Source organism: Lissotriton vulgaris, chromosome 7, assembly GCF_964263255.1.
Source record: "Lissotriton vulgaris chromosome 7, aLisVul1.2, whole genome shotgun sequence".
Classification (NCBI taxonomy): Eukaryota; Metazoa; Chordata; class Amphibia; order Caudata; family Salamandridae; genus Lissotriton; species Lissotriton vulgaris.
Window position 1 is genome coordinate 1764109554 of NC_141695.1, and position 288358 is coordinate 1764397911.

General features: G+C 46.2%; 1 protein-coding gene and 1 long non-coding RNA gene across 2 annotated transcripts; both read right to left on the reverse strand.

The window, feature by feature from the left end:
- Positions 1-9051: 9051 nt before the first annotated feature.
- LOC147706613 (uncharacterized) lies at positions 9052-222791 on the reverse strand. The gene is made up of 8 exons (XM_086929105.1): positions 222648-222791; positions 187943-188308; positions 73414-73479; positions 51437-51556; positions 51278-51357; positions 47541-47573; positions 46441-46484; positions 9052-9833 (listed from the first exon to the last, which is right to left on the reverse strand). The coding sequence occupies exons 1-8, from the start codon at positions 222715-222717 to the stop codon at positions 9821-9823; spliced, it is 792 nt and encodes a 263-aa protein (XP_086785231.1). The 5' UTR covers positions 222718-222791; the 3' UTR covers positions 9052-9820.
- A 58125-nt stretch (positions 222792-280916) lies between these two features.
- Positions 280917-283853, reverse strand: LOC147706614 (uncharacterized). Its single transcript, XR_015297356.1, has 3 exons — positions 283740-283853; positions 282860-282997; positions 280917-281061 (listed from the first exon to the last, which is right to left on the reverse strand). It is a non-coding gene; the product is annotated as an uncharacterized LOC147706614 (long non-coding RNA).
- Positions 283854-288358: the final 4505 nt, after the last annotated feature.

Genomic DNA, 288358 nt, shown 5'->3' on the forward strand with positions numbered 1-288358 from the left:
CCTTCTCAGCCACCTGCTTACAGGTTTGTGATCGATCTTAGAGAGGTGAATAAAGTCGTTGTGCCACAGTTTCCGGTTGTCCCTGATATCACTGCCTTATTGACTATGATCCCAGCTTCCGCCACTTGGTTTTCGGTGATTGACTTGAAGAATGCTTTCTTCAGCATCCCGATTGCCAAGGAAAGCAGAGATATTTTCGGCTTCAGTTTGGGAGGTCGAAGTTTCCGCTTTAAGCACGCTCCACAGGGCTACTGTGAAAGTCCATCGATATACAGTCAGGCTTTGAAAGCACAGCTTGACATGATTGTTTTACCTGATGGCGCTACACTTGTTCAGTACGTCGACGATTTGTTAGTCGCTGCAGATGCTGAGGAGATTTGTAAAGAGGCCACCTTGTCCTTATTGCGTCATCTGTCTAGATTGCATCACAAAGTGTCTCTATCGAAATTACAATATTGTCGACAAGAAGTGACCTACCTAGGTCACCTCTTATCGAAGGAGGGAAGGAAACTGACCCCAGAAAGAATTCAGGCAATTGCAGAACTGAGTGTGCCTAAGACACAGAGAGAAGTGCGTGCCTTCTTGGGCATTACATCATATTGTAGGCAATGGATACCGAATTTTTCCCTGTTGGCCAAACCCTTGGTGGCATTGACCTGTAAGGATGCACCAGAGCCCATTCCGTGGTCTGAAGAGTGTCAGAGAAGTTTTTCCGAGTTGCGTGATGCGTTGTGTTCGGCTCCTGTGTTGGGTACCCCGACTACAGCAAGCCTTTTACACTATATGTCCATGAGAAAGAAGGATGTGCATTATCAGTTCTGACACAATCTTTTGGGGACAAGCAACGTCCATGCGCGTATTTCTCGTCAACTTTGGATCTGGTAGCTAGGGCATTGCCAAGTTGTTTAAGAGCCACAGCCGCAGCAGCCATTTCTATTCAACAGTCTGCTGGTTTGGTGATGGACAATACCCTAATTGTCATGGTCCCACATGCGGTAGACATTTCGTTGAACAGAACCAGTACACAATATTTAACTAGTGCTCGATTGTCAGGTTATGAGTTAACCTTGTTAGCAAGCCATGTCCACATTAGAAGGTGTAATACACTAAACCCAGCCACGTTGTTGCAAATTCCAGCTGAGACGGAAGATGCCGAAAAGCAGCACGCCTGTCTCTTTAGGACAGAGGAAGAAACTAAAGGGAGAGTAGACCTTAGGGACACTCCTCTTGCTGAGTGCGATCGTACTTTGTGGGTTGATGGTTAATATTTCAAGCTACCGAATGGTGACACGACTGCAGCATATGCCGTTACGACTTTGCATACCATTGTTGAAACTGCACGTATCCCACATAACTCAGCGCAAGCTGCAGAGCTGATTGCACTTACGAGAGCATGTGTGTTGGCGAAAGGAAAACGAGTGAAAGTGTACACTGATAGTCAGTACGCCTTTGGTGTTGCCCATAGTTTTGGACGTTTGTGGCGTGAACGTGGTTTCTTAACTTCGCATGGTGCTAAGATCCAGCATGGTCAGTTGGTGAGTGAGCTTCTTGAATCACTGACCTTGCCGTTACAAGTTGCGATCGTGAAATGCAGTGCACACAAAAAGGTGACAAATTATGTCGGTCGTGGAAATGCGTTCGCAGATGAAGTCGCGAAAGAAACTGCAAGGAATGTGGTGAGTCGAATGTATGTTGCGGGTCCGGCAAGATGGGTTCCAGAGAGAGGGATGTGTGAAGATTCGATTGAAAGCGTGAAATCCATTTAGGCTGAAGCGACAGAGAAAGAACTAAAAGTGTGGAGAGAAAGCACGTGTAAACTGGATGTGAATGGTTGTTGGGTCGAATTGTCAGAACATCAGCGAGTGTTGTTACCCGATGCGTACGTGCCTGCAGTGGTTACAATGGCACATGGTATGGCACACATCAGTGTGAAAGGGATTTGCAAGTTGTTGGCCCCAGTATGGCAGAACACTAGGATCCCTAAGTATGCAGAGAACGTAGTCAAGAACTGTATGGTGTGTCTGAAGTACAACCCTGGTAGGGAACCCCAACTCCAGCTGGTCATTTTGCTCCTCCTATGTACCCGTTCGAGGTTTTGCAGCTAGATTTCATCCACATGGAGAGGTGCAACAACCTAAAATTCGTACTCGTTGTTGTTTGCGCTTTCTTAAGATGGATAGAAGCATACCCATTAAAAGACAATAGTGCCTTATCGACAGCAAAAGCCCTTGTCAAAGAATTCTTCCCCAGATTCGGAATGCCGAGAATGGTCTGGAGTGATAATGGGAGGGAATTTGTGGGACGAGTGATGAAGAGAGTGTGTGAAGGGCTAGGCATTGATCAGAGGTTCCACGCTGCAAATCACCCCCAATCAGCTGGATTAGTAGAATGCTATAACGGCACCCTTAAATTGAAACTGGCCAAAATCCAAGCGAGCACTGGTCTTAAATGGCCCGACGCTCTACCCTTGGCACTACTATCAACAAGAATGACTGCACACTCCAGAGTGGGGCTTAGCCCTCATGAAATAGTGTTCGGCCGTCCGGCCGACATCTGGGGAGTGCCAAGGCCCACGAAATTCAGCGAGTTAGAGCACCCCGTACTGCTTGATTATCTTTACGAATTGACAGCTAAATTGCGGGTTTTACACCAACAGGTACATGACACTCTACCTCAAGCTGCCGAAGCTCCAGGACACCCTATAGATCCTGGAACCTACGTCCTCGTAAAGAATTTCCAGCGGACAAAGAATGATGAGCCCCGCTGGACCGGCCCCCACCTAGTTCTTCTGTCCACGAGATCAGCCATCCGAGTGGAGGGAAAGAGACACTGGATTCACGGGACCCACTGCAAACGGGACCCTCTACCTCTGCCTCACGACCGGTGGGTCCAGGAGGAAATTGCTGACTTTGAGACCGAAACTTTGCCTCGCTTCTTACTCTTTAGTGATGCACAGGTGAAAGGAACAAACTGTGAACGCGAAAGTGATGACATTCTGCAAGGATCTGTGCCACCATCAATGCGATTGGACACTACCGAGCCTGAACCCTTGTTCCGGGATCAGACAACCCCTGGAAGAACACATTACAATTTGAGGCCAAGAACTATGATTATGGACAAATAAATGATCAGTCTTTTTTTATTTTTGAAAGTGCAGCTCTCTCTCCCCTCTGAGAAACTTGCTTATTTTTGTTTTTTTCGAACCGCCATCCGGGTTCTGCTGCTAGGGTCGCGGTTGCCCAAGTCTTTGGGGTGCAGCCGAAGACGTTAGGTCGACGGTTCTGGTTGGTCTAAGGGAGTTGCCCTGGATTGACAGAAGCATTCCTTAGCATAGAACACCCTACCACCGCGGGCAGCAAATTAGAGAGGATGGAGTTTTTCAAGACGGAGAGACCTGCCAAATCAACCAACTTTGAAACCAGAATGTGTACAGTGATGGCAAGAACACGATTTATGATAACATGCATTTTTATGTTATTGAGTATAATGATGTTTTTAATAGGCTATGCTTTATTCACTTTTCGAGTGTCATTTGCAACCACTACGCAACCAACACCTCCTCCTCTTGTTTCCCCACATTCTTTTCACCCTCTGCCTGAACACGAGTCTGCCAGAAGGCTGGAGATTGTAAATAATTCATTCGTTCAGCTTTTGCACCAACACCAGTTAGTAATGAACACGACTAATTGTTGGGTGTGTGGACTTATGCCACACACAATAGATAAAGGTATCCCATATTTTGTCTTACCGTTTAGCTACTATGGTTCCTTATGGGCATTTCAAACGATGTTCCTGTTTGCCATCGAACCATATCCCCCACGATCCACGAGAAGTAACATAAGCAACAAAGCATTAGTGGTGGGAATCACAAACATGAGCAGAGAAATCGACACGTACAGAACGATTCCGAGAGATGAGTTGAAGGCTTACAGTAGATGGAACACAACGGGGCATGACGTTGCCTTGAGTGAAAGTATGCTAGCAAAGAAATCCTCCCCGATCTGGACTGTACCCCATCAGGGTCACCTATGTTTGCAAGGAAATGGCAAAAACCCAGGAGCTCAATTAGGGAAGAGTGTCTGTACTGAAACTTATGCCTTTTCGTCCCAGACCTCTCCCCCGTTCCTAGCAACTAAGGGTATGTACTTCATTTGCCACGATAGAGCATATACGATGGTTGCCCCCTGACTTCTCGGGCACATGTTTCATTTCATTCCTGTTGCCTCCCACCTATACGGCCGCGGCAGATTACCATAGGACAAGGACAGTTAGAGCTGTCGTGAGTAAAGACGACACTACGAGTCAGGAGTTTGGTGACTTCGTGAAGGGTTTTCTGCCATTTTGGGGGCCTATGGTGAACAGCAGGAACATCCGCCAATTGACAAGGGTAGTCGAACCTACCATAATTGAAACCACCGGTGCCCTTAGTAACTTGACTGCGGAGCTCCAGTCAGACCGCCTTATGACCCTTCAGAACAGGGTCGCATTAGACGTCATACTTGCAGACCGAGGTGGGGTATGTAAAGTGATCCAGTCAAGTTGCTGCATTTTCATCCCAGATAACGCCCGACAGTATACCAGGCCATCTCCAAACTGCATAAAATCTCTGAATCAATTCATGTGGACAAAGGAGACTGGTCACTGATGGGGTGGTTCTGGGAACTGATATCGGCCTGGGGATGGAAACTCCTGATAGTCATTGGGATGGCCTTAGCCATTCTTTTCCTGCTCTGCCTATGTATACAGTGCGCTCCTGCAATGTGTGGCCTCTGCGCTACATCATGTGTAAGGAAGCATGTATCAAGAAATGAGCTAAGTAATAGGATGATGCTGCAGCAGCATCTCAATGACTTCGTGAACATCGACCTAGACTCAGATTAGCATGAGTATCGGTTGTTTTGCCTATGTAAGGGCAAAAGGAGGGTCTATGGTACTGAACATTCTGGACCCGTGTCACAAACATCGTCGATTCATGACGATTTTGGTATCAGCGAACCGCAAATGGCGAATGCGGTATACATGTGCATTCTTGTCACGATCGAGTATTCGGATCACCCTGAAATCGGCATTTACGTCACGAACCCTTGGGTTCCATTTTGTGAACGGCATCCAATTTGTGATTGCCCTTACATAAGGCAATGACTAAAGCCAAGGCGAGTCCGAAGGAAACGTACACCTTCGCTGACTCCGCCATGAGCTGGGCAAGCTAACTCCACTGCCCACAGCCAAACCTGTTCAGCCAGGTCCTTTCCTAGTGGCCGAGCGAGATCAGTATCAAGGCACAACATCATAAACCTTTTCATCGCACACAAACCATGCCTAATCTCACATACACCTGTCCCTTTCTGTTGGTTTATGACTTGCTTTACGATGAGGAGGTGCCCGATTTTATTGAAATACTGGGTCTTGCCGGGTAATCAATTATGGGTTGGACGAACCAAATATGTGCTTGTCATCATGACTCTGCTTTTCCTTTGTAGTAGAAATATGTGTATGGTCTAACTGTAAAATAAGGAATTTATGCCCGAAGCTGATTATTTTGTATAAAAGATGAAGGCTGGCTTTGTAAGTTTGAGCAGTCTCCTGAGAACATACATGCCGATGTACTTCTAGGATACCTGTTACTGGTTGCAGCCAATAAATACTATCTTTGACTTCACCTAGAAGACTCGGTGTTTCTGTGGTCCGAGACAGGTAGAACTCGGAGTTTTCAGGTGTTCTCCCTGGCACCACCGGGTCCATAAAAACCCAGTACTCCAAGGGGGTTGGCTACTCGCAAGGTGTTGGATGCAGGGCTTGGCTTCAGGTCTTTGGCCATGTAATGCAAGGGGTTGGCTTTATGTATGGTAATGAAAAATTACTTTATGCCCAAAAAAAACCCACTAGAAATTCACTGAAAAAACAAAGGTTAAAGTGTTGTTATAGTTAGGTGAACATGTCAGTTAAAATATGCCATTGTAAATGTACAAAACCAATTAAATTCACCAGCTATAGGTATCTCAAGTAACTATAACTCATGCACTAACATAACTATATCTCGGGCCCTTGCCATGCACTGCTGGTTACACCACATATCACATCACTCATGACATCTTGCATGACATCATTGATAATATCACTACAACATTTGCTGTGAAATTATTGATAACAAAACTGTGCATGGTGGGGGAGCGAGTCACAGTGGAGGGCTCCCAGAGCCAGGTCTTATCTGTGCCTTCTCAGCTTGGAAAACCTTAATAGCAGCAAACTGGAACCTTTTCTCATCACAGCAGCATCTTGGAAACAACCTTACTATCCAGCCAAGGTATGCCTGCTGAGGACATCAACCAAACTCATATGTGCCACTTTGGCACAAAGATGGATTTATTCAGGGCTAGCAAGGGAGGGGTTTCCTCGTAGGTGCCTTACATCATTTTCTTTTTTTTTATTTAATAATTGCCATTTGAAATATTAAAAATATTTTCAATAAGCTTGTTCAGCTTTTACAACCATTATGTTACTTGTAATGGAACTATCATCACATATAGTCTACTCTAGATTAGGCATTCATTTTAAATCAAGCATTTTTACATAATTAGGGCTTGATTCATAAAAGAAAACTTGCACTTTTGTGTAAGTTTGGTTAAAGTTAAGGTTGTTTGCAATTCACAAAGTTATTTTACAATTTAAATTGGGAGACTCCACACATGTAAAGATACGACTCGTTAGAAACCTTTGTGGATAGTAAAATATTGTAAACAAAAGTGCAAGTTACTTTTGAGACTCAGGCCCTTAGTGTGATTTCTTGTGTATGGAGAGAATACTCTAATAAATCTGATCTTTTGGGCCTCGAAATTTCTGACATGATGTCGTGTTCACACAATATTTCTAGCTTCGATATTCTATCAGACATCCTCCTCTGTCTAATTTCTGTACTTTGAGAAAAGTCTCCTAGAGAAGTTAGGCGTGTTTCTTTTCTCTCTTATTGCAGGGTTCTGCTCAGGAACACAGATATTCTTGGGACCACAGAACATCATCTGGTAGGGACTGAGGCACCATACCACAGCAGTATTTATGAACCAGAGTCCGAATAGCTATAGTGCCTCACGTGCTCTCCTAACCTTCCCAGAGAAACAAGTGTGTTGACACCACAGAATGCAACACTCACGACCCTCTAAGGGATTGCAGTAACAGGACACACGTTTCACTCTCTCACTTGTACTTGTCCACAATAGGATAAACAAGAGGCACAAAGGTAGTTTTTAAAATTTATTTCAACTATCGTGCTCTAAGATGCAGTATTTGTGCCACAATTTGACAATAAACACACACCTTAATTATCTTTAACATGGTTAACAAACCATATATCATAAAAAGCTTTGTCATGTTATACTACAGATTAGCCTAACCCACCCCCTTTCTATTGAAGCTAAATGATTATATATTATAGATCTCTGGGATTAGCGGCAGACCCTGTACCATGGCATTCAAAGGTGGATGTTCTACATCTCAGCTGACGCAGCACTCTTGCTTCGGGATCTTCATCAGTGTGTGTTTTTCAGAACCCAAGTCCTCAGTTATCGGACAAGACATGTGTGCTCACCAACAGCAGCTGCGAAAGCTCTTGTTATGTCTAAGTGCGAAGGTCGGACCAGAGTGAATAACAAGAGGCATTGCTGTTTGACCTTGTCTTATATGTTCTGACTTAATCCGAGGAACAGAACAGAACACAAAAATATGTGCAGATTCTGTGTGAAAATTCAATGTGGCACAAAAGCAAGCGTGGTATGTAGGAATGTGAACAAGGGAAATGTGGCCTACTAAGTGGACAACTAAGCTAACATGGGGAAAACGACAATGGGCCAGGTAGGAAACAGATAACATAATAAATAATAGCACAATAAACAACACTAGAGGATATGAATGTAATTCTCCATTCTTTCAGGATATTACTGAGCTTCAATATTCTATCAGACAACTCCCCCTGTCTACATTCTGTACTTTGAGAAAAGTCTCATAGAGAAGTTAGCTGCGTTTCACTTCTCCCTCTCCCATTTCCCCTTCTTCTAGGATATAACTTTGCTGACAGCAGCAGTGTCAGATACTGTGGTTCAGGAAAGCCTGCCTTCAGTCTCAGCAGGGCGTTGTAGAACATGGAACTAACAGCCAGGGCCACTAGCAGAACATCTCAGCAGAATCACATACATGTGTGTTTTTGAATAGCAAAGCACACATGTGCGATTGAAAAGCAAAGCCTTTCTTCAGCCGCAGGTCCAGTTTAGAACTTCTGAAGACAAGGATATGGATCAAGTCAAGGCATGCTCCTCACACCTAAGCTTTGAGCTGCAGGAAAGAAGGAAAGAAGTTGTTGACCATACCACTGTATTGCTGTCCTGAGACTCTTACTCTCTCCACACGGCAAAGAGAACCGGACATGGTGGACCTTCTCTTTCAATCTGTCACTCAGGGTCAGCACTGGCCATGGACCGAGCTTGAATGACTCATCATTCTGCTATGACTCTTGCAGCTCTGAAACTTACATAAGCGTCAGTCATTCTTGATAGGGTTCTGGTTACTTAGGTGAGAATTGTGATTAGTTACCAGCTCAGAATTAGCATAAGATTGGAACTTTACCAGTAGGTAGGATTGGCAGAAGTAGGGAGAGATTTGACTGTCTGTGAAACAAGTTCATTATTGAAGATCCAATGTGATACGAAAAAAAAGCTTCAAACTAGTAGTCGTGTTGAGATAAAACAGGTATATTACAAGTGGAATCTGTTCAATGTATCAGACAGGGTTGTTGCAGGGATTCCGCTTAGAAACAGAACTAGGCCTGGGGCCACAGAACATCAGTATGTCGGAAGTGAATCACTATACCACATCAGTACCTCAGAGCCCAATTCAAGACTAGCTCATAGTGCCGCACCTGCCCCTCCAACCTTTACAGGTAACTGGTAGTTTGGCGCCCCAGAACACACACCCTAGACCCTTCCAGGCATCCCGGGAGCAGGCAATCTCCTTCTGTTAGCTCACTCATACATACCGAAAATTAACAGAATAGAGGCAAGAGGAAATCTTGTAATATTTATTGAAACTATTGTGCTTTTTTTTGCGATAGCTGCTCTGCAATTAAAATACATATACAAGTCAACAATGTCACTAGCATAATTAGCAAACTGTACACAATGAAAAGGCCTGTACTATTAGAAGACAGTGGTGCCTAAACCTACCCTCACTACAGAAGCACAGTGATATATAAGAGATCGCTGGGAATTGTGGGGACCCCATCCCTGGCATATGTAAGTATTTGTTTTACATCATAGACAGCAGAGCTCTTTCTCGCCTCAGGACCTTTGCTTTTTGTGACTGTGTCCTCTCTGTTTTCAAAACAACACATTTAGTTTTTTATGATACGATTTATCCGACCACAGAGCAAATACAGCACCATTTATTGAAACCTTGTAGGAAATGTTCTGTCTAATTCCTAACAGAAGAACTGAATATTAAAACATGTACAGACTATTTCTAGACTATTTCTAAAATAAATCTGTAGCACAAAAACAAGCCTGTTCAAGCAAAGGCAGCACAGTACCTTTAAGAAATACACAGCAGGGGTATTCAGTGTATCAGAGAGGGTCAGACATGGTATCAGCTGTAGAATCTATTCAACGTATCAGAGAGGGTGGTGCATAGTATCATAAGTAGGAGGAATTCAATGTATCAGAGGGTGATATATAGTATCAACTGTAGGATCTATTCAATGTATCAGAGAGGGTCACACATAGTATCAGCCGTAGGAGGAACTCTCTTCATCAGAGAGGATCGGGTGCCCACGTTGCGGTCAGTTCTGGGGCCTGTGAGGAAGAAACAAAAGAGAGCATGAAGACACTTCTCAGCCTCAGTGTTGGGTTACTCAGGAGCTTAGTACATATGTTCTTTAGCAATTAATAATCCATATTGCGATAGGAAGGCCCAGCTACCCTTTAAACACCATCTGCCTGCCGGTATGGAATGCAGTTTGTTAAATTCTTGTACGCTGTGTGGAAGCGAGGAAGAGTGCAGACATTGAAGACACCGATCCATGTCTTCAAACTCTACTTTCAGAAAGTGTGGCTTTGAGTATTTGTGTAATTGGACTGCTTATTCTCCAGGTGAAATTCCTTCCTCCCTAGAATTTTAGAGGACTCTGTAACCTGGATGTTCTCACATATTTTACCTGATTATGCCCTGCATCTGCTATGTGAGCAATTTTATTTTGTCTGATTTTATTGGGATCTCATGCTCAATAAAACTCCTGAAGGTGTCTATATTTCCCTCCAATTTAAGTAAAACTCCCTAGAAGGGTTTAATAATAGAACAAACCTGTGTCCACAAGGACCCTCACCAGGTGATGGCTTCAAGTGCTTCTCCACTACAATTTCCTGAATCAGACGGTGGGAGGTAAAACTGAGTTCTCCATTTTCCTCATGGCTGCCAGTAGCTGTTGCATTTTCCTGCTTGCAGCAGCTCCTGATTTTGCATACAGTTATTCTGGTCTTGTTTAGGAAGAACACACTGCTGGTCCCCCAGTAGTACTGACTTTCTAGAAGTTATATGTTTATTAAAACCACCCTATGCAAATGTAACTTATATCCTCAAAGTTCACATTCTTGGTACTGATACTAGGGGCAGATCCTTTTCAGCCCTCGCTATTAGACTTGAGTGGACAGAAAAACGCTACAGCTGCGCGCTAATGTCCAACTGAGGTTTTCTTTAATGTTTTCAAACAATTAGGACTTTTTCTTAAGTCTGTGGAGTGGGGTGTGGTAGGGAATCTGCATATGCTCTATAGTATATATACTCTACACATGCATAGGATCTTATCCTAAATGTCGATTCAATCATATTTTCCTCATTGTAGTCAGTCGTGTACCAAAGGGGGGAGGTGACCCCGCAAGGCACCCTGAGAGTGCCCCTGGCCCAGCCCCCACCTCACCATGTTTAAGTTTCTAACCACTGCAGCCAAAGCCGGCGGAGTCAATAGTCATTTCTGAGACACGGCCATCTTCAAAAGAACCAACATCCACAGTGGCCGCAGGGTGTACTAGAAACAGTTTATTGTGTTCTTAATATACAGAATGAGAGTTGTGGGGGTCACTGTGGGTGTCCCTGGCATCATATAACTTAAATCAATGGAGCCCTTAAGAAAAGAGTCTTTAGGGGGTTGCAAGGAATGTCCAGCTGCACATGCAACCCATTCAGCAAGACATGAAGAGCAAACTAAATGCCTGGCTATTGTTATACTGCATCCGACAACTTGAGGGGTCTCTTGGTGGTGTCAACTTCACTGCCTTCAACACTGAATTAAAAATGGGCTTCATTCCTTCTTGTTTTAAATTTTTACAGGACAATCGTCTTCTTGCCGCTATATACTTGGCGTGATGCTGCCCTCTTGTAACTGGTGCAGAAAAACAGTTTGATGGCAAGACCTAAGATATACGTGGCCCGAGTACAAATCCCAGCTACCAGTTCACCAATTTCTGTGATCCTGGGAAAGTTAATGGACCTCATTGTACATTGTTTTGTTGTCTGTGAAAACTAGGAATGTTAAAGGTGATTCAGGTTGAGGCACTGAGGGCATAAATACTAGTCATATCTTGCTATGGGTAGATGAGCAAGACTCTTTTCAGGGGTAGGGTAGAGGTGGGTCTTCCTTTAAAAATATTTGGAGAAAATGGGACCAGATCATGAATTTTACAACATAGTTTTTCAATAAAATTGGCTAGTAAGGCATAGGTTTTAGATACTAGTCTGAAGGGAAAGACACCAGGAGGCATCTCAGCGCTTCCCTAGCGAAATGAGGATAGTAGGCGGTCACATTAGATGAATATGTTAAAACAGAAAGGTTTTCAATTGTTTCCTAAAAACGACATAAGAGGAACATTTTCGTAGAGCAACGGGAAGCTGATTCCAGTACCATGGGGAGAGGTACGAAAAAGCTCCCCCACCGGTGCAGCTAAGGCGGATTTGGAGAACTTTTAACAGAGCCAAGGAATTGGACCTTAGGTTGCAACCCGAAGCCCACTTGATACATCTCTTCTGAAGGTAAAGAGGACCTTTGCCATTCACAGCATTAAAAGTAAGACAGCAGATCTTAAAGAAAGATCGCTTCTTAATTGGTAGCCAGTGCAGCTGTTTAAACAGAGGGGCTGAGGATGAGCCAGAGGGATGATTTAAAATCATCCTAGCCGCGGTGTTTTGGATTACCTGCAGTTTAGCATGTAGTGACTCTCCCACTCCCGCCAACAGTGCGTTCCCAAAGTCTAGGCGACTCATCACCATGGCTTGAACCAAGGTTCTCCGATAATCGATTGACAAGTAGGGGAGTATCCTGCGTAGGAGGCATAGTCTATAATAGCAGGAGCTAGTAATGGCTGCCACGTTATTCTTCATAGATAGAGTTGGATCCAGTTTTAATCCAAGATATTTTTACAGCTTGGGTCGGAATGGGAGCCGTTCCCAACTGGCCCGGCCACCACTCGTGAATCCAAATCGTAGACACTTTACCCATAAGCATAATCTTGGTCTTGCTAGGATTCAATTGGAGGTAGTTCTCTGTCATCCAGTTTGACACTGCAAGCATACCTGCTGCAACTCGAGTTTTCTCATCCTCCAAGTCGATACCGATTGGAAACATCAGCTGAGTATCATCAGCGTATGAGATCCAGATAATTTTTGCTAGGGGAGCAATATATAAATATATATATTGATCAATGTCGGACTTAGGCAAGATCCCTGAGGGACGCCCTTAGCCAAGCAAGATTTCTGTGAGAGATACGGTCCTAGCATAATCCTTTGCAATCTATCAGACAAAAAGTTTCTGAGCCATTTCAAGGCTGAGCCTCAGATACCATATGAATTAAGGGCCCGATTCACAGAACTAACTTAAGAAAAAATCCTAAACTTACTACCATTTTGGTATTCACAGAAGGCACTTTCTCATTTTGGTATTCACAGAAGGCACTTACTCAGTTCAGTTCAGTTCAGTTCTTTATTTATTTCGATGGTTAAAAACCATCATAAAAATGCATTATTACATAACCACATAAAAACATACTGAACATCAGAATTAAAAACGAGTTTAAAAAGAATTTTGTTGTTAATATATACAGACTTTAGGCATAAAAGGGAGCAGCAAATTTCATTTCATCTCAATTCATCCACCAACAACCCCTTGTATTTCTTAATTTGATCACAATTTTTAGAAAACTCATAATAGCACACAAGGTACGCACCTCAGTTGCTCTTTGCAGAAATAGTAAAGCAGATTTGGCATGGTTAATTTTTGATTCCTTTAAGATGTCCACCAGAAATCTTCGACGCGGAATTTTATAAAAAGAACAAAATAATACAAAATGAAGGGTGTCCTGCGGAGACCTATTGTCGCAGCCGCAGGCACCCTTCTGCTCAATTATTAGAGTAAAACCAGACGGGTAAGCTAAAATATTATGCAACAAATTGAGCCTTAAACAAGTCATGTTGACTGTACATTAAAAAGAGATACGGTTCCATGCCCATTTCATTAGATACAAGCGAGTGGGCTACTACCGAGGATTTAGTAGAGTCAAGTTCCATCCTCCTGCAATCATATTTTTCCATTAGTTGCTTTTGTACATAATGCCTTACTTTAGGACTCCTAACTTCTGTGAATACCGAAAGGAGTAAGTGCCTTCTGTGAATACCAAAATTAGCAAGTGCCTTCTGTCAATACCAAAATGGTAGTAAGTTTAGGATTTTGTCTTAAGTTAGTTCTGTGAATCGGGCCCATAGTCTCTCCGCAAGCATAGAATGAGAGATGGTATCAAATGCTGCGAAGAGATCTAACAAAATCAAAACAGTGGATCCCCCAGCATCTATCACCTGCCTCGACGAGTCAGTTACTGCGAGAATGGCAGTCTCAGTGCTGAAGCATGGCCGAAATCCCAACTGAGAAGGATCTAGGATTTTATTGGTTTCAAGAAATGCGCTCAGCTGCCTGTTTATGATGGTTTCTAGTTGTTTGGTCAACAAAGGTAAAAGAGATAAAGGTCGATAATTGCTAAGCGTCCGAGGATCAGCTATCGATTTCTTCAATATCGCCCTAACATATGCCTCTTTCCAGGCAGTGGGAATAATGCCTGATTGAATCGAACTGTTAAAGATTTTGAGGATTTCCGGGGCGCAACTGGGTGATAGAAGGGCCATAATTTTTGGGGGACATAGATCGCCCGGCGAACCGGATTTTGATGACAATAGTAGGTTAGAGACTTCTTCCAGAGTGGTTACTTTGAACTGATCCAAGATGTTAACTAATGGAATTTCAGGTTCATCTTGTCCAATTGGAGGGGTCGGTTTCTGGGATTCTCCAGTTGGGAAGTTTTGCATAGATTGACATAATTCTTTCATGGAAATAGGTCACTAAAGTATCGCAAAGTTCTTGTGATTCCTCCGGAATTGGCCTGCATGCTTGGCATGATACAAAGTCTTTAACTATGTTAAAAACGGCTTTGGCGGAGTTACTAGCCTGGTCAATTTGGCCCCTGATATAAGTACATCTGGCCACTTTGATACTCTTATGGTAGCCCGCCAAGACTCTTTTATAGGTTTGTCGCTCCAATGGATCCTTGCTACATCTCCAGCATATCTACAGGGTCTTACATTTTGATTTTTTGATTTTTTATTCGTGGAGTGATGTGGCTGGGACGCACTATGTAAGCTTTGGGGAATTGTGAGATCGAGGGCCTTCGAGTATTATTAATACATCAAGATCGTCCGATCCACCCTCCTGTGAACGAGGATGGAAGCTTCATTAAAAGATTCCAGGGTTAGTTTATTCCAGGATCTATGAAATACCTTTGCTTCCGTTCCCTATTTTGAATGAAAAACTGGGTGACTTGGGGTTGGTAAGTGAACATGACCATGAAGTGGTCAGCCCAAGTTAGTGGGCATGGGGGGCAGACGCTGAGGTGATCCATATTAGTGAAAATTAGATCAAGCGCGTGGCCCGCCCGATGAGTGGGACCCTGCACCCTTTGAGAAAGACCGAATAAACTAAGACTGGTAACGATCTTGCTTACTTCTGGATTGGCAAGATCTTCACCATGGAAATTAAAATCTCCCAGCAGAATGAATTTGTTGGAGATGAGAACTTGCATGGCAATTTGATCAATAAGAGAGGTGGAAAGATTGGCTCTCGGACCTGGAGGTCGATATATTAATGCTCCAGTCCAGCTATCCATAGGGGATATAGTGATTTTGATGATACCCAATTCCAGTCTGTCGTTACCCAAGGTGGGAATCCATTGCACCTTCAAATGATCCTTGAAGGCTATAGCAATGCCACCTCCGGTCTTTCCTATTCTATCTAGATGGATGAATTTATATGCTACCGGGATTGCCATATTAATATACGGATGATTAGTTGCGTGAGCCATGTTTTTGTAAAACAAAAAGATCTTCGGGGAGTGGGAAGAAATCATATCCCATATTTCAATGGAATGTTTGGCTAGAGACCGCACATTGCATAAGATCTACTTAGTACTGATGGAGTCATAGTCTGGTATGATTTGTGGGTCGTGAGGACTAATAGTATCCAAATTCCTTTGGAAGGGCAGGATCTACATGCTACCGCGCCTATAGGGAATTTAGTTGAGCAACATGTGTGTGGTAAAAGGTTAATTAGGCTTCTGGTTCTAATATCACACAAGGTCTTGGCAGAATACCTCAAGCGGTCCATGATCCTCAGAGTGTTCATAGTTTGGGCAGCGTTTCCTGCCTCTGGACTCGGTCAGGCGCGGACGGGCGCAGACGGGCTTGCCTTTGGCGCACCAGTGACCCGCCCGCAGCACGCGTCCACTGCTCGTATGTGCCAAGGTGGTCATTTATGTTTATGAGGCAGAGACAACTAGTCAGCAAGCTGAATTCACCCCCAAGATGGCGGCATTCGCAATTGCCGACTCCCTCCACCAGTCAGCACCTAATCGGCTGAGAGCGGTGAGTGGGTGTCCGTAGTTATGCCAAATACATCACCAAGATCGTGGTAGCAAAGTTTAAATCACTGTGCATAAAAGAAGATTAAAGTGTTTTCAAAAATGATTTCCGGCTTTCCGCCTCAGGAATCGCTAGGCTATCTGTCTCATAGGTTAACATAGGAGCTGTTTTGTGAATGATCACAAGCATAATTTTCCATTGGGACAAGATAGAGAAATGGATTTTAGGCTGTGTGAACTCAGAATCTAAAAGTACATCTTCAGTAAAGATGATTTTGCCATTGTGAGTTTGAAAATGCCAGTTTTAGAAAGTGAGCATTTTCTTACTTAACCATCCTGTGTGCCTCTGCCTGTTTGTGTATTCACTGTCTGGGTTGAGAGTGACAGGAGCCGGGGATGTGCATTCAGAGTAGACAGACACAAGGGCGAGGTTGAGGTGTGACTCATAGCCAGGCTAAATAGACCTGGCTGCATGTAGAGTTGTGGGAGGAGTTGACACTTGCCCTTGAATGGGCTGTAGCTCCTTCTCACAAAGCTGTTTTCGGTGGCAGAGTGGGCTAAAGAACGGTGATGGATTAAACCCAGATCTGTTAACTGGTTGTGAGTGTTTGATTGGTTCAGATGCTCCGTTCATCACCAGACCCTTTTGTACTGCTTTGTTCGCCATAAGTTGGCAGGGTATGCTCAGACATGAGTCCCTTGCTCACTTTGCCACTGGATTCAAGCAAGCCTGGCTGTAGACGGCTGTAATGCCAGAAACCGGTCCTGGGAAGCTTGAATCCGGTCCAGGGAAGGCATGTCTTGGCAGTTCGGGCTAGACTGTTCCCATGAGGCACAGGGTCAGACTGATTTGCATATGGCCATGTCTGAACTGGGATGGCAGAGTGGGCTAAAGAACGGTGATGGATTAAACCCAGATCTCTGGACTGGGTACGAGTGTTTGATTGGTTCAGATGCTCCGTCCATCACCACCCCCTTTTGTACCGCTTTGTTCGCCATAAGTTGGCAGAGTATGCTCAGACGTGAGTCCCTTGCTCACTTTTCCACTGTATTCAAGCAAGCTTGGCTGAAGACGGCTGTAATGCCAGAAACCGGTCCTAGGAAGCTTGAATCTGGTCCAGGGAAGGTATGGCTTGGCAGTTCGGGCTGGACTGTTCCCATGAGGCACAGGGTCAGACTGATTTGGATATGGCCATGTCTGAACTGGGGTGGCAGAGTGGGCTAAAGAACGGTGATGGATTAAACCCAGATCTGTTGACTGGGTGTGAGTGTTTGATTGGTTCAGATGCTCCGTCCATCACCACCTCCTTTTGTACCGCTTTGTTTGCCATAAGTTGGCAGGGTATGCTCAGACGTGAGTCCCTTGCTCACTTTGCCACTGGATTCGAGCAAGCCTGGCTGAAGACGGCTGTAATGCCAGAAACCGGTCCTAGGACGCTTGAATCCGGTCCAGGGAAGGCATGGTTTGGCAGTTTGGGCTGGACTGTTCCCATGAGGCACAGGGTCAGACTGATTTGCATATGGCCATGTCTGAACTGGGGTGGCAGAGTGGGCTAAAGAACGGTGATGGATTAAACCCAGATCTGTTGACTGGGTGTGAGTGTTTGATTGGTTCAGATGCTCCGTCCATCACCACCCCCTTTTGTAATGCTTTGTTTGTCATAAGTTGGCAGGGTATGCTCAGACGTGAGTCCCTTGCTCACTTTGCCACTGGATTCAAGCAAGCCTGGCTGAAGATGGCTGTAATGCCAGAAACACTTCCTAGGAAGCTTGAATCCGGTCCAGGGAAGGCATGGCTTGGCAGTTCGGGCTGGACTGTTCCCATGAGGCACAGGGTCAGCCTGATTTGCATATGGCCATGTCTGAACTGGGGTGTCAGAGTGGGCTAAAGAACGGTGATGGATTAAACCCAGATCTGTTGACTGGGTGTGAGTGTTTGATTGGTTCAGATGCTCCGTACATCACCACCCGCTTGTATACCGCTTTGTTCGCCATAAGTTGGCAGGGTATGCTCAGACGTGAGTCGCTTGCTCACTTTGCCAGTGGATTCAAGCAAGCCTGGCTGAAGACGGCTGTAATGTGAGAAACTGGTCCTAGGAAGCTTGAATCCCGTCCAGGAAAGGCATGGCTTGGCAGTTTGGGCTGGACTGTTCCCATGAGGCACAGGGTCAGACTGCTTTGCATATGGCCATGTCTGAACTGGGGTGACAGAGTGGGCTAAAGAACGGTGATGGATTAAACGCAGATCTGTTGACTGGGTGTGAGTGTTTGATTGGTTCAGATGCTCCATCCATCACCACCCCCTTTTGTACTGCGTTATGCCAAGGTGAGCGTACATGTGCTCAAATGGGAAATTTACCCTCAAGGCACTGCCTATCTCACTCAGTATTGCATGCCAATAGGGTTGTATGGTAAGGCAGCCCCAAAGTGTGTGGAGAAAGGTCCCCCAACCCCCCTACACCGCAGACAGGCTAGGGACTCCGGTCTCTCCATTTTACATAGGTGGTCGTAGTAAATCTGGTGGAGAAACTAAAGTTGTCTAAGCCTGTTGTGAACGTATCTAGGACCTTAATTAAATATTCCCGATGTATGCTCTTATGTGGTTATAACAAATCATATCCTTATAAAGGCATAAGAATCATATCCATATTTAGTCATAGCCAATGCAGTACAAATACGGCAAGGCTACTTCCTTAGACGCCTAGAAAGTACAACGAGTTCTTTAAACAAACCAAACCTCCAGCAACCCGGGAATTCCCCTGGCTTTTGTTTTGATTTGTCCTAGAACTCCTGCGAGTCCTGAAAGAACTGCCAGTTCTTAGTGACAGTTCTTATTGACGTCTTATGTCCAACCTTACGTCAAACAAGGCACCTTCCAGGTATAAATATATCAGCATTTGCCTTAAGCAACACACAAGGGTTTGGAGCAGAGCGGCTATCTACTTACCCAAAGCCCAGCTGATGCGAGTGCCGAAGGAAGCCGTCCCTCCCATTTGACTCACTGAGAAAGACGCTGTCTTTTCTCCTGCCGCGAAAATCCAGCTCCAGTGTTTCCAGTCACCCTTGCGGGTTACTGGGAGATCGAGTCCTGAGAACGAGATACAAGACCTCCTTCATTCTAAAACCAAGGTACGGAGCTGATTAGACCCTTAGAGAATTCTTGATTCAGATTCTTGGCAAAACTAACTTAACCTAAACTGCAACTCCCTTACTCCTTCCCACGTACTCGGCTTAGGTTAGGTACACTGGGGTAGGCGTATTTTAGAAGCACCAGTTGACTACGTTTAGTCAAACTTTTATCTTTGTATGTACTGTATATATTTTATCCATTTTAAGTATCATATGGCTCAGAAACCATATCAATACTTTTACAGTATTATTTCATAATACTCCTTTTACTGTACGCACTTTACTTCATGATAAGTATTACAATTGTGGCAATTCACTTCTCTTGCATGAGAAAGAAGACTGCTCAATAAATAACACCTTTTGTTGAAAACGCCCATCTCTCTATTTCTCTGCACTCTGGTGAAACTAAGCATGCACGATTGACTGAGTGAAATAGCTATCTATTGTTTTCACACGACTCTGGAGATATACTCCTTATTCTGGAGGGTGCAAAGTTGTCATGTTTATGCGGTTGTCAGAAGCTAATCCCTTCTTGTCTAATCAGGGAAGTTAACTCCTCCCTGTTCATTCGAGAAAGTTTCTAGTGACCTCTGAGCCAACTGGCATACCTAATTAAGTCTAACATATTCAGTAGAGACCTAGTCAACCTCAGTGCTACGTCTAAACTGCCGTTTATGTTATTTCAATGCGCAGAGCCTATTGGGAATATAGGAACTACACTACAAGCCTTAATCTAGATTCAATAGCCACCTCTCTGGGGTGCATTAGGGTAGCCTACCAGTCTATTTTGTCAAGTTATCCCACCTTAATCTCCCACTGTTCCTTCAACTTTTTCAGGGTGTCAGGCATGTTATTGTGAAGCATGTTGTATATGAAGGAAACTGTCTTTTCACAAAGTTCCCCCCAGAAGTAGCCTACCCTCCAAGGGGTAGTAGTCAGGCAGGTCGAGTACACCAGCCCTTCTGCACAACAAGCATCAAGGTTATTGAAATATTGGGTAGTTAGTAGTAGATAATCCTGCTGAAGAGAACAGTAGGGTATAAAGGCCCCGTCCTCGAGGAGATCTTAGATATCCAAATGATGTCCAAAACTCCAAAGCCCCTCAATTTCCCTGATTCCACTCCGAGGTTACTCTCTCCGCCCATGCAATACATCTGGTGGCCCTATTCCACACCTCTATCACCATCTAAGTCACCGATAGTAACCGCCCAGCACCCTTTCCGCCATAAAGATAATGCAAATAGGACTTTGTCTGGAAAAGAGTCCTCTGTAAGGCATATGTGGGATAATCCTGGGACGTATAATCCCAGTCATTGATACCAATCAATTAGCCTGCCCAGTTGTAAGCTCGGATGTCAGTTCTATTCTCGGGTGCCGCCAACTGTTCAATAACAATTTTCTGACCTCTCCATCAATTCTAACAAAATACTCATCTGGGATCTTGTGATAAGTATTTTGGAAGATATATAAGAATTTTGTTGGTAATCATTTTCAAAATGGCAGCTCTGTCCAGTAGTATCAACGCTAACGCTCTCCAGCATTCAGCATCAGCTTGAAACTCTGCTATTCCCCTCCACAGATTTTGATACAGGCACCGCTCCCGGTTAGGAATGATACATATCCCAATATATTGGAACCTGGAAGGGTGGATAAGTCTAGATCCCCACCAATAGAGCACAAAACTGATTTATCCCAATGGAAACCCATTGGGATCATCTCCACCAGCTAGGTGAGGAACAAAAGAATATCATCTGCATAAAGCAAAAGCCTTCCCTCCTCCAAGGTAGTCTCAGTAACTGGCAAACCCTTTGTACCTACATGACTCCAGACCAGGCTGGCCAGAGACTCCACAGTAAAGGCAAACAGGAGGGGGGACAGGTGACATCCCTGTCTAATTCGGCTCCTAATGGGAAACTGCGGAAAGGACCCCATTGCTACAGGTTCTTGATAGAGTGGCACTATTCAGGCTCGGAATTTGGGGCCAAAACCAAATCTCACCAAGATCTGGGACTGGAGCGGTTAGTGAATGGCATCAAGGGCCTTCTTTGGAATCTTTGGAATGGAACACATGGGGTTTTAATTGGGGATGAACTGCCGCCAGCCAATTATGCAGCCTGTGCAGACTATATCTATCAGACCCCTTTGGGATAAAGCCCGATTGGTCCCTATAGATCAAGGGAGACAGAACTCCAATGAGCCCGGTGGCCAGATCTGTGGCAAAGGGTTTTCTCGATATTTAACAAGGAAATCAGCATTAAGATCCACAGTTCATTTCTGGCCTCCTTGGTTTGTGTATGACCACAATCATAGCTCGTTGCAGGTCCGGATACAGGGCTCCACCTTCTTGAGGCGCAAGAAACCTTTTGAGGCGATGAGGTCCAAGTATCCTGGAGTTTCTTGTAAAGAATTCAGATTGGAGATAGTTGGGCCCGGGGTTTTTTCTAGAGCTTAGTTTTGCTATAGCTGCCTGTATTCCCGGGAGTGTGATTTCTTTATCGAAGGCCACGCGATCTTCTAGAGGGAGGACCGGCCACACCTCGTTGTTGAGATCATCCGCAATTTGTTGGGCCTTGGCAAGGGGATGCGTTCTCTTGAAGGCCTCTTATTACCTGGCAAAACTCCCCAACTATACTCGGCAGGCCTCAGCCTCTGGCTTGCTAAGCCAGGCCAGGAGTTTACCCATTTTATCTTCTAGACATAAAGGCAGTATTGTGTGGCCAGGATTTGGTTTCCCACTTCTCTATGTGCCAGAGCACAGTAGTCAGCGCAGAGGGTAGCAATCCTCCTAAGAATCAGGGGGTCAGACAAAGTCCCGGAAGTCCAATCTAAGTGCACCAGTTGACCTTCAATTGCCTCAATCTCCCTTGTGTCCATCCTTCACTTATGTACAATTATTTTCTGAGCCCCGTCCCGAGTACCGTTTGATAGGCCTCTCAAAGAATTATGGAGGAGTCCACATACTTTTAATTTTTCACAAAGTAGAGCAAAGTATCTACTCGCAGTTCTCGTGATAATGCCTCATCCCAATGTTTCCAGGCATTCAACTTCCATCCCTGTCTTGGATGGCAGGGCTGCTGATCTGGGGATATCCAGAGCAGTGAATGATCTGACAATCCCCTAGCAAGGGAATCAGCTCATTCAATCCTACCATTTTCACCTGCCGGGGCACAGATATAGTCTAATCAAAAATACACCCAGGGAGTGCCAGAGAAATATGAGTACCCTCTATCTTCTAGACAATGGCGGTGCCAAAGATCTGACAGACCCAGCATGTTCGCAAAATGGGACAATTAGATCTCCCTAGACGCAACCGGGGCGGAACCTGAGTTGTTCACCTCAGGGGCCATTACATCATCATTAAAACCTGGGCAAAAACACTTACAACGCAACTTTTACAACGCACTACCTTTACAACAAAACTTTTACAACGCAACATCCATTACAATGCATGCCATTACAACGCAACCATTACAATGCATGTCACTACAACGCATACCACTACAACGCATGTCATTACAATGCAGTCATTACAACGCATACCATTACAACGCATACCTACACTATCAAGCACTTACCCTACTGTTGCACCCCCTGGAGTTAGAATAGTAATTTTTACCCCTACACTATCCAATGCTTACCCTACTGTTGCACTCCCTGGAGTTAGAATAGTAATTTTTACCCCTACACTATCCATTACTTACCCTACTGTTGCACCCCCTGGAGTTAGAATAGTAATTTGTACCACTACACTATCCAATACTTACCATACATGCTATGTAATGGTATGCGTTGTAATGATATGCGTTGTAAATGTAGTATGTGTTGTAGTGGAATGCGCTGTAATGGTAGTTTCAAGGAATTCGTTGTAATGGCATGCGTTGTAATGGAATGCGTTGTAATGGATGTTGCGGTGTAAAAAATGCATTGTAAAAGTATGCACTGTAACGACATACATCCTTAAAACCTTCTCCCAAAATATGAAGGGAAGATTCCTCTTTCTAGCAATATGGTGGTATTTTTGTCTAAAGTAGGTTGTTGCAAGCATGGGGTTGGATGGGCAATGATAAGTATATTATCATTCCACCCCCTCCCCCATAGGCCCTGCAGCGTGGTGTATGTCCCATGGAAGTCAATCCAGGTATTCTGAACCTGAAGGGGAGGCAATCTCCTGATCAAAATTGCCACTTCCAAGGAGCCCGAGGTAAACCCAGCATGGACCAATGTAGAGTATGCCCTTGACCAATGAAACAGCAGTGGGTCCCTAATAAGTGGGTCTCCTGAAGGAAGTCTCCATCAGGTTTTAAGCATCTGATGACTGTCACAGCCAGGGTTTGCTTGACTTTATTGTTCAGCCCATTGACATTCTAGGTTATTATGGAATGTCTGGAGGTCACTGACATATTAGCCTGTGCCTTGACTAAAGTGTTTAGTATCTACGTGACCTCGGCATAGTATATTAGCACTGCACTGCTTGTGCTTCAAATTAAGTGCCTCCTACAATAACCTAACAACCACACATAAACAACACCCCATCGGATCCCCTCCACCCCCTACATGACCACCGTCCCCACAAATATATGCCCTCATATCAAGAAAAAGACACATCTACTTAGCAGGTGGGCATGAGAGGCCTGTAGCCCACCCCACCCAGAACAATCTCAACAATTAACACAAAATCCCAAAGTAAACAAAAAAACACACTGCACACTCCCACAGACAAATGAGTGTCGCAGAGCAAGGATTATTGTATTCCCCTTTAGGTGTCCTTATATAGGTTTTAATTAAACATGTCCTTATATAGGCACAAGTCGCATTGCCCTTATATAGGCACAGGATTATTGATTTCTCCAAAAACTAATTTATTATGCATGAACTGCTATTCCTTAAGGGTTCATTCCTGACGTCTTCTTCTGCCCAACTTTTCGTCAATGCTAACATTCCAAGGCATCTACCAGGTATAAACATACCTTCCCTTGCCCAAGCAAGTAGGGGGAGACCTCAACTTTAGAGGAGGCCTTGTCTCGGCCTGACGCACTGACAAGAGACGCTGTCATCCCTGCTCGTAGAGAATCCAGCTTCCAGAGTTCTGACTCCCTTTGCGGGGTGTTAGAGTTCGAGACCCGGAAAGAGATTCCCACCTCTCTCATTCTCAAGGTATGGAGTTGACTAGAACCTTGTGGGACTCTTGGCATACTAGTCTTGGCATACTAGACTTGGCATACAAACTTAGCACACAGACTATAGCATACCATACTATAGAATACATCACCTACTTCTTACCTTGTACTACACATAGGTTAGGTACACTGGGGTAGTACTAGTTAGAGTAGCATCTTATGAATACTCACATTTTTAGCTTATGTTATTTATGTATATGAATATATTTGTCATAGCTAAAAGATAATGCTAGCACAGTATTATTTCTTTCTACTGTCTTATGCTGTACATAATATATCTTGCATACTGTCTTACGGTTGTAACATCTCATGCCTCTTACACGAGAAATATGACTGTTCAATAAATCCTTTTACTGAAACGCCCGCTGTTAGATTTGGGGGTCTCTAGTTGGCACAGGTAGGTACTTGTGACAAATAGGGACCCTTGCCTGTAGTCAGGGTAAAGGGGTACACTCCTAAAATAACCCCTGCTCAGCCCCTTGGTAGTTTGGCATGAGCAGACAGGCTTCTCTCAGAGGCAGTGTGTAAAGCATTTGTGAACACATACAGTAATCAAGTGACAACACTACAGATGGACACCTCACAAGGTTTATATCAAAAATAAGTATTCTTTTTATATACTTAACACAAGACCACAAACGACAAAAATCCACAATACTGTACTTGAAATGGTAGTTTTAGCTTAGTTCTGTTCAGTTCTTAAGATGCAACACTTTGAGTCAATGTACCTTACGATGCGTTGCGCTTCCACAACAAAAGTGTTGCAGCAATTGAAATGCGGCAAAGTTCTGGTGCAAAGAAATAAAGAAGTGAAGATTTTCCAGATGCGGCACACTTCTCAGATGAAGGAGAAGTCTCGATTCGATGCGTCAGCTGCAGCGGCGACACCCTTGTTCCGCGATGCGACGACAGCAGCTTTGGCTGCAACACTCTTCCCTGATGTTTCGAGACGCTTCCGCGTAATGCGACAACTACAGCAGTGACATTTAAGATGCAACGGCAGCAGCTCCGATGGCAGCGCGCTTCTTCGTGTGTGCGAGGCGCTTTTTTTGATGCGGTACAATACGACAGCTACAGCTGCGACATCCAAGATGCGATGGCAGCAGCAGCGACGCTGACACACTTACTCTTCGTTGCGAGACGCTTCTCTTGATGCGGTGCAATACGACAGCTACAGCGGCGACATCCAAGATGCGACGGCAGCAGCTGCGACACGCTTTTTCCTCTTGAGTCGTGCTTCCAGCTCCTTGTGACACGCAGTCCCTCAGAAGGCCCAAAACACCAGCAGGCACTTCCAAAAGAACTCTGGGGAGCTGGGGGTTGAAGTCTGTTGTCCCTGAGATTTCAGCAGAAGGCAAGCTCTGTTCCAAGCCCTTGGAGGTCCTTACAAGTTGATGAAAGTACACAAAGTCCCTTACTCCTCTCTTTGGCAGTCAGGCAACCACTGCAGGGCAATCCTCTAAGCAGCACTTCAGCTTAGGGATAGTCTCTCCTCAGTTTCTTCCGGTTCCTATCCTCAGCAAAGGTTTCTTCTTGTTTGTCCAAAAGTGATCTAATTTCTTGGGATCAGGGTCCCAATACTTATTCCACAAAATCCTTTGTCCTCTGAGGGCAGGGGGCCTTTGCCTAGTCCAAACCAGTTCTGGAGCACTCTGTTTACATGACCCCTTCTTTCCTTTCACAGTGCAGGGCAGAAACATCAGACGTCCCACAGAGGGTGGAGCCAGCATTGTGGAGGAAAAGCACAGCCCTGGAGCACTCTGTTGACATGACTCCTTTTCTCTTTTTCAAGTGCAGGGCAGAGACATCAGACGCACCACAGGAGGTGGAGCCAGCATTGTGGAGGGAAGGCACAGCCCTGGAGCACTCTGTTGACATGACTCCTCTCCTTACACAGTGCAGGGCAGAAACATAAGACGCACCACATGGGTTGAAGCCGGCAATGTGGAGGGAAAGCACAGTTCTATTCAGGTCCCAGGTACAATACATCCCTCCCATCTAGATGCAGATCTCTCTATTCACCACTGGGATGACTCATCCTGTCTCCTGGAATCCCCCAACCCTGTCACTCAAACTCCAGACAAGGAATACACAACCTAGCAGAGGCAGGCTTGGTTAGTTTAGACAAGAAAATACCTACTTTCTAAAAGTGGTATTTTCAAACACAGAAGGTTAAAATTAACTTCACTAAAAGATGCATTTTATCATTCTCAATGACAGAATAAGTTTCCACGCACCCACAAGGAACCTCCGTTCAGCGGACCACGCCTTGACAGAGGTCCACCGCATCCGCCGAGCCAGATCAGGAGGAAGAGCTTTCCCCTACACCGCTGCCACAGCTTGGAACTCTCTCCCATTAGGAATACGGAGCTCTCCTAACCTGCACTCATTCAGACGAGATCTCAAGACCTGGCTCTTCGACTGACCTGGAGGTGCCCTACCCTCCCCTCAGCGCCTTGAGACCCTCACGAGTGTGTAGCGCGCTTCACCAACCCCTGATTGATTGATTGATTGATCATTCTGAGTCCAGGCATACTAAACTCAAATTTCCACCATGCTCCCTGAGTCAGTTAGGATTATAGGATGTAATCATCTAACTGCCCATTCTGGCCTATGGAGAACAGATAGCCTTGCAATAATGAAAAACAAAAATGGCTGTAATTTACTATAAGAACATGCCACACACACCAGGGCATGTCCTACCTTATACTTACAATGGACCCTGCCCATGGGCCTACCATAGGGGTGTCTGACATGAAGAAAAGGGAAGGTTTAGGGACTGGCAAGTGGGTGCACTTGCCCAATCAGCATGGCAGTACCGGACTGCACACAGGCTCTGGAATGGCAGGCCTTAGACACATTTTACAAGGCTGCTTCTGTGGGTGGCACAACCAGGGCTGCAAGCCCACCAGCAGCATTTGGTTTACAAGCCCTGGGCACTCCTGGTGCACTGTACTAGGGTCTGACAGGTAAACCATCCCAGCCAATCATGGAATCACTAATTCATACATCGATTTACAATAGGGTGAGCATATGCACTTTAGCACTGATCAGCAGTGGTAAAGTGCCCAGAGTCATACAACCAACCAAAACAGGTCAGACAAAATACAGGAGGAAGGCAAAAAGTTCAGGGATTACCCTGCAAAAAGGGCCAAGTCCAAGACCCGTCTACTCTTTCAGTGTAACTCTGAAGAAACTAAGCATGCACGATTAGCTGAGTGAAACTGGTATCTGTTGTTTTCACGATTCTGAGAGTGTTCCAATTCTAAAGGTAAACAAAGTAATGTTAATGCGGTTGCCAGAAACTACTCCCTTCTTGTTTACAAGGAGTTTCTAGTGGCCTCTGAGTTAGCTGGCACACAAAGTAATTAAGTTTAATATACTCGATAGGGGCCTGCTGACCTCAGTCCTATGCCAAATCTATAGGGTATATTATTCCAATGCGCAGGAGCAAGGCTTAATTCCCGTGCACCATTTCCGCAGTAGGACAAGACCCCCAAGGTCCGTTCACTGGGATGGGGAGTTCCCGTATGTTCTACTTGCAAAACTTAGCCCATCTGATCTCCAGTGAAGTCCCAACATTTAAAGTGAAAAGCATTCCCTGGGCCCCAGCTCCTCACAACCTCTCAATGGGCTCCTTCCAGCACAGCACCATGCAAGGGATGCTTACCGACTCTCTCCACCGGTCAGCATCCAACTCACCATCACTCCTAAGGGCTCAGCTCACAGCTTCCTCTGATAAGCAAGTAGCCGTTAAACCTGCAGGACGAGGACCGCTATGACATCCATGTCAAGTAGGGGAGTATCCTGCGTAGGAGGCATAGTCTATAATAGCAGGAGCTAGTAATGGCTGCCACGTTATTCTTCATAGATAGAGTTGGATCCAGTTTTAATCCAAGATATTTTTACAGCTTGGGTCGGAATGGGAGCCGTTCCCAACTGGCCCGGCCACCACTCGTGAATCCAAATCGTAGACACTTTACCCATAAGCATAATCTTGGTCTTGCTAGGATTCAATTGGAGGTAGTTCTCTGTCATCCAGTTTGACACTGCAAGCATACCTGCTGCAACTCGAGTTTTCTCATCCTCCAAGTCGATACCGATTGGAAACATCAGCTGAGTATCATCAGCGTATGAGATCCAGATAATTTTTGCTAGGGGAGCAATATATAAATATATATATTGATCAATGTCGGACTTAGGCAAGATCCCTGAGGGACGCCCTTAGCCAAGCAAGATTTCTGTGAGAGATACGGTCCTAGCATAATCCTTTGCAATCTATCAGACAAAAAGTTTCTGAGCCATTTCAAGGCTGAGCCTCAGATACCATATGAATTAAGGGCCCGATTCACAGAACTAACTTAAGAAAAAATCCTAAACTTACTACCATTTTGGTATTCACAGAAGGCACTTTCTCATTTTGGTATTCACAGAAGGCACTTACTCAGTTCAGTTCAGTTCAGTTCTTTATTTATTTCGATGGTTAAAAACCATCATAAAAATGCATTATTACATAACCACATAAAAACATACTGAACATCAGAATTAAAAACGAGTTTAAAAAGAATTTTGTTGTTAATATATACAGACTTTAGGCATAAAAGGGAGCAGCAAATTTCATTTCATCTCAATTCATCCACCAACAACCCCTTGTATTTCTTAATTTGATCACAATTTTTAGAAAACTCATAATAGCACACAAGGTACGCACCTCAGTTGCTCTTTGCAGAAATAGTAAAGCAGATTTGGCATGGTTAATTTTTGATTCCTTTAAGATGTCCACCAGAAATCTTCGACGCAGAATTTTATAAAAAGAACAAAATAATACAAAATGAAGGGTGTCCTGCGGAGACCTATTGTCGCAGCCGCAGGCACCCTTCTGCTCAATTGTTAGAGTAAAACCAGACGGGTAAGCTAAAATATTATGCAACAAATTGAGCCTTAAACAAGTCATGTTGACTGTACATTAAAAAGAGATACGGTTCCATGCCCATTTCATTAGATACAAGCGAGTGGGCTACTACCGAGGATTTAGTAGAGTCAAGTTCCATCCTCCTGCAATCATATTTTTCCATTAGTTGCTTTTGTACATAATGCCTTACTTTAGGACTCCTAACTTCTGTGAATACCGAAAGGAGTAAGTGCCTTCTGTGAATACCAAAATTAGCAAGTGCCTTCTGTCAATACCAAAATGGTAGTAAGTTTAGGATTTTGTCTTAAGTTAGTTCTGTGAATCGGGCCCATAGTCTCTCCGCAAGCATAGAATGAGAGATGGTATCAAATGCTGCAAAGAGATCTAACAAAATCAAAACAGTGGATCCCCCAGCATCTATCACCTGCCTCGACGAGTCAGTTACTGCGAGAATGGCAGTCTCAGTGCTGAAGCATGGCCGAAATCCCAACTGAGAAGGATCTAGGATTTTATTGGTTTCAAGAAATGCGCTCAGCTGCCTGTTTATGATGGTTTCTAGTTGTTTGGTCAACAAAGGTAAAAGAGATAAAGGTCGATAATTGCTAAGCGTCCGAGGATCAGCTATCGATTTCTTCAATATCGCCCTAACATATGCCTCTTTCCAGGCAGTGGGAATAATGCCTGATTGAATCGAACTGTTAAAGATTTTGAGGATTTCCGGGGCGCAACTGGGTGATAGAAGGGCCATAATTTTTGGGGGACATAGATCGCCCGGCGAACCGGATTTTGATGACAATAGTAGGTTAGAGACTTCTTCCAGAGTGGTTACTTTGAACTGATCCAAGATGTTAACTAATGGAATTTCAGGTTCATCTTGTCCAATTGGAGGGGTCGGTTTCTGGGATTCTCCAGTTGGGAAGTTTTGCATAGATTGACATAATTCTTTCATGGAAATAGGTCACTAAAGTATCGCAAAGTTCTTGTGATTCCTCCGGAATTGGCCTGCATGCTTGGCATGATACAAAGTCTTTAACTATGTTAAAAACGGCTTTGGCGGAGTTACTAGCCTGGTCAATTTGGCCCCTGATATAAGTACATCTGGCCACTTTGATACTCTTATGGTAGCCCGCCAAGACTCTTTTATAGGTTTGTCGCTCCAATGGATCCTTGCTACATCTCCAGCATATCTACAGGGTCTTACATTTTGATTTTTTTATTTTTTATTCGTGGAGTGATGTGGCTGGGACGCACTATGTAAGCTTTGGGGAATTGTGAGATCGAGGGCCTTCGAGTATTATTAATACATCAAGATCGTCCGATCCACCCTCCTGTGAACGAGGATGGAAGCTTCATTAAAAGATTCCAGGGTTAGTTTATTCCAGGATCTATGAAATACCTTTGCTTCCGTTCCCTATTTTGAATGAAAAACTGGGTGACTTGGGGTTGGTAAGTGAACATGACCATGAAGTGGTCAGCCCAAGTTAGTGGGCATGGGGGGCAGACGCTGAGGTGATCCATATTAGTGAAAATTAGATCAAGCGCGTGGCCCGCCCGATGAGTGGGACCCTGCACCCTTTGAGAAAGACCGAATAAACTAAGACTGGTAACGATCTTGCTTACTTCTGGATTGGCAAGATCTTCACCATGGAAATTAAAATCTCCCAGCAGAATGAATTTGTTGGAGATGAGAACTTGCATGGCAATTTGATCAATAAGAGAGGTGGAAAGATTGGCTCTCGGACCTGGAGGTCGATATATTAACGCTCCAGTCCAGCTATCCATAGGGGATATAGTGATTTTGATGATACCCAATTCCAGTCTGTCGTTACCCAAGGTGGGAATCCATTGCACCTTCAAATGATCCTTGAAGGCTATAGCAATGCCACCTCCGGTCTTTCCTATTCTATCTAGATGGATGAATTTATATGCTACCGGGATTGCCATATTAATATACGGATGATTAGTTGCGTGAGCCATGTTTTTGTAAAACAAAAAGATCTTCGGGGAGTGGGAAGAAATCATATCCCATATTTCAATGGAATGTTTGGCTAGAGACCGCACATTGCATAAGATCTACTTAGTACTGATGGAGTCATAGTCTGGTATGATTTGTGGGTCGTGAGGACTAATAGTATCCAAATTCCTTTGGAAGGGCAGGATCTACATGCTACCGCGCCTATAGGGAATTTAGTTGAGCAACATGTGTGTGGTAAAAGGTTAATTAGGCTTCTGGTTCTAATATCACACAAGGTCTTGGCAGAATACCTCAAGCGGTCCATGATCCTCAGAGTGTTCATAGTTTGGGCAGCGTTTCCTGCCTCTGGACTCGGTCAGGCGCGGACGGGCGCAGACGGGCTTGCCTTTGGCGCACCAGTGACCCGCCCGCAGCACGCGTCCACTGCTCGTATGTGCCAAGGTGGTCATTTATGTTTATGAGGCAGAGACAACTAGTCAGCAAGCTGAATTCACCCCCAAGATGGCGGCATTCGCAATTGCCGACTCCCTCCACCAGTCAGCACCTAATCGGCTGAGAGCGGTGAGTGGGTGTCCGTAGTTATGCCAAATACATCACCAAGATCGTGGTAGCAAAGTTTAAATCACTGTGCATAAAAGAAGATTAAAGTGTTTTCAAAAATGATTTCCGGCTTTCCGCCTCAGGAATCGCTAGGCTATCTGTCTCATAGGTTAACATAGGAGCTGTTTTGTGAATGATCACAAGCATAATTTTCCATTGGGACAAGATAGAGAAATGGATTTTAGGCTGTGTGAACTCAGAATCTAAAAGTACATCTTCAGTAAAGATGATTTTGACATTGTGAGTTTGAAAATGCCAGTTTTAGAAAGTGAGCATTTTCTTACTTAACCATCCTGTGTGCCTCTGCCTGTTTGTGTATTCACTGTCTGGGTTGAGAGTGACAGGAGCTGGGGATGTGCATTCAGAGTAGACAGACACAAGGGCGAGGTTGAGGTGTGACTCATAGCCAGGCTAAATAGACCTGGCTGCATGTAGAGTTGTGGGAGGAGTTGACACTTGCCCTTGAATGGGCTGTAGCTCCTTCTCACAAAGCTGTTTTCGGTGGCAGAGTGGGCTAAAGAACGGTGATGGATTAAACCCAGATCTGTTAACTGGTTGTGAGTGTTTGATTGGTTCAGATGCTCCGTTCATCACCAGACCCTTTTGTACTGCTTTGTTCGCCATAAGTTGGCAGGGTATGCTCAGACATGAGTCCCTTGCTCACTTTGCCACTGGATTCAAGCAAGCCTGGCTGTAGACGGCTGTAATGCCAGAAACCGGTCCTGGGAAGCTTGAATCCGGTCCAGGGAAGGCATGTCTTGGCAGTTCGGGCTAGACTGTTCCCATGAGGCACAGGGTCAGACTGATTTGCATATGGCCATGTCTGAACTGGGATGGCAGAGTGGGCTAAAGAACGGTGATGGATTAAACCCAGATCTCTGGACTGGGTACGAGTGTTTGATTGGTTCAGATGCTCCGTCCATCACCACCCCCTTTTGTACCGCTTTGTTCGCCATAAGTTGGCAGAGTATGCTCAGACGTGAGTCCCTTGCTCACTTTTCCACTGTATTCAAGCAAGCTTGGCTGAAGACGGCTGTAATGCCAGAAACCGGTCCTAGGAAGCTTGAATCTGGTCCAGGGAAGGTATGGCTTGGCAGTTCGGGCTGGACTGTTCCCATGAGGCACAGGGTCAGACTGATTTGGATATGGCCATGTCTGAACTGGGGTGGCAGAGTGGGCTAAAGAACGGTGATGGATTAAACCCAGATCTGTTGACTGGGTGTGAGTGTTTGATTGGTTCAGATGCTCCGTCCATCACCACCTCCTTTTGTACCGCTTTGTTTGCCATAAGTTGGCAGGGTATGCTCAGACGTGAGTCCCTTGCTCACTTTGCCACTGGATTCGAGCAAGCCTGGCTGAAGACGGCTGTAATGCCAGAAACCGGTCCTAGGACGCTTGAATCCGGTCCAGGGAAGGCATGGTTTGGCAGTTTGGGCTGGACTGTTCCCATGAGGCACAGGGTCAGACTGATTTGCATATGGCCATGTCTGAACTGGGGTGGCAGAGTGGGCTAAAGAACGGTGATGGATTAAACCCAGATCTGTTGACTGGGTGTGAGTGTTTGATTGGTTCAGATGCTCCGTCCATCACCACCCCCTTTTGTACTGCTTTGTTTGTCATAAGTTGGCAGGGTATGCTCAGACGTGAGTCCCTTGCTCACTTTGCCACTGGATTCAAGCAAGCCTGGCTGAAGATGGCTGTAATGCCAGAAACACTTCCTAGGAAGCTTGAATCCGGTCCAGGGAAGGCATGGCTTGGCAGTTCGGGCTGGACTGTTCCCATGAGGCACAGGGTCAGCCTGATTTGCATATGGCCATGTCTGAACTGGGGTGTCAGAGTGGGCTAAAGAACGGTGATGGATTAAACCCAGATCTGTTGACTGGGTGTGAGTGTTTGATTGGTTCAGATGCTCCGTACATCACCACCCGCTTGTATACCGCTTTGTTCGCCATAAGTTGGCAGGGTATGCTCAGACGTGAGTCGCTTGCTCACTTTGCCAGTGGATTCAAGCAAGCCTGGCTGAAGACGGCTGTAATGTGAGAAACCGGTCCTAGGAAGCTTGAATCCCGTCCAGGAAAGGCATGGCTTGGCAGTTTGGGCTGGACTGTTCCCATGAGGCACAGGGTCAGACTGCTTTGCATATGGCCATGTCTGAACTGGGGTGACAGAGTGGGCTAAAGAACGGTGATGGATTAAACGCAGATCTGTTGACTGGGTGTGAGTGTTTGATTGGTTCAGATGCTCCATCCATCACCACCCCCTTTTGTACTGCGTTATGCCAAGGTGAGCGTACATGTGCTCAAATGGGAAATTTACCCTCAAGGCACTGCCTATCTCACTCAGTATTGCATGCCAATAGGGTTGTATGGTAAGGCAGCCCCAAAGTGTGTGGAGAAAGGTCCCCCAACCCCCCTACACCGCAGACAGGCTAGGGACTCCGGTCTCTCCATTTTACATAGGTGGTCGTAGTAAATCTGGTGGAGAAACTAAAGTTGTCTAAGCCTGTTGTGAACGTATCTAGGACCTTAATTAAATATTCCCGATGTATGCTCTTATGTGGTTATAACAAATCATATCCTTATAAAGGCATAAGAATCATATCCATATTTAGTCATAGCCAATGCAGTACAAATACGGCAAGGCTACTTCCTTAGACGCCTAGAAAGTACAACGAGTTCTTTAAACAAACCAAACCTCCAGCAACCCGGGAATTCCCCCGGCTTTTGTTTTGATTTGTCCTAGAACTCCTGCGAGTCCTGAAAGAACTGCCAGTTCTTAGTGACAGTTCTTATTGACGTCTTATGTCCAACCTTACGTCAAACAAGGCACCTTCCAGGTATAAATATATCAGCATTTGCCTTAAGCAACACACAAGGGTTTGGAGCAGAGCGGCTATCTACTTACCCAAAGCCCAGCTGATGCGAGTGCCGAAGGAAGCCGTCCCTCCCATTTGACTCACTGAGAAAGACGCTGTCTTTTCTCCTGCCGCGAAAATCCAGCTCCAGTGTTTCCAGTCACCCTTGCGGGTTACTGGGAGATCGAGTCCTGAGAACGAGATACAAGACCTCCTTCATTCTAAAACCAAGGTACGGAGCTGATTAGACCCTTAGAGAATTCTTGATTCAGATTCTTGGCAAAACTAACTTAACCTAAACTGCAACTCCCTTACTCCTTCCCACGTACTCGGCTTAGGTTAGGTACACTGGGGTAGGCGTATTTTAGAAGCACCAGTTGACTACGTTTAGTCAAACTTTTATCTTTGTATGTACTGTATATATTTTATCCATTTTAAGTATCATATGGCTCAGAAACCATATCAATACTTTTACAGTATTATTTCATAATACTCCTTTTACTGTACGCACTTTACTTCATGATAAGTATTACAATTGTGGCAATTCACTTCTCTTGCATGAGAAAGAAGACTGCTCAATAAATAACACCTTTTGTTGAAAACGCCCATCTCTCTATTTCTCTGCACTCTGGTGAAACTAAGCATGCACGATTGACTGAGTGAAATAGCTATCTATTGTTTTCACACGACTCTGGAGATATACTCCTTATTCTGGAGGGTGCAAAGTTGTCATGTTTATGCGGTTGTCAGAAGCTAATCCCTTCTTGTCTAATCAGGGAAGTTAACTCCTCCCTGTTCATTCGAGAAAGTTTCTAGTGACCTCTGAGCCAACTGGCATACCTAATTAAGTCTAACATATTCAGTAGAGACCTAGTCAACCTCAGTGCTACGTCTAAACTGCCGTTTATGTTATTTCAATGCGCAGAGCCTATTGGGAATATAGGAACTACACTACAAGCCTTAATCTAGATTCAATAGCCACCTCTCTGGGGTGCATTAGGGTAGCCTACCAGTCTATTTTGTCAAGTTATCCCACCTTAATCTCCCACTGTTCCTTCAACTTTTTCAGGGTGTCAGGCATGTTATTGTGAAGCATGTTGTATATGAAGGAAACTGTCTTTTCACAAAGTTCCCCCCAGAAGTAGCCTACCCTCCAAGGGGTAGTAGTCAGGCAGGTCGAGTACACCAGCCCTTCTGCACAACAAGCATCAAGGTTATTGAAATATTGGGTAGTTAGTAGTAGATAATCCTGCTGAAGAGAACAGTAGGGTATAAAGGCCCCGTCCTCGAGGAGATCTTAGATATCCAAATGATGTCCAAAACTCCAAAGCCCCTCAATTTCCCTGATTCCACTCCGAGGTTACTCTCTCCGCCCATGCAATACATCTGGTGGCCCTATTCCACACCTCTATCACCATCTAAGTCACCGATAGTAACCGCCCAGCACCCTTTCCGCCATAAAGATAATGCAAATAGGACTTTGTCTGGAAAAGAGTCCTCTGTAAGGCATATGTGGGATAATCCTGGGACGTATAATCCCAGTCATTGATACCAATCAATTAGCCTGCCCAGTTGTAAGCTCGGATGTCAGTTCTATTCTCGGGTGCCGCCAACTGTTCAATAACAATTTTCTGACCTCTCCATCAATTCTAACAAAATACTCATCTGGGATCTTGTGATAAGTATTTTGGAAGATATATAAGAATTTTGTTGGTAATCATTTTCAAAATGGCAGCTCTGTCCAGTAGTATCAACGCTAACGCTCTCCAGCATTCAGCATCAGCTTGAAACTCTGCTATTCCCCTCCACAGATTTTGATACAGGCACCGCTCCCGGTTAGGAATGATACATATCCCAATATATTGGAACCTGGAAGGGTGGATAAGTCTAGATCCCCACCAATAGAGCACAAAACTGATTTATCCCAATGGAAACCCATTGGGATCATCTCCACCAGCTAGGTGAGGAACAAAAGAATATCATCTGCATAAAGCAAAAGCCTTCCCTCCTCCAAGATAGTCTCAGTAACTGGCAAACCCTTTGTACCTACATGACTCCAGACCAGGCTGGCCAGAGACTCCACAGTAAAGGCAAACAGGAGGGGGGACAGGTGACATCCCTGTCTAATTCGGCTCCTAATGGGAAACTGCGGAAAGGACCCCATTGCTACAGGTTCTTGATAGAGTGGCACTATTCAGGCTCGGAATTTGGGGCCAAAACCAAATCTCACCAAGATCTGGGACTGGAGCGGTTAGTGAATGGCATCAAGGGCCTTCTTTGGAATCTTTGGAATGGAACACATGGGGTTTTAATTGGGGATGAACTGCCGCCAGCCAATTATGCAGCCTGTGCAGACTATATCTATCAGACCCCTTTGGGATAAAGCCCGATTGGTCCCTATAGATCAAGGGAGACAGAACTCCAATGAGCCCGGTGGCCAGATCTGTGGCAAAGGGTTTTCTCGATATTTAACAAGGAAATCAGCATTAAGATCCACAGTTCATTTCTGGCCTCCTTGGTTTGTGTATGACCACAATCATAGCTCGTTGCAGGTCCGGATACAGGGCTCCACCTTCTTGAGGCGCAAGAAACCTTTTGAGGCGATGAGGTCCAAGTATCCTGGAGTTTCTTGTAAAGAATTCAGATTGGAGATAGTTGGGCCCGGGTTTTTTTCTAGAGCTTAGTTTTGCTATAGCTGCCTGTATTCCCGGGAGTGTGATTTCTTTATCGAAGGCCACGCGATCTTCTAGAGGGAGGACCGGCCACACCTCGTTGTTGAGATCATCCGCAATTTGTTGGGCCTTGGCAAGGGGATGCGTTCTCTTGAAGGCCTCTTATTACCTGGCAAAACTCCCCAACTATACTCGGCAGGCCTCAGCCTCTGGCTTGCTAAGCCAGGCCAGGAGTTTACCCATTTTATCTTCTAGACATAAAGGCAGTATTGTGTGGCCAGGATTTGGTTTCCCACTTCTCTATGTGCCAGAGCACAGTAGTCAGCGCAGAGGGTAGCAATCCTCCTAAGAATCAGGGGGTCAGACAAAGTCCCGGAAGTCCAATCTAAGTGCACCAGTTGACCTTCAATTGCCTCAATCTCCCTTGTGTCCATCCTTCACTTATGTACAATTATTTTCTGAGCCCCGTCCCGAGTACCGTTTGATAGGCCTCTCAAAGAATTATGGAGGAGTCCACATACTTTTAATTTTTCACAAAGTAGAGCAAAGTATCTACTCGCAGTTCTCGTGATAATGCCTCATCCCAATGTTTCCAGGCATTCAACTTCCATCCCTGTCTTGGATGGCAGGGCTGCTGATCTGGGGATATCCAGAGCAGTGAATGATCTGACAATCCCCTAGCAAGGGAATCAGCTCATTCAATCCTACCATTTTCACCTGCCGGGGCACAGATATAGTCTAATCAAAAATACACCCAGGGAGTGCCAGAGAAATATGAGTACCCTCTATCTTCTAGACAATGGCGGTGCCAAAGATCTGACAGACCCAGCATGTTCGCAAAATGGGACAATTAGATCTCCCTAGACGCAACCGGGGCGGAACCTGAGTTGTTCACCTCAGGGGCCATTACATCATCATTAAAACCTGGGCAAAAACACTTACAACGCAACTTTTACAACGCACTACCTTTACAACAAAACTTTTACAACGCAACATCCATTACAATGCATGCCATTACAACGCAACCATTACAATGCATGTCACTACAACGCATACCACTACAACGCATGTCATTACAATGCAGTCATTACAACGCATACCATTACAACGCATACCTACACTATCAAGCACTTACCCTACTGTTGCACCCCCTGGAGTTAGAATAGTAATTTTTACCCCTACACTATCCAATGCTTACCCTACTGTTGCACTCCCTGGAGTTAGAATAGTAATTTTTACCCCTACACTATCCATTACTTACCCTACTGTTGCACCCCCTGGAGTTAGAATAGTAATTTGTACCACTACACTATCCAATACTTACCATACATGCTATGTAATGGTATGCGTTGTAATGATATGCGTTGTAAATGTAGTATGCGTTGTAGTGGAATGCGCTGTAATGGTAGTTTCAAGGAATTCGTTGTAATGGCATGCGTTGTAATGGAATGCGTTGTAATGGATGTTGCGGTGTAAAAAATGCATTGTAAAAGTATGCACTGTAACGACATACATCCTTAAAACCTTCTCCCAAAATATGAAGGGAAGATTCCTCTTTCTAGCAATATGGTGGTATTTTTGTCTAAAGTAGGTTGTTGCAAGCATGGGGTTGGATGGGCAATGATAAGTATATTATCATTCCACCCCCTCCCCCATAGGCCCTGCAGCGTGGTGTATGTCCCATGGAAGTCAATCCAGGTATTCTGAACCTGAAGGGGAGGCAATCTCCTGATCAAAATTGCCACTTCCAAGGAGCCCGAGGTAAACCCAGCATGGACCAATGTAGAGTATGCCCTTGACCAATGAAACAGCAGTGGGTCCCTAATAAGTGGGTCTCCTGAAGGAAGTCTCCATCAGGTTTTAAGCATCTGATGACTGTCACAGCCAGGGTTTGCTTGACTTTATTGTTCAGCCCATTGACATTCTAGGTTATTATGGAATGTCTGGAGGTCACTGACATATTAGCCAGTGCCTTGACTAAAGTGTTTAGTATCTACGTGACCTCGGCATAGTATATTAGCACTGCACTGCTTGTGCTTCAAATTAAGTGCCTCCTACAATAACCTAACAACCACACATAAACAACACCCCATCGGGTCCCCTCCACCCCCTACATGACCACCGTCCCCACAAATATATGCCCTCATATCAAGAAAAAGACACATCTACTTAGCAGGTGGGCATGAGAGGCCTGTAGCCCACCCCACCCAGAACAATCTCAACAATTAACACAAAATCCCAAAGTAAACAAAAAAACACACTGCACACTCCCACAGACAAATGAGTGTCGCAGAGCAAGGATTATTGTATTCCCCTTTAGGTGTCCTTATATAGGTTTTAATTAAACATGTCCTTATATAGGCACAAGTCGCATTGCCCTTATATAGGCACAGGATTATTGATTTCTCCAAAAACTAATTTATTATGCATGAACTGCTATTCCTTAAGGGTTCATTCCTGACGTCTTCTTCTGCCCAACTTTTCGTCAATGCTAACATTCCAAGGCATCTACCAGGTATAAACATACCTTCCCTTGCCCAAGCAAGTAGGGGGAGACCTCAACTTTAGAGGAGGCCTTGTCTCGGCCTGACGCACTGACAAGAGACGCTGTCATCCCTGCTCGTAGAGAATCCAGCTTCCAGAGTTCTGACTCCCTTTGCGGGGTGTTAGAGTTCGAGACCCGGAAAGAGATTCCCACCTCTCTCATTCTCAAGGTATGGAGTTGACTAGAACCTTGTGGGACTCTTGGCATACTAGTCTTGGCATACTAGACTTGGCATACAAACTTAGCACACAGACTATAGCATACCATACTATAGAATACATCACCTACTTCTTACCTTGTACTACACATAGGTTAGGTACACTGGGGTAGTACTAGTTAGAGTAGCATCTTATGAATACTCACATTTTTAGCTTATGTTATTTATGTATATGAATATATTTGTCATAGCTAAAAGATAATGCTAGCACAGTATTATTTCTTTCTACTGTCTTATGCTGTACATAATATATCTTGCATACTGTCTTACGGTTGTAACATCTCATGCCTCTTACACGAGAAATATGACTGTTCAATAAATCCTTTTACTGAAACGCCCGCTGTTAGATTTGGGGGTCTCTAGTTGGCACAGGTAGGTACTTGTGACAAATAGGGACCCTTGCCTGTAGTCAGGGTAAAGGGGTACACTCCTAAAATAACCCCTGCTCAGCCCCTTGGTAGTTTGGCATGAGCAGACAGGCTTCTCTCAGAGGCAGTGTGTAAAGCATTTGTGAACACATACATTAATCAAGTGACAACACTACAGATGGACACCTCACAAGGTTTATATCAAAAATAAGTATTCTTTTTATATACTTAACACAAGACCACAAACGACAAAAATCCACAATACTGTACTTGAAATGGTAGTTTTAGCTTAGTTCTGTTCAGTTCTTAAGATGCAACACTTTGAGTCAATGTACCTTACGATGCGTTGCGCTTCCACAACAAAAGTGTTGCAGCAATTGAAATGCGGCAAAGTTCTGGTGCAAAGAAATAAAGAAGTGAAGATTTTCCAGATGCGGCACACTTCTCAGATGAAGGAGAAGTCTCGATTCGATGCGTCAGCTGCAGCGGCGACACCCTTGTTCCGCGATGCGACGACAGCAGCTTTGGCTGCAACACTCTTCCCTGATGTTTCGAGACGCTTCCGCGTAATGCGATAACTACAGCAGTGACATTTAAGATGCAACGGCAGCAGCTCCGATGGCAGCGCGCTTCTTCGTGTGTGCGAGGCGCTTTTTTTGATGCGGTACAATACGACAGCTACAGCTGCGACATCCAAGATGCGATGGCAGCAGCAGCGACGCTGACACACTTACTCTTCGTTGCGAGACGCTTCTCTTGATGCGGTGCAATACGACAGCTACAGCGGCGACATCCAAGATGCGACGGCAGCAGCTGCGACACGCTTTTTCCTCTTGAGTCGTGCTTCCAGCTCCTTGCGACACGCAGTCCCTCAGAAGGCCCAAAACACCAGCAGGCACTTCCAAAAGAACTCTGGGGAGCTGGGGGTTGAAGTCTGTTGTCCCTGAGATTTCAGCAGAAGGCAAGCTCTGTTCCAAGCCCTTGGAGGTCCTTACAAGTTGATGAAAGTACACAAAGTCCCTTACTCCTCTCTTTGGCAGTCAGGCAACCACTGCAGGGCAATCCTCTAAGCAGCACTTCAGCTTAGGGATAGTCTCTCCTCAGTTTCTTCCGGTTCCTATCCTCAGCAAAGGTTTCTTCTTGTTTGTCCAAAAGTGATCTAATTTCTTGGGATCAGGGTCCCAATACTTATTCCACAAAATCCTTTGTCCTCTGAGGGCAGGGGGCCTTTGCCTAGTCCAAACCAGTTCTGGAGCACTCTGTTTACATGACCCCTTCTTTCCTTTCACAGTGCAGGGCAGAAACATCAGACGTCCCACAGAGGGTGGAGCCAGCATTGTGGAGGAAAAGCACAGCCCTGGAGCACTCTGTTGACATGACTCCTTTTCTCTTTTTCAAGTGCAGGGCAGAGACATCAGACGCACCACAGGAGGTGGAGCCAGCATTGTGGAGGGAAGGCACAGCCCTGGAGCACTCTGTTGACATGACTCCTCTCCTTACACAGTGCAGGGCAGAAACATAAGACGCACCACATGGGTTGAAGCCGGCAATGTGGAGGGAAAGCACAGTTCTATTCAGGTCCCAGGTACAATACATCCCTCCCATCTAGATGCAGATCTCTCTATTCACCACTGGGATGACTCATCCTGTCTCCTGGAATCCCCCAACCCTGTCACTCAAACTCCAGACAAGGAATACACAACCTAGCAGAGGCAGGCTTGGTTAGTTTAGACAAGAAAATACCTACTTTCTAAAAGTGGTATTTTCAAACACAGAAGGTTAAAATTAACTTCACTAAAAGATGCATTTTATCATTCTCAATGACAGAATAAGTTTCCACGCACCCACAAGGAACCTCCGTTCAGCGGACCACGCCTTGACAGAGGTCCCCCGCATCCGCCGAGCCAGATCAGGAGGAAGAGCTTTCCCCTACACCGCTGCCACAGCTTGGAACTCTCTCCCATTAGGAATACGGAGCTCTCCTAACCTGCACTCATTCAGACGAGATCTCAAGACCTGGCTCTTCGACTGACCTGGAGGTGCCCTACCCTCCCCTCAGCGCCTTGAGACCCTCACGAGTGTGTAGCGCGCTTCACCAACCCCTGATTGATTGATTGATTGATCATTCTGAGTCCAGGCATACTAAACTCAAATTTCCACCATGCTCCCTGAGTCAGTTAGGATTATAGGATGTAATCATCTAACTGCCCATTCTGGCCTATGGAGAACAGATAGCCTTGCAATAATGAAAAACAAAAATGGCTGTAATTTACTATAAGAACATGCCACACACACCAGGGCATGTCCTACCTTATACTTACAATGGACCCTGCCCATGGGCCTACCATAGGGGTGTCTGACATGAAGAAAAGGGAAGGTTTAGGGACTGGCAAGTGGGTGCACTTGCCCAATCAGCATGGCAGTACCGGACTGCACACAGGCTCTGGAATGGCAGGCCTTAGACACATTTTACAAGGCTGCTTCTGTGGGTGGCACAACCAGGGCTGCAAGCCCACCAGCAGCATTTGGTTTACAAGCCCTGGGCACTCCTGGTGCACTGTACTAGGGTCTGACAGGTAAACCATCCCAGCCAATCATGGAATCACTAATTCATACATCGATTTACAATAGGGTGAGCATATGCACTTTAGCACTGATCAGCAGTGGTAAAGTGCCCAGAGTCATAAAACCAACCAAAACAGGTCAGACAAAATACAGGAGGAAGGCAAAAAGTTCAGGGATTACCCTGCAAAAAGGGCCAAGTCCAAGACCCGTCTACTCTTTCAGTGTAACTCTGAAGAAACTAAGCATGCACGATTAGCTGAGTGAAACTGGTATCTGTTGTTTTCACGATTCTGAGAGTGTTCCAATTCTAAAGGTAAACAAAGTAATGTTAATGCGGTTGCCAGAAACTACTCCCTTCTTGTTTACAAGGAGTTTCTAGTGGCCTCTGAGTTAGCTGGCACACAAAGTAATTAAGTTTAATATACTCGATAGGGGCCTGCTGACCTCAGTCCTATGCCAAATCTATAGGGTATATTATTCCAATGCGCAGGAGCAAGGCTTAATTCCCGTGCACCATTTCCGCAGTAGGACAAGACCCCCAAGGTCCGTTCACTGGGATGGGGAGTTCCCGTATGTTCTACTTGCAAAACTTAGCCCATCTGATCTCCAGTGAAGTCCCAACATTTAAAGTGAAAAGCATTCCCTGGGCCCCAGCTCCTCACAACCTCTCAATGGGCTCCTTCCAGCACAGCACCATGCAAGGGATGCTTACCGACTCTCTCCACCGGTCAGCATCCAACTCACCATCACTCCTAAGGGCTCAGCTCACAGCTTCCTCTGATAAGCAAGTAGCCGTTAAACCTGCAGGACGAGGACCGCTATGACATCCATGTCAGCAGAGGGGGTATATGAAGGCGAGATCAGCCTCTCACTTCAGAGCAGGTGCCTCCTGCGCTATCTGACAGATGCCACATCTGCTGGAGAGTCAGTCCGGCCCATGAGTACTGGCACACTTCACCTGCAGCCTCCCCCACACTACATAGACACCAAAGCATGTCTCGGTCAGCAGTCAGGCGGGGTGTATAGGGCACCAGAGGAGCTCCATGGGGTCAAATACTCCCACCACCAGCCTCCCAGGCCACCCTTCTGGGCAGCTGAAAGGATTCCATTTCTCATCGCCTCTATTGCTAATGATGGACCGCTGCCATTTTGCAAGATGGGTCCAGGCTCTAACCATTGCCGCCACTTGGCAGAAAGATCCACTCATCTCACTAGGCAGGGTGGGTTAGGCGCAGGGGTACCTTGGGCCACAGGATTAACATAGCATTCAGTGCATCCCAGCCGGAGCTCTGTGCTCTGTCCCTTGAATGGTAAAGTTGGATTTGTAGTTACCATTCTAAAAATGCCACTTTTCCCGTGTTCACTAAGCCACTGGAGTCAAGCTATCCTGGCTGAAGACGACTGATAGCCAGAAACCGGTCCTAGGATGCTTGATTCCGGTCCAGGGAAGACATGGCTTGGCAGTTCGGTCTGGACTGTTCCCATGAGGCACAGGGTCAAGACTGATTTGCATATGGCCATGTCTGAACTGGGGTGGCTGGTGAGCAAAATAACGATGGATTAAACCCAGATCTGTGACTGGGGGTGAATGTTTTGCCATTGTGCAACATTCCGTCCATCATCTTGTGTGTTTTACTTTTAGAAAGTTGGGCATTTTCCTGTTCTTAGCTATGTGATGTCTGCTGCCTGTCTCCGATGACTGACTGGGCAACAGTTCACTTTGTGTATTCACTCTAGACAGCCACATACAAAGGAAGGTTGGGTGTGACTCTATGCATCTTCCTTGGAGGAAGGGAGGGAGGAGCTGGGCACTGCCCTACTCTTACTACTGAATATGCTGGGCCCTGTCCTCACACAAAAGGCTGTTTACCCCCCTGTGGTGAGTCTGGATCCAGGGCAGAGAGAAAAGAAATGTTAGTACTTCAAAGACCCTTCGTTGAAGTCACCCCCACTTGAAAGGCACATTGAGTATAAGTATAAGTATCGAACCTCTTATCCTACAGAGTATACGTCTGGACCTGAAACCAATTTGCCAAGAAGAACTGCTGTGCTATGGACTGCCACACTATTTTTCTGCTGCTTTGGAAGGCTGTCCTCTCTGCAGCCTGCTGAACTGTCTGATTAGACCTTCATCACTGAAACCAGAGTGGTTCTAAGGGCTAATTAACTAGCCTCCTGTCTTCAAAGACTCAGGGACATCAACGTCTTTAACCCTGCTCCTGGTTCACTGGAAGTGAACCCCAGGGCTTGCTCCAGTGCAACCGACGCATCCTCTGCTGCAAGAGCAGAACCTACAAATCACAGCTGTTGCAGGAAAAGGAACTGGTCAATCGCACTCGGAACTGCTGCATCGCCAACGGAACTGCCACATTGGAACCGCTGCAATACCACCACTTTGGAACCGGCACTTCGCACTCAGAACAAGTGACTCACCATGTTCTCATTTGAGAACACTAACAAATCTTCTCCCTGCAGGATAGACAAAGATGCATTGCTTGGCTTCACCCCGCATGTCGTTGATTACAACCAGGATTAAAGTATGTTTGCTCAGCGGGCCGTGTTTCTGGACCGCTATCCATCGCGGTTGGCCTGAACTCTTAACTTTGTCCCGGCCCAGCGAGACCAATTAATTCTTTAAACATTTACTGTTTCTAAGCACTATTTTTACATTTAATCTTTAAAAAAAAGTCATCTCTTGACTTCTACTTATATTTTTGTCATTTTGGTCTTGTTTCATTTTTGAAATCATACTTTCTTTTTCTAAACCTGTGTGTAGTGATTTTGTGGTGTTTTCACTGTTTTAAGTGTTTGACCTATTTTACACTTTGTCTCTTAAATTAAGCCTGCCTGGTCAGTGCCAAGCTACCAGGGGGTGAGCACAGATTAATTTATGGTGTCTATCAACTTACCCGGACTAGGACTGTCATTCTGCCACCCAGAAATCCAATTTCTAACACCACACATGAAAGGACAGAGCATGCCGTATAGTAGGTCTTCGCAGTAATCAGGCCTTTTCTGGTGCAGTTCAGCTTTCTCCCGTTCAGATAACACAGCTCAGCAACTTGCCTTGCTGCACTGCCTCAACTGTCCGTATCTAGGCCAGAATTTTGTACTGAAAGAGTAGGTTCCAGTATGCGTCTTATCCTAGACAGAACGCACACCTCCCTGCAACATGGTGCAAAGGTTGTGCATTGCGCTAGGCAGGCTTTGAGGGAACCAGTGCAGGAGAAGACACAAGTATCAGGTAATTTCAAAATAATACTATGGTTGCTCTCGCACACTGTGCTGAAAATATTATATCTGCCCCCTCAGAGTGAACAATCCCCTTTGTCCTTCTTTCCATTCATGCAATGCTGATCCTTTTTATGGCTTCTGTCTGCAGCAGAAGATGGTGCAGATATGACAATGAGAACAAGAAGGTCATGGTTACCATGGCTTACTTTTGCAAGTCGCCGTACATTGCCTGATCTCCATGCTTTAATGCCTGCAAACAAAAGCAACAGTATTAGGACACGTTCAGAAGATATGTTGCTGGATTGTATTGAGATGAACTGTCTTACTCTGACTTTTGTTCTGTGACATTTATTTTGTTTGTTTCCTCCATTCTATTTGCAATATTGTTTCTCTTATACATTATGTTATTGTATTCTTGCAGAAAATGAGAGAAGTCTTGTATATCACATGTCACTGAATGGGTGTGATTTCAGTGAGTGGATGAACAGTGGAATGCAATCTCCTACGGTCCTTGATCATGAGCTTCCACCAGCATCAGGACAAAGTGAGGACAGACCCTCATCTCACACTGATGACTAGATAACCCTTCTTGTCTGAGTAGGGGTCCAGGCTCTACTACCCTACAAAGGAGATCCAACTGTTAGTTGGGATACTTCTCAGTGAAGGAGCCACCTTGTGGAACATCTCACATCTAAACATGCATGTGGTGCAGTTCAGGCTGCACATCCGAACTACAAAGATCCAAATGTGAGATAGGATACTTCTTAGTGAAGACAGCCTTCTTGTGGATCACCTCACCACTGAGTGTAAAACCGGTGCAGTCGACACTCTACTCCCCCACAACAGAGATCCGACTATAAGGTAGGATACATCTCAGTGAAGGTTGTCATCTTGTGGAACACTCACTTGGTGCCATTTCTTTACTTGTTTCCAAAGTTCTTAATTCTGGGCTGGAAATATTTAGCTCTTTTTATTCCTACTGAACCATAAGGCCTTTGGAGAGTTAATTAAAATACATTGTTACCACAAGCTTGTCAGCCAGGAAATGACATTTGCTAAAACTATTCTCCAATCTATAAGGGAGAGTATTGCACCATGTCAGTTCATAAGATTCTGTTTTTAAGCTTAGATATCCAGGACAGAGTAATCCTGAACCCAAGCCTTATAAACCATCTACTGCATTGTGTTGCAGTTACAGAGGTGACCTGGTCTGAACTAGGATCCTCAGGTGATATCAAGAAATAAAATGTATCCAAGCAATCGGAAACACCATTCTCTGCTTAAAGATAATTTACATTTGTCTTACCATGTAAGTGTGGTCTGCATCGGGGAACTGCACCTGTGGAAAAAAAGATGAGAAGTGGTCACCAGGTGACTAGATGAAAAGAGAGCAGCCATGTCCCACCTCTGGTCACCTGGGGGCCATGAGAGGCGAGCACAGAGTAGAAACTCATCCTGGTCTTATTTAAAGACTCAGAGACATCTAATTTTTGTTCCGTCACTGAGTCCAGACTCACCCTGTATGTGTGAAACGATTCCTGCACAACAAGGGATACTGTTGACTCAAAAATAACCAAGTTGCTTTTTTAGCAGAAGGTTAAATTAATATGATTAACAGATTGAAGACACAATTACCAAAGCCCAGAATTCCCAATTCATAAAGGAAGTAGAGTTCTAGTAAATCTAAACACTAAAATTGAATGAACAGTAGGAGGTGATGGTAAATACTGGAAGACATGTAGAGGATGTCCGCGTCCTACTTGCTGGGGCTATTATCACAAAAACAGAATATCTTACAATTTTAATCCCCAGTAAGGTCAATATTTCTTCATCACATGCACTTCCTTGTTCATACAGGTGTGAACACTCTGCTTTCTTGGTCTAACCACTACGTACTCCTCATCCTACCTTCCTTTAAAGCCACCAAGGTGCCTAAAGTCTGCCACGTAGTGTAGGTAATCATGTTATAACACAAAACCTCCAGTGCAATACGAAATAGACATACACACTTCAGCTAGAGACCTGCACTGGCTCCCTGTCAACAAGAGGATAACCTTCAAACTCCTCCCCAACGCACACAAGGCACTCCACAACACCGGACCAACGTACCTCAACAGCTGACTCAGCCTTTACACCCCCACCCACCAGCTCCGCTCCACAGACCGCGCCCTCGCCACCGTCGCCCGCACCGAAGAGTGACCGCCAGCGGCAGATCATTCTCCCACCTCGCCGCCAAGACATGGAACACACTCCCCATCCATCTACGGCAGACCGAAGACCTTCTGACCTTCAGAAAACTCCTCAAGACCTGGCTCTTCGAACAGTAGCAACTTCCCCCCCTAGCGCCTTGAGACTCTCACAGGTATGTAGTGTGCTTTACAAATGCATTGATTGATTGATTGAGTGTCTGGAGGGAGTGGGCTGTCCATGAAGACTTCTTTACAAGGAGAAGAGTGTGTGTAGTATGATATTATACACCTAATGGTGCTTGAGTGTCTGGAGGGAGTGGACTGTCCATGATGACTGTACAAGGAGAAGAGTGTGCGTAGTATGACCTTATCAACCTAATGGTGCTTGAATATCTGGGGGGAGTGGACTGTCCACAGGGCCAGACTGGGGACCAAAACTGGCCCTGGTCAAGTGCTCGCTACGGCCAGTCCGGCTCTGCCTGTCCATGAAGACTTCTGTACAAGGAGAAGGGTGTGCATAACACGGGCTTGGGTGTGAGATGGACAGGCCTCTCATAGAGGAACTGTGTAGAGAATGAAGGCTGTGTGTAGTAGACTCTTGGTCACTTAACAGCATAGGGTCTCTCGAAGGAGAGTGGGCTCTCGGTTAAAGGTTCTGTACAAGGCGAAGAAAGTGTACAGTAGTGACTTGGGTGTCCGAAGGTATTTATTTGGAGGCCTCACTGGCTCCCACTGCAGTTCCCCAGGAGACGAAGCTGAAGATTTTTTTAAATTGATCCCAGGGCGGGTTGCTCTGAGATCACCTACCACTCCCACAAGACAAGAGGTTGGTGTGCTCCTTCCCTGTTATGTACTATTTACTCTAACAAATTCAGGGCAACGGGAAATGTACTTGTGTCTGTATTGGCGGCTGCAACATTTCCCTCAGTGTTGCAGCCACACGTTCAGATTGCTCGGTACTGTAGGATCTGCGTAGAAGGTGGACAGGAAAAAATGTCTCTTGGTCATTAGAGGACTCTAGTGTTTTTGAATTGCTATACCGCAGAAGTACTGCAGGACACCTGTGGGACTAATCATCTAGATTTTTAGTGTTTTTCACCTTAATTTCTCATAAACTGGAGAATGGATTTACACCCAATCACAGAAAGCAAACTTTTTGAGTAAAGGCCTAGCTTACTGCCAAATTTAGTATAATTCTGTTCATACATTTTTCATCTATTGCTGTCTAAAATTCCTGTGGAAAATTGCAAGTTCATAATGAGTTTTGGTGAAATACATTCACAAAAGTTACCACAGGAGTCCCATTTTTAAAAGTGAGGCCTTCTGAATGGACAGAGAACTGTTTCTATCTTGTGTCTTTATGGTAGGGTGGGACCAAGACTGGTCAAAATATTCCCAGGGATTTAATTTGCTGGCCATGATACAAACTGTTGCGGCAGACATTACAAACCCCGGGGACTCCTCACCGAGTCCTGAAAAATCATTTAAAATAGCCTCTTAGGGTGCAGCGTAGGCACACTCTGAACCCAAAGTTCATGTGGGGAATGGTTACAAAGAGACACTCTATCAAGTTAAATAAAAAAAGCATTATCGGGGTGCAGATCCTGCGGTACCCGCTGCCGGTACCATGGTAACCGGCACAGCCCTTTTAATAGTTTCTGCACACTGAAATTAATAACACAAAGCAGACGTGCCTGGCAAGATGTGAGGGAGCACACAGAAAGAGCAGGCCCGGTGGAGGGACTGTGGGAGTACATGGACCCTAGAGGGAAGGCTGGAGTCGAAGGGGCATCACATGGACAAAAGACAGGGCAGTGAGCCAACCTCAGAGGGTAGCAATGTGTGGTAGAGGCAGCAAAACAAACTAAAGAGTGAAGGTGGATGGGAACAAGAGCAGCACACTGACCATGGAGGGCAGGTCACAGGGGTAAGTTCAACAAGCTGAACTCAGCGGGCAAGAGGGAGGGTCAGGAGCAGCCCATACAATACCACAGAGGGCAGAGGTGCAGAATCAGCAAGCTGAAATCAAAGGGTGGGTGGGAGGGGCAGGGAAAGAAAAATGAACCACATTGGCCAGGCAGGAGGGGCAGGAGCAGAGGCAAAACATGGGCCATGGTGCATGTTAGAAATTGGGTTTTTGGATGGCCGAGGTCTGCACTCTGTCCAAGCAGGAACCACAATCCTAGACCGGGTAAGTCAGTGACACACCCTAAATTAACCTGTGCTCACCCTCTGGTAGCTTTGCACAGAGCAGCCATGCTTAACTAAGAGGCAATGTGCAAAGTATTTGTACACACCACAAACAGTAAATTGGTGACATCACCACAAAAGTACTCCACACCAGTTTAGAAAAACAGCCAATATTCTGATAAGTGAACCAAGACCAAAAAGACAAAAATCCAATAATCAGAAGTCTAGTTATGAATATTTAAAGAATACAAATTTCCGTAGTGCTTAAAAGCAGATAGCGCCAACCCGGGCTACTGGTTGCCCTTCACTGGGTCAAATCCAAATGCTCAGGCCGAAAACAATGGTGCTTGAGTCGGACACAGGGACCTGTGCAGCTTGTGAGTGGTCTCTTAGTTACAGGCTGTACATATGTATTAATCGATGTATTATCTTGCCCTCACTGCTGTCTTTGCTCGGATACAGGTCTGTTCTCTTTACATACCTGCCTATAGTAATGATATGTGCTACTCTTTTCAGTTTGTGATTGGTCTCTCATTTAAATCCGTACTTTGTTACATGCCGGTTATCTGTACATACCTGCCTATGGTAATAATGTGTGTTTTTGAGGGGTTTCTTGGTTACAGGCTGTAAAAATGTATTTAAAGATTTATTGTAAGGCACTCACTGTTCTGTTTCCTTTCTCCACGTTCTCATACTTTACTGCAGATTCATAGATGTCTCTACGGCTGCCACCACGGGTCGCACCTGAAATTAGAACACATTCTATCGGACCTGCTTTTTCACTGCTTTATACTTTGAAATGGGACTTTGAATAGACTCTTACCATTTGCTTTCTTTGCGCGTCTCTCATAGAAGAGAACCACACCAAGGACAGCGACAACAGCACAGAGGAGCATCCCTGAAGCCACCACCAAGGGGATCCACCAGCTAGAACAGGAGGCATCTGAAGCAGGAGGAGCCAATGAAGAAGAGAGACAACCTGTGAGTGTCAGGCTCGTCCGACTCTTGGCAGGTGCAGTTAAACGTAAAAAAAAAGGAATAGCAAAAGGAGTAGAGACAAAAAGCTCTAAGAGATTCTTTAAACACACCAGTATTTTGGATTAAAGGTTCTGAGCTGGTTATAGTCACTTCTCAACAGCAGTATATAGTTTGTCAAAATGTGATTGTTGAAATGGTTTTGGGATTTGCATTATTATGGAAAATGTTTCTGAATAATGAATTTAATATTGGGTCCAATCTGGTAATAATAATCTAACATGAAAACACTTGAAATTAGTTTAGCATAATGTATAGCAGTGTGCTTATTATTGTAATGTTGTTGCCACATTTTGATGAAATCTACATTTTATTTCATTTGGATGTTGTTTTCTGCTCTCTCCTATTACTTGCCCCCTCCCAACCCGTTCTATATGTGTATCTTTCCCTATGCAGCTTTACACATGAAGACTAAATTATGTCATTGTAAATTTCCAAAATATGCATGAATTGTGAATGAACTTCCCAGTGTTTCTAACATTGCAAGTGCCCAAGGTACTTCCACTGAAGTTCCATTACTAGGCTTAGCCTCTCCCACTGGTGCATAGTCCATTGTCCATTACTGGGCTTAGCGCTCTTCCACTGGTGCATAGTCCATTGTCCATTACTGTGCTTAGCGTTCTTCCTGTGGTGCATAGTCCATTGTCCATTTATGGGCTGAGCTCTCTTCCACTGGTGCATTGTCTATAGTCCATAACTGGGTTTAGCGCTCTTCCGCTGGTGCATAGTCCATTGTCCATTACTGGGCTTAGCGCTCTTCCACTGGTGCACAGTCTATTGTCCATTACTCACCTTAGCTCTCTTCCACTGGTGCATAGTCCATTGTCCATTGTCCATTGTCCATTACTGGGCTTAGCGCTCTTCCACTGGTGCATAGTCCATTGTCCATTTATGGGCTGAGCTCTCTTCCACTGGTGCATAGTCTATAGTCTATTACTGGGCTTAGCGCTCTTCCACTGGTGCATAGTCCATTGTCCATTACTGGGCTTAGCACTCTTCCACTGGTGGATAGTTGTCACGAAGGCCAGGAACCACAGGAGTCGACGTAGGTCCCAACGCCCCTCCACCCCAAGGGCCACCCGAAAGATATTCAAGGTAACCCCTGAAGCAGGGGGGAAAGGGGAAGTGGATGAGAGAGAGAGCCCGCTCTAGACAGCGGGTGACAACCTTCTGTACTTCGTCGTCGTCACCTTGGTTCTTGCGGGCGTGGTAGTAACACCTGCAGACAAACAGAACATGTAACCACAGTTCTACTAAATACCCAGTTACTTTAACCATTAAGTTAGAAATCTCTTACCCTCTGAACCTGGGCTAAAACTTCTCCCTCGTAATATTGGTTGTAAGGTAATTCGCCTAAACCTGTATAACAAGGTATCATTAAAACACTATCCAACAGCTATAATGGACTCTTATGGATACTATGTATCTCTTCTTACCTTTTGACTGACAGGCGATAGCTGTAATAAATTTCAACTGTAGGAATGATTAGTTCTCTTATACTTCAGATTTCTGAACACCTAACTATGTGTAAACTAAGGAGGCTTGGAAGAACACGGATAGTTACTCCACTAAGGAATTCTCCAAGTACAATAAATTAGTCTCTGAACATGAGTGCGAGACGCACCAAAAGTCACACAGAATTCGCAACCGGTGTGTCTAGCAGCCGCTAAACTGAACACCGGAATACCTCACTTGCTTCTCCCTCGTTGCGCATGCGCTTATTCTTCACCGGCAAGAGTCTAGAACAGGAATTTTCAGCTTGACTGGAGTCGTCGGGGAAAACGTGGCGCTCGCTGGAACTTGACAGTTGAAGTGCGCAGTTCGTTAATTGAACGCGCGCTTTCTTCCAGACACTGTGCGCGCGATCAAAAAGACTAGACCGGCTTTTCGTTTCTAGCCGCGTCCATCTTTGACAGCCATTATTCAATGTCAAGCCACTCATCTCAGTTATACATCTTTTGACAAACAATGAAGTGACTCGATAGTTTCTCCGCCACTGCGGATATTTGGACTTGATTCTGAATAGTCGATTTTTCTTGCTTGATTTCCTGAATGAGCTTACAATGGAGACGGAGGTCTTGACAGTACCTCCCTCCAAAGGGGTTCCTCCCAACTTGGGCTTCTTAGGATGTGCTTTATGGAAATTCTGAACCAATCTTGGGGCATGAACGTGAGAGGAAGGCTCCCAAGATCTTTCCTCTGGGCCAAACCCCTTCCACTAGACCAAATAGTACAGTTTGTTTTTTGTCACTCTAGAATCCAAAATTCTACTGATCTCAAATTCCTCTCCTGACTCTACCATCACTTGTTGAGGGGTTGGCTTGAGTCTAACATTCTCTGGATTCTTCTTTAGTAGGGACACATGAAAGGTGGGATAATTTTTAATGAGTTCGGCAAGTGGATTTTAACTACCACAGGGTTTATGATCTTCAAGATTTTAAACGGGCCAATGAATCTAGGTTGGAATTTCCTATTTCCTCTTAACCGTAAATGTTTGGTGGACAACCACACCTGCTCACCTACTTTATACTCAACCCCTCTCCTTCTTTTCTTGTCTGTCTGGACCTTGTATGATGCCTTAGCCTTACTTAGATTTGTTAAAGCCTTCTCGTAAGACTTCCTCAATTCATCTAATTCGCTTGTAACAGCAGGTACATTGTTATTCTGGTTACCCATAATCATCTTTGGATGACGGCCTGAATTCAAATAAAAAGGGGTGTAACCAGTGGAATTATGCACCGCATTATTATAAGCAAATTCTGCGGTCCACAATAAGTCAGACCAGTTACCATCCTGTTCTAACAAATAGAGGCGCAAATATTGCTCCAACTCTTGATTCAGCCTCTCTGTCTGACCATCGGTCTCAGGATGATAACTGGTTGAATATCGCGAATCGACCCCTAAATTGTGCATGAAAGTTTTCCAAAACTTTGACATAAATTGGGTCCACGGTCAGATATGATTACCTGGGGGATCCCATGAATCCGAATGATGTGTTGGTTAAATGCTTGTACTAACTGCATGGCTGTGGGTACTGATTTCAAAGGAATAAAATGGCCCATTTTTGAAAATGAATCCACCAGTACTAAAATCACCGTGTTACCCTGACTGGATAGCAAGTCGACAATTAAATCTAGGGATACTGTGTGCCAGGGATAAGGGGCGTTTGGCATAGGTTGTAGCAAACCTTGAGGGGCTTGACGACTAGGCTTTCCTTTAATGCATAACTCACATGTTGATACATACTGTCCTATATGAGCTGCCATGCCAGGCCACCAAAAATGCCTCTTGATTAAATCAATGGTTTTCTTGACACCCTTATAACCAGCCAAACGGTTGTCATGACAACCTCTCATTGCCTTCTCTTGCATTGCTTTAGTTGGCAGGTACAGTTTTCCTTCGTAATAAGGCAAACCATTAACAAGAGTCTTTTCATTCCCTGAGTCCGTCCACGCCTTTAACTCATCCGATGAACAAGTGTTTTGTATTTCTTTTGCAAATTCTTCCAAATGAATAGTTCCTATGATTTTATCCAATGGCACAATAGGCTTGGGGGCTGGTACACGGACTTCATCAAAAGAGTTCATTCGTGACAGAGCATCGGCCTTGCCATTTTTTGCACCAGGTTTGTAGGTTATCACAAAGTCAAACTCTGAAAAGTACAGCGACCATCTTAATTGTCGTAGGGTCAGGGTTTTTGCAGATTTCAAAAATTGCAAGTTGCGATGATCCGTGAATACAGTTACTGTATGTTTCGCCCCAAGAAGATACTGTCGCCAGTCCTGAAAAGCTTCCTTGACCGCTAACAGTTCTTTGTCTGCAATGGAATAGTTGTATTCCGGGTCTGACAGTTTTCTGGACCGGTACGCGACAGGGTGGAGTTGGCCAGTTTTTTTGTCTCGCTGAGATAACACTCCACCAGTTGCAAAATCTGAGGTGTCAGTTTCCACATAGAATGGTTGATCTGGGTCTGGGTGCATCAGAATGGGTGCAGTGATTAAGGCCTTTTTCAAGGTTCGAAAGGACAACTCTGCTTCCGAAGACCACTCAATCTTTTTCCCTTTCTTTAACAACTGAGTGATAGGCGCAACCTTGGTGGAAAAGTCAGGAATGAATCTTCGATAAAAATTGGCGAAGCCAATTAAACTTTGTATTTCCTTCACGCTTTTAGGGGACGGCCAATCCTGTATGGCTTGCACCTTAGAATTATCCATCGATACTCCATCGGCAGACAGAACGAAACCCAGAAACTCCACCTTCTCCACGTGAAAGGAACACTTCTCAAGATTAACAAAAAGGTGGTTTTCCAGTAACCTCTGTAGAATGGCCCTCACATGCTCGACATGGTCCTCCACACAATCTGAATATATCAATATGTCATCGATATACACCACGGCTATGCGGTTTAGAAACTCCCGAAGGACATCGTTGACAAAATTCTAGAACGCCGCTGGAGCGTTGCTCAACCCATAGGGCATTACTTGATATTCAAAAAAGCCATACTTTGTCCAGAAGGCTGTTTTCCACTTGTCTCCCTTTGCAACCCTTACCAAATGGTAGGCCCCGCGTAAGTCTAACTTTGTATAGATTTTGGCCCCTTTTACCTGGTCCAACATTTGAGAGATATGCGGCAAAGGGTACTGGTTCTTAACAGTGACCTGGTTTAATGCTCTGTAATCAATGCAGGTGCGCAAGGTTCCATCCTTCTTGGGTCGGAAAAATAGAGGCGAAGACACAGGTGACTGAGACGGACGTATAAATCCTATCTTCGTGTATTCCTCCAAATATTCTTTCAAATATGTGTTCTCGGCCTCTGTTAGCGCATATATGCGGCTGCAAGGTAAGACTGCTCCCGCCTCCAACTCAATCTTACAATCATACTCTCTGTGAGGTGAAGGCCTTTCCGCATTCTTCTTGTCAAACACACTCGCTAGGTCCTGATACTCCTCAGGAATTACCTGCGAATCAACAATGCAAATGTTTACTGGAAGCTGAGCCAATTCTGTAGCTGGAGACCCTTCAGACTTGATTTTTAACTTGGAACAACAATTCTTTCGACAGTACTCTGAGGTCATTGTAACAGTTCTTCTCTCCCAGTCAATGACTGGATTATGTTCCGTCAACGACGGTAACCCCAAAATCAATTGGAATTGTGGTGCATCGATTAGATTAAATCTAATATATTTTGATGTCCCTGTAGACCTTCCAATTCCAAAGTTTCAGTTTCCTCGACGATAGGACCGGAAGTCAAATTGGTGCCATCAACAGCCTTCACCACCTCTATGTGTTTCTTCCGAATGGCCTTGATTCCAACCTCTTGAGCGTACTTCATGTCGCAAAAGTTACCAGTAACACCGGAGTCAATCATAACGGAGACTTCCTTGATTTCTTGCGTTCCGAACCTTACAGAGAAAGAAACAGTCAAATGTGGCGCTGCTGACTGAAGAGTGTTGATCAACTGTTGTTGTCCTTGAGTTGACTCTTCAGAACATCCCATCAGGGCAACTCCGTTCACTGATGGGATCTGTCTTTTAACCCTTGATTCATCTTCGGTTTTTTCGGACATTCTCTTACAAAGTGACCAGAACCACCACAGTACAAACACAAATTGTTCGTCCTCCGCTTCTCTTTCTCTTCTTTAGAGAGTGGCCCTCGAATTGAACCAATTTGCATGGGTTCCACCCCGGAACTAACTTCCAGTTTGCTTCCTTCAGACTTGATTCGATCAAGACGGGGTACGAACGTTCTGTAATCCTTCTTCTTCTCTGACCGCCTCTCGAACTGCTGATGTTCGATCTGTAGAACCAAATCAATCAACTCTGAAATATCCTGCGGTCGCTTAGGGATCTGCGCTAATGCATCTTTTAATTCATCCTTTAAGCCCCGATAGAATATTGCAGAGCGTTTACTATCGGGCCAATCAGTCTCTATGATTAATTTATTGAATTGAGCAATGTAGGCTACTAATTCTCGGTTTCCTTGTTTAAGGTCCAATAATTCGTTATTGGTGGCTTGATTAGCGGTTCTTCGGTCAAATATTCTTAAGAACTCTTTCTTGAACAGTTCAAAATGGTACAAGGCAGCGTCATTACGGGAGACTAATGGCAGGGACCAGGCGGCAGCATCACCACTCAAATAGGACAACATAATTGCGACTTTGGCTTGGTCCTCCTTAAAGACCACTGGTCGACACAGAAAATGTAAAGCACACTGGGTGATAACAATCTGAGCCTTATGTGGATCCCCATTAAATCGCTCTGGATTTGCTAAGGGAATGATGGGAGCTACCGAATGCACTACCTGGGTTGCTACCTCGGTAGCCGAACGATGTGTAAGATCCTGAGCTGGCAAAGGAGTAGTTCCTGCGAGAATGTGTTCCATTTTATGTTGCAAATGTTGCGGTTGTTGCTGGGATTTTTTCACCTGATCTCTAAGGACTCTATTCTCCTCCGCTGCTTGTGTGAGTTGGTTCTGTAACCCATCTAAGATTCCCGCTAAGGATCTGAGATCTATACCCTCGGCCATGTTGACTCAGGTGGTTAAGGGCACTTCAATCTGTCACGAAGGCCAGGAACCACAGGAGTCGACGTAGGTCCCAATGCCCCTCCACCCCAAGGGCCACCCGAAAGATATTCAAGGTAACCCCTGAAGCAGGGGGGAAAGGGGAAGCGGATGAGAGAGAGAGAGTGCCTGCTCTAGACAGCGGGTGACAACCTTCTGTACTTCGTCGTCGTCACCTTGGTTCTTGCGGGCGTGGTAGTAACACCTGCAGACAAACAGAACATGTAACCACAGTTCTACTAAATACCCAGTTACTTTAACCATTAAGTTAGAAATCTCTTACCCTCTGAACCTGGGCTGAAACCTCTCCCTCGTAATATTGGTTGAAAGTTAATTCGCCTGAACCTGTATAACATGGTATCATTAAAACACTATCCAACAGCTATAATGGACTCTTATGCATACTATGTATCTCTTGTTACCTTTTGACTGACAGGCGATAGCTGTAATGAATTTCAACTGTAGGAATGATTAGTTCTCTAATACTTCAGATTTCTGAACACCTAACTATGTGTCAACTAAGGAGGCTTGGAAGAACACGGATAGTTACTCCACTAAGGAATTCTCCAAGTACTATAAATTAGTCTCAGAACATGAGTGCGAGACGCACCAAAAGTCATACAGAATTCGCAACCGGTGTGTCTAGCAGCCGCTAAACTGAACACCGGAATACCTCACTTGCTTCTCCCTCGTTGCGCATGCGTTTATTCTTCACCGGCAAGAGTCTAGAACAGGAATTTTCAGCTTGACTGGAGTCGTTGGGGAAAACGTGGCGCTCGCTGGAACTTGACAGTTGAAGTACGCAGTTCGTTAATTGAACGCGCACTTTCTTCCAGACACTGTGCGCGCAATCAAAAAGACTAGACCGGCTTTTCGTTTCTAGCCGCGTCCATCTTTGACAGCCATTATTCAATGTCAAACCACTCATCTCAGTTATACATCTTTTGACAAACAATGAAGTGACTCGATGGTTTCTCCGCCACTGCAGATATTTGGACTTGATTCTGAATAGTCGATTTTTCTTGCTTGATTTCCTGAATGAGCTTACAATGGAGACGGAGGTCTTGACAATAGTCCATTGTCCATCACTGGGCTTATCACTCTTCTGCTGGTGCACAGTACGTTGGCCATTACTGGGCTTAGCGCTCTTCCACTGGTGCATAGTCCATTGTCCATTACTGGGCTCCGCACTCTTCCGCTGGTGCTTAGTCCATTGTCCATTACTGGGCTTAGTGCTCTTCCACTTGTGCATAGTCCATTGTCCATTACTGGGCTCCGCACTCTTCCGCTGGTGCTTAGTCCATTGTCCATTACTGGGCTTAGCTCTCTCCAACTGGTCCATAGTTTATTGTCCATTACTGTTTTGTTTTTTTGCCACATTAGACTGCACTAAGCCCAGTAAGGGACAATGGACTAAGCACCAGTTGGAGAGGCTAAGCCCAGTAAGGAACAATGGACTATGCACCAGTGGAAGAGCGCTAAACCCAGTAATGGACAATGAACTAAGCACCAGTTGGAGAGGCCAAGCCCAGTAATGAACAATGGACTATGCACCAGTGGAAGTGGAAGCGCGCTAAGCCCAGTAATGGACAATGGACTATGCACCAGTGGAAGAGCGATAAACCCAGTAATGGACAATGAACTATGCACCAGTTGGAGAGGCTAAGCCCAGTAATGAACAATGGACTATGGACCAGTGGAAGAGCGATGAGCCTAGTAATGGACAATGGACTATGCACCAGCGGAAGAGCGATGAGCCCAGTAATGGACAATGGACTATGCTCCAGTGGAAGAGCTCTAAACCCAGTAATGGACAATGAACTATGCACCAGTAGAAGAGCGATGATCCCAGTAAGAGACAATGGACTATGGACCAGTTGGAGAGGCTAAGCCCAGTAATGGACAATGGACTATGCACCATCAGTGGAGTACTGAGCCTAATAATGGACAATGAACTATTCACCAGTAGAAGAGCGATGATTCCAGTCAGAGACAATGGACTATGCACCAGTTGGAGAGGCTATGCCCAGTAATGAACAATGGACTATGCGCCAATGGAAAAGCGCCAAACCCAGTAATGGACAATGAACTATGCACCAGTTGGAGAGGCTAAGCCCAGTAATGAACAATGGACAATGCACCAGCAGAAGAGCGATGAGCCCAATAATGGACAATGGACTATGGACCAGCGGAAGAGCGATGAGCGCAGTAATGGACAATGGACTATGCACCAGTGGAAGAGCTATGATCCCAGTAATGGATAATGAACTATGCACCAGTAGAAGAGCGATGATCCCAGTAATGGACAATGGACTATGCACCAGTGGAAGAGTGCTAAGCCCAGTAATGGATAATGGACTATGCACCAGTTGGAAAGGCTAAGCCCAGCAATGGACAATGGACTATGCACCATTGGTGGAGTGCTGAGCCCAGTAATGGACAATGGACTATGCACCAGTGGAAGAGCGCTAAGCCCAGTAATGGACAATGGACTATGCACCAGTGGAACAGCGCTAAACCCAGTAATGGACAATGAACTATGCACCAGTTGGAGAGGCTAAGCCCAGTAATGAACAATGGACTATGCGCCAGCGGAAGAGCGATGAGCCAAGTAATGAACAATGGACTATGCACCAGCGGAAGAGCGCTAATCCCAGGAATGGAACTTCAGCGGGAGGACTTTGGGCACTTGCAATGTTAGAAACACTAGGAAGTTCATTCAAATTCACGCATATTTAGGAAATTTACAATGACATAAGTTGGTTTTGTGCAAAGCTACATAGGGAAAGATACTCATATAGAACGGGTTGGGAGGGGGCAAGTAACAGGAGTGAGCAGAAAACAACATCCATATTAAATAAAATGGACTTTTCATCTAAATGTGGCAATACAAAACCAGTAACAGACAATGAACTATGCACCAGTTGGAGAGGTTAAGCCCAATAATGAACAAAAGACTATGCACCAGCAGAAGAGCGATGAGCCCAGTAAGGGACAATGGACTATGCACCAGTGGAAGAACCCAGTAATGGAACTTCAGCGGCACTTGCAATGTTAGACACACTAGAAATTTCAATTCATTGTGGTTAAAAATACAGTATAAAAAGAGATCTCAACAAGATGAATCTGCGGTATAAAAAGAGTAAAATTTAGCAAAGATAGATTTCAGAGGGTACACATTGAGTTACGAGCACATACTGCCACTTTCAGAAAGGAACTTACTCGAAAGGTTAACTCCTCTTCCACAGTAACAATATTCCTATAGGCTACCTTGTGATTAATAGAGGGTAGAGTCTTGAAGAATGGCATCTAAGCTGTATTATATGTGCTTAATATTAGTTATGGTTTTTCAATTAATCCACACCAAGATTAGCTGGTAAAACAATGCAGGCTTGAATCTCAATCGCTGCACACTAATGTCGGAGGCTGGCTTAGTATATGGTGCTCACTTACGGAAGTGTAGCACCCGGCACTAATCCTTACTACCCTTATGGTGATGTTAGTGGTCTTAGACAACCTCCGAAAGCTCTCTAAGTGGTAACTGTGGAGAATAGCCTCCAGGCTTAGTAGAAGGAGCGTAAAGCAGCTTGTTTTACCAGAACGTAATCTTACTTAAGAACCACACAATGTATTTATAAAAATAGATATTTCTTATAAGACACTCACTAACACATACAAACGTCTCCAACCAGGAGAATTACACAATGCACACAATACTTTGCAAATAAAACAGGTAAGTAGCACAAAGACACAGTGGTCGCCAGGGGGAGACCAAACCATATACTAAAATAGTGGTATAAGAACCACGACTCAAGTCAAGACTAGAAGTGCTGGGGACCCACGGAAGCACCCAAGGTAAGTAACCAGGAACCCCACAGAAGCTGGTACAGTGTGGGAACATGACTGCATGCTCAATTTAAGTAAATGGTTAAGTCGCAGTTGCAGTTTTAAAGAAGAAGGACCCTTCCCAGCGGACCCTGAAGAATCCCAATGGAAGAAAAAATGTTGAAGAGCCACCCCACCCATGGATACCCTAGGAACCAGGATACTTACATCAGGGAAGCCGGGTGCATAGGTGCGAAGTGGCGTCGAAACCGCCACCAAACTTAATGGAGGACTTCAGGAAGATGCCGCTGGTAAAAAAGGGGAAAGTGTCTGGTGGAACCCAAAGGTGGATTCATGATGAGAAGCACCTGCAAGCAGAGGGGACAAAGTTCATGCCACTCAGAACAGTGACCAGGAGGCATGGATGGCGAATGCCTACCAATATCAGATGTTGCCGGAGAGTTGACAGTGACCTTGGAGTTGCAGCTGTGTGGATCAGGCAATGCTGTGGAAGACCAGGAGCTGTTCACAAGCTGACCCACTGCAGATGTCGAGAGTTGAGGGGTCGACGACTGTCTGGAGGACCAATAAGCCTTGGCAACTGCAAACAATATCGCAAGCAATAAAAGGTGCAGTGTCGGGATCAGCAAGGTCCAAATGACTCACCACAAGCACGTGAGTCAGAGTAGGCCCGAGCAATCAGGGGATCCCACTGGAGTAAAAAAGATCCTCAAGAGGACCTGCAGGCCGGAGGCACTGGAGTCGCAAGAAGACCTCGAGAAGCTCGCCAAAGACGCAGGACCACAGTACAAGAGATGTGGTGAGGAGGAATATCTTGGTCACAGGAGATGATTGAGGTTGAGGCTACTTGGAGCCTGAAGATCTCTGAGGAAAGAGAGCCAATAAGCATTTGCAATGGCAAGTTGGCATGGTGCACATGGGTTCGGTTCCTGTGGTTCCGACGAAGGATACTGGCCTAAAACTCAGTGAGAAGACAGTGCAGGCCTTGAGGAAGTTGAAGAACCACCACCTGAGTTGCTAAACCTTTCAGAGTCCATGGGAGCCCTGGATCAGCAGACTGGCCAGATTTGTTGCGGTGCCTGCAGATGTAGGGAAGTGACTCCTTCACTTCAAGGGAGATTCCTTCAGCTGTCTTGGATGGCCACAGGCCTTCTGAGGATCCTGTTTGAAGCACAGGCACAGACTTTGCAGCAGATGAGCAGGACTACGAGAACAGGAGCAGCAGTAGTCCTCCCAGTTGCAGTCTTGGTGCCCAGAGCAAAGTCCACGGATGTCCAGAGTGCCCAGATGGTCGAGCAGAAGTGGTGTCAGATCTGAATCTTGTTCCACGACAAATATAGGGACCCACCCACAGGTAAGCCCTTAAGTAACCTAAGGAAAGGGTTGGGACAATTCAATTCAATTCAAATGATCTTTATTCGGATTAATACATCCATAAAAGTACATACAGAATGAGAATACATTAGAAACATTAAAAACAATTCATACACATAAGACAATAATTGAATTAGGTTTTAGGTTAAGCAGCAAGATGACTTAAAGTGCATAATATAATTTGTAAAGTGCATAGTGCCTAATACTAAAGAGTATTAATTCATCAATATCCACAGTTGCCCAATATAAAAGTATCTCATAAAATCATTCAATATTATTACTATTTAGTAACTGATACTCGAGTACGTGAACCAACATAACTCTGTTATCCATTATCCAGTTTCCATGGTTGCCCTAGATTTTACACAGGCTTTTATAAAACAGCTAACAGAGTAAATAACATCATCCATATGCAGCATTTGCAAAAATTGTAGAGCAGGAATAGATTCCCGTAGATTATATTTACGTAAGATTGGTCTTAAATATTGACATGTATACAATTTGTAATGGCCACAAAAGAAGAAATAATGCAGTAGATTTTGTCGTCCACCTAAAGAACAGGGACAATCCAGTTCTTCTAAATTTTTATTGTAGCCAATGGGGAAGCTAAGCAAATAAACTAAGCTTCCCTCCCGGAACCTAAATAAAAGACTCCGGTTCCATCTACCTATTGGCAATGTCAAATATCTAATAAAACTGTTAGGATTATCAGCATCTGGGTCACAAATGCGTGAGTATTTCATGACCACAGGTTTACTAGATTCTGATCTCATCCTTTCCTCAGTATATACCTCCAAAAGTGCCCGTTTAATGCTGTTTTTATGGGCGGGTACAATTAAGTCAGGGGAACTAAATAAAGATCCTAGTCCCACCTGTTGCAGGCTAGTTTTGACTGCTTTTAGCCAAGGTATATGTTGAGATCTGTCACTAGACAAACAGTCAGATATAATACTACGAGTCAGTGTTGCTGCTGGGTTTAACCAGATTTTAATCCAAAATAGGGCAGGCCTTGACTTTATAAAATCAGCAATGTATGGCAGCCTCAATTCATTATGACAAATCAAAGTGGGAGCACAGGGGACTCCCCCTAGCACCCTCCTACAGAATCTATTTTCTGCCACCTGAAGGGCCGAGCTGTTACAATATCCCCATACTTCTGCACCGTAAGTCCCAGTAGGTCGACATTGGGTACGGTAGATGGAAAGAAGAGGGGTAACAACATCAGCCAGTTTCGGTTGGCGGAGGGATAGGATCGAGTTAATCGACTTGCCAATTTTGTTACTTGCAAAGGCTACATGTTGCTGCCATGAGCCTGAATTAGAAAATGTCAACCCTAAATAAGGAAAAGTGCTGGTGCATTTTAAAATATTATTACCCGATTTAATGGATGCAATGTTATACTTCTTTGGTCCACAATTCATTATAAAAGATTTTTTAAAATTGGTATTTAAACCAAGGTCGGACATGAAGGCAACAAAGCCGGAGATTAAAGTGCGTAATGCATTCGGCGTACGCCCCATCAATACAGCGTCATCCGCATAAAGAAGAGTAGTGATGGGCGAGCCGTTTATTATGGGGACATCCTTAACAATCTCACTCAAAGTGTAGCTTAACCTATTAATATATAAAATAAAAAGCAATGGGGCGAGTACGCAGCCCTGTCTAACACCTCTACTAATAGGGATGTCGTCAGACAGATCACCATCATTGTTAATTCGTACTCGTGCTTTTAGATCCCTATGTAAATAAGAAAGGAAATACACCAATGAATCGTCCAAACCATAATCAAGCAAAACTGACCACAACCTAGAACGGTTAACAAAATCAAACGCAGAACTCAAGTCCATAAAACCTAAATAAAGAGGGGATTTTTTAACAATAATATATTTAGCCATAATCAGGTTTAGATTTAAGCATTGTTCTGTGGTGCCCACCTTACTTCTAAAACCCAATTGACTACAGTGAAGAATATTGTTTTCTTCAGCCCAATCCCTTATCCTTCTGAAGATTACTCTTCCCAAGACTTTTAACGTATTGTCGATTAGTGAAATCGGGCGGTAGCAAGCGGGATCCGACCTATCGCCTTTCTTAAAAATAGGCACGATGACACTGTTCGACCAGGATTCGGGGATTGAGCTGTCATTTAGGTTATTAAATAGGTTGCATAAAAGAGGAGCCCAGAAATTAATTTCTGATTTTATTTGGTCGATGGAGAGACCATCAGGGCCCGGAGCTTTATTGCTAGCACTATCAGTGATCGCGTCCTCGACCTCAAATAATGAAAAGGTCAAGGGTTCATCACTGGGGGATGGATGGACAGTGTCTGAAGGGGTAGCTGATGCGGCATAAATTTGGGAGAAATGCTCTACCCATGCCTCGCCCGTTATATTACTGTTAATTTGGCTGATGTTAGAGCCAAATGATCTTAACGACTTGACTTCTTTCCAGAATCCCATTGAGTCCTTCAGTTTGGCGGTGCGCGTGAGTGATTCCCAATGTTTAATTACTAGGGTTTCAGATCTAATGTATAAGACCCTTTTATATTGTGATCTTAGTGTTCTCACAAGTTGAGGGTCCCTCGGGCTGGTGTTAAGTGCAGCCCTCAAATCCCTGTTGGCCCTAGAGCAGGAGGTATCAAACCATCGGGGTCCCTGCAAGATGTTCTGCCTAACAGGTTTAGATGATTCAATTTTAATTGCCCTACATAGATCACCAAAAGCGCCAACCACCTCATTGCCCGGACTTGTATGCGACAGGCAAGTCTCAACTGTCTCAGGGTGTTTTTTAATTACTCTGGAGAGTATCCCTTTATTGTCAGCTCCCTTCCATGCTAGTCTCAATCTATCAGTTGATAAAGCTAGGTTTAAAGGACCTACATCTGGTTTCGCTGCAGCCCTTGAGGTCTGGGGATTGTGTATGTTAACTTTAAGCGGATAGTGATCACTATATGCAGAACAGACGACTTCAGCTTTTAAGGTTATTTCACTTAACTCAGGGCATGTGAAAATATAATCAATCGTAGAAGCACAGCCCTGACCTATGAAAGTGGGGGTTGTTACATTATTTATACCTGTACCTGCAAATTCCATAGCATTAACTAAGTCATGGGAAGCTATAAAATCTTTCAATTCTGCCCCATTCTTACATATTGGGCTATGGCGATACAAGTGTGCATTAAAATCCCCTCCGATGCAGATACCATCGAAAGATCCATGCTTTTTCCCCCCCATAATTTCATCGATAAAATTAAACAATAATATAAAATTGCCATTTGGGCGACTAACAAAATCATTATTATAAAAGTTTATAATACATAATTTCAATCTGTTAATGTACTTGATGGCCATAAAACAACAGATACCTGGTGTAGGGATCAATTTAGTATGCACCCCGTATTTTATCTTGGACCAAATAGATAGTCCCCCACTAGGTCGACCCATGGGTGACGGCAGAGCCTTAAGATTGTGGCAGCAGAAGCCCTCAATTGTTGGTGACATGGTACTCCATGTTTCTTGTAGCAACAATATATCACAATTATTATCAACCCACTTAAGCCACTCTGAAATTTTCAATTTAGAATTTAGGCCAGCTATATTCCAGCTAACAATAGACAGTACTGAGTCCAAAGGCAAATGAGCAAGGGTCTGATGTTGTTTGCTCAGGGTTCTTTGAGGCGAGTTTTCCGGGGCAATCAAGAGTTCGGATACCGGAGAAGAATCGTCAAAAGTAGTCGAAGATGGTCAGTCTTGCATATCCAGGTCCGAAAGTGGTGCATATCTATTGTACATTTGTAATGGGAAATAGGGTTGGTGGAATTGCATAGGAGGTGGGCGAAAATGCACAGGTGGTGGTTGAAAATGCATAAAAGGTGCTGGTTGTGAATGCGTTAATGGCACTGTGAATTGCATAGGGGGTGGGCGAGGTTGAGTGGCCGGTTGTCTGTAGAAATAACTCAAGGGTAACATAGTTGCAACAGTTGGGATGGTTGAATAATTGCAATTTCTGTTTAGGAGGTTTCTTACTGTCCCAGGATTATTAAAGTTGAGGACTACGCAGTCGCCTTCCTTGTCCTTGAGTAAAGGGCCAACCCACGATACCCTACGCGCAGATATAATCTCTCTAGAGATATCGAAACCAACACCTTTGTGTTTAGTTAGCCAGTCTATGCTCTTATTCCGCAATTGCACCCACGATTCCCCCTGATCCTCCCTCAAAGGCGGGACACCTGCTAGAACCAGAACAAAAGGACAGGCATCCGGTGGCAGATGTAATGCTGGTCCTTGATGTTTAAAAGATTTAGTAGACCCTTGGGAGCCAGTGCCCACGTTGTTATTAACCGCTCACGGTTTTGGAGCTGCACTTAAAATGGTTGGGCCACTATTGTTGGTTGGAGCGGAGGTATTAGAAGTCGATGGAATGACAACTGTCCTAGGGGCAGGTATAGGAGTTGGTTTCGTGGATGTGTTAACCTTACTCATAGCTGGCCCCTTTTTAGTGGTTGTGGGTTTTACTGATAATTGTTCCGTCAATGGAGAGGCAGAAACAGAATTGCTTAGTGCCCCACCCGAGGTACTGGTGTTAACCTGTTTTTTTGATGACAATATATTGTTTGCATTTTCCAGCTCCTTCAAAAGGCGATCTGCTCTAACTTGATCCAAGATGATTGACCCTTTCCTTTTTGTTTCACCAGTTTTAACCAGGTTATCCAATCTATCAAGTCTTTTAAAAACAAGGAGGGACAATTTAGGGGTCCCTCCCAGAGGTGGTGCTCGACAGTCGGGAGGGTACTCCCATGTCCTTTGTCCAGTTTCATGCCAGAGTGGGAGACAACAGCTCTCTGAACTGGTTTGAACTGGAGTATGCAAGGAGGGCACCAAGTGTGATCTTCAAGCAGTCGCAGTGCTGCTGGCAAGCATCCCCAACCTGCCCCAATAGACTAACACCATCTGGGAGGTGGTCACACCTCCATGTGACAGGATATCTATTATTCTGCCTTCCCCTGCTCAAGCTTGGCTCAGCAGCAGAAGGGCAGAAACATGTCTCTGGTCAATCAATCAATCAATCAAACAATCATGCCATGGCGCTGGGGGGGTGCTGCTAGTGGTCGAAGAACCAGGTCTTGAGGAGTCTTCTGAAGGCCGGTAGGTCTTGGGTCTACCGTAGGTTGGTGGGGAGGGTGTTCCAGGTGTTAGCGGGGAGGTGAGAGAAGGAACTGCCACCGGTGGTTGCTCTTCGAATGCGGGGGATGGTGGCGAGGGCGTGGCTGGCGGAGCCTAGCTGGGGGTGGGGGAGTAGAAGTTGAGTTGTCTGTTGAGGTATGCTAGGCCGGTCTTGTGGAGGGCTTTGTGTGCATGGATGAGGAGTTTGAAGGTTATCCTCTTGTTGATGGGGAGCCAGAGCAGGTCTCTCAGGTGGGGTGTGATGTGGCTGCCGCGGGGGATGTCGAGGATCAGACGTGCTGAGGCGATCTGTATGCATTGCAATTGTCTTAGGATCTTGGCCGACTTTCTGCGTAGAGGGTGTTTCCATAGTCCATCCTGCTGGTGACGAGGGCCTGGGTGACCGTTCTTCTTGTCTCGGTGGGGATCCACTTGAAGATCCTGCGGAGCATTCGGAGGGTGTTGAAGCAGAATGAGGAGACGGCGTTGACCTGCTTAGTCATGGGGAGGGTGGAGTCGAGGATGATCCCCAGGTTGCATGCGTGGTCGGTGGGTGTCGGGGCTGTTCCTAGGGTTGTCGGCCACCAGGAGTCATCCCAGGCTGAGGGGGTGGAGCCGAGGATGAGGACCTCCATTTTGTCTGAGCTCAGCTTCAGCTGGCTGTTCCTCATTAATTCGGCGACGGCCTTCATTCCTTTGTGGAGGTTGGTTTTGGCGGTGTGAGAGTCTTTGGTGAGGGAGATGATCAGTTGGCTGTCGTTGGCGTAGGAGATGATGTTGAGGTTGTGCTATTAGGCGATGTGGGCGAGCGGTGCCATGTAGATGTTGAACTGCGTCGGGCTGAGGGAGGAGCCCTGGGTTACGTCACAGATGATTTCTGTGGCAGTGGAGCGGAAGGGGGGGAGGTGGACGCTCTGAGTTCTGCCGGAGCGGAAGGATGTGGTCCAGTCCAGGGCCTTCTCTTGGAATCCGGCATCATGTAGACGTGTTCGTAGTGTGCAGTGGCAGACCATGTCGAAGGCGGCTGACAGGTCCAGGAGGATGAGGGCCACTGTTTCTCCATTATCGAGCAGGGTCCTGATGTCATCGGTGGCGGCGAGGAGGGCCCAGGATGCTGTTCTCCTCAAGGAAGCGGGTCAGCTGTTTGTTGACGATTTTCTCGGTGTCCTTTGCCGGGAAAGGGAGCAGGCAGATGGGTCGGAAGTTCTTGAGGTCCTTGGGCTTCTTGAGTAAGGCTTTGATCTGGGTGTGCTTCTAGCTTTCCGGGAATGTTGCTGTCTCAAAGGAGATGTTGATTACTTTCCGGAGATGGAGTGCGATGGATGTGCTGGCTTTGTTGAAGATGTGGTGAGGGCATGGGTCTAGCGCTGATCTGGAGTGGATGGTGTTCATGATCTCGCTGGTGTCCTCGTCGTTGACGCTGGTCCATGAGAGCAATCGGTTGGTGCAGGTGGTGGTGGTGAGGGCGATGGTTGTTGGGGCGGTAGTGGTGTTGAAGCTGTTGTGGATGTCGGCGATTTTTCGGTGGAAGAAGATGGCCAGTGCGTCGGACAGATCTTGCGAAGGCGGAATGTCGTTGGTGTTGGAGCTGGGGTTGGAGAGTTCCTTCACGACGTTGAATAGCTCTTTGCTGTTGTGTGCGCTGTTTTTGAGGCGGTCTTTAAATGAGGCCCTCTTGGCAGGTCTGATGAGTTGGTTGTGTCTGCGGGTGGCGTTCTTGTGGGATGTGTAGCTGTCCGGTGTTCGTTCGCAGAGTCAGTTCTTCTCCAGTTTTCTGCATGTTCATTTAGAGGCCTGGAGGTCTTCAGTGAACCAGGTGGCTTTCTTGTTGGTGTGGCTGTTGGAGGGAGTCTTGAGCGGGGTGAGGGTGCTGGCGCAGTCGGTAATCCATTTTCTGAGGTTGCGGGTGGCGGTGGCGGGCTCGCAGGGGTCGGCGGGTGGACACAGGGCAAGGGTGGTGGTTAGCTGGTCTTCTGTGACCTTGCGCCAGCAGCTCGTGGCATGAGATGGGTGCGTTGGTGCGTGGTGGGCTTCCTGAAGGGAAATTGGATGCAGTGGTGGTTGGTCCAGTGGGGTTTGGTGGTGTGGTTAAAGGAGACTTGGGAGCTTGTGGTGAAGATGGGGTCCAGTGTGTGGCCAGCGGCGTGGGTTGGTGTTGTCACGAGCTGTCTGAGTCTGAGGTTGGCAAGGTTGTCCATCAGGGTGGTAGAGTTGGTGTCGTTGTTGTTCTTGAGGTGGAAGTTCAGGTCTCCCAGGAGGATGTAGTCTGTGGAGGCGAGGGCGTGAGTGCTGATGAAGTCAGCGATGGAGTCGCTGAACTGTGGTCAGGGTCCGGGGGATCTGTAGATGAGGGTTCCTCTGAGGGTGGTGTTGGGGTCGGTGTGGTACTGGAAGTGCATGTGTTCGGCGGTGCTGAGGGTGTGGTCGGTGTTGGTCGAGACTCTGATGGTGTCCCTGTAGACAATGGTGATTCCTCCTCCTACACCATTGGTGCGGTCCCTGTGGGTGATCTTGTAGCCTTCCAGAATGGTTTTGGCGATGTCGGGAGCTGAGGTGGGGTTCAGCCAGGTCTCCGTCAGGAAGGCAATGTCTGGGGGGTAGAATGGAGGAGGTCCCATAGTTCGACGGTGTGTTTGCGGGCAGAGCGGGTGTTGAGGAGTATGCAGCTGAGGTAGTTGGGTCCTTCAGTAGAATGATTTGAGGGCCTAGCACTGGTGAAGCTACAGTTCCGGCAGGTGAAGGGTCCTTGGGTGCGCTTCGGGGGAGGCCTGGTAGCAGGTGTGTTGTCGTCCGGGGTTGAGTGCGTGGAGGGTGCTGGCATCATAAGGCGCAGTCGTCATAGTGGTGTTTGCGGGGGCCAGTAGTTCTAGCGCTGGGCGTGGTCCAGGCGCGGGCGGGCGCAGACGGGCTTGCCTTAGGCACGCCTTTGGAGCGCCAGCGGGGCGCCCGCTGCGCGTGGCAGCGCAGCGTCCGCCATATAAGGGTAGGAGGGAGGGAGGAGCAGCTGGGAGGCGGGAGCGGGGCGGTCTATGGGCGAGCAAGTGGGCGGGCCACAGGGAAGCAGCGGCGGGAACGGGGGAAGAGCGAGGGTGCTGGTGGCAAAAGGGGGGGTTAGGGACACACAGAAACGAGGCAGTGAGGAGAAAATAAAATACAGTAAGGAAAACGAGTTAACTACAATATCAGGGGGACACAGAAGAAAAAGAGGCAGCAGTGATGAGAGATCAGCAGGCACTGAATGAAGGGGAGGAGCGGTGAACTCACGGCGGCAGCGGGGGAGACACTGACACAGCGGGGGTGCTGTGCGGCGTGTGGAGTGGCCTGACCTGCAAGCAGGGTCAAGGGTCGCTGGTCACTGTCTGGTTCTGGAAGACACGTACCGGGATCACTGAGGGCCTCACGGAGGAGCTTTACAGTGCATGGAATCATACCCGGTGTGAGAGGTATGATTACAACCGTTTTTTATACCAAACATGACAGAGTTCATTACAGCCAGTTTAGAGATTGTCATTGCTTAATGACACATGGCCCCTCTATATATTGTAATGGCTGATGCACTTACAACCCAGGAGAATGGACTCTGAAATTTGTAGGGGTGTCCCGCTCATGTAGGGGCACCCTCACACTTAGAACAGAGCACCTTGCCTTCAGGCTTGAAAGACCTGGTTTAGGGGTGACTTATAGGTTTTATGTGCCGTGACCTTAGATATAGGGAAACCTATATCTGCCGTAAGTGCTAGCACCAGCTTACACAGGCTGCAATGGCAGACCTTTAGTCACAGTTTGAGTGGTCTCTCATGGGTGACATAATACATGCTTTAGCCCATGGGGGCCCCTAGGGTACCTATGCACTGTGAACCTCTGTACCATATACTAGGGACTTATAAGGATACACCAGTGACCAATCTGGGATGTACCTAAGTACTCACCATAACTCATTTAGGAGAGAAAGCACATAGACGGAGGTCCTGATTGGCAGGGTCAAAGTCAGACAAATCCGAAACAGCATAACACCAGGCAAAAAGTGGGGGTAACTATAAAAGAGGAGTATATGTTCCTCCAGGCCTGGATACCTTATATGGACAAAAAAGGTATGTGGGCCTAAGCATGAAATACCCCAAATAGCCAAAAAAGGGTTTGGCTGGGGGGTAGTGGGGACCCAAGGTCTGGCAGCAAGGGGGTTAATTGCTCTGAAATTGTGTAAAAAAACTCAATTTTGTTAGGTGAGCCAGAAGACATTCCTGCCTAGTAGGGGCTATGTCTATTTACTTGGGAGGCCTTTCCTTTTCTGCCGGAGATGATGTTGGTTTCTTTGTGATTATATCAATTATAATGAGATGGCTTCCCTTTTCTACCAGGGACTCTGTCCTCTCCACTTATAATTGAGCTGTTCATTTTATGACTTAGAATAATTGGATTTCTGACTATGTATTATGCATTTGAGACTTCACAGCATATTTTGAGATTTTGTAATAAAACCCTTTAAATATTCCTGATCTAGAACACAGTTACTGAATGTTCCCAGTTCGTTATTTATACTTGGCTAAACTAATGTTAGGTCTGATAATGAGGATGGGGTTCTTTATTGATAGATCGAGGATTGAAGCGGAACAGCTAAAGGTAAAATTTGGGGTGATCTGAATTTCAGAGAGCCTAACCTTTGGGGTTTGGGGTGCTGCTCCCCATACTAACAGGTACAGCTCAGTGCTTGTCAGTCACCAAAGGAGACAAGAAATTCATGCTTCACCCATGACAATCACCTATAATCTGCAACACACAACCCTTGTTACACAAGAAATTCACACCAAACTTCACTCTGACCTACCTCTCTCTGGAATTGAGGCGACCATCATGTTTGAGGTCCGGATGTTATTTCCACCAGCTTCAGGCGCTACAAAGCAATCAGAAATTCTGTCTATGAATCCCTTGACCACTTGATTGTGAAGTGCATCACCAGGCCCTCTGATTTCATATCCTTGGAAACAATTTCCCTGCTCCACAAGAACCATTCCTCCTTTCCATCAGTCATTTCTGACCCAACTAAAGGTTCCAGCCTCTATCCAACCTAACAGTTCTAATTAACATTTACAACAGTTGTGTCAATGACATACTGAAAAATGTTCTCAAAAAGTAATCATATATAAAGAGTCTTTAAAGTTCAGGTGTATGGTTTGTCACACGAGGAAGTCACAATGGGTCCCATCACCAATCATCTGCTGTGCCAGCACCAGCTTCCGCAAGAAGGTGTCATTATCTGCTCACCTGGGAAATGAATATTTTTTTTAAAAAACATACTTCTTCATCCACTTGTTCAGAATGTCTCAATGACAGACTAGAGTTCGGCCTAATAAGCTAAACTCTGGTGAGACAATCCACATTTCTAAAATGTCTATTTTCATTTTATCTATCAGATTCTGACTCTCTTGTCAACTCATGTTGGCAAGAAATAATAAATGAAGACTATGCTAGTGCTTGGAGATCCTATTTAACGGAGAGTCACACCACTTTTAAGTTCCCGTCGTTGGAACACTTGGATAGAAACAACATTGTTTTAAAGCAGATGTTAAATCAATCAACTATGTTTTTATTGGATAAGGAAGCAATGGTAAAAAAAGGGATGTATGACGTTACAACGCACACTTTTACAATGCATACCTTTACAACACATTTTTTACAACGCAACATCCAATACAACGCATTCCATTACAACACATGCCATTACAACGAAATTTTAAAAACTACATTTACAACACATTCCATTAGAACGCATAATACCTTTAAAAATGCATACCATTACAATGCATAGCATTTCATTGCATGTTTGGTAAGTATTGGATAGTGTAGGGGTAAAAATTACTATTCTAACTCCAGCGGGTGCAACAGTAGGGTAAGTGTTGGATAGTGTAGGGGTACAAATTACTATTCTAACTCCAGGGGGTGCAACAGTAGGGTAATTGTTGGATAGTGTAGGGGTAAAAATTACTATTCTAACTCCAGGGGGTGCAACAGTAGGGTAAGTGTTGGATGGTAATGTTATGCGTTGTAATGGTATGTGTTGTAATGACTGCGTTGTAAAGACATGCGTTGTAGTGGTATGCGTTGTAGTGTCATGCGTTGTAATGGTTGCGTTGTAATGGCATGCGTTGTAATGGATGTTGCATTGTAAATGTTTTGTTGTAATGGTAGTGCGTTGTAAAAGTTGCGTTGTAAAGGTTGTTTCCCAAAAAAAGCATGCTTGGTCGGTTAATTAACGCTTTAATAAAACCGAGCCCCAACCCTATTTAACCTTCCATTCAAAACCGGTTTTAAGGGATAGATATCTTATGTTAAGATTTGGCCGCTATCCAACAAAGGATGGGACTCCAAGATGGGTACAACATTAGCCAACACAAAATTGCAGATTATGTGGTTGTGTCAATGGAATGCTATTGCATATTGTATGTATTTGCTCTATATTGCAACAAGAGAGGTAAACACTGTTAAAACCCATTATTAAGGAAATAGGAGTAAGAACGTGCTGCAAATCAATTATATTGTGCCTCATAGGTAATACCTACGCTTTAACACCATATTTGTTTAGGTTCATCCTTATAGCTGAGAAGAAACTGACCCAGGCTGATGTTTTGCCTGTGTTACAGGAATAATAAATGGTTATATTAATAGCCTTGTTGTTGTATTAGTATTGCTATTGCACTGGTGTAAGATGGGTGTCAGTTAAGGTAAACCCTTTCTGTTTGTAATTAGTAAAGTTCATTACGACCAGATATTAAAGTTGCCCGATATACCCAAAATGAGTCAAATAATTCTAACCTTAACTCGCTCCTTTAAAAAAAAAATGTAAGAATGAAGGCACGTAGGCTTTTAAAACTTTTTAATTATATTTATTTGGATTTATAAATAAGTCCTCCAATGGATAGTTTCCGAAATTTGTTCTGAAACATAGGTTTCCTTGCAAATTATCCTAATAAAATGCTGTTAAGCTTTGAGTACAGACATTGAGGCACTTTATAGATTAAGTTATTATTTATTATTATATATGATGTCCATATCAACTAAGTATAGCTTGTTCGAAGGGATTGCACAAAGGCACTTTAATTACTGGGCTGGGCCAGGCTGCTAAGATTGAACGCATGGAAGTTTTATTATTATTATATCGAGTGGTTACATAATCTAATGGACGAAATATAACTTTTATGACGTTTTATGTGATTTCAATGGTCCAGTATGGTATGTCAGCCATGAATTATCTTGAAATTGGTAATGCATCTGTTCAAAAATTCTTTTTGACAACTCTCTTTTAAGACTTTTATTCTCCATGATTGTAATGATTTTTAATAATTGGTCAACAGAGACTTACATACGACTGATGCACAAAGTGTTTACCATATTCACTGTTGTGGTTTCGGGCATGTTTCTCTCTGATTTTAAAATCTCACTCTAGCATGTAATGCTCTCTTCAGATTCTGAAATCCTCCAGCGAATCCTCCTCTTGTCAGTGAGCCCAGGTCTCCCTCCTTTTTGGCAGATGATTACCACAAAGCATCAGACAATGCACTTCAATATCTAACAAAGAATCAAGTATTGAAGAGAACCAAACTGACACATGTGACCTTATCTGTGATCATTTCCGAAATCACAAAATCCTCACCACCCCTCATCAATGACCTGAGAGTAACAAATGTTGTGGAGAGACAGTTCCTCTCCGCCTTAATCTAGTGTATTTATTATCATTATTCAGAAAGAAATCCATCAATAGTTACAAACTTCTGAATTTAAAAAGATTGATATGTCTAAAATGTTGAGACATTGCATACAGTGGGGTAAATAAACTTTGTCAAATTCTCAATAATTTCAAACAGACAAAACACTTTTACTACATTACATTTGCCTTTTAATTGCCTACTCTAAGCATTAACACTCAAATTTTTTATCCAATTCTAAATTATCCTAGTAAATATATGGCAAAGGAATATAGTGTATGTATTTATGCAACACATTTCTACCCAAGAGTAATGGAGAGTTGTTGACTATGCATTTTTCAAGTCCCTTAGGTTAGTTCCACATTGTACATACCGATTACGTACATTTCCTCCCATCCAAACAACATAATGGTATTACACAGGTGACCTTTAACCCAGTAGCTCACTTCTGTCTCTCCAAAATCAGGCTCTTGGTACTATTTCTTATTATCTGTGCCTGACGTACACAAAACATGTCCCCAAGCACAGTAGATTTATTCTGTACAGGGGTCACCACCTTTTTCATTCATGGCCAACAGCCAGCTGCATATGCTCATGTTTCTTTAGGAAAGGATTGGCAGGGGATTAGCAAATGTTTTCAACACATATCGATTCTAGAAAAACCCTGGAGTAACCACTTCAGTATAAAAGACTCTCACTCCCCCTTACCAAGACAGAGGAAAAATTCCTTCCAGGCTGGAGCGCGGTCGCCCTGTCGAGCCCTTTATGCAAGCCAGACAACTAGCACGCCAACCCCGGTGCAATGCGGTCCCGATCAACTTCCGGGTACCGCCAAGGTCGGAACGGCTAGTGCGGCGAGAACAGCAGGAAAAAACAGTAAGTAAGCAAGTTACCAAGATTTCTAATATGCCCGAATTATGAGTTAAAAACAAAGTGCCCCCAACACCTAAAATATTAAAAAGTAAATCTGTCCGTCTTAGATGCAGTAAAGCCCTCTTAGTGCCACTGATACCTTATATACCTTGATGATATAGGTGTCTTTAGTTCCACCTGGCTGGATCACCTAATCCACCTTTGGAAGGTTTTAAAAGCCCTGCAAACTGCAGGCCTAACTATCAAGGCATCCAAATGCCAGATTTGTCACGGAACGCTGGGATACTTGGGCCACCTTTTTGCTAGAGGCCAAGTGCAACCCTTACAGCCCAAGTTCCAGGCAATCATGGACACAGCAGTTCCAACAACCCACACCCAAGTCAGTGCATTACCTGGCTTGACTGGGCACTACAGGAGGTTTGTGAAGGGATATGGGTCAATTGTGACTCCCCTCACAAAACTTACCTTCATTTTTTTTTTTTTAGAGCAGTCTCAGAAAATACAAAAATACATAGTTCATACTCCAATAATACAAAAAGTACATATAAAAGAAATATTAGATTACGACAATCAAATTTAATGAAGGTTAAAATCAAAGTCAATTCATAGTAATATTATAAGCGATAAGTTTTTTCTCATTTAGCTTATCAGAGCATAAAAGTCTATATAAAAAAAATAATCATCACAAAGCGTTCCTTATATCGTCTAACCAAGCAGTAATTGGAGACCAGATTTGGCATCCACGTATTCTAGACTTTTTACCTCTAGCTTCATAGATAGCTATTTTTTGGTTGTAAATTCCTAAAAAGCGAGTTAGCCACATTTGGAAGCTAGGAGGATTAACTTCTTTCCACCGGGCCGGCAATATAATCCGGTACACCGCCATACCCAAGAATAAACATGTTTCCTCCTCCTTATTATGCCCGAGGGTATTATCATAGCCTACTAGATAAAGTGTTGTTGATACCATCATTTTATGACCAAACACTTCTTCCCAATAATCCAAAATCATTTTTTTAATAGGTCTAATTTGGAACATTCTGCGAGCATATGTATTATATTTGCAGGACCCAGACTGCATCTTGGACATTCATTATTTATTCTTTTGCCCCAAGTATATAACTTAGCTGGCGTATAATATAAATTATATATGGTTTTATAAAGTTGCGACTTTAGATTAGACGCTAAAAATAATTTAGGCGATAAAAATAATGACATGTCAATTTTCACGTTAGGATTGGCAAGTTTGCCTGCCCAGTTACTCTCAACATGTTCGAGATCGTCTCGTTGTTTCATAATTAATACGTCATAAATAGTGCCTATCCTAGTAGACCGCTTCCCTATAAGCTCAAAGAAGGGAATGCTTTCCAATGTATTTCTTGGGATAGCTTGAGTAAGGACAGTGTTCAGCTGTATACATTTAAGAAAATCACTACTAGGCACAGAAAATATTGTTTATAAATTCAGAAATCCAGGGTTTGGTTCCTAGCCAAAAAAGTCCCCCACTGCAGCAATCCCATGCTCTCCCATTTTTTGGCAGTTCTATCATTAAATTGAATCGGTAAGACAGAGCTATGCCATAGCGGAGTATATTTAGTATATTTTGGTATTGCTAATTGTTTGGAGGGCCTTTTCCAAATACTCCATGCACTATGGATGATCTTAAATCTCGTTCGCTGAGCTACAAAAAGCACTGTCAGGGTTGGCCTATGGGAAGGCTGCCGGCCCGGACAAAATCCCATTAGATTTATATAGAATTCTTATAAAGCAAATATCACCATATTTACTAGATTTATTCTTGGGGGTACAATGGAGTGGTATTCTACCTGAGTCGTGGAAACTAACGAATATCGCTATCTTTCCTAAAAATGGAAAATCTCCAGAATATCCCTCTTCATACCGTCCAATCTCGTTAATCAATTCCGATTCAAAGCTCTTCGCCAAGATTCTCGCCAACCGGCTCGGTAGGGTCGTCGAACATCTGGTCTCCCCGTGGCAGCATGGTTTTATCCCTGGAAAGGGTACTACAGACCACACTCGTAGGGCCATATCTCTTTTCGACATCTTGAGTAAGACGGGGAGCCAGATGTCGAGTATCCTGCTCGACGCTGAGAAGGCTTTCGACCAAGTTTCTTGGAAGTTTGTATGGAAAGTTCTTGAATTTAATAACTTTGGATCAGGGTTTGCCAAATCCATCAAGGCAATGTACTTAGACCCTAGGGCTAGACTCAGTGTAATGGGTACAGAATCGGGATTGATTAACATACAAAGAGGCACAAGGCAGGGCTGCCCTTGCTCACCGATTTTATTCGCCTTGTTTATCAGTCCATTGATTCTAAAACTAATTGCATCTCGTATAATAGAACCCCTTACGGTAGGGATCTATGAAACCAAGATATTGGCATACGCCGATGACGTGGCGGTATTAACACCAAACCCTGCTGAGACTATTCAGGAAATCGAGCAAATCACTCAGACCTTTGGCTTATATTCAGGGTACTCCCTGAACAGGGATAAAACAATGCTTTTATGTACAGAGAATATTTTGTACGAAAATCCAAAGAAGGTGGATAGTGCCATTTATCTCGGAGTTTGTATTTCCCCCAAGGTAGAGATTATTAATCAACTTAATTATGAACCCCTAATTAAGACTATCAAAAAGGATCTCTTAAGGGTAAATAATCTTCACCTATCAATCATTGGTAGGGGGAACTTTTTAAAAAATAACATCCTTCCGAGGATATTATATCTATTTCGTGCTATCCCCTGATGGTTGATGATAATATTATTAAAACTATTGACTCATGCATGTCCAAATTTATTTGGAATTATGGTAAAATAAGAAGGGCGTTGGCATATTTATCATTACCACAGCACAGGGGAGGTTTGGCGATTCCTAATATGATGATATACCTTTGGGCAGCGCTTCTCCAGAAAATGACACCGTTATTCATCTCAAAAATACCAATTGGAATGATACAAGCTGGGGAGATACCGTCAATATATGAATTAGAAATTGGGGAAAAAGCCAGAGGGCTGCTGATAAGAGAATTGGAGCCGTCTTACTATAAGAAAGTAAAATTTAAGAATTTACCTTCAAGAAGATGCCCAAATAGGTCAAATGGAAAGTTAGCTGTCAAAAGGCTTTTGACACCCTGAAAGAGGCAATGTCCTCAGTACCAATTCTCAAACCTCCAGACTATACCAAGCAGTTCATTGTGCAGACTGATGCCTCTGAGCTAGGGGTAGGAGCAGTCCTATCCCAGTCCAATGATCAAGACCAACCTGTTGCTTATATAAGCAGAAGGCTTCTCCCCAGGGAGCAGCGTTGGAGTGCCATTGACAGGGAGCCCTTATGTATTTATTTATTGCGTTTGTTGCTTTGCTGTGGTTTGGTCACTGAAGAAGTTGAGGCCATACTTGTTTGGTACTCACTTTCTAACACCTAATGCAGATGAAAGTTGAACATCTTAAACTGTTGAGGTGGTCTGTCTTCCTACAGGGAATCGACTTTGTGGTGGAACACAGACCAGGGACTGCCCATGCCAATGCAGATGTACTTTCCAGGTTCTTCTACTTAAAAAATGGAGACTCTCTAGGGAAAGGTTAGGCTCATCCTCTTTCGTTTGGGGGGGTTGTGTGAGAAAATGCCCTCTTTCTGTGTGGTTGTCCCCACTTTTTGCTGAACTGCTAATGTACTTTGACTGAGTGTGCCCTGGGCTCCTGTCAAACAGGTGCCCAGGGCCTATTTTCTTTCCCTAAAACTGCTTTGAAGACCAAACCCAATTGGCACTCTCTGGCCCTGCTGAATGGTACCACAGGTACCCAGGGCACTGTGGCCAGGGAAGGCCTCTAAGGGTTGCAGCACTTATTGTGCATTACCTTTAAACTTACACACTACCTTTGAAGACTGTGTGTTTTGGTGCAGAACAAAGTGAAGAGTCGATATGGCACACATCCCTGGGTCCCATGCCTACAACCCACTGCCCTGGTATAGATCAGTCACCCCTCTAGCTTGGTGCACTATACCCGTGGTGAGGGTGCAGGTGCTAGAGCCCTGTACCCCTACAGTGTCTAAGTCCATTCTTAGACATTGTAAAGTGCCCTTGCATACTCATTTTTAAATGTAATCTTTTATTGATTTGAATCCTCGTGCCTTATTGTGTTTTCGGGGGGATCCTACCTATTGTTTTGTGGCATTTACCTAGGAGGAGACCAGGTCCCGCAGTAAGCACTTCACCACAGCTGAATTGCCTGGAAATCATAGAGCATTATTAGGAAGTGTGGTAGGGAGGTGGTGTTAGTCCTCTCTACCACAGAGTTGTGCGTGGCGCCAGAGGTCAGCGGTCGAGTGTTCAGACGTCTGACACCTTAAATGTCAGCTGCAAAGCAGGCACACTCATGTAATAGACAACAGCGAGTAGGAGCGTAAGAGGTGCCCTTGCATACTCATTTTTAAATATAATCTTTTATTAATTTAATTTAGATGGACCAAAGTGCCAATCAGACTAACCCTCCCTGAGCCTTGGCCTGATCAACTGTCACTCGCTCCCCAGACATAAAATTTAAATTCATCTGCTTTTGGAGGAGGGCAGTTTCGACGCTCTGTTCATTACTGAAACCTGGCTTAATGATAACTCAGCCCCAGACTTTCCCATTTCACTATTCTAGGGGATCTCAACCTGCATTTCGGGGATCAGAGTATCCCTAGCGTTAAGAGGTTAGAGCATGAACTGGAGAGCTTAGCACTATCCCAATTAATAACATCGGCCACTCACATCAAAGGTCACATACTTGACCCTGTGATCACCAATGACCCTAAAATGTCAATACACCTTCAGGTCCCAGTACTATGGTCTGATCACCATCTAATTTCTTTCAATCTAGACAAGAGGGAGATAGTAAAGACCAACCTCCAATCTATCAAGTCGGCCTCATCTCCCCAATTGAGAAACTGGGCTAAGTTGAATTTAGAAGTCTGAGTAGAATCCCTGCTGGCCTTATGCTTTAATACAGCCAGAAGCATTGAAGAAGTGTATGCCAACTGGGAAAGGTGGATTCTTCAGTCACTAGATGAAGCAGTACCCAAAACGAATCCTAAAGTAACTAATATTAACAAAAAGGCACCCTGGTCTGATGCTCAGCTAGCATTATTGAAGAAAGGGTGTAAAAAAACTCACTTGAAAGGGATTGGAGAAAGAGCTATGATCCCCACCTTAAAGTTAAGTATAAATTGACGATCAAAACCTATCACACCAAAATTAAAGAGGTGCAGGCAGGGTTCATTGAGGATAAGATCGCACAGGCTCAGAACTCGTCACACCCATCATCAGGCCTCAAAGGAGAAATGAAATGCATTGGCCACCTATTTTCACAAAAAGGTTATAAACATCTATAGGTGCCTTCATTCGAAGCTGAACACCTCTAGAGGTCATGAAAAAGATCAATTGGTGGGGGTAACTCCTGCATTAAACAATTTTCCCAATCTGGATAAGGAGACGGTGCAATCACTTATGAGGAAGATTCGATCAGGCTCTCCCCTAGATCCCGCCTCTCACAGATTCTAGTAAAAGCCATTGAGGCCCTTCTGCCATCAATTGTTGACATTCTAAACCTTTCCCTACAAACAGGTAGAGTCCCTATCATTTGGAAGCGCGCAATAATAAAACTTTTGCTAAAACAGGTCTAGATGCTGCTCTGCCAGAGAACGTCCGACCATTATGACTTCTCCCATTTAATAGCAACATTTTGGAGAAATATGTCAACAGAATATTGTCATAATTTCTGGAAGATCATCTTTGGCTACACCCTACACGTATGGGGTTCCGCCCTCAGCACAGCATGAAATCCGCCTTGCAAGCAGTGTCCGAAGAACTTAAAATGACCCTTGATCAAGGTGGAGCAGCTGCGATACTTCTCCTAGACCTAAGTGCAGCTATAGACACGGCTGACTATGGCTTACTGGCTAACTGACCCAGGGCAATTGGTATCCAGGTCAAAGCTCTGGATTAGTTGGGGTCCTACCTGAAGGAGAGGTCCTTCCAGGTTATGGAAGCCAACCTCTTCTCTGATATTAAGCCTTTGACTTGCGGTGTGCCAGAGGGCTCATCGCTAAGTCTCACGTGGTTTAATATCTACATGCGCCCATTGGCGGACAAAGTTCAGGGATATGGCATGTCTGTGATTTCATACGCTGACGACACCCAGCTGATGGTGTCACTTGATTCCAGGACTAATGGTGAGTCAAGCCAGCTGGCGACTTGTCTTGAACAAGTGGTTAAATGGATGACCGGGAGCTGTTTGTAATTAAACGGTGACAAAACCGAACTGATGGTCCTCGGTTACGCAGGGGTACCCTGGCCTCTAGTCAGTTGGCCCCGCTGCCTAGGGATCGCTCCAGTCCTGAGCACTGCCATCAAGAATCTTGGCTTCTGGATGGATAAGGAGATCACCAAGGAGACCCAAGCAAGGACGGTGGGAGGCACTTGCTTTGGGTTTTTAAGAATGCTCCGCAAGATCCTTCACATAATCCCTATACAGCTAAGGAAAACGGTCATACATTCCCTGGTCACGTCACGCCTGGACTATGGGAACTCGCAGCTTCTGGGTACCCCTAAATATGTCATTAACAAGCTCAGCTAGTCCAGAATGCAGCGGCCAGACTTCTGTGTCAGATTCCAATGCAGGAATCAGTGAGGATGCATCGTCGGCAGGTATATTGGTTCCCGATTGAGGCGAGAATCAAGTTTAAGGCACTCTGCCTGACCCATAGAGCCATAAACAACAAAGGGCCCAGTAAGATCAGAAATCTGGTAGGCCTATATCCCCCCAATAGAAGTCTGAGGTCAGGCTCTGAGCGCCTGTCAAAAATCACTAGAATAAAAAGGGCCAGATGGGGGGGGGGAGTTTTTTCCCACCTGGCGCCCAAGCTATGGAACTCACTACCGCGAGAGATGTTTTTTTTATTTTTTATTTATGTCATTTATAGAGCACGGGAATCACCCCGGGTGGGGTATCTCCACACTGCGGCCGTGAGAGAGACAGTGAGAAGGGGCTAGAAAAGTGATATTTAAGGTTTTTTCCTATAGATCATGTAGTTAGTGCATTGACGTATGTCCAGGGGTGGTTGGTTCCAGATTTGCGAGGCTTGGTGGGAGAACGCTTTGCCTCCTAGACTGGTTTGTTTTATGCGCGGAACAGTGAGGAGACCCTTGCCTTGAGATCAAAGGGTGAGCGAGGGCATGTGTCTGATCAGTTTATCCGCCAGATGTCTTGGGCCCATTTTATTTAAGCCTTTGAACATCATACAGCTGATTTTATATATGATTCTTTTGTGTATGGGTAACCAGTGTAGTTTGCGAAGCAGGGGGAGTGAGGGTGTTCTATGTGGGGCACTGGTTACTAGGCGGGCCGCCGTGTTCTGGACCACTTGTAGACTGCTCAGGGAGGTTTCCTTGGCAGTGATCAGCTGCGAATTGCTTTAGTCTAGCCGGCTAAAAACCAGAGCATGTTGCAAAGACTTACGTATGGAGGAGGGGAGGAAGTGAAAGATTTTACGGAGCTGGCTCAGAGCATGAAAGCATGCTCGTTTAGTTGCAGCAATGTGCTCATCTAGGTTAAGTTTGCTGTCTATAAGGACCCCTAGTTTCTTAAGCACTGCCTTTGGGGATGGTGCAGTGCCCAGTTCCTCAAGCCACCAGCTAGGTGACAAACTGGTTACTGCATCTTTGAATAGCATTATTTCTGTCTTTTCTGCGTTTTACTGTAGAATGTTGTTGCTCATCCATGTTGTTATGGTTTTCATGCCTACTGCGAAAGTGCACTTGATGTTGGGGGTGTTTTTATCAAAGGTGAGGAGGAGTTGAGTGTCATCCACGTAGGATATGCGAGTGAATCCAATGTTCCTTAGGAGTGACGATAGTGGGGCGACATAAATATTAAAAAGTGTGGGGCTAAGACAGGAGCCCTGGGGAACACTTTTGGATACCATGGTGGTCTGAGATCTGAAGGGGCCAAGGTTTACTGTTTGGGTTCTCCCCTTCAGAAAGTCTGTCAGCCAATTTAATGCATTGTCCTGGATGCCTATTGTTCGTAGTCTCTCCAGCAGGATCTGGTGTGATATGGTGTTGAATGTAGCGGACAGGTAGAGCAGTATCAGAATTACTGCTCGGCCTACGTCTGCATTAATTCGGATGTCATCTATGAGATTGACCAAGGTTGATTCCGTGCTGTGCCTGGGGCGGAATCCTGACTGTGAATGATCAAGGCAGTCAGAGGATTTGATGAAGGTGGATAGGTGTGAGTTAATGTGTTTTTCCAGTATTTTGCTATGAAGGGGGAGCAGGGAGATCGGACGATAGTTAGAAATCACATCAGAGGGCAGTTTGGTGTTTTTTCTAATGTGCATTATCTGGGCGGCTTTCCACTCAGTGGGGAGCTCGCCTTCCTTGATAGAGCTATTTAGGATGGCGCTTAGTGGTGCCGCCAGCTCAGCTGCGAGACTTCTGGAGATTTTGGCTGGGATTAATTGAATGGGGGATCCGGATTTGATGAATTTTTAAAGAGATTCTGTTTCTTGAATGGTGATCAGAGGGAATTCCGAGAGAATATAGGAACTATGCGGGGCGGGGTGGGGGTATCGGGGGGGGGGTCATTGGTTGCATTATGGCGAGAACTTGTAGTGTTGTTTGTGATTTTGTTATAAATATTGTCAATTTTTTGTGAGAGGTAATCAGCAACAACATCGCAGAGTGACTGGGTTGGCGCGTCTTCTGGATTGAAGGCTTTGGGACTAATGAGGGTGTTGAGTACTTGAAACAGGCGGTTTTGATGTTTTTATGATACATGTCTAATGCGGTCTTATACTTTCCTTTGTCGAGGGGGCCTGTGTTTGGCACCATTGTCGCTCCAATTCTTTACATTTACTTTTTTCTGTCCCAGGTCTGAAGAATACCATGGGGTCTGGGGACGCTTGGGGGCCACTGTTGATCTTTTCAGGGGGATCAGTGAATATATGGTGGATTTTACAGCGTGTTGGAAGTCATATTGGGGTTTCTCTACTGTGTCTGAATTAGAAAAGTGAGGGGGGGCGACAGTATCCTTAAAGAGAGTGGGTGTTAATTTGTGCCACTGTCTATATGCTTGTGTGGTTGGTTTTTCCTGGGATTTATTCTCAGTAGGCCCCACTAAATGAAACTCATTTATGGAGTGGTCTGACCAGGTCAGAGGGCTGGTGGATTTGTATATAATGTGAGGGGAATTGGAGAGTACTAGGTCCAGAGTATGGCCCGCAATGTGTGTGGGAGCCTCATTGTTTTCAGTGAGTCCGAGTGTCGCTAGCTCAGAAAGGAGGGTGGCGGTCTCGGGGTCTTCAAGATTTTTGCTGTGGGCATTGAAGTCTCCCAGGAGGAGGAAATGATTGGATGAGATCACATGTGGGGCATATTTGTGAGTCTTGTGATGGAATCGAGGAGGGGTCCTGGGGGCGGTATACTTTCCAGATCATCTGGGCGTGGAGGTCTATTCTGAACACTAAGATGGTCTAGTATGGAGGTTTTTATTGGGTCTTTATATATGATAGCTACCTCCCCCCACCATAGCATCAGAATAATCATTCTGAAAAAAAACTGAAAACATGGTTGTTTAATGATCACGAGTAACTTCCTCTTCTCTCGCTTCACTATGTCTCATGCCTAGCACTGGGAGGCCTTCGGGTAGCCATGCACTCTACAAATCCTCATAACATAACATACCATAAGTGCAGTGCTGCCATAAAAAATATATGGTACTGGGAGTTTGTCATTACGATCTCCACAGTACCATAATGGCTACACTGAAAACTGAGAAGTTTGGTATCAAACTTCTCAGCAAATTAAACCCACACTGATTCCAGTGTGAGATTTAATGAAAAATGCACACAGAGGACATTTTCGAGATGCCCCTTGAAATACAACCTACTACTAGTGTCCAGGCTGAGGGCTGCTTTCAGCTACCACCACCAGACATATTTCTGGACCCCTGATTCAAGAGCCTGCTGCTCTCTGGGGCCTGAAACAATGCACATCCTGGGACGAGGTGCCAAGCCTCCTCCCCCTGACTGGGCAGGGTCCACTAAGGGGAAGCTTCAAAAGCTTACCAACTTTGTGAGCTTTCCCTAGGCCTTTTGTTGCTCCCAGCAACTGGTCCCCACCAGGTCTGACCCCCACTTTGGGTGGGGAAACCGCTGGGAAAACCAAGTGAGGAAGGGAGGTTTGCACACCTCTGCCACCCCCACCCCTCAGGTGGGGGAGGCGAGGTGAAGCACAACTCTCTGTCCCTACCATCTTGCAGATAGGGGGACCCAGCCAACCAGAGGGAGGCATAAGTCCCTTCCACTGGAGGGTGGTATAATAGGTGGTGTACCCAACCTTTTACTTACCAGTAACACCCCTGAATTTTGGGGTCAATTAGGATGGTGGACGTATGGCCACCGCCATGCAGGCGGTGGCGATCCGTCCACCATCCTTGCCCGTCCGCCACCTATTTCCCCCGTCATATTAAAATGGCGTGGTGGACCGTGGCAAATGTGAAGACCGTCTGCCGCATTTCCGCTCTAATCTCTGTCTGATAGACACCGCCAGCCATATTAGGATGTGGTGGGGGCTATGCATTTCCGTGGCGGAAATGCCACCACGTAAAGGCATACGGTCCTTGCTTTGGGGGCCCGTTGCCCCCAACCGCGACCAGGAGCTGGTAAGAAGATCCGACCCTAAAAGACACCCCTGCACCCGATGCCCCATGGCCTTGGGTGGCCCAACCAACGGTGTCTAGCCAATTCCCAAAATCCTAACTTACCTCTCCAAGTGGTGGTCGCACCCAGAAGACCTTCGCCCCGAGCCTACAGTGTGTTTGCAAACCAGAGAAACCCCATGTATAGTAACAGGGCCCTGACGCCAAAACAGCACTCGTGCCACTGATGGGTGCACCTTTGGTGCTGTCTTGAACTCCCATTTACCCTGAGCTTAAATCCAGGAGCTTTTCTCCCACAACCTTGTGGCTTGCTCGTAAGCAGCCACCAACCGGAGGTCCCCCGCCCCTATTGAAAAACATTGGGTCTCAGCATTCTGCACCCGACCACCCTAGTGCCACCGAGCGCGTAACAAGAGTGCATCCTTGACCTTGGGGGACCCCTGAGTCTACCCCCAGAATACCAAATCCCACAACCGAATACTTTAAACCAATAACATTATTTTCCTCTATATGATAACATTGACTGTTTTTCTGTGAAACGTTTCTGAGTGTGGAGTTGGAAAAGGTATGAAAATCTTTAAAACTGTAACTGCAACCATGAGCTCCAAATTTATTTATTTTATTTATTTATTTATTATAGTGTTTTGTATAGCGCGAACAAGACCCGTGGGTATCAGAGCGCTTAACATCGAGGTAGGTTACATATTGGCAATACAGAATCATTTATACAAACAAACAGATATGAGGTAGAGGAAACTGTGGCTATGAGAGGGTGCCTAAATCTAACTATTCCAAACGCATGTGCAATTAGCAATAGAGGTAGGTGAGGCTTAGCTTATATCCATGTCTATATCGACAACTAAGGTGAGGTAGAGGTTATATAGTTTTGGCTTTAGAAAACAATTATAAGTTCGCCTAGGACTGTGGTAACGTTCAGGACACAGTCAGGGCTTGTGTGAGGAGTTAGTTCCTTATCAATGATAACATTCTTGAATAATATTCTTGAGAGGGCCCTCATCCGCTGACATAAGTATTCGAACCCCCGATCCGCCTGCTTCCCTATGCAAGGTATTTACTCAACATAAGACTCTTCAGTTCCCGTTTGAATGTTACAATATTTTGAATCTTCCTCAGACTTGGAGACCTTGAACCCTGCTGCTGGCCTCTGTTGGAGTGAATCCTAACCCCCAAGTGGTGCCCCAGGTCCTGGACCTTTGGTAGTGATGTTAGAGCTGCTGCTCCAGCCTAACCCTAAAACTTGGGACTTAGAAGAACTTTTACTAAAAAGTGCCAGGAGAAACAACATGTGTCTGGGTCCCACCTACCAGCCGATCCACCCAGGTTGTGTCACTGGTCAGCCTGACTTTGTGGAAGCTTCCTCTATGTTCTTCACTGTAGCAGTAAATATTGTTTGGCTGGACCTCTCAGCAACGGAATCCAGTCTTGTGGACCCACATTTGACTAAAGCTGCAGCTTCGTCTCGCTGGAGGTTTTTGACTCCAAAAAGTTGTCTAAGTCCAATGGTAAAAATCTTCCCTGAGCTCGACAGCGATTGGCACCCCATCGATGATGATGATGACCAGCCTGCTGAAATCTATCGTCTAGGTCTGAAGGTAAGCCAGGACAGCGCCCGATCCACTGTGTGAATCTGATCAACTCTCCAACTCAGGCTTAACTTTTGATTTTGCCTTGATCTTACTCGGCCAGATACCCATGATTGGCTCTTTGTTCTTTTAGGCACTAATTCACTGATTTTACTGGTTGGATTTAATTAGTTTAGGTATCATTTTATTTAATAAAATATATCCTATTTTCCTAAATTGGCAAGTTGGTTTATTACTGTTTGTGTGTTGGAAAAACATTCACCTCAGTGCATCTAACTTAAGCCTGACTGTTTTTGTGGCAAGCTACTGGAGGGCTAAACACTGGTTAATTTAGTGACTCTTATTTTTCACCCGGAGAAGTATTATTTTTTTTATTTGAGATGGGTTTCACCCCCTTAACCAATAACTACATGTCTTACACAGCTCCTCAGTCATGGGTATACCCACTGCACTTAGAGAATCACACTGAGATATGCATAACAGTGATGGGGAGAATGTCTGAATTAAGCTCAGTCTCTTGTAGTTACTTATTTATGCCCACCATGCCACCTCAGATTAGACCCAGATATGTAAATCAGCCTTGATGCTGCTACAGTGGGTACAGTCCAGCCCAAACTGCCAAGGCAGGGCCTCTCTGAAACAAAAGACAAGCAACCTAAGACTTACAAATCACTGACAAAATATCGACCTACAAAAATATCGACGCAGGAATATCGAAGGCAAGAATTTCGACATCCTATCTACAACATGGAAAGTACAAAAATATTGAAACCAAAATATTGATGTTAAAAATATCGTAATTAAAAATACTGTTTTTTCTGTTAAAGAAAACGTGTAAAATAAAGAAAATAATTCATTATAAATAAAAAAAAACATAGTTACAAATATTTAGGGGTCGATTCCGATTCGGTAAAATCCCCTAAGAATCGCCGTACGGAGCATTTTTCCCCTACGAATCATACACCTTCAACGTCCCCGTACGTACGATGAAGTACGATCCGAACCCATAGCAGATTTCCCTACGAATCGTACGAAAGACCATGCGACTTAAAAATATGTACAAATCCCATTATGAACACACAGTACGCGACGTCCGTACGGATTGAAGCCGCTTTTCACGAACCTACGGGAGTTTAAAACGTCCGTAAAAGCATAGTTCGACTCGAACCGCGTGCGACACGGACCCCCCGGATACGCAAGGGCACCCCATGATTGCAGGGGTACGGTGCTTAGGGGTGCCGTGCATAGGGGTACAGTGCCTAGGGGTACGGTGCATGGCGGTACGGTGCATAGGTGTCGGGATTGAAAGCAGCGTAAGAACACGCACGCGCCACTAACCTATTTCGATGGCCAGCAGAGACGATAAGTCGATAGTCCTCCCAACTTCCCTCAGCACAATACCCAAAAATTGGACTATCACCACTATCTGAGCGTGTACGGAAAGGGGCCGGGAGGTAGAATGGCAATGGGGGGTCTGATGCTCCCTTCACTCTCAGGTCGAGGTGTACCCACGAAGTCACCGGTATTGATATACTGCAGTGGGAGGAGAAGAAAGAGAGCAGAAGATAAGTACCGCAAACTGCTATTGCCTGGACTCCCTTCCCCTCTGCCACTAGACTCACCGACTCCTCCACACCTGACTCCGTGAATGAATCCAAATAATGTACGATACACGGTTATGGGGGTCTTGCCAAAAGTACTGAGAAGTTATCTTCACTTCTCTGTCTTCGAACACCTCCGTTTGCTGATATCAGATACTGTTGGTTTACTCGTACGAGGCGATATATAAATAAGCTCCGTAGTGACCACAATGCTAACAGTTCCATTTATTCAAGAAGTTCTAATCCAATTAGAACTGCTAGTATGTAGACCTTTGAAACCCAAAGTAAACGAAAATCAAAAGGATGTGCACTCCGCACATATGCGACAAAAGGTTCACTATATAAACAAAAGAAAACGTAGGAGGCGAGCCCGCACTCCACAGGTATACTTGCAGTAGTCGAACAACGGGATGACTGCAGGATACGGCTTGTATTTCACGAACCCACAGGGACACTGACCTCGCAGGCTTTTCGTCGGCGAAGCAGGGACACAGGAACTCTGACCTCGCAGGCTCTTCGTCGGCGAAGCAGGGACACAGGAACTCTGACCTCGCAGGCTCTTCGTCGGCGAAGCAGGGACACAGGAACTCTGACCTCGTAGGCTCTTCGTCGGCAAGCAGGGACACATGAACTCTGACCTCGCAGGCTCTTCGTCGGCGAAGCAGGGACACAGGAACTCTGACCTCGCAGGCTCTTCGTCGGCGAAGCAGGGATACACGTAACTCCGGTAGGGACACACCATCGGACTCGATGGAGAACACGGAATGAAATTGACAAGCACTGTACCGTTCCATGGGAGGAGTTTAAATAATGTCTGCCCATTGGCTTGATCTCCAGCGCCGCAGGGCCTTCTGGGACATGTAGTACTTTCTGAAGGGACGCTCAACACAGAGTTTCTTTCTCCCCGCTACGCCGGCAGTGGCGATCGCTACAATAGGTGTATGGTGCATGGGTGTACGGTGCATAGGTGTACGGTGCATTTGGGTACGGTGCGTAGAGGTACAGAGCATAGGGGTACGGTGCATACCCACATGATTGCAAGGGTACGGTGCGTATGTGAATGTGTGGTTCTCCGCACCAATTGCTCATACGATGTTTTCAGTACAAATCGCATTGTCGTTCCCCGGTCCGGATCGTACTTGTCGGGTTGTACAGCATGTTTACGATTCGTACGGTTCACCGCGAGGGTCCTGTATCGTACTGATTTTCCCTTGCTTTTCGTACGGTTCGCCCACATTCGTACGTATTCTTTTCCTACGGATCGTACTACGCGATTCAGACGGATTTGTACGATTCGGACGGAAACGGCTACAAATACGATTCGTCGTACGGATTTGTTTCCCGAATCAGAATCGACCCCTCAATCATGATTAAAATTAAAAAATAATACATATATAATAATAAAACATTAATTAAACATATGCATAAAATATATAACATATACTTGCTTAATAATAAATTATTATTAAATATTATAAATTACAAATACATCTACACACATAAAACAATAACGAAAATAAAAAATAAATAATTATGTTTAATAAATTAAAAAAATTAAATATACTTTCAATATTTTTTTTTATTGATTATATAATGCATTATCTTAAAATAATACAAAAAACATTAAATAGCTAAATAAATAAAATTACTATTCAAAGTCCCAAAACAAGCTACAGTAATGAAAACGTTGGATAGAGTAGGACTTAAAATTACTATTCCCACTATAGAAAATGCAACAGTAGGAAAAGCGTTGGATAGCGTAGGGGTAAAAATTACTATTCCCACTCCAGAAAGTGCAACAGTAGGGAAAGCGTTGGATAGTGTAGGGTAAAAATTACTATTCCCACTCCACAGAGTGCAACAGTAGGAAAAGAGTTCGATATCGTGAGGGTAAAAATTACTATTCCAACTCCAGAGAGTGCAACAGTAGGGAAAATGTTGGATTGCGTAGGGGTAAAAATTACTATTCCCACTCCAGAGAGTGCAACAGTAGGGAAAATGTTGGATAGCGTAGGGGTAAAAATTACAATTCCATCTCCAGAGAGTGCAACAGTAGGGAAAGCGTTGGATAGCGGTGGGGGTAAACATTACTATTCCTACTCCAGAGAGTGCAACAACAAGGAAAGCATTGGATAGCATAGAAGTTAAATATAACATACTTATAAATCATTTTTATATTTTAAATAATTAATCATTTCATTTTTAAATGACTCTATATCATTTACAAACACCCATTAATAAGTGACAACAGTGTGTGTTGACCCATTAATAAGTATTAAAAACATAATTGCAATTGAATAATTAATTAACAATAAATTAACAAAAAATACCAATAAATATTAATTAATAAATATTACTTTCCAAATAATAAATATTGAACAATAAAATATGTTTCATTATAAAAAAATATATTAATGATTAAAAATTAACAATTCAAAAATATAAAAAACAATAAAAATATTTTTTATACCAAAAAATACTAGTTATGAAACATTAACTACCAATTAATAAAAAACAATTTCCAATTAATAAAAATTAATTACCAATTACAAATATTACTTGCCAATTAAGAACATGAATTACCATTACAAAAATTAATTACCAATTAAAAAATGGACTTACAATTACAAATAATAATTACCAATTAAAAATAATAATTATTAATTGAAATAATAAATTGCCAATTAATAATTAATTAAAAATAAAATAATTATCTATACCAATAAATATAAATAAATCATTACTTAAATTCCCCAATAAGCCCACAACCCGCTACAGAACTTAAACTCAAAAATGTATTACAATTAATTTATAATTCCTAAAAATTTATAATTAATTTAGTATAATTAAATTACTTCCCACCTTATCCCACTATAAACCCTCAACCTGTCCGGTACTAAGACATAAAATTGACTTAAAAATAACATTATTAATATATAAAAATCCCGGAAGGAGCTTTCTTTGCTTATAATATATAAAAATATTACACATATAATTTAAAACAAGTAAAATACTTAACAAAAACATATAACACATACATATTAAATACATGGTAAAATACATAACAATAATACAAATATCGATATTAGTAGCATCGAGATTAGTAACATCGATATATTTGATATCGATATTACTAACTTCGATATTACTTACATCGATATAAACAAATGTGATGTTACTTACCTTAGGGTCGATATTCTGTCCAACGATATTCTTGACCTCCATATTCTGTACCATCGATAGTCCCAACTCGATATTTCTATAGGTCTATATTTGGTTAATCAATATTTAGACTGTGCACCAAGACTTACTTTACCCTAGGTTGGGCTATTCCATCGGTTGCAGTTTTGTTCTAGAGACACAGTGATTATTGGACCCACATCTGGTCATACCCATACCACATAGGTTGCTGCACTATAGTTAACAAAAACATTCTGCATACTTCATATTATAAAAGGGGCAGCAGATATTCCATTGTTACCTTTTTTCTGAATATTGGCATTACCTGAACTTTTATCTGTGTCTGTATTGGAGTTTTCCATTATGCAAATAAATGGCAGTACCTATGGTAGTTCACAGGGGGTGATTTACCCAAGAAGAGGCAAGGAAATCTCTCCGGGGCCCCAGGAATATTTACTCTCAGTTTTCGTACAAGGGAGGAGTAACCAGGTCCCTTCTTTCTGGCTCTATTAAGGGGCCGATTCCGATCTCGGTCGGAAGGGCACCGACTCGCATTAAAGGACCCGATTCCGATGCTGAATTTCCGTCCAGTTCGTACATGGGTCCGGACATCGAAGTACAATGCGAACAAGCGCAAAATCTCCGTCCGAATCGTTTCCGGGTCCCAACCGCTCCGTACAGTTTGGCCGTAAGCTAACCGTGGCGCACAATGGAGACGTTTTACGACCGAGCTAGTACAATGCTTGATTCGGACAGCCTGATTGAGTCGGAGATTCTGGCTCGCATTAGCTCCCGGACCTGAACTTTGGGGGTCCGCATCGGACCCCCTGTTACCCGCAGCCTTACGACTCGGACACAGGGGGAGACCCAGGGGTCTCCCCAATACAGGCATGTACAGTGAGGATAGCACCGATGCGTACCCACTGTAGGGGGCGCACTTGTCTGCAACGTACACATTCAGACAATGGGAGCCCATGTACGCACCATACGACCGGCTCCCGTTGACTTCTATGGGAGTCCGACCGAACCGAGTCCGACAGCATACGGCCACATCGTACTTGCTCGGTCGAACTGCAGGAGTCCGGATCGGTCGGAAAACACCCCGGATCCAGCTCGGTTGGAGTAATTTCTGACCCAGATCGGAATCCGCCACTATGTGTCATCAGCAGGAGCTCTCAATCCACCTCAAGCAGAGCTGGAATGTTGCCCTCCTAGCTTGAGAGCAGAGGGTCCATTACTCTATGATCTCAAGGAACTGCAGTGTTGCATGAATAATGCATTTATAATAACACTGAACTTAACATGCTTGTGAAAAGCATGAGGCAGAAGTGTTAAGTGTTATGCACAAAAGACCATATAATACCATAAGATGTGTATTTGTAAGGTTACGTCCATCCTGTGGGCATTTTAGCATTGAGTAAGAGATGTTTTATGTTACCCAGCTCAATAATGCTCCTTTTACCGAACACAGACGGATAATAGGCTCAATGAACCTGCCACGATTTTAACACAGTTTCCTGACATTATGGTATATTAAGTTAGGTCTAAATGTAGAGCGCACTATCACAGGGAAAGGTATCCTTGTGCCGAGTAGGTGTGAGTCTAGCTGAACCTAGGGCCTAGTGTGACTACTCAAAGTCAGGTCTTTAGCTTGTTGCTGAATTGAAGTGAGGAGGAGGCTCCAGCACCCCTCACACTTTTACTGAAAGGAGGGGATGCTATAATTCCTGTACTTACTGATATATGCAGTCTTTTACTAGACAGTGGCAGTGTTCCAGATGCGTGGAAACATGCTATTATCAGAGCCCTCTTAAAGAAACTGTCTTTTGATCCTGCGCTAGCTGAAATATATAGGCCCATCTTCCTTTTCCCCGGTGTGAGCAAAATTCTTGAAAAATACATTAGTAATCACCTCTCGGGATTCTTTGAATCCCACAATATCCTGGATTCTGCCCAATCTGGTTTCCGGCCTGGGTGCAGAATGGAAACCGCGTCCTTACTGCCACTGAAGAGCTGAAAGGGGTCCTCGACCAAGGTGGGTCAGCTGCAGTCTTTTTGCGAGACTTGAGTGCAGAATGCAGCACACATAGAAATAGGAAAAAGGAGGAGGAATACAAGTATTTCTCCTCGTTGCACCACTCCTCGGAGGCATAGTATTCTGGCACATTCCCGGGATTACAACACTTTGTAGATCTGGGAATGTGTCAGGATTATAGATGCTGCCTGGGAACACCCACATCAACACCCATGGAACGCCCTTTTCATGCAGAGTAATGTGTGAAAGTGACCCATATTTACAAGGCCATGAAAGTCACACAGGGTGCCTTTATGTAGTCTAGTAAATTTGGACAGCACACTGTCACTGGAGAGTCAGAAAAAAGATGACATACCGGCGACACAATGGCCTTATAAATGAGGCCATCAGGCACATATAGTAACATCACAAAATAAAATGATGGACGGAGTGTTGAAACTTTCAAACACTCACCCTGTAGTGTAGTTCCTATATTCCCAATAGGCTCTGCGCATTGGAATGGCTGAAAAAAGGGAGAGTTTTCCCTGTTTAACCCAGAAAGGACCGGGAGAAATCACAACCAAAAAGAGTTTCCTTTCTGTGTAATACAGTTTTTAAAGCGTTAATGTAGCTTGTAAACAATGACATTTGTTTTGATTAATTCTACCCCCGACTCATCATACATTACATTCAAACCATAACAAAACATTGAATGTATCTATACAATTCTTATTAAAAAGGTTATTTTCATAAACTTAATATAAACATTTTATCACAAATAAAAATGAAGATCCTATGGTATTTTCCAGAACAACAGTATTCATATATTTACTAAACATAATACATGATTCATAATACATAGAAATTCATCAATTAAAAACAGTTTGTCGACGCGTTTCGGTGCTTCGATGTTTGGGACACCTTCCTCAGGACTAAATTAAAATATCTTCTTTCTAAAAAATAGATACATAACATCTGTTAGTTTGAAGTATGTATGGAAATTTATGTTTTTACTCATGAGCTGTCGAGGGCATGAGATCTAATAGTAATCTTACATTTATTGCAATTTTACTTTGCGGTACCTAGTTTTGATCCGGCGATTGAAGTAATGGTAGCTACTCCCCTTCCACTCAGCTTTATCGGTAGAGGATCTATGTAAAATAACATCATTTTTTAAATTAAGTTATATAAACCATAGTAGTAGTCACTAGTTTTGAAAACGAAACATCTAACTTTATCGCTTACTTAGTAGTTTGTGCAGGCCCATCCGAGTCACTACATGCAGTTCATTCGGCTTTGTACTTGTTATTTCCGTTTTTCAATATGGTACGTCCTAGTCCTTTGTTCCTTAAGGACTTTTATGGTGATCTTCCCTCTTCATTAATTTGGGGTGATCAGCAACGTCTGAATAGACAGTACAGGATATCAGTAGATATATTTGGTACATATGTACACATCAGCTCTCAGTCTCACTAATGAATATTATATTTAGCACTAAATCCCATATTTATTAATGAGAGAAGGGTCATATGGATTACCTCCTCTCATTTTTTTTGTATAGTGGAACCTATTACTAACTACTGTAGATCCTATTCAGACGTAGCCTTATTTAAAATGAACATTTTTGGCGGGCTAGTCCATATCTACATTACGTTTAAGCATCGTATTTAGCGTTACGTGAAAAGCACTCCCCCTTCTGGAATGGGTTACTTATACTGCAAACATAATGAAAGAACAGTTTAAAAAAACAGTTTAAAGGGAAAAGTAGGCGTTTTTTGGTAAGCTAGTCCACTTCTATACAGAGCTTGGTGTTACATGAAAAGCACACCCCATCTGGGGTGGGCTGCTCAGACTACTCATTTAATGAGCGAGCAGTTTAAAAAGAAGAGCTTTAAGCCCTTAGACAAGTTCCCCTTTTTTTTCCGTTGTTGCCTTTCCAGTGTAGTCTACAGCGGCAGCTAGGATTCCTCTAGACCGATCAACGAGCCCTCTATAGCCAGAACGCTACGCCTGTTCGGTCTCCCTGGTTGCCCGTGTGAGAATGAATGTACCACTAGGGTTTCCTTTTTTATACACATTGCGGTGCTAATAGGTGGGAGATTGTAATCACCTTTGTTTAATTAAGCAATATTAACGATCGACGTGGGCGCCATGTTTGTAGTTTTTAACAAATTGTTTATACTTCCGTCCACAATTGAAGATGGACTGACACGGGTTTACTCCTTGTATTGCCGTTTTTAAGTTGACAGGGGCGCCCTATTCGTAGTTTTAATCGAAGATTTTTTCTGCACCGTTGAGAAAGGACTCAATCAGATTTTATCCCTATATAGCCAACGTATTCAGTTTTAGTTTTTAACAAACACTCTAATGCTATATTATTTCTAAATCTATTTTTTTTTATTTATTTTTTATTATGGTATAGGTTATATTGATATACGCCTGTTAACAATAGGTTGTATCTGTTGTTTCGTATTGTGCAACGTATTATTATAAAGATGTCCGCCAATTTAGTAATTTATTTACACAGACCGTTATCAATACAGTTCTAACCTAGATGTTGCCATAAATCAGTGAGACCAGAGTAATGGGTAACGAACGCTCCCCTCATATTTGGCGACCTGTGTCCGAAAAACAAAAAACAAAAATAACTTGCCAATCATCTCTCAACTGGGACTATGATGTTGTTGAGATTTGTTATTTTTTGAGCAATTTATATTTCCAGAGCAATTAATATTTTGTGATCAATGGACAAAGGCATCCCAAATGACGAAAACGTCTGTTAATCCCACTAATCTTAATACACATTCACATAGAGCCTACTTACAGATTATCATATCCAGTTAAATGCAATTTGCATTAAAATTAACAGATATATAGGCTACTTGGGAAAATTGGACTTTTTTTACAGATCTATAATGAATTCACATTTTTCGAACAGGCCATAGGAGATCTAATTCTCATGATATTTACATTTTGTTGGATGGTATATAAACATTAGGTGTACATATTCCAGCACGATGTAAAATAAACAATGTACATAGAAGCATCAATTTCAACTGTTTAACAATTTTTCAATCAGGTAATATCCACATTAAACGTCACATCCTCCAGTTAAGATACATTTATCCAATTATGGTTTCCTAATTTTTATACTAGTTATCTCAATTAAATATATCTGGTATGTATATTTGTACACAAATGGATTCACCTGACTAGTCTTTCCCATTCTTCTCTGCTGTTCAGGCCATGGGTATACGTTCTGAATTTTGACGTAAAGAATTGTTCCCTCTGTTTACGTCTCTTTTCAGTGTCACCTCCTCTCATTGTTGTTTTTATTTTTTCCACTATGAACCATTTAAGTTCATCCTCTTTGTGCTTTTCCATTGCCCAGGGTTCGACTAATGGTGCATTTTTCTTTTGGTTTTTAAGGGCTGATCTGTGTTCTGATAGACGTAGTCACATTTCTCGTCCAGTTTCCCCAATATAACCCTTTTGGCAGGGGTATATTAGTATGTATATGACATTGGATGTTCTGCAGTTCACATGTTCATTCATCCAATGTGATATACCGTTCAGTTCAATCCTATCAGATTTTATGATAGATTTGCAATGGGAACAAGTTCCACATGGCAAGTTATCACGGATGGGTTTTCCTTGATCAATACTTAGTTGTCAACTTTTTTTGGGCTCTCTATATGTTTGAACCAAACAGTTACGTATGGTCCCATTCCTTCTATAGGAAAAGATTGGTTTGGGTAAGGGTGTTTTGCCTTCTTTGTTTAAAATGGACCAATTTTTATTAATAAGGTTTTTGATTTTGAAGCTCATACCATTATAGTTTGACACCATTACAATGTTGGTTTCAGGTTGTTTCAATCTATTTTTGGGTTCAAAAAGTGTTTCTCTATTCTGATATTTAGCTCTTTTGTAGCTCTCTCTTATTAATCTCTTTGGATAGCCTCTTTGAAGCAACTTAATTTTCAAGTTTTCAGAATGTTTTTCGAAAGTAGTCTTATCTGTACAATTACGTTGAATTCTTGCGAACTGACTGTAGGGAATGCCATCCTTTTGGCTTTTAGGATGATAACTGTTATGGTGGAGGAGTGTGTTTCGATCTGATGGTTTTACATACAGTTCCACGCATAACTTCCCTTCATGTGCCAAGATCTTATTATCCAAGAAGTCAACCGCCACTTGACTCTTGTTGGCCGTGAATTTAAGATTTAGAACTCCACAATTTAGCCAGTCCAGAAAGATATTGAGGTCAATCTCACTTCCTTCCCAGATAAAAAAACACATCGTCTATGAATCTAGACCATTGTTTGATGTTTTCATAGAAAGGGCTGACCTCATTGTATATATGTTGCTTCTCAAACTTGCCAACATATAAACAAGCTAGGCTCGGAGCACATGTAACCCCCATGCTTGTGCCTTTTATCTGACAAAAGAAATCTTTATTAAACTGAAAAATGTTGTTCATAAGAACAATTTCAATACATTCGACAATCAAAGTATGCTGTGCCGTGAGGTATCCTTCTTCATCGCACAGAATATTTCTCATCATGGTTATAGTGTCTTGCTGAGGTATGTTAGTGTACAAGGACTCAATGTCCAAGCACACTAACCATTGGGGTTCATTGTTAAAATTAATGCCTTCAACTTTAGAGATCATATCTGTAGTATCCTTTATATAGGATGGTAACATTTCTACTAAAGGGCGAATAAAGTGATCTACATATTTGCTGAGCGGCTCCGTAATTGAATCTATTCCGGATACTATTGGCCGCGCATGGGCGGGTCCCTCATGTCCTTGTGGACTTTCGGTAGCCCATAAAGGGCTGGTATTTTTGGATGATTATTGACTAAAAATTAAAATTCTTCTTCACAAATGATTGAGTCCTCCTTCGCTAAATTAACTATATTTTTCACTTTCTTTTTTAGGTTGTTCCACTCCCCTATACTTGATTTTCTATAGTGGGATTTGTTGTCTAAAAGGGAATAAATCTTCTGAATATAGTCTTTAGTATTGAGGATCACAACACTTCCGCCTTTGTCTCCAGGCTTTATCGTTATTTCCTCACAAGCTGATAGATTTTTAAGTGCTTCCCTTTCTATTTTTTTGGACAGATTGTTGTTCGTCCAAATTTTTTCTGCCAATATTTTTTCCAGTCCTATGGATATCACTTTTTCAAAAGTATCGACCTCAAAACAAATGTCATTGTTTACAAGCTACATTAACGCTTAAAAACTATATTACACAGAAAGGAAACTCTTTTTGGTTGTGATTTCTGCGCATTGGAATAACATATCCTATAGATTTGACGTAGGACTTAGTCTACTAGGTCTCTATCGAATATATTACACTTAATTGTGAGTGCCAGCTAGCTCAGAGGTCACTAGAAACTTTCTCGAATAAACAAGAAGGGATTAGTTTCTGACAACCGCATAAACATGACAACTTTGTTTCCCAAGTGTAAGAAATCAATCTCTAGGGTCGTGGAAACAATAGATAGATATTTCACTCAGTCAATCGTGCATGCTTCGTTTCAATAGAGTTGCCGAGAAATAAAGAGACTGGCGTTTTTAATAAAAGGATTTATTGAACAGTCTTCTTTCTCATGCAATTAAAGTGAACTGCTACAATCGTTATGCAGGTTGCAAAGTATAATACGTACAGCAAGAACAATATTATAAAATAATACTGTAAAAGCATTGTATGGTTTCTAAGCCATAGATAAATACATATATAAATAACAAAGGCTAAAAGTACTCAGCTGGTGCTTCTAAAATACGCCTACCCCAATGTACCTAACCTAAGTCTAGTACTAGGGAAGAAGTAAGTATGATGTAGTATAGGTTTTAGTTTCTTTGCCAAGAATCTATCCAATATTTCTCGTAGGGTCTAATCAGCTCCATCCCTTGGTTTTAGAATGAAGGAGGTCTGGTATCTCTCTGTCTTTCGGACTCGATTTCACCAGCACCCTGCAAGGGGAGCTTGGAAACACTGGAGCTCTATTCTCAGCGAGCGAAAGGCAGCCTCTCTGTCAGTGCGTCAGCTGGAGGGTCGGCTTCCTTCGGCACTTGCTGTAGCGAGCTGCATCGGGCGAGTAGATAGTCGAGCTGCTCCGGAACCACCGTGTGCTTGATAGGGCAAGTGTGGGCATATTTATACCTTGAAGGTGCCTAGTTTGACGTAAAGTTGGACATAATAACGTCACCAAAGAACCCCAAGGGAATGGTACTTCTTTGAAAACTACACAAAAAATTAGCATTGATGCTATACACATTTTAAAAGCAATGTTTTAATTCAAAGCATATAGTATGACATTGGAAATGCTATCAGAATGAATCATGAAATAACATGTCTGAAATGGCTCTTAAATACAGAAGAAAAGGTCGAGGCCATTTCATGACAGAATCAATCAATTCAGTTGAAGACAAGATCAACTATTGTCACATGGAAGTTTGTCAAAGAATCCTTGTTCTCTAAGAATAGTTCTACTTTAAGCAGATTACTTGGTGCCAAAAAAATTTCAATTTTGGAAAAAGTCAAATCGCATAAAAATAGAGTTCTTGAAGTAGGAAGTTTTGTTTTGAAAAATGAAGGTCGAATACAGAGTCCCGTAGAACGTTGTGTGCTTACTTCAAAAGTCATTGTCGTTGTTAGGAGAAAACATCAAGTCTTCTAAGCTGGCAAAGAAATTGTCTACTACTGTAGGTGAAAGTTGGACTACCTCGTTAAGTAAATCGATTGCACAAAAATGTGAAGGATCGCCGTCAGCGTCAGACGTGTGAGCAATGTTCAAAGGAGTTGGAGATGGTACCTGTGTGCCTTTCGATCCACGTATCTCACCGTCAGCATGTTGCGTCTGTGAGACCTCAATGAATGCCGTCATCAGGATTGGTAGCCACTGGGGACAACACAATGCATGAGCCGTTACCGAACCAAGCAAAGTATAAACATCCGTTGGCAGTGCTGATGGAAGTGTTAGACAGATGTCTAGCACGCATTCTTCTCCACATAGCAGGCATCGTAGAACAGGTAAGATGCAATCTTGCCAAATTGGTCAGAATGATAGAAAAGAAACCACATGGTATTCAGATCTCTCAAACAAGCCAAGCCCAAGATCTGTATTATGCGCTCATGACACTTCATCGCCAGGAGAGTGTTCTCTATGGCAATCTGGGTGTCGCTGGTGACTGGACTTGCCATATCGGAGCAGAAGAAATAAGAATATTATTCCTGCTACGAGCCCCAAAATGAGAGGCAGGCCGCCGAACACAGAGTGCAAAAAGTTTGGAAAAATGCCTAGGACCGCTTCAAAAGGTGCTAACAGTCCAGAAAAAATCGTCTTAAATACATGTACAATACCACTGGTATCAGACATGTTTAAGATACGACCTAACATTTCTGCAAAATGTATTGGACAGTTTGTGGATAAAAGGGCATGTATCTCTGTAGAGGACCTTGCAACTTGTAGTTCATTCGTCTCTTTGGACGAGGTCAGTGGCACAGTTTTTTGTAAAAGAATGGCTTTCATTCTGCTTAAAGTATCAATACAAATAGAAGAGATGTTCAGTGAATGCCATAACGGTGATTCCCCGTCTGTCTTAGCTTTAGGAAACAGTACTTGCATACAACTAGTGACCCTGGCTGACACAGTTACGAGATAGGCTATACCTGGCATCATTCCACAATAGCTGTGATCATTCAACATTATGTAGCTCCTATTGGAAAGCTGCTTAAAAATTGGATCTATCACTGCTGCCGGAGAACTTTGCAGGTGGCAGGATAAGTTGGTCAAAGAACCATTGCAGGCACCGTGTAAATTAATACCCTGACACAGAAGTGTGCCGCTTAGTGTGCTTTTGCATTTTGTACCACTAAGAAATACTTCTTTACCCCCACTCCAACATCTGTGTGTGTATGGTAATTCCCAGGTTGACTTTATGTATTCCTTACCCAACCTTCATACACACCCGCTGGTATATGTTTCAAACAATAATGAAAGTGGAAAATCGTGACAGGTAGAGTCATTGTCCCATGTATTATCCATTCTGTTGCAGGTTTTTCCAAAACAGTTCATGGTAATCTTTCCAGTTTTTCAATGCTCTGCACCGTATAGTTTGCTCCTCTTTGTGCCAGAGTGATTTGTTTATCTGTAAGGTTAAATACAGAAAACAATAACGTGGTGTTGATTAGATGCCATAGCACATATCCAGAACGAAGATTTGCAACGTCCAGCCTAAAAGCATTATAGAATGTAAATGTGACTGTCCATGTTGTAGCATGAGTAAGTTCTGTTCCAATATGTCTATGGCAGAGGATACTATGCTGTCCAAAGAATAATTTCTGGATGACAGAGTCGTTAAATCATTGTCAACTACAGAGAGAGCTTTCTCTAAATTAATACGATCAATTTCTCGTATTCTTTTTGCAGTCTCTGCTTGTGTCGCTTTCCAAGCTTCATTATAAATAGCATATATACCTGCGTATATGAAACGTTTATGACGCGGTTTCGCAGGACCTTGTAAGAAGACCCTTAAATCAACGCCATCTTTAAGTAGAGAGAAGTGTTGCTTCACTTCTGTAAGTGTGGACGTTTGTAGCCACTCAAGGCACAGTTTTCCTACACTGTATGTTGTGACTATCCCTGGATGTTGTCTCTGGACATATCTTGGATCTGGCCTAATTATTGTCTGAAATGTTTCTATTATCAGGTGTAGGTGTGGGTATGGACGGCTTGTTTAAATCTTTTATCTTGGCTATGCCAAGACAGGATGTCTGTTGCACAGTGTCATTCAAAAACATTATTTGTTCAAGGATAATGCAGGCTCAAAATAAAGCTTCTTTTCCCTGCACCTGCCAGTCTTTTGTGCCCCAGACAGATTTTGTCTCAATGTTGTCTTTCCAAAAGTCGAAACCTAATATAGACAGCGGAGCATAAAAGGCCGCAGAATAAATGTTCTTGGTATTTGTTAACATACTTTTCATTCCTGTCTTATCAACAGTTTTAAAGTAAAACGTTTCCGGATTTGTAGTATTGAAACCTGAGAGGTATGGACATTTTTTATAGAATGTTTTTGAGCTACCTTTGGTGGTGTAGGACAATGTTCCCATTGATTATAAGTATAAACATTTCTAGGGTTTGCAAATTTGGGCAAATAATGATGACCATGGTGATTATAACAGTACATTTGTTCATAATCTGATTAACCTTCTAAATAGTCATGTTTTGTACATTTTGCAGACATTTCTAAATCTAACATCATATTATTAATAGTCTCAAAGTCCCAATCATCAGAAAATGTGCTGGGCAAAACAAAGTCACTCAAAGAAACTTTGAATTGATTTGGAATCTTCAACAGCTCTGCAGGACCAAAGATGTCATATTCAGTTCTGTCCCATGCTAGACCACCAGGTATAGGAGCGGCTGTGATGTTCACTGATGTTAAATCTCTTCATTCACGATGGGATGATTTGTGTGGCTTGAGGAATAAGTTGATGTTCTTACTTGTTGTGTCCATTTTACTATATCTTCCATTTATCAGCATTCCCAAACTTAATACAAGAATTAGCCAAAGTAGGAGAAAAAGTACGCCTAGCCCAATCCAAAGTTCAACCCATGGTGAAACCAGATAAGTCTTTTCTAGTTGATGGAAAAGTTCTGTTGCTTGTTCTTTAAAACTTTTATTAGCTGGTATCGTTTCAGGTTCACTGGGATCCTCAGAAAACGTATCAAAGTTAATGAAATAACCATAGGCAGTTCTGTCAATTGTAGGGATTGCATCAGGATTATTTGAAATCGCTGGAGCTACATCCTCACTTGTCATTTTAGTATAGTCAGAGGCTATATCATTGTAGACAGGAGTTTCTTGACAAACTGTTATTTGGGTTTCAAGAGGCACAAGTTCCATGGTTTTGTTGCATAGTCCTTCTTTTCATACTGCAGATTATTCAAAGGTGATGAGTCTCTCAGTTTGAACCTCTTGGATAGTAGCAAGATTTGGTCTTCTGCTACGTCTTTGGAGTCCACTCGGCCTACTACTTATTGTCGGCCACATGATGTGGTTTTACCAGGTCGATGGATACGGACCTGTTCTCCTTTCTTCCAGCAAGGGGCGGCAGTAACACTGTTCTTGATCCGTGGATTGCTAGCATAGGTACTGGTTTTCTGTAAGAAGGCCCAAATTCCTTCTTATCCATGATCTTTTCTCCGACTAGATCCCCAATCTTTGGAATACAGACAGGCCTTGCTGGGACGGGTGGTTCCTCTTCAGTTCTTTGGCTTCTGCAGTGTGTTGCTTAGACTTCTTCTTGTTTCATTTAAGTCCTGCAAAACAGCCAAACGGTCTTTGATATCAAAGGGTTTTTGTTCTACCACTGAAGTGTGACGATCGAGGTCCTTGATAATCATTCTAGTACCAAAAAGGATTTCATATGGAGTGATTCCACCCAGAGAATTTCTTGGCAGATTATTTAAACTACCTTGGACACTTATTAGATGTTTGACCCACCCGTCACCCAACCCAAATACCCTAGCTGTTATATATTGCTTTATGTCCCGTTTTTTTTCTTTCCACTACAGAATTTCCCTCAATGAATACCGCAATGCCACGCCCAAATTGGCCATAGCCTCCTTGTAGGCTCGAGAGCTAAACGAAGAACCCTGATCAGAATGTAGCGTGCCGATTGTGTATGTGCCGATAAAGACTCGCAAATCTTTTATAACAGTTCGAGCGTCAGCCGAGCGCTGAGCCACATCCAAATAAATCTTGAGCAGGAATCCACTGCGACCATGATATATTTATAGTTACCATCCCTCTGTAAGGGACAGCAGTGGTCCAGGTAAACACAAGCTAATGGTTTATCTGAAATTAGTAGGGGCGTCTGTGCAGGACGTTACACTGTAGAGACTTTCAGCTTTTGGCAGATTTCACATTCCAAAACATAGTTTCTGGTCTGTTTCCTCATGCGCGGCCACCAGTATCTTTGTTTTAATAATTACACTGTGGCGGAAACACCTGCGTGTGCAGAGGCGAGCCCTTCATGTGCTGCTAAAATTAGTCCTAATCTATGTTCCATGTTTGGAATTACCCTATCCCCACTCCAGGGATTGGAGCAAAAGGAACATTATTCACATCAGTTACATCCAAGTATTTGAGTGGAAAGCCTTTTGGTAATGTTTTACCACTGTCTTTGATGGAAGCAGTGACAGCCTGCATTATTTTGCTGTCTATTTTTGTTTTTGAACAAGTGATTGCAGCTACGGAAGCCATTTGCACAGCTGCCTTTGCGGCTTCATCAGCCAATGAATTCCCTGCAACGTTAATGCCATCACGCTGATGACTCAGTGTATGAATCATGTGAGTCTTTTGTAGTTCTTTCTGTAATAGAACTACTTGTTCCCAAAGCAACTTATGCTTGACTGTGCAAACTTTTGCGTCTTTGAAACTGTTTTGAACCCAGTTCTGCAAATATTCATTGTAAGATTGAACGCAGTAATACGAATCGCACACTATGAGTGTGGGGAATCCGCGATCGGTATTTTCAAGCACCATCTTGAATGCTTGTAGTTCAGCTTGCTAAGCTGTACAATCCCCTAGAGATTGAGTTTTTGTGACCCTAGGTCGGAATTTACCATTGTGCCAGCGACCTTTAACAATCGCGCACGCAGCACTATAAGCTTGTTTACCCCCAATTGCGGGCTGTGCTGATCCGTCTGTATAAATTATACATTCGTACTGTTCTAGAGGCAGAATCTCAGTGGGCAGAGGACATTCTTGTTCGTATTGGAGAAATTCTTGTGTTTTCAAATAGGGGTCAAAAACGTATTCAACGTCTGTTGCAGCAAGAGAATTAACCCATTGTATCCATCTCGATGTAAAGCCTTTGCATTTGGAATGCTCGCTTTTGTCACTGCCTCTAAGGCGGGTACAGGAGTAACAACCATTATGCGTCTACCCTGTGCGAGGGCTCTCTCTTTTGCTACTGCAGTTTGAACCGCTGTCAGAATTTTTTCTGTTGAAGTGAATTTAATTTCAGCTTGTGTGTACAAGTGTGATTTATAAGCTATTGGTACTTTTTCAGCTTCATTAAAGGTTAAGTATGTGAGTCTGCATCTTCCTGGAATTATTTGGGTTACAAGGTTGCGTACGTTTACGCATGTTTGTAAATGTCTTGTTGCTATCATGTCTGTTTGCACTGAACACAAAATTTCTGTGTGTTTTTGAGTCCAATTCGTTTCTTTGAAATCAGGTTTGATTAATTTGTAGAGAGGTTTTACCCTTTTCTGTGTAATTTAGAATGTAACTTCTTCCAAAATTCAGGAAGCCTAGAATTGACTACGTTTTTTAGCGTTTTTGGAGGTTGGAGCAGCGCACATTTCTTTAGAAAGTTTGCTGCCATGCTTTTGCCTTCACTTGATAACTCGTATTCTAGGAAAAGGACATTGAGGTGGGAAATTCTTGATTTTTTAAAGTTGAATTTGTACCCTTGAGATGCGAAGCCAAGTATTATGGTATTCACTCTGTTCAAGTGCCTGTCCAAGTCATCGTCTGTTAGATAGATGTCATCGACATAAGATAATGCCTCTTCATCATACATTTGTAGTAACTCTGTTACTCTGGCTGAAAATAACCCTGGACTATTCTTGAATCCCTGGGTAAGATGACAGAAGTGACGCTGTGTCCCCATAATTGAGAAAGCGGTCAAGTTCCTGCTTTCAGGTGCTATGTTTTGACAGAAGAAACCGTCAGAAATATCTAATGTAGTTTTATATTTTTTACACACAATGTTATTAATTAGTGCTGCACTGTGTGCATTTTGCACTGCAAATGTCTGTAGTCCAAAACTAGACGATATGTATTGTCTGCTTTGGAGACAGGAAACAAAGGATTGTTAATTGACGAGGTGCATGTTTCAATCACCCATTGGTATTCAAGTTGATCTAAGATCTCCCTGACCTGTTTTTTAGCTTCTTGCTTAACTGGATACGGCCTCTGCGCAGTTGGTTGTGTTTTTAACTGGATTTTATGGTAAAGAGAATCCTCATCCCATCCCACATGATTTTTATATAATGCTGGAGCCTGAGCTACAGACCATTTTCTGGCATAGGTGTATTTTAAGTGAATTGGAATATGATTGGAGAAGGCTGGCATAATGATGTTTTCGCCATGTGGGCACTCCCTGACAAATTCAGGTGGCCAGTCTTTTTCAGCTAGAATAATGTCATAACCCTTAGAGAGCTTCTCCCAAAGGAGTGCTCTTATTTTTCTAATTATGCCCCCCTCCATCCGGAGTGTTACTTCATATAACTTGAGGGGTACACTAACTAAAGGTGGGCGTAAAATCCGTTCCGCTCGTGGATTTTGCGGATTTTCGGCAATTTCGCAATCCGCGAATCGCGCAAAATTGCCGAAAAATCCGCAAATCCGCTTGCGGGCGGATTTCTTTTTTGCAGCATCTTCGTGGGTAATGCAGGCAGGATTCATTCTGGCACGATGCTCCTGTCACAAAAATTAAACCTCAACAGGAAGCACTTACAGATATAAATAAAGCAGGTGTCCAAGTTGAAGTTCAAATTCAGTCACACATTATAATCAGCCCAAACAACTAGTGAGCACGGCCGAGGCTAGGCAGGTGTGCTTCCTCCCCATATCTGCCGCCTACAATTAGATGTAATCCTTGATGGAGGTATCCACGAGTTTCTCTAGCGCAATCCCTGTGTAGTTCCTGTGACCAAGAGGCTGCTTCCTTCTCATCTCTGCTCTGATCGTTCTCTGACCCTTAAAGAGGCATATGAACTCGCATGGAAGCCCCACCCATTTGGCCCTGCCACACACACACTAGGGTATGCAACGTCTTCCCGCCCTTTCCTCACTATGATGGACAGCTCACTCGAGGGACCTCGGCGCCTTTCGGCGCGGTTGCAAGGTTACAGACACACATGTCACAAATGGCAACAAAATCCGCGAGTTCGCAGGAAAATCAAGTCCACTGTCTCCAGATGATCCTTCAAGATCTTGCGAGCTATGGTGACTTCTGCTGCGCTTTCCAGCATTATCTGGGCCCACTCCCCGTTCTTGAGTTGTGTCCTCAAGATCCTCTGCATTTCTGATTTTTAGACCTGCTACCTTCTTTTTGGTGAATTGGCTTTTCTTATTTTTTGGAACGTGTTGATCGTCTTTGGACTTCACTCGTTCTTCTTTCTGTTCTGACCGTCCTCTTCTTTCCGATTTCTGTGAGGAAGTCTGAAAGGTACGAGAGGAACGTGAATCAGTATCTTGATATCTATCAGGTTTTCTCAAATTATCCCTATTCCTGAGGTTATACCTCTTTTCAGAGGGCTCCTTTTGAGGAGACCTACCTCGAGACTGAGAACGCTTCTCTTTAGAAGTTTCTTTAGTGTTCTCTCACTTATTTTTAGGAGTAGTGAGGGTGTTTTTAATAAAAACCTTTTCAGGACTCTATGTTAATTGGGGCTTAACTGGTTTCCCACCCAAACTATCTCTACCTAGTTCTTCATAGGATTTTTCGATTATTCTGGCTAGGTCATATAGTTGCTCAGTTACATCGAGTTCTCTTAATTTTTGGCAGATCGCCACGGATGCTGCCTCACCTTTAATATTAGCTAATATTATAGCTGAGACCTGTTTGAAATCTTTCAGTAATTTCATACCTAGATTCAAAGCAGGTTCTGCCCCGTATTCATTTTGAATCTGTTTCAGGACGTCTGGTATTACCGCCATAGACGAACACCATGTGTTTTTGTGTAGATTGCAGCAAAGACTGTACCCCAAGTGTCGCAGTCCTCCAGGTGTGGTGCGATCCCCATTGGTAAACAGATTGTTAGAATCCTGTGTTTCTCATTAGGTGTACTATCTGGAAATACTGCCTCTATTTGAGTAATTGTTTGAGCTATCCAGAATGGAATTTGTTCCCTTTTTGCGGGCAATTTACCAATGTGACTGATTGTATAGTCTGTGGTGTTATTTTATTTGTGTTCCCCTGGTGAGGGATTTGTTGTGGAATCCTTATAGGAGGTTGGACTGTTAAAGTCTGCATGACATATTGAACTAATTGTCTATGTATTTTAATTAGTTGTTTTAATTGAACTAACAATTCCGCACCTGACATTTCCTCAATGTCAGGATGTGGTGTATAGCTGGCTAGTACCGGCCATGTTGCTCCTGATCTACCTAGTGGACCGAGCCTGGTAATGTGATTTTGATGTTGTAGGGCACCTTTAAACCAGAGCGCATGCTCTTGGTATGTTAATGGAATTTCAACATCCTCAAAAGGAGTGTATTCCGCTGGAGGTTCCTCTACTTTGTAGAAGTGGAACACGCGTGTTACTGGATTTGCTTCAGGGAAGACAATCCATGAATAGAAGACCTCTGTCTGCCGATATTCATGTGCCTCTATGACAAAAATGACCCTACCACCTCTTGATGATAGGCCATTTGTTATAAGCTTTATAGTGATGGTTTTCCATAAACTTTCCAGGATGATAATAGCATCCGGGTCGGTTTCTTGGAAACCTGTAACGTCAAAGACTGGTGGATTCACTGCAGCCCCTCCGTTCTCGCTTTCAGTCATTTTGTTGATTGAAAGTTTGCAGAGCAAGTTTCAAGGAACCAAAGATAAGGTGCACAATATTTTGGAACACTGTATCCTTCAACGTTGAACAAACCAAAAACTAATACATAGGATTTTCGTCCTACTCAGTTATGGCAGATATTATATCCTTTTACCCACTCCAGATGTCTATTGGAGTATTTTATGGGAAAAAGGGGTCTCTGTGAAAAGCACGACGGAGTTACTCTAGTATCTAGCGTTAAATTAGTGCCTTACCAAACGTTTAGCGCCATGTAGTGTAGTTCCTATATTCCCAATAAGCTCTGGCCATTGGAATAACATATCCTATAGATTTGACGTAGGACTTAGTCTACTAGGTCTCTATCGAATACATTCAACTTAATTGTGAGTGCCAGCTAGCTCAGAGGCCACTAGAAACTTTCTCGAATAAACAAGAAGGGATTAGTGTCTGACAACCGCATAAACAGGACAACTTTGTTTCCCAAGAATAAGAAGTATCTCTAGAGTCACGGAAACAATAGATAGATATTTCACTCAGTCAATCGTGCATGCTTTGTTTCAACAGAGTTGCCGAGAAATTGAGACAAGCGTTTTCAATAAAAGGATTTATTGAACAGTCTTCTTTCTCATGCAAGTAAAGTGAACAAATACAATCGTTATGCAGGTTGCAAAGTATAATGCGTACAGCAAGAACAATATTATAAAATAATACTGTAAAAGCATTGTATGGTTTAAAAGCCATTGATAAATACATACATAAATAACAAAGGCTAAACGTACTGAACTGGTGCTTCTAAAATACGCCACCCCAATGTACCTAACCTAAGTCTAGTATAGGGAAGAAGTAAGTATGATGTAGCATAGGTTTTAGTTTATTTGCCAAGAACCTATCCAAGATTTCTCTTGGGGTCTAATCAGCTCTGTAAGTCAGAGGGAAATCCCTGGGGTGCACTAGTTAACTTCACATACCAATGTAAATATACATTTACAAATAAACGGGGGAGAACCTATAGTCCACTGTGTTCTGGGGAATATATAATAATTTCCACAAAGAAATAAAATCGTTCACAATCTAATTTTATTAAAAACCATATATCTGAACAATTAAAATACAAGACAATTAAAACTTCAAAGAAATATTCTTTGAAAAATAAGAAACCATAGAAACCAATGTATCACGTACACAATTAAAAAATACACAAACTTTTTTAGGACAAAGAAAGACATTTGTATAGCATTTCAGCAATTCATGAACAATAAACACAGAACAAGAAATACAAAATAAAGAACCCCTAGTGTAGCTGTGGCTTCTAAATGTCTCTGCCACTATATATCAGTAGATCCACAGGCCTGTATTGTTTTAGCTTATGTAAACATCAGTGACAGTAATGCATGTACATCCAGTGTTTACTGGGCCCTGGTTGGATTCTCTATATCTGAAAAAATGCGTCGACGCGTTTCGGTGCAGTACATTTGATTCTGTGGCACCTTCTTCAGGACTTCTTTGGTTGGGGCTTCTCGTTTCAAAGAGTAGTGATTTGCACCTTCTCCCCACTTATCTGTGGAAGAAGATCCAGGATGGAGCCTGTGTAGTGTTGCACTTGGATTCTGAAATCTTTTGTAACTACGTCCTCTCTCCTTCAGAAGGAGCTCCTTGTATTGGGATGTCTTTTTTCGTCTTTTTGATCCTTTGGGCAATTTAGCTTATATATCTAATAACATTCTAAAACTTTCCTTGAACGGGCATAGGGTAACTCGATTCCTCCCCAGAACTGGATATGTTCTTGGTCTCACCAGAGCCGCGTCTCTGCCTCGTTCACACACTCTCTGTGAACGAGGCAGAGACGCGGCTCCGGTGAGACCAAGAACATATCCAGTTCTGGGGAGAAATCGAGTTACCCTATGCCCGTTCAAGGAAAGTTTTAGAATGTTATAAGATATATAAGCTAAAATTGCCCAAAGGATCAAAAAGACGAAAAAAGACATCCCAATACAAGGAGCTCCTTCTGAAGGAGAGAGGACGTAGTTACAAAAGATTGCAGAATCCAAGTGCAACGCTACACAGGCCCCATCCTGGATCTTCTTCCACAGATAAGTGGGGAGAAGGTGCAAATCACTACTCTTTAAAACGAGAAGCCCCAACCAAAGAAGTCCTGAAGAAGGTGCCACAGAATCAAATGTACTGCACCGAAACGCGTCGACGCATTTTTTCAGATATAGAGAATCCAACCAGGGCCCAGTAAACACTGGATGTACATGCATTACGGTCACTGATGTTTACATAAGCTAAAACAATACAGGCCTGTGGATCTACTGATATATAGTGGCAGAGACATTTAGAAGCCACAGCTGCACTAGGGGTTCTTTATTTTGTATTTCTTGTTCTGTGTTTATTGTTCATGAATTGCTGAAATGCTATACACATGTTTTTTTTTGTCCTAAAAAAGTTTGTGTATTTTTTAATTGTGTATGTGATACATTGGTTTCTATTGTTTCTTATTTTTCAAAGAATATTTCTTTGAAATTTTAATTGTCTTGTATTTTAATTGTTCAGATATATGGTTTTTAATAAAATTAGATTGTGAACGATTTTATTTCTTTGTGGAAATTATTATATATTCCCCAGAACACAGTGGACTATAGGTTCTCCCCCGTTTATTTGTAAATGTATATTTACATTGGTATGTGAAGTTAACTAGCGCACCCCAGGGATTTCCCTCTGACTTGCTGTCTTCTTACCCTGTTCCCTGGTGAAAGCGGGGTACCCTCTCTGCTGAAATCTAATCAGCTCTGTACCTTGGTTTTAGAATGAAGGAGGTCTGGTATCTCTCTGTCTCTCGGACTAGATTTCCCAACACCCCGCAAGGGGAGCTTGGAAACACTGGAGCTGGATTCTCAGCGAGAGAAAGGCAGCCTCTCTGTCAGTGCATCAGCTGGAGGGTCGGCTTCCTTTGGCACTTGCTGTAGCGAGCTGCGTCAGGTAAGTAGATAGTCGAGCAGCTCCTGAACCACCGTGTGCTTGCCAGGGCAAGTGTGGGCATATTTATACCTCAAGAGTGCCTAGTTTGACGTAAAGTTTGATATAATAACGTCACCAAAGAACCCCAAGGGAATGGTAGTTCTTTGAAAACTCCATGATTTCTAGGACAAATCAATATTCATTTCAAGAAATCGTTGTGGCTTTTTGGAAGTAGCCATGCCTGTATTTGGACTGGATGGGTTATGTCTAAACATGGGCATGATTTCTATGCCTATATAAGGGCAAGGTGGATTGTGCCTATATAAGGGCACGAATCAGTAATTTTGTTCATATTCTAAAATGCTACACAACAACCCCAGTCACAGATCTGAGTTCAATCAATTGTTATTTCACCTGCTCTGTCACCCCAGTTTATTCCCAGCCATAGACAAATCAATCTTGACTCTGCTCTCCATGGGACCCGTCCAACCCACAATGCCAAACCATGTCTTACCTCGACCGGAAACAAGCATCCTGGGACCAGTTTTGGGGTATCACTTCTCATCGGCCAGGATAGCTTGAATGCAGTGGTGCTGCAAGCAAAGGACCTGCGATGGACAGAATGTTGAAACTTTTCAAACACTCACCCCGAGTCACAGATCTGAGTTTAATCCATTGTATTTTCCTCACCAGGTCACCTCAAATTGGACCCAGCCATATGTAAATCAATCTTGACCCTGCTCCCCATGAGAAAAGTTTAGTCCGAACTGTCAAGTCAGGTCCTCCGTCGAACGGAAACAAGCACACTTGCACTGGTTTTGGGGTTTCCCTTTTCATCAACCAGGCTAGCTTGAATCCAGTGGTGCCATGAGCCACGTCTGGACACAGGGAGGACCTTGCCTGGTAGTTCGGGCTGGACTGCTCCCATGGGCAAAAGGATCAAGAATGATTTGCATATAGTTGGGTCCTAACAGAAACAGCGAATCCAGCAAAAAAATGATGGATTTAATCCAGATATGTGTCTCGTGGTGGTTGTTTGATTTGTTCAGCATTCAACCCATCAACTGTTCTTTCTGCATTTGTCCCCCTAAGTAGGAAGGGTATGCCCAGACGTGGGTCCTGCGCTCGCTATGCCTCAAGATTCAAGCTAGCTGGAATTATGAGGGTTGATACTCCTAACTCGTTCCAATGATGTTTGTTTCCCGTCCACGGAGGACCTGGCTTGACTGTTTGGGCTAGAGTGTTTACAGGTGGGACAGGGGCAAAACTGGAATGAAGTGGTGAAGAAAATAAAAAATGATGGGTATAGGTCCAGATCTTTGTACTGGGGGTGAATGTTTGACATTGTTCAGCTTTCTGTCAATCAATTGTTCTTTTTACTGTTAGAAAGTGGACATTTATTTGTGCTTATACAATTTTGTGCTTTGCAGCCCAACCTTTGCAGCCTGACTCTAATCCACATCTAGGGCTGGGTGACAGCTACACTTGATGCATACTTTCCAGACAGCCACAACAAAGGAGGGGCTGGGTGTGACAGGTTGTTAAATCTTGATTCATCTGCATACTGATGGTCTTCCTAGGCTAGGAGAGGGACAGGCATTCGCACTTTACATTTGTATAAGTTGTGTCCTGCACTCACACAAAGAGTTTAGTTACCCCCTACTGATGTCTGGAGCCAGTGCTGGGTTGAAAGAGAGCGTTGTGCACTTGAAAGAGTTCCTTTGAAGTCACCACTTGAACAAAGACATTTTTTTAGAATACGTACAGAAGTTGTTCAGCTGTTTTGGCCTTTCAAGAGCCCTCGGGAACATAGACAGGTGACTACCAGCATCTGTTCTGAGAGTGCTCATTCAAGGCCTAGCATTTTCCCTTTACCTGGGAAGTCCACTTTCAGTTATTCAAACATTTCAGGTAATCTAAAATGTAGCAGGTTTGATCCTGTTGAGTATCCCTAAATGTCAGACTGCCTCTTCTGCACTAGCCACATTACTCCAGCTACTGATACAAAAGAGGATTCAGTTTAAAGCTCTTTGCACAGTCCACTGTGCGAGGTGCATACAGGTGCCATGTAGTCTTCACCAACTGGTCAGCCCATACCACCCCAAAAGAGAGCTAAAATCTTGTAATTTTAATCTACACTCCATTCCTAAGGTGAAGATAGCCAAGAGTGGTGAACGTGTGTTTGCATACCTAGCCCCCAAGCTGAGGAATAACTACCCATAAGCTTTAGGCTGAACAACAACCTACTCAATTTCAGGAAACTACTCAAGATGCATCTATTTGCTTAAAAATACGATACAGAGCCTGGAAAACCTACCATTTCTGGGAAGCCCATTGGTTAGCCATGCACTTAATAAGCTCCTTGAATTGAATGGAATTGAATTGAGGCAGTGCTATTTAGTGTCTTGAAAGTATGGGTGAGGAATTTGAATTGTACTTGTTCATGTATCAATCAATCAATCAATCAATCAATCAATCAATCATAAAATGTGTAAAGAGCACTACTCACCCGTGAGGGTCCAAAGGTGCTTGGGGGGGAAGGGTGCTGCTAGTGCTCGACTAGCCAGGTCTTGAGTAGCCTCCTGAAGGTTAGTACGTCAAGGAGGGTGCAGCTTTGCGGTCCTTGCACCTAAATTCTGGAATTCCCTTCCATTGGAAATACGATCCAGTACTGATATGTTGCAATTCAGGAAATCTCTTAAGACCTGGCTATTTTTGCAAGCATATAACTAAGCAACTCCGGTCAGTACACTACTCCTGGACGAGTACGCTATTTCTGCAAGCACACAACTAAACAATTCTGGACAGCGCACTGAGTCTATTAGCGCCAAGAAGCCATCCTGTGTAAGTGCGCTCTACAAGTGATCATTAACATTAACATTAGTAGGTCCTGGTGCTGCCGTGGGAGGATGGGGAGGGTGTTCCAGGTCTTGGCGGCGAGGTGGGAGAACGTTCTGCTGTTGGTGGACGTTCTTCAGATGCAGGGGATGGTGCCGAGGGTGAGGTCGGCGGAGCAGAGCTGCCAGTTGGGGTGTAGAAGGTGAGTCGTCTGTTGAGGTATGCCGGTCCGGTGTTGTGGAGTGATTTACAAATATATTTCTCTTTTATGGTTGAAACTTGGTATGGACTGATTTTTGACACAACGTCGATGTTTCGACCCTATTAGGAGGCGCTGGCTTTTTGTCGCAGCATTCGCCATATCGAGAAGGAGACTGACGGCTGCAGCTCTTACCGAAAGTGATCGCGCCAGCGGCACTTAACCCCTACTCTCCCTATTTTGCCACCGGCTGGTGGTGAAATCCATTGCATAGATTGCATAAGATAGAATTATCTAATCATCAACTGTTTAGGCTGTCGGCTGACATCCGCCCTGCTCAGACAGTGCTAGAAGCAGGATACCTACAAAACCAACAGGTTGTCCCCTCTCTCTTGTCAGTCCTGATGAAGACCCGATACGGTCGCAAAAAAGCCTGCGCCTCCTAATAGGGTCGAAACGTCGACGTTGTGTCATAAATCAGTCCATACCAAGTTTCAACCATAAAAGAGAAATATATTTGTATTTGTTGAAATAATTGAGTTCGAATTATGGACTGATCCACTAATGTCTATATATGTTACTAGCAGCCCGACCCAGTGTTGCCTGGGGCAGAAGGGGGTTGGGGGCAGCATTTCAGGCTTGCGTGCACTCCCGCCCCGGCCCCTGCCCGCCACGACATTGTCTGTGTCCCGGACAAAGACGTGGCGGGCGGGGGCCGGGGCGGGAGTGCACGAAAGCCTGAAACGCTGCCCCCAGAGTCTGAGCCTTACCTCAGCCGCATTTGTTCAGGGCCAACATACCGCAACGGCTCCCTCCCCCGACATTTCCCATGTCCCAGAGCCTTACCTGAGCTGCCGCTCCTCCCCGCGCTCCTCACTTCACCGCAACTACTCCACGCCATGACGCACCTGAGCTGCCGCTCCTTCCCGCGCTCCTCACTTCACCACCGCTCCTTCTCGTCATCACGTACGTTGCGGCCAGTGCTACGTTGTGGCCAGCGCAGCGTCGCGGCCGGCGCTACTTTCAGGACACTACTTTTTTTTTAAGTTATATTTTTAAATTTACGTTTTATTTTTATTTTCTATAGCCTATGTCCATCTGCACATCCTGAGGATTACAACAATGTATTGGGTGTGTGGATTGGCGCTGTGGTTTCCGAGTTTACCTTGCCAAAAGGTTTGTGTTCTCTCTTTATAATAGTAGTATAGATTGTGTCATCACTCAGTCTGTTGACCACTTGTCACCACTATTCACTTGAGCACTTATCCGTTATTTATATTTATATGTCAATTATGTTTTGGACAACCTACTCTTGATTTTACCTTTGACTAATCAATGTCTGACTTTCTAAATAAGAAAATTCTGGTAAAAGTCAAAAATTTGGTGTGTGTTTTCCTTTTTTCCTTTTTTCCTTTTTCTTCCAAATTACGTATTTTTCCCTTGTTTAAAAATTACAAATTATTCCCAAAATAAAATTGCGGAATATTTCAAAAAGTTTTTTGTGTAAACGATTGCACTAGACAAAGAAATTGATTTATCTCCCAACAGAACCATTGTCTCTATATAGTTCTCCTGGAGGTAGCGGGTCAGTTGTCTGTTGCCGGTCTTCTCGATGACCTTTGCCGGGAACAGGAGCAGGGAGATTGGTCGGAAGTTCTTGAGGTCCTTTGGGTCAGCCTTGGTTTTTTGAGTAAGTCGTTGATCTTGGCATGCTTCCAGGAAGGTCGCGGTCTCGAAGGAGATGCTGATGACCTTGCAGAGATGGGGTGCGATGGTGATGCTGGCTGTGTTAAAGATGTGGTGTAGGCATGGGTCTGACGGAGAGCCGGAGTTGGAGATCCTTTTTGCGGATCTGCTGAGTTAGTGATGTCTGCGAATGGCGTTCTTGTGGGATGTGTGGTTATCCGGTGTCTGTTCGTGGTGCCATTTCCTCTCTAGTTTTCGGCAGGTTTGCTTGGAGGCCTGGAGGTCCGCGGCTTTCTTGTTGGTGTGTCTGTTGGAGGGTTTCTTGATCGAGCGAGAGTGTTGGCACAGTCGTCGATTTACCGTCTGAGGTTGCGGGCGGTGGTGTCAGGGTCGGTTTGGTCAACAGAATAGATGGGCTTCGGGTAAGGGTGGTGTTTAGGAGGAAAAACTAAGGGAACAAAATACAGGCAGCAGTGAAAAAATAGGCAAAGAGCAGAAATACAAAAAAATGGCAGCGCCAGCCAACTGAGGCGGAGGGGCCTCGAACCTGCGGCGGTGACAAGCAGCAGATGCACACAGGCACACAGGTACAGCTGTGCGGCGAGCCAGTGGCACTCTTTCAGGTGTGGATTGATATGAATGTGGTGCAGGGGGTTGAAAGTGATTCTGGTCTCCAAGTTCTGAATAGTCCGCAGCCTTCTGGTGAGTTGTTTGGTGATCCCGGCATAAAGGATGTTCCCGTAGTCCAGCTTTCTTGTGACAGACACATACATGGTGGTTTTCAGGGTGCTGATTGGGAGCCATTTGAAATCTTCCTCAGCATCTTCTAGGTATGGAAGTATGAGGTGGTGACGACGTTGACATGGGTGGTCATGTTAAGTTTGCTGTTGATGACAATCTTTAGGTTCTTGATTTGAGTGATAGGAGGGGTGTGAGTCCTAGCTCTGTTGGCCACCAAGTGAGCTCCCACAGTTAACTGCTCTTCCTGACTTGGCTGCATTAGCCCACTGAACATCAGACTGGCCTCTTACCCGGACAGGGGCTCCTTAACTTGGCTCAACATTAACTAACCAATTATAGTTAATTAAGTTATCTATTTTTGGAATGCAGTCTGGTGTCAGTGTAAGCTTGATATGGACAATGCAGGGAGGTTCTGTTACAGTGTTTATCCAGTATGGATAACAAAAGTCACTTTTTGACCAATTTTTCCAACACTCTTACAAATGTGCAGCACTTAAGGTGTGATTGGTGAGACTGACAGCATTCACTGTAGTGGAGATGCTCTCTGCTAGTGTATTGTCCCAAGAAAAACACCTACAATTCCCATGTCTGCCTTTAGCTGCTTAGATCCCTGGATGACGTAAGTGATGCATTGATGTTATTTGTCTTTATGGATTTATATATCAGTGGCATCGCTTTACAGGCAGTTACAGCACTTTACAAAGCACTGAGTTACAGGTCAGACATTAGAAACAATGCAACAATAAACACCATGGTTTTTGGTTACAGGACAACAACAAAAAAAGCAGTTTAGAAGGACATAATGAAGCATAGGGAACCATTAGAGAGTGATTAGAAGGGGATATGATTGAAGCATAGGGGTCAATAGAAAGTGATCAGAAGGGTATATGGTTAAAACATAGGGATCCATTAGTGATTACTCAGAAAGGTATATGGGTGATGCATAAGTATACATTGGAGGGTGATTAGAAAGGAATATGGTTGAGGCATAGGGAGCCTTTAGAGAGTGATCAGAAGTGGATATGGTCGAAGCAGAGGGATCAATTAGAGAATTATCAGAAGGGGGTATGGTTGAAGCAGAGGGATCAATTGGAGAGTGATCAGAAGGGGATATGGTTGAAGCAGAGGGATCAATGGGAGAGTGATCAGAAGGGGATATGGTTGAAGCAGAGGGATCAATTAGAGAGTGATCAGAAGTGGTTATGGTTGATGAACAGGAAGTCATTAGAGAGTGATCAGAAGTGGATAGTTGAAGATATTCCTCCCGATGCAAATTGTGGTGCACAGTTTAGGGCTTCTCTTTGGGAACATCTGTAAAATAAGAGTCTCTGTAATGTAATCTCTCTGGGATCAATGATTTAGCAACTGCGTGTCCAATAATTTTTGACATTTGATTCTATTTTTCTTTATCTGGTGTGGGATTTTTTTTGTGTGATGTTTTCACTTTATTACTGTTTGTGTGCTGCATGAATACTTTTCACATTGCTTCTAAAGTAGGTCTGTCTCTTTTGTTCCAACCTACCCACTGTTAAGCACAGGTTAATTTAGTGACTTTTTGTGGTTCACCCTGCAAGGGACTGTGTCTAGTCAACCAACAACACAAGTTCTCAGAGGCGGCCAACCAGGTTTGTTTGTCCACCAAGGTGTTAGCAAGGTGAGGTAGATCTTCCATGGTGGGGACCTTGATGTGCGTCCGAGAGTCCTCAGCACTCGGGTTGTACGTTATGCCGGAAATCTGTAAGGGTTAAACAGGGCTAGGGAAAGAGTGGGGTCTTAAGGGACCCCTGGTGACAGAGAGACTGAGTAAGGGTGATTTGTCTGCGTAAAGAATTTAGGAATGATCGCTCTTTAGGGCTTCAAGAAGAGATGCAATCTTTTATGCTTTTCACGGCCACTGCTAGGTGGAGGAGAATAGCGAGAATATAGGTTTAACTAACTAATACGTACATCATTGATATAGTGCTACAGGTAAAGCCCCGCCCTCTTTAACATCTACATGGCCCCTTTTGCCATCATAAGAAACCACAGACACGACATCATCCCTTATGCCGATGACACCCAGCTGATCCTTTCCCTCATCAATGAACCTACAACAGCCAGAACTAACTTCCACAGCAGGATGAAGGCCGTGGCCACCTGGATGAAAGATAGCTGCCTCAAGCTCAACTCAGACAAGACCAAAGTACTTATCTAGGACCCGCCCCCTCAGCGTGGGACAAACTCTTGGTGGCCTGCCGCTCTGATACCTTCTTCCCCTCCCCCCAACATGGACCACGCACACAACCTCGGCATCATACTGGACTCCTAACTCAATGAACCACTGGATCAACACTGTATCCTCATCCTCTTTCCACACTCTTCGCCTACTCCGACAGACATTCAGATGCATCACCAGCAGACTAGACTACGGCAGCGCACTCTATGCCTGTATCACCCAGAAACAGATCAGGAAATTTCAGAACGTCCAAAACGCCGCAACCAGACTCCACTGGCTCCCAGTCATTAAGAGAATCACCTTCAAGATCCTCACACATGCCTACAACACTCTATGATGCAGGACCAGCATATCTGAACCACCATCTATCTTTTCAGGCACCCGCCAGACAGCTTCGCTCTGCCCAACTTGCCCTGGCCTCCGTCCCACAGATCCACAAGGCCAGAACCGGAGTAAGATCCTTCACCTACCTCACCACCAAGACCTGGAACACGGTGCCCCTCCACCTCAGTCAATCACCCTCAAGGACCATATTCAGGAAGGATCTCAAGACCTGGCTCTTTGATTAAACTTCCATGCCCAGATTGATCAGCGGTACAAAAGGGGGTGGTGATGGACAGAGCATCTGAACCAATCAAACACTCACACCCAGTCAAAAGATCTGGGTTTAATCCATCACCGTTCTTTAGCCCACTCTGCCACCCCAGTTCAGACATGGCTATATGCAAATCAGTCTGACCCTGTGCCTCATGGGAACAGTCCAGCCCGAACTGTCAAGCCATGCCTTCCCTGGACCGGAAACAAGCTTCCGAGGACCGGTTTCTGGCATTACAGCCGTCTTCAGCCCGGCTTGCTTGAATCCAGTGGCAAAGTGAGCAAGGGACTCACGTCTGAGCATACCCTGCCACACTTATGGCGGCCAAAAGTGGTACAAAAGGGGGTGGTAATGGACGGAGCATCTGAACCAATCAAACACTCACACCCAGTCAAAAGATCTGGGTTTAATCCATCACCGTTCTTTAGCCCACTCTGCCACCCCAGTTCAGACATGGCAATATGCAAATCAGTCTGACCCTGTGCCTCATGGGAACAGTCCAGCCTGAACTGCCAAGCCTGCTCCTTGGTACAATGACTCCCTGAAAACCCTCAAATCAGCTTGTAAACAGGCGGAGAGGAAGTGGAGACATGGATATTGTGATAACAATAAAACCCTCTGTAAAAACAAGCTCCATGAATATAAATCTGCTATTGCTGAGAGCAAATCGACCTACTACTGCTCCACAATAGTTAACGCAGCCAACAGTTCAAAAAGCATATTCCAGATCCTGGACAACATCACACACCCTGACTGCGCCAAGAAAACCATCACCCCATCGCAGTACCTCTGTGACAATCTCGCACAGTTCTTCTAGGACAAAATCGAGACCATCATCATCAACTTGGCAACTCCCCCATCACAAAACACTATAACCTCCCCCGGAGCTGGTTCCGCTAACCTTGACCCTCCAAGTCTAGTATGTCCTCTGAGGGAAAGTCTCCTGACCTTTCCCCAGATCCCCGAAGCAGAATTTGAGAGATTGGCACTGGGCATTACCTCGGGTTCCCCCCTTGACCCATTGCCCCCCAAAATCTGGAAAGCATGCGGGAAGGAGCTATTTCACATCCTTCGGAGGATCTGTAATCAATCTCTCCGCTGCGGACTCGTGCCCAACCCCTGGAAACAAGCTCTCATCACCCCGCTACTGAAAAAACCATCTCTGAATCCAGAATGCCTCTCTAATTTTCGACCCATATCACTTCTGCCCTTTCCGGCGAAAGTGGTGGAACGATGGGTCAGCACCTGCTTGTCAACACACCTTGAGCAGAATTACGCTCTGGACGACTTCCAATTCGGATTTCGTCCAGCCCACGGCACCGAAACAGCTGTACTTACTGCCATGGAAGAACTTCGAGTGCGAGCAGACAGGGGCCAAGCCGTGGCCCTGATCCTATTGGACCTGTCTGCCGCATTCGATATGGTCAACCATGTAATCCTGCAGTGTTCGCAATCTCGGCGTCATGCTAAACAACAAACTTAGCATGGAAACGCAGGTAACGAGAACAGTCGCCACCTGCTCGGCCCTTATGCGTTCACTTCGTAAAATCCTGCCTTTACTACCACCCCAGGCCCGAGCATTGATAGTCAGGTGCACTATTCTCAGTCGCCTTGACTATTGCAACGCCCTCCTGCTCGAATCTCCCATGGTACTGCTGGACAGACTCCAACGAGTCCAATCGGCAGCAGCTAAATTGGCCCTTGGATGGACCAGGAGATCCTCGGCCACTGCTGCCTTAGCCGAGCTACACTGGCTCCCCTTGAAGCAACGAATAGCCTTCAAGGCTCTCTGCCTGGTCTTCAATGCACTACACGGATTAGGACCAAGACCCCTACAAGAAATGTTTACTTGGTACATCCCAACCAGAACTCTACGATCCGCAACCGCCTGCCTTGTGATAGTGCCCAGGTTTAAGAAGGCCAGGATCAGGAGAAGATCTTTTAGAGTAGCTGCGGCTAAGCTGTGGAATAGCCTGCCTGCCGACATTCGCCAAATTCCACAGCTCCTACCTTTTAGGAGACGAATAAAAACATGGCTCTTCCCCTAGCTTTTCCCTGCCACTTCCATCCCCCATAATCACTCCCTTCGCCTGTAAATTAGGAGTAAGCTTCTTAGCGCCAGGATACCTGCCAGGTGACAGCCGCGCTCTACAAATGTTTTAAATAAATAAATAAATAAGCCATGCCTTCCCTGGACCAGAAACAAGCTTCCGAGGACTGGTTTCTGGCATTACTGTGGTACTGAAAATTCTGGACCCCGGTTATAAACCTCGTCGATTCATGACGATTTTGGTATCAGCGAACCGCAAATGGCGAGTGCGGTATACACAAGCATTTTCGTCATAAACCTGTTCGGCCAGGTCCCTTCCCAGTGACCGAGCGAGATTAGTATCAAGGCACAACATACCATAAGCCTTTCATCGCACACAAACCATGCCTAATCTTACACACACCTGTCCCTGTTTTTTGCTTTATGACTTACTTTACGAGGAGGAGGTGCCCGATTTTATTGGGGGTCCGTCGATATCTGATGAGAATACTGGGCCTTGACGGGTATTTTATTGTGGGCTGGACGAACTGAAATATGGGCTTGTCATCATGACTCTGCTTTTTCTTTGTATTGAAAATATGTGAATGGTCAACTGTAAAATAAGGAATGTTTGCCTGAAGCGCAATATTGTGTATAAAAATAGAAGGCTGGCTTTGTAAGGAGAGCAGTCTCCTGAGAACATACATGCTGTTATACTTCTAGGATACCTGTTACTGGCTGCAGCCAATAAATACGATCATTGACTTCACCAAGAAGACTCTGTGTTTCTGTAGTCTGAAACAGGAAGGACTCGAAGTTTTCAGGTGTTCTCCCTGGCACCGCCGGGTTCTTAACCGCATCGCTGCGGCGGTTATTTTTCCGCTGTGCGGCATTTTTAAAAATACCGCGTTACATGACGAGCTCAGCTCGTCATCCGCACACGACCACTGTGGCTGATGACGAGCTGAGCTCGTCATCAGCAGCAAAGGGGTTAAAAACCCGGTACTTCATTACAGCCGTCTTCAGCCCGGCTTGCTTAAATCCAGTGGCAAAGTGAGCAAGGGACTCACGTCTGAGCATACCCTGCCACACTTATGGCGGCCAAAAGCGGTACAAAAGGGGGTGGTAATGGAAGGAGCATCTGAACCAATCAAACACTCACACCCAGTCAAAAGATCTGGGTTTAATCCATCACCGTTCTTTATCCCACTCTGCCACCCCAGTTCAGACATGGCTATATGCAAATCAGTCTGACCCTGTGCCTCATGGGAACAGTCCAGCCCGAACTGCCAAGCCATGCCTTCCCTGGACCGGAAACAAGCTTCCGAGGACCGGTTTCTGGCATTACAGCCGTCTTCAGCCCGGTTTGCTTGAATCCAGTGGCAAAGTGAGCAAGGAACTCACGTCTGAGCATACCCTGCCACACTTATGGCAGCCAAAAGCGGTACAAAAGGGGGAAACCGGACTGAAGCAAACCAACACTTTTGCCAATGTTTACATGTACCACACCTCCACTCTTCTCACACAACATGGAGCCTCGTACAGGCCTACATGGTCCCGGTGGCCCCTTCTTGCCATCTTCAAGTCAGCGCAGGACACAGCAAAACCTCTGATGGTCACTGACGGATGCCAGCTCCGATTGTGACGTCTCTTGAGTGGACATTAGAGGCCACTTACAAATATTAGAGATATTATGATAAATCAGAATACAAAGAAGAGCCTGAAACATGTCCTGCACGCGTTGAGTCTTTTATTTCTTCTAAGTAAAAGTGGAGGTTGCCTGGCTTGAATCTCAGAGCCTCATATTGCATATTGCAGTGAACACTGAGCACTGAGCCTTGCCTTGCCTTACCTTTGCTGACCAAAAGCGCCATCGGGCTGCCGTGAGGTGAACGGCTGTGTTTGTGTCAGGAGCAGAGCGGGAGCGGGAGCGCCGCATGAGACCACAGGACTCCAGTCCCCAGCAGCACTAGGGGCAACGCGCCCGTGACGCGTAGGGAGCGCCAGGAGGCGCTGAAAAGGAGACGCCCCCTCGCGCCCCGCGAGTCGCGCGCGGGAGGCGACCGGGAGAAGCCCGGGACAAGGGTGGGACAGTCTGAGACAGTCCGCGATTGGCAGCGTCTGGTCTGGGCAAGATACTCTGCCGAAAAACTTGTTGTGTGACGTAAGTCTCAAAGCCCACTTCGGATATCTGTGATATAAAGGTATTATTAATTTTTTTAGAATAGTGTACTTAAAAGAAACCAATAACTACGCTGAACTATGCCACCTAAAAGACATTCACCTGCTAAAAACACTATGGAGAACTATCTCGTCCAAGTAGTGGCAAAAATAAACAGCGAAAGAAGATCTTCGCTGGGTTTAGATATACCTATAGAATCCCCTTCTCGGGACTCACAGCTGGAGGATCCCTTTGTCCAGGAAAACAGTGATAGCTTTGGGCTAACTCCTGATTCTCCCACAGATGTAGTTATCATACAGCCTAGTGGTACAGTAGTTGGTATAGAAGGTAGCAGCGACAGCGAGGGAGAGGCTGTGAACGAGCCCACGCCCCCTGATCCAGTGCCAGTGCCTTCCTCACGTGCCACCAGGGGTGGAAAAAAGAATCTGCCTAAACGTGGGGGGCTTCGTTCAAGTAGGAACAAAGTTGCTACTCCCCCTAGAAAAATACCTGAGGAGGAGGATGATGGGTCGAGCGACGAAGCTTGCGTGACTCTAACTAATACGCAATTTAACAAGTTGTTTGGTATGCTGGATGCAAAAATTAGGGGCATTGTAAAGCCGTTGGTTGGTCGAATTGAAAAGTTAACCGCCGAGGTAAATAGATTGGGGGGTTTGCTGAATAAAACTCTAGTGGGAGTGGAAAAACTACCTGAGGAAGTTGTGACTAGAGTTGAGTCCCTAAAGAGTAAATCTAACTCCGAGGGAGGCATTGATGCCATTCCCCGAATAAATCAGACAATGGCCCGCCAACAAATCTAGCTGGAAATGTGCAAGGTCTGGCAGCCCCATCACCTATACCTAATGCCACGGACCTTGGAAAGGGCTCATGCGAGCTTATTGTCGAGGCCTCTCCCCTTGTTCTTGTCTTAGCGAATGTTCCCCCACTAGCCTCTGGTCAAGAAGAATCCACTTCATCCTTATTGTACAAATCTCTATCCTGGCTAACCAATAACATGGAGATAACTCCGTGGGGGAAACAACAACTATCAGAAGAGTTAATGACGGCGAGAAGGGTTGAGTGGATTGGAAACAGGGTTACGAGATTTAAGGGGGATTGTGTTGTTCTTAGCTTCTCTAACCCTGAGGTACTGACAAATATTCTACCTAATTTATTACCTCCACAGAGAAGATCGACCACTATTGTCCCATTGACTTTGGATTTCTTCTACCCACGTAGAGGAAAAGGCACTAATCCCAGTACTTTAAGGGCAAAGTGGAATGTGGTGCGTAATCGGGGGAGTAATGCACCTGCATTTAATGGCTGGGTATTAAGTCTTGACAACAGGTTCTCTGCCCTTTCCAACTTGAACGAATGTGATTGACTTCTGGCATGCTCAAAGTTTGTAGTTCAACCTTCATTTAACCCGTGTGCTAGCAGGGATATCGAGAGCGACCGCCAAGTGGTTGATGGTATAGTAAGGAAAGGTTGGGATTCAGTCCCCGCTCCACAGGGAGTGGGAAACTCTGTTATCCTGGGTAATGCATGCCAGGATAACATCATCATTCAAGGTGATGCTGCACCAAGTAATCTTGTCACTACTTCAAAGTTAACAAGTGAATCTCTGCCTGGGACGGGTAGCTTATTATCCTGGAACGTGGCTGGGTTAAGCTCAAAGTTAGTATGTGGAAACTGGTTAGGCTTTGTCAGCACATATGACGTCTGTATGTTTCAGGAGACTTGGGCTTGTGAACCTGTCTATGCCTTGGGATAGACAGGTTAAATTTCTATGTACCAGCTACTAAGGGACCAAAGGGACGACCTATAGAAGGTCTTACTATTTGGGTCCGTCAGTCCCTTAAATTGACAGTAAAGAGCCTGGTGACTGGTCAAAAAGATATCCAGTTAATTAGGATTACTAGTGGTACCTCTGATGTACTAGACATTTATAACATGTATGCTAGAGACAGTAAGACAGGTAGATCTGAGGTCCTCCTTTCTCTTTATAACCTTCTTGACACACACTCGCTTGGTCATAGGATTGTAATAGCTGGTGACCTGAATCGAACTTTTGAGCCTCTGGTCGCTGGTGAAGGCCTTTTAGGTATTGAGGAGGATTTACAATGGGGCATCCCTACCCTAGAGACCAATCCAGTATTACGCTGGACAGAAGATATCCTAGGTCTAAATGCTATGTGTCTGGAACTAGGACTAAGGGCATTAAATGGTAGGACTAAGTCAGACAAGCCAGCCTCCACGACATTTGATAATGGGAGACACAAAAGTCGAATTGATTATGTGATATGTAGTTTGATTTTATGGTCGACTGTTTGTGTCATGGAAGTTATATCAAGACCTGAAAGTGATCACAATCCTCTATGTGTGGTGCACAAATGGTGGCTCACTGTTGATGATTTTAACTGATCTGATGTTCTTGTTCCACCGCTGATTATCCCTGAAAATGTTATGCGTAGGCTACGGTGGGCTAGCGTTATGACTGATCAGCAGGCTATTGGAAAAATCAATGAGGAAACAGATAAAGCTATCTTGGCCTTGGAGTCAATCGCAGGTGTGCCCCCTGGCCTGGGTGATGTGACCAAAATCCATGATAACCTTTTTGGCAAAATTAAATGCCACTTTTTGAAACCGGTAAAAAATCATGGATCCCGTGTATGCAAACCTGCTAAATGGTATAACAATGATTGTAGGTTGGCTCGAAAATCTTTGGGACAGGCAATCAGGATTAAGGGGGTAGTGGATATCCGCCTTGCTAGAAAGAATTACAAAGCCTGTATTGCGAAAGCCAAAAGAACCTGGGATGAGGCACATTGGAATAAATTGAAATGTGCTAGTGATAGGAAAAATTCCCGGTTGTTTTGGAATATAGTTAAATGGGGTAGTGAAAGACCTGAGGAGCCACCCAATAATAATGTCCCACAAGATGATTGGGTGAAATTTTTTAGCTCCCAGTATGCGGTAAGTGCCCAGGTCGAAGCTGGGAATTCCCCTAGCCAGTCCTTAGCCGAGGATAATACATTTACACTTAATAAAATCTTGTCTTCCCTCGAATCTGTGCATAGTGGACGTGCACCAGGCTTAGACGGCGTCCCGCAGATGTTTTCTTAAATGATAAAGAGAGATGGTGCAGATATATTCATTTGCTTATTAATCACATCGCTAAGGGTGCTGATATTCCGGCATCATGGCGGGGGCTGTGATTATTCCTGTGTATAAAAAGGGAGACCGTGCTCAGCCAAGTAATTATCGCCCAATAAGCTTGATCGACACTATACAAAAAATAGTCGGCCGAGTGATTGTTAATAGATTGCTCGAATGGGAAGATGATAACAATATTCTATCACCTTTCCAGGCTGGCTTCCGAAGGGCAACCAGCACAGTGGATCAAGTTTTTCGCTTTCAATTGATCCAGTGGAGGACCGTGGTATTAGGAGGAGGCAGCCTCTATGCGGCTTTTGTCGATTTGCGGGCGGCCTTTGACCTGGTGCCGCGGGTAAAACTATGGCAGGTTCTGGAAGACCTGGGGGTTCCTGAGGTTCTGCTGACTATGATCATGAGACTTCATGAATTAACCTACGCAAAAATCCAGTGGGGGGGTTATGGAAAGGACACTGCCGAATTTCCCATTGAGCGCGGGGTTCGGCAAGGGTGCTCAATGGCCCCAACCCTGTTTACCCTATTTATCAACGGTATTGTCCCATGTATGTTATCTCAGTCAGTGGATGCTCCCTCTCTTGCAGGTGTAAAAGTTCCTATTTTAATGTTTGCGGATGACACGTTAATTTTATCCAAACCCCCAAGTGGTTTACAACATGCATTGACCATCTTTGATACCTTCTGTGTGGATCACGGTTTGGAGGTGAATGTCTCTAAAACGAAGCTTATGATATTTAATCCACATCGTAGCTTTAAGTCCAAAATCGTTATGAGTGGACGTCCTCTTGATGTGGTAAAGTCATTCACCTACCTGGGGATCCACATAGCGGATAACAATAGGTGGTGTCATCACATTGATATAGCAACTCTACGTCATAAACAATTCGCTGGTGTTATCAATCTGGAACATAGGAAGTCTTTGACTAAACCAGTTAAACCAGCTTTGATGATTTATGAAGCCAAGGCAATCGGGTCTGCGCTCTATGGGGCAGAGATGTGGGGTTACGAAAACTTGAGTGCGCTCCAAAAATCTGAAAATAAATTCTTGAGGTTAATCACTGGTACCCCGAACAGCACTCCACTATTGCCCTTGAGATACGATCTTGGCAGGAAGCAAATTGTGGACTTAGCCAGACTACGGCCAATCTTATACTGGCGTAGGCTCTGGACTACCCCTGAGCTCGCCCACTATGCGGAAGGATTTACTGACGTTATCAAAGCAGACTGTTTCCATAAGATTACTTGGTTTAAAATGCTAAAACTGATGTTGCTTGAGCTCGGGTAAGTGAGTTGTGGTTTGACCCATCAGGAGCGTTATTCCCGTCTAAGTCAATCTTAAAGAATATGTATTGTAAATATGTTGCTAACGTCAGTTTGCGTAATTCTAATAATGGGTCCATGGCTGTTAGTTTTCTGGAGGCCAAATTGTTTCCTGTATTTGAAATGTACTGGGATTTTATATCTAAACCCTTAGACAGGAAACTTTTGTTCCAAATGAGAGCTGGTTCGCTCCCCCTAAGATCACTAACAGCAAAATGGGGCTCTGGAGGGTCCACTATCTGCCCTGCTTGTGGCTTAGGAAGAGAATCTCTTGGACACTTTTTGTTTTCTTGCAAAGTCTATAGTGTCCCTAGACGAGTCTGGCTGGCACCTATGTGCAGAAACCTTGGTACCACATGTAGAAGAGTTGCGTTGCGCATTTTATGTACAACCTCCCTTACATGGATTATAATTGCCACTGCAAAATACTTTGGGTGGGCTTGGATCATCAGGCAGAGACTGCTAGTAATGTAACTATTCTCCGCCGATGATAAGCAGAGATTGCTAGTGAATCGACTATTCCCTGCTAATGTATTGTATCAGTGTCTTCATGAAATGTATATTATGGTTTTTAACTTTGGTCATTTAAAATTAAGATTTTAATAATGAACTTTCACACCTTCCTATTCACTTATTAACATTGTAGTTGTTTTAAGTACAATGGTTCTATGGATTTGTAAGTGCTTTGTAATTCCTGAGTAATCGTATATTTAATTGTTTTTTAATATGTTTGTATGTCTTGCTTTTATGAGTAATTACTCGAATAAAGCACTTTTGAATTGAATTGAATTGAATCTCAGAGTGGCCGATATTGGAAATGGAGAAGCAGGTTGAAGTCCCAGCCTTGGATCAACATCCTGTATCTGGGAACTCACTTAACCTCCTGTCCTTAAAAACGTGTGCAATGTAATCTGGGCCTGGGCCTGGGTACCCTACATAAAACTGGAAAAATAATTTAAAAATCAAAATTTAGCATTAATTCTCTCTCAAATACTTAGATGAAGAAACCCCAAATGTTTCCATTAATTCAATATGGAAGGGGTGCCAAGCCCCCTGTAAGACTATCTGTACATCCATCTGGATCTCCCTCAGGCTCCCAGACTGGAACAATGTGTTTTTAAAAGCCACTAATTGTGCTATTAGCTCCTTGGGGTACAAGAGGCCTCCGGGCTCACAATCAGGGCTGGCTTTAGAGCTGCTGGTGCCCGGCGCGACAATGACCTCCTTTTCCATAGATTCATTCACTACTGCCCTATAACACTGCCCCACAAGTCTCCATAACCACTCTCTCTCTCAGATGCATTTATTTTCTTGTATAGTGCCAGTCACACCAGCGCAGGGTGTTGGAGAACTTTACATTACACACATTCACAGAGACAATCAATAATACGTGTGTAAATCAGTGTATGGGAAATGTTACATGCGACCGAGGACTACAAGGTGTAGGAGTCACAAGTCATCCCTACTGGGAGACAGTGTAGTGTAAGAGTGCTCGGTCTGGAGAAGCACAGACTGAGAATTTAAATCGTAACACCATGGTTGGGAGTTGTCTTTACTAATAAGAATTGATTTTTATCCCATCAAACCCTTTTTGCAACATTAGTATTATTAGGAAAGACTGGAGGGGGGAATCATAATACTCTCACCTATACCTTGCAGTTTGCACGCAGCACTTTGATGACAGTTATTAGCTCACTGTTCTTTATTAGGATTTAAACTTATAAACTGCAAGTAAAAAAAGAGGTCTCTGACAGAAGCAGTAACGCAGAGACCTATTTCCATTATATACAGTTTGTGGTCTGCATGGTACACGTGCTTTGCAGCAGGCACATTGACCCTGTGTTCTACTTAATGAGGAGTCACTAGAGAAAGCAGCAATCTCTGCAGCAGGCCCATCAATCTCCAGTTTTCTGGACACTTTTATGGTTGCTGTAAAATTGCTGGAGGCCAGGGGCGCCGCAGCAGGTGCTTTTAAAACCGGTTGTATGACTAAACAACTACCACTTAAATAACGTACTTGCAAACATGCACTCACATCCGCCCCCACCCCAAAGGTCAGTTCCTGGTGCGGAGGCACCAACCACAATGCCCTAGGGCCGGCCCTGCTACCATCACGCGGTCTGAGAAGTGCAAGTGTCCGAGGGTCACACAATACCCCGAGCTCCTGGAGTAAGAGAAGTGTTCGAGGGTCACACAAGACCCCGAGCTCCTGGAGTGAGACAAGTGTCCGAGGGTAACACAAGACCCCAAGCTCCTGGAGTAAGACAAGTGTCTGAGGATCACACAAGACCCCAAGCTCCTGGAGTAAGACAAGTGTGCGAGGGTCACACGAGTCCCCGAGCTCCTGGAGTAAGACAAGTGTCCGAGGGTCACAATAAACCCCGAGCTCCTGGAGTGAGACAAGTGTCCGAGGGTCACACAAGACCCCAAGCTCCTGGAGTAAGACAAGTGTGCGAGGGTCACACGAGTCCCCGAGCTCCTGGAGTAAGACAAGTGTCCGAGGGTCACAATAAACCCCAAGCTCCTGGAGTGAGACAAGTGTCCGAGAGTCACACAAGACTCTGAGCTCCTGGAGTAAGACAAGTGTCCATAGGTCACACAAGACCCCGAGCTCCTGGAGTGAGACAAGTGTCCATAGGTCACACAAGACCCCGAGCTCCTGGAGTAAGACAAGTGTCCGAGGGTCACACAAGACCCCAAGCTCCTCGAGTGAGACAAGTGTGTGCAGGTGGCAGTGACAGGACAGGTGTAACCGACCTTACCGTGCACTCTGAGCTGTGCTGTGGCCACCTGCATCCCCCCCTTCCCCCGGGCTCACAATCACCACTGACTGAGAAGTGCAAGTGTCGAAGGTCACACAAGACCCCGAGCTCCTGGAGTGAGACAAGTGTCCGAGGGTCACACACAAGGCTGCGAGCTCCTGGAGTGAGACAAGTGTCTGAGGGGCACACAAGACCCCGAGCACCTGGAGTATGACAAGTGTCCGAGGGTCACACAAGTCCCCGAGCTCCTGGAGTGAGACAAGTGTCCGAGGGTCACACAAGACCCTGAGCTCCTGGAGTAAGACAAGTGTCCGAGGGTTACACAAGACCCCGAGCTCCTGGAGTAAGACAAGTGTCCGAGGGTCACACAAGACCCCGAGCTCCTGGAGTGAGACAAGTGTTTGCAGGTGGCACTGACAGGACAGGAATGACCAAGCTTACAGTGCACTCCGAGCTGCGCTGTCGCCTCCTGTATCCTTCCTATACCCTGAAAGCAGTGTGTACCCACCCCAGGCTCACAATCTGCGGCTGCCCACTTCCCCGCAGAGGCCACCTCAGAGGGCGGCCTCCCTGAGATCCATTTGGGCACTTCCCCACCCCCATTCACTACTGCGAGACTCCAGGAGTTGTCCCCTCACAGGGCGCGCCAGACACGTCATGTCCGGCGCGCTGTGGAATGGGGAGCTTATTTAGGTCTCCCCCCTCCATTTCGGGTTCTCTTTGTTCCCTGGCACGCTGTCTGGGGAGATCGTGGGCTGCATCTCCTGGGTACGGGGTTGGAGTCCTGGTCCGGAGTCGCTCCAGCAATTTGCGGTGAGTTGGCCTGTTGCCTCCCCCCCTTCAGGGTCTCGCCTCTGAGAGGCCATTGTCCTCATGTGTCTCCCACAGACCTTACCCCTGGCCTGCCACATTCCAGCTGCTGCCCTAGGTCAGCAGAGATCAGGCGCGAATGAGCAGTGCCGTGGTTCAGGGCCGGAGTAGGGGCATCGGGGGTTGGCCATTCATCAACCCAGGCTCTGTGACTTCCTCTCACCCTCAATCCAGGCTCCCCAAAGCGGGGGAGGCAGCCTTCCCTGATCCCAGGTTGGCACCACTGGCACACCAGGCGGCCGCTAAGTTCCAAGTGGCTCTCCTGGTTACGTTGCATTGCTGAGCCCGCTGTTAGTCTGCTGTGTCAGGCATGCCGTTTCCCCACTAGTGGGCAGTTCCCCAGGCCGTGTTGCTTAGCCCGGCCGTTGCTAAGGCTTCTATCTGCCTCAGGGTGAGGTGGAGGTTGGGGCTGCACACCCAGGCCATCATCCTGTGTCGACAATCGACTCGGACGGGCCATGTGCCCCGGGGGGCACTGGGGCGATAGAAGGCCAGGAGTCGGACCAGGCCCCCAGTTCACTAGGGACCTGAGAGCAGCGTTGGAGACAGAAATGCTTATAATCCCCCACTCAGTTACTTGGCGACGTGGGTCATGCGCCAGGGCGATAGAAGGCCAGGAGTCGGGCCCGGCCCCGGTCCCAGGAACCTTCCCTGGGCATTAGAAGGAACCTCCCGTTGCTCCCTTGTGCCCTGTGGAAGGCTGAGCAGGTTGGTGGGGCACGTCTGCGATTAGGGTTTGAAGTCTGGGAAGGGTCATGGGGGGGGGGGGGGGGGGGATGGGCACCGAATGCCTGCTTATCTACGGGGCTGCAAGCCAGCTGGGCTGTGCCCCAAACCCTAGTCACGCCCCAGAAACACAGGCCTCAGCACCAGCTGCTGCGACCCTGAGCCAGCAGCGGAGCACAGCACCAGCTGATGCAAGCCTAGGCCAGCAGCGGAACACAGCACCAGCTGCTGCGACCCTGGGCCAGCAGCGGAGCACAGCACCAGCTGCTGCGAGCCTGGGCCAGCAGTGGAGCACAGCACCAGCTGCTGCGAGTCTGGGCCAGCAGCAGAACACAGCACCAGCTGCTGCGAGCCTGGGCCAGCAGCGGAACACAGCACCAGCTGCTGCGAGCCTGGGCCAGCAGCGGAGCACAGCACCAGCTGCTGCGAGCCTGGGCCAGCAGCGGAGCACAGCACCAGCTGCTGCGAGCCTGGGCAAGCAGCGGAACACAGCACCAGCTGCTGCGAGCCTGGGCCAGCAGCAGAACACAGCATCAGCTGCTGTGAGCCTGGACCAGCTGCGTAACACAGCAACAGCTGCTGCGAGCATGGGCCAGCAGCGTAACACAGCACCAGCTGCTGCGAGCTTGGGCCCTCAGCGGAACACAGTATCAGCTGCTGCGAGCCTGGACCAGCTGCGTAACACAGCAACAGCTGCTTCGAGCATGGGCCAGCAGCGGAACACACCACCAGCTGCTGCGAGCATGGGCCAGCAGTGGAACACAGCACCAGCTGCTGCGAGTCTGGGCCAGCAGTGGAGCACAGCACCAGCTACTGCAAGCCTGGGCCAGCAGCGGAGCACAGCACCAGCTGCTGTGAGCCTGAGCCAGCAGCGGAACACAGCAACAGCTGCTGCGAGCATGGGCCAGTAGCGGAATACAACACCAGCTGCTGCGAGCATGGCCAGCAGCGGAACATAGCACCAGCTGCTGCGTGCCTGGGCCAGCAGGGGAACGCAGCACCAGCAGCTGCGAGCCTGGGCCAGCAGCGGAACACAGCACCAGCTGCTGAGAGCCTGGGCCAGCAGCGGAGCACAGTACCAGCTTCTGCGAGCCTGGGCCAGCAGCGGAACACAGCAACAGCTGCTGCGAGGAGCCTGGGTAAGCAGCAGAACACAACAACAGCTGCTGCGAGCCTGGGCCAGCAGCGGAACACAGCACCAGCTGCTGCGAGCCTGGGCCAGCAGAGGACTACAGCACCAGCTGCTGCGAGTCTGGGCCAGCAGCGGAGCACAGCACCAGCTGCTGCGAGCCTGGGCCAGCAGCGGAGCACAGCACCAGCTGCTGCGAGCCTGGGCCAGCAGCGATGCACAGCACTAACTGCTGCGAGCCTGGGCCAGCAGCGGAGCACAGTACCAGCTGCTGCGAGCCTGGGCCAGCAGTGGAACACAGTAACAGCTGCTGTGAGGAGACTGGGCCTGCAGCGGAACACAGCAACAGCTGCTGCGAGCCTGGGCCAGCACCGGAACACAGCACCCGCTGCTGCGAGCTTGGGTCAGCAGCGGAACACAGCACCAGCTGCTGCGAGCCTGGGCCAGCGGCGGAACACAGCACCAGCTGCTGCGAGCCTGGGCCAGCAGCTGAACACAGCACCTGCTGCTGCGAGCCTGGGCCAGCAGCGGAGCACAGCACCAGCTGCTGCGAGCATGGGCCAGCAGCGGAAGACAGCACCAGCTGCAGCGAGCCTGGGCCAGCAGCGATGCACAGCACTAACTGCTGCGAGCCTGGGCCAGCAGCGGAGCACAGAACCAGCTGCTGCGAGCCTGGGCCAGTAGTGGAACACAGTAACAGCTGATGTGAGGAGACTGGGCCTGCAGCGGAACACAGCAACAGCTGCTGCGAGCCTGGGCCAGCATCGGAACACAGCACCAGCTGCTGCGAGCTTGGGTCAGCAGCGGAACACAGCACCAGCTGCTGCGAGCCTGGGCCAGCAGTGGAACACAGCACCAGCTGCTGCGAGCCTGGGCCAGCAGCTGAACACAGCATCAGCTGCTGCGAGCCTGGGCCAGCAGCCAAGCACAGCACTAACTGCTGCGAGCCTGGGCCAGCAGCGGAGCACAGTACCAGCTGCTGCGAGCCTGGGCCAGCAGTGGAACACAGTAATAGCTGCTGTGAGGAGCCTGGGCCTGCAGCGGAACACAGCAACAGCTGCTACGAGCCTGGGTCAGCAAAGAAACACAGCACCAGCTGCTGCGAGCCTGGCCCAGCCAACGGAGCACAGCACCAGCTGCTGCAAGCCTGAGCCAGCAGCGGAGCACAGCACCAGCTGCTGCGAGTCTGGGCCAGCAGTGGAGCACAGCACCAGCTGCTGCGAGCCTGGGCCAGCAGCGGAGCACCGCACCAGCTGCTGCGAGTCTGGACCAGCAGCAGAACACAGCACCAGCTGCTGCGAGCCTGGGCCAGCTGCGTAACACAGCAACAGCTGCTGTGAGCATGGGCCAGCAGCGGAACACACCACCAGCTGCTGCGAGCATGGGCCAGCAGCGGAACACAGCACCAGCTGCTGCAAGCCTGGGCCAGCAGCTGAACACAGCATCAGCTGCTGCGAGCCTGGGCCAGCAGCCAAGCACAGCACTAACTGCTGCGAGCCTGGGCCAGCAGCGGAGCACAGTACCAGCTGCTGCGAGCCTGGGCCAGCAGTGGAACACAGTAACAGCTGCTGTGAGGAGCCTGGGCCTGCAGCGGAACACAGCAACAGCTGCTACGAGCCTGGGTCAGCAACGGAACACAGCACCAGCTGCTGCGAGCCTGGGCCAGCCAACGGAGCACAGCACCAGCTGCTGCAAGCCTGAGCCAGCAGCGGAGTACAGCACCAGCTGCTGCGAGTCTGGGCCAGCAGTGGAGCACAGCACCAGCTGCTGCGAGCCTGGGCCAGCAGCGGAGCACCGCACCAGCTGCTGCGAGTCTGGACCAGCAGCAGAACACAGCACCAGCTGCTGCAAGCCTGGGCCAGCTGCGTAACACAGCAACAGCTGCTGTGAGCATGGGCCAGCAGCGGAACACACCACCAGCTGCTGCGAGCATGGGCCAGCAGCGGAACACAGCACTAGCTGCTGCGAGCCTGGGCCAGCAGTGGAGCACAGCACCAGCTGCTGCAAGCCTGGGCCAGCTGCGGAGCACAGCACCAGCTGCTGCGAGACCGGGCCAGCAGCAGAGCACAGCACCAGCTGCTGCAAGCCTGGGCCAGCAGCGGAGCACAGCACCAGCTGCTGCGAGCCTGGGCTAGCAGCGGAGCACCGCACCAGCTGCTGCGAGCCTCGGCCAGCAGCGGAACACAGCAACAGCTTCTGCGAGCCTGGGCCAGCTGTGGAACACAGCACCAGCTGCTGTGAGCCTGGGCCAGCAGAGGACTACAGCACCAGCTGCTGCGAGTCTGGGCCAGCAGCGGAGCACAGCACCAGCTGCTGCGAGCCTGGGCCAGCAGCGGAGCACAGCACCAGCTGCTGCGAGCCTGGGCCAGCAGCTGAACACAGCATCAGCTGCTGCGAGCCTGGGCCAGCAGCGGAGCACAGCACCAGCTGCTGCGAGCCTGGGCCAGCAGCGATGCACAGCACTAACTGCTGCGAGCCTGGGCCAGCAGCGGAGCACAGTACCAGCTGCTGCGAGCCTGGGCCAGCAGTGGAACACAGTAACAGCTGCTGTGAGGAGACTGGGCCTGCAGCGGAACACAGCAACAGCTGCTGCGAGCCTGGGCCAGCACCAGAACACAGCACCAGCTGCTGCGAGCTTGGGTCAGCAGCGGAACACAGCACCAGCTGCTGCGAGCCTGAGCCAGCGGCGGAACACAGCACCAGCTGCTGCGAGCCTGGGCCAGCAGCTGAACACAGCACCAGCTGCTGCGAGCCTGGGCCAGCAGCGGAGCACAGCACCAGCTGCTGCGAGCCTGGGCCGGCAGCGGAAGACAGCACCAGCTGCGCGAGCCTGGGCCAGCAGCGATGCACAGCACTAACTGCTGCGAGCCTGGGCCAGCAGCGGAGCACAGTACCAGCTGCTGCGAGCCTGGGCCAGTAGTGGAACACAGTAACAGCTGATGTGAGGAGACTGGGCCTGCAGCGGAACACAGCAACAGCTGCTGCGAGCCTGGGCCAGCATCGGAACACAGCACCAGCTGCTGCGAGCTTGGGTCAGCAGCGGAACACAGAACCAGCTGCTGCGAGCCTGGGCCAGCAGCGGAACACAGCACCAGCTGCTGCGAGCCTGGGCCAGCAGCTGAACACAGCATCAGCTGCTGCGAGCCTGGGCCAGCAGCCAAGCACAGCACTAACTGCTGCGAGCCTGGGCCAGCAGCGGAGCACAGTACCAGCTGCTGCGAGCCTGGGCCAGCAGTGGACCACAGTAACAGCTGCTGTGAGGAGCCTGGGCCTGCAGCGGAACACAGCAACAGCTGCTACGAGCCTGGGTCAGCAACGGAACACAGCACCAGCTGCTGCGAGCCTGGGCCAGCCAACGGAGCACAGCACCAGCTGCTGCAAGCCTGAGCCAGCAGCGGAGCACAGCACCAGCTGCTGCGAGTCTGGGCCAGCCAACGGAGCACAGCACCAGCTGCTGCAAGCCTGGGCCAGCAGCGGAGCACCGCACCAGCTGCTGCGAGTCTGGACCAGCAGCAGAACACAGCACCAGCTGCTGCGAGCCTGGGCCAGCTGCGTAACACAGCAACAGCTGCTGTGAGTATGGGCCAGCAGCGGAACACACCACCAGCTGCTGCGAGCATGGGCCAGCAGCGGAACACAGCACTAGCTGCTGCGAGCCTGGGCCAGCAGTGGAGCACAGCACCAGCTGCTGCAAGCCTGGGCCAGCTGCGGAGCACAGCACCAGCTGCTGCGAGACCGGGCCAGCAGCAGAGCACAGCACCAGCTGCCGCAAGCCTGGGCCAGCAGCGGAGCACAGCACCAGCTGCTGCGAGCCTGGGCTAGCAGCGGAGCACCGCACCAGCTGCTGTGAGCCTGGGCCAGCAGCGGAACACAGCACCAGCTGCTGCGAGCCTGGGCCAGCAGCGGAACACAGCACCAGCTGCTGCGAGCCCTGCTCCCACCGGTCACAAGGCCGTCAATGTGCCCCCGAGCTCACCCTTAGTGCTTCCCCAGCACCGCTGGCAGGATTGCAAGCATACAGCATTCCTTGGTGTTATCCCTGATAAGCATTTTTACCAAGGCTGGGTGTGAGGTGGAGACCGGAGAGTATTCTGGTGACATGCGAGCGAGATGGCAGAGAGAGGGTCCCAGGAAGTCCCCAATAATAGAGTCTGGACGTCAATCAATCAATCAATCATTTTCATTTGTAAAGCTCGCTACATACCCGTGACGGTCTCAAGGCGCTGGGGGGGGGGGGGGCGGGGGGGGCTGCTACTGATCGAAAAGCCAGGTCTTGAGAAGTCTTCTGAAGGCCAGTAGGTCCTGGGTCAGTCATAGGCTGGTAGGGAGAGTGTTCCAGGTCTTGGCAGCGAGGTAGGAGAAGGATCTGCCACCGGCGGTGGTCTCTCGGATGCGTGGAACTGTGGCAAGGGCGAGGTTGGTAGAGCGGAGGCTGCGGGTGGGGGTGTGAAAGCTGAGTAGATCATTGAGGTATGCTGGTCCGGCGTTGTGTAGGGCTTTGTGTGCGTGGATGAGGATTTTGAAGGTGATCCTGTTGTTGACGGGGAGCCAATGCAGGCCTCTCAGGTGGGGTGTGATGTGACTGCGTCGGGGGACGTCGAGGATCAGTCGTGCCGAGGAATTCTGGATGTGTTGCAGCTGTCTCAGTGTGGAAATTAGCAAAATTAATGTACCTAAGCGGCGTTCATTTGCCCTCTCCCGTCCCCCTCCCCGTAGGCACCACGTATACCCTGAAATGTTGACCGCATCATTCTGCCAATGAAAGCCCGTGCCCATATGTACATGACAGCCATTTTAGGCCATGGCCTCTCTGTCCGTTTTTATAAAATCCCCGGCTTCCCTCCTGCGCGCATTTGAGCACCCCCCTCTCACATGCATAGACCATGAAACCCAGCACTCTGCGCGACCCTGCTATGAAAGGCAACCCTCCTGCTTGACCCAGGCACCCCCCCCATTTCCCTCTTGAAGAAGCATCCTTCGCCTCAGCTGACATAGCCCCCCCCCCCCAGCTGTATCTGACTGCCCCTGTTCTCTCATGTACGGGTCATAAGACCTCTCTCTCTCTCTGTGCGACTCTGACCCTGCGCGCACCCTGACCCCCTCCTTCTCCCTCACATGGACAAGTCATAAACCTTCCTCCTCTGCAAGACCCTGTCCTTGGGAGTCACGGCCGCACCTGACCAACACCTCCTTTCCTTTCATGAATAACCCCTCTGTTAGCAAACCCTCCCTCCGCGATGGACTGTCCACACATGTCCGAGGCCATCGCCTAAGCCGGGAGACACTGTTTACTGCCCTTTATTGTATGGAGTCACTCCTCTTCAAAGGACCCACTATTGATCCTGACCACCCCACCCCTGGGCTATGATCAGGCGCATACATCGCATACATCCTAAACAGTTGACGGAACACTCAGCTGCGTGATGGCCCTCCCCTCTTATCAGAAGGTCAAGGGTCCCTATTGTGAACACATGTGGGGTAGGATTGACACGAGGATTATGGGGTTGTCTTTTCTTTGTTTCACAATGCTGTGACTGTAATGCCAAGTGTTTTGTAAAAGTATAAAAGACGGAGTCTCAGCTCACTTGTCAGAGCACCTCCCGAAAGACACCGTGTTTCGTGTCCGAAATGACAGGCTCTCCTCATGAGAAATAAAACTCTGTTCTTGTGATTTCTGCTCCCAGCGCCCGTCTCTTTATTTGGTAACTATTCAGAATGGGAACTGAGAGGCGACTTGCGCCAGCAGCCTGGGCATCGATACTAGTCTGGGTTCACCTTTTACAATTGGCGTCCCAACGCGGGGCCCATCAGTGACATAAGGTCCAGTAAGAGAGATCCAGACGATGAGGTGAACATCTAAATGATCGGAGTATACCTGCCTTGAGAGGGCCCTCGTCCGGCTGCCGATTTAATGAACTTCACCGATTCTGAACGGACCTCTCTCGAGTGACCTATTGTCCTGACTGGAATACCACAGGAATGCTACACGGAGTAAGAGAACGATCGGGCGCTGGAGGAGGAACACGAAGAACTATCCGTATGGTCCGGTCCGGGTAAGATTAAGTAGGGTGTTTTTACGCCTGATTGGTAGGGTGGTTCTATCCACCTGATTGATTGATTGATTGTATTGGAATCGGTATTTGTATACTGATATTGTTGGTATTGGTTCATTTAGCTTTGGATGCTACTTGAAATATTGGTTCTCTTATTGAGAACGAGACATTCTCTGTTTGCAAACAGCGGCGAATAGGAACGTCGTCCCTCTTTGCAGATAGAGAAGGGTAGGTAATGCAGACTTTTGTCCCCGTTGTAATCCGTCATGCCTACTTTTCTCCCCACTGATTGTTTGGAATCGATTAATAATCGATTGTTGCTCTTTGAGATCTTCCCTGTCTACAAACAGAGACGAATAGAAATATTCTGTCTTCCTTTCTGGATAGCGAAGGGCAGGTAATGCAGACGTTTGTCCCCGTTGTAATCCGTCATGCCTGTTTTTCTCCCCACTGATTGATTGGTTGCCTGGACATTGTTGTTCCAGGAATTGTTTCGTTTGAGGTATTTTCTATTTGCAAACAACGTGGAATAGAAATATTCTGTCTAGTCTTTGCAAGTAGTAAAGGGTAGGTTATGCCCCTTTGTGAATTCGTCAGTCCTACCCACTCCCCACTGATTGGTTATTTGGGGGGTAGCTCGCATGGTCCGCCCAGGAGACTACCCTTATGGAGGACATATGCTCCCCACTCATGGGCCATTTAGTAGAAATAGACCATCTGGTCCGTCCAGGAGGCTACCCTAGTAAGTGGAAGTACATCGTTTGGTCTGTCCAGGATGATACCCTAATGAAGGAATATATGTTCCCCTTTTGATCGATAATCTAGTTCCACCCCGGACCATTTATTGGAAGGTAACTCGTCTGGTCCGTCCAGGAGTGCCCCCTAATGAAAAGGACACATAAAAACACAAAGTGATCACCGTTCCCTACTAACAGGAAAACTTTAGCTCGAAACACGCTAAAGAAACGAAGGAAAAATAGAAAGAAATCGGGCTAAGTCAGTAACACCCTGATGAGCTCTCGACTTCACTAAAAATAAGAAACATTAGGAACAGTTCGTAATAAGAAATATAAAATGGCGAAAAATTTGACAGCAGGACAGCCGTGAGGTAGCTAGGTTACGCTGCCTACTCCTGCTCCAAACATGTCTGCCTCATTGCCCACCACGCCCAAATAACGGTCACATGAAATAGAAACAATTCAATAGGTACCTACCCCCATTCCGGAAGCTCCCGAAGTGCAACAGGTCCGCGGTTACGCCCATCCGGAAGGCGAGGCCTCGAGGCATGCGGGGCTCGCCTGGCCGCAGTCGGAAGGGGAGGCTGTTGGGCGGACGGCCCAAAGAAAACGGTGATGGCCTCTCCTTCTCTCCTCTTCTGCTGCCCTGCAGGCCACGGGGGGGGGCTGTCTTGCCTCAGCCACCGACCACCCCCCCCCCCCTCTGTCTCTCGCCTGGTCCGGCCCGCAAAGAAGGCCGAAGCCAAAAGCGAGAACGGCGGCGCTTACAGGTAGTCCCGCCACATGTCAAATTCCTGGATAGTTACAGGTAGTCTCGCCACATGCCGACGTCTGGACAAGCGCAAGTAGCCCCGCCACATGTCCACCCCTGGAGAGTTGGAGGTAGTCCCGCCACATGTCAAAAAGGGGGGGGGGGGCTGTCTTGCCTCAGCCACCGACCCCCCCCCCATCTTCGATAGCCGGCATGGCCAATATCGAAACGACGGAGCCGAGAATCGGCGAGGGGTCGCTGGAAGGGGGAGGTGGCGCGAACGAACCTCCCCCACCTCCCTCCAGGTGGAGGCTTCCAGCGACACCCCAACGCTCTTGCTTAAAGAGGGTCCACATCGAAAAGCGGTCTTTTGCCCGGGCCGGGCACACGCCCCTGCCTTCTCTCCTCAACTTTGAAGATTCTATGAGAGCCGGGGGGCGCCCCGACCCCTCCGCATGGGTGCCCCCGTCCCCCTCACTGGAACCGTGACATCGGCGCACTCCTGCCGGCGCCAGCCTCAGTTTGGAAATGGCTAAAACACCGCCAAGGTACAGACTTGTTCAGTTCCGGTGGAACACCAGAGTGACCCGGTAGGAAAATTGTTGCCGCCCTCCCCACTCTTTGACTAATGGTCCATATTGTTAGACTGTTACCACATTGCACAAAACTTTTTGAACTACCAACGGAAGGTTCTGGTCAAACCATGAGTCATTGGAGACATTCTGACTATACCGGAACCTGCCTGACCTCGCCCAAAATGGCGCCGATACACGAAACGAAACTTTCGAACTCCCTGTTCACCCGGATTGCCCGAATATTGATGCTCTGAGATATGTGTGCATTTTTGGACAATGAAAGTAGATAAGATGGATAGTGATTATGCGCTTAGAGAAGAAAGCAATATAGATATTGATCATCTGTTTGGACACTGAACTGACTTAGGGTGGGTACTAATTATGATATGGAAAATGAATTGGTGTAATTCAGATAATGAATGAGCATTTGGATAATGAATTAATAATTAATTGAAAAACTGAATTCTTGACATGCATCATGCTTGCTTTGTAGGGAAGTTTGATACGATTTTATTGCACTGCTGCACTTTATGCAATGAACTGCCACCAACTTTGTTCTTCCTATGTACAGTTCCAATCTGCTCCGTGGCCGGTCCACTGGGTTGTCGGCCTGTATTTATACATCAACACTTTTTTATTAAAAGTATTCTGAAAAAGAAAGCATAGTTGTAGCGTTTGCATTAATGAGTTTTGAATGTTTTGCTACTGTGAGCAAAGAATAAGTATGATGAAAGCTGAAGGTTAAAAAAGGACCAGATATTTAGCAACTGCATTATGTGTCACAGGCAGCTGGAAAAATGTTTTAGGCGCACTTAAAACGACATCACAGAAATGCCACCTGACCGCCACCCTTGCCCCCAACAAAAGGGGTCGCGACCAAGTAACTCATGTAGATACGCAGATCGTCAATGATTATCTATCTGATATTACTGGTACCTCTGGGCTTAAATGCCGAGATGGTAAAGAAATGCATTATGTGGAGATAGGTCGAGTATGTGGTAGGTAAAAACATTTTCGGATTTGTGCGCGCTGATGTGTTTTGAATGCTGCACCCCCCCTTTCTTCTCCTCCCTTCTGCAGGTCCCGTCGGAACGTCGGCTGAAGTATGGAAAAACGACGATCAAGCGACTGACAAAAGGAGAAAAAGGAGATCTGAGCATAGTACTTGTGCTAACAAACTTTGACAGACATAGACGTAGATATGACTGTTCCGCCGTTAGAGCCTGACGACTGGGAGGATGGACTGACATAGAAACTTGACGGGTACTGTATGACGGAAATTGACTCGAAATTAGCACGCTAGATAACGCGATTACGACGTTTAATTAGATAGGGAAAGGACTAGGAAAAGTCCTGAGGTAAGGGTACCCAGGCGCCACCCGTCTGGGAAGTTAGAAATGTTGCTGATGTTCAAAATGTACTGCCCCCTTTCTCACACTCTTATAGATATAGCCAAGCTGTCCGACTGTTCTCCCGATCAATACTTGCCGTTGCCTCAGCCTGGAGAACTTCCCACCAAAGGAAGAAACTGAAAAATGGTTTAAGATCCAACCATGGGTAAATAACACGACCAGGTTAAATTCTGATCGACTAACCGAGGTGTAAGTATTGGCAATTGAGAACGCTCGCAGAGATAACAAGCAAGAAGGGAAAGGGAGGGAAGGGTAGAAAGAGCTAAGCACGTAGATAAATAGGATAGTAAAGATACGTAGGATATAATATGGATTTTGTTGGCCAACTATTGTTTTCTGTTTTGTCGTGAATGTCTTATATATATGTAATACATGTGCTGTCTTCCTCTGTCTGAGTTCGTGTGTGTGTGTGCTGTAGGGGTTTATGTTCTCCCTTTGTTTGCGTCTCTCCGTTACCTAACCCCCTGCTGTTCTGTGTTGTGAGCGCACTAAATGACCTATTTTCGTACACGTCTCACTCTCTCTCCCCCCCCCCTTTATCTATCCCCCCCTATCTCTGTCTCTCAGTCTCTCTCTCTCTCTCTCTCTCTCTCTCTCTCTACATGTCTTACGTGTACCAAATGGCTCGTTTAGATTGCGGACGACTCTCACTCTCTGAGAGTCTCCCTATTTCTTCTTCCTTTTTTATGGTAAAACGGTGCCAGTCTGATTGGATACTTATTGAACGCGAAGGTGTTCAGCGAAATTGACCAAAACTAAAGTGATTGTATCTCGCCATATTACTACCTCTCCTTTCTGAAAAATGAATGAACTCGAATTGGCTGAGAAGGAAAGGACAGGTAAGACGACTAAAGTCCCCCAATCTGGCCTTTTATAGGGGAACAGTAAGTCAATGGCACCTTATTTTTTAGTTCATCAGAGACGAACGCCAACGTCTAGATTGACCTCCAATGCCCAGATTGCCCCCCCCCCCTTTGCACCCAAGCGCGAGCGCCCGAAGAATCCCCGCCCCATTTGATAGACCCCAGCTGCTGTCCCGGATATAAACATGATGAGCATGAGTAACAGTCGTCCCTCGAGAAAAACCTGTTTTTACCCTGACTATCAATGATAGCGCCCCCGCCCTGTTTGAAAAGGTTAGCCAGCCTTAAAGGGAAATGTTCCGAAATATTGAATATGATGAAATGCACAGTTGATGGGAATCTTATTTATCATCACTTGAGTTATAAATAGGACGGTGAATAAACTTGGCATGAACTCAGTAGGAATGCCGACATATGCACTGCTTGGTAATAGACCTCTGACTGTGACCGATGAGCGTATCTCCCAAATGCGTAGGATTAAGGGAGGAATTCACATGCATAGACGTCTTCGTCTACCAGTTCTCTAAAAACTTGTTTTGTACCTATTCAAAGATTCACGATCACCGAAGGAGAAGGGTCGGACGTGACGTACAGCCTGGCTGCAGATCTTGAGACACGTGTGACCTCGACCAAAGGTGGAGCTGCAGAGCAACAAGATACGGGACGAGACTGCACTTTCAACGTGGAAAATGAGAAATGACGGGCCACCCTGAAGCCCTCCGTCTGCTAACCCAAGTGTGCCTGGAGTCTCCGTCCCCCTTCTTTGGGCCCGATTGATGGGCCTGCTTGCTTGTTATCCTTTGCTCCCTTGGTCCCTTTTGTGTGTCCCAGGAACCCTGACCCAACTCCGCCCTCTCTCCTATCGACTATTTGAACCACACACGCCCTCTTTTCCACGTGACTTATTGCCAAAAGGAAGAACTGCATTCAAGTGGGAATAGGGTGTTGCCACGGAAATATAGGTGCCGAGCATAAGGCGCCGCTTAATGGATTGTTTAGGGAACAGGACTGTGGTCTAACAGCAGAGGACTGACCGCACCCTGCAACGCGTAAGGATAGACCCGAGCTGGACCGATAGCTCCACCACCGGTGCTCAACAGCGCCAACGAAAGGACACGGACTAGAGCCTACCAGTGATGGCTCACTGCTAAAAGACACTGTGACGAAGAGACCTTGTATATTGAACTGATTCCGCCCTCAACTGCTTGGTCAAAATGTTCATTGGTCACATTTTTAAGTCAGAAACGTTTATGCTATGTAGTGCTTCTGAAATGATAAGAACTCGACAAATGCAATTTCCTATGTACTGCATTCTGCCCATCACATCAACTGTTCCTGATTTTTTGTGCAATATGTTAGTATTGACAAATGCTATTTCATCAATCACCTGTTTATATGTACGCCCCTTAACTAGGAAGGATAGGAAGATGAGCTTTGTCGTTTATATGTACGTCCATCAACTAGGAAGAATAGGAAAATGAACTCGCTTATGTTAAAAGCGGCGACTGTGGAAATTAGCAAAATTAATGTACCTAAGCGGCGTTCATTTGCCCTCTCCCGTCCCCCTCCCTGTAGGCACCACGTATACCCTGAAATGTTGACCGCATCATTCTGCCAATGAAAGCCCGTGCCCATATGTACATGACAGCCATTTTAGGCCATGGCCTCTCTGTCCGTTTTTATAAAATCCCCGGCTTCCCTCCTGCGCGCATTTGAGCACCCCCCTCTCACATGCATAGACCATGAAACCCAGCACTCTGCGCGACCCTGCTATGAAAGGCAACCCTCCTGCTTGACCCAGGCACCCCCCCCATTTCCCTCTTGAAGAAGCATCCTTCGCCTCAGCTGACATAGCCCCCCCCCCCCCAGCTGTATCTGACTGCCCCTGTTCTCTCATGTACGGGTCATTAGACCTCTCTCTCTCTCTGTGCGACTCTGACCCTGCGCGCACCCTGACCCCCTCCTTCTCCCTCACATGGACAAGTCATAAACCTTCCTCCTCTGCAAGACCCTGTCCTTGGGAGTCACGGCCGCGCCTGACCAACACCTCCTTTCCTTTCATGAATAACCCCTCTGTTAGCAAACCCTCCCTCCGCGATGGACTGTCCACACATGTCCGAGGCCATCGCCTAAGCCGGGAGACACTGTTTACTGCCCTTTATTGTATGGAGTCACTCCTCTTCAAAGGACCCACTATTGATCCTGACCACCCCACCCCTGGGCTATGATCAGGCGCATACATCGCATACATCCTAAACAGTTGACGGAACACTCAGCTGCGTGATGGCCCTCCCCTCTTATCAGCAGGTCAAGGGTCCCTATTGTGAACACATGTGGGGTAGGATTGACACGAGGATTATGGGGTTGTCTTTTCTTTGTTTCACAATGCTGTGACTGTAATGCCAAGTGTTTTGTAAAAGTATAAAAGACGGAGTCTCAGCTCACTTGTCAGAGCACCTCCCGAAAGACACCGTGTTTCGTGTCCGAAATGACAGGCTCTCCTCATGAGAAATAAAACTCTGTTCTTGTGATTTCTGCTCCCAGCGCCCGTCTCTTTATTTGGTAACTATTCAGAATGGGAACTGAGAGGCGACTTGCGCCAGCAGCCTGGGCATCGATACTAGTCTGGGTTCACCTTTTACAATAGGAGCTTGGTTGTTTTTCCTGCGTAGAGGGCGATCCCGTAGTCCAGTCTGCTGGTGAAGAGGGCCTGGTTGACGGTTTTTCTTGTGTCGGATTGGATCCATTTGAAGATCCTGTGGAGCATTCGGAGGGTGTTGAAACAGGAAGAAGAGACGGCGTTGACCTGCTTGGTCATTGAGAGGGCGGAGTCGAGTATGACCCCCAGGTTGCGTGCGTGGTCGGTGGGTTCTGGGGCTGTTCCTAGTAATGTAGGCCACCAAGAGTCATCCCAGGCTGAGGGGCTGGGGCCGAGGATGAGGACCTCCGTCTTGTCAGAATTCAGCTTCAGCCTGCTGGCCTTCATCCATTCGGCGACGGACTTCATTCCTCTGTGGAGGTTGGCTTTGGCGGTATGGGGGTCTTCAGTGAGGGATATGATCAGCTGGGTGCCGTCGGCGTAGGAGATGATGTTGAGGCTATGTTGTCGTGCGACTTGGGCAAGTGGTGCCATGTAGATATTGAACAGCGTCGGGCTGATCCCTGTGGAACGCCGCAGATGATCTCGGTGGTCCTGGAGCGGAAGGGTGGGAGGCGGACGCTCTGGGTTATGCCAGAGAGGAAGGATGTGGTCCAGGCCAGGGCCTTCTCTTGGATTCCGGCGTCATGGAGGTGTGCTGTTAGGGTGCCGTGCCAGACCGTGTCGAAGGCTGCTGATAGGTCCAGAAGGATGAGGGCGGCTGTTTCTCCTTTGTCCATAAACATCCTGATGTCGTCGGTGGCGGCGATGAGGGCGGTCTTAGTGCTGTGGTTGCTGCAGAAGCCGGACTGGGATGGGTCCAGGACGTTGTTGTCTTCGAGGTAGCGGGTAAGCTGTCGGTTGACGATCTTCTCCGTGACTTTTGCTGGGAAAGGGAGCAGGGAGATGGGCCGGAAGTTCTTGAGGTCGTTGGGGTCCGCCTTGGGTTTCTTCAGTGGGGCGTTGATCTCGGCGTGCTTCCCACTCTCTGGGAAAGTTGCTGTCTCGAATGGGGTGCGATGGCTGTGCTGGCTTTGTTGAAAACGTGATGAGGGCATGGGTCAGATGGGGATCTCGAGTGGATGGAGTTCATGGTCTTGATGGTGTCTTCGTTGTTGATGTTGGACCAGGCGGTCAGGCGACTGGTGCGGGTGGTGGTCGCAGGGGTGGTGGCCTCGGCGGTGGATGTGGGGGTGGCGGTGTCGAAGCTGTCATGGATGTCTGTGATCTTGCGGTGAAAGAAGGTGGCCAGTGAGTTGCACAGGTCTTGTGATGGTGGAATGTCGTTGGAGCTGGGGTTGGAGAGTTCTTTCACTAAGTTGAAGAGCTCTTTGCTGTTGTGTGTGTTTCTGTCAAGGCAGTCCTCTTGGCGGTCCTCTTGGCGGTCCTGATGAGTTGGTGGTGTCTGCGGGTGGCGTTCTTGTGGGCTGTGTAGCTGTCTGGTGTTCGGTCGCAGAGCCAGCTCTTCTCCAGCTTCCGACAGGTGTGCTTGGAGGTCCGAAGGTGTTCGGTGAACCATGTTGCTTTCTTGTTGGAGTGATTGGTGGCGGATGTCTTGAGTGGGGCGAGGGTGTCGCGCAGTCGTTGATCCACTGTTTGAGGTTGATGGCGGCGGTGTCAGGGTCGGTGGGGTCGGCGGGTGGTCCCAGGGCGAGGGTGGTGGTCAGTTAGTGCTCGGTGACCTTGCCCCAGCAGCGGCGTGGCATCTGTTGGGTGCGGTGGTGTGTGGTGCGTTTCCGGAAGGTGAAGTGGACGCATCTGTGGTCTGTCCAGTGGGGTTCGGTGGTGTGGTTGAAGGAGACGTGGGGACTTGCGGAGAAGATGATGTCCAGTGTGTGTCCAGCGGCGTGGGTGGGTGTCGTCATGAGTTGTTTGAGTCCGAGGTTGGTGAGGTTGTCCATCAGGGTGGTGGAGTTGGCGTCGTTGTTGTTCTCGAGGTGGGAGTTCAGGTCCCCGAGGAGGATGTAGTCCATGGAGGCGAGGGCGTGCGTGCTGATGAGGTCGGCGATGGAGCCGCTGAACTGTGTTCGGGGCCGGGTGGTCTGTAGACGAGTGTTCCTCTGAGGGTGGTGTTGGGGTCGGTGTGGATCTGAAAGTGCATGTGCTCGGCGGTGATGAGGGTGTCGTTGGTGTTGGTTGAGACTCCAAGAGTGTCCTTGTGGATGATGGCGATTCCCCTTCCCACTCTGTTGGTGCGGTCTCTGCGGGAGATCTTATAGCCTTCTGGGATGGCTATGGCGATGTCTGGTGTCGAGGTGGTGTTCAGCTAGGTCTCTGTCAGGAAGGCAACGTCGGGGTGGTTGAGTCTAGGAGGTCCCAGAGTTTGAAGGCGTGCTTGCGAGCGGAGCAGGTGTTGAGGAGGATGCATCAAGGTGGTTGGGTTCTCTTGCTGATGGTTTGGCGGGCCTGATGCTGGTGAAGCTGCAGTTCCGGCAGGTGAAGGGTCCTTGGGTGCGCTTTGGGGTTGCCCGGTAGCAGGAGTGATCTTGTCCGGGGTTGAGTGCGTGGAGGGTGCTAGAGTCGTAGTGCAGTCTGGTGTTGTGGCGGCTTCAGAGTCCAGGGGTTCTGGCACTGGGCGCCGTCCAGTTGCGGACAGGCGCAGACAGGCTTGCCTTTGGCACGCCTTTGGCGCGCCCGCTGCGTGCATCTGCCATATAAGGGGATGTGGGAGGGAGGGGTAGCTGGGAGGTGAAAGCGGGGCGGCGAATGGGAGCGTGGGGGGCGGTGCAGAAGGGGGGCAGCGGTGGGAAGAGCGGGATGGAGAGAAGCCGAAGGCTAAACGGGCGGGGCAGGGGCGTTATACAGCGAAGCAGTGCAACGGGAGCAGTGATAAATACAGTGAAATACAAATGGCACAGTTACAGAAAGAAAAATAAAACGAAAAGGCACAGTACAAACTGGAGCGCAGAACGGGGGTAGCAGGCACAGAGCAGTGATACCAGCGGAGGGGGGGAGCGGCGAACGCCCGAGGCGGCAGCAGCTGGCTAGGAGGCAGGAGCACACAGGCGGAGCTGTGCGGTGTGGGGGCGGCCTAACCTGCAAGCAGGGTCATGGGTCGCTCCCTCTACCGCGCAGCGGCCGCCATGTAAACCAGTGTACATAGCAACGCTCGCTATTAATCAAGTAATTGATCTGAATGATTGGAAAGATGGGGCTAAGTGTGCCCAGTTGGTTTGGGAGTCATGAATTCCACCGAAGAACCTTTGCGTTTCAGCTCACTGAGCCACACTACACTGCCAGTAATGGGGTACGGGTGCACAAGCCCGTAGGGCGCCCGGGGGAATATTTTCGGATGCGCAGAAGACAAGGATGCCCCCTTGGTGTGTGGTCTGGCAGAAGACCTCACTCTGCTCCAGTGTGCTCCCCCCATCTCTCTGCCCTTCGCTCACGCCTCTCAGCTCTTCCTCTGGCTGCCGTCACAGTCTCCCCCCCCCCCTTTCTCTCAGCCAGGCTCCCTGCCCGGCGCCCGCCCGCTCCCTGTCTAGTTCTTAGTTGAGTTACAGTTTATTCCGGGTGCACAGCACATATAAACTCTCCAGAGATCATCTCTGGAAGCCCTGCCGAATATAAAAGATAATAATGTTAACAGCCAGAAATTGCAGTCCCTGCATGAACTGCTGGCTGAACGGAAGCTGCCGTCCGTGCTGAAACCACGTGCTGGATGCTGCTTCGCAGGGCGTCTCCATTCTTAGTTCATCAAATGAGCTGATGCCACAGTTTTCCCCATTCACCCCCGCATTTGTTTGATTGTTTCCGGTACCCCAACACCAGAGTCTTTTTAGTCGCGGAGCACTCGCCCTCTGACACCTTCTCCCCAAATCAGCCCTCCCAGGTCATGGCATGGCTCTGGGAGGGGAGCCTCGAGCCCCGGCGATAGGTCCAGCATTGGTGCAGCGCCTCTGTCGGCGGGATCGGAGAGGCACACGCACACCGTGCAGCATCAATGACTGTGCCTCTGCCAAACGTTGCTCAATGGGTTCCGGCCCGACGGCAGAGTCAGGCTCGCATCCCAGCAGGCAGCATCAGTGTTTTGCAAGGTGATCTCAGGCCCCGTCACTCCATCTTTCACAGGAGTTTAAAAACCTGGCTTTTCTCACATAATTCAGTATGAGCGTGTTGTTTACTCTGCTGCCTTCTTTTTAGATGCATTAGCGGCTTGACGCCCTTGGGCTTAGTTCGTGCTGTATATGTTCAATACTTACTTACTTACTTACTTACCCTCCTGGTGCAGCCGGCAGGGGTTTACGGGCTAGGTCCTGTAGGGGGTGCAGTGCTGTCTCCTTCCAATGGCGATGGGAAGCACTTCTGCTCGCGAGCCATGAGCAGCAGTGCTGCCTACCAGCAACCGGTGCCCATAAAGAGCGCTCCAATGTACGCGGTTTGGTCTAAATACCGGTCCCTCGCTGTCCGGTGAGGAGCAGTGTCGGTGTTCCCGCGGTGAGTCTGGGAGAATTAGCACATTGCAGGAATGTTGCAAGGGGGGTATCCCCTCGTAACTGGTGAATAGGGCTGCTCATGGCCATAAAGGTGTAACATGACCAGAAGCCAACATTTATTGTTAAGTTAATCACCTCTGCTTTGTGCTGCGCTGATCCGGACACTCACCGCTTGTGCTGCGAGCAAAACGTCTGCTCTTTGGCGTATGGCGGCATCCACAGCATCCACGAAGAGGGGTGTGCTCCATGGGCATCCGCAGAAATTTTTCCAGGGGGGGGCTAACCTGGCAAATGAAGGGGCGTGGCTAATGTTAATCAAAAGGGGAGGGGCTAAAATGGCAGACCATCAGGCCAAGCTGAGAAAAGAAAGTGGTGAATTCTGCATTTGAAACTGGACAACAATTACAGCACACATAAACCCTAAAATTACCCCCCTGGCCCCTTAAAACTCATACATTCCCTGATCCCTAAAATTAGCCCCATGGCTTCCCAAAACCCATACCCGTCCTGACCCCTAAAATTGTCCCCCTGGCACCCAAAAACCCATACCTGCCCTGAACCCAAAAATGTCCCCCCTTGCACCCCAAAACCCATACCCACCCTGAACCCTAAAATTACCCCCTTGGTACCCCAAAACCCATACCCACCATGAGCCCTAAAATTATCCCCCTGGCACCCAAAACCCGTACCCAACCTGAACCCTAAATTTACCCCTGCCCCCCCAAAACCATATCCTCCCTGAACCCTAAAATTATCCCCCTGGCCACTTAAAACCCATACCCGCACTGCACCCTAAAAATACCCCCCGGTACCCCAACACCCATACCCACCCTGAACCCTAAAATTATCCCCGTGGCACTTCAAAACCCATACCCACACTGAACCCTACAATTACCCCCTGGACCCCAAAACCCATACCCACCCGGAACCCTAAAATTACCCCCTGGCACCCCAATCCACCCTGAACCCTAAAATTACTCCTTGGCACCCTAAAACTCACACTGAAACGCCGAGGGCTTACCGGCGTCTTCCCACGTTTGCTGCCAAGTCTGCTGTAGCTGCATCTCCTTTCTGCCACAGCTAGCCGCACCCGCTGCGCGGGTGCCGCGTCGCAGTTTTGGTGAGTGAGGCTGTTGGGAGCACGTTTGCTCACAGCCCCAAGGAAGGACTCGAGGGTGCAGGGTCGCGCTCTACACACCAGCGCTGCCGCTGCAGGGACTCAACTAACCAGGAGTCCTGTGCCCCGGCACACCTGCAGACCCATTGCCCCTCCCACCCCTCGCTCTGAAGGTGAAAAGGAAGCAGATCTCTTCATCCCAGCGGGACACTGAAACGCTGAGGGCTTACCGGCGTCTTCCCACGTTTGCTGCCAAGTCTGCTGTGGCTGCATCTCCCATCTGACCCATTGCCCCTCCCACCCCTCGCTTCACGCCCCCACAAAAGGACCGCCCCTTCCCCGCTGTCCGGGAGCACGCGGGAGCATCGCGGGAGAAGCCCGGGACAAGGGCGGGACCATCTTAGGCCATCAGGGGCCAGAAGAGGCCGGGCTGGGCCACATCTCTTGGCTCCGTAAAGTGGGTACGCAAATAACGGGAGTATGGCTTCCGGCACTAGATCAAGTAAAACAAAGAAAGCTGCGGGAGACGTTGTCATAGGTACAATGGACCAATTTATAACTCGAGCTGTCTCTATAGTGGAAAAGGAGATAATCCTGGCAGAACGAAGATTATCCCGGGATTCCATGGGCATATCTCACAAGCGCTCATCCTTGGGCGACCTTGCCCTAGCCCCCAGCCCTGTATATGGTTCCCCAACTCCACTGGTGATAATTGATTCCCCGATCATTGACGAGAGAGTGAGTAGGATTAGGGCAAGTCTAGAAAGGGTAACTACCACCGCACCGAGCATTGTTCTTGACCCAACACGCCCTAATCCACTCGTCCAAACTGACCATTCGCCGGGGGAGCAAAATCAGGATCCTGATTCTGAAACCAACAAAGCTCCCAGCTCCCCTGCGTTGTCCAATGAAGCCCCAAATCCTCCCCTCGCAGTTGTACATATTGAAGTTAGCACTTCCACAGTAGTGGCTCATCAAAGCACCCCCGTAGAAAAACTAGCTTTGGGACTAGTCGCACAAAAAAAGAGAAAGCGTCCTGTTAGCCCCCGTAGGGGGGGCTCCCAAAAGCTGCATTGTAAAGTAAGTAGGCATATTGTGACCAAAGGGGGTACCAGTAATAACCAAGTCCCGCACCCTAAACCCTCTACGACCCACACCAGAGATATCGCGTCTGAGGGCGTATTTCGCCCGGTGGCTTCTTTAGATACCACCATATTCCCACAAGTTGAGAGCATAATTAAGTCTGTGGTGATGCCTCTCGTAGACAAGATTGACAGTCTCACACGTAAATTAGTTACACTTGAGCAGTCAATGCTGGATAACTTTTACGCTGTGAAATCACTGGTCAAATTTCACGCCAAGGCGCAGGTTGAAGAAAATGGAGGGTTAATGAGTGGTGCTGTCTCCTTAGCTCCCTCTGCCATCTTAGCTCCCCCTGAGTTAACCTCTCGCCAAAAGACGGCTGTACCGGGGAAAGCTTCCCAATTACATCAACCTAATAGTGGAACCATACCCGCCCCACAAATCCTTACTCCTGAGCCCAGTTTGGGCCGCCCAAGGAATAAATCCGGTACTCAGGCACCTAAGGCCCCCAAGGTTAATTTTGCCCCAAACCCTAAGCCCATAGTGCCTACTCCTAAGGTAGCAGGAAACACATCGTCCACAACGAATGGTAACATAACTCCATCCGTTCCCACTCCTGCTAAACAGGCTGCGCCCAAACCCCCAGCGAAAACCGTAGCTAAATCTCCGGCTAAAACACCAAAAGATAGGGCAAGAAGGCCCACTCCAAATGCTAGCCTCCCCCCTGGTTGTAAGCCGTATGTGGTAATTCTAACGGGGGTTCCGGAGCTTGAAGAGGGTTCTTGTGAGTTGTACTCTGATCTTAAACACAAGACGCTCTCCTGGCTCAAAGCAAATAGACCCCTCCCAGGGCATATTGATGGCAGAATAGCCTTTGTTCGCCGAGTGGGGTGGATTGGAAATAGACGTAAGGATCTAACTGGGGACTGCGTGCGGATCAATTTTAACGATCCTAGAGCAGCAGGTATGATTTGCAGTCAGCAGTCGCACTATAACTTCTGCGACATTCAAACTAGGGACCTGGGGTACTTCTACCATCCCCCTCCTTTAATGGGGTATAAGAAATCTTCTCAGGATGGGGATAGAGGCGCATGGTTCCCGCATTACCCAACCTTGGATGCTAGAGCAAGGGCATGGACACCCACCCAAGCAGCCCCATCGCAGGGCTGGGGTTGGTGACTTGGCGATAAAGTGGAAATAAGCGCCCCCTCCCTTAGGGTTATTACACCATGCATAGCTGGGCGGGCACCCCTGTCTAACACTTCTGTGCCCCAACCCATGCTCAACCCAATTACTCCCTCTCTCTCAGGCTATCAGACTGAGACTAGTGAGTCTGTGGATGGAGCACAAACTTCGGGTACACAGGGTAGGGAAGCAGGACGCGCAGAGTCTTTGTTTCGTCCTATCCTGAAAGCCATTAGTTGGAATGTGGCAGGTTTGAATAACAAGCTGGATGTCCCGGACTGGGTGGCGCTCATAGAGCCACACTCAGTCTGTGCATTCCAAGAAACGTGGTGTGTGGAACCAAGGCACAGAGTGGGTCATGCCACCTTCTTTGTCCCGGCAGGTATTCCAGCATCGGGAAGAGGTCGCCCTTTTGGAGGCCTCTTAATTTGGGTAGATATTTCTCTAGGTTGGAGAGTACACCATCATCCCCAAAAATCTCCAGACTTGATGCGCCTTACTGTAACATGCCCAAGGAAAGCTGAAAAGCTGGAGATTATTAATATTTACACACGGGGGGCCTCAGGGAGAGCTTTGTCACCAACTCTTTTGGCTTTGGAGGTAGCGTTAGGGGAGTGCCGTGGAGACTCTTTAATTATGGTCATGGGGGACTTTAATTGTACATTTGAGCCCCTGTTGACCGATGAATCTTTGGACTTGTATGACGAAGATTCAAGGAGAGGTGTCCCGTCTCTTGATCTTCCAATTGTAAATAGATGGACCCCCAGAATTATCCAATTAAATTCCCTTACACTTGAGCACGGCTTGAGAGCTGCTAACGGGAGAACAAGCTCAGACTTAGCGGGGGCACATACATATAATAGGGTGGGTCACTCATCCAGGATAGATTATATCCTTTTAAACTTTTCCCTGTGGGCCCACATGAAGGATATGATAGTTCTACCTTCCCTGGATAGTGACCACAACGCACTTTCATTATCCCTAATATGTTGGTGGAGGGAGAATGGCTCATCTTGTGGAGACCACGATATACCTGAGCTAAGGTCATCGGGAGGGGTGGTTCCCTCAAACTGCTTAAGACGCTTAAAATGGAACAAAGTGGCAGTCGATGAAGAAAAACTATCATGCATTAAAGCTGTTACCACTACAGCCTGTGAACTTTTGGAAAATGAGCCTGTCAGCCCAATTCAGATTTCAGCAATGTTTAGCGAGGTTTTGACGTCAATTGGGGACCTATTCAAGGTCAAAACAAAAAAGGGAAACAACAACCTTGACAAGCGACAGGGCAAATTTGGCTGGTACTCGACGGAGTGTCGTGCTAGAAAGAGAGCACTAATATTGGCAGTAAAAAGCGGAGATGCAACATTAATAGCCACTAATCGCAAGAGCTATAAATCCGAGTTAAAGGCAGCAAGGAGAGACTGGGAAGATGCATTTTGGCAGGAACTCCGTGTCGCCAGTGTAGAAAAAAAAACGAAAGGTTTTTGGGACTTATTACGAAAGAAAAACAGACCCCTAGATACTGTCATCACATGCAATATAACTGAGGATCTATGGTATTCACACTTCTCAAAATTGTATACAGCACCTGTAGCAGAAGTGATGGATTTCCCACTACCACAGATCTCTCGAGGTGATGGGAGTTACGAGGAAAGTCTGTTTACCAGGAAAGAAGCGGAAGGTGCTATAAAATCTCTTGTTCCGCGCAAAGCGGCTGGTCCCGATGGCCTTCCTGGCGACCTGCTTCGTGCAGACTTAGGTGATTGGGGCATGCTAATTGCATCAGTATTAAACGCGGCTATGGCAGGTGCTCCCCTGCCCGCCTCATGGATGGCTGCCGAGGTGGTCCCCCTGTACAAGAAAGGCTCAAGAGATGACCCAGCAAATTACAGGCCGATCAGCCTGATAGATTGCTCACAAAAAGTAGCGGGCAAGGTCCTTTTAGCCAGAGTTCAGCAGTGGGCAGACGAAAATAAGATACTCTCGGATTTCCAGGCTGGGTTCCGTGCTGGCACAGGAACAATAGAACAATCGTTAAGGCTGCTCATGATCCACTGGAAGGTCGTTACGATTGGGAAGGGTACTTTATATCTGGCCTTCATCGACCTCCGAACGGCCTTCGATTTGGTTCCCAGAAATAACCTATGGAAGGTTTTGTGTGACCTTGGTATGCCACCCTACTTGCTTCATTTGATCATGAGGTTCCATGAAAAGAACTATGCCCAAATACGCTGGGGGCCGAATGGTCAAAAGACCTCAAGAATAGATGTGAATAGAGGTGTGCGGCAAGGTTGCGTACTTGCCCCAACCCTATTCTCCCTCTATGTAAATGGGGTGGTGGACTACTTGACCAGGATACCAGCAGATGCACCCCGTTTGGCAGGCCGTTTAATCCCCACACTGCTTTTTGCGGACGATACTTTACTTCTGTCAAAATCCCCAATGGGCCTTCAGCAGCTTCTCTCTGGTTTTGACGATTTTTGCAAGCAGAGAGGACTCTGTATTAATACAGATAAAACAAAGTATCTCATCCTGAACCCCCCGCAAAAACTTGGCCCTCCTCCAACACTGGGGTCTGTTGCACTGGAAAGGACCAAGACGTTCGACTATCTGGGTATCCGGCTGGTGGACTCCATGAAATGGGACTATCACTTGACCAAAATGTTGTTGAGTTTGAAAAGAGTAACTGGGGCCCTGCTGAAAGAGCAGAGAGCAGCTTCCACAAAACCAATAGCAGCAGTAATGGACATTTACTCGGCCAGAGGAGTAAGTGCCGCTCTTTATGGGGCGGAACTCTGGGGGATGTCAAACATGAAAGAGCTTACTCGAGCAGAGAACACCTTCTTGAGAAGTTTGATGTCTCTCGGTCCATCTGTTCCCATTCTACCATTGCAATTGGACATGGGCTGTCGGGCGATTGAAGACCAAGCAAAGTTACGCCCTTTGCTTCTGTGGGCCCGCATCTGGAGAGTGCCCGAGCTCTCAAGTTATGCGGATGGCCTGCGGGAGATAATCAAATCTACAGGTTGGGCAAAAATAAAATGGCTAAGGGACATCAAAGCACTACTTGCCAATCTGGGGCTGGAAGAAGCATGGCATCAACAGACAGCCCCGCCCAAATCAATGCTAAAACAACTTTACTGGTCATGGGTGGCTAACAAAAGAAACTCTTCTGCAACGATTTGCAAAACGACTAGAAACTTTGTGGAGTTCAAAGATGTCCCCTTTAGAGAATTGTATTTGGACATTATCTCAGCCCCATGGGAAAGATCGCTGTATTTTAAATTTAGAATAGGTCTTCTCCCTGTAATGGAACTTACATGCCACTGGAAAACTCCTTACCAGACTGCTCCATGGTGCCCCTTCTGCCCACAGCGCCGTGAATCTGTCCCTCATTTGTTATTCGAGTGCCCCGCCTATAAGGTTCCACGGATGAAATGGTTAAAACCTATGTGTCTCACCTTGGGCACCAGACATTGTAATGTGGCACTAAGGATATTACTTTCAGACACTCGCACATTTTATGCATGCGCCACCTCGAAGTATCTTGGGTGGGCATGGCGGATCCGGTCAAAGAGATTTAGGCAAATTGTTTAATCATGTTTTTATTTCTGTGGCCTGTTTCTTAGACATACATCTTTTAGGTAATTTATATAATTCACCCCCGAAAAAATTATAGTAAAAATTGCTGATTTTTATCATGCAAGGGGTTTTTACACTTTTTACTCTCAATGCTCTAAAAAGAATTTTATATGTATGTACGCTTTTTAAGATATTTTTTATGTCGAAATAAAGCCTATTTGACTTGACTTGACTTGACTTGCATTTGAAACTGGACAACAATTAAAGCACACATAAACCCTAAAATTACCCCCCTGGCCCCTTAAAACTCATACATTCCCTGATCCCTAAAATTAGCCCCATGGCTTCCCAAAACCCATACCCGTCCTGACCCCTAAAATTGTCCCCCTGGCACCCAAAAACCCATACCTGCCCTGAACCCAAAAATGTCCCCCCTTGTACCCCAAAACCCATACCCACCCTGAACCCTAAAATTACCCCCTTGGTATCCCAAAACCCATACCCACCATGAGCCCTAAAATTATCCCCCTGGCACCCAAAACCCGTACCCAACCTGAACCCTAAATTTACCCCTGCCCCCCCAAAACCATATCCTCCCTGAACCCTAAAATTATCCCCCTGGCCACTTAAAACCCATACCCGCACTGCACCCTAAAAATACCCCCCCGGTACCCCAACACCCATACCCACCCTGAACCCTAAAATTATCCCCGTGGCACTTCAAAACCCATACCCACACTGAACCCTACAATTACCCCCTGGACCCCAAAACCCATACCCACCCGGAACCCTAAAATTACCCCCTGGCACCCCAATCCACCCTGAACCCTAAAATTACTCCTTGGCACCCTAAAACTCACACCCAACCTGAACCCCTGACATCCACCATTTCAAATGTACTTTATGTTATTTTTTTTTCCATCCACCATTCAGTCTTTCACCATTCATTCTGTCCTTCCATCTGTGTTTCCATCCATATCCAAACCTTTTCAACCATTTGCAAACCTATCCAACGTCTATTCTTACATCCATCATTTCACTTATCCATCCCTCCATCCACCCTTTCACCCAATCCATCCATCATCCATCCACCCTTTCACCGAATCCATCCATTCACTCCTCCATCCACTCCTTCATCCAACCACTTACCCTTTCACCCATCCAGCCACCCTTTCACTTATCCATCCATCAACCATCCACCCTTTCACCCAATCCATCCTTTCACTCATCCATCATCCTTACACCCTTTCATCCAATCTATCCTCTCACTCATCCACCCACTCTTCCACTCATGAATTCCATTCATTTATCCATCCAACTGTTTACCTTTTCACCCAAGCTACCCTTTCACCCATCCATCTATTCAGTCATCCATCCATACATCCATTCATTCACCCTTTCACTTTTTAATTCAATAATCCATCCATCCTTTCTCTCATCCATCCACCCATTTACTCGCCCATCATCCACCCTTTCACTCATCAATCCATCCTTTTACTGATCTATCTTTCATAATTGGTGGTGTGAAGGGTGGGAACCCCCAGGACAGCACACACATGTGCACATTACTGTTCTTTCACATCCCCCACCTTTCCAATCCCAATCCAGGTGATCATGGCACAGAACATGAGGCGCTGCAAAATACAGTGAAGACCGCTTGTGTTGCATCTCATAAAATCAAGGCTTCGGCTGTAATGAACTTACCACAATCACCCTCTGAGCACACACCACTCCCGGTACCTTGGGGATGAGATTGCAATGGTTCTCAGGGACTCTGGGGCTCGACTGCGGTATTGAAATGCAGCCTTACGAGGTTGCAGGACAGCAGTGGAGATCGCGCTGCTCCTCCTTTACAGTACCTTGAAAGTGAACCTAGTTTATCTCCTTCATGCCCCGAGTTTCGGCGCTCACACAGCAGTATTGTGCATGCCTGCAGGAGTGCGAGCTCTTCAAAGGCTCGTCACGATCAGCCGGATTGGCCCACACACTTAGACAAAGATCAGGTTGTTAGCAAGGTGCTTTCTCAACTCAAACTGACCATTGTCATTCTGTACGGGATAATCAGCCACAGACAGAATGACAATGGGCGGGAGGGGCTGCGAGGAGGAGAGCGAGGCGCCCCATCAGGGAGTTGAGGCCTCGGGCAGGGCACAGCTCTGCTCCCTGCAGGTCCTAGAATTATAGACAAACGGCATCCGTAAAAGCATGGGCGTCTGCAGGGGGAGGGGGCAAGGAGGGTGCTCCAGGGGGGGCAAGCGCCCCTCCTTGCCCCCCCTGCGGACGCCCATGGTGTGCTCCGTGGAGCATAAACACTTGCAAGTGTGCATCCTAGGCCTTGTGCAGGATTGGATCCCCGTCGGACCACACAGCCGTTCATCCTCCAGAGGTCGGAAAATGGGTACCTTGGAGCAGGGTGACAATAGCCATCCATAGGTGTATGTCTGTTATAAACAATGTGCCGGTGCCCATAGTACTGCAATTTTGAAAGCTTCCTTTATGTCTAGGTCTGCACGCAGGTCGTGAATTTTAAAGACTTCCGTGTATTATTTTGGGGTTGCGATGTAATGTGGCGGGATGTGTTCTTGTAAGACATCTTCCTGTTATACCCACCCCCTTGCCAGTTCCTCCCTGGCTTGCTTTACCTTCGACCACACAGAGGATTACCAGCGAAAAGTCAATAAGGGGCTCGAGTAGGTGCACCCCAGTACCTGCATGAGGACAAGTCAGGAGGAAGATTGTTTACATGAGTGTTATACACAGCAAGTGACAAGGACCTCATAGTCTTTTGAATGTTGCACTGTGACACAGACTCATTTATCTTGAAGCCTACCCACCACGGTTTGATGGGTCTTGGCTAAATAAATCCCCACGGTGGGCGCCGTGGTTTTATTCACCACCAGTCCCTACCTTGCTGACTTTCTCACTCTCGCCGGTTCTTTTGTCACTGTTTTTCTCTTTCTCTTATGCATGCTTCAAAGCGTATGGTAAAACCTGGCCCACACAGGTCTAAAAACTGTCTTGGCCACAGACCGGTTTTAGGTGCATTTGTGAGGGGCGTTGGTTACCAGCAGTGGTCTGCTATGTTAGCTGCCTTCTTGCCGGGGAGCACATTTTGCCTGCGGGGGTGGTTTCCTCGCGGTTGAGTTCATAGCGTGATCATAAATACAATTTTTGTCTGCTGCTACAACCTGGCAGTTTGAATAACAACAGTGGTCCTTAAAGAGACTTTTTTTTAGAGCATTTGAATAAAATATAGCCTGCAATAAGTACTATATTCCATAGTGTCCAGCTGGACACACAATTTTAATCAATTGAGTGTATAAAGAAGTTTTCAAGAGCAACAAACAATAAAGTGGGATACAATCCTGAATCCGGTACATGAGAATGTGACAAACAAACAAATAAACATTAGGATTTTCAGGCAAAAAGAGAGAGGAAGCTTCTGGTCAATGTAAATACAAAACAAGTTATCCAAAATAATTATCACACTAATGTAACACAATGGTTGTCTGTGTGAAACTATCCAAGTGGTGGACGGGGCTTCGATCCCTTTGAAAGTATAATGGGATCATTATCAGGACTGTTTTAATCACATACCTGAATACTTAGAACTGTTTGTGGGAATAGGGGGAGAGAAAGGCAGAGAAAGGCAGAGGTAGCGTTTGTAAGGAGGGAAAATTCATGCACTCTGAGGAAGGCTGGACACTATGGAATATAGTACTTATTCCAGGCTATATTTTATTCAAATGCTCTAAAAAATCTCTTTACGGTCCACTGTTGTTATTCAAATTGAAACCCAAGGTCCTTAATTACCTTTTGGGTTCCCCCCTTGTACCTCTGTAAACCGCTACAACCTGGCAAGCCTTCCCTAGTTCAAAACGGGTCCTCCCTTATGAAATATGGGTGAGTGTCTGATTATTTGCAGTAATTCTAATGAGCTGCTGCTTTGCTGCAATGTTTAAAGCACATCAATATCTCTGAGGAATTTTAGAGATAAACGCATATCAGAGACCATTGGCAGTAATATTAGTGAGCTGCTGCTGTGTCAAATGGCGGCAAGCAAGATAGTTTATCCTGCAGCTCGAGTGTTGTGGCACATTTAGAAATGTTCATGGGTATCATTCAAATATCCGGTAATATAAAGCAAGGTATCGCTCCGTAACACCAGCTTTAAAGGCTCCTGAAAGGTCAGATTAAAAAGTCAAGAAGCCCTCCTGGTGGGAGGCCCGTGTTCTAACCTCTCCGAAGCAGGGCCCTCAAAAAGAGGTAGCTCCCATCTCAGTTACGGCTAGGTCCTGCTGGGCTTTAGCCAGATGACCACTGGCGCAAGTTGGTAACATTTAGTTTGAAAAGGGGCATAAGTGGGTGTGATGGGTTAGGTTCTGCCTAGAAGAGATCGAAGGTCTGCCTAGGGGAACCATTGACCAGGACATTGGCAGGGCAGGTCACAGCAATTCCCCAGTCGCACCCTGGCACTAGTATTAAGCAGCTACCCTATTACGATAATGGAAATCCGGATTAACATTGTGCCATGTGGGTCAACCTAGAAAGCCATTAGCTGCAGATTCCAAGCTAATGCTCCTATATGCTGTCATAATTTAGTGGCTGGTGCCCTGACGGGCGCAGTGGGTGCGTCTTACCCCTGCAAAGCAAAGGAGAAATCATCCGCATCTGACGCCATGGGCCCCGTCCAAGTCAAGGTTTCAGATGGTTTTAACAGACAAGGAGATGCAGCGGAATTTGTGGCAGACAGCCGACAAGAGATGGGTCTTTCTGTACATCTATACCTGGATGAGTATCCAGGTTAAGGGGTGGCTGAGTGACACTCTGATGTGGGAAGTGGCTAGTCGGCTGGAAGGCAGTATAAAGGAAGATTTCTAGCTCAAGCCTGTACAACTAACGGTTCAAGAGCCAGAAGTCGGCACTTGGATACAATTTCACAGGTCTGTGGAGCGGTAGAACAGAAGGGGGATTGTGTTCGACCTCCTGGTCTCAGGTTCAGAACCTGGTAGGTCCACTTAGCATTTCATCCTTCAGAATTCGATAAAACAAGTACCAGTGAGTGATAACAATAACCATGTTAGTCAGCGCCAAGATACCACAGGGTGAAGGTATTCACAATTAGTCAGAATGGGAATTTGCAAGGTTTTTGTTCTCACCATCCCAGGAGCTTTATGAAAGGGTGCTGTCTTTCATCAGTCTGGGAAGATGTGGTTGGAGCACAATTGCCGATAATTACCAGTACAGTTGGCATTTCTATTTCAGAAGAAATATTTTTGAAGAGGACACCACCTCCTCTAGCAATCCCCTGGGATGCGAGGTTCCACAGGGTTAATCCCTGAGCCCGATGTTGTTTAACGTTTACATGAGACCGCTGGCTGAGATCGTCCGTCCATATGTATTAAGATCATCACCTATGCGGACGATACTCAGCTGGTGGTCTCCCTTGCGCAGGGAGACAGCTCACTAGTAAAGGCTGACCTGGCAGGCTGCCTAGAGGAAGTGAAAAACTGGATGACCACGTCATGTCTCAAGCTCAACGGATACAAAACAGAGCTTATGCTCTGGGCCGATCTGTTCCATCTACAATTAGCTCTATCTGGCCCCCCTGTCTAGGCCCACCACCAGCCCCTAAGGACACCATAAAGAGTCTTGGAATCTGGCTAGACAGGTCCATGACGTTTGATAACCAGGCTATCTCCCACCTGTTTTGGTCTTCTTAGACTTTTCAAGAAGATCCTCCCCCTGCTACCCTTTGAAGCCAAACAAATCGTGATTCAAGGCCTGATTCAATCTCGCCTCGATTTTGGCAACGCTCTGTACTTAGGAGCTCCGGAATATACCTTGCGGAAACTCCAGCTAATCCAAAACTGTGCCGCGCGCACACCTCTTCAGCTCCCCCGCAGGCTCTCAGCCAAACCCGGGCTGAGAAGCTTGCACTGGCTCCCTGTCAGGGAGAGAATCAATTTTAAATCCTTGTGCATCACCCACCAGGCCTTCTGGGAAACAGGACCAGTGATTAATCACTCCTTAATCACCTCATACCACTCAAGCAAACAGCTGCGCTCATCACATGCCTTTCTAGCCACAGTCCCTAGGATCAGGAAATTAAGAGCAGGAGGCCGCTCATTCTCCTTTAATGTAGCTAAAATGTGGAATACTCTTCCCCTCCACTTGAGATCTAATCCCAATTTGCCTTCTTTTCGTAAACAACTGAAAACGTTTTTGTTCAACAAATAGAGCTTTTTCCCCCGGCCTTTGGGCCTCTTCAGTTTGCACCTCTTTCTTAGCGCTTGGACGCCCCAGGGCAGCTATTTGCGCTTTATAAAATCCATTTTAATTTCATTCATTTCAGAAGGGGCAGGTATAGTTGTTTATGTTTTACTCCCTGTCGTCATATCCAAATGCATTGGCTAACCTTTTTGGCACACTGGAATACCGTAGCAAAAGTTCACCTGCAGCAGTGAGGGCTGCTTCCTGATTGCCTAGGACTTGAGGGTTAGTAGCACTCCCCTACCCCAGACCCAACAGGCTTTCAGCAGAATGGCCACAGGCTCGAGCAGGTCAAAGGGGGATTTCTGCGCAGTGCTTGTAGAATGTCACATACCATTAAGGGCATGTTGCTACTAAAGTTATCCCAAGGTTTTTTGGTCTAACTGTGTGGGGGCAATAAGTTAAGGCACAAATAGGCCACAATGTATTGAAGAACATTTGGCATTCTCAGTATTCAAGAAAGGGCAGGTATTGATCGATATTGTTACCCTCATGTTCCCATTGTCTTGTCTGCTCCCTGGTATACTAGCAGACGTTTTGTAGGGCAGGATCTCACCAGGGGGTGACTGGCTTAATACGATGGACAACTCCAATATGTTTCACATTTAATAACTTGTGAAAGTTTTCAGCTGCTGGTGTATAGTTTTATTCGGTTCCATGATGAAATATCGATTACAAAAATATCGTCAGAAAAAAATATTGTCACAAAAATATCGTTTACTAAAATATCGTCATCCTTTACTTAAACAAGGATTCACACAAATACTTTTTTTTTTTATCGACTACCCTAATATCGTTTACACTAATATCGACAACATAAATATCGACCAGTCTAGAGCTCTCAGGCCAGCGACCCGCCATACTGCAGGGGATGCGGGGGGATTGTTATGCCACTGTCACCAATACAGCCGTTATAAGTAACACTTACCTTGCATCCTTCTCCTCTCTGCCTTGCACCCTTCTCCCCCGCCGCCTTGCACCCTTCTCTACCCTGCATCCTTCTCCCCTCTGCCTTGCACCCTTTTCCCCTCTGCCTTGCACCCATCTCCCCTTTGCCTTGTACCCTTCTCCCCTTTGCCTTGCACCCTTCTCCTCTCTGCCTTGCACCCTTCTCACCTCTGCTTTGCACCCTTCTCACCTCTGCCTTGCACCCTTCTCCCCCTCCGCCTTGCACCCTTCTCTACCTTGCACCCTTCTCCTCTCTTCCTTGCACCCTTCTCCCCTCTGCCTTTCACCCTTCTCCCATCTGCCATGCACCCTTCTCCCCCTCCGCCTTGCACCCTTCTCTACCTTGCACCCTTCTCCTCTTTGCCTTGCACCCTTCTCCCCTCTGCCTTGCACCCTTCTCCCCTCTGCCTTGCACCCTTCTCCCCTCTGCCTTACACCCTTCTGCCCTCCACCTTGCACCCTTCTCCTCTCCGCCTTGCACCCTTCTCCCCTCTGCCTTGCACCCTTCTCCCCTCCGCCTTGCAGCCTTCTCCACTCTGCCTTGCACCCTTCTCCCCTCTACCTTGCACCCTTCTCCCCCTCCGCCTTGCACCCTTCTCTACCTTTCACCCTTCTCCTCTCTTCCTTGCACCCTTCTCCTCTTTGCCTTGCACCCTTCTCCTCTTTGCCTTGCACCCTTCTCTTCTCTGCCTTGCACACTTCTCCCCTCTGCCTTGCACCCTTCTCCCCTCTGCCTTGCACCCTTCTCCCCTCTAACTTTCACCCTTCTCCCCTCTGCCTTTCACCCTTGTCCCCTCTGCCTTTCACCCTTATCCCATCTGCCATGCACCCTTCTCCCCCTCTGCCTTGCACCCTTCTCTACCTTGCACCCTTCTCCCGTCCGCCTTGCACCCTTCTCGTCTCTGCCTTGCACCCTTTTCCCCTCTAACTTTCACCCTTCTCCCCTCTGCCTTTCACCCTTCTCCTCTCTGCCTTGCACCCTTTTCCCCTCTGCTTTGCACCCTACTCCCCTCTGCCTTGCACCCTTCTCGTCTCTGCCTTGCACCCTTCTCCTCTCTGCCTTGCACCCTTCTCGTCTCTGCCTTGCACCCTTCTCGTCTCTGCCTTGCACCCTTCTCCTCTCTTCCTTGCACCCTTCTCCCCTCTGCCTTTCACCCTTCTCCCATCTGCCATGCACCCTTCTCCCCCTCCTCCTTGCACCCTTCTCTACCTTGCACCCTTCTCCTCTTTGCCTTGCACCCTTCTCCCCTCTGCCTTGCACCCTTCTCCCCTCTGCCTTGCACCCTTCTCCCCTCTGCCTTACACCCTTCTGCCCTCCACCTTGCACCCTTCTCCTCTCCGCCTTGCACCCTTCTCCCCTCTGCCTTGCACCCTTCTCCCCTCCGCCTTGCAGCCTTCTCCACTCTGCCTTGCACCCTTCTCCCCTCTACCTTGCACCCTTCTCCCCCTCCGCCTTGCACCCTTCTCTACCTTTCACCCTTCTCCTCTCTTCCTTGCACCCTTCTCCTCTTTGCCTTGCACCCTTCTCCTCTTTGCCTTGCACCCTTCTCTTCTCTGCCTTGCACACTTCTCCCCTCTGCCTTGCACCCTTCTCCCCTCTGCCTTGCACCCTTCTCCCCTCTAACTTTCACCCTTCTCCCCTCTGCCTTTCACCCTTGTCCCCTCTGCCTTTCACCCTTATCCCATCTGCCATGCACCCTTCTCCCCCTCTGCCTTGCACCCTTCTCTACCTTGCACCCTTCTCCCGTCCGCCTTGCACCCTTCTCCCCTCCGCCTTGCACCCTTCTCCCCTCCGCCTTGCACCCTTCTCCTATCTGCCTTGCACCTTACTCCCCTCCGCCTTGCACCCTTCTCCTCTCTACCTTGCACCCTTCTCCCCCTCCGCCTTGCACCCTTCTCTACCTTGCACCCTTCTCCTCTTTTCCTTGCACCCTTCTCCTCTTTGCCTTGCACCCTTCTCCTCTCTGCCTTGCACCCTTCTCTTCTCTGCCTTGCACCCTTCTCCTCTTTGCCTTGCACCCTTCTCCTCTTTGCCTTGCACCCTTCTCCTCTTTGCCTTGCACCCTTCTCCCCTCCGCCTTGCACCCTTCTCCTATCTGCCTTGCACCCTTCTTCCCTCCGCCTTGCACCCTTCTCCCCTCCGCCTTGCACCCTTCTCCTCTCTACCTTGCACCCTTCTCCGCCTTGCACCCTTCTCTACCTTGCACCCTTCTCCTCTCTTCCTTGCACCCTTCTCCTCTTTGCCTTGCACCCTTCTCCTCTGTGCCTTGCACCCTTCTCTTCTCTGCCTTGCACCCTTCTCCTCTTTGCCTTGCACCCTTCTCCTCTCTGCCTTGCACCCTTCTCCTCTCTGCCTTGCACCCTTCTCCTCTCTGCCTTGCACCTTCTCCTCTCTGCCTTGCACCCTCTCCCCTCTGCCTTGCACCCTTCTCCCCTCTGCCTTGCACCCTTCTCCCCTCTGCCTTGCAAACTTCTCTACCATGCATCCTTCTCCCCTTCTGCCTTGCACCCTTCTCCCCCTCTGCCTTGCACCCTTCTCGGCCCCCCATTTCCCTCTCCCTGCGGATGCCCATGGTGTGTTCTAACAAGCGTGCTTACCTGAGGGCACCATTTTGCTGCCTCGTCCCTTCTCATGTGAGCTTTGCACTGGAGAATACTCTGTCTGGGGGCCCCCCACTCCCACCCTTGTCAGGGTCCCGAGCACTGCTCTGTGCTGTCTCTTGCTCTTGCTCTCTGAGGCCCCCACCCCATCCTTGTCCCTGTCTCTCTCTTCTCTTGTGGGGTGGAGCCCCCACCCCATCCTTGTCCCTGTCTCTTCTCTTCTCTTGTGGGGTGGGCCCCCCACCCTCTCTTCTCTTCTCTTGTGGGGTGGGCCCCCCACCCCATCCTTGTCCCTGTCTCTTCTGTTCTCTTGTGGGTGGGCCCGCCACCCCATCCTTGTCCCTGTCTCTTCTCGGATGGGGGCCTGTCCCTGTCTCTTCTCTTCTCTTCTCTTGTGGGGTGGGGCCCCCACCCCATCCTTGTCCCTGTCTCTTCTCTTCTCTTGTGGGGTGGGGCCCCCACCCCATCCTTGTCCCTGTCTCTTCTCTTCTCTTGTGGGGTGGGCCCCCCACCCCATCCTTGTCCCTGTCTCTTCTCGGATGGGGGCCTGTCCCTGTCTCTTCTCTTCTCTTGTGGGGTGGGCTCCCCACCCCATCCTTGTCCCTGTCTCTTCGCTTTTCTTGTGGGGTGCGCTATGTTGAGAGGAGAGAGTGGGGGCCGGGCTCTGTGCTGCCTCAGAGGAGCAGTGGAGACTGCTGTCTCTGGTGCCCCCACCCTTGTCCCAGGCCTGCCTCTGGCTCTGACTGAAGAGAAACAATGTATATTGATACTTTGTTTCTCTTCAGTCAGAGGGAGGGGGCGAAGGGCTCCGAGCAGGCTGCACCTGCTTCAGATGCAGAGGGAGAGAGGCTTGCTTCAGCGCAGACCTCTCTCACAGCTCTCAGAAGAGCTGAGGGGGCCGGGGCCCACTGGGGGCCCCTTCATTAACTGTAGAGAGTGAGGCCCCCCGCACTGCGGGGTCTGCGGGGGCATTTGTTACGCCCCTGCACGTGAGCATGTATATCACGTTGCATGAGTTGCAATTGGTGTGGTTCCATTGGGTCCAGGTTTTGTGTGGTTCCAGATTGAGAGTTTTGGTATGGGTAGTGAGATGACACACACTGCAGTCGTTGCAAGGGTAGTGTCCTGTGACTTTCGGCAGGCCCCAAGCATTCAGGATCGTATTGTCTTGAGGTCTGGGTGGTGGTCTTGGTCGGGTGCTTACCAGTTCGTCTTTCAGATTATTGTTCCTTTTATATGCAAACCTGGGAGCATCCCAGTTTCTCTGCCCGGAATTGATTATTCTCCAGCGTTTTTTGATGATCTTGGTTACCTCGTTGGATGCGGTGTTATAGGTGGTGACGCAAGTTATAGGTTGTTCCTCGTCCTCCTTTTGGATGGTTTCAAGGAGTGCGTCACGGTTTTGATTTCTGGCTCTCTTGTTTGTCTTCTGAATGATGGCCTTGGGGTAACCACGGTTTTCCAATTTGGTTGCTAGATCTGCCGATTGTGATTTGTAATCACTGATGTTGGTGCAGTTTCTCCGAATGCGGAGAAACTGTCCGAATGGCAAGTTTTCTCTGAGTGGTCGGGGGTGAAAACTTGTGTAGAGGAGCAATGAGTTCCTTGCAGTCGGTTTGTAGTAGGTAGTGGTAATGAGGGTCCCATCTTTGGCAGTGATTGCCAGGTCTAGGAAGGGTAGTTGTTGGTTGTTAGCTGTGCAAGTGAACTTCAAGTATTGGTCTCTGGTGTTGAGCCAGGTCATGAAATTGTTCAAGTCACTGTGAGAGCCTTGCCAAATGACCAGAATGTCATCTATATACCTGTGCCACTTCAGGATATGATGGCTGAACGGGTTGGCTTCTGTGGAGATGTGGGTGCTTTTAAAGTGGTGTACGTATAGTCCCGCCACACTAGGGGCGAAAACACTGCCCATCGAAGTTCCGTTTGTTTGGAGGTAGAAGGTGCCCTCGTACTCAAAATAGTTTTCTTTGAGGGCCAGCGTGGCACACGCTAGAATGAAACTTCTCGGGGTGTGGTAGGGCCAGAGCGATTCTTCCAGGATGTCATGGAGAACCTTCAGGGTGGCATCTTGTGGGAGACTGGTATACAGGCTTTCCACGTCTAACCCTACCAGTAACTGGGTGTTCGGGTCAAAATCCATGTTGTTTATGACCTGTAATAGGTGTTTGGTGTCCTTTATATATGTGGGCGTTTTTTGCACCAAGGGATTCAGAAAGAAATCGCAATACCGAGACAGTGGCTCTAGTAGGGAGTTTATGCCGGATACAATGGGTCTACCAGGTGGTGGAATGGTGCCTTTGTGTACTTTTGGTACAGTGTAAAAGTACGGTGCCCTGGTCTGTTCAGGGCAAAGATATTCAGCTTCTTGCTTGGAAATGTGCTCCGCATCTGCTGCCCTCTTAACGAGTGCGTGGATGGTGATGCGTAATTGGTCTGTAGGGTCATGATCCAGCCTGCGGTAGTTCCTGTTGTCACTGAGAAGTCTCCGGCATTCGGTATCGTAATCCGTTTTGTCAAGAAGTACGATGCCTCCCCCCTTGTCTGCTGGTTTGATGATCACGGTGGGGTTGTTTTGTAGGCGTTGGATCGTTTGTCTACCATTCCAAGACAAGTTGTTGAAGTGGTTGGTCGGTTGGAGACTCTCGATGTCGTGGTATACTGCCTGTTCAAATGCGGTGATTTCGGCAGGGACAGTGAAGGGGGGTGGGACAAAGGTTGATTTGGTCCTTAAGCCCGTGATATTTGGGTTGTCCTGAGGTTGGTCATTCTCGGGGGTGGATCTCTCAAAGAACGACTTCAGTTTTAATTTTCTGAAAAATTGTGCCAGTTCGGTGTGGAGTTTGAATTTGTCCAATCTTGTGGTGGGCAAAAATGATAGTTATGTTATGTTATGTTATGTTATGTGGTTTTTATTAGGCGCACAGATGCTCCAGCTAAGGAGCGTCCTGGCGCCCGACAAGGCAGCTACACAACACAACTAAATAAAACAGCACAAGCAAAATGACTAAGGGAATAAAAATGTTTTCACGGCGCGACGAAAAGAAAGCAAATCGCTCATAGCGCGAATTGCCGGGGGTAAGGAGTTCCACAAAGCAGCGGCCCGCACTCGAAATGAGCGCCCACCGGCCCTGCTTCGCTTAAAGCGCGGTACCACGGCCAATTCGAGGTCTGCCGATCTTAAGAGTCGTGCTGGGATGTAGTTGGCCATGAGGGTCGTAAGGATCATTGCCGGGGACCCCTTCAAGATCTTATAGGCGACGCAGAGGACCTTAAACTGAATCCGCTGCGCCACCGGGAGCCAATGCAGCGCTCGTATGGTGCTGGAGGTAGGACAGAATCTTGGAAGGCCTACCACCGCTCTCGCTGCTGCATTCTGGATCCGTTGCAGGCGCCCGATCTCAGCTACGTTCAAACCGGCCAGCAAAGAACTAGCATAATCCAGCCTGGAGATGACGGTAGCTTGGATCATGAGTTGCCGAGTGGGGGCATCGAAGAACTTTAGCACAGGACGGAGCCCACGCAAGATGCCGAAGCAACAAGCAGCCGTGCGTTTAGTGTGGCATGCAAACGTAAGGGAAGGGTCCAACCAGACCCCGAGGTTTTTAAGCTTGGCGACTGGGATGGGAGCAGAACCCAACTCCTCCGGCCACCATCTCTCTCCCCACAGTTCCGGTTGCCTACCAAATACCATCACCTCGGTCTTACTAGCGTTTAGCTGGAGACAATTGAGCGTCATCCAGCTAGCGACCGCCCTCAGTCCTTGTTGAAACCTAGGAGCGTCGACTTCCGCATCCCCGCTGATCGTGACCGCTAGTTGGGTGTCATCGGCATATGACACCATGGTCATACCCCATTGTTTGACAACCTCAGCTAGCGGCCTTACGTACAGATTGAACAGCGTAGGACTCAGCGAGGAGCCTTGGGGGACGCCCAGGTTCAACGGATGGAATTTTGACTGGTAAGGTGGGACGGTCACGCTAAAGGCCCGGTTGGTTAAGAACGACCGGAACCAGTCGAGCGCAGTGCCGGTAACACCAGCCTCCTCTAGACGCTGCAGAAGGATAGGGTGCGAGACGGTGTCAAAGGCAGCGCTTAGATCTAATAGCACCAGCGCTGCCGTTTGTCCCGCGTCAAGCACGGAGCGGAGGTGCTCCACCATATAAAGCAGAGCCGTCTCCGTGCTATGACCTGCCCTAAACCCATTCTGCGTAGCGTCGAGTATATCCGCTCGACGGAGATGTTCCGAGAGAGTGGCATTTACGTGTGCCTCCATCACCTTAGCCGGCCACGGCAAGAGTGAAATAGGCCGATAGCTCTCCGGCTTGCTCCCATCCAGGCTAGGTTTCTTCAGGATCGGACGAACCATGGCTCGCTTCCACTTCAGTGGAACTACGCCAGATGTGAGTGACGCATTGACCAAGGAACAAAGCGGAGAGATGTCATGTGCCGCCAGGTCCTTGAACACTTCAGGGCAAAGTGGATCCTCAGGGGACCCAGACTTCACTTTGCGAGCCAAAGTGCCTAGGCTATCAGAGTTTAACAAAGGTAGAGAACATAGTCCCTCAGATGGTGGTGGCTTAGAAGATGTAATCGCCGAGGGAACGACCACAGGAAAGGCTCGATAGATGGCATTCACCTTTTCCAGGAAAAACTCTGCCAACTTTTCACAGTGCTCCAGAGAGCTCTGGTGTGATGTTATAACTTTTTTGGCAGTGAGGTCTTTCAATACCTTAAAGATAGCCTTTGCTGGGTTCGAACTGTTCCTGAATTGTGTCGCATAAAAAGCGGCACGGGTTCTACACACCGCCCGATGGTACACCTTCACTGTAGCCTGATATAAGACTTTCTTAGAGATGGAATAGGCTTTGCGCCATGCCCGCTCTGCGCGCCTGCAAGACACCTTCAGAGCCCGCAGAGAGTCGTCATACCAGGGGCTGGCCTTGCCAGAACCAGTTTTACCGGTCACCAAGGGGATGAGGGTGTCCAAGGCCCTGGAGACCCAGTCGCTAAACCTGTCGTACATCTGATCCGGTGGACCTGAGACGTCAAGCGGGTCAGCTGATAAGAGATGAAAGAACTCATCCAGCTTAAGTTTGTTCCAGCGTCTTCTTGGAACAGAACACACCATAGTCCTTTTTCCAGGACTGATTGTTCTTGTTGAGATAATGGTGTACTGGATAGGTTGAAGACCAGTGAAGGCCGAGCGGCGGTGTTCGTTATTTGCTCGGTCCCGGTGTTGCTTCTTTTGCCTTTTGGCGCATGTTCGCGCTGACTGGGTTCTCTTCTTCGGCCCAGTGAACCTGTGTGTTGTGTTGGGTTGGTCTTCTGCGGCCCCGCGCTCTCCTGCCCCATCCTAAAAAAGGCATGTTGGGGCCCTGGTTGCCCGCAAACAGAGGCATTGGTCCTGGAGGGAACATGGTGGGGAAGCCGTAGTACGGGTGCTGCATATGGCCGAAGTTGGGTGGGAATCCGTAAAATTGGTTTTGTTGTCCTCTTTGCCAAGTGTTAGGCCAACGTTGTCCTCTTCGTCCTCTTCCACCTCCTCCTCGCTTCTGTGATCCATTGCTGGAGTCACTTGAAATGGAGCTGTCGTCTCCTGAAGAGTTAGACATGTTACTGTCTTTGGTTGGTGGTGTATAGTTTTCTTCCGAGTACGGGTACACCTTTGCATAACTGAACTTCTTTAAGTCTTTTTCAAATTTTTTAATTTTGGCCTGGGTCAGGTAGTCCTTGTATTCATTACTCTCTCTGTTTTGGTCATCTAGCTTCTTTTTGTATGAGGTGATAGTGGCTTTGAAATGGCTCTCAGTGGCTTGAATTTCGACCATTATGGCATCCGAAAGGCGTTTAGCTGTTTTGAGTATGAGCAGCATCCAGTCCCTGGTACAGTGCCAGGCAATCTGGGCCCAGTCCTTCCTGAACGTGGGGTCATCGAGGAAGATCCTGGGTGCGTTGCTCACAAGGAGGCCCCTTGGGGCCGTGTTAGTTCTGATATATTGGGCCAGGATGGTCCCATGAAGGATGGTGCGTATCCTGTTTCGCTTTTTCTCTGTGAGGGTCTCCCAATCAGTGGTCTGTGCGATAGTGCTGGAAATGTTAAAATCCACTTGGAACGACGGGTCAGAGAGAATGTCTGCCGCGTCACTCTCAGTGAAGGTTAAGCCATGGTTTTCCTCCATGGCTGGGGTATTCTCTCGCAGCTGTGCACTGCCTGTATAGTCGTGTATCAAGAGGGAGAGAGAGGACCAGATAGCTAGCCCGTATCCCCGTATTATATATAATTTAATCAAAAAGAGGCTAGCTGAGGTGGGGGGGAAGGGGATTGTTTAAACAATATTCTAGTTTAAAGGTATTCGTGACTCAGTTTTGTTTTGTCAGACGGTTGTGGCACCTGGTAGGTGGGCTCATGAAGCCCTAACCAACCAACCTAGTTGGTGGCATGCTTTATCATCGGGCCCACCCAGTGACATCTAACGTGTCCCGAGTGTGCTACGACGCCTGGTGACAGCGGAGCAGGTATATCACTGTGTGTGCGGTGAAGAATGTTTTGAATGTGAGTTTAAAACGGCTTGGTGGGGGTCCCAGTACCCGAAGGTAGGACAGACTTTAATACCTGGGCCTCCGTCAGCGGTTAAAAATAAGGCAGGTGGACGTTAGAGGCGAGTTACGACCTCCCACGTCCTTGGTACGTCAACATGTTTCAGCCAGTGCCTTATGGATATGCTGGCTTTCTTCAGGACGATTAAAAAGTGTGTGTGGTTAAAACTAGTGGACGTGTGATATAGACTATGTGTCTACACGCCCTAAAGTGTATCTATGTGTGAGAGGGGAGATTCCCTTCTCAAGACCACCTGTACAGATAACAAGTAGGACAAAGACAAAACATACAGGGAAAGAAAGAGTCACTTGGAGGATATGCATGAGAACTCATGACAGCCGAATTAATAGCGAGGGAGTGCGGGCTATAAGCGGCTAAGGTGTAATGGTATTGGTGGTACCATTATTGTGAGACTCGCACTAGAACATCGTAGGTGGGGTGGTTAAAACAGCGGTATTCACAGTAGTAGTGAAAATGGTGAGAAGGTGAGAAAGCGTAAGTGGGTTTCTTACGCTAGTTTTAAGGATTAATTCTTCAAGGTTATTGAAGAGGCAAAGTAGTTGATCCTATATGGGAGAAAAAGGGTATGTCCACTGAGATTTAGGAGACCTGTAGGGAGAAAAAAGACAACGCTTACCTATGGTAGGGGTGGTTGTTCGATCATACTCACAGGATTACTGACCAGAGCTTGCTGTGGACCTGTGGTGCCTTCTTCGCAGAACCGGTGGGTAATGGCCGGTGCTGCTGGGTTTTATACTGTGGTTGGTTGATTGAAGGCGTGTACCTGTATAGTAATAGAGATAGTAGATAGACTCGGACTGCCGAGTCATGATGCTACTCAGGTGAGTCAAGAGAGCTGTGCGCATGCTCAGAGGATGCTCGCCGGGCTCGGCAGTAGCAACGCATGCGCAGGTAGTGGTGGAATTATGCATGCGCGTAATGACCGGCATACGTGAGTCTGTCAGGCTAGGTTACTGAATAGGTACACTAAACGGTCACTTACTGTGTAGTAAGTACATACTAGGAGTTCTATCAAATAGGAGCAAGGTTTCAAGGTTATGGGACCGTGGATATTTCATGGGGGGCCATTTCCCATCACTCAAAACTAATGGATTATTGCTCAAGGGTTTGAAATGACAGGCTGATGAGGGTGCCTGGTGGTTATACAGTAGACAGGGCATTCCATGGGTGTACAACTGTTACCACGGGTTTTTTACAACGGATTCCATGACCACGGATTTTTTACAACGCAGGTCATGTTACAACGGATCCTTTTACAACGCTATTCACAACAACGCAGGTACTATTACAACGCAATACCATTACATCGTAAGTACAATTATAGGTAAGTTTATTAGTGGTATATTTTTTTGGGCTGGGTTTGTTTTGGGGTACAGGGGTATTTTGAGGTTTAAGGGCTGGGTTTGGGTTTTGGGTTACAGGGGTATTTTTAGGTTTTAGGGCCGGGTTTGGGTTTTGAGGTACAGGGGTATTTTTAGGTTTTAGGGCTGGGTTTGGGTTTTGGGGTACAGGGGTATTTTTAGGTTTTAGGGCTGGGTTTGGGTTTTGGGGTACAGGGGTATTTTTAGGTTTTAGGGCTGGGTTTGGGTTTTGGGGTACAGGGGTATTTTTAGGTTTTAGGGCTGGGTTTGGGGTTTGGGGTACAGGGGTATTTTTAGGTTTTAGGGCTGGGTTTGGGTTTTGGGGTACAGGGGTATTTTTAGGTTTTAGGGCTGGGTTTGGGTTTTGGGGTACAGGGGTATTTTAGGTTTTAGGGCTGGGTTTAGGTTTTGGGGTACAGGGGTATTTTTAAGTTTTAGGGCTGGGTTTGGGTTTTGAGGTACAGGGGTATTTTTAGGTTTTAGGGCTGGAGTTGGGTTTTGGGGTACAGGGGTATTTTTAGGTTTTAGGGCTGGGTTTGGGTTTTGGGGTACAGGGGTATTTTTAGGTTTTAGGGCTGGGTTTGGGTTTTGGGGTACAGGGGTATTTTTAGGTTTTAGGGCTGGGTTTGGGTTTTGGGGTACAGGGGTATTTTTAGGTTTTAGGGCTGGGGTTGGGTTTTGGGGTACAGGGGTATTTTTAGGTTTCAGGGCTGGGGTTGGGTTTTGGGGTACAGGGTTATTTTTAATATATTTACAATTTAAAAATTTAAAATTAATTGTATTAATATATGTTTTATTTTTTAAATAATAAATAATTTAAATTTATAATACATTAATAATTATTTACATTAAATATTAATTTTATTTACTTACCTGTAATTATACTTACGATGTAATGGTATTGCGTTGTAATAGTACCTGCGTTGTAGTGAATAGCGTTGTAAAGGGATCCGTTGTAACATGACCTGCGTTGTAATAGATCCGTGGTCATGGTATGCGTTGTAAAAGGACGCGTTGTAACGTCATATATCCCATTCCATGGGATGACATCATTCAAGCCGTCATTGGCAGTGGAAAGGCGATATATCCATCGCTGTTCCTTGTTGAGAAGTTTTTTGTCGTTGTTGATGGGGCTTTCAGGGATTTGTTCAATGACTGTCCAGTTGAAGTCATTGGGAGTTTGGCAGTGAGTAATGAAATGGTTGGTCAGTCTGCTGATGTTTTTCTTGCACCGTATCGTGCTTCGGTGTTCAGTTATTCTGGTTCTGACTTTTTGTGTTGTCATTCCCACATACCGCAGGCCACACGTGCACGTGAGCATGTATATCACGTTGCGTGAGTAGCAATTGGTGTGGTTCTGTTGGGTCCAGGTTTTGTGTGGTCCAAAAATGTATTTAATTTATATTATTTAAATGAATATTACAACATGACATATATTATTATTATTAAAATTTTTAAATAGATATTAATTAAAAATATAATAGACAGTAAACTATAATAATGTACTATTCTAACTCCAAAAAGAACATTAGTCAGGGCAAATGCTGGATATTAAAGCATAATAAATTAATATTCTAACTCCAATCCAACATAACTCAGAGAAAGTGCTGTATAGTAAACCATAATAAATTACTATTCTAACTCCAATCCAACATAAGTCAGAGAAAGTGCTGGATAGTAAACCATAATAAGTTACTATTCTAACTCCAAACATAACATAACTCAGGGAAAGTGCTGGATAGTAAAGCATAATTAATTACTATTCTAACTCCAATCCAACATAAGTCTGGGAAAGTGCTGGATAGTAAACCATAATAATTTACTATTCTAACTCCAAACATAACATAACTCAGGGAAAGTGCTGGATAGTAAAGCATAATTAATTACTATTCTAACTCCAATCCAACATAACTCAGAAAAAGTGCTGTATAGTAAACAAGAATAATTTACTATTCTAACTCCAAACATAACATAACTCAAGGAAAGTGCTGGATAGTATAGCATAATTATTTACTATTCTAACTCCAATCCAACATAACTCAGAGAAAGTGCTGGATAGTAAACCATAATAATTTACTATTCTAACTCCAAACATAACATAACTAAGGGAAAGTGCTGGATAGTAAAGCATAAAAAATTACTATTCTAACTCCAATCCAACATAAGTCAGGGAAAGTGCTGGATAGTAAACCATAATAATTTACTATTCTAACTCCAAACATAACATAACTCAGGGAAAATGCTGGATAGTAAACCATAATAAATTATTATTCTAACTCCAATCCAACATAAGTCAGGGAAAGTGCTGGATAGTAAACCATAATAATTTACTATTCTAACTCCAAACATAACATAACTCAGGGAAAGTGCTGGATAGTAAACCATAAGAAATTACTATTCTAACTCCAATCCAAGATAAGTCAGGGAAAGTGCTGGATAGTAAACCATAATAATTTACTATTCTAACTCCAAACATAACATAACTCAGGGAAAGTGCTGGATAGTAAACCATAATAATTTACTATTCTAACTCCAAACATAACATAACTCAGGGAAATTGCTGGATAGTAAACTATAATAAATTACTATTCTAACTCCAATCCAACATAAGTCTGGGAAAAAGCTGGATAGTAAACCATAATAATTTACTATTCTTTTTCCAAATGTAACATAACTCAGGGAAAGTGCTGGATAGTAAACCATAATAAATTACTATTCTCACTCCAATCCAACATAAGTCAGGGAAAGTGCTGGATATTAAACCATAATAATTTACTATTCTAACTCCAAACATAACATAACTCGGGGAAAGTGCTGGATAGTAAACCATAATAAATTACTATTCTAACTCCAATCCAACATAAGTCAGGGAAAGTGCTGGATAGTAAACCATAATAATTTACTATTCTAACTCCAAACATAACATAACTCTTGGAAAAATCTGGATATTAAACCATATTAATTTATTATTCTTACTCCAATCCAACATAACTCAGGGAAATAAGTGGATAGTAAACCATAAGAATTTACTATTGTACTCCAACAGTACAAAATAATAATTGTATACTTACAATAAATAATATTAGTGATATTAATATTTTACACTTGCAATAAAGTTTTGTTTTTACATTAAAATTATTATTTTTATTTTCATTCTTTAATTTTCATACTACTTTTTCATTATTACCATATATTATACCACAATATTCTAATAATAATAATAATATTTTTTTAAAATATTATTTGAAACATTTCGCGTAATAAATTATTTTCACTAATTCTAAAATTTCAAATTTCGAATTTCGCTAAATTTAATTTTTTTTTTACTTTTCAAATTTACATTTCAATTTTCACACTATTTACTTAAATAATATTAGATATTATCTACAAGTGAAAACAAATAAAAAAAATATATATTTTTAAATTATTTATATTGACTATTATATTTACTATTCTTATCACTTATTATAATATACTACACACCCTTATCCCCTGTAGCAACAACAACCCACTAAAATATTTATTTGGATAATTTTATTATAATTACAATTTTAATTTCTTAAAATAATTTTAAATTTCGATTTTAATTTTCGTTTTTTAAATATTATTCTAAATTGTTAATATTCTATACAATTTTTAAATACAACATTTATAAATTACTACCCACCCTTATCCCCTATAATACCAATAACCTGCTCCTAAAATTTTTTGGGGGATAATTTTATTATAATTAAAATTTTCATTTCGTACAAAATTTCAAATTTCGAATTGCAATTTCGATTTTTTATTATTATTCTAAATTGTTAATATTCTATACCATTTTTTAACACTAAATTTTTAAATTACTACCCACCCTTATCCCCTATAATACCAATAACCCGCTCCTAGAATTTTTACTATTCTTTTTTTTTTAATTAATTTTACACACATATTAATACTAGTAGAGATTTTGTAATATTTATTTTAACATAATACATACTTTAAAAAAATTATATAACACATTCTATTTTTTGGTCGATATTATATACAACGATATTTTACTAAACGATATTCTGTTCATCGATATTTTATTTTGACGATATTTTTGTCATTCTTAAAAAACAATATTTATTACAACGATATTTACTACTACGATATTTTTACTAGTCGATATTCTTACCTCGATATTAATGCTAGTCAATATTTTCCCGTCGATATTCATGCTTTATACCGTTTTATTCATATGCACAGTGATATTAATTTAAATAATCGCTGTATGGAGTAGTGCAACTACCATGCATTTACGCACCAAGGCATCTTGCAGCTGCGAGTGTTGCCAGGGTACGCTGGGGTGTCAGCCAATTGCCACTTTCGGGTTTCAATCAACCTTACTTCCTTCTGTTGTGGTTAAAATGAAAATCAGTAGCGTGGTAAGAAAGAGCTCTGATCCAGCGGCAACATGCCTGCGGGAACACTCGCACTTCAAAAATACACAACAAGCGCTATACACAGATAGCTGGGGAAGGTAGTGAGGCGGGCTGGTTAATTTTTACTTCTTCCTGCATTGGCACATCTTGTCAGGATTCAAAGGTATTGCACTTCAGCCAGGCAATGTTAACACCCAGCCACTCCAAGCTGATTATGTAAGGTCATCTTGTGCCTCCCATTCACAGCCCAGTATTAGGCCCCTGGGTTTGTCAGTGTTGTGAATCACTAAATTCAACTGAACGAGAGGTGTGACCGTGGTTTACACTAGCAGAAGTTTGGGAGTGCAAAACTCCACCTAGAGGGGTGGCTGGCTGAATCTGATGGACTAGTCCAAAAGGTTTCACAGCAACTACACGTGGGAGAGTATCAGTTACCTGTGCATAGTTCTCACAGATACACCGTATCATATTAATTTAAATAATTGCTTAAGTTGCAAGTGGAAAGCGTGAGATTCCCTCAATTTCAGCAACTGGTTACATTGCCAACAACAAAGCTGCCTGGGAGGTCTGGGTGCAGTCACCACAGATTAAACTGAACAGGCAACAGCTTGGTGTAAAAGATGGGTGTTTCTGGCCTTACTGCGGTGTAGAGTATGCCCAGGTGAACATTGTGTGCTGCTTAAGGTTCTAATGACCAGTGCAGTTTGTGGTATCTTTTCAAGAAGAAGAGATATGTTAGGCACTTAGGGCCAGATGTAGGTGGCCATTTACCGACCGGTAACGGCTGATTTCGGCCGTTACCGACCGGTAAATGGTCATTTGTGATGTAGGGGCCCTATTTTACCGATTCAGTAAATTTACCGAATCGGTAAAATACCGAATCGGTATTTTTAACGATTCGGTAACTTGCAGATGTAGGTGGGACTCTTCTGAGTCCCACAGTCCTTACAGAATCGGTATTTTACCACCCAATCCAATTGGGTGGTAAAATACCGAATCCAGGTGTGCATGCACATGTGTGCATGCACACCTATGCCATGTGACAGACAGACATGCCCTTAGGGCATGTCTGTGTGCCACATGGAAACACATGCCTGAATTCGGGGTGCTAGAGGGTGTCAAAGTGACACCCCATGCACCCTTGCAACATTCGGTATTTACCGAATCGGTAAATACTGATTTGGTAATGCTCATTGATTCCTATGGGCTTCAATGCCCATAAGAATCAATGGGCATTACCGAATCGGTATTTACCGATTCGGTAAATACCGATTCTTACAGAATCGGTAATTCAATAACCGATTCTACCTACATCTCCCCCCTGCTATTTTACTGATTCATAAATACAGAATCGGTAAAATTCGATATTTATGAATCGGTAAAATATACTTACCTACATCTGGCCCCAAATTGCTTACAACGTAGCACATTCAAGCGGGCATTGTTTTATTGCAAGTTGCAATGGGAGATTCCCTTATTATGCCAGCAGCTGCGCACGTGGCCTGCAGTATGCAGCGTGGGAAGTCTGGGGCCAATACCACAGATTAAACTATAAAAGCAAAATTACCGTACAACAGGAGGGATAAAGGCAAGTACACGAAGACCCTCTTGCTCAAGTCACATATTCCATGGTGGGTTAGTCACCACTTGGCACTGGGAACCTTAGATTCTAATAGTATCAATGGTAAGTTACACATGACTCTGTGGTCTTGTGGGGTATGTAGTCCAACTCTGAAGTGTAGAATGCAAAAGTACTGCACATTGCCACTATGTTGAGTGTGATAGATGCAACAATTTGATCCCTGCCAAAGCAAACCAAAGTTCTTGGGGTCAGATGCACAACATACAACCATTCACTCCAACCTCACTGAAGGTAGTCTGTTAGCAGAGGTGTAGTGCGGGACGTCGAAGACAGTCTTTCTTGAGCAGGGTGGCTTCAAAAGGGTGGGCCAGGGAAGAAGTCAGAGTCCCCGATACCATGGCGCCCTTTGATTTCCACACACCCCAGGGCATACTCGATGTAGAAGAACAGGTTACCCTTTTGCAGTTTGAGGCCCGACTCTTTGTGGCTGCTTTCTGCCTCGCGTTCTTTGGGGCATTCCGAATTAGCAAACTGGTGGCTAGGGCAAAACCTCACCAGTTAGGAGACGCATTATGCAGCCACTATGTAAGAGTGCCAGATAGGTTGGAGATCCATCTCATGAGGTCCAAAACTGACCAATCTGGGAGGGGGACGGACTTAGTACTGATGCTGCTGGGGGATCACAGGTACTGCCCAGTTTCTAGAGTCAAAAATGTCTTACCAATTTGCCTCAATGTCCCTGGTTACTTTCTAATACATGTGGATCAGGTGCCACTCTCTAAATTCCAAATCGACAAGGTCATGTGTGCTTGCCTCGAGCGAGCAGGCCTAGCCTGTCCTGACAAGAAGTATTCAAGTCACTCATTTCGAATTGGGGCGGCCACTGCAGCGTTTAAAGTGGGCATGGGGCAGGAAAGCATAAAAAAAGTGGCACGCTGGGAATCCCGTTGCTTTCAACGCTACATTCATCCTTGAGTGGGACAGGTAATGTAAGCTAGGCCTGTGCCCCCCCCACCCCCCACTGTGACAAAGGGACAATTGTATACATTATGTGCGCATTGAATTGCAGTAGCATATCCAGGCATCATTTGTATATTATGTGTGCATTGAATCTGAGCAGCATGCCATGTAGTGCATTGTGCAAGCACAAAGATTATTAAAATAAGTGTGTGAAAATGGCATCCATTTATTTTTGCCAGAATTCCGAGTGTGGGTGATCGGCCACTCGTTCGTCGCCAGACTGGCTCAGTGGGCCGCACCCAGGATGTGGGTACAAGGGTTCTCACACACAAAGTTTGTCTGGTGGGGTTTCCCCGGCATGAGATGAACCAGCCTCCTGAACAGGCTAGAGCAGGGCATGGCATGACAGAAAGGTTTCCCCAACATCTTGATAATCCACTTGAGAGGCAACGATCTCACTGCCATGGGCAGGGGTGCTCTCCTACAGGCAATGAAGACTGACTTGGGGGAGATCAGCAAGTACATGGGGCAATGCGAGCTCTTCTGGTCTGAAATAGTGCAGCGCCTGGCTTGGCACGGGGCCAAGTTTAATGAAGCAGTGGAGCATTCCCGCAAAAGGGTGAATAGTGCTATGCGCAAGTTCACAGACCAAAGAGGTTTTGGGTTTATCAGACATGAGCTGATCCAAATGAAGGCGAGAGGCTATTTTGATGCTGATGCAGTTCACTTGTCACAGGTTGGAATGAACCTGTTCCTCTTGGACATACAAGAGACATTGGAAAGAGCCGGTTGCAAGTGAAGAAAGTGCTGGTTGGCTGGTGGGGGGCTCTTTAGGCGACAGGGCCGCCTCCAGAAAAGTGATGGAGTTACAGGGCGATCTGGAAGCAGTTTGGGTACAGTAGGATATCTCTGCAAGAGCACAATAGTAGTGCCAGAGACAAATACCAGGAGTCTCATGGGAGAGTCCTGGAACAATGACTTTGGTGCCCCGTTAGTCCTTCGGGCGGTTATGGGCCTGAACAACAGGGGGCTTGCCTTGCTACACTCCGCCCTGAAAGGGGCGAGAGTAATAAGGGACCAATGTGTCATGTGATCCAGTAAGGGATTCACCGCTATAAGGGGAGCGCTGATTGGGTTTTCCACAGTGCTTGGCTCATCAGGTGGGCAGGGCAGCTTAGGTTAGTCACCACTGCCTGCCCTTAGATCGCCCTTAAGATAACCCACCGTATTTGCATACTTTTGTATGGAATAAACCTGCAGCAATATTTTTTTCAAACAAAAAGTTGTGTTGTGTATTTATTCATGCATGTCTATTCTGCTGTGGTGTGGGTGGGGTCTTGTGCCTATACTGGAACTAACCACTGACTGAGAAGTGCAAGCGTCCGAGGATCACACACAAGACCCTGAGCTCCTGGAGTAAGTGTGTGCATGTGACACTGACAGGATAGGTGTGACCGACCTTACCATGCACTCTGAGCTGCGCCGTAGCCTTCTGCAGCCCCCTCAGGATCACGTTAATTTCCACGGTGTAGTTTCCGGCGTGATTCGTCTGCACATCTGTGATCCGAAGTGACCCGTTCAGGAGCAGTGTCTCTCGGCCGGTGGATTGAAAGCCATAGAAAGGTGGAGAGCTGTCAACCTGATCAAGGATGATGCCATCTGCGCGTGCCCCTCCGGTCCTCGACCAGATAACATATTTGAGACGTCCCTCGTACCAAACAGACAGGGTGACGTTGTCTCCCACTGCTGCGGTCACCACATCTGGAGTGATTGACAGCTGCGCCGCTGTGCATTGGAACAATGACGTCACCCAGACTGACGTCAACCAGGCTAAAAGAAAACACAGAAGAGAAACAACATTAGAGGCGCTGCGGCTGAACCCCAAAAACAACAGACACCAGTGGGTGCGAAGAGACAAAGTCGACTGTAACTAGGTCAACAGATTACACAAAAGCATCACAATATCAGCGCTGAGCTACAATTTCTACATTAGAAATCCTATACAAATCATTTTTAATAAATATGCAACTATTCCAACTCATTCGAGAAAAGCTACCTGATAATATATACATAGTTATTCCCCCGGTTAATATCAAAAAGCCTATGCCATGGTTACCGTATAATACAAAATCAAAAAGCTGTTTAACCAAGCTTCCGTACACTCAGCTTATGTCCTGCTCGCATGTGATGTAAACAAGGGTCTTGTCTCTTCAGCCTACTCTTTGTTAACTCAGTAGCCTTGACCATTCTCCTATCAGCCCACACGTGGCTCTTTCTCCACAAACCTAGGTAGCATCACTGACCCCGAGACCCCTAATGTCCATTACAAAGGTTTCAGGAGTTTAACCCATCAACCTTTACTTCTGGACAGACACAAGGGGTGTATGGCATCAGCTGTCACGTCACCGAGGTGGCCACACCTACTATGAAAGATGCATCACTTCCCGCACCAGCCCTGATGGCAGATATTGGCAATAACAGGGGTCTGCATCTCATCAATTCCCGCCTCAAAGCCGCCTCACTGGACTGGATCAATAAAGCTGTGGGTTCGGAGAGTTTAGGGTCTCTGGAACAGAGTGACCTCCGTGTAGGTTCTCACCACATGTAGGGCACATTTACTAAACTGTCACGCACTGTCGGGTGGCAAGCAACGCTTCTGCGCTGCGTGAAAGGGAGAGAGCAGAAATACACACTATTGACAAAAATATGAAGCATTGCTGCTGTCCCCTTGCACTGATGCACGGTCTCCCTGTCTCGCCCACCCCCCTCATCGTATTTATGTAACTCTTCTTTTTTCCTTGTCTCCTATCTGTCTGTTCCATTTAGCACTCTTTCTTTGTCCTACTTCCTTTACTCCCATCCCCTCTTACCTGAATCTTTCTCCTTGCCCGCTACACAGTCTAGCCCCCTGTCCTTTTGTGCCCTTTGACTAAGTATTCTTTCTCCTCTTGTTGGGGAAAGATCCAATATTTATACTCTGCAGTCTCAGCGTACGCGCTGAGAGAGTCTACAGCGCCTACAGAGCCACTAACAATTGAGGTATGGTATGGCACCCCTTGCCAAAGCATTCCCTCTCCCCTTTTTGGGGAAGGATCCAGTATGTAGGCCTTGGAGTCTCAGAGAGTCCACTGCGTATAGGGTGCCTCTCGCAACAGAGATGGGGAAATGATACCACTTCCCCTGGGATCACAGCTTACTGGACTTTGGACGCAGCTCTGACTCGTCTACCGGTTTGTGTCCCCGTCACCCCTCCCTCCTCTTCCCATGCTGTGTCTCTCACCCTTCCCTCCTCCATTCTCTGTCTATTTCCCCTGCTCTTACCCCCTCCTCCCCTGAATCTCTCCCCTTGCCTGCTTTTACCCTGACGTATATGTCCTTTTTGTTTGTCTCGACCTTACTTGTCACTATGTTACCAAGCTCTAATAACTGTGTAACCTTTGTAACGATGTAACCTGTAACTATGATCTGATGCTCATGTAAAGCGCTCTGATACCTCCGGGACTAGCCAGCGCTATATAAAACCTTTAAAATAAATAAATAAAATAAAGGCACCAAGGTGCACACTAGTGCCAGGGGGCCCGTATTACAGACAGGATTGTTTGTTTGCAATAGGGATCCCTTACTGCTCACAAATAATCCTTTCAGACGTTTTCCTCTTTCGATGTGCGCTGCTGAGCGCCGCTCATGTGCAAAGAGAATATAATGAGGAGAAATAAACATATTTCTCCTCATTCCGCCTTACTTGGGAAAGCGTCATCACTTCACGCATTCCCAGGTTTAGATGTCTTTGTAAATCTGGGAATGCGCCAACATCCATGGGTGGCCGCATCGCAACGCCCATAGGTGGCCGCATCGCAACGCCCGCGCTCCATACTTGGAACGCCTTCCAAATAGAAACGTAGCGTGATGCCGCTCATGCAACTGCACGGAGTTACATTTCTTCCCAAAATCACACGAGATGGAGCATATCGACCCTGACGCGGCTTTGTACATCTTATTGTTAACTTTGCGTTGTCCGTGTGTCACTTGCCATGATGCAAGGACAACACTACGACAACTTCATAAATATGGAGCCATATTCATCATTTTTTCACACAATGCAATGCCGCAATTCACCTTGCTGAACTGAGCACAAGAGAGAGGGCGGGAATGAGCCATATTTACAAAGAGATGAGGCATTCTGCTCTCTCTTGCACAGAGGGGTTCAAGAGAAGGGCCGTCCAACTGCGACTACCTCAGATCTTCCCTGGAAGGTCCCCCTGTTCCAAGAAACTCAACCTGATCAGACTCAAGCTCTTCAAGGACAGTTCCTTCTTCAGGCTCACAATCAGCTTCCTCAGAAGGCTGATCCTCATCCTGAGTCAGGGGGGAAGGCACTGCCTTAACCCTACTGCTTCTCTTCCTGGTAGGCAACTGGTCCATTATTCAGAATCCAGGGCCTGTTCAGTGTTGCAATTTTTGACCTGTGGCCTAGTCACAGCAAGCCCATGTGCTGAGATGTCTAGCATTTCTGCATGAGTCCTAAACTCCAGTTCAGACCAGGCTGAAGTCTCTAGGTCATTGCCAAGATAACATTCTATAGGGAGGTCTGAGCTAACAACAACCTTCTTGAGGCCAGTTACCCCTTCCCAGGAGAAATTAACAACTGCCATACTGTATGTGGTAGTGGCATTGCTAGCATTGGTCACTAGGGGCCTCATTTATGAGAAATGACGCATCGCTGCGTGAAAGCAGCGATGCGTCACTTCTCAGTGCGCACTCCTTGCGACATTCCTGATGCGTCATATTTAAAGTATGACGTATCATGTCGCAAGGAGTTACAGATACGTCAGTATTTCTGACGTATCTGTAAGCGCAAAAGTGACGCATTGCTGGAGTGTGTCACAAAAGTGACGCAACTCCAGCAATGCGTCCTTTCACATGGGGAAAGCCCCATGTGAAAGGGCTTGCGTCAGTCTTACGCCTGCTGTGAGGCAGGCGCAAGATTTTGACGCAACAGCGTCCTAAAAGTGACGCAGTGAAATCTCATAGATTTCACTGCGTCACTATTACGAGGCTTTTTGCGGGGGAACGCCCCCTCTGCATACATTATACCTGACGCAGGTATAATGTGGCGCAGGGGTTTAAAAAGTGACGCATCTACCTAGATTTGTCACTTTTTAAATATGGCGCAACAAGGCGCATTTTTTACACCGCTGGTGCGTCACAAAAAATGACGCACCGGTGGCGCAAAACTGACGCAAGGCCTCATAAATGAGGCCCTAGGTATTTTTCACCTAAATTGATCTGTCCAGGGTACAAAAAGCTGGGTGTCACCATTGTGACACTAGCACATGTGTCCCTGTATGCCTGAGCGACTTTATCATTGATTAAAGGAGTTCGTCTGTACTTGCCCAAGTTATTGGGACTTACAGTAGGGGACATGCATATGTACCCATCACAGACAAGAACAGCTTGAGTTGGTACTCTGACTAGGCCAGAGTCCATATCAGTTCCCAGGGTTAACCCTACTACACCCTTCTGTTGAGAACCACCACTTGGAGCTGTTCTCTCATTATGAGGTTATACAATCCTGTATAGTCACTTACTTTACTGCCCAGTAACCAGCCTTCCAGAGCCTTAGTAGCACAATCTACAAAGTCTGTCCAGTACTGAGTCTGTGTCTTCTGGGTGTCACTGAACAGCAACCTGTACTGCTCAGTGGTTAAGCCAAACCCATCTATCAGAGCACTCTTCAGGACAGTGTAGTTGTCAGCATCCTCTTCTCTAACAGTGAGGAGCTTGTCTCTTCCTTTGTCTGCAAAGGAGAGTCACAAGATTGCTGCCCACTGACTCTGGGGTACCTGCTGTACTTTGCAGGGCCTCTCCAAAGCAGTTATCCACTTGTGGATGTCATCCCCAATCTGATAGGGAGGGACAATCTTGTTCAGGTTTCTATGGTCATGAGACCTATCCCAACCATTAGGGATATTGCTGCCACCAGTGGGCTCTAGCCCTCACAATTTTCTCACTCTTTCAAGAGCCAGAGTCTCTTTCTCAAGGGAAATTTCTTGCCTCTTGATCCTAAGCTTGACTTCTCTCATCCTAGCTTCATGCTCCTTTCTCTCAGGGGATGTTCTCCTCCTCTGAGAGGAAGCAGAGGACCCTATTAATGAGCCAGAATGGTGAGATTCTCCTGAGAGAGATCTCTGTCTTCTGGGTTCACCAATAGGCCTACTTGGGTGATAAAGGAAGGCCCACCATGGTCATCCATATCTCCAGGTAGCCCTGTGTCTTCCAGATGGGTTTCAGGAACCACATTCTGGTCTTCGTCCTCTTCTTCAGAGTCCTGGTGGGAAGCCCCACTAGGATCCTCCTCTGATTATGGATGGCCCCCCTCCCTACTACCATAGGAGCTCCTACTTCCGAGACGAGACGAGCACTGCTAGGACCCGGCACCCAGAGGTCTTACATGAACACAGACTTACCCGCTCATGTTCTACCAATTTGTATTGCAACCGGCCCCAACCGTGGCCTTCCCTTAACCCGTACACCAGGTCGGAATTATCACCGGTTCTACGATTTACACACTCCGCCGTAACAGCCCTGAAGAGTCACAGGCTTTGACCTGGTGACGAAACACGTGTTGGCTAGCGTTGTTCTTTTCTTCTAAAGAATACCATCTACATAAAAAACTGACTTTGAACTACCGGTGTGGACTTTCTTGTGAGTACCTTCACTGTATCTATACTGTTTATTCTATACGTGTGCCCAGTTCCCATTGCATTTGTTGCAGTGTTAAGAGCCTCGCCCTTAACTCACACAGAGGTTTGGGGTCTTCCTCTGTACTGACAGCACCGTTGACACATTTGTTTTCATAATTACTACCACTCATTTTCTTATTACCTGCTTTAGCGCCGTTGCCCTGCTCACCACCAAAACCCCTCGCAGAAGCCTACCATGTACCTAAAGTACATGGTATCAATTTAGAGAGAGAACAGCTAGGCTGTGGGCCTGATTAGCAGGGCCACAGCCAGACTAAAGAAAAAAAACAGAGAATCACAGCAAAAAGTGGGGGTAACCATAGGAAGCAGAATCTACTCTCCTACAGTATGCATTCCAAATGCTTTCAATCTCCGAAAGGACACCCACTGGTCGCTGGATCTTTGAATGTGAAAAGGAAGTGAATTCTGTAATTTATGACCCTGGAATGAAAAGAGCATCACCCAAGAGGAGGAGAAGGAAGGATGGTTCTCAGCAGCACAACTGAAGAGGAGAGAGATGGCAATACACACTTTCAGGACACAAAGGTGAGGAGTACAACCCACACAACAGACCAAGTAAGGGGAGTTCTCCACTCTTACCAGACCCTCTACACTCCAGAGAGATCATAGCCAGGCTCGACTCACATTCAAGAATACCTTCAAAAGTAAGAATTCTAAAGGTTGGGCAAGAGATAGGTGGACATTTCGGAGAGAGATCAATCAATCAATCAATTAATCAATCAGTAGATTTCTAGAGCGCTACTTGTCACCCATGAGGGTACCCAGGCGCTGATCACCGAAGAGGAATGAGGGAGGCCATCAAGGACCGGCGGACCGAGGAACCAGAGACAGAGGGTTTCTCTGCTGAATCTTATATAATATGTGGTGAAGTTGTGACCAGAGTGCAGGTCAAGAGTTTCAAGATCTGTTGATTATGGGAAAGTAAAAGTGAGTTCAATAGGGCAGGTATACCGGTTCGTCCTAAGCTGGATCAGGACTGCCCTAAATGTGTCCACTATCACCCTATGTTGTTGACAACAGCAGATGTAAATATATTTGCAAATGTGATGGTGAAACAGCCAAAAACGCACAAAGCAGACTTAGTACAAGAAGAGCAAGTGAGCTTCACAACAGGACGATGCCCATAGAGTCATTTGAGATCATCAGCTTGTGTGCTGTTGGGTGGTGAGGCGAAGGGGGTCTCTTGAATGGCAGTGTTGTTGGATGGTGAAGAAACCCTTGTTAGGTTCCAATGTGACTTCCTCTTCAGGGTGCTCAGCAGTTCAGGCTGGGGGAATGTATCATTAAGAAAGTTGAGCTACGGTACCAGAATCCAAATGCGCTGGCCAATTATGGAGGTCAATAGTGGGGCACATTCCACATCAACAGAGGCGCTTGGTAAGATTGTCACCTGTCCCGACTGTGGTTCCTTGCACCCTGGGACCCATCAGCTATAAACATAAGGGACAATGTTGACATAAAAGTGTTAAAAGTTGAAAAGGTGACCGCTCAAATGCTACAATAAGGATCGGAGTCCTTCACCAGTAATAAGTCTGCAACTGTTTATTTACTAGGTACCAAGTACCCCATTATAACACTTGACTCTCTCAGGGTAGCGAAGCAGAACAGTCCAGGACCTACTAAGGGGGAGTGGTGTGACTAGTAACCACAATAACACTCAATAAAGCATGTCCAGCCAAGACCTTTTCTTATAAAAAAATACTTTTATGGTGCAGACAGTATAAAACATTACCCATTAAAGTGCAAATGTGTACAATCAGGTGGATGGACATACATTTTGTGATACAATCAGATCACATCCTGAAAACTATACCCGCTATATCACCAATCTATGCTGGATGCATTATCATAATATAAGGTGGTGGCATCACCAATAAGAGTATATTTCCAAAGAAAGGATGGAGGGGGCTACTTTAAAGAGGTCCAGCATACATGCCAAAAGTATGCTGCAATTAAAAGGGGTATGAAGTTCCTCTAAGGCTAAGTGAACAGGACAAACGAGATACAAATGGTTGGATCAGATGGGCAACATTGTCCCACGGTATTAATGATAAGGGGGAATTCCTCCCTTCGGAACTAGGGCTCTCACACACCTATCAAGCTAGATGTCATGCTTCATTATATGAGCCTGCCCCTCATCAGGTCGGCGCTGCAATACCCGACGGGCATCCAGTATGTGTAAGGATTGCAGGTAGGTTCCACAGGAGCGTCAGGAATCCGAAGATATTCCACAGCCTTCCCCTACGGCCTTCTGACTCTATCAAACACTAGAGTACGAGAGACACGCCAGGGGAAAACAGGGTGACAAAACAAGGAAAGTTGGGGGGAAAAAATGTGCTTGATGGTGATCTTCAGACTGGATGCATGGTACTTCAATAGGGGAATCTGGTCAACAGATGGGCTGCAATAAAAGGTAAGTAATGATCTATCTAAGGACAACACTAAACTGAAATCACTCAAATACCTTTATGCACAGAAACATAACATACCCAAGGTTTTTTCTAACTTGTCGCTGAATAAACATGAAGAGTCTTATTTAGGGAACTTCATCTGGAGCTGTGGCAAAGATGACAATGCATTAGTGAGTAACTTTTGACTTACTACTAGTAGAAATAATATAGTCAATTTGCTACACTTCTTACTTAGTTGTGTGTAGAAGACTTGAAGAAACATCCACTAATTGATGATATGCAATAACCCTATTGCCACTTCTCTTTCAGATTGTACGACCTTCTAAGAAACCAAAAACATGTAATCAGTTTTCTGTATGACAAGTTCTAAGTATAATATAGAGAAGTAGCGCAAAAGCGCTGTTACCGTGATTCCCTGTAGTGTAGATGAAGTTGCACCCACTCTGGTCCACGCAAGAATTCCACCAAATACACGATGCTGAATTCCAGGATCAGAATCCAGTAAGGGGATGTACATAACAAAAGGGAGGGGGTCAGACTAACAGAAGTGGAAGAAATAATGGGGTAGAAGGAACTAACTAGCTATCTACAGAGAAATGTAAAGACCCCAACCAGGCAGCGGAGACCAAGCCCGGCTGCCGGTTAAAAGCACCCCAGGGAGGCGGTGAAAAACAACGCCCGGCCGGACAGCGGAGAACAGGCCCGGCTGTCAGGCGGAGCAATGCACCGCAAAGAAACACAAGGCTGAGCCCAGCCGGATGGCGGAGTAAAACCCGGCCGCCGGGCGGGACTCAAGGGCGGGGGGAAGGAAAGGCTCACGGAAATACCGCGAACCCGCAGCAATCTGGAACGTAGGCACCTAAATAAACGCCTGATGATAGCAGAACGCTACCGATACAAAGCGCACACCGGAGCCCGCTCAGGAACGCGGGAGGCCGGAGACGCTCTCTCTGGTGCAACAAACAGGAAGATCCAAAACAAGGCGGAAGTCAGGCAAACAGGAGCAAGACAGATACGGAAACGAATGGAGCTTGACGCTAGAACGTGAAGCGTCGCACCTTGGTGCATGGTGATCTAAATAGCCCAAGTCTTAAAGGGACAGTGTCGTAGGAGGCTTGAGGCATGACAGTATGGGGCTCTTTAATGGGGATTGTTTGTTCCTACCGTTAGGTGCAGTGGGGGTAAGGGGCCTAGTGTGTGTAGATGTGGGAAAAAGTGATTTAAAACAGGTCAGTCAGTCCTAGAAATTATTTTTATTCAAGTAGGTAAACTGCCTTATTAAAAATGGAGAGTCGTGGAGAACTAGAGGCTATGTATCTAGCTATGTCCGCCCAACTGTCAGACGGTCAACATGTTTCATGTCATGGGTGTCAGGAGTATCAAGGCACTTCTTCAGGACCAGAGAAGCCGCTATCTACACAACGTGGAAAGGGGAAGTTACCTACCTACCACGTGTTCAGGTATTAACCAACACTGTTTTACAAGGTTTGCTTCAATAGTGTCCGGCGGTGGTAAAGGACATCAATTTGTGTCCAGCACTCATTGAACGCTCCTCTTGTAACCTACCCTGCCGCTGGAACCGGGATTGCTACCAATAAGGGTGCCATCACATCAGTAAAAGCAGCAACATGTTATAGTTCACCATTTTACCAGCCCTGAAGTCAATTTGAATAGTACCAGCATGCAATACATGTTATAACCCACCATTGAAGTCAATAGCATTCATTATACTGTAAAACCTTGCGTTGTTAACCATCTTTCATTTCAATCAAGCACTGAATTGGATGACGTGTCCCAGAACCTTTCTTTCTCTTTATTCAATGTGTGTCTGCAGCTCTAGGATGTAGGAAGCTAGCTCAGTAACTACTATGTCAAAGTGAGGTATAGTGTGCAGAGAGTCCAGTGGATCCCCAAAGGTAGGCAGAGGTAAAAGTAGATAGCACCTTACTCTCTATTTGTGGTAGTGTGGTGGAGCAGTAAGGCTTTATCAGAGAACAGAGTTAAGGGGAGCACTCACGGACCAGTAGAGCAGAGCAGCGAAAATCGGAGCTCTGGTATTAGCCCTTGCACCAGCACTTTTCCACACGATGACAATTTACCTCTGGGGACCACAATACCCAGTGTTCCAAGCGCCAGGGGGCGCTCACTTGGAATCACAGCACCAGGTGGCACATAAAAGCGGCTTCAGGCTCCCTCAGTGCGTGAGCCGTCTCGGACAAGTAGAGCCGAGCAGTGACAACTAAAGCCCTGGTATTAGCACTTGCACCAGCACTTTTCTGCGTGACAAAACTTTACCTCTGGGGACCACAATGCCCAGAGTACCAAGCACCAGGAGGCGCCCACGTGGAATCACAGCACCAGGAGGAACATAAAAGCGGCCTTGGGCTCCCGCAGTGTGAGAGCCCTCACGGACCAGTAGAGCCGAGCAGTGACAATCGGAGCCCTGGAATTAGCCCTTGCACCAGCACTTTTCCACACAATGACACTTTACCTCTGGGGACCACAATACCCAGTTTCCCAATAACCAGTAGGCGCCCATGTGGAATCACACAGCCAGGCGGCACAATAAAGCGGGATAGGGCTCCCACAGCTTGGGATGTGCGTGGGCATGCCCGGACGAAGCCCAGGCCAAGGGCGGGCCCATCTGTCCCCTTCTGAGGCCGAGCTGGATCACCCCCTTAACAACTGTATCCTGGGCAGAGGAAGCATCATTTCAAAAGGTACTGTTTGATTCCACCGTTAGACTTACAGCCACTTAACGGTGCAAAATTGAGTAGACACAAAATTGCCAAGGATGAGAGCAGCCAGGGAGTTGTGGGCACACTTGACGCCTTTCTTTTGAGGGCCTAGTCTGCCCTTATTCATGAAATTGAATTAACTGAGCGTCGGCTTTCGCTGGAACTTCAGATTCCTCAGAAAGGCCAGTCCCCATTTGCTATCCACGCACATATCTAATACAGAATTAGCAAGTTATCGTTATACAAACAGTAAGGAGAGTAATTTGTTATAATTTATTCTTTGTCTTTAATCCAAATCTGCCCGCCAACATGTGCCAAATTTCTTTCAAGAAATACCTGTGATATGGACCGGCATTTCACCAGACCGTATAAGGTCTGATCCGGTTCACAATACGAACACAGAGCGAATTCCACTATTACTCATCAGGGTACTCGCTTGAAGGACAAAGTAGAATTGATACGGACAACATACAGCATCTCTTGCCTAGACCTTGTACAGTCTGATGAAACGCCGGTCCTTATCACAGGTATTGCTTGAAAGAAATTTGGTTCACTCTAGAAGAAGACATTTATATACATTAGACCAGCCAGGTCTGAAGTAGAAGCTGCAGATTGGACAAAGTGATAAGAAATAGGAGAGCCTGACAGCCCTGAAGAAGTCTTGGGATCTACCTCTATTGAAGAAACATGTGTTGGCTGGGAAGTTTGGAATAAAGACAAAGAAAACATTATAATGAATTACTCTTTTTACTATTTATATAATGATAACTTGCTAATTCTGTATTAGATATGTGCGTGTGCAGAGGATAAGAGTTACTTCATTTGTAACCTCTCATGGCTACTGGCCCCTTTACTTTGGTTGTTACACGAAATGTGTTATTTAGTCTTATAAGCACTATTTTCTTTATTGTTTTTTTTACTGCAGGCACAACGTGCTTTACTTACATTCAGCACCCATGCGTGCTTTCACTTTCGAAGCAGCCGGGACAATGGCAGCTGCTTGTTTGCAAATCCATAGGTCTTGCATTTAAATGCGAGACTAATGGCATTGCAAATATTTTTTTTGTTGCAACCAGAACCCCAATACGCAGTTTAGTAAGATCCTTTTAATGATAAGACTACCCTAAGAGTACCCTGAGAGGCAATTCGGAGGAAGGTAGAGCACAGTAAATATGATTTTACACAACCGTAGGAAACCACAAAAAAGCTTGACATTTCTGCATTACGTGAACTTTCACGGCGCATGCCCTTCCCCGCAGGTGCATGTTAGAAAGGTTGGATCGCGTGAGCCCTTTGCGGCCCAGAACTCTGGACAACATCCCACTGCCACCATCCTCCAGAGTCAGTGCTTGACAGAGCTGGTGATGTCAGAATATCATTTGGAGGAGGTACACACGGAGTATTATATTTAAAGCAACTGCTACCAACTCATTAGCTTCTAAGTAAATAGTTGACAAATCAGTGATGCAGAAACATCATCAGGTATCGCAATAAGTAAAATAGAACATTTTAGAAAGCGTTCACATTATTCAAGAATTGTAAAACTAAGATCTCATTGAGCTAACTTTACAAACAATCCAAAAATAAAATGAGTTGTGCTTCAGATTCTCTTTCAATGTCCTTTATAGTCTATGCAAAGAGGTCCTGTGCACACAAATTTCTCATGTATTTCTCAGGTGAGAACCAGAATGTAGTAAGCCTTCGAGAAATTATTTCACAATCCATCAGTGTGGAGTGAAAATTATTTAATAGTTCAGAATGAATCAGTACAAACAAGAGCAAGTAGCCGACACGTGTTTCGTCACACCGTGTGCGGGTAATGACTCATCAGGGCTGTGCGTGAAATAGCGGCCTCGTGATAAATGGCACGCCTAGCGTGGTTGTAGTAGGGGTAAGGTGGTATCGGAGGAAAATTCCTTGGTAAGTGTGAGGAGGATCCCACACTTACCCGGAACTTGCAGGGACGTACATGGTGTCATGACACCACCCGAGGACTACTACCCCTGCATGACTCTCATGTATCTTCACAGGGGACTGGTGATCGCTCGCGTAACCCGGAAGTCCAACCCCCATGCCCCGGAAGCGAGTGGCGAAAGCCAATAACCTGCGCGCAAGGGCAGGTCAGAGAGAGAGGGAGGAGAGACGCAGAAACGGCGAGGACGAGAGAAGACGCGGGACCCGAGAGAGAAGACGCGGGACCCGAGAGAGAAGATGCGGGACCCGAGAGAGAAGGCGCGGGACCCGAGAGAGAAGACGCGGGACCCGAGAGAGAAGACGCGGGACCCGAGAAAGAAGACGCGGGACCCGATAACCAGAACAGCGGCCCTGACAACCCTGAAGAGGAAAGCTGGTCGGAGGACTGGTGGTGTCTGGAGGAGGCTGGAAGGCGGCCGTAACTCGGAAGAGAGTTACGGCGGGGTCGGTGAGTTAACTGACTCGGGACACACTAAGGGTAGGGCGGGTGAGAGTATAGTGATTGGAAAGCGCACTGTGTGACGTAAAACGTGAAAGTCTGATTTGTACCACGCTGTTTTGCGAAGTATGCTAGTGTTGGTACAGTATTCTATCTATGATTATTGGTCGTCCACTGTTTGAGTATATATACCATTATTCCCTCCTAGGCACTTTAAAATGCACAATCCGTCCCACATTTTCATTTAAAACCACTTGCCATTGATAAATCCTGACAAACAAGGGTGTGGTGACGGTATACACTTTTGTTAAAAGAACTCCATTCTGACGATTCCCCTTTGTCTATTTTCCCTTCTTCTATGAGCCTCCGGAATAACCAACCCGGTCCAGACGACCTAGAAGGCAAGAGAACAACATCACCGACCTCTGGTTCCTCTGACTCATTTCGGGAAACCTCAGAAGAAGAAGAAATTCACAATCCCCCTCCACTTCCTCATTCCTCTAATATCAATAAACCTACTTTCAAACCTATATTGCAGCCTCCACGCCTGTTTATCAAGCCCTCGCTCTCACAAGTGGTGTCAGAAGTGGGATTGAAAGGCGAAATGGAGGCTGCCCTTGCAAAAATGGCCGAAAATCAGGAACACCTGAGCAAGGTTATGGAACGTTTCTTAACGGTCGTGGAAGAAGACCGAGGCAAGTTCCAACAAGCCATCACAGGTCAGGGACAAACCCATGAAGCAGCAATGGGTAAACTTACTGAAGCATTAGGTAACCAGAGAGGTCCTACTACCTTGCCGTCTGTAGTGTTACAGCGTTATGTTGCAGGAGAGGACCCCGATTTTTTCTTTAGTAATTTTGAAAGGATGGCGACTGCGGCATCATGGCCGGCCGATAAATGGGGACAGTACTTGGGTCCATTATTGTCCGGTGACTTGCAAGCAGCTTACCAGGCAGCCACCTTACAAGGAACAGTGTCTTATGCAGACATAAAGAAATGTATTCTAGAAAGACTAGGAGTGGATGACGAAACCTATAGACTTAAATTGAGACAGATGAGGGTCCACAAGAAACTCCTCGTGCTTTATACTTCAGAGTGAAGGACATGGCCGACCGTTGGCTAAAGCCCGCAACCACCGACAAGGATGGAATCATGGCCAAAATCTATTTGGAACAGTATTTAACGTCCCTTCATCCCCCTATTCAACGATGGGTGAGACAGCAAGGCAACCTTACCCTAGAAACAGCTGTAGAAATAGCTAGTGCATACAACCGGGCCCAGGACTTTCAGAAAACCCGGGATGAATCCACCGGGAAAACAGGTGGTCACATACCAAATCGTTCACCTCGACTCCCACTCATTAAGAAACCTGAGCCTTTGACTCTCATTCCCAACAACCCATTGCCTAGCGTCCCCCTCGTGAGACCTTCTATGTCGGGACCACAATGTTTTCAGTGTGGAGGAATGGGACATATAGCTAGATTTTGTCCCCAAAAAGAAGAGCCCATGGAGATAGGATTGGCTCGTAATTATTTCTGTTCTCCCCAAGAAAATCAAAGACTACCCCCATACAAGTGTAACGTGTCCATGAACGGACGTCCTGTTACTGCCCTGGCTGACACTGGTTGTTTACATAGCGTGGTTAGACCCCAGGATTTGGGAAACAGCATTGGTCCCATAGAAGGAATGGTGGCGATTAAATGCGTTCATGGGGATGTGAAACCCTATCCCACGGCTCGAGTATTAGTCCAGCATCCAAATGATTCAGGAACATCACTAACGGTGGGACTTATACCTCGACTTCCTGAACAAGCAATCCTCGGGAATGATTATGACAAATTACCCCAGTTATTACAGGAATCTTCCCTGGCAACCGAGGACTGGTTGTCCTCTGCACCATTTGCTACAGAGACTGATAAGGAATGGCCGACTCCCAAGGAACGGAAAAGTCGCAGTCAAAGACGGGCTGAAAAACACAAAGAGCCCTTAGTGACACCTGTGATTCCGGTAGAGAATCCTTGGGAAACGGATCGTAACTTCCATGCAGCCCAACAAGAAGACCCTGTTCTTCGGGAAGCCTGGAACAAAGCTCTTGATGGAGAGGACCCACAACATGTAGGTTCATATTTTTTTGAGAAAAATGGCTTGTTATATAGAAAGAACTCCCCACAACAGAAAGCTCAATTGTTAGTTCCAGGTCCTTTTCGGGAGAAAGTTCTATATCTAGCTCACAGCCATCTCCTAGGGGGTCATTTCGGATCAGACAAGACAGAGAAAACTATTTTGGAGAATTTCTATTGGCCAGGTATCTATCAACAGGTAAAGAAATATTGTAGGGAATGTCCTGTGTGTCAAAAACACAGTCGTTATCAACCCCCAAAAGCCCCATTGATTCCCCTTCCCGTCATAGATGAACCCTTCTCACGGGTTGGTATGGATATTATTGGTCCCTTATTGCCATCTAGAAGCGGGTGTAGATACGTATTGGTTCTGGTAGATTATGCTACTCGATTTCCAGAAGCCATACCCCTACGCAGGCCTGATACCGCCAATATCGCTAAAGCAATGGTTAGTGTTTTTTCCAGAGTAGGTTTCCCGAAAGAAATTCTCACTGACCAGGGAACCCCCTTTACCTCTAAGATGATGAGAGACATTTGTAAGCAGTTAGGCGTGAAGCAAATCCGCACCTCAGCCTACCACCCCCAAACGGATGGACTGGTTGAGAGGTATAATGCCACCATTTAAACCACTCTAAAAAAGTTACTAGAGCTGGAAGCCCGCAAATGGGAAGAAATTCTTCCCCTAGCTCTCTTTGCCATCAGATGTAAAGAGCAAAAGAGTACGGGTCATTCCCCCTTTGAATTGTTATACGGGCACCAGCCTCGTACTCTATTAGATATGGCAAAAGAACAGTGGGAAGCAGAACAGAATGATGCTAGACCTCTCCCCGAATACGTTTCTAATCTTCAAACCCATTTGAAACAAATTCGGAGTATTGTCAGGAACAACCTAGAGAATGCCCAGATGGCCCAGAAAAACCAATATGACCGAGGGTCAAAGACTAGGACCTTTTAGGTAGGCGATCTAGTATTGCTCATGATGGCCTCTTCGGACCAGAAGTTATTGGGACAATGGCAGGGTCCCTATAAAGTTATTTAACAAGTGACTCCAGTGACCTGCAAGATTGAAACAGATTCCCAGAAGAAGGTGTCACAAATTTACCATGTGAACCTACTGAAGAAATGGGAGGGGCCTGCTCCTGTGGCCGTAAATAGCGTAGAGCCTCAAACTCCCCTGTTTCAAACATGTATAGATAACGAATTGCCTGTTGAGTACGCACAGGATTTAATAAAGGTTTTACAACCTTTAGCTCCGGTATTTTCCACCACGCCTGGAAAGACCACACTTGTTGAACACGCAATAAAGACTCCGCCAGGTAAACGAGTGAGACTACGGCCATACCGTATACCGGAATCTCGCAGACAGGTCATACGAGAAGAGGTAGAGAAAATGCTACAATTAGATGTCATAGAACCTTCTACAAGTGAATGGAATTCACCTATAGTTTTGGTCCCTAAACCTGATGGATCTGTAAGATTCTGTATCGACTTCAGGGAGGTGAACAAAATATCCGAGTTTGATACATATCCTTTACCAAGGGTAGACGAGATGGTAGAAAGGATAGGAAAGGCCAAATACATCAGCACATTAGATTTGTGTAAAGGATATTGGCAAATTCCCTTAAAATCAGAGGACAAAGAGAAAACAGCATTTTCCACCCCAGATGGGTTATATCATTTCAAAATGTTACCCTTTGGCTTACATGGAGCACCTGCTACATTTCAGCGGGTCATGAATACAGTCCTCAGACCACACGAGGAATACGCTGGAGCATACATAGACGATATCATAATATATAGTGACTCCTGGAAACAACATGTGGTCCATCTCTCACAAGTGATAAGGACTCTAGGGGTTCATGGATTAAAAATCAATCCAGCCAAAAGCCATTTGGCAGCCCAGACAGTTAAGTACCTCGGATACCTCTTAGGGGAAGGGGTTATAAGACCCCAAAACGCCAAAATATCCGCTATAGCCCAGATACCATTTCCTAAGACAAAGAAGGACCTATGAGCTTTCTTGGGATTGCTGGGATACTACAGGCGGTTCATCCCTAGCTTTTCACAAATAGCAGCTCCTTTGACGGATCTGTTACAGAAGAATGTTCGAACAGAAGAAATATTGCAAGCTCCTCCCGCTGCAATAGTACGATCGTTCGAGACCTTAAAAAATTCCCTAACCTCTGATTCAGTGTTGATCAGTCCAGACTATTCTCGTCCCTTTATTTTACAAACAGACGCTTCTGACCTGGGTCTGGGAGCTGTTTTGTCTCAAGAGACGTCCCAAGGAGAAAAACCCATCTTGTACATAAGCCGCAAACTTTTTCCTAGGGAAAAGAATTATGCTACCATCGCAAAAGAGGCACTTGCCATCAAATGGGCAATAGAAACTCTGAGGTATTACCTGGAAGATAGGGAGTTTTTCCTTTTTACCGATCACGCCCCTTTAGAGTGGCTAGCAAGGAATAAGGGTCATAATGAAAGAGTTTTGAGGTGGTTTCTTTCTTTGCAACCCTACCGATTTCTTACTAAGCATAGAAAAGGGAAGGATCAAGGGAACGCTGACTACTTGTCTAAATATCCTCAGGATAATTCCCCTAGAAGAAGGACAGCAAGGGAAAGGGGATGTGAGGAGGATCCAACACTTACCCGGAACTTGCAGGGACGTACATGGTGTCACGACACCACCCGAGGACTACTACCCCTGCATGACTCTCATGTATCTTCACAGGGGACTGGTGATCGCTCGCGTAACCCGGAAGTCCAACCCCCATGCCCCGGAAGCGAGTGGCGAAAGCCAATAACCTGCGCGCAAGGGCAGGTCAGAGAGAGAGGGAGGAGAGACGCAGAAACGGCGAGGACGAGAGAAGACGCGGGACCCGAGAGAGAAGACGCGGGACCCGAGAGAGAAGACGCGGGACCCGAGAGAGAAGGCGCGGGACCCGAGAGAGAAGACGCGGGACCCGAGAGAGAAGACGCGGGACCCGAGAAAGAAGACGCGGGACCCGATAACCAGAACAGCGGCCCTGACAACCCTGAAGAGGAAAGCTGGTCGGAGGACTGGTGGTGTCCGGAGGAGGCTGGAAGGCGGCCGTAACTCGGAAGAGAGTTACGGCGGGGTCGGTGAGTTAACTGACTCGGGGACACACTAAGGGTAGGGCGGGTGAGAGTATAGTGATTGGAAAGCGCACTGTGTGACGTAAAACGTGAAAGTCTGATTTGTACCACGCTGTTTTGCGAAGTATGCTAGTGTTGGTACAGTATTCTATCTATGATTATTGGTCGTCCACTGTTTGAGTATATATACCAATATTCCCTCCTAGGCACTTTAAAATGCACAATCCGTCCCACATTTTCATTTAAAACCACTTGCCATTGATAAATCCTGACAAACAAGGGTGTGGTGACGGTATACACTTTTGTTAAAAGAACTCCATTCTGACGATTCCCCTTTGTCTATTTTCCCTTCTTCTATGAGCCTCCGGAATAACCAACCCGGTCCAGACGACCTAGAAGGCAAGAGAACAACATCACCGACCTCTGGTTCCTCTGACTCATTTCGGGAAACCTCAGAAGAAGAAGAAATTCACAATCCCCCTCCACTTCCTCATTCCTCTAATATCAATAAACCTACTTTCAAACCTATATTGCAGCCTCCACGCCTGTTTATCAAGCCCTCGCTCTCACAGTAAGGAAATGAAAATCACGGGCCAGTATCAGGACTGATATGTCCTATTCAGCGTGCTATTCAGTAGTGTGGCTCACTGGTTAGAGGCGGCAGTCCCGAGAGCAGAGGACGGCCCGGGACCAGGGTTCGAATCCCGACGCGGCAGGTTTCTGGACCAGGGTCAGCGGACTCGATAATTCTCTCGCCTCGGTGCCCACTCTGATCAGCGATCACACTCGGCAACTCTGGGCATTAGCTTGCCTCATCTTCACTAACGGCCCCACCAGACCGCCGGGGATGCCTGGACTCACCCTGGAGATACCCATTAAGTTCGGGAAACCTCAGAAGAAGAAGAAATTCACAATCCCCCTCCACTTCCTCATTCCTCTAATATCAATAAACCTACTTTCAAACCTATATTGCAGCCTCCACGCCTGTTTATCAAGCCCTCGCTCTCACAGTAAGGAAATGAAAATCACGGGCCAGTATCAGGACTGATATGTCCTATTCAGCGTGCTATTCAGTAGTGTGGCTCACTGGTTAGAGGCGGCAGTCCCGAGAGCAGAGGACGGCCCGGGACCAGGGTTCGAATCCCGACGCGGCAGGTTTCTGGACCAGGGTCAGCGGACTCGATAATTCTCTCGCCTCGGTGCCCACTCTGATCAGCGATCACACTCGGCAACTCTGGGCATTAGCTTGCCTCATCTTCACTAACGGCCCCACCAGACCGCCGGGGATGCCTGGACTCACCCTGGAGATACCCATTAAGGGACCATCTCTCAGGGAAGCCAGGAAGGGTTTCGCAGCGGTCGAAGCGCCTTGGGACCCTACGGGTAAGTAGTGCGCTATATAAATGCCTATACATTTACATTTACATTTACATTTAGGTCGAGAGCGAAGCACGGGTGTGTGCAACTTACAGTCTCTTCATCCGGGTATTGGATCATCCACTACCCGGATGAAGAGACTGTAAGTTGCACACGCTGAATAGGACATATCAGGACAGCTCACTACTTGCTCTTGTTTGTACTGATTCATTCTGAACTATTAAATAATTTTCACTCCACACTGATGGATTATGAAATCATTTCTTGAAGGCTTACTACATTCTGGTTCTCACCTGAGAACTACATGAGAAATTCATGTGCACAGGACACTCTTTGCATTTCATTTGACAGGGGATACGTCTCTCTGTCTTCGCAGGGGTTGTTTTCTGCTGGTTTTGTTCCCCTGACCTGTTTTGCACCGGACAAAAAATTGTGTAACCATCTCCTACATACTGGGAACTCGCTGAGTGTCAATCTTCCTGACACTCTTCAAAACCATTCTCTCACTTTCTCCTTTATAGTCTACTACTCAGAAATGAACATCTGATTCTCACTTCATTTAATACTAAAGTTCATTGTCTCGTTCCCTGCCGTAGCAATTTGTCTGGGACGAGGGAAGCAAGAGCTGCTGACAGATGTGACCGGCTGTGCTCTGTGTAACATTCCACACAGCTTAATACCACTCCAACCACATAATTACACTCCACACAATACAATCCAGCCACACACAATTCCACTTCAACCTATTTAATTATACTTCACACAAAATATTTACACTCAACTCCAAAACATATAATTGCCCTCCACAAAATACAACTCTGCAACATGCTGCATAATTCCACTCAGCACAATTATACACCACACCATGCCACATCGTTCCACACATTACACAATTCCAGAATCCATCACACAACATAGTTACACTCCACATAATACTACTCAGCATCACATAATTTACCTCCACATAATTATTCTGTACTCCATATTGCATAAATACACTCCACATAAATCCAGTCTATGCCATGTCGCAGCATTCCACATAACTACACTTCACACCATGCCTCATAATACCACTCAACACAATTTTCACTCAACAGCGCACCCTTCCACATCACACAAGTTCAACTCTACACATTTCCATTCCCCACCACATAATTCAAACCAACAACACAGCACACCACATACATCCAATCTACACTACACAATTCCACATCATGCTACAATATTTAACAGCACACCACATAAGTAAACTCCACTACAAACCACTCCACAACACAAAATACCATTCCAGATAAACTCACTCCAAGACACACAATCCCATAATCCCACTCCATGACACAAAGTCACACTCCACAAAATGTCAGTGCACTCAATACCACACAATTACTATCCACATAATTACACTGCACACCATGCCACAATATTTCACTACACAGATCCAATCCACACAACACAATTCCACACCTAACAATTCCAATCCAAACCATATATGCAAATGCATATATTGCTAAACCATATATTGAAATGCTTGTTTACCTTCCAATGCGTCCCAGAAGATCCTGTTCCTGGAGCTGCAATCCTCCTCCTCTCTCTGTCAGCTCTGTGCTGCCTCATCCCTTCTTCGAGGAATAGTGCCCTGTGGGGAATGCTCTCTCTGGGGCCCCCACCTCCATCCTTTTTCCGGGCCTGGCTCTGACTGAAGATAAACAATGTAACGTGTTACTCTGCTTCTCTTCAGTCCTGGGTCAGGGCGAGGAGCTCAGAGCAGGCTGCACACTGCAGCTGCTTTAGAGCAAACCTCTCTCTCACAACTCTCTACAGATGAGCTGAGGGGGCCTCCTTCACATACTAAAGACGGGGCCCCCGAAACCGCGGGAGCTGCAGGGGTGTTTGTTTCACCCCTCGGCTCACGTTCCAGCAACACAGCCACAGCTGAGGAAAACTGACAGGCATTGAGAAAAGTGCCTGCCATGCCACCTAGTGGCCGTTCCCCTGCCCTGCTCCCACCACGTTCTGTCACGCAAAGAGAGACTGTTACCTCTACCACAATGTTCCCAAGTAAAGGAGGACTCCAGAAGGGAATCAGCATCAACTGGATTTGGGCCTCCTTCATGGGAAGGGTCAATTAATCATTAAAAGAGCTCAAAACAAGATCCAAAAATTACTGATTTACTGCTCTTCTGGATTTTGGAGACAAACGTTTTGCAAAATATTTACTAAATATTCTTACTATATGAACAATTAACATAATTTGATACCATTAATTCAAAGTGGTTTATGATCACATTGTTCAACTACATGTAATATTTCTGCTATGACCCTTCTCACAAAAAAATATTAAAAAAGAATATCACATTATGGGAGATATGTACAAGGAAATGGCGGAGCGCGGCATTAGCCTCATTGGCTTAACGACACGCTCCACCACTTCTGAAATGCAAGGCTGCAGCATATTTACAAGAATGTGGTGCAGCCTTGCATTAGCCGCACCAACGTGCCTACCTCAGCCTTTCTCTTTGTGACTGCCATTACCGCTTTACTTGAGCCTGCGGCCGCAATCATCCTTCCGGTTCCGTGATTACAACGCGGTGTGCCTTTCAACACCCACGTCTCTTCCTTGGACTCCTACGCACACCCCTACCCGGGTTGGAATTATCACCGTTTTTTTGGAACTGCTCCCCACACCATTCTAGACACGCATTAGCCCTGAAGAGTCACAGGACTTTTCTTGGTGACGAAACACGTGTAGGCTGGTTGTTTGGCTCAACACAGTTGTTGTTTCATGATATAAACCATTTCAAACTCATGCTGGTGTCGACCTCTGCTTTTATATAACATTTAAAAGGTACAGCAATTTTGAGAGATCCCCACAATGCGTGCCCAGGACTGTGCTCACTTTTCAGTGTGGATCCTTGATTCACACACTTACGGGGGTTATTGGGTTAGTCCTCCTACCTGGAAGCACCGTACTAATACTAGTCCGCAGATAACCACACACGTATTAGCCTGACCGCCATTCTTCCTGTCGTTACTAAAACACAACCCATAGACTTTTGCGATTGTGTCATAGCAAAACCATCTTTAATATATCTCATTTTCATAGAACTAAAAATATATTCATAATAAAATATGGAATTAAAGTTAACATCCATAGAAAAGGCAATTGAAAATTCAGGCTACCATCAACTGAAATGCTGGCTAAAATGAGGTGTGCTATGCAGAAAGACCTACTAAGAAAAACTACGTTCAAAGCAGCATAGAAAATTACCTTGTTTCCTTGATGAACCACAGACACAAGGATTTGATGTATGAATCTTATTCATCAGTGAATAAAGTACACATTGAATCAAATCTACAAGGTGCACTAACAAAGAAATACTTAAGGTTCAGATTACTTTATATACCAATATTTGAGTTTGGAAGAATATTGAATCTGAAACTGAAAGGTAAGAATGCTTTCCATCTGTGTAGTTATAAAGTTGACATGCTTGATCATGTTGTTTGCATTTTTCCAGAATTGTTAATATTAAGGAAACTATATTTACAGCAGAGCGATGAGGGAGGCCAGACCATCAGAGCCTCCCTCAGACACTGTTTTGCAATCAAATACCATATTTTTTTTAAAAAAACTAGCTCACCCGTCACACGTTGCTGCGATCTCAAAAGAATGGAAATTTAAGGAAACTCGTTATGATAACATTTAATTTACATTGTGTCATTTTTATTGAAACGTATTCATTTTAATATGGAAAACATTTCAAAGTGTGGCTTGAGCAGTGCGTACTCGATCGGCTTCCAATCTTGATTCTGGTTGCTCTCCTGTTTCATTCGAGCGGGCTTGAGCACTGCGTAATTGATCGGTTTCCAATCTTGATTCTCGTTGCTCTCCTGTTTCATTCGAGCGGGCTTGAGCAGTGGGTAATTGATCTGTTTCCAATCTTGATTCTCGTTGTTTGTTCGTTTGAGAAGAACGGGCTTGAGAAGTGCGTACTCGATCGGCTTCCAACCTTGATTCACGTTGCTCGTTTGTTTGAGAAGAACGGTCTTGAGCAGTTTGTATTCGAACAGCTTCTAATCTTGCTTCCCGTTGTTCGTCTGTTTCTGAAGCTCGTAATGCCTTTTTCTTTCGTGCTTCAGATGTAGATCCACCAACCGATTTCCATTTGGGGGGCAAAACTGTTGACGATGCTCGCAAATTCCCTGACAATTTCAGTATTTGAAAGATTATGAGGGCCTTGATGGGCCGATAATTAAAAAGAGTTTATGCCAGAAACCTTTGCGGGAGTGTACTCAACAACTTCCCAAAGTTTCATGGCGATCGGATGAATGGTGTGATAATGCATAAAGGACAGACAGACAGACTTACATTAGTTTTTATATATATAGATTAATGGCATTTTACACTTGGCTTATCACATGCCCAAAAGTATGGTTAGACTAATCTAACACTATTTAAGGTATATTAAATTGAGGTTGTTTTTTATAAATGTGTATGATTATTTTAGATGTAAAGTTTTTATTGAACTCTGTGTGATTAACACAATACATGTATTTACTTCTGTTAGTGCTTAAAGCTCTTTAGAGGAAACGTAGGACCTTGTTTAGTCCTTAAGATGCTAGCATTCAGGGTACCATGGGGTATGGTCGAGTAAGCAGTGAACAATGCACAGTGAGCGGAAGGTACTGCCCGCTGTGCAGTTACCGCGTGCACTGGCCTATGTGCAGTGCATGACGCACAGTCTGTAGTGCACAATAAATATTTAGCAATGAACAATCAGTGGTGCATTAAAAGCTATTTATAGTGCACAATCAACAGTGTGCATTGCCAGGCTAGTGAGGGCAGTGCATAGTGAGTAACACGAAACAAACAGTGCACAATGAGCAGTGTGTAGTGTGCAGGGTGGATGGGGTTTTGAGCTCTGCAAAGTTCACACTGCAGCTTGCAGCGTGCTCGGCTGGCTGCACACAGAGTAGTGTGCAATGAGCAGTGGGTACTGCCTGGTACAAGTCATGCAGGTATACAACGACCAGTAAGCAGTGTGTGCATCGAGCAGTGAGACATATGCGGTACATACGTCCATACAAAGAGACAATATGTACTGAGTGTGAAGCTGTGAGTCACGCATGCTGCACACTGACTAGTGAGCAGAGCACAGAAGGCACTGAGCAGTGACTGGTGCACACTAATCTGAAGGGTGCAGTGACCAGTTAGTATAGTGCACTGAACATTGTACAGAGTCACTGTTAGTATGCAATATTTAGCATCATTGCTAAACTAAAACCATCCTCCCAAACCAAAGATCCCCTCCCTTCTAACCTTTTCCAAGACCTAAAGCACATCATTGTCCCATCCTGGACCACAATCATCAACACCTCCCTAGCTACTGGAAATGTCCCTAGCTCCCTTCAACTGGGTCAAGTCTCCCCATTATCAAAAACACTAATGCTGATCCTAATGACCTAAACAATCTCTGCCCCATCACTAACCTCCCCCTTCTTTCTAAAGTCCTCGAAAAATGTGCTTTACTCCAATTAGACAAACACATTGAAAAATTCAACCTTCTGGATCCCTTAAAATCAGGCTTCAGAAAAGGCTGCAGCACTGAAACTGCCATGCTTAACATTGTTGACGATATCCACCACTCCCTTGATAATGGCGAGACCTGCCTACTTACCCTCCTTGATCTCTCCGCAGTTTGTGACACTGTTAACCCAGCAAATTAAAATTCAAGACCGTCTATCTAACCCCACTCCGGTCTCCCTAGGAGTCCGAGAGGAAGAGAGAAGAGATCCCTGGGGGGCTCCTATGGAGACCGGAGTGGGGTTAGATAGACAGTCTTGAATTTTTATGTGCTGGGTTTGATGTTGAAGATAGGAGACAAACCATTTGTGGGTAGTACCAGTGATCTATTCTCTCTCCCTATCTCTTTAACCTCTTTATGGAACCCCTCACCCTCATTCTTGAACAAGCTGGTATCAACTACCACCTTTATGCCGACGACTCCCAACTCTATTATAAGATCAAAACCCAAGCTGACATCATTCACCTTAATAACTCCCTCCCTAAAATCCAATCCTGGTTCCACTGTAATCATATCCAACTAAACCCACAAAAAACTGAAATCATTCTCTTCTCCCCTAAAAACAACCCTCTCCCCATTCAAACCTGGATCTCTGACCTCAATGCCCTCAACTGCTCTCTCTCCTTGTCCAATTCAGTAACATCTCTTGGTATCTCCATCGATAACAGTCTGAACCTCAATGTCCAGATCAAAAATTCAGCTACAGGAGCCCTCCCCACTCTCTGTCATCTCAAGAAAAGCAAACCCTTTCTCCCAACTTAAGATTTTAAATTAGTAGTTTAATCCCTGGTCCTTTCTCCAATTGATTACCGCAATGCCACCCTCACCGGAATCCCCAAGGTCCACCTAGCTCTACTCAAATCTGTACTTAGTTTTGCAGCCAGGCTCATCACCGACTGTAAACGGTTCGACCACATTTCCCCAGCCCTCAAAATTCCCCAGTGGCTCCCCATCGAACGGTGTTGGATCTAGCCCTGATCTCTTGACTGGGTGAGAGCTTTCTGCTTAATTCAGAGACTCTGTCCCTCACCACCCCTTGTTGTAAATATTTTTGTCCACCCTAAGCGTGGAAGGGTATTCTCAGATGTGAGACCCTTGCTCATTGCACCATCAGGATTCAAGCAAACCGGGCCAAAGACGGCTGTAATGCCAGAAACCGGTCCCCGGGAGCTTGTTTCCTTCCCAGTGTAAGAATTGGCTTTTGTAGTTTGGTTTGCCCTGTTCCCATCATGCACTGGGACAGGAACAGACTAATTTGCATACAGCCAGGTTCTGAAACTGGGATGGTGCAGTGAGCTAAAAAACGGTGTTGGATCTAGCCCTGATCTCTTGACTGGGTGAGAGCTTTCTGCTTAATTCAGAGACTCTGTCCCTCACCACCCCTTGTTGTAAATATTTTTGTCCACCCTAAGCGTGGAAGGGTATTCTCAGATGTGAGACCCTTGCTCATTGCACCATCAGGATTCAAGCAAACCGGGCCGAAGACGGCTGTAATGCCAGAAACCGGTCCCCGGGAGCTTGTTTCCTTCCCAGTGTAAGAATTGGCTTTTGTAGTTTGGTTTGCCCTGTTCCCATCATGCACTGGGACAGGAACAGACTAATTTGCATACAGCCAGGTTCTGAAACTGGGATGGTGCAGTGAGCTAAAAAACGGTGTTGGATCTAGCCCTGATCTCTTGACTGGGTGAGAGCTTTCTGCTTAATTCAGAGACTCTGTCCCTCACCACCCCTTGTTGTAAATATTTTTGTCCACCCTAAGCGTGGAAGGGTATTCTCAGATGTGAGACCCTTGCTCATTGCACCATCAGGATTCAAGCAAACCGGGCCGAAGACGGCTGTAATGCCAGAAACCGGTCCCCGGGAGCTTGTTTCCTTCCCAGTGTAAGAATTGGCTTTTGTAGTTTGGTTTTCCCTGTTCCCATCATGCACTGGGACAGGAACAGACTAATTTGCATACAGCCAGGTTCTGAAACTGGGATGGTGCAGTGAGCTAAAAAACGGTGTTGGATCTAGCCCTGATCTCTTGACTGGGTGAGAGCTTTCTGCTTAATTCAGAGACTCTGTCCCTCACCACCCCTTGTTGTAAATATTTTTGTCCACCCTAAGCGTGGAAGGGTATTCTCAGATGTGAGACCCTTGCTCATTGCACCATCAGGATTCAAGCAAACCGGGCCGAAGACGGCTGTAATGCCAGAAACCGGTCCCCGGGAGCTTGTTTCCTTCCCAGTGTAAGAATTGGCTTTTGTAGTTTGGTTTGCCCTGTTCCCATCATGCACTGGGACAGGAACAGACTAATTTGCATACAGCCAGGTTCTGAAACTGGGATGGTGCAGTGAGCTAAAAAACGGTGTTGGATCTAGCCCTGATCTCTTGACTGGGTGAGAGCTTTCTGCTTAATTCAGAGACTCTGTCCCTCACCACCCCTTGTTGTAAATATTTTTGTCCACCCTAAGCGTGGAAGGGTATTCTCAGATGTGAGACCCTTGCTCATTGCACCATCAGGATTCAAGCAAACCGGGCCGAAGACGGCTGTAATGCCAGAAACCGGTCCCCGGGAGCTTGTTTCCTTCCCAGTGTAAGAATTGGCTTTTGTAGTTTGGTTTGCCCTGTTCCCATCATGCACTGGGACAGGAACAGACTAATTTGCATACAGCCAGGTTCTGAAACTGGGATGGTGCAGTGAGCTAAAAAACGGTGTTGGATCTAGCCCTGATCTCTTGACTGGGTGAGAGCTTTCTGCTTAATTCAGAGACTCTGTCCCTCACCACCCATTGTTGTAAATATTTTTGTCCACCCTAAGCGTGGAAGGGTATTCTCAGATGTGAGACCCTTGCTCATTGCACCATCAGGATTCAAGCAAACCGGGCCGAAGACGGCTGTAATGCCAGAAACCGGTCCCCGGGAGCTTGTTTCCTTCCCAGTGTAAGAATTGGCTTTTGTAGTTTGGTTTGCCCTGTTCCCATCATGCACTGGGACAGGAACAGACTAATTTGCATACAGCCAGGTTCTGAAACTGGGATGGTGCAGTGAGCTAAAAAACGGTGTTGGATTTAGCCCTGATCTCTTGACTGGGTGAGAGCTTTCTGCTTAATTCAGAGACTCTGTCCCTCACCACCCCTTGTTGTAAATATTTTTGTCCACCCTAAGCGTGGAAGGGTATTCTCAGATGTGAGACCCTTGCTCATTGCACCATCAGGATTCAAGCAAATGGGCCGAAGACGGCTGTAATGCCAGAAACCGGTCCCCGGGAGCTTGTTTCCTTCCCAGTGTAAGAATTGGCTTTTGTAGTTTGGTTTGCCCTGTTCCCATCATGCACTGGGACAGGAACAGACTAATTTGCATACAGCCAGGTTCTGAAACTGGGATGGTGCAGTGAGCTAAAAAACGGTGTTGGATCTAGCCCTGATCTCTTGACTGGGTGAGAGCTTTCTGCTTAATTCAGAGACTCTGTCCCTCACCACCCCTTGTTGTAAATATTTTTGTCCACCCTAAGCGTGGAAGGGTATTCTCAGATGTGAGACCCTTGCTCATTGCACCATCAGGATTCAAGCAAACCGGGCCGAAGACGGCTGTAATGCCAGAAACCGGTCCCCAGGAGCTTGTTTCCTTCCCAGTGTAAGAATTCGCGTTTGTAGTTTGGTTTGCCCTGTTCCCATCATGCACTGGGACAGGAACAGACTAATTTGCATACAGCCAGGTTCTGAAACTGGGATGGTGCAGTGAGCTAAAAAACGGTGTTGGATCTAGCCCTGATCTCTTGACTGGGTGAGAGCTTTCTGCTTAATTCAGAGACTCTGTCCCTCACCACCCCTTGTTGTAAATATTTTTGTCCACCCTAAGCGTGGAAGGGTATTCTCAGATGTGAGACCCTTGCTCATTGCACCATCAGGATTCAAGCAAACCGGGCCGAAGACGGCTGTAATGCCAGAAACCGGTCCCCGGGAGCTTGTTTCCTTCCCAGTATAAGAATTGGCTTTTGTAGTTTGGTTTGCCCTGTTCCCATCATGCACTGGGACAGGAACAGACTAATTTGCATACAGCCAGGTTCTGAAACTGGGATGGTGCAGTGAGCTAAAAAACGGTGTTGGATCTAGCCCTGATCTCTTGACTGGGTGAGAGCTTTCTGCTTAATTCAGAGACTCTGTCCCTCACCACCCCTTGTTGTAAATATTTTTGTCCACCCTAAGCGTGGAAGGGTATTCTCAGATGTGAGACCCTTGCTCATTGCACCATCAGGATTCAAGCAAACCGGGCCGAAGACGGCTGTAATGCCAGAAACCGGTCCCCGGGAGCTTGTTTCCTTCCCAGTGTAAGAATTGGCTTTTGTAGTTTGGTTTGCCCTGTTCCCATCATGCACTGGGACAGGAACAGACTAATTTGCATACAGCCAGGTTCTGAAACTGGGATGGTGCAGTGAGCTAAAAAACGGTGTTGGATCTAGCCCTGATCTCTTGACTGGGTGAGAGCTTTCTGCTTAATTCAGAGACTCTGTCCCTCACCACCCCTTGTTGTAAATATTTTTGTCCACCCTAAGCGTGGAAGGGTATTCTCAGATGTGAGACCCTTGCTCATTGCACCATCAGGATTCAAGCAAACCGGGCCGAAGACGGCTGTAATGCCAGAAACCGGTCCCCGGGAGCTTGTTTCCTTCCCAGTGTAAGAATTGGCTTTTGTAGTTTGGTTTGCCCTGTTCCCATCATGCACTGGGACAGGAACAGACTAATTTGCATACAGCCAGGTTCTGAAACTGGGATGGTGCAGTGAGCTAAAAAAACGGTGTTGGATCTAGCCCTGATCTCTTGACTGGGTGAGAGCTTTCTGCTTAATTCAGAGACTCTGTCCCTCACCACCCCTTGTTGTAAATATTTTTGTCCACCCTAAGCGTGGAAGGGTATTCTCAGATGTGAGACCCTTGCTCATTGCACCATCAGGATTCAAGCAAACCGGGCCGAAGACGGCTGTAATGCCAGAAACCGGTCCCCGGGAGCTTGTTTCCTTCCCAGTGTAAGAATTGGCTTTTGTAGTTTGGTTTGCCCTGTTCCCATCATGCACTGGGACAGGAACAGACTAATTTGCATACAGCCAGGTTCTGAAACTGGGATGGTGCAGTGAGCTAAAAAACGGTGTTGGATCTAGCCCTGATCTCTTGACTGGGTGAGAGCTTTCTGCTTAATTCAGAGACTCTGTCCCTCACCACCCCTTGTTGTAAATATTTTTGTCCACCCTAAGCGTGGAAGGGTATTCTCAGATGTGAGACCCTTGCTCATTGCACCATCAGGATTCAAGCAAACCGGGCCGAAGACGGCTGTAATGCCAGAAACCGGTCCCCGGGAGCTTGTTTCCTTCCCAGTGTAAGAATTGGCTTTTGTAGTTTGGTTTGCCCTGTTCCCATCATGCACTGGGACAGGAACAGACTAATTTGCATACAGCCAGGTTCTGAAACTGGGATGGTGCAGTGAGCTAAAAAACGGTGTTGGATCTAGCCCTGATCTCTTGACTGGGTGAGAGCTTTCTGCTTAATTCAGAGACTCTGTCCCTCACCACCCCTTGTTGTAAATATTTTTGTCCACCCTAAGCGTGGAAGGGTATTCTCAGATGTGAGACCCTTGCTCATTGCACCATCAGGATTCAAGCAAACCGGGCCGAAGACAGCTGTAATGCCAGAAACCGGTCCCCGGGAGCTTGTTTCCTTCCCAGTGTAAGAATTGGCTTTTGTAGTTTGGTTTGCCCTGTTCCCATCATGCACTGGGACAGGAACAGACTAATTTGCATACAGCCAGGTTCTGAAACTGGGATGGTGCAGTGAGCTAAAAAACGGTGTTGGATTTAGCCCTGATCTCTTGACTGGGTGAGAGCTTTCTGCTTAATTCAGAGACTCTGTCCCTCACCACCCCTTGTTGTAAATATTTTTGTCCACCCTAAGCGTGGAAGGGTATTCTCAGATGTGAGACCCTTGCTCATTGCACCATCAGGATTCAAGCAAACCGGGCCGAAGACGGCTGTAATGCCAGAAACCGGTCCCCGGGAGCTTGTTTCCTTCCCAGTGTAAGAATTGGCTTTTGTAGTTTGGTTTGCCCTGTTCCCATCATGCACTGGGACAGGAACAGACTAATTTGCATACAGCCAGGTTCTGAAACTGGGATGGTGCAGTGAGCTAAAAAACGGTGTTGGATCTAGCCCTGATCTCTTGACTGGGTGAGAGCTTTCTGCTTAATTCAGAGACTCTGTCCCTCACCACCCCTTGTTGTAAATATTTTTGTCCACCCTAAGCGTGGAAGGGTATTCTCAGATGTGAGACCCTTGCTCATTGCACCATCAGGATTCAAGCAAACCGGGCCGAAGACGGCTGTAATGCCAGAAACCGGTCCCCGGGAGCTTGTTTCCTTCCCAGTGTAAGAATTGGCTTTTGTAGTTTGGTTTGCCCTGTTCCCATCATGCACTGGGACAGGAACAGACTAATTTGCATACAGCCAGGTTCTGAAACTGGGATGGTGCAGTGAGCTAAAAAACGGTGTTGGATCTAGCTCTGATCTCTTGACTGGGTGAGAGCTTTCTGCTTAATTCAGAGACTCTGTCCCTCACCACCCCTTGTTGTAAATATTTTTGTCCACCCTAAGCGTGGAAGGGTATTCTCAGATGTGAGACCCTTGCTCATTGCACCATCAGGATTCAAGCAAACCGGGCCGAAGACGGCTGTAATGCCAGAAACCGGTCCCCGGGAGCTTGTTTCCTTCCCAGTGTAAGAATTGGCTTTTGTAGTTTGGTTTGCCCTGTTCCCATCATGCACTGGGACAGGAACAGACTAATTTGCATACAGCCAGGTTCTGAAACTGGGATGGTGCAGTGAGCTAAAAAACGGTGTTGGATCTAGCCCTGATCTCTTGACTGGGTGAGAGTATTCTGCTTAATTCAGAGACTCTGTCCATCACCACCCCTTGTTGTAAATATCCCCATCGAAGGCAGATCCGCCTACAAAAAAGCATGCATCACACACAAAGTCCTCCATCAAAATGGAGCTTGCCAATAAACTCTGCAAAATGGGCAGCTAACGACCTCTGAGAAGCGCTAACGCTCTCCTCCTTGCCCCACCCCTGCTAAAAAAGAAGTCTACACAATCCAGCTGCTTCTCCGGAAATACCCCCTACATCTGGAACGCCCTCCCCAAACAATAAGATGTAACCCCCCCTACCCCAGCATTAAAAAAGACCTCAAAATTCACCTCCTCAACAAATATTGGGGGTCGACCTGCACCTTAAACTTGATGTACTTAACTCTTTACTCTGTCTAGCTATTTATATGATTTGTATAATCTCAAGACGCTCTTTCTTCTGTTTTTACCTGTTGTTATTCCCTGATGTTGTTACTTTGTGTTACTGTTACTAGCTCGGTCGTATAAGTGCTCTGATGTTTTTGTTACTCCATGATGAGGTGATTTGTTTCTGACCGTAACTAGCTCTATCATGTAAAGCGCTCTGATACCTCCGGGTCCAGCCAGCACTATATAAAACCTCTAAAATAAAAATAAAATAAATAAATATATGAATGGGTGTACTCTACTCCAGCCTTGGAGTAAGTCTAGCACCTCACAAACCACTCTCAATTAACAAACTTTAATCACTTTTCTTTTTATTTCCCTGAGGGAGGAATCCACCACAGTGATGAAGTTCTCTCTGTGTGAACAGTTACCAGCACTAACTTTAAACTTGAAAATTGGACTCCATCCCCTGGCTTCCTAAAGTTTAAATATGTACATTTATACTAAGAAATGGTGAATAGTCAAAAGCAATACATGTAGGAGTAAATATGTATGTGTAGGTTTCACACATGTACATGTACCTTTGTGGATAGACCCCCTGTACTTAGTGCACCTGTAGTATGCTTTGCTCACATACACTACTGAAGGCCCCTTCTGAGGCCAGAGGAGAACTTTTAATAAACAGAAAAAAACTCTTCCAAATGGGCAAAATTGTGGCCGCGGTTGTTTCACTCAGAAGGAAATCCACAAACAGGACAGAGGATTATGAGCAGCTCTCTGATCACCGCTGGAGGAAAATGTGACTCTAATAAGACACGTTTTTATTAATTTACAGTCTAACCCCACTGCTGATCCATGTCACTGAAACTCGAATTCATTAGAAATTGTGTGTGACATTTTCCACCTTCCGTCTGCTGCCTGACCCGTCCGGGCTTTCATTTTCTGAACCTTCTGATTTGCAAATCATTGACCCTGAATTAGGTGGTAAAATTGTGTGAAACCTGAAGGTATGACAGCTTTGATATTTTAATGCTTTTCAGATTAAAGTCCTCATTATGAGTGTCCCTGCAAATTGTAACATAAACACAATTGAATATTTGTGCAAGGAGCCCCTTTAGAAAGTGTTGAAATATATACTGCGCTTGGTAATTACCAGGTCTGATAAGGAATGTACCCTGATTAAATCTCAGCAGCCAAACAGGTGAACCTGCTATTAATAATGACCTCTTTGATAGTGGGCAGTGACTCAGGCCTGTCCATGACTGGGCTGGGACTTGGTGCAGGTGTGCGGATGGCACTTTCTTAGAATAAAGGCACTTTCAGGTTCTTCAGAACCAATATAGACAGAGGCCTTGGTGTTTTCAATGCAAGCATGATGGCTGACTCCAGTGTCTCCAATATAGAAGGACCATGTGAAAAGCAGAAGACACTTTATAAAATCTGTTGCTCTTTGAAAACAGAAGAAACATTCGCACTCACGCTGATAAAACACTTCTGAAAAGCTTGGTGAATGGAACTTGTCTGGGGATTTTCTCATCTCGAGAAGACACCTGTATACTTTTGTCAATGTGACCTTTTCCTGTATAATTGGGATTTGTCACTGCAGGGTGTAAGACAGGAGGGGACTGGACTTTGAGCCAACCTGGTAAACAGTATCAAACAAGCCTCTGATGGTGCACTGCACATAGGCAGCAGCGTAGGACCCATTGGTGCAGAAGGTGCAGTGGCACCGGCGCCCAGAGTCCTGCGGGGCCCACTGAGCACTGATAATTGTTGCACTTCACAGTTCAAACAGCGGCTTGGGGACAGAAACAAACACTGACCTGTCAAACGCTATCAACAAGCCCCTAATACTCCACAGTACCCAGGGGCATCATTTGTCCACCCAAGGATGGGATGTGAGCCTGGCGGGCATTGCTATAAATCTTTGAGAGGCAGTTTCTGCTGCCCGGTCATCCTTCAACTGATAGAAGGGACACTGCAATGGCACAGGTGATGCAACCCCTGTGGGCCGCCATCCTGTAGGACTCCTTAGCTGCAGTGAACCCCCAGAGTCCTATTAAACATCTGCAGGGAGATGTATTTCCAGGTGCAGCATGGTAGTGCACCCCACCTCCACTCCCACCCCCAAAGATGGAGGTCAGCTCTCACCCTGCAGCAGTGACCAGCACAACAGGTGAACATGTATGTGTCAATGCATGTATTTGGTATGTCTATACGCGAGCCTAGCCAAAAGGTAGCGGAGCACTGTACAGGGTCAAAGACAAGTCTAAAGTCAACAAGAGATGGGAGAGCTGGTCCCAGGGAGGAGAGGCCAGGAGGTTTCACCGTGAGCTCTGTGTGCAGGAACTGCAGGCACCGGTCATGGTGTCTCACCCATCACTTGCCTCACCTGTGTGGATCCAGCCCCAGCCGCCATGAACACGTCCACTCGGCCTCCAACTCTTCAGGGAATTCACCATTGTGCTTCGAATTTTAGATGGAAGAAGACTTCAGTGTCCTCACTCCCCTGTCTGCAGAAACAGCCCTCCGCAGCCTTCCACAATCTGATCCTTTCCTGAGAGCAGTGAGAGTGCCTTCCCTTGGCCTCTCTCCAGTCTCCTCCAGCCCTGTGCTGCAGGGATGTCTCCACCCCTCTCACCAGCTGTCAAAACCAGGGGTATGTGGTTAGAGAGGATCACTTTTCTAATAAAAACCTCTGTGTGGGTTTATTTCACAATCAAAGTCAGTTCCCCTTCTCTGGCAGGAAAAAGTCCCCAGGTCTTTAGTTATAGTTTTAACTTTGCAGGCCAGCATCCTCAGACAGGACATGGAGACACAAAATGCCAGATCCAGAAAGATTTTGCATCACTTTTGTAACACAGACCTGAAGCAAAATCCAGGTTGGTCTTCACAAACCAATTCAAATGGTGATTTATGTTGGTTTGCAACCAAACGTAATGCTAGACAATGGTCTTGCTTGCATTACTCTGCTTTAACCCCTTAAGTGCTGATGACGGAGCCGCTCCGTCATCAGCTACAGTTGAGCTGTGCTGATGACGGAGCGGCTCCGTCATGGCCCAGCCGCCGCGCCTGCGCGGCGCTGATTTCGCGCCTGCGCGGGCGTTCTAATGAGCGGGGCGGGTCATGACGGAACCGCTCCGTCACCAGTATAGCTCAACCGCGGCTGGTGACGGAGCGGTTCTGTCACCAGCATGCGGCCGCCGCGCGGCCGCCCCGCCCCTTTAGCGCTGCGGCGGAATAGCCGCCGCAGCGAAGGGGTTAAGGAAGCTTTGACCGAATGGTTCACGGCCATTCCTGTCCATCCAACCATGTATCTTGACGCATGATCATATCTACGAAGATTTATAGACATGGATTTGACAAAAATTTGAGTTGGCGTGGCCAACATGTGCACAAAGATGGCCTCAACCGACTGGAGCTTTGGTCTTTTCAGGCATCTTGCACCTTATCTCCTAAGCCCAACACATATCAGGGAGGGTGCGCACCCACGGTGGGCTGCCATGGCGGACACTGAGGCCCCACCAGGAGCGCTCTGCAGCTTATAACAGCAGGATGGTCGACTCAGAGCTTCAGCGGGTGTGGCCTCAGGAACCGAGCTAAGCTCCCCATTGGCTAATCTTCTGCCATGAGTCTGCATTCAGGATATTGATGCAAAGACTTGTAGACATGGATTTGACCAAAATCCAGCACTTCTTCAACTTGATGCAGCAAGGAGAGATTTCATTTCTGCAGCACACATACAAATACTCAGGTATACATTTTACTACCTGAGTATTAAGGTTTGAACATTATTTTATAGGTTTTTTATTAGTATATTTACTAAAGGAATTTTAAAAACATATTGGTGGCTAAGTTTATTGTAAGGAGAGTCTATAGTAAGGAACTGTTTGTCAATGCTGTTTTAACGACTTTTCCATCCAATGCAGGCTGTTTTCATATACGCACATCAGGACGTTTGTGTTTTTACAACTTAGGTTTAACAAAAGTTGGAAACAAATCATGGTTACAACTTTTTTAAACCTATTTGAAATAGAAAACAATGTTGACATTTTTTTGCTTTGTGGATTTTATTGTTTTGTGACTTTAGAAGACTAAGACATGGCTTTGATGGAAGAACTCGGGACTTCTGGATGGATTGCTGCAGGATTTGTTTCATCTCAGAAATTAGATTATTTTTTTAAGTTCAAGTACAATTTTATTAGGAGAAACAAAGTTGATATTACAAAAAGCAAAATGAAATACATCATCATCAAAAAGGATAATAAACTAGGTTATCACAATAAATATCATATGATAAAGAAGGCATTTTTAATAACTGATTTTTGGTGAAATTTCTTTTTGGATTATATTTAGCTTTTCTGTCGAGTACCAAATATTGGGACAAGGTGTTTTGTTTTGTTTTTTAAATGAGTATAGTATTGTTTGTGGATTTGGGTTAAACTCTTTGGATTCTAGGACTACTCTTGGCAACAGGTTTTATGAAATATCACCAAGAGTTGAAGAACGAAGACAACTACAGGTAGGAACATAAACTATTGTTAAAACTTTTTTCAATAATACCATTTGAATTTGAAAACCTTGTTCGAACAGGCGAGTAATTTTATAGGGTATTAGTTCATGTTAGTAGTGCAAAATGTATGCAATATTGTCTAGGTAGTCTAAGCTTCCATCAAAGGAAATCTATGGATTTTTACCAGACATTTCTTAGTATTATTTAGATGTATGAGGGTTCAGACTACCAGAAAATGATTGTGTAAGTCTCATTTCCTGGAAACTTTGTTTTTTGTCCAGATTTCCAGGAAATGATAAAGGTTAGAGTGAGATTGTCCAATTGACCTATTGAATTAATTTTGCCATCCCTCCATGGCATTGTTTGTTATTACACCTTCCGCTAAACAGGTCAAGTAACAGTTCCAGCAGTCAATGGGAAACCTTGGCTTCCTCCTGTGACCCGGCCTGCATAGATGGGCAATCCAAGTGTTATCGATGTAATTTAGGAGTGGAGCAACTTTTTCCTCATTTTGTGAAAACTATTCCAACTGTATAATTAATGTGTAGAACTCATCCACACACTCAGGCTGTCCAAACACAAAACTGTTATGTTTTTTGTGTGTCGGGTTACATTTTAGTAATTGTATTAATCATCTGTAATTTAAAATCAATTATACTTTTCAAAGAACATTTTTTTCTGTTTTGGCTTTTATTACCAATAGAAGTTTAGTGAAAGTTGAAAATTGCTTGTCAGGGAGTAAGTTGTACACTAATGGGATGGTAGTGTTGTTAATGTTGCCATGAATAGTGTAAGTGCGGGTGAACGGATGGGGAGCTGACTTTGAAGTTCCTTTTATCATCCAAATTTCAGTATTCTCCAGGGTTACCAAATTATGTAAAGTAGTATTAATTATAATCATTTGAGAGGGTTCTCATTCTAATACAGTAGGAAAGGTTTGTTAGTAAAAGTAACTGTAAGTTCAAGCGGATTTTAATATCAGAGTAGGATTTTGGTGTTACCTTTGGGGGTTACTCAAATGTTATTGTCTCTGAACCATTCTCCTTACATTTGATACTGTATGCATAGTACTAGCAACATACATGGGGATGTGTTGGGCTACCTCCCTTTAAAAATGACCCACAGGGCTCACTGGAGGTAGAGGCTAGCATTTTTAATTGTTAGATGTTCTCCCTCACTTTAATCTCCTTGCAGAGACAGAGAGGGTATGCCCCCTAGTCCTTTCCACAGTGTCGGCCAGAGTTTTTGCTCTGCCTTTGTAACACATCACCAATGACTCCTGCGCTCAGTTAATCTCTTCTTACAATAAATGCTGCCACCAAGTTTTAGCTGCCTGTTTCCTCTTCAGGACTGAGTGTAGCTTGCTTTATTTCGATTTTCTATTTTACAATAATCTGTTGGATAAAAATAGGCAAAAAAAGAAATCATGAATGCAATGTACTGAAAGTGTGCTTTATTTTTGTTGACGAAATTCTGTTTGCCACGAAAAAAACTATATATTGTTAATTGATGCAGTCTGTTTTTTGGGGATGATAAATTTGGTGTTTATTAGGGTTATATTCTGTGGGAAGAAAGTTGTTAGAATCGGATGTTTGCATTTTTCTTGCTTACAAATGTATTACATGTTGTATTGTTTTCTCTTCCTTCGTGATTCCAAATATCCAGAGGTGGATTGTAGAGGTTTTAATTTGTGTCCGAGATTTTTACTTCTTGTATATCTATTCTAGATTAGCAAGAAAATGGTGAAGTATTTGCTAATTTTGTTGAGGTTCTGTTTACTTGGCAGCAAGTAGTTTTTGGGGGAATTACTTACAGGTACAGTGCTGAATTCCTTGCAATATGGTGTATGACGTTTCACTAGTTTTGCTTCCCATTTGCTGGAATTTCCTGCATTTTAATGTCCAGCAGTCTAATGTAAAGAAAAACAGGTAAGTAGTTAGCGGAGTTGCAATAGGAATCTTATATCTTAGTCACTACCCTGCACCTTCCCTGAGTTAAGTACTTGGCAGAGTTAGAATTGTAATTGTGCCCCCAAACACTGTCCAGCACCTCCCCTGAGGTAAGTTCTTGGCTGAGTTAGAATAGTAATCCCCCCCCACCACTGTCCTGCAGCTTCCCCGAGGTAAGTACGGTGGAGGTAGAATAGTGATTTTGCCCCCCAGTTGCTGTCCATCACCTTCCCTGAGGTAAGTACTTGGCAGAGTAACAATAGTCACTTTGCCCCCAGTCACTGTCCAGCACCTTCCCTTATGTAAGTATTTGGGGTAGAATAGGAAATGTTGCCCTCCCCTATGCTGTCCAGCATCTTATCTGAGTAGTTCATAGGTTCTACCTAAATTATGTTTTTGCTATTATTTTTTACAGAATACGAGGGTGAATAGTAACCTACATTGCTGGAACAGTATAAACTGGATCGAAGGTGGGGTTTGAAGGTAATGTACAGAACATAGGAACATTTTAAATATATTTTTTTAAATTAATGTTTCCAGTTTTATAGTTAGGGTGATTAATGGCAAGCATATACTTACTTGTGTAGATAGAGGGCACTGTTTGGAAATGGGTGGGCTGTAGTCTCCTGGTCTCAGTGGTGTGTGTGGTCATGTCAGAAGGCAGTGTACCACTGAATACAAATTGGTGGATGTCTACTTTTATGTTTTTAGGTGATAATCAATCATTTACAATGAAATATTCATTGCAAAGTGTTTCTTTCTGTGATTTAAGCTCTGACTAAATGTATCATTCTTTTGTTTGTGGAAAATTATCAATTTTTGACCTTCTTCGCAGTAAATGACAGTCATCTTGCTTGGGTACAAAGGACATTGTTTACGTTGTACCCTAAGAAAGACAAATGTGTAGAGATTAAACCTGCTTAACTGTTTCTTGAACTGGTTGTGCTTTGTTTAGATCTGTTTTAAGTTTTTTTATAGGAAATGCGGATTTTTTTTTAAAGTATAGCCTTGATTTATGTTGTTCTGCGTCATTTGGAAACCATTTGTTAATGATTTACGCAGTGATGTGTTGTTTATCATGGGTTGTGTGGTACTTTTGTGTTGGAAATGTTTTGTGTCAATTAACAATGTATTATTTCCCACAGAGAAGGGGAGAGGGTCAATAGATGTCGTCTACCATGAACCCCCTAATATAACATGATACCACCAAGAGGGGAAGAGAGAAGAAAAAGAAACTGAAATAGGGTGATGGGCATGCAGTGGCAGAAATTGTGTTTTTGAAAACTGCCCTCACTCACACACAAGTGTGTGTGACATGCTTCATCATCGGGTCGGCTTACAAAACATCCTAGCGTAGCCACGCACAGGATGGAGCATAGAGAGGAGGAGGACAAACAACATAAAAGTGAAAAGCAATAGTGTCAAGGTATGTGTTACCCGGTGACAGGGTACAGTGCTAGAAAAGGCGCAGCGAAGAAAGTGCTTAAAACTGGCTCATGCATGCCCTTTCAGAACCCTTTATTCACAGGCCCCAAGGCCAGGATTAAAATGGTAAAGGATGGGTGTGCTATAGAGAATATCAGGTTCCCAAAAACACCCCTCCTTAAACTGCCAGTGTCAACATGTTTCGACCGTCTTACTGTGCCCCCAAAAGAAGGTCATGCCAGTCTTCCTCAGGACTTCTACCAGAAATGTGGTAATGTGTGGTAATGACATGTATGTTAAAGACATGCATGATAGTGGTATTAGAGTGGTAAAGGCTATGGTATGCTTGGTACACGCATGGGTTGGTCTATCATACATCCTTATAGGTAGCATTAGATAGTTATAGTTATAATCAGCTTTATTTGATTATCTTGAAAGGAACCATAAAAGAAAAACTTACAGATTAATGGTCAAAAACGGTACACATAAAAACTTAAAAGACGGGCTAATAAACATCATTACTGCACACTAATATTTTTCCTTAACCATATCAAGGACCATAAAAAACAAGACCTTTTGCATCTAATCAGAATTCAGTTGTTGTAAAAAAACAGTAATGCTGGCCGACATTGTTCAAAATTAAAATGATGAAAAATAGTTCAAATGAAGCGTTTATGAGGCAGAGAAAAAAAGGACAAAAGAAAATAAAGTGCAAATTGCTTTGAGTAGAAATACCATCACAAAGAGAATTGGGCAAACCTTATAAGCGTTAAGTATTGTAAAAGTGACTAAGCAATGGAAAATATCAAATTTAATAATCACATATAAGGAGAAAGTGCAAGGTGCTCTGTTTTGTATGTCCATCACATGGGCAAGGAGAAGCTGGATACTTTTTAACACAGGGAAATGCTACCAGATGATGGACAAGGCCTAATCTCATTCTTATGAGAACAAATCGATGTGATGGTCTAGTTACCTGATATAAATATGCTTGGAATCCCTCAGTTTCTAAATGGGAGTAGTAGAAGTGGCAAGCTGTTAAATGCCCATTACTTTTTTGGCGCTCTTGTTTTTTCTCCCACAAAAATTTATTTTTCAATTCAGTTTTGGAAATTTCTATTGCTCCATTGGGGTTTTCCAAGATATTTATATTAAATAGATCCTTGAAAGTTTGTACTATGTAATTAAGTCAAGGAATCTTTAAACAGTTATCTAGATGGAGACAATCTTTAATAATGCTTCTATTGAATGAGGTCTCTTCTTTCATCCATATAGATCTCCATGTCAGCAATGGTCTTAACCCAATTAGTTCTGTCAGGCAATTGATCCCCACTTCGCTATGTATTAAATCGGAAGACGCAGAAGTTGGTAAACAGCGCAGCTTTTTAAGGAACTTGTTTTCCTCTGTTTGCAAATCTCCATGATAGTGAAGGCCCCATACCCCCGTGCCATATAGTGCGATTGAGGTACATCTCGATTGGTTAATGTGCAACCTATCTTCTGACATTAGATGTAATTTCAGGAACCTCCTCATTTTTTAGGAAGGATGAGTTAACTGTTTCCCAGAACAGCTGGCTGTTAGATGTGTCCACGGCCCTTGTTAATTTGTCCCAGGCATCCTCTTGGAGCTCTCTCTTTCTTCTTTTTAATTGTAATTTGTAAGCCAGTCTTAAATTTTGAACAAGCGCCATATCCCTAGTCCTATTAGACAGTGCTTGTTTTAGTTGGTTCAGGGAGTAAGTGCATGCATGGTCAAATCATCCTCTACTCTGCATAAATTTCTAATTTGAGGTCGTAGTCATGATACTATTAATTACTCCATTAATTTTACAAAAGTATCCAAGCTCTCAAGAATCTCAGTGTAAGAATTGGTGACAATATTTTTTATTACCTTGTCCGAATTGACCCCGTTCCACTTTATCCTAAAATCTTTGGGTCTACATGGAGCTATATTGCCAATCATTGTTTGTACTGCTGGACATCTATTGCCCCTTACAGCTAAAGTCATGGTAATACAATTAGGATCACTTAATAGTAAGTCTTATATCCCCGGTGTGGTACAGAAAGATACAATTTTTGCAGAAACCAATACATGATCTATAATAGTATTGGCATTTCTACCTGTAAAGGTAGGGATCACATTTCCATTACCATCTCTTTCACCCTGCATTATGTCCAGGTCAAATTTAGCCATAAATGTGTTTAAAATTTCTCTATAAGAATTGTGCGGAAAGTGCACACAATTGTCTCCTATATCGTTCTTAAACCCACAGACCTTAGTCGCGGACAAAGGACATAATGGCATATCAAAATCACACACCCAAATGATATCAAAATTGACATCCTCATCATTACCCAATTTGTCAATTACGTTCTCCAGTTCTGTAACTACCTTGTAACGTGTACAATCAAACAAATTGTTATAGAAGTTGATTAACAAAACTTCCCGACCATTTTTTTGTAAGTTTGGGCGAATTTTGCGGATCTGCGGTCCGCGAATTCACACAAAATCGCAAAAAAATAGGGCATTCACGGATTTTCCCGCAAACTCGCAGATGTTTTTGCGATTTGCACTCAACTCAACTGGAGTACTTTCTACTCACTAATCAGTAAGTGCTACCTCGTTGGGTAAATGTATAGTGCTTTTCCTACACTGCTGCTGCGGTGGTTGCGCTCGAGAAACTCAGGGATTCAAAGACCTCCCTCGAGTATTACAACTAATTTTCGACGGCATATATGGGGTTAAAGCACACTTGCCCAGCCTTGACCGTGCTCAGTAATGTTTTGGGCTGATTAAAACGTTACTGAATTTGAGCTTCAACTCGGGCACCTGCTATACCTGTAAGTGCTTCTTGTTGAGGTTTAATTTTTGTGACAGGAGCCTCGTGCCAGAATGAATCCTGCCCTGCATAGTTATCAACGAAGATGCCACAGTTTTGTGCAATACCTCTACTCAACTGGAGTACTTTCTACTGGCTAATCCAGTAAGTGCTACCTCGTTGGGTAAATGTAAAGTGCTTTTCCTACACTGCAGCTGCGTAAAGGGCCAGAAGATTTGTCTCCACTGACCATGTGTGCCTGTAACTTTGCCAGCGCGCCAATAGGGCGCCGAGGTCCCTTGAGTGAGCTGTCCATCATAGTTGGGAAAGGCCGTGAAGACGTTTGATACCGCTAGAGTGTGGTGCGGGGCCAAACGAGCGGGGCTTCTATGCGTGTCAACATGCCTCTTGTGTATAAAGGGTCAGAGAGCGAGCAGGGCAGCTGGTGAGGAGAAAGCAGCCTCCTGGTCACAGGAACTACACGGGGGTTGCGCTCGAGAAACTCATGGATTCAAAGACCTCCCTAGAGTATTACAGCTAATTTTCAACTGCAGATATGGGGTTAAAGCACACTTGCCCAGCCTCGACCGCGCTCACTAATGTTTTGGGCTGATTAAAACGTAACTGAATTTGAGCTTCAACTCGGGCACCTGCTTTATTTATATCTGTAAGTGCTTCCTGTTGAGGTTTAATTTTTGGCCCACAGGAAGCACTTACAGAGTTAAGGCAGGTGCCCGAGTTGAAGCTAACTTTGTAACCATTTTAGAATGGCGCTGGCAAGCTGCCAGAGTTGACGTTGCAACTTGCAAGTAAGCAACTTCAACTCTGGCAGCTTGCCGGTGCCATTCTAAAATGGTTACAAAGCTAGCTTCAACTCGAGCACCAGCCTTAACTGTAAGTGCTTCCTGTGGGCCCAAAAAAAAATCCGCCCGCGAGCGGATTTGCCGATTTTTCGGCAATTTTGGGAGAAATTGCCGAAAATCCACAAATTCCGCGAGCGGAATGGATTTTTGGCCCACAGTTATTTTTTGGATGTATCCAAAGTACCTGTGCATGGCATCCAACATTAATAAATATTTTAACTTCAATGAGCAGATTGATGGACATAAGTATTACCAATCCCCCCTTTGCTCTACCGGCTGTAGAACACAAAGCAGGTAAATTATAAGAGACAAATCCGTCAAGGTTAACAACTTCTAAACACCAGGTTTCCTGGAGGCATATCATGTCATGTTTGTTAACAAAATCCATCCAACCTAACATATCTATTTTCAATCCGGCTATATTCCATGAGGCTATACTAAACCCACTATTTTAGGTCTCTTTAACTACCTGGGCCATCTAGGGCTGGTCATCCCTGGTCGCATTAGTCATAGTGATCACTACCTGGGGTGGATGGTCTTCTTCTACAAATTCACTATAATAGCCCTCTGTGAATTCACCCTGCTCTTTACTCAGGTTCATATCTTCCAAAATACTTATTTCCCCCTGTGGACTTAACTCCTGTCTGAATAACAATTGTCCTACTGACCCCTCTGCCCCTTGTTGGCTCATATTCCTTGGGTCCGCCATTCCATTGATATGGCGGGCAGGGCTTTGTCAGTCCTTCTCCTCAAGGGTGCTGGGTGGTAGGAATCTGTTATGGGTAGGCAGGGCAAAATTTAGCGGGGTGGCATAGCCCAATTAGCTCTACGGCTAACCCGATCTGAAACCATGGTTGTATCTTGTTTTAAGTGACTATAGAAAAAACCAAGTGGAAGGAGTAAGATACCTCCATCATTTTCTGGCCGAGCAGAAGCTCTTTCCAAACTAGTCCTAGCATAATATGGGTTCTTAAAATTAACAATGACACAGTCCCCCTTCTTTGATTTCCTTAAAGGGCCGATCGAATTTACTCTTCTTGTCATAAGGATCTGATCTGCATGGCTGACAGGGTAGCCACAGTTACGATTTAACCAATCCAACACTTTGTTTTTAAGAGAGGCATGGGTTTCTGTTATGCTCGGACTAAGGGGAGGGATGTTCACTAATACTGCCACATACGGACAGCAATCCGGAGGCAAATTAATGGATCTTGTCCTTTTTACCACCTCTGGATAATTTTCTGACTGATTTATGTGTACCTGTGTATCCACATTATTCCTCATACCTTGGCTTCCTGCCTCACAGGGATGGCTGTTCCTCAATCATTCTTTTCTCTGTCCTAAAGGGAGCAAGATCATCTACTGTATTTAATACCCCAGGATTAGAGCTTAACGATGCTCCAGCCCTTTCATCCCTTGGGGTATAAAATATATTCCCTGGGGCAGGTGTTATTCCTATACCTTGTGAGCCTTCCCGCTGCCTGTTTATATTATCTTTATGCGACTTTTCAGAATTGTTAAGTATCCCATTGAGTCTAACAACCTCGCCATTCAATTTATCTATTCTCTCTTCCAGTGGCTTACGGTATGTTTCTAATGTGAGGGTTAGAGCTGCTATGATCTTATTAACCTGCGCATCACACATAATCCCCATATTGGATGGATTTTCCACTCTAGGGTTAGGAGCTGGAACCTTTATGTCTTTATTTGCTGTCCCCTGTTTTTGCTGGATTTTCCTACAACTCCTTTTCCTTTTAGGGGTAGGTGATCCATTATATTCCAGTAAACTATGTACTTCTCTATGTTCAGAAAGGTCTAGGACAAGGTCTGAACCTAAAGAAAACAAATGGGGAACAGTGTAGAGATCCTTACATGTGTTGGACTCAGTATTAGGCTCCATCTGTGAATCTATCGTGATTTCAGGATCGGGTGCACTCCCTAGTCCTAGCGAAAGCCGCCGTTCTGCCTTATCTATCTCAACACTGATGGCGCTGACCGCCTTCACGAGATAGCAGTCTATAGTGAAGCCTGGGGTCTCAGCTACATTATTAATTTCTTTTAATAATTTAGGTTTCGACATGTTGTTAATGTCGTGTTAGTTAAGACCAAGGATTACAGGGAGCAGAAGGCCCCCGATGATAATATATTATACTTAATAATAATAGGGAACAGAGATACGCAGATACCCCTATATACTTCATGTACCGGAAACCAACCCAGGTACTCTCATAAGACCAATACTCAGGGTAGATAGTACAAAAAATGAGAAAATAGGACGCCAATTCAATAACCTTATCCCCAGTACCCCTTATTGATCATCTAAATTCCACAAATAGCATTAGTTAAAAACTATGGGGACGCAGAGCATGTCCAAAGGAACCGGTTACCTAATTGTTAGCGGACCACAAACTTAACCGGTTACTCACGAGATGCTTATCAGTTCCTGTAGTAATAATGCAGTCCAAATTAATAAAGATTTATTGGCAGCACGAATGACATCCATCAGTATCTCAGTACTGGCTTCTTATGAGCTTCAACAGTTAATCAACACAGTAAGGAAGGTCTGGAATGCAGGACACTGTTAAAGGAAAACATGTCTCATGCTATGTCTCATGCACTGGCATGCGACCACAGTAAAACACTTAAAGGGAAAATGTTAGGCAGGAATGCAACACATCTCCCTCCTTATGAAAACAAAGCAAAAAGAGAAAAGAAACTTAAAGAACAATAAACTAAATAGCATATACAAAACAAAAATATAAAGTCTTAACATACACATAATCAATCGACATATCTTTTAGGAATGTTGATGACACGTTTGGTATCTTTCACTCTATGAGCAATGGAATCATCTGCAAACAATTCACTTTGCTTATTAGATGGGTTTCTCTTATCATTCATGACAGAACACTTTGCTAATTTCTTAACGTTCCAAAATGTTCCATCCTGAGTCATGACACTATTAGAGAATATTTTTTTTACCTGAATGGGATCACTAAGCTTATTGGAACCCTTGGGTAACAAACCCGGTCTGAGAATTCTCACCCACTCTCCCACCTGAAATTCTTGAGATTTTGTATTCCACTTTTTGTCATACCATTCTTTAGTCTTGAATTGCTTACTCTCCACACGTCTGGCAACATCCTCCATATTAACCTGGTCCACAAAAAACTGATTGCATTTCTCTTTTAACCACCAAAGTAACATTCTCGAAGCTGGATTGCGACCCTTGAACAACTTAAAAGGACTTACCTTAGTGGTAGTGTGAGGTGTAATACGATAAGTCCACAACCTTTCCCTCAAAGAACTTACCCAAGACACTCCCGATTTGACTGATTCCACAACAAAATTCTTCAGAACACTATTGAATCACTCAACTTGGCCGTTCTCATGCGGTTCGTATAATGAAGTAAATCTGTGAACAATGTTACAATCCTTAAGAAAATTGGCCATTTCACAAGAAGTTAATTGAACCCCATTGTCAGACACCATAATAGAAGGACATCCCTCTCTAGTAAACACCTCTTTGAAAAAACTAATAACAGCTTCAGTAGTAGCCTTAGGAACGAACTTCACCTCAGGCCACTTGGAATGGAAAGGGGCGACCACTCGGTCCCCCCGAACGTATGGTAGGGGGCCCGGATCCCCCCGGGAAACCATTTTTGGGCGGGGGGCGTGTCACGGCTGTGTGCCCGAAGCGGCGTAGCCGGGGTGCGCCTTTTCCCGCCCAAGAGGGGTTGTCCTAGACACCTACACCGTTGGCCACGCCAAGTAGGCGTACCGGAGGAGGGTACACGCCCTCCCTAAGAGGAATAAAGAGAGCAGGAATCCGAAGAAGCATCCTCTTGTTCCTGTGCTTGGAAGCTGCACCCACACGTTGCACGTGAGCCCTCGACGGAACAAGGAGCAATTTTTACCCACCCACCAGCCCCTTATGGCAACGTTAGTACTGCAATAAAGTGATTTGCTTTGATAACAGCTTTTTTCCCTTTTTGTTTAGCGGTTAATAACATGGCAATGTTAGTACTGCAATAAAGTGATTTGCTTGATAACATCTTCTTCCCTTGGTTTAGCGGATGATAACGGTCTAGTTTAGTGATGTGATGAATGTCTAGTAGTATTGACAAATATTGCAATGTACAGTATAATTTTCTTCCTTAGTAGGTAAACAAATGTCGTATTTATTTTTTGGTCGGGCGGTAAGGTCATGATCGGTGAGCAGTAATTTCAAGGTCCCTAGAGGGGAGGCGCCACCCACTATGGATGGGAGCGCCCGGGGGGAGGCGGCCATTGGCCCCTCCCACGGGGAGATGGCACCCACTAAGTATGGGTCGCCTAAGGGAAGACGGCCATAGGCCCCTTCCAGGGGAGGAGGCGGCTAGATGCCCCTCCTACGAATTTCCCGGGGCCCGGATATCCGCGACGGCGGATGTGATAGACAGTGTGGGGTGGGAGGGGGGTCCACGCTGCCTTCTTACAGACACCTCACACGGGTCCTCGGACGACCTTTAAGATGGCGTCGAGTTAAAATGGGGGCCCCCGCAAGACAAGGGAAATTGGAGATGGCACAGAGGGCACAGTCCTCTGCGCGGCCGCCCTCACACCGTGAGGGGGAGAGTTCTGGTAGTAGGGATCTGACACCGGTTGCGACCTTGCCGTTGGCCCGTAATGCTAGGATGTACAATTTTAATTTAGAAAGTATGCATTTGCAGGATGTTAGACTCGGCTAGGAAAACCTTTGTACTAGAGATTTGTTAAGGTTAGCCAAAGAACATGTCTTCATCAAAATGTAATAAATGAAAATTGTACATGATATGAAACTGTTATTTTAATGTTTTAATTTTGTTTCATATTTTAATAAATACGGCCGGGAGGGTAACTCCCTCCCGCCTTCCAAAAGTTCAGAACTGCGTCCGTCTTCCCATCCTTGGGGATTGTGTTGGGAGGGGGTGACAGGCATCCCGGCCATATGATAATCTACTATCACTAAGGCATAACGTGAAGACTCAGGTAACACATTGAAAGGACCTGATATATCAAAAGCAATTTTTTGCCATGGTTCCGAAGGCCATTTAACAATTTTGAGTGGTGGAGTATACACTTTTAGCATTCTTTCTTTACACACACACTCTTGACACTCCCTAACCGTTCTGTCAACAAATCTGTCAATACCTGGCCACCAAAACACAGAACGAACCAACCTTTTCATGGATGAGATACCAGGATGTGTATCATGAGCAATTTGTAAAATGATGTCCTGCATGCCCTCTGGAGGTATACATTTCCCAGATTTGAAAATGAAACCACAATCCAATTCCAATTCATCTAACACGTTGTAAAATGGCATCAATTCTGACCTGATAATGTTCTTATGTGGCCAACCATCTTGAATATAATTCACTAAATCTTTCCACCTAGAATCTTTTCTAACACACTCTTGCCAATCAGATTCAGAAACATTTTTGAATTTCCCTTGTAAGACATCTTGAATGGTTAAAACAAAATCACCATCAAAATCACATTCTTTAACTACACTGACATTCTCCATATTGCATGGCAAACGTGATAAGCAATCCGCTGTGACGTTTTTTTTTCCAGGCACATAAATCATGACAAAATTATATTCTTGCAACCTAGAAGTTAGTCTCGCAATTCTGGCTGTGGAGTTCCATCCTCCACCCACAGATAAGATATTGACTAAAGGCTTGTGATCCGTTCTTAAAGTAAATTTTGATCCCCAAACATAAACTCTAAAATGCTAAATGGCCCAAACACAGGCTAGCAATTCCCTTTCTATCACAGAATATCTACGCTCACACTCATTCAAAGTTCTCGACGCAAATGCTACATTCCATTCCTCACTACCTTCCCTTTGAGATAACACCCCACCCAAACCATATAGGCTGGCATCAACTGTGATAATACATTCTTTGTTGATTCTAAAAGGTTTTAGATTTGGAGCCTTAACAATGTCTCTTTTGACTTCATCAAAAGCTTGTTGTTGAACATCAGACCAAATATATTCTGCACCATGTCTCAACAACCGTCTCAAAGGTTCCATTTTATTAGCAAAATGTTCTACAAATTTGCTATAGTACTCACACATACCAGAAAAGGATAACAACTGATCCTTGTTTTCTGGCACCGGAGCTTTGGTGATAGCTTCCACATTGGACTTTTTTGGAAAAACACCTTTACCTGATAAAGTATGTCCCAAATATTCCACTGACTCCTGAACAAGTTTGCACTTATGTGCTTTCACAGTTAGACCATTACTCTGTAGTCTCTTACACACCTCTTGCAAATGATGTTCATGTTCATTAGTATTTTTTGAGAACACTAATATATCGTCCTGAAAACACTTTACATACGTATCTACATCTCAGAAAATATGGAACATGACCCTTTGAAAAACTGATGCAGCGGACACAAGTCCGAAAGGCATGCGTATATATTGAAACGGACCCTGAGGTGTTATAAATGACGTGAGTTTCCTAGATTCTTCCGTTAATTCGATATGATGGTAGGCAGATCTTAAATCTAATGTAGAGAACATTTTTGCCCCATCAAAAAGTGACACTAACTCATTTATATTAGGCAGAGGGTAGCAATCAATAACGATATTGGAATTCAACGCTCTCAAGTCCACACATAATCTTAATTTTTATTCAGGTTTTCTCACTAAAACTATGGGAGAAACCCACTCTGATGATTCTATAGGTTCAATAATCCCCTCCTTTAGTAAATCATCTAACATGGCTTTGAGTTCTTCTCTAATGTTGATGGGAACACCTCTAAGTTTTTGAATAACAGGTGTGTGATCTTTTTTTAACACAATATTGTGCGAATAATTTTGAGCTTCCCTAACTTTTCACAAAATACTGTATCAAAATGTTTGATAAGATCACATCCTTTACCACTTAGAATGGGGTCATTGGAAAGCTCAACAACAGAGATGGTGTTCATAAGGCTATCATCACACAACGAAACTGGTTCTTTTGCCCTGGGATTCAAAATAATGCCTAACTTCCATTGGTCCAACCATCCCAAGACATTGATACCCTTAAGAGAAACATATAGCTTAATGGAAGCTTTTCTGTTCCTAAATTGAATTTCAACATTGAAAAATCCAATCATATCAATCTTTGTACCAGAAAAATTCACAGCAGAAATATCAGACACATTCATATTTCCTAAGTTTGTAGAATGAGATAACATACTCTCAAAATACTCTTGAGTAATTATAGTCCATGGAGATCCTGAATCTACCATAAGGAATACATCAATATCATAAATTGTAAAAACACATTTTGGTGAATTACGTTGTAAATCTGATTGATTGTTCATAATGGAAACTACAAAACCAGATTCATAATTAGACTCAAAAGCAGTTTCACTATTCCTAGAGTTGCTTACAATATCTTCAGAAACAAAAGATACGGGTCGCTTATTTTGTGCTGGAGTACGTCTGTCCCTGCACATGTTACTAAAATGTCCAATTCTTTTGCAAAAATTACATTCTCTTTTTAAAGCTGGACAACCTGAAAAAGAAGCAATGTGAAATTTATTACCACATCTGAAACACATTCCTTGAAAATTTTGATTGAAAGACTTTTGAGGAGGAAACTGTTTAGTCTTATTGAGGGAAGAAAAATCTTGTTTAAACCCTTGTTTCTGTTTTACAACACAAACTTCTTCATCAACTTGTTTTTTTTCAGCGTTGCTTTTAACAGTATTCATCCATAAATCAGATTGTTCTTGTGCTTTAGCTACAGCAATAGTTTCAGTTAAATTTGGATCTCCCATAACCCATAGTTTATCTTGAGTTTTTTTACACTTGGTATGAACAATGATTTGATCACGTATCATTTCATCAGTGATAGTACCAAAGTTACAGTGTAAGCTTAAAGATCTTAAAGAGGTTAAAAAATCTTCAAAAGATTCATCTTCTTTTTGCTTTCTAGTATAGAACTTGAAACGTTTGAGTGCAATGCTTAAATTAGGTTTAAATCTTTTTTCAAGTCTTGCAAGAGCTTCCGTATAAGGGTTTAAATTATTGTCTCCACCACCTTCATTGGTAGAAGTAACTTGAGGTAAAGATCTAAAAATTTCTTGGCCTTCTGAACCAAGACAATGGAGAAGTATACTTTTTTTCCTTTCCGCCCCCATTCTTTCACCATCAATAGCTTTCATGTAATTTATAAACTCTTCCTTCCACCTTGTCCATGGCATAGGTGGATCGCCTTTTGTTTGAAGAAATTTGGTGGGAGGATCAAACTGCATGTTGCTTGTAAAAAGGATAAAATGTAAGAAATGTCTTAAAAGTCTTAAATAAATGAGAACTTTCCTTTAGGAATTGAATATTAACATGATAAATTGCAGGTAAATTGATACAGTGTACATTTCTGCTCAGAAAGAAATTTCTTTCGTAATGTTGTCAAAATAAATAAGTAAAATGCTTACTTCAGTAAATAAAAGGCTTACTTCATAAGGGTTGTAATAATTGTTGTCCAAAAACGATCTGCTCATAGTACTGATTACCACAAAATATTGTCCATAAATGATGTTAATTTGTTGTGAACTCCGTTGCGTAGGATCGGGGTTGAGTTACTATGGTAACAGTAAACTACAAAGAAAATGGCCGCCAGATGTAACACGTAGTACGCCGTGCGCGATGAGCTCACTCGCGCATGCGCCTTGGAATTGTTGACACAGAGAAAGTCGCGTAGGAGAATTCTAAGCAGGCAGGTAGGACGCGACCAAAAATTTTAAAAGTAAATAAATGTGTGTGGTTCCAAATAAAGCTGAAATGGGCAGAAGATTTAAAAATCAAAACACAACATTTTCGGAAAAGAGCAGAATGAGAAAAAACGGCAAACTAGATCGGAAAACGGAGATGTGGAAATTTTCTTTCAAATTTTAAACAAAAGTTGTTAAAAATATATCACTGAAAAGTAGTTGAAATCAATTACGAATACTGCCACAGGTGCAATCAAAGCAAAAAGATAAATAACAGCCGCTGGCACAGTCAAAATGCATAAAATAAAATGTTGTACATACCATTGAAAGTTTTTTCGAAATACAAGTAAATTGATTCAAATGGGTTCAAAACACCACTTAGATAAATCAGTGCTGCAAGTGGTGATTTCCCTCGTCGCCAAAAATTGTAGTAATAATGCAGTCCAAATTAATAAAGAATTGAAGTAGGTTTATTGGCAGCACAAATGACATCCATCAGTATCTCAGTACAGGCTTCTTATGAGCTTCAACAGTTAATCAACACAGTAAGGAAGTTCTGGAATGCAGGACACTGTTAAAGGAAAACATGTCTCATGCCATGTCTCATGCACTGGCATGCGACCACAGTAAAACACTTAAAGGGAAAATGTTAGGCAGGAATGTAACCGTTCTTTATCAGTCTCCAGTTGAAAAACTAAAGGAGATGGCCCAGCCTAACCTCACACAGTCTCGGACGGACTCAGACGGGCCCGCCATTAGCCCGGGCTTCGCCCGGGCGCGTCCCGCGCTGCGGGAGAGCCTCAGGACTTTTGAGGGCCTTGGTAGCAAAAGGAAGCAACGCAGAGATAGATTTATTAAAATACTGCTTTCTGATGTTAACGGCTGTGGTCCATGAACTACAATCGTCAAATTAAATACCCAGATAACATAAGGTATATTTACAGATACATAAATTAAGATTTAACCCCTGCCTACTAGTCCCCAAACCTTTTCGGCAGCCAAACTGAAGGTCAAAGAGCATGTTATTAGTCTCAGCCCACTCTTCTAGATGATTCAGCAAAATTCTCCCTATCATTTTATCCAAGGAATCAAGGAGTGAAACTGGGCAGTAACAGACGGGTTCAGGGCAACCGCCTTTCTTGAAAATTGGTACTATTATAGCCTCCAACCAGGTTTTATAGGTGCCGGAACAGCAACTAGCCCATATTACCCAAGTTAGCTTTCATACCATCAGAAATCAAGAGGAATGCACCCTTAGTGTAAGAGTCACTCGAAGAAATATCCAAACATGTGTAAAAAGCCTCCTGGTTTACAGTTTATCGAGGAAATTGTACGTGCTCCCCAATGACCAATGCAGGGAGGTTCCATTGCAAGATTTGTTCAACCAGGATGTTTCTACGACCAGACTTCAGTCTGACCTCAGTGGTCTGGGGTAAATGGTCGCTTATATAAATAGAATGAATCCTAAAATCATTAAGGCATGCTGACAATTAGCAGAACATAAATATAATCAATAAGAGAATTATGTCCTCCTCCAAAAAGGTAGGATTTAAGGGAACGGAGGGGGAACACAGTTCATTAGGAAGACAAGTCTACATTTTAACATAAAATCATTCAGTTTCAGCCCATAAACACATGTGGAAAATGAGATGGGTTGTCATTATTTGAATCCACCATACCATAAACTTTTATCTGGAAAAGGACATAAATGATTATTGAAGTCAACACCCTACAATATGAGTTTCTTTCCCTTGGCAGCAACACATTTTATCCACTTCCTGTTTGAGCAGAGAAAGAACCATGTTGATTTTGAGGTAGGGACACTATTATAAAAATTCACAAAAATAAGGTTTATTTTGGGTGGAAGGACACAATTATCAAATAATAGGGTGAAGATGATTAATTTCCAAGCATATGAAAATGCAACTGGTTTGAAATATAGACGGACAACCCCCAGGTACTTTGGAGCGAAGTCCCGCTATGTGCTAAAAAATCTAAATTAAAAAATGGGGCACCTGGTGACTATACTCACAGGATTGAAAACGGAGGAGTTAGGGCACACCAGTGTAGTCAGAAAAAAATCTCCAACTAACTTGGGGACTTGGAACTCATAGATGGATGAGCATGTTGGGGGGTATTCTTGGGCCATCCAGCTCAACCAACAAAGAAAAACTATTCTGTGCAGTAATTTAGGGATTGTGAATGGGAGGGTTAACAAAATCTGGCCCAATGTGGAAAAAGCCCCGACTTTGAATTGGGGGATGGTAAAAATACCCCAGCAGGAGGGTAATCAATTGTTGTTGATCAAAGAGAGTGTTTGTCATTCCTGTTTTCTTACCCATTGAGTGTATTCACTTACTTTCTTCATGCTCTCCAGGAATCAGAATCAGGGGGAGTAAGTGTTAGTTCGTTCCCAGTCATTGCCACAAAGAGCATAGTGCATCGCTTCTGGAAGAAGATCCAGACCTCTTGATGGTCCTCAGACTTTGGTATCAAGTGAAGGAATTGTCCATTTGGCAGATTGAATGTTAAAACACGGTGTCTGCTTAGCCTGATTACTGGTGGATAGAGTACCGGTACACAGTCCTGAGGTAGGTTAGGTGGTAAGATGATTGCAGCGAGGAATTAAACTAGGAGATGGAGCACTGGAGAGAGTATGCTTGATGGCACAGTGCAGTGATAGCTATTTCCCTTGCCTACAGAGTGCTTGGTGGCCGTAGTTTTAAACCCCTCAGCAAGGCAAGCATGGATGAAAGATAGAAGCATAATCACATTGTAACGTTAACATGTTTGTGCTGTTTATGTTTTTCATCATTCTTGTAATGCTGGTTACAATACTTTCTTTCATCCTCCTAATTATGGCATCTCATGCTTTTAATAAACATTTGAAATGTCATATTTGTATCTTTCTTGTGTCTCCCATGGGCATGCAAAAGTAGCAATGAAATGGCGCCAGGGAGAGGTGTGGCGCTGCAGCCTGGGCGACTGACACTGGAATCTGGGGATCATGGTTCAATCCCCGGTGCTGGCGGCAGATTACCCAGCACCATGTGACTCTGGGCAATAGCTTGCTTAATCTTCCCAACCGCCCCCAGCGCCTGAAGACCCTTGCAGGTGATTGTTTGCGCTTTACAAATGTGGATTATTATTATGGAAGGGCAGATCTGTTTTCATAAATATTTATGCGGAATAAAGAGTAGTCATGTTCAAGGTTGCTGACACAATCTGGTACCCTGGTAAAGTTAGGGGTTTAGTTGGGGAATACGCCAACATTTTCTGAAGATATGTTTGAAGTGAGTTCCCATATTCGGATGTTCATGTTATCCAAATACATAGTCCTACCTAATTTACACGAACCATATCACAACACTTTCCCCAGACCCTGTCTGTCTTTTAGGGGATGGAGCATAGTATTATACAATTACAAAGGGTCTTAGTTGGCGTTCTGCAAATGCAGGACATCTGCTGCAAGGTGGCACATGTCTTTTCCACTATACTAAGAGTACATTAATTTCAATGGTCCTCTAAGAATGACAGATGGGTCATCACCACGTTTCGGCAGATTAGCCAAAATCGGATCCACTGTCCTGGTGGCATTTGATATATCAGGTTATCTTGACTATGGGCTTAGGATGTGCATTGTGGGTTAGTTTTAGATCTATGCTGATTTGAATGGATTTAGCCGTGGTGATGATATTACGTGGGACACCAGTGCTGTTCAGGGTATCATTCTAGAAGCTCATAGGTTTTGAGTGAGAGGATGAGAAATCCAGTTTTAGTGTGTAGCTTCAATGTAGTGCTATTCATACAAAACTGTCCTTTAGAGATGTATAGAGTCAGAGTGTTTAGGTAGAGATTTTTCCAAAGTATACCCCAGTGTTGCCTAGTGCTGGTGGAATGAGTGTTTTTGCAGAGGCCGCCGCACCCGCCCGAAGGGTGGGGGAGGCTCGAAGGCCGGCGCCATAACCCTCGTGGTGCCACCAGCGGGGGTAAACTGGTTCTGGGCGCTTCGATGCGCACAGGTACCAGCGGAAGCGGGGTGCGCACCAGCCACCCGACCGGAAGTGACCTGTTGACCTGAGCGCCCCCAAAGGGCGCCCAATGGTCAACCTGGCTTTGTTTGAACCCCCCAATCAGGGGGACTCACCTGAGACCTGCATGGAGGGCTCAGGAGGATTTAAGCGACGCCGCCCTCCCAGCAGAAGCACATCGCATTCGAGGAGCTGGGAGAACGGCGCGACAGCAACAACGACTGAAGAGGAGGAGAGGCGACGCGGCGAAGGACGAAGAGGAAGACGGCACGGCTCCAATTGAAGATCAAGGTCGTCATCACCGAGGACGCCTTACGGAGCGCGGCGCGCCGTGCCAGCTCCCCCGAAGCAGCAGCAGGTAAAAACCGCAGCAAGCTCAGAGCCCGGGATTAGCACACGCAGCTAGCTGTGCCTCCAGCTGACGGCCTGACGCAGACGCGGGAAACCAAGAAGCCACACACCAGTGCGCAGGGACTCACGACATGTCGGAAGGCCAGCCGGACGAGATGGCAGAGGTGCTGTTGAAGATCCGAGAGTTATCGGCCATCCACGGCGACGACTGGCTTCACCCCCACCTGGGCAAAGGAAAGAGAACAGACCGGTAGAACAGGCGGACGAAGAGCCAGGGCCTTCCGCACCCAAGAGGTTGAAAAACACGCCGATGAAGAGAACATCGAAGAGGAACCCTCCGAGGAAAGTGCGGCAGAAACCCCTCCCGCCGAGACCGGAGGGCGGCGACCAGAGCGAGACCACCGACCAAAAGAAAAAGGGTGAGCATATTAGCAACATCGTAAGGGAATGTCTAAAATCGCTAGCGCCGGGGCTACTTTATGGCACAGGGCAGGGGGTACCAGGGCCTAGGGAGCAGCGCGCGGAGGAAGCGGCAGGTCTCACGTGGCATATGGTCGACCCGGGGTGGGCCCGTCAGACAAGAGTGCAAGAACAGGTAAGCTTGTCCACCCAGGGGGAACAAATCTCCCCACTACCCGGTTGGGGTTACGGCCCCGTTTCGGGAAGCCCGCCTCCGAGTGGGGTAGTCAACGAGCACTACATCAGGCCATCCCCTGGTCCGGCGTCCCTGACTACGAAAGCCACCGGCATGGCATGTCTCATCCCCCTAGCGGTGAAAGAGAGGATATGGCGCAAAGAATTCATTGACATATTTTCGCTGCTCGAAATACAGCTAGAGGGACTTGATCTAACCACGTGCGACAGGAAGGAAGAGGACAGGAGAGAAAGGCGCAGGGCCAGAAAGGAGCGCAGTTTCGACAATTGGTTAGATGCCTTTAGAATCATGGCGTGCATTATAGTGGAAAGGTTCCCCCATTGCGCGGCTGACTTGTGGCTTTACGAGGCCAATATCCACCTAGCACAGAGGCAGTTCCCGGGGGATGCCTGGTTAGAATACGACAAAGGGTTTAGATTAAAAATGCAGAGGCACCCCGAAATGGAGTGGAATGAGGAGGATGTCTCGGGTTTCATCCACAAGATGCTCACAGCCAAAGATGTTAGGACCTGGGCGGGAAAAAGCGACCAGCCCTTTCGGAGCTCCTACCAAAAGGGGAAGAGCGGTTCTTATCAAAGGCGGTCGAACGGGAGATCGTACTCCCCAACCGCAACCAAGGCGATCTGTTGGAGATACGAGGCGGGGGACTGCTCATGGGGCTCGTCTTGTAAGTTTCAACACGCATGCGCTAGCTGCGGGGGCAAGCACGCCACCGTTGCGTGCAAAGGTTCCAAGCACGAAGCAAAAAAAGAGAAGAGAGAAAAGAGCAAGAAGCGTTAGCCCCAACGCAGGGGAAAGGGGGGGACTGGTGGACATTTGTAGGCGCCAGCTGGCCAGATCCCCCATTGTTACGCAACAGCTGCGCAGTTTAACAAACAAATACCCGAACAAAGCGGAGGCCAGATCACTGGCAGAGGGCTTCGAGCAAGGCTTTGTTATTCCATTCCAGGGCCCGCTCCCCTCGGCGGGAGCGAGTAACCTGAAGTCGGCGAGCCAACACCCCGAAGTGGTGAGCGCCAAGATAGAGAAAGAGTTGAAACTGGGTAGAGTTGAGGGCCCCCTCCCAAAGGAATTGCATGAGGGCATAGTCATCTCCCCGCTAGGCGTGGTCCCCAAGAAGGAACAAGGTCAATTCAGGCTGATACACCACCTATCGTTTCCGGAAGGTTCCTCCGTGAACGACGGTATCGACCCCGAAGCTTGCTCAGTGAGTTATGCGTCAGTCGACGACGCTATCGAGCTGGTTAAGGCGACAGGCAGAGGGGCCCTCATGGCGAAGGCCGATATAGAATCTGCGTTTCGACTATTGCCGGTCCACCCCTCCAGCTTCCATTTATTGGGTTTCCAATGGGGCGAGGACGTGTTTATTGACAAAGCCATGCCCATGGGATGCGCAATTTCATGCGCATACTTTGAGCAGTTTGCCACTTTCTTGGAATGGGCGCTGCATGACCGGCACCGGGAAGGTGGAAAACTGCACTACCTAGACGACTTCCTGTTCACAGGCCCGGCAGGGTCCTCAGTGTGCGCAAGCTCATTGGCAGCCTTCGAGGAGCTATCTAGGTCCCTAGGGGTCCCCCTCGCAAAAGAGAAAACTACAGGCCCGACCACAAGCCTCACGTTCCTGGGCATAGAATTGGACTCTATAGCGGGAACGGCCAGGCGGCCTCCCGACAAGGTGAAAGAATTTCGTGAGGAAGTATCGAAGCTACGGGGTCGGAGCAAGGCCACCCTGAGGGAAATCCAACGAGTGATAGGGAGACTTAACTTCGCGGCTCGGGTTATCCCGCCCGCCAGGGTATTCTCAAGATGCCTAACGGGGCTAACGGCCGGCGTCACCCATAAGCACCACCACATCAGGCTGAGTGCAGGCGTGAAACAGGACCTGCAGGTGTGGGACGAGTTCCTGCAAGATTTCAACGGGGGGCTGATTTGGAGGGCAGGTTGGGTAACGGCCGAACAGATAGCGCTTTACACAGACGCCGCCGGAAGCCTTGGCTTCGGCGCGGTCCTGGGAAACAGTTGGTGCGCCAGCCAGTGGCCGGATGAATGGCATGCGCAGGGGCTCACCAGGAACATCACGTTTCTCGAGCTGTTCCCGATCATTGTGGCTCTGACCATATGGAGCGAGAAAATAAAAAACCTGAAACTCACGCTTTGGTCAGATAACATGGGAGTAGTACAGGCCATTAACAGAGGCGCAGCGAGATGCCCGGACATGCTGAGGCTAATGCGACGGTTAATTAAATTACAGCTGGAAGGGAACCTGGAGCTGAAAGCACGCCACGTGCCAGGAGCAGAGAACTCAGCAGCAGACGCGCTCTCACGGGCCCAAATGAAACGTTTCAGAGAACTGGTGCCCGGGGCGGACAAGGAGATGACCCCCTTTCCATCGTCCCTTTGAGACCTGGGGGAGTAGACTTATCATGGCTAATAGGGCAATCACTTACCACAGAGGCCAACAGAAGGTACAAGACATACGCGGGCACGGTAATGAGAGTGGGGGACCTAAGATCGCTGGAAGACAGGGCAAAAACTCGCACAGCAGTCGAGAAATTCGTGCAATGGGCATTCGAGTCGAGAAAAACGAGATCGTGGGCCCAGGCGCATTTGTCCGCCATCGCCCATTTTGCCAGGCTTTACACAGGCGAGGACCCCACGACCTCGGCCTATCTAAAGACGGCCTTAAAAGGCTGGAGGAGGGTTGAAGGTAGAAAGAAGGACGACAGGCGTCCCATCGATTTTGCCAAACTGGGCCAGCTCCTTGGAGCCCTCACGGGCTTAATATCGGATAAATATGAGCTGCTGCTGTTTAGGGCGGCTTTCACGACGGCTTTCTTCGGAGCATTCCGTATCAGCGAGCTGGTAGCCCCCCGCAAATCGGGCCCAGCGCAGCAATGCCTGCAGGCAAGAGACATTAAACCGATGGAGAGGGCAGTCGAATTAACGTTGAAACAGTCCAAAACGGACAGGGCAAGGAGGGGGACGACGATACGTCTCCATTGCATCCCAGAGTCGGGGCTCTGTGCGGTATGCTGGTTATTTAAGTACATGGGGGCTCGACCAGCTGGTGAGGGCCCTCTCTTCATACATAAGGACGGGAGGAACCTGAGTAAGTTCCAGTTTACAGCCATAATGCGCCAAGGCTTGGGTAAAGCCGGGTACTGCGCGGCATCGTTTGCCTCTCACTCCTTCAGGATCGGCGCAGCGACCTCGGCAGCGCAGCATGGCATGCCAGAGGACAGGATCCAGGCAGTGGGCAGATGGCGCTCCAAGGCGTACAAGTCGTACATACGCCCTCACCTCATATAAAAAATAAAAAAATAAAATAAAAAGAAAAGAGAAAAGAGAAAAGAGAGAGAAAGCCATGGGGTGGGGGGGGGAGGGGGAAACGAGAGGGATTTGCCTTGGGATGCCGCACGGCAGGGTGACAGCACCCCCCTCCCTCTCCTAAATGCACACGGTGCGCAGATAAGCCACCTAACAGAATGCTTTCTCTCGACAGGGGGACGCCCGCAGCTGGTCTGGGTGGTGGGGCACTCATTCGTGTCCCGGATGGAGTCTTGGTGGCGGCAGGGGGGCCGCAGCATAAACAGGCCCAAGGCGACGTACATCCGGTGGATAGGGCGGCCAGGTATGAGATGGGAGCAGCTACTGCCGACGCTGGACGGCCTCATGGCAGATTCGGCCTGGTTGCCCGACGTCCTGATCATCCACCTTGGGGGCAACAACCTGACCCGGCTAGGGCGAAAAGCAGTCGGGCAAGCCATCCAAAGGGATCTCACCAAGACGGCAGCGTGGCTGGGGACCACGGCGGTAGTCTGGTCCGAAATGATCAGCAGGAAACATTGGAGAGGGGCCGATTCCAACAAGGCCGTCGACAACGCAAGAAGGAAACTAAATGTGGCAATGCACAAGTTTTGCCTCGCCAATGGCCTGGAATCAATTCGGCACGGCCTCATCCACCCGGGCCGCCCGGAGCTCTATGGGCAAGACGGGGCACACCTATCCGAGAAGGGGATGAAGGTGTTTTGGGATAACTTGTGGGGTGCAATGTCACTCGCAGGTTGCATATTAAAAAAAAAAAAAAAAAGGAAAAGATATGGTGAAAGGTGGGAGCCACGAACCAGGTGCAGGGGGGGGAGCCGCAGTGAGACGTGGGCCTCCCTGCGGCGTGGCGGAAATCCTACACTGGTTGGCTAAGAAAACACACCGGCTCGAAGGCCGGCGCCATAACCCTTGTGGTGCCACCAGCGGGGGTAAACTGGTTCTAGGCGCTTCGATGCGCACAGGAACCAGCGGAAGCGGGGTGTGCACCAGCCACCCGACCGGAAGTGACCTGTTGACCTGAGCGCCCCCAAAGGGCACCCAATGGTCAACCTGGCTTTGTTTGACTCCCCCAATCAGGGGGACTCACCTGAGACCTGCATGGAGGGCTCAGGAGGATTTAAGCGACGCCGCCCTCCCAGCAGAAGCACATCGCATTCGAGGAGCTGGGAGAACGGCGCGACAGCAACAACGACTGAAGCCCACCCACCCACACCTAAGGAACAGCAAAAGTCGCAGTGCTGGATAAGGGAAAGGGTGTTAGCGGAAATCCTACACTGGTTGGCTAAGAAAACACACCGGCGGGCGGTGTGTAAGAGGATGGCCACTCACTTTTGAATGCCGCACGGCAGGGTGACGTGGCGGCATAAAGGAGGGGAGTAACAGGAGGAGACGGCACTCGCGGCCCAGACCCGGCCGGACGGCAGGGCGCAATTTGGTAGCGAGCTGGGGACCTAACTCCCGACTGGAAAGCTCCTCTCCGCAACACGCAAAGGGCGTGGTCAACCAACCACTAGAGCACCAATAGACTGGCAACAAACTGGTTTGGGTACAAGCCCCATTTTCGAACTAAGGAGGGCACAAAGAGACTGACACCCGCTATCACAAGAGGGTGTCATAATGTGTAATATGCCAATTATGATTGATAATTATGATTGATGAGTAATATTCGCAAAATGGAAGATTGCTTGAAACCAGTTTGTGTTATTAATATGTCTTTGGTTATTAATAAACTGCGGCCAACAACGACCACTAATGATACCAGGTTTCGTTGGCTGACTTTATTTCCCACCTTTGGCAACAGCAGAATGCGGGGGCCGGTAAGTATGGAGACTGGGGTCTCCGCTGAATAGGCACATGCGAGGGTTATTGCTTTTACAGAAGTTCACCAGGTATCTTTATGTAAAAACTGACAGCATGAGTGTCAGGAAATAACCTTGAGGTACTTTGAAAATTGAGAGTAAAATTACAGAGTTATGGCTCGCAATTTTTATACATCAGCATACTTATGATGGATCAAAAACAATATGTTTTTTTTGAGGAAAAGAGAATGCTATATTCTTAACTGTCCTAAGAAGGCCAGCTTGTGGGTAATCTGAGACCCAAATGGAATGGGACAAGGAGTTCATGACAATGTATTTATTAAGGAATGCTTTTCCAGAACATTACCAAGGAATGGAAGGAAAAGAGATGAGTCTGAATTTCTCGGTTATCTTCAAGTCTGCAGCCTTCTTTCTAGGTAATGAACAGGCATGTCATACAATGTAAGGCTCAGAAGACGATCCTCATACAGAGAAGTGGAGTAGAAGTTGAATGATAAACAGATGAAGTCCCCTATATTTACCAAAATAATTTGACTCTTGAATCTTCAATTGATCTACTGGTGAACACATTTTGGCAGAGTTGTACAGAATAAAATATTAGATGCATAAAGGACTGAGTTATAAATCAAAAATAAGCAGAAAGTATTTTATTACAAACTATTATATGTAGTACAAGGAAGAATAAAATTCATGAAATGCCATAAAGGTCCAGCAGAAGTAGAGAACAAGTGCAAATTCCTCAAATCCCTAGTTAGCTTTAGCACTAAGAAAAGTCTAAGAGTTAGACTCAAAAAGAGCATAATTGGACATCTAAAAGGAAAATTCAAAGATCCCTATCAATGATAAAAAGGAAAATAAGCCGGCAAAACGACAAATCCCAGAGGTTTTATATCAAAATAACACAAGCTATTCTTAGATTTTGGAAGCTCAATATGGTATGATCATAGTTATGAGCAGGAACACCAACGTAATGTAACACCACTCAATGATTTAAACACTAAGGGGCAGATTTATGTTGGGAATGCGCCACGTTTGCATCACGCAACTGCGGCGTAAACGTGGTGCATCCCTACGACCCATTTACAACGTGACGCATCTAGGCAGATGCGTCACGTTGTAAAGCCCTGCGCCACTTGCGGGCGTTCCGGCGCAGGGTGGGCGTTCCGGGGCAGGTGCGCCTCGCAAAAGTGGCTGAGTGATATCTATGAGATTGCACTCAGTCACTTTCAGGCCAATGCTGCGTCAGACCCCTGCGCCTGCTTGAAGCAGACGTAGGTCTTGACGCGGCATTGTAAAGATGGGGCACCCCCGAGCCTTGCTGGAGCTGCGTCGCGCTTGCGACGCAACTCCAGCAATGCGCTACCTTTACGGCACAGATGCGTCACGCATCTGTGCCGTTTTTGCCCCATGGTGCGCCGCATTGTGAATACGGCGCACCATGGGTGGCGGAGCAGCGGCGCAAAATAACTGGCGCATCCCTGGGGATGCTCCAGTTATCATAAATCTGCCCCTAATTTGTTTGTGAAGGTAGGAGAAATTTACCATTGCGTCACTCCGGAGATGTATAGTAGAAATGAAACAGTTCTTAAACAATGACTTATGGAGCTCACACATTTTCAGAGCAACTTTTTTTTTCTTACTTTATTCTTCCAGTTATAGAATTGCGGTCATATTGCATTGCAAACATTAATCAAATATGTCAATCAAATCGTCCCTGACAGCAGTAAACCTAGTAGTGATAACACAGTGTAACCCCTGATGGAGCAGTCCAGAATCAAAACAAACCAGCCCAACCCTCCACCCTCAGCCCGCAGTCCCCAGCTCAACTAATCCAATCCCTATCTGCAATTTTGTCTAACTGTAGCAGTGGAACATGGCTGAAGTGAACATACAGGTCTGAAAAGGAAATCATTGTTAAAAAAGTAAACAACCATCCCATTAGCCCACCCCCTCAGGCACCAACCCATCATCCACCAGAGATGTAGAAGTTTGCTTGGTGGCCTCTAAGTAGGATCTAAGCGGCCCCCATATATCCCGCAGCTGTGATGCAGTCGGCATGAGACTGGCGTATGTTTCAGTGTTAATGTTGCAGTGCGCCAGACTTCCCAGCCAGTCCTGCAGGTTAGGAGAGGATTTCCGGCCCCAGTGAATAGCCACCTCTCGTTTAGCTAAAAGCAGCCCCAGTGACGTGAGCTTCCTGACTTTCTTAGGAATTTGTACAGTGTATCCCAACAGGGCAAACTCGGGAACGGGGACCAAAGGCAGCCCAACTCAAAGGTCACGTGCACCTCCGACCAATAGGACTGCAATCGTGGACAGGACCACACCAAATGGATAAAATCGGCGTGCGGTGCAGCACATTTCAAACAGGTATGTGGCAGTTCAGAGTCAATTCTATGTGCCAAGGCTGGAGAAAACTAAGCACGGCAGAGAAATTCAAAATGGGGCAGCTTATGGCAACTATTAAGCAAAATGTCTTTGGTGGCCTCACAACACTTGACCCATTGTTCATCAGTGATGGTGCACCCCGTGTCTGTCTCCCAGGCTTGTCTGAAGCCTGAGTCATTTGCAGGAAGCAACCCAGAGCATGCCCTGTGGATTTTGGAGATAAGGCATGTGCCGTCGTATGACTCCGCTACCTGAGTGAGTGGAGGGAAATAGTCCGGCTTCGCAGGGTATGAGTGGAAGGTAGCGCGTAGGAAGCACGGATTTCAAGCGGGTCAGAAAGAATCGCGTCATGACGGTGCAATCAGTGAACCGTGCGTCCTCGTCTATTGAAACAACATGACCTCCGGGAAAAAATCACCCACTTTTGTGATATCTAGTGTGGTCAATGTGTTCAGCACCAGCCTTTCCCCGGTGTTCGGGAACCATCGGACATTGGGTAAGGGCAGGGCGGAGGAGTATAGCAATGTGGTACTGGTGCGCTTCTTCAATGTATCCCACGCCCAGGCAGTCGTGGATACTGTCTGTATGTCGTGTTTGTCATGTGGAAACTCCCCAGGGAGAACCTTGCGCAGTTTATCAGGCAGCACTAGGTCTGCTTCTGATCGCAGGAAGGGAACTCGCGCATCTGGGTGGAACCAGGCGAACGCGTAGTGGCATTGTGCTACTAAATAATAGAGATGAAAATCAGGCACATTGAACCCGCCTTTGTCATATGGCAGTGTCATGGTAGTCCAGCGAACTAGCGGTCACCTCCCGCCCCATACCAGAAGAGTCATAATCGTCTACAAGGTGCGAAAGAATGAATCAGCAAGGGGGATCAGGATGTTATTAAATAGGTATAAAAATTTAGGGAGTACCACCATTTTTAATATAGCTACCCGGCCGGCCAAGGACAGAGGCAATCCTAGCCAAAGTTCAACTTGCTCCTCTAATTTATGAAAGGTCTGCCCATAGTTTAATCAGATGATGTGGCAAGTGTCCAGGTGGATATGTATGCTGAGATAATTTACTGAATCCTGGCACCATTCAAGGGGAAATTCCCATTCCCTTTGGGTCGTGCAAGTTGGAAGTGGGAAGACAGTTGATTTGTGCCAATTTATACCAAGCCCCGAAAAGCGCCCAAAACCGATGATTTCCCAAATAAGTGGGGACAAATTGATGTGTGGCTCCTGGACGTATAAGATGGTGTCATCAGCATACAGAGAGGCAAGCAGGGGCCTGTGCTGAACTGTAGTCCTCTGTGCAAATGTTCTTCTTAGAGATGCCGGGCTAGCGGGTCCATGGCGAGGATGAACAAAAGCAGGGACAGGGGGCAACCCTGTCTGGTCCCGCGATATAACCAAAACGGCCTGGACAGGGTGCCGTTCAGACGGAGCCTAGCCGATGGGCCACTGTAAAACGAGGATACCGCTGAAATGAACCGGATCCGGCGGCGTGGGGTAGGTCAAGCTGTTGGCTACACGGGCGACTAAAACCAAACTTTGGATGTCTGAACCCGATGTACAGTCCGCCGGGTACTGTTGTTGCTTGTATACTTAAACCATTAGGTAGATGCAGCACAACACAGGTACAACACATGGAGCACTTTTCCTTGTAGACAACATAATTGTTTAAGTTAAAACACTAGATACTCAGGTAGATCACACTGACATAGACAATTGTTCCTTTTAAGATAATCTATTTGTTAAAGTCCTGAAGAATCGCTAGTCATTGTATGTACACACGCCAGAAACATGTCGACCGTTCAGAGCACACACTAAACTGAGACTCGTAACAGGAAAGTAGTAGTAGTCCAGCGAGTACCGGTTAGTCTTACTTTTTAATTAAAGCAGGGGACCCCCAGAATAAACTTGATCCAGGTACTCCTAGCTTTATTTTACCTCACATAGCACGTCTACGCTATTCTGGCCCCACACCCTCACTTCACCTGACAGCAGTTGGATAGAAGATCTCCGACAAAGTGCCCCTGTTTGAGGTGTCGGCCGTTGGGTATTGCACCGCCGACCCAATGAGGAGCAGCCCAGATGATAAAGCATGACACCTGAAAGGGTGTGTGAGGGCATTACATCCAACAAAATGGATGCCCATCTGTAGGACCCCATGAGGCCTTACAGCATCCAAAAACACCAGCACGACACGTACATTCACTAGTTTGAGCAACAGCCTAGCTTTCTTTGTATTACTTACTGTTGAAATGAAGCCATAGGGGAATCCCATGCATTGCATCACTTCTACAAGGAAGGGCCATTATAAAGAGTTGAACGCCTTTTCCGCGTCCAGCAACACCGCGGCAGCGGGGATGTCTGGATTAATCCTGTGCATCACAGCGAACAATGTGCGGAGGTTCAGAGATGTAGAGCGCCGGGGAACGAAACCAGACTCCATAGGAGAAATTATATATTTCATTAATTGTGACAGTTTATTGGCCAGTACTTTTGCTAGAATTTTGTAATCCAGGTTCAGTAGGGACAGCGGTCTGTATGACCCGCATTGTTTGGGGTCTTTGCCGGGCTTCGGAAGGAGTACGATTACGGCTTCTCGAAGCGTGGGGGGAAGGGACTGCCGCTCAAGAGCCTCAGCGTAAACCTCAATTATTTGAGGTGCCAGAATGTCCTTGAATTCCTTATAAAAATCCCCTGTGTAGCCATCAAGCCCCGGGTTAGAGAAGCCTCGCAGGGTGTCGATGGCCAGAAGAACGTGAGTGACCGATATAGGCTCAGCCATAAAGTCGAGCATATATTTCTCCAGAAACACCAGTGCGATCTCGTCTAAGTAATCAGTTTGGGCAGCACCATCCGAATCGGCTTTTGAGGAATATATTGTGGTGTAGTATTGCAGAAATTCGTCCCTGATGGCTGACGTGGTGGTGAGAGTGTTGCCGGAGGAAGAATGGAGTTACATAATGTACGATTTGTGGTAAGGTAGTCTCAGCATATGCGCTAACACTCTGCCAGGACGTTCACCCTCACCGTACCTACGTGCTGTCTGTTATTTCCCCATGTACAATATTTCCCTCTCTGCCATGTCTCTGTATTCTGTCAGAAGAGCAAGTCTCTCTGCCCGGTCTTGTGGATTCGGGCAGGATGAGAGTCGCAAGTCTATTTTGGCAATGTCTTGTTTAATGCGAGTCAATGTGTTACGAAGATCCCTGAGCACTCCAGACTGTTTGGAGATGCAAACCCCTCTCATGATAGCCTTAAAGCCCTCCCATAGTACCGCAGCTGTGTCCACCGAGCCAGTATTTATTTAAAAATAGTCCTCTATGGACTCGCGTACTTCAGCTTTGAAAACTTTGTCCAGAAGGGCCCTACTGAGGAATCGCCACTGCCGCTCATACCCCTCTGGTCGCCGGAAAAGTATATGCAGCAGTACTGGGGAGTGGTCAGAATATGTGCTGGGGAGTGTAGTGAGAGAGCACAACCAACCCAGCACGCAGGGTGAAAGCAGCAAGTAATCTCTTCTCGACCATGTGCCTTGTGGGCCAGAATAATGAGTGTAGTTTGTGAGGGTGGGATTGCGTTGTCGCCAAATATCAATTGGCGTATACTGGGCACAGAGATCCTCCAGGGTCCATCTAGGCCATGGTTTAGCGTCTGGCGCCTTGGATGTACTATCTAGTGTAGTGTTTATTAATAAGTTCAGGTCCCCCCCGAGGATGAGCGCATAAGAGTCATGTTTCACAATCCGGGCATTAAGATCGTGGGAGAATTCGGGGGAATCGACATTCGTAGCGTATATGTTAATTTTCAGAGCAACGTCCTTTGGAAGTCCTTGAAAATACTTTGGGTGCATCATGAAACCTCGTTCACAATACACACTTTCTAACAAGATGTTATATAACACTAATTGATTGGCATCATCTGCTTGATACTTCTCGCAACAATAGGAGAGATGGTTTTTCAGTGGGACACTAATTTTGGAGAGGGAATGAGCAGAAGGGATTGTCTAGAACAAAAAATAGCATCCATTTTAAAAGAAATGGCACACCGAAAGAAAATGTGGAACAACTATTCATGACATTATATAGACTGGTAGCTCACCTAGATAGCTAATTTTATGTACATCTTCATCAGTTCATGCATCATTAAAACTACAACATTTCAAAAATATTTTCACACATTATTTGTACATGTTTCATATTTCCCCAAAAATATTTCACAGATGCCTCCTCTGATTATTCCCCAATAATAACTTTATTACTAATCTAAACCTCCGCTTTAGAATTCTTCTGCTTTTAAGTTCATCGTGCGGCCACCTTCAATCACATCATTTAGTGGAAAGTTTAATCCCAATTATCATCCATTTGGAACCAATCCTCTGTTCTTATACTGTTTTAAGATTTTAAATCACCGGGGGCCATATGTAGGTAATCTACATTTACCGATTCGTAAATACCGAATTTTACCGATTCGGTATTTACTAATCGGTAAATGCTGTGTGGCTAAAAATTCGGTAAAAATTACCGAATCGTTAAGATTCTGTAATTACCGAATCGGTATTTACCGATTCGGTAATTGCCATTGCCTGGAGGCCCATAGGAATGAATGTCAATTACCGAATCGGTAAATACTGATTCGGTTAAAGGGGGAAAACATTGAACCTCTCAATTGTTTATGGCTGCATATGTTGCAGACATACATGCCCTAAGGGCATGTATGTCTGCAACATGGCACTGAAGTAATTTGCATTAAATTGCTTTTTGTTTTTTTTTCGTTATTTACCACCAACTTGTAGTTGGTGGTAAATAACGAATTCTAACATGGGATAAGCACTCATTTAAGTGCTCCCTACATTAGGAATTCGGTAATTTACCGAATCGGTATTTAAGAAATCAGTAATTTACCGATTCCTTAAATTACTGATTCGGTAAATTACAGAATCCTTAATTTCGGCCCCCTACATAAGAAAAGCCTATTACCAGTCGGTAATGCCAGAAATTCATTAATTTCCGCTGTTACTGACCGGTAATAGGCCACCTACATCTGGCCCCTGGTTTCTTTTCTGTCTAATCACCATTTCTTTTCACTGCACATTTTATTAATTCAATAAATACAACAAAGTAATCGCAGAAATCAGCATTATTTTTACTAGTGATGAAAGAGCTTGCAAAACTCCATCACCAATATTGCTTAGCCATTCACCTACTTTTCCAAAACTATTCCCTAAATTCTTTATCCAGAACCCTTCTGTTTCCCAAACACATGGTTCTACTAATAATTCAATTTCACGTGTTAGATTAGTTATGTTAGTAATATATGAGGCAATCTCCCTACTATAACCAGGGACATAAGCACATATTGTCTTTGCCCCAATTACTTACTGACTCCTCCCTCTTTCACCAAGATAATATCTTAGGCAAGATGGTTTTGCATTACCATTGCCCTCATTGTCGAAATCGCTGCATTCATCAGCTTTAATGACCCTACTGTATCTAAGGCAAGTTTATCTACAACTCTTCATGATTGTCTAATCTTGATATTTCAATCAAACAACAGAAGAGTGACTAAAGCGAAAAAACAAAAGGGAGAGGGGTAAGAATATTCAATTACCACCATCTAAAGTTGCTACCAACTTTTAGTTGGTGCCTGAGGGTTCTTTTTTCTCCACTATGTCAGCTAAACTCACTCTCTGTCTCTTCTCCCCTTTTTTTGAATTTACTTTTAGGTGGTGGTAATTGAATATTCTTACCCCCCTCCCTTTTGTTTTTTTGCTTTAGTCACTCTTCTGTTGTTTGATTGTAGTATTTATAAGGGGTCTAAGAGTGGCTCATCTACCCTTTCTCTCCCGTTGATTACATAATCTTGATAATTCTCAGAACCCATTTCAGTGGGCCACAGGACAAGCAGGAGTTACTGTCCCCACCCGTTGTTCCGTGACCCTACCTACTATCTATCCTCCGCAACTGAGCCAAGCATTCCTTCTGAGTATAACTGGACCAAACACCCTTCTGCATCTGACTCTGTTATGTAGCGTTGTTCGAACAGTTAAGGCTCCTTTGGGGGGAGCACAGATGTAGACCAGTGAACACGACTAATAACTCAATGTGCTAGCAGTGCGAACAATAAATCAATGTCCATTCAAATACCTGTTTTTATTTTTTTTTAAGTATTTTAATTCTAATTCTACACATGCAAAGGTAAACAACATTCAAAAGCGTTAGCAAAATGCCCTTTCAGATCGAGGCTCTTGTAGTTGTTATGACAATCCCTGTCTTCTGATAGTCCTGGCTTCAAGCATCAAGGCAGGCCTCAAGCAGTAGGGTAGTCCTCTGAGGGTACAAGGCAGGCTTCAAGCAGCAGAACAGTCAACTGGTAGCTGCAGAACAGTTCTCTAAACTACAAAGCAGGCCTCAAAGCAGCTGGGCAGTCCTCTAAAATGTAGGGCAGTCCTTCTGAGTATCATCAGCAGGTTCAGGAGTGAATTGAAGAGTGGCTCTAAGGGTTCTATTTTTGTAGCTATTTCCAGCTTTGAAGTGAAAGAACCTTCTGGAGTTTCTCACCAAAGATGGTTGTGAAATTTCCTTCATCCCTCCCCATGGCCCAAGACGTCTAGAGTGACAACAGCCAGATGTAAAGTTTGTTTTAGGTGTCCTGCAGCAACTCCTTTGAAATATAAGGAGGTCCTCATCCTTGGCTCCACTCTCTCAGCCTGTGATGCTCCCGGTGGCCGATCTCTCTGGGAGCAGCACCGACACCCACGGACCACACATGCAACTTGGGATTCATCCTCAACTACACTCTCTCCATTACCAAGCAAGTCAAAGGCGTCTCATCTTCCTGTTTCAACACCCTCGGCATGCTCCGCAAGATCTACAGATGAATCCCCATCGAAACAAGAAGAACGGTCACCCAAGCCCTCGCCAGCAGTAGACTGGACTACGGAAACGCCCTCTACGCAGGAACCTCAGCCAAACTCCTAAAATGGCTACAACGCATACAGAACGTCTCTGCACGCCTGATCCTCGACATCCCTCACCACAGCCACACACCACCCCACCTAAAGAACCTGCACTGGCTCCCGGTAAAACAAGCATTTGCAATGCAATAGGTCTCGCATTAGGAAAGTTTGAGCTATTGGTCTTGTAAATGACACATTTTTTATTTATGTGTTGGTTTTGAAAATAGCGAAATTAATAGCTTTGCCATTTGCAATGCCAATACTTTTATCATTTGCAAATGTGACACCTATAGCATTTGTAATGCAACATGTTTTGTATTTATGTGACTAGATGTATTGATATTACAAATAACAATGGCTTTTAATTTTTCTAAATAATTAATACTTAAATAAAAGTTATTGTAATTTATAATGGCAATAGCTTAAACTTTTGTAAATAACTTTTGTGAAGATTATGTTCAGTGTATTTTATTGTAAAGAAAATCCAAGAACAGAAGTGAAATATTAACATCTTTTTATGACATTTGTAATAAAGCTTGAAACATTGAGAGAAAATATTTGAACCAGTTGTTGTTGAATGGTTGCACAGATTGATGCTGTATTGGCGCTCAGGGATGTTGTGGTGGCGACGAGTGATGCTGTGGCGTTCAGTGATGCTGTGGTGGCGCATAGTGATGTTGTGGTGCCCCTGAGTGATGCTGTGGTAGCCTTGAGTGATGCTGTGGTGATGCAATAGATAGAGTGAGTGTGATAGATAGCTAGAGGGAGGGCGAAAGATAGCTAGAGGGAGGGCGATAGATGTAATGTAATGTAATGTAAAAATCACTTATATAGCGCAAAAACTGTCACCCTATGGGTATCCTGGCGCTTTTAGAAATGGTGATGATCAGCACGTTACCAGCCCGTAATAGGCAGTGAAAGAACTAGTTTTCCATCCTAGGAAACAACCAGGTTTTCAGATACTTTCTGAAACAGGTCCATGAACTGGCCTGTCTGATGACCTGGGGCAGTTAGGGGGAGGGCTAAAGATAATTAGAGTGAGGGCGAAAGATAGATAGCGTGAGGGCGATAGGTAGATAGCGTGAGGGCGATAGATAGAGTGAGGGCGATAGATAGATGTGTGTGGTTGTGTGTGTGGTTGTGTGTGTGGTTGTGTGTGTGGTTGTGTGTGTGGTTGTGTGCGTGGTTGTGTGCGTGTGGCTGTGTGCATGTGGCTGAGCGTGTGGCTGAGCGGGTGGCTGAGCGTGTGGCTGAGCGTGTGGCTGAGCGTGTGGTTGAGCGTGTGGTTGAGCGTGTGGTTGAGCGTGTGGTTGTGCGTGTGGTTGTGCGTGTGGTTGTGCGTGTGGTTGTGCGCGTAGTTATGTTTGTGTGTGGGGTGATGTTTGTGTGTGGGGTGATGTTTGTGTGTGGGGTGATGTTTGTGTGTGGGGTGATGTTTGTGTGGTTGTGTATGTGTGTTTGTGTGTGTTTGTGTGGTTGTGTGTGCAGTTGTATGTGTGTGTGCGTGGTTGTATGTATGTGTGTGTGCGGTTACAGAAGGATGTATGTGGAAGAGAGCAGCAGATCAGCACAGCAGAATAGAACAGGGAGTTAAAGAAGGAGGCGGGTGGAAGAGAATAGCAGATCGGTACAGGAGAAGAGAACAGAACAGGGAGCTAGCGAGGAAGGCGGTGGAAGAGAGCAGCAGATCAGTACGGAAGAATAGAAGAGAACGGGGAATTAGAGAAGGAGATGGGTGGAAGAGAGCAGGAGATCAGCACAGCAAAAGAGAACAGGGAGTTAAAGAAGGAGGCGGGTGGAAGAGAGCAGCAGATCAGCACAGGAGAAGAGAACAGGGAGTTAAAGAATTAGGTGGGCTGGAAGAGAGCAGCAGATCAGCACGGTAAAAGAGAACAGTTAGTTAAAGAAGGAGGTGGGGTGGAAGAGAGCAGCAGATCAGCACTGGAAAAGAGATGAGAACAGGGAGTTAGAGAAGGAGGCACAGTGGAAGAGAGGAACAGATCAGCACAGCAGAAGAGACCAGGGAGTTAAAGAAGGAGGTGGGTAGAAGAGAGCAGCAGATCAGCACAGGAGAAGAGAAGAGAACAAGGAGTTAGAGAAGGAGGTGGGTGGAAGAGAGGAACAGATCAGCACAGCAGAAGAGAACAGGGAGTTAAAGAAGGAGGTGGGGTGGAAGAGAGCAGCAGATCAGCACAGGAGAAGAGAATAGAACAGGGAGTAAGAGAAGGAGGCGGGTGGAAGAGAGCAGCAGATCAGCACAGGAGAATAGAACAGGGAGTTAAAGTAGGAGGAGGGTGGAAGAGAGTAGGAGATCAGCACAGGAGAAGAGAAGAGAACAAGGAGTTAGAGAAGGAGGTGGGTGGAAGAGAGGAACAGATCAGCACAGCAAAAGAGAACAGGGAGTTAAAGAAGTAGGTGGGGTGGAAGAGAGCAGCAGATCAGCACAGGAGAAGAGAACAGGGAGTCAAAGAAGGAGGCGGGTGGAAGAGACAGAAGATTAGCACAGGAGAAAAGAACAGAGTTAAAGAAGGAGGCGGGTGGAAGAGAACAGCAGATCAGCATGGGAGAAGAGAACAGGGAGTTAGAGAAGCAGGTGGTGGAAGGAAACAGCAGATCAGCACAGGAGAAAAGAACAGAGTTCAAGAAGGAGGCGGGGTGGAAGAGAGCAGCAGATCAGCACAGGTGAAGAGAACATGGATATAAAGAAGGAGGCGGGTGGAAGAGACAGAAGATTAGCACAGGAGAAAAGAACAGAGTTAAAGAAGGAGGCGGGGTGGAAGAGAACAGCAGATCAGCATGGGAGAAGAGAATAGAACAGGGAGTAAGAGAAGGAGGCGGGTGGAAGAGAGCAGCAGATCAGCACGGGAGAATAGAACAGGGAGTTAAAGTAGGAGGAGGGTGGAAGAGAGTAGGAGATCAGCACAGGAGAAGAGAAGAGAACAGGGAGTTAAAGAAGGATGTGGGGTGGAAGAGAGCAGCAGATCAGCACAGGAGAAGAGAACAGGGAGTTAAAGAAGGAGGCGGGTGGAAGAGACAGAAGATTAGCACAGGAGAAAAGAACAGAGTTAAAGAAGGAGGCGGGGTGGAAGAGAACAGCAGATCAGCATGGGAGAAGAGAACAGGGAGTTAGAGAAGCAGGTGGTGGAAGGAAACAGCAGATCAGCACAGGAGAAAAGAACAGAGTTCAAGAAGGAGGCGGGGTGGAAGAGAGCAGCAGTTCAGCACAGGTGAAGAGAACATGGATATAAAGAAGAAGGTGGGTGGAAGAGAGCAGCAGATCAGCTTGGGGGAAGAGAACAAGGAGTTGGAGAGGGAGGTGGGTGGGTGGAAGAGAGCAGCATAACAGTGCAGCAGAAGAGAACATAGAGTTAAAGAAGGAGGCGGGTGGAAGAGAGCAGCAGATCAGCACAGGTGAAGAGAACAGGGAGTTAAAGAAGGAGGCGGGTTGGAAGAGAGCAGCAGATCAGCACAGGAGAAGAGAAGAGAACAGGGAGTTAGAGAAGGAGGCAGGGTAGGAGAGCGCAGCAGATCAGCACAGATGAAGAGAACATGGATATAAAGAAGGAGGTGGGGTGGAAGAGAGCAGCAGTTCAGCACAGGAGAAGAGAACAGGGAGTTAAGGAAGGAAGCGGTGGAAGAGAACAACATATTAGCACAGGAGAAGAGAACAGGGAGTTAGAGAAGGAGGCGGGTGAAAGAGAACAGCAGATCAGAACAGGAGAAGAGAAGCGAACAGGGAGTTAAAGAAGGAGCTGGGGTGGGAGAGAGCAGCAGATCAGCACTGGAAAAGAGATGAGAACAGGGAGTTAGAGAAGGAGGCACAGTGGAAGAGAGGAACAGATCAGCACAGCAGAAGAGAACAGGGAGTTAAAGAAGGAGGTGGGGTGGAAGAGAGCAGCAGATCAGCACAGGAGAAGAGAAGAGAACAAGGAGTTAGAGAAGGAGGTGGGTGGAAGAGAGGAACAGATCAGCACAGCAAAAGAGAACAGGGAGTTAAAGAAGTAGGTGGGGTGGAAGAGAGCAGCAGATTAGCACAGGAGAAGAGAATAGAACAGGGAGTAAGAGAAGGAGGTGGGTGGAAGAGAGCAGCAGATCAGCACGGGAGAACAGAACAGGGAGTTAAAGTAGGAGGAGGGTGGAAGAGAGTAGGAGATCAGCACAGGAGAAGAGAAGAGAACAGGGAGTTAAAGAAGGATGTGGGGTGGAAGAGACAGAAGATTAGCACAGGAGAAAAGAACAGAGTTAAAGAAGGAGGCGGGTGGAAGAGAACAGCAGATCAGCATGGGAGAAGAGAACAGGGAGTTAGAGAAGCGGGTGGTGGAAGGAAACAGCAGATCAGCACAGGAGAAAAGAACAGAGTTCAAGAAGGAGGCGGGGTGGAAGAGAGCAGCAGATCAGCACAGGTGAAGAGAACATGGATATAAAGAAGAAGGCGGGTGGAAGAGAGCAGCAGATCAGCTTGGGAGAAGAGAACAAGGAGTTGGAGAGGGAGGTGGGTGGAAGAGAGCAGCATAACAGCGCAGCAGAAGAGAACATAGAGTTAAAGAAGGAGGCGGGTGGAAGAGAGCAGCAGATCAGCACAGGTGAAGAGAACAGGGAGTTAAAGAAGGAGGCGGGTTGGAAGAGAGCAGCAGATCAGCACAGGAGAAGAGAAGAGAACAGGGAGTTAGAGAAGGAGGCAGGGTAGGAGAGCGCAGCAGATCAGCACAGGTGAAGAGAACATGGATAATTAGAAGGAGGTGGGGTGGAAGAGAGCAGCAGTTCAACACAGGAGAAGAGAACAGGGAGTTAAGGAAGGAAGCGGGTGGAAGAGAACAACATATTAGCACAGGAGAAGAGAACAGGGAGTTAGAGAAGGAGGCGGGTGAAAGAGAACAGCAGATCAGAACAGGAGAAGAGAAGCGAACAGGGAGTTAAAGAAGGAGCTGGGGTGGAAGAGAGCAGCAGATCAGCACAGGAGAAGAGAAGAGAACAAGGAGTTAGAGAAGGAGGTGGGTGGAAGAGAGGAACAGATCAGCACAGCAGAAGAGAACAGGGAGTTAAAGAAGGAGGTGGGGTGGAAGAGAGCAGCAGATCAGCACAGGAGAAGAGAATAGAACAGGGAGTAAGAGAAGGAGGCGGGTGGAAGAGAGCAGCAGATCAGCACGGGAGAACAGAACAGGGAGTTAAAGTAGGAGGAGGGTGTAAGAGAGTAGGAGATCAGCACAGGAGAAGAGAAGAGAACAGGGAGTTAAAGAAGGATGTGGGGTGGAAGAGAGCAGCAGATCAGCACAGGAGAAGAGAACAGGGAGTTAAAGAAGGAGGCGGGTGGAAGAGACAGAAGATTAGCAGAGGAGAAAAGAACAGAGTTAAAGAAGGAGGCGGGGTGGAAGAGAACAGCAGATCAGCATGGGAGAAGAGAACAGGGAGTTAGAGAAGCAGGTGGTGGAAGGAAACAGCAGATCAGCACAGGAGAAAAGAACAGAGTTCAAGAAGGAGGCGGGGTGGAAGAGAGCAGCAGATCAGCACAGGTGAAGAGAACATGGATATAAAGAAGAAGGCGGGTGGAAGAGAGCAGCAGATCAGCTTGGGAGAAGAGAACAAGGAGTTGGAGAGGGAGGTGGGTGGAAGAGAGCAGCATAACAGCGCAGCAGAAGAGAACATAGAGTTAAAGAAGGACGCGGGTGGAAGAGAGCAGCAGATCAGCACAGGTGAAGAGAACAGGGAGTTAAAGAAGGAAGCGGGTTGGAAGAGAGCAGCAGATCAGCACAGGAGAAGAGAAGCAAACAGGGAGTTAAAGAAGGAGCTGGGGTGGACGAGAGAAGCAGATCAGCACAGGAGAAGATAACAGGGAGTTACAGAAGGAGGCGGCGTGGAAGAGAGCAGCAGAAGAGAACAGAGAGTTAAAGAAGGAGGCGGTGGAAGAGAACAGCAGATCAGCACAGGAGAAGAGAAGAGAACAGGGAGTTAGAGAAGGAGGTAGGTGGAAGAGAGGGAGGGCGATAGATAGATAGAGGGAGGGTGGGCGATAGAGTGAGGGCGATAGATAGAGGGAGGGCGATAGATAGAGGGAGGGCGATAGATAGAAGGAGGGCGATAGATAGAGGGAGGGCGATAGATAGAGGGAGGGGGATAGATAGAGGGAGGGGGATAGATAGAAGGAGGGCTATCGATATAGAGGGAGGGCGATAGATAGATAGAGTGAGGGAGGGCGATAGATAAGAGTGAGGGAGGGCGATAGATAAGAGTGAGGGAGGGCGATAGATAAGAGTGAGGGAGGGCGATAGATAAGATTGAGGGAGGGCGATAGATAAGAGAGAGGGAGGGCATAAAATAAGAGTGAGGGAGGGCAATAGATAGATAGAGGTAGGGCGATAGAGTGAGTGAGGGCGGTAGAGTGAGTGAGGGCGGTAGAGTGGTAGAGTGAGGGTGGTAAAGTGAGGGCGGTAGAGTGAGGGCGGTAGAGTGAGGGCGGTAGAGTGAGGGCGGTAGAGTGAGGGCGGGCGGTAGAGGGCGGGCGGTAGAGGGAGGGCGGTAGAGGGAGGGCAGTAGAGGGAGGGCGGTAGTGTGAGGGCAGTAGAGTGAGGGCAGTAGAGTGGTGATGGTGTGTGAGGGTGAGGGTGTGTGAGGGTGTGTGTGAATGAGGGCGTGTGAGGGAGTGTGAGAGTGAGGGGGTGTGAGGGTGGGTGAGGGGGTGTGAGGGTGAGGGGTGTGAGGGTGTGAGTGTGCGGGGTGTGAGTGTGCGGGGTGTGAGTGTGCGGGGGTGTGTGTGGTGTGAGGGAGTGGGGTGTGAGGGAGTTTGAGAGTGAGAGGATGTGAGGGTGAGGGGGTGTGAGGATGGGGGTGCGAGGGTGAGGGGGTGCAAGGGTGTGTGAGGGTGAGAGGGTGTGTGAGGGTGAGAGGGTGTGTGAGGGTATGTGAGGGTGAGAGGGGGTGTGAGGGTGAGAGGGGGTGTGAGGGTGAGAGGGGGTGTGAGGGTGAAAGGGGGTGTGAGGGTGAAAGGGGTGTGAGGGGGGTTGAGGGTGAGAGGGGGTGAGAGTGTGTGCGAGGGTGAGAGAGTGTGAGTGAGGGTGTGTGAGGGGGAGGGTAAGGGTGAGGGGGTGTGAGGGTAAGGGTGAGGGGGTGTAAGGGTGAGGGGGTGTGAGGGTGAAGGTATGTGAGGGTGAGGGTGTGTGAGGTTGAGAGGGTGTGTGGGTGAGGGTATGTGAGGGTGAGGATGAGGGGGGTGAGAGGGTGAGTGAGGGTGAGGGGGTGGGAGGGTGGGTGAGGGGGTGAGAGGGTGTGTGAGGGTGAGAGGGTGTGTGAGGGTGTGTGAGGGTGAGAGAGGGTGAGAGGGTGTGTGAGGGTGAGTGAGGGTGAGAGGGCAGGTGAGGGGCTGTGAGGGTGAGAGGGCGGGTGAGGGTGAGTGAGGGGCTGTTAGGGTGAGAGGGGGTGTGAGGGTGTGAGGGTTAGAGGGGGTGAGAGTGAGTGAGAGTGTGAGAGAGTGTGAGAGAGTGTGAATGAGGGTGTGTGAGGGTGTGTGAGGGTAAGGGTGATGGGGTGTGAGGGTGAGGGGGTGTGGGGTTGAGGGGGTGTGTGGGTGAGGGTATGTGAGGGTGAGGAGGTGTGAGGTTGAGAGGGTGTGAGGTAAGCGTGGGCGGAAAATCCGTTCCGCTCGCGGATTTTGCGGATTTTCGGGAAATCCGCAATCCGCGAGATTTGCGGATTTCCCGCAAAATCCGCAAATTCGCACGCAGCGGATTTTTTTGGCGGCGCGCGGCGTTGGTGATACAATTTTTGCGGCGCGCGGCGTTTATCATCGTTTGCCGAGTTGTTTTTTTCGATAGTTTGCGAGTGCTGCGCCATTTTGGATCTTGCTGTGTGATCCCGCGGGAATTGGCGAGCGCGATTACGTCATCGCGGCTTGCCAGCGATAGTTTGTCAACGCGAGTACGACGAGATCACGTCTCGCGGTACTTCGCAATTGCGAGATTTGAGATGCGGCGCGCGAAAATATAAATTTGCAATTCTGCACAAGAAATCCACCAGCAAGCAGCATAAACCTTCTAGAAATGATGATTTTTATGTGAATAACTCCTTAGTTTGACATTTGCCTGCACTTTTTTAGCGAGGAGTCCATTTTGGGGAGGGGGGCAGGGGGGTGGGAGGAAGGAAGTGCCCCATAGTCTTCAACTTCCTGTTCCTGTTCAGCAGGCTCCTCCCAGTGCTTTGTCCATCTCCTGGTCACTTTTCATTCGGATGTGGACCTGGAAGGATTACCTTTTGTGGATGCTGCTGGATCTTTGGATTTGAGGCCTTTTTGACTTTCTTTGGATCACTGTTGGATTAGAAATTTTACAAGTAAGTTTGTTTGGGGCATTACAGTTGCTGCAACTAAAATTTTGGGATTTTCGATTTTTGGGCTGTTTTGGGGCCTTTTCCCAGGGGTACTCAGTGGTGGGTGGACTGATTCTTTCTGTGGGTTGTCTTGAACTTAAACATCATGGAGGCCATAGATGAATTGGGATTGTGCTGATTTTTCTGTGTTTTTCGATTTTTTTTTTTTGTAAAATTTTGTGTTTTTCGATTTTTGACCTGTTGTTGGGGCCTTGACCAGGGGTATTTGAGTCTAGCATGGGCCTAGTCTTTCTGTGGGCTGTCTTGAATTTAAACATCATGGAGGCCATGGATGGAATGGGATTGTGCTGATTTTGCAGTGTTTTTCGATTTTTGGGGGTGTTCATGGGGAGGGACATGCCATGTGGCTGGTGGCCATTTTGAGTGCAGCTACAGGCACTGGCCATGTGCTGGCAGGCAAGTGGCCATTTTGAATGCAGGCTTTGTTGTTAGGCCTCCAACCATTTTGCCTACTTTTCAACCTTTATTTATGCCAGGGGTAGTGAGTCTTGCATGGGCCTAGTATTTCTGTGGGTTGTCTTGAATTTAAACATCATGGAGGCCATGGATTGAATGGGATTGTGATGATTTTGCAGTGTTTTTCGATTTTTGGGCCTGTACTTGTGGCCTTTTCACCAGGGGTATTTGAGTCTAGCATGGGCCTAGTCTTTCTGTGGGCTGTCTTGAATTTAAACATCATGGAGAGGCCATGGATGGAATGGGATTGTGCTGATTTTGCAGTGTTTTTCGATTTTTGGGCCTGTACTTGTGGCCTTTTCACCAGGGGTATTTGAGTCTAGCATGGGCCTAGTCTTTCTGTGGGCTGTCTTGAATTTAAACATCATGGAGGCCATGGATGGAATGGGATTGTGCTGATTTTGCAGTGTTTTTCGATTTTTGGGCCTGTACTTGTGGCCTTTTCACCAGGGGTATTTGAGTCTAGCATGGGCCTAGTCTTTCTGTGGGCTGTCTTGAATTTAAACATCATGGAGAGGCCATGGATGGAATGGGATTGTGCTGATTTTGCAGTGTTTTTCGATTTTTGGGCCTGTACTTGTGGCCTTTTCACCAGGGGTATTTGAGTCTAGCATGGGCCTAGTCTTTCTGTGGGCTGTCTTGAATTTAAACATCATGGAGGCCATGGATGGAATGGGATTGTGCTGATTTTGCAGTGTTTTTCGATTTTTGGGGGTGTTCATGGGGAGGGACATGCCATGTGGCTGGTGGCCATTTTGAGTGCAGCTACAGGCACTGGCCATGTGCTGGCAGGCAAGTGGCCATTTTGAATGCAGGCTTTGTTGTTAGGCCTCCAACCATTTTGCCTACTTTTCAACCTTTATTTATGCCAGGGGTAGTGAGTCTTGCATGGGCCTAGTATTTGTGTGGGTTGTCTTGAATTTAAACATCATGGAGGCCATGGATTGAATGGGATTGTGATGATTTTGCAGTGTTTTTCGATTTTTGGGCCTGTACTTGTGGCCTTTTCACCAGGGGTATTTGAGTCTAGCATGGGCCTAGTCTTTCTGTGGGCTGTCTTGAATTTAAACATCATGGAGAGGCCATGGATGGAATGGGATTGTGCTGATTTTGCAGTGTTTTTCGATTTTTGGGCCTGTACTTGTGGCCTTTTCACCAGGGGTATTTGAGTCTAGCATGGGCCTAGTCTTTCTGTGGGCTGTCTTGAATTTAAACATCATGGAGGCCATGGATGGAATGGGATTGTGCTGATTTTGCAGTGTTTTTCGATTTTTGGGGGTGTTCATGGGGAGGGACATGCCATGTGGCTGGTGGCCATTTTGAGTGCAGCTACAGGCACTGGCCATGTGCTGGCAGGCAAGTGGCCATTTTGAATGCAGGCTTTGTTGTTAGGCCTCCAACCATTTTGCCTACTTTTCAACCTTTATTTATGCCAGGGGTAGTGAGTCTTGCATGGGCCTAGTATTTCTGTGGGTTGTCTTGAATTTAAACATCATGGAGGCCATGGATTGAATGGGATTGTGATGATTTTGCAGTGTTTTTCGATTTTTGGGCCTGTACTTGTGGCCTTTTCACCAGGGGTATTTGAGTCTAGCATGGGCCTAGTCTTTCTGTGGGCTGTCTTGAATTTAAACATCATGGAGAGGCCATGGATGGAATGGGATTGTGCTGATTTTGCAGTGTTTTTCGATTTTTGGGCCTGTACTTGTGGCCTTTTCACCAGGGGTATTTGAGTCTAGCATGGGCCTAGTCTTTCTGTGGGCTGTCTTGAATTTAAACATCATGGAGGCCATGGATGGAATGGGATTGTGCTGATTTTGCAGTGTTTTTCGATTTTTGGGCCTGTACTTGTGGCCTTTTCACCAGGGGTATTTGAGTCTAGCATGGGCCTAGTCTTTCTGTGGGCTGTCTTGAATTTAAACATCATGGAGAGGCCATGGATGGAATGGTATTGTGCTGATTTTGCAGTGTTTTTCGATTTTTGGGCCTGTACTTGTGGCCTTTTCACCAGGGGTATTTGAGTCTAGCATGGGCCTAGTCTTTCTGTGGGCTGTCTTGAATTTAAACATCATGGAGGCCATGGATGGAATGGGATTGTGCTGATTTTGCAGTGTTTTTCGATTTTTGGGGGTGTTCATGGGGAGGGACATGCCATGTGGCTGGTGGCCATTTTGAGTGCAGCTACAGGCACTGGCCATGTGCTGGCAGGCAAGTGGCCATTTTGAATGCAGGCTTTGTTGTTAGGCCTCCAACCATTTTGCCTACTTTTCAACCTTTATTTATGCCAGGGGTAGTGAGTCTTGCATGGGCCTAGTATTTGTGTGGGTTGTCTTGAATTTAAACATCATGGAGGCCATGGATTGAATGGGATTGTGATGATTTTGCAGTGTTTTTCGATTTTTGGGCCTGTACTTGTGGCCTTTTCACCAGGGGTATTTGAGTCTAGCATGGGCCTAGTCTTTCTGTGGGCTGTCTTGAATTTAAACATCATGGAGAGGCCATGGATGGAATGGGATTGTGCTGATTTTGCAGTGTTTTTCGATTTTTGGGCCTGTACTTGTGGCCTTTTCACCAGGGGTATTTGAGTCTAGCATGGGCCTAGTCTTTCTGTGGGCTGTCTTGAATTTAAACATCATGGAGGCCATGGATGGAATGGCATTGTGCTGATTTTGCAGTGTTTTTCGATTTTTGGGCCTGTACTTGTGGCCTTTTCACCAGGGGTATTTGAGTCTAGCATGGGCCTAGTCTTTCTGTGGGCTGTCTTGAATCTAAACATCATGGAGGCCATGGATGGAATGGGATTGTGCTGATTTTGCAGTGTTTTTCGATTTTTGGGGTTGTTCATGGGGAGGGACATGCCATGTGGCCGGTGGCCATTTTGAGTGCAGCTACAGGCACTGGCCATGTGCTGGCAGGCAAGTGGCCATTTTAAATGCAGGCTTTGTTGTTAGGCCTCCAACCATTTTGCCTACTTTTCAACCTTTATTTATGCCCAGGGGTAGTGAGTCTTGCATGGGCCTAGTCTTTCTGTGGGTTGTCTTGAATTTAAACATTATGGAGGGCATGGATGGATTGGGATTGTGCTGATTTTGCAGTGTTTTTCGATTTTTTTGTGCTCTATAACTGAACTGATGTTCCTCTGTCTTCCATTTTTTTTAGGTGCACAAGACTCAAGAGAACCACCAGTGCCAGGAAGAAGTCCTGCAGCGGTGTGTGTGTGCAGCATAACGTCACGCGACGTCACGTCTGGCCTCAGACAACTCTACAATTCGTGCAACTGCGGCCTGCTGTCTGACCTGCTCTGAAGAAGATGGCCCCAAAGAAAGTTCTCCGTAGCTCCTCTAGCAAGAAAGTTGCTAGTAAGGAGCAGAAGAAGCAAGTTACCAAGGAGGCTGGTGTGCCACCCGCCACTTTTTTTGGGAGCAAAAAAAAAAGTACGCCTGCAGCAGCAGGATCTGCTGGGGACCAAGCTGAGAGCAGCACCCCTGCTCCATTGGGTTCAGTGCCTCCACCACCACGCCAACTTAAGTCAAAGCCCTTGAGTGCTTCAGAGGCAGTCAGTGTACTTCTCCAATCACCATCGACCAGTGATGTTGGCTCATCGCAAGAAAGTAGCAGCAATGTCCCTGAATCAACACAGGTTGTTGTAACTCATCTGACAAGTGTTGAACAACCACAGCCGCAACAACACCATGTGCAAGTACACGCCCAAGTACATGTGGAAGGAGAGGCAGCAAAAGGAGATGCGCAAGCAAAGGTGCATGGAGGTTCACAAGTGCCCACAATAGTTGTTCCTCCCGAAGTAGGGGCACATTTGGAAATCGACATTGAAGCTGAGGTATCATTGGAAGCCACTCCTCCTGATGATCATTCATTGTCTTCCACATCCCTAGCAAGGAAAAGATCAAGGGGGGTGTCTACATCTTCTTCAAGCCCACCTCGTTCTGGTGCAAGTGATCTGTCTTGGGAACCACAACTGCGGTCTGACAGTGAGGCAGAGGCACACCATGATCTGACACCGGCACCTAAGCGTAAAAGGAAGGTCGTCCAAAAACTCAAACCTATGGAGTGTGATGAGGCTCAACAAGAAGTGACAGATACTGCTGGTGATGAAGCCTCTCACGATGACGACGAGCCAGTCATCACAAAGGTCACTGCAGCCCCACCGGGCATGCAGCAAAGAGACATTTTGACCCTATCCCGAGAAGCTGCTGAGCGTGATGATGATGTCGGCGAGGAGGCAATGGAAATGGAATCATTAGATTTGGAGTTAAGTAGTACACCAAAACCTACCGCTTCCATATTTCTTCGCAAGAAGGTACCCACCTCGTCCTCGACCTCAATTCGTGGTGGTGAAAGTGCAAAACGTACTGAAGTTCGGCAATCCACATCCTCCACTTCATCTGTCATTAGCAGCAGGACCACCACCACCAGTATCGCCGCCTCCTCCGGCCCCCGAAGACATTTCAAGTCTCCAGTTTGGGACTTCTTTAGTGTTTGCCCAAAAAAGGAAAACGTAGCCATTTGTAGCCTTTGTAAGCTTCGATTTAGTCGTGGTAAGCTTGGTTCTAACTATGGTACCGGAGGCCAGAGAGGTCATCTTGAGAGAAGGCACCCTGTCCAATGGTTTCCGCACCTAGAGGCGATCAAGAAAGCCGGAATTGCACGTAATGAAAACGTTGATTTGTCATCTGCTGATGACGAGGAGGTAGAAGAAGACGATTCAAACACTTCACTTACACCCAGTTCCCATGTCAGCAGCACACCCCATGGGAGCCACACTAAGAGTGTGGGAGAGAGTGAGACATCAATGCGGAAAAGTTCATCAGCGAGCGTAACTGGGTCGAAGAGATCATCATCATCCCGTAAATCATTGGTCCAGGGCAACATTAAAAAGATGTTGTTTACAGAAGCGCAATATGAACGCAACCACCCAATGACCCGTCTGTATAACACTAAGCTGGCTAAAATGCTAGCTCTGGACCTTCTCCCTTTTTCTTTTGTAGAAGGGGTTGGTTTTCTAGAATTAGTGACAGCGCTCTGCCCTAAATGGAAGGTTCCTAGCCGGTTCTATTTTGCCCGAGTTGCGGTTCCAGCACTACATGAAGATGTTCTGAAGGTGATTGGGGCAGCTTTGCAGAAGAGTGCTGTTCACACTATACATCTGACAACAGACATGTGGACCAGTGGCGCAGGCGCTGATTACATGTGCATCACTGCACACTGGGTCTCTTTTTCAGGGGCTAAAGCAAAGCTAAACTCAGGTGTTGACACTAACATTGTTTTTAAAGGTGCTCGGAAACATGCAACACTAGCCATGTTTGGTTTGGAGAAACGTCACACAGCAGAAAACATTTTGGATGTCTTTAACACAAAGGTCCTTAACTGTCTGTCCCCACTAAAACGCAAGGTTGGTTATGTTTCCACGGACAATGGCTCCAATATAGTTAAGGCCATGAGGGACGGTTACTATTTCAGAGTGCCGTGTTTGGCGCACTGTATAAACCTGGTTGTCCAAAAATTCTTGGGTAATAAAAGCAGTGCAGCGTACAGTGTATTGGAGAACTGCCGAAAAATTTGCAAGCATTTCAGGCATTCTTTTAAGGCCCGGAAGCAGCTGAGGAGCATGCTATATCAATGTCAAATGCCAGTGAAAGCACTCATCCAGGAGGTGGTAACACGTTGGAACTCAACCTTCTACATGCTTGAGCGTCTGTATGAGCAGTATACGCAACTCGATCAATATTTCTTGAAAGAGGGTATAGAGGAGCTGAGGATGGGTGGGCCGCAATGGAACATAGTTGAAAGCCTAACACGCATGCTTCGTCCTTTTGAGGTCTTCACGCGTGCAGTCAGCAAGGAGGACTCTAATTTGGGAAAAGCTATCCCATTGTTGTACATGCTGGAGGACCAACTGAAGGAGGTGTGTTCTGTGTTTCGAAAAGATGACAAAAAGAAAGACTCTTTGCTTCTGGCTGAGCAATTATTAGAGCTCCTACAAGGTGATGAACGTCTTCAAAAGATCCACTCAGAACAGCATTACATTTGTGCTACTATTCTGGATCCACGCTACAAAAAGGCGCTGGCAGGCAGAGCATTCTTTCCTTTTGGTGATGAAGATGTTACAAAGTACAAACGTTGGCTAGCCTTGTCAGCCAAGAAGTTTGAAACAGAACGGCTGGAAATTGAAGGAAATGGCAGTACATCAGCAGGCCATCCCCAGTCAAAACAATCCACTTCTGCACCTGTGGCTGTGGCACAAGTGACCTCTCAGCCGTTAAAGACACCGGCAACCGGATCATCTGCACGAAAGACAACAGAAACATTGGAGGCTGAAGAGGATTGGCTAGCTCTGCGTGGGTTTGGTTCTCAAAAGGTCAGAGGCACAGCAAGAGCTACGCAAAGTGGAGGAACCTTGGAGGAGGACCTTGAGTCGATGGTGAAGGACTATCTGAATGACTCCACAGAGGTCTATGTTAATTCTGACCCATTGGCGTATTGGCATGGGAAAAAAGAATTGTGGCCACAGCTCACCAACCTGGCTATAAACTACTTGTCTTGCCCACTCGCAAGTGTGTCTTCTGAACGGGTTTTCAGTGCGGCTGGTGGGATTGTAACTCCCAAACGGAGCCGCCTCTCGCCCAAAAATGTGGAGAGGTTAACAATGATCAAGATGAATCAGCACCTCATACCACCAGATATAAGAGTACGAGAGAGCGTGCCGGATGAAGAGGAGGTGGCCAGCACCATAGATGAGGGAATTTCTACTCTGTCAGGTGGCACTGACCTCACCCGGGCTGAATTCGCAGAGTATGATGACGAAGCCTTATTCTTATTCCTGGACCGTGATACCGACTTCGAGCCCTGAAAATGAGACAACGAATCAATAACTTTCTTTTTCATCCTTATTCACTTTTATTCCTGTGTGTCTGTCTTTCTTTGTTGTGCACAGTTAATATAATTCAAACTTTAATCAGATAATCACAAAGACAAGCCCATCAGCAGAACTGTCTTCACTTGTTTGCTAATTTATTTGAAGGTGCCGCAGTCTGCATTCCTCAGGTTCACAAGTTCAGAAGAACATGCTCCTCTATCCTCCTCCTCCAGACTCCTATTTCCATCAAAGCAGAGGGCTGGTTTACGCCCAATGAAGAAAGACTCAGCACTTGTGGGGGTGTTGTTCTACCTCTTTGCAGGTGAGTTGACGGGTCTGGGGCCATTGCTGGGAAGCACTAAAAGTGGTTTGTGCCAAATCCGAGGCGGAAATTTTTTTGTGTTTTTGATGACTTGCTTGCCTTTGAGGTGCTCTTAGGGGGGGTTCCGTCTGTTTGTGGGTGAGTTTCGTGGTCTGAGAGCATTGCTGGGACACTCTAATCTTGATTGCATTTGCTTTTCAGGAAATCCGTCGTGCCAACCCCGACTTATGGCCTAGCTACGCAGCGCGTTTGGACCGAAGGCCCAGAAATATTGCAAGTATGAGATTTTGCTTTTGGCCTGTTTGGGGGTGTTATGCTTCTTGGCGGGTGGGTTGCCGGGTCTTGGGGCATTCCTGGGAAGGTCTAATACCGGGTAGAAGTGGTTGGGACAAAATCCAGGCCGATTTTTTTTTGGGCTATTTCAGACATTTTGCTCTATGTAGCGTTTTCGGGGGCCTGTTTGGGGGGCTTCCTGGTGTTTGTGGGTGAGTTTCGTGGTCTGGGAGCACTGCTGGGACACTCTAATCTTGATTGCATTTGCTTTTCAGGAAATCCGTCGTGCCAACCCCGACTTATGGCCTAGCTACGCAGCGCGTTTGGACCGAAGGCCCAGAAATATTGCAAGTATGAGATTTTGCTTTTGGCCTGTTTGGGGGTGTTATGCTTCTTGGCGGGTGGGTTGCCGGGTCTTGGGGCATTCCTGGGAAGGTCTAATACCGGGTAGAAGTGGTTGGGACAAAATCCAGGCCGATTTGTTTTTGGGCTATTTCAGACATTTTGCTCTATGTAGCGTTTTCGGGGGCCTGTTTGGGGGGCTTCCTGGTGTTTGTGGGTGAGTTTCGTGGTCTGGGAGCACTGCTGGGACACTCTAATCTTGATTGCATTTGCTTTTCAGGAAATCCGTCGTGCCAACCCCGACTTATGGCCTAGCTACGCAGCGCGTTTGGACCGAAGGCCCAGAAATATTGCAAGTATGAGATTTTGCTTTTGGCCTGTTTGGGGGTGTTATGCTTCTTGGCGGGTGGGTTGCCGGGTCTTGGGGCATTCCTGGGAAGGTCTAATACCGGGTAGAAGTGGTTGGGACAAAATTTAGGCCGATTTTTTTTTGGGCTATTTCAGACATTTTGCTCTATGTAGCGTTTTCGGGGGCCTGTTTGGGGGGCTTCCTGGTGTTTGTGGGTGAGTTTCGTGGTCTGGGAGCACTGCTGGGACACTCTAATCTTGATTGCATTTGCTTTTCAGGAAATCCGTCGTGCCAACCCCGACTTATGGCCTAGCTACGCAGCGCGTTTGGACCGAAGGCCCAGAAATATTGCAAGTATGAGATTTTGCTTTTGGCCTGTTTGGGGGTGTTATGCTTCTTGGCGGGTGGGTTGCCGGGTCTTGGGGCATTCCTGGGAAGGTCTAATACCGGGTAGAAGGGGTTGGGACAAAATCCAGGCCGATTTTTTTTTGGGCTATTTCAGACATTTTGCTCTATGTAGCGTTTTCGGGGGCCTGTTTGGGGGGCTTCCTGGTGTTTGCGGGTGAGTTTCGTGGTGTGGGAGCACTGCTGGCTATATATACTTTACTTTGCAAGAGGTTTGAAGCAAATCCATGGTGGCTGAGGGGACTTAGGGCCTAGCTGCAGAGCGCGCGCGGAGTGATTTGGGAAATTTGTGAAAAAGTGACTAAGTCCCCATTTTTGTACTTTTGCTCTTTGGCTGTTTGGGGGTCTTCTACTCGTTTTCTCCTGGGTTGACGGCTCTGGGGCCATTGCTGGGAAGCTCTAATACCGGATAAAAATGTTTTGGACCAAATCCCAGGCGGAATTTTTTTTGTGTTTTTGATGACTTGCTTGCCTTTGAGGTGCTCTTAGGGGGGGTTCCGTCTGTTTGCGGGTGAGTTTCGTGATCTGGGAGCACTGCTGGGACACTCTAATCTTGATTGCATTTGCTTTTCAGGAAATCCGTCGTGCCAACCCCGACTTATGGCCTAGCTACGCAGCGCGTTTGGACCGAAGGCCCAGAAATATTGCAAGTATGAGATTTTGCTTTTGGCCTGTTTGGGGGTGTTACGCTTCTTGGCGGGTGGGTTGCCGGGTCTTGGGGCATTCCTGGGAAGGTCTAATACCGGGTAGAAGTGGTTGGGACAAAATCCGCGTGGAAAAGCCTTTAGTTTTGGCACTTTTTGTAACTTAGGGTTCGTTAGGGTTAGCCCTAGCAGCAGGATTGCATGTGTTTCGGGGTGTTCTAGATTTTTCAAACTGAGTTCTGGGGTCTTAGAGCACTCGTGAGAATGTGTAATTTTGGTTGCAAGTCATTTGAAGAAAATCCATGGTGGGAAAGGGGGGATTTGGCATAGTTAAAGAAAGCCTTTGCCACTATTCTTAACTTAGGGTTCGTTAGGGTTAGCAGTATTTCTATTGCATGTGTTTGAGTGGGGGGGATTTCGAGTCTTGGAGCGATGCTGGCTATGGCTACTTTTGCTTGGTTGCTTGCAAGTGGTTTGAATGCAATCCACGGTGGGTAATGGGTAATTAGGGTACTTCGGCCTACTTTTACTTTCAAAGTAAGTTTTGTCACCAGTTTTCTGCTAGGCCTCGTTTTTTGAGATTTGATTGGGGGTCTTCTACATTTTTGCGACTGGCTTTAGTAAGGGTCTGGGTGGGAGCACTGCTAGGAAGATCTAATTTTGTTCTAAAACACAGTTTACAGTACACCTAGCTTGAGGGGCAAGATCCGATACATTAATTTGCCCATACATCCTTCAAAAGGTGACTCAGAGTACGCACTTTCAAAAACATTGTACTGTCTACTAGGAAAAACAAATTGTGACTTTTTGCACTCCACAGCCTACATGCCTTATATTTATTTATCAGTGGTGTTGTAATATTATATCACTTCCTGTTTTTCGTTGAATAATTACAGGCCGGGTTTCAGTCTCTGCAATGGGGAAAAAAGGATGGAGTCAGGCTTCACAGTAGCGAGCCACAATTCAGCATCAGGCAGGCAGTGGACAGGGTGTCTTCTGGTGACCAACATCGATGGACGAAGCGTCGGCTGCAATGGAGGAGTGCCGCTAATAGGAGGATTTTTTTTCTGCGGGCAACTTACTTACCACTTCCAACAGGACCACTACAACCACATAGATACAGTATCCCTTGCCTTTTTCTCTGACTGTGACTGCATTTCTTGGCTCTCTCTCTGCTTCTACATTGATCCCTTAACACATCACTTAGTCCACTCCACTATCACATCTGCACCACACATAGTCATTTGTAAGTGCTCCTACGTAATTCGCAAGTCGCAGCACGCCCCAGGCCGTAGAGGACTGGGATGGCCCCAATGATGAAGCATGTCACCAAGGGGCAACCCTGGTGAGTGAGGGGACACCTAGAAAAAAAGCAATTTCTCCTTTTCTATCTACTATACCTTCTTCTTGTATGTTAGGACAGCACTTCACTGATGCCTGTCTTGTCTTCTGTTACAGGTATCCTTTCCCTGCTGACCCTACCTTTACCCATCCCACATTTTTTATTTTAGTTTGTTATTTTTCTCCCCCGCCTAATGCCTCGAACACCCTGTGTTTACACTTCTGGGTGTTGGTGACATTTGGAAGTGGAACCATATTTGCATCGACTGGATCACGGGGAGTAAACCGGACACCTTCCAGACCAACCCCATTGAGTGTTGTTGTGAATGGATTTATAGTGACCAGCAAGGCTCTCGGGTATCTGGCTACAGAGACCTTATGTTGAATATCGTTATCAATAATTCCACACAGGCCCTGTACTGTCGCATTCTTTCTTTCCACAGTTGTCGATGATATATTCTTACTCAGCTTGACAAAGAACCATTGCTAATGTGAAAGAACTTCAACCGAATTAGTAGTTATACTTTACCATTTGTTAGGCTACAATGTGGCACTGCTCTACTGTACTTCTGTCACATGCTATATTCTCAGTTGTACCGTTGAATTGCTCAGGAGGACAAACCAGATTTCATTTTCTTTTTTTTCATAGGCATGCAACTGCCACTGTGTCACAACAATAGTACCACCGCTATGAGGAAATTTTATCCGACCAAGATTGCCAACGTTATTCGGTGTTTCCCGTGGAGCCAGCCCTGGGTCTAGCCCTACTTTCAAACACAAATTACAGGTAAGATAAGCGTTTGGTGGTTTGGGGGTATAATGGAGTATTAGTACGAGAGACGAGAGACTGAAGGTAGTACTACTAAAGTCCTAGGACTCTTGGATTCACTTCACTGAGTCTGTGAGAGGCACTTAGTGTTGAAAACATTTGGGCATTTACACTTAAAGGAAGAAAATGGAACTAAACTTTCAGGAAAACAGTCAACGTTAAACCCCCACCCACCAGGCAAGCAGTAAAAAACAGGTATGCTCAGATAAAGTTTGAAAAAGTATATTTATATCCCTAACAAAATAATCTCCCGCAAGACCCTCCCTAACCCCAACGATTGTCCTTCAAAAGTCCCCAAAAACCCAACTCCCAATTCCCACCCCCCAAAAGTCTCTAAAAAAGGGGCAAGGGACACTATGGGTGGATGCTGTTCACTTTTTGGGCCAGGGCATCATGCTCCTCGCGGAGCAAGGCGAGCTCCTGCTGAAGGCGGGACACCATCAGGGTGGTGCGGCGCAGGCGTGCCTTCACTGCCTTGCAGGTGCAATGCCTGTGAGAGGCAGCTGTTGGCCTTGCTGCTCGGTGGTGGCGTTTGCCTTTGGCAGCCCGGCTCAGTCTGGGTGGACCACTGTGCTGGGTGGCAGCCTGTGGGGCCACGGAGGCCGATGCAGACGACGTTGTTGTAGTTGTCGACTGCACACTTTCCACGTCCTCCAGGGCCACCAGCCGCCGATATTCCGCAACAGTGGCCTCGATCCTCCGTTGCCGGGCCGCTCTAGCCAGCTCCTTCCTCCTTGTCCGTTTGGAAGGAGAACCTATATGAAGAAAGAAAGACATAGTCTGTAACCAATGCTCTTTTAGATTAACTCAATCATTCAGCAGAAATTTGTGTTGCAGTACAACTAGCAACTTGCAAGCGCATTACATAACTATTGAGGCCAGTATCTATCTAACCTCACACTTCTTCATCCTTGCTCTAACATTAGTGGGAGTTTAAGGAACAAAGTCTACGAGCACTGTGGACTTCCATTGGAGTCGACTATGAAAGTACACCAGTCTTATTCTTCTTCTTATCTCTTGTTTTGGAAAATTGGTACGTTATTTTCTGCAAGCCGGCATAATGCCAGCGCGGTAAACTTGCACCCGAGAAAAAGAGACGCACGCCATGAGGAGTGACCTAGACTTGCGTTGCCGTTGCGTTACTGTACCCGTCCAGTACATGCAGGTGGTGAATCTCTTACTTTTCTAGTACGGGTGGCACTGAGAATACTCTGTTACAACTCAAGGGCTACTGCTTAATTAATTTAACTTTCACCCTACAGTGGAAATGAGTACTAGAAATGGAAAATTGAAGAAGATAAATAATCTGATTATCTATCACTTCACATGGGATGTTTTTGCTTATATATGGGATGACTTTAGGTGCTTTGCTTTTTATTGAGTGACCAGTGATACATCCACACATGAATGACTGAGTACTACTAAACTTATTAAGAGAGGTAGGGAGTGGCCACCATAATAACCGGATCTATGCAGTGCTTGCAATACAAACTACTGCTACTATTTATGGTAGTATTTGGACAAAATTAAAAGTTCTTTTCCTTGCCTTTCCTACACTGGAACGGACGTGCGGGTGCAGTGTTAGTGTTACATGCTCTTCAAAGTTACACTTAGTTCATCCACTGACCGTCTACTCTCTCTAGATCATGGGTACTCACAAACTTTCTCTCAGGGGCTACATTTACAGTGTAGTTTGGGGCCGAGGGCCGCACTGGTGGGGGCGGAGTCAGAGGGGGCGGGGCTAAAGCAAAACGATAACTTGTGACCATGAGGTTGCACACAGGTCCCTGCAGCAGATGCCCTCATCCACTGAGCCACCAGACCCAGCATTTACATACATCTCTCTCCCTCCTGCTCTCCCTCCTGCCCTCCCTCCATCTCTCTCTCCCTCCTGCCCTCCCTCTCCCTCCCCCTCTGTCATCTCACTGTGTGTGTGTCTATCTGTGTCAGCCTTCAGCCCGGGTTGAGACCGCTTCCTCAACGCGCACACACAGACAACAACACCAAAGTACTTAACAGGTCTTTAAAAGACCATTAACATATTATTGAGGCTTTGTTTGTTTTAGCGCCCCTGCTTCTCCACCCTGACAATCACTGCTTGCCCGGCCCCACAGAGCAGAGGCTTAGTTCTATTTCACCTCTTTGTGGCCTTGCATCTCCACTCTGCTCTGTGGGGGCCGGGGGAGCAGTGATTGTCAGAGTGGAGATGCAGGGGCGCTAACAGGTGAAATACAAAAAAGCCTCTGCTCTGTGGGGGCCGGGGGAGCAGTGATTGTCTGCAAGGTCAGCGCACCGCCAACGAAGGCTTGCCGGGCCACCACCGGCCCGCGGGCCGTACTAGGAGTACCCCTGCTCTAGATACACATATGCTATCTAAGAGTCAGATAGTAGCATGATCCAGGTATATGGACACATACAGTTTCTGTGTCACCCACCCAGGCTGTTGTCCTTCCACCCATCATTGCTTCATCATTCACCCAGCCATGCATCTCATATTCTTGCCTTCCCAGCTAGTCTTCAATCTCAATAAGTAAGGAATATATAAGAGCTTACCTCTGGCCGCCACCACCACCGTCTCAACTCTCACAGCTGCCGCCGCCGCCTCCTCCCCTGAAGCATCGCCCGATTCGCCCTCCGCCTCGGTGTCGAGCACCACCACCTCCACACTGGCCCCGCCACCAGATGTTCCACCTACAAAGTACATTTAAGAATGTTAGAATAAAGCAGTCACTAGTATTTGGTCTAGGAATGAAGACATGTGAAAACAATGTAATTTGTGACTGTCGTTAAAGTTAAAAAAAAATGTCCCTTTTTCCAGGGAAGGTTGTCTTGCTGCACTTTTTGGCACAACTGATGAAGGCTGTTTTTTTAACACGCACCATTTTTCTCCACACAGACAGAAGATGGACTTCTAACAACAAGATCAAGTTGAAACCAGGTGAGAGCTCGGCTCGACCACAAGAAATGTCTTCAATTAATCGTCAGCACTAACCACTTTTCCATTATCAGTTAAACGTTTAGTTTTATTATGACTTCATTTTAATAAATGTGTTTACTTTTAATAAAGCTTTTAAACTTAAATACAATCTGTGTTTTTTGGTCCAGACTAGAGTGACTGAGCGAAAGGTTTTGCAATTTTTGCAAGCATGAGTCCAGATAGAACACTTCAAAAGACATTATGGACAATCCCAGAGGACTGCACTAAGTTGATAGAGCTATTGCTGACTAGAATCATGGGAGTTTCGCCAACCGTGCAATCTTAGTTAGCTACACAGACAGACTAATAAGAATAATCTAGTAATACCACAGGGAGTCATAGTAGAGGCAGGATAAGAATTTAGATACAGTCTACAAGAAGAGCAAAGACAATTTTGAAAAAAGTCAAATGAGGAACGCTAGGAAAAATAGGTACTAGTCTAAAATGAAAACTTACTGGGGCCAGCAGAGGAGCCCTCGCCTGCCCGATCCTGGCCCTGTTGATGAACAGCATCCGCCGCCTGCTGCTCCTGTGTCCTCCTCTCGCCCCTGGGGGGAGCTGACGTACAACATGAAAGAAAGAACAGAAAACATGGATGATTGTTGCTTGTCAATGTCAACCAAATCAAACATTTCAAAAGAACAATAACAAAATATTTCTGCGAAATTATATTGATTATGGTTACTTTTCATTTATATGCGGACCTGTGACTTCGAAAGTCACATAACTCACTAAACAAAGTACTGAAACGTTCACCTAGGACTGGCAGGCAGCAGTCCGCAGGCAAGACGCAAAGTGACAGACAAACTCCATTGTGATTTCAGTCAGATCAGTGACAACACTAACAGTTGCCTGCTACATTACCAGTCATTTAAATAGTCAAACTATCAATCCACCGCCACTATTTTTCTTATTGTCAGGGTTACAAAGGAAGGGGCAGATTTAAGCCCTTGCGGCTCTTTTGCGCCGTTCTTGCGTGACTTTTGTGACGCAGCAGCTAAACAAAAAAGGGCGCCATGGTGCGGCGTATAATATTATAACAACGTGACGCATTTGGGAGATGCATCCCGTTATAAAGCCCTGCGCCATCAGGGGGCGTTCCGGCGCAAGGGAGGGCATTCCTGCGCTGGAACACATCCTAATAGTGGCTGAGGGAAATCTACAAAATATCAATCAGTCACCTTTAGGACAATGATGCGTCACACAAACCCTGCACCTGCTTGAAGCAGACGTACGGCTTGACCCAGCATTGGGGAGATAGGGTACCCCAGAGCATTGATGGAGCTGCGCCATCGTTGCGACGCAACTCCAGCAGTAAAGCTTCGGTGACGTTTTGGGCCCATGGGGCGCCGCATTGCAAATACGGCGCACCATGTTTGGTGGTGGTAGCGGGCCGCACAATTAATGGCGCATCCCTGCTACTTTGCAGGGATGCGACGGTAATTGCAATTCTGCCCCTTAGGGGCATACTTACTTACGCGTTCTGGCGCATCTCCAGAGATGCGCCAGATCAAATGCGTCACGCAAAACTACCCTTGCGACACGGCAGATGTGCCTCATTTACAATGCGGCGCGCCCTGGCGCAAGGGTAGGCACTTGCGTGACGCATCTCGTCACGTAAGAGCGGCGCATCGCTGGAGTCACGTCGCCAACGCAATGCAACTCCAGTAATGCTCAGGGCCACCCAATACTTTACATGCTGTGTCAGTCCTTTCGCCTGCTTCGAGCAGACATAAGGAATTGAATTGACGTAGCAGCGTCGCAGAAGTGCCTGCGTTAAATCTTGTAGATTTCACGCAGGCAATTTTGCGAGGCGCACAGCCGCTGGACCGCCCACCCTGCGTACTAGGAACGCACCCATTGTGGTGCAGGCCCATGGCTTTATAACGTGACGCATCTCCCTAGATGCGTCATGCTGTAAATGACTTGCAGGGATGCGGCACGTTTACGCCGCTGTTGCGTCACGCAAGGCAACGTAAACGTGGCGCAAGGGGCTTGTAAATGTAATCTGCCCCCTAGTGTCTAGCATTACGCAGTTCTGTTAAGTACACTCATACATAATAGTTACTCAGGCCAATGAGACCACGAAATAGAAAACAAATAAGCATAGTAGCAACCCCACTGAGAAGGAGAGCAGTGCACCTGAAATGCACAGAAGATTTTGAAATATAATTTAACTACAATGTAATCGTCATCAGCGGCATTATTGGCTTGCTCCATGTAAAAAACAAATATTTGCAATACAACAACACAGAGCAGGAGAAAACATCATAGTAGTGAGTGATTAAATGCCAATGGCTACTACTACTCACCAAGCCCGGGGATCTCCAAGCCGAGCTGGTCCAGCAGGTCGCGCTCGCGGTCCAGGAGGTCCGTCCAGCGATGGGTGACCTGGCTGTAGGTGCGCTGGACCCCGTAGAGGTGGGATATGGCCCAGCACACCTTCTCCCACCGCTTCCGGCGCTCCCGCATGTTGTAGCCGCCGGCCGCGATCCTGCCGCCTCCCGCGATGGTCCTGGGCAGGCGGCGCTGGACGAAGTAGACCAGCGCGCCCACTTCCTCCGGGCTGAATATCTCCCGGCGCGTCACCTGCTCCCCCCTCGATCTCACGCCTGCTGTCCTGCCACTGGGTCCAGCACTACTCCCCGCCGCCGCTGCGGCCCTCAAGTGCCTGGGCAGCTTCACGGCGCCTGGCTTGACCATGGTCTGGGCAGGTAAGGTAGGAAGAAGTAGAAAATTAAGAAAGAATAGGATAGGGAAGAAGAAAAGAAAAGAGTTTACAAAAGTAGTTTAAAAGTAAAGAAAAATAGCAGAAAAGACAAAAATATACAGCTAGGAAAAGAGAGGGATAGATAAGAAGCAAAATCGTAAAAAAAAAACTGAAAACAAGCAAAGGATGAGAAAGATATCAAGAGGATTAAACACCATGCCCAGACACAGGAAATGAATGAAAAACAAGATGGCCGGCGCCCGTTTCCGAGCGCGAAAGTCAGTTCGCGCGAGATTTTCCTCGCGATCTCGTGCGAACCTCTAGATTTCCCGCGCGATCTCGTGCGAACCTCTACTCGCAATGCGCTTACTGTGCGAGATTATACATAGCGGGCGGAAACGGAAATACGTCACGCAAACAAAATGGCCGCGCCCGTACTCGACCTTGGGGTAAATTCGCGTGTTGCGCTGCAAGCGGCTCGCGAATACTGCAAAAAAACTCGCGAAACAACAAGCCGCAAAAAAATAAAATGCTCATTCGCACGAATTGGCGGCTTCCGCGGTCGGTTTCGCACGACGCCGCGCCCCGCGAACAGCGCGAAAAAAACCGCAAAACGATTTCAGCAAAAGCAAAAGCAATGAGCAGGTGCAAAAGGTCAACCTCATGATTTGTAACGATTCTTTGTATTGCTTCCTGAGGGGGCCCTCCAGAATTCGGTTGCCTGCTTGCAACTATTGTGTGACCCTGCTCTGACCTTAACTGTATGCCACAAAGGTCCTGATTTACAGCTAAAGGAGCAGACAAGCAGGTGCCAGGCTGGAACTTTAAATTCTTTCAGTGACACATTAATTAGCCCCTAATTCATTATTGTCAGTTGGGGCAGGGCAGGTGTTGTAACTAATTTTGCAACAATGAAAGCACTTAGCAAGTGCAAAAGATCACTAATCAGGGCGCACTAAGGAAGCAGGTGCCAGCTAAAAAAATATTCTGTGACACATTAATCAGCCCCAAATTAATTCAGGTCACTTGAGGCAGGGAAGGTGTGCTTTGCTTTGCCGAAAATAATGTACACTGGACAACCAGAGGGTGTGGTGATGAAACAGAGGGTGGCATGGGTGGGCCAGAGGGTGGCATGAGTAGTCAGAGAGTGGCAGTGGTGACAGAGAGTGGCAGTGATGAAGAAGAGTGTCCCAAACAGGCTGGACATGTAGAAACAACAAGTTCGCAAAACTTGCGACCCGACAGGTAAGTTCGCAAATTGCGAAATTGTAAAAACCCTCGCGAACTGGCAGAAACACGGGCGAACACAAAAAAAAAAAAAATCCGCAAATTCGCGGGAATTCGCGGATTTTGCGGATTGCGAATCCGCAAATCCGCAAAATTCGCGAACGCGAGATCCGCAAAATTCGCCCATGCTTAGTGTGAGGTTGAGTGGGTGTGAGGGTGAGGGGGTGTGAGATTGAGGCTGTGTGAGGGTATGTGAGGGTGAGGGGGTGTGAGGTTGAGGGGGTGTGAGGTTGAGGGGGTGTGAGGGTGAGGGGGTGTGAGGGTGAGGGGGTGTGAGGGTGTGTGAGGGTGGGGTGTGTGAGGGTGAGTGAGGGTGTGTGGGTGAGTGAGGTTGTGTAAAGGTGAGGGGGCTGAGGGGGTGTGAGGGTGCTGAAGGGACGTGAAATAGCGTGTCCCATCTGTAATGTACTGGTCGGTGAAATAACGTGTTTTGCGAGTGCTGAAGGGGACCTTATAAGTGTTGAGTCACAGATATTGGCAACGTTTGTAAGGTATGTTGTAGAGCAACATATCTGCTGTGTTCAGTACTGTAAAGTTTGTGTGCAAGTTGTGCTTAGTATAGTGACGTGAGGGCAGTGGCATGGTGTGGAATGTCGTGGTGAGTAGTGATATGATGTGTAATGTTTTTAAAATTAAATACATTTTTTTGTTGTGTGTTATTTTTCTATATTTACTGCTCAATAAAATATTAACCTATGGACGGGCTGGAACATTTGTATGGTATTTCCCCTGAAAACAAAGTGAATGCTCTTTGTTGTACTTACTGTACTGCAAATGCTGGTAAATGAAAGCCAACGTGAATATCTATTTAGCAGTGAAACTTGTATGTGTTTGCGCATTACCTTGCAATCCGCACCTTCGTTTAGCTTGCAAATCCAGTAAGTAAGGAAGGGGGCGGGAGTAAAGACAGCAGGGACAATGGGCGGGAGTGAAGTGATCACGGACAACTTTGTAAAGAGGGCACGGGCGGGAGTAAAGAGATCACAGACAACGGGTGGGGGGCGGGAGTAAATAGGGCACAGACAACGGGCGGGGGGAGGGAGTAAAGAGATCACGGACAACGGGTGGGGGGCGGGAG

Bases quoted from the DNA above. Each gene is read 5' to 3' on its own strand.
- LOC147706613 (XM_086929105.1), bottom strand. From the start codon at position 222,717: ATGGTGAATTCCCTGAAGAGTTGGAGGCCGAGTGGACGTGTTCATGGC. The intron at 51,557-73,413 runs GTAGGTCAGAGT...CTCCTGCTTCAG, and splicing joins CGCCTCAATTCCAGAGAGAG to ATGCCTCCTGTTCTAGCTGG. The intron at 51,358-51,436 runs GTAAGAGTCTAT...TTCTAATTTCAG, and splicing joins ACGCGCAAAGAAAGCAAATG to GTGCGACCCGTGGTGGCAGC.